Raw genomic sequence first — 265,093 nt, forward strand, 5'->3', positions numbered from 1 at the left:
TGTGCTCAAACAGGCCGTTTGGAGATTTTCCCTTCATGACATCATAAAGCGCAGTAGCACCTCCCCCAGGTGGGTGACACTCCCACAGCTAGGTGTTTGTTCTGCCCTCTGAGTCTGCCTTCTCGCCGGAAACAATAGAGCATGGAGCGAGAAGGCCCTAGCCACATCCCCTTCGAGAGAGGGGGCGTGGTCAGACACTGCTCATTTACATATTTAAAGGTACAGACTCAGAAACAGCCTGTTCTGAGCAGGGCTGAAATAGAGGGGTTTATAGACATGACAAATACAGGATCAGAGTGGATTTAGAACAAGAGACTTCACACACATGTTTTAGGGAGCTCTGAGACTTATTTAAACTGGTTGAATTTTTTTTTTTATATGTGACCTTTAATATGTTATTGTTAAAAAAATTATGAGGGTGGGTAGCTTAAGTGATTAGTGGGTGTGCCCCATGTGCGGAGGCTATAGTCCTCTAAGTGGGCAGCTCAGGTTCGAATCTGACCTGTAGCTCCTTTCCAGCATTAAATTCCCTCTCTCTCTCCCTCTCTCTCTCCCTGATGTCTGACTCTATCTACAGTCCTATCTTTAAATAAAGGCATACAAAATTGAAGATTTAGAAGAATATCATGGTAATATTATGGCACGAAATATCTCTACTACAGCCTTTCTCTTCAAAAAACACAATTATTGCAGTTTATAATGTAAAATCAGAATTCCATGTTCTTTAATTTGCATTAATATCCCTGCAGAGGCCTGCTGTAAGATATCACATCATACAACTCATTACATTTTTTAATCAGAAGGCCATTTGTTACGTTTTTCCTGTTTCTTTTTAAATAATACGTAATGGATTACTTAGATTATCCCCCTTCTCTGTGAGCCATTCCCATCAAACCGGAATTTGGACTCACACAGGGACCCATTTCACAAAGCACAAAGACACAATTCCCATCTACATGTCACACTCCTATCAATGCAGATCTCCCGCTCAGCTCTGTAATGTCTCTAATTGAATGTTTTATCTGCAGATTTCTGTACAGGAACGGGAACAGAGTGACGTTCATTAGTATTCTCAAGGCTGCTCTGCGTTGTGCTGCCACCCAGTGAGGCTGTCTGTGCTGCTGTGTGTGTGTGTGTGTGTGTGTGTGTGAGACAGAGACTAATCCCTGAGCTCACATAAATGTTTTTATGTATCTCGTGTTGGATAATATACGGCACTGACTGAACGCTGGTAAAATAAATCCCCCTCTAGTGTATATTACTGGATATATTCTTGATATGAGCCTGAGAAGCAGTAAATGTGACAACAAATTGAGTTGATAAAAGTCTTTTATTAAACATATATATATGACATTTGATATGCTTGATAATTGAGTCTTAAAATTGTAAACCCTCAAAGTCTTTTAGGGACTGTAAGAAAATTATTTGGCTTGACAGAAGTGCTGAATCATAACACACTACATTTCCTCTATTCTGACACCCTGCAAATACTTGCCCAACAGCCCCTTGACTCACTTTTTTCTTTTTAAAGTCATAACTTGGCCTTAAGTCGTTTTTCTGTCCCTTTTCTTGAATGCCCGATCTCCTGAGTATACTTTTTGAGAAAAACCCAAATGTTGTTTTACGTCCCTGAACAGCTTTATGATTCATGCAGTCTGAGAGGAAAAAGGCTGGGGGAAAAAAAACAAGTAATTCCACCAAAATTCCCCTAGAGGGCAGCAGAGGACACAGAATAAACCTTCTCTTTGGCACTGTGGGAATATATGAAGCAGCATTCTGGTCCCTTTGCCATCTCTGCTGCCAGAGCAGTGGGGTTATTTTGCTAATCGAGACAGTTTATGATCTAAAATCCCCCTTACACGCATCACATATCTGAACCTCTTTGTCCTCCAGGATTTATTTTTTGAGCTGGTTTTATATTTTCACATCAGTTCACAGAGAGCAGACGAGGTTGGGACACTGGCTTGTAAAAATGAGCGGCCCTGAAAATGGTATATAGCTGGAGCTATCCTGTTCACTGCAGCCCTATTAGAGTGGCATCATCAAAGTTTATCGGCTGTGCTTTTTTGTGGTGGGTATTTGCAGAGGCTGAACCTGCTGGCACCAGGTTCAACTTTCTCTTACTGTAAGTCAGCATATTCAATACTCATATTTTTGAATGAAGAGTACTTTTAAAAGTTAGTACACTTGATGTGTCTACTTTGACCTGAAAATCTAAACTGTTTTCTGTTTTTACTGTTTTGTCTTTACTGTTTTCTAGCTTTTGCAATACAACAGGAAGTATTTCCTCTAAATTGGGAATGAATGTGCTTTAATGGAAACCAATGGGCTAAAACGCGTGCATGGAAATTCAGCTGTGATCAGTGTATCATAAGAAAGAGCGGATTTCTGTGTTTCTTCTAAAGCCCACAGGTAGCAATTCACACTCCTCACCTCCCAGCAGGAAACCAAAACAAAATCTGCTCCTGACAGGTGCATTGACAGCAGCACTGCCGCCAAATAACCAATCAGATGAGGTGATAAGTGAGGTGGGCGGACTTCCAAAAAAAAAGAGAAGACAAAACGCTCCTAATCTTTTTGGATGGCCGATTTAATTCGCTCAAGGAGGTGTCAGTCACGCTACGGAGGCGTGTTTAAAACCCCTCCAACGTCCCAGCGCACACACGCGCGCACTCAACACCCCCCCCACCACCACCACCACCACCACCCCCCTCCTCCTCTTCCCCCCCCCCAAGCCACCGGCGCTATGGCAGTGTGAGGAGTAAATGGCTCAGAGTATCCGTGGCGGAAAGCGACCTAAACACTGGTCTGGGAACTGATAAACAAACAACAACAGAGGAAAAAAAGCGCGGCGCGTAAAAGCTCTCCACGGCGCACGGAAACTGTGCCAGCGCTCTCCAAGAAGCCAAGAAGACTCTGACGTTATTTTTTTTTTCTTCTTTTGGTTGTTAATTTTTGTGTGTTTGTGTGTGGAACAACGAGGATATCTTAATTGGACATGTGAGTTACGGGAGTTATCAAGACGAGCAGCCCTTTTCCAAGATGAAGTTCCTCGCCTGCGTCCTCGTCACTTTGGCGGTGATTCGATCGAGTGCAGCACAGTCAGGTGAGTGCTTTGTTGGACGTCTTTGCTCCTGGGTCTTTCGGTCAGGTCAGACGCAAATCTTGCTCCAAACTCCCCTCAAGAAGCCGCCAGATTAAGGCAAACAAAGCTTCACAATCGAAGCTACATTTACTCCACGAGTTTGCTTCATGGCGATAAAACTGCGCCACACTGAAACACCTGTGCTGTACAGTAAGCGCTTCATCACTGACACAAACTTAACACAACTTCATATCCAAACACGCTGCTTGTGATTTGAATAATCGCAGACACACACACACCTGCAGCACAGATTCAGCGGAGGAAAAGCTCTGCGTAAAAATCTCAAACTCCCCTCCTTTTTTTTTTTTTTTACACCACTTTCTTTGATGTTTAAGCCCATCCGAGATCGGAAACGACACATTTTAAAGCGCGTAATCCACTTTGCTTGTGTGCCTGATTTCGCTAAAAAAAAAAAAAATGTCCACAAAGGCAAACCTCGGCTTAGAAATCTTTTTAAATTCACTGAAAGACTCTCGATTCTCTCATGATAGCGCCGCTCCTCACTCTGCCGTTTCATATTGTACTCTAAATATGAATGAATGAATGCACCATCCTTTTAATTTAAATCCCTTAAGGGGGCATTGACAGAGCGAGGACCGCGGCTATTTGTGCAGATTTATTTGAGTTTATCTCGCTTGCACCAGTGGCACAGTTTGCACCCCTTACTGTCTTTGAATAATTTAGATGTAGCAGATATACTGAGGGCTATACAGGCGGTGGGAGGAATAAAAAAAAACAACAACTCGCTTTCATCATTAGGACCCCTGTGGTGTCAATCCCAGGACGAAAATCACTTTAATGTGCCTGCAGTCATCCCATAAACACGTGTGATGTGTCCCTGCTACTCAAGAGCCAATTAATTTGGAAGTTAATGATATTTTTTATTTGCGTCTTTACCTGTGTTGTATTTTTCCTTGGGCACCCCTGCAGGATGTTTGCAGACAGTTATGCTGTGATGCTGCAACATGTTACGATAAAGCCTGCAACACTTGCTGGGTGATATCTTGATCATGATGCTGCATATTTATCCTGGCAAATAATGGCAGTGTGAGTGAGGCTTTTGAAGTTCCGCTGATGAACTTTTTTCAGTGGAGCTTTTGTTCTCAGACGTCCTGATGGATGTGGAGTGTAATGTGCTTAAGCACTACTTGATGCCAGAATCTTGCTTCTTAATTGATCTTTTGAAGATTTTGCAAATAATGCAGAAGTAGGGAACAGATAACAGAAAGTGGAAACACTGAAGAGTGGATGTTTGGAGGCGAATTCTGGCAATCGCCCGTCCTCTAGGAGTCCCAAATAGGACTTCAGGACGCCTTTCTCCCCCTCCACCAAGGAGAGGTTTGAGATTTGGCGCAAACTCTGGTGGTTTGTGGTTCCCAGGCAGAGCTGGACAAACACACGCTCACCCTCCCCGCTGAATGTGCTGTGGATCTTGGATGGAAGGCGCCGAATGCCGCCTTTTTAAACAGGAGTGGATGGGTGCAATTGGTGTCACTTCATATGAATGGGGAAGAAAGAGCGGCACCCTCCTTGTTTTTTTATTTATTCTCTATGCATACACTTCCAATCCAAGATATTTGTGATGCAAATTCAGCCCAAGAATCTCAGCAATGCCTCTTGGGAAGTTCATTGTGTGTGTGTGGGTGTCAGTGGGTGTAAAGTGTGGAGATACTTGCGTGCTGTCCGTCTACTATTCTGCTCCCTTTCCCATAATCTCCCTGTCCTTATTGTGGTTTTAAAAATGTCATACCCAGTGCAATAAATCAGTCCCATTTAAAGCAGGTATCAGGTTGGAGTATGTCAAGGCTAGATATGTTCACTCCACTGCTGTTTAACATAGTGATAGAATCTGTCAGTGAGCTCCTGCAGCAAGACAAATGTCTGCACAATTCCTGCCAGTCAGCTGGTAAACACTAAACTGTGCGTTTGATGCACAGTACAGACACGTGTGTGCCAGAAATGGAGGTGTTCACACTGCCAGCGACTTGATTGATGTTTTGCTCCAGTCTGAAAGATTGTTGGCAGTGTGGTAGGATCATGGTGGATTAGTGTACAGGCTTAGCATTCTGTGGGATCATAAATCTTAACATTGATACCAAATTAAAACAAAGACCAGATCTTATTCAGAATTCAGAATTGACCCGAGTGATGCTCGTTCATTGATAGATAAGATCCAAGCTAATATCGCAAGTGATTGATCAATCCTGGCCTAAGGCATGAGAAATTTTTAACTTAGCAAATTTCCCTGATCATTCAAGTCTTAATGAATTTAATTGAAGTCTCTGACTTGGTGGTTTTATCGCCTCCAGCTACATATTAATCTTGCATTAATTCTCTCAATTTTTGGTTATGGAAATGGGAAAGATATATATGTGTTAAAGTTTTTCACAGGAAGGGGCAATGCATTCAAATAGCTTGTTGCATTCGACCTCACCAATCTGCAGAATAATCATTCATTAATGGCACTCATTTTCAAAAAGTGGACGTTAAATTGCAAAACGTTTATCCAAACCTTTAACTTATGGGAAATTCTGTTAATGTCCAGACCGGAATATTAAAATGATTGAATGACGAGCCAAAATGCTGACTCTGCACTGTGCTCTTTGATTGTGAAATACTGCTAGACATACATGAAGATACTTCTGGAGCGCCGCTAGGGTGAGGACAATAGTGATTTATCAAAACAGACACGTTTCATTTTGAGTTTTTGTTAGTCATCAAGGCCCCTTAAGAACTGGAAACTATTGACAATGCAGTAAGTAAAGTTAACAGTTTTTTTAACAGATTCATTTTTAATGAACTGTGCCCACCTTTGCCAACCTGTAGGCTATAGCGACAAGTTTTTTTAGTCTTAGAAGAGTTGCCTTGCAGTAGAGTCATGATTGCTTGGTTGTGGACAGTCCAATTGGTGAGCAAAATATGGACATGCTTTAACAGTAATGCAGTCCCAAAGTCCTTGGGCTACCATCCATTTGGCAAATCCATTTGCATGGCTTTGCCTGGTTATCCCTTATAACCCACCAAATATTACCCATTTCCCAAAAAGCTACGTCGTCACCAGATGACAGGCGATGAGTTCTGAAATTGCATACTTGTCATTCGTCAATTGCGAATTTGGAACAGGGTAAATTTGGAGGTTTTTCCTGAAAAGGGATTATTCCAGAATCCAATTGGTTTCCACTAATTATCAGTTGATGTGCTGCTGATGACTCGAGGAATCTTCAAAGCTCTAGAGGTCACTGCTCCAATACTTGTCATTTTCGGTCGCAGCGAGCGCTCACTGGTCCGGAATTCTTTGATTCCATCTTCGTCCTTTAGAGAGAGCATGTGGGACGTCTACCAGAAAGGTCTGGAAACCCTTGTATGATTGGTCAAAATACTTTTTTCTGTAATGTAGAAAGTTCTACAGTCATGTCTTAAAATCCAGCTGTCTTCCAGTCCGTTGATTTGCTTTGAATGTCTTGAAAAGAACTCTGCAAAAGGCCAAATCAAAGGAATTCACTTGAATAACTGATTCCTCCGCAGAGCTTGCCGGGGTGAATCTTTGATATTTAACTCTGCCGGATTGGGATCCTCCTCCCTGTTTTTTTTTTTTTTGATTCCGGCTAAAAAGACAGTCCTGGTGAACCATTTTTTAAAAAATGAATCTCACACCAGTAATTTCATCATCCTCTATGAAGCTTGTCTTGTTTATCTGCTTGTCCAAAGAAATGCCTGAAACCTTTCAATTGCCCCCCAGCTCCTGAATGTGTATGGCCACTGCTGCAGCATTTTGCACGTGCATGTGTGTGTTTGGGTGACATTTAAAGACGTGCTCTCCTGCGAAATGGCTGGGGGGTGCGGTGGTGGTGGTGGTGGGGGGGCGGGGGGGGTTGTTGGGGGACCCGCTGAATGCCAGTATCAAATTACTGGGCGTCTGTCAGCTGGCACACATGGCGCTGGCCGAGGCTTTGTAGAAGACTGACGGAAATGAGAATTTATTACAAGCTAATTAAGCTTTTTTTTTTTTTGATACCATCAGTCTAGACCGCGAGGCCTTTATTTGACAGCATGAGAGATGAGAGGGGTGAAGGAATTCAATCTTGCTTTAAATTAGTCAACACTGCTATCATAACTTGATATCTGCCAGGCTTAACCCGTGCCAGGTATGTGCAAGGTGCTGGGCGAATGCAAAGGCATCATTGATGGACAAGAACTATCAGGATCTGAGTGGGGTATCTGTGCATTTGTTGGTGTCTTCTGGGGGGAATAAAACACTTCTGTTTGCACAAAAGAATAAGAATTGCAGTTCAGTGAGGGCGGCATTGAGGTGTGGGCTCTTATTTGCTCCCTTTGTCACAACTGGACAGTCTCTTGGGCCGCGAGGGAAGCCTTACAAATGGCTATGTGATGCGTGGGGGTGATGGAACGCTTTCCCAAGGCCTGATCTTGCAGTGCACTACCTCCGGTTGGTACTCGCCGTCTGAATCAGCACTCTGATAATCATCTACTAGGGCCCGAACAAAGATGATGCTGTTCTTTCTCCGTTTTTTTTTTTTTTTTTTGTCTTCTCTTCTCACGCTTTTTGAGCAAACAGCGATCCCAACCGACGACGTCACGAGGCCTGTGCGCTGACATTTTTCTTTACCCCCCGGCTGTACAGAGGGGCTTCTGTTCTTGCAAGTTTTGTGAAACCACCCAAATATTTACATGCGGTATAAGAACCGCACAGCATGGGAAGGAAAACATCCAAGGCTTTGTTGGCCTCTGTAATCATCCCCATGCTTGCTTCTTGGTCCGTCGTCGTCGTCGTCGTCTCTGGCGCTGTTTGTGTGCTTGGCAGGACGGACTTTTTGAACCCCCCCCCCCCTTCCCTCCCCATCTCCCACTCCCTCTTGTGCCTTTGCTGCCTAATGATGAGCAGGGTTTGGCTTTGGTAGCGGCGAGGCGTCCAGTGCCAACTCCTAGTGCGAGTTAGATTGGCCGGTCGGAAGGCTGGAAGCCTGGCACAGATGTCCTCTTTCAGGAGGAGGACTGAGATCTCACTCCCACACGGAAAACACAGTTCCACGCTCAGGGTTTTACTTAAAGCACCCCAACAGGCGCTCGTTTAATTCGTCTTTGCATGCTGATTCCGCTGAAGTCTTTATTTACGTCCAGCGTGCACGCGCGGTCATGCAACTTTAAGGGGGGAAAGTTCAGCGGAAACTTGTTTATAATTAAGTGTTAGGCGGCTTCACATTGTTCATCCTTCTTTGCTTCAAGCACACGTCTTGCTTCCACTCTTTTTATTTCCTCTTGCACACACACACACACACACACACACACACACACACACACACACACACACACACACACACACACACACACGGTATTAGCGAGGCATAGCCCAGGAAAAGAAAGGACAGGAAAGACAGAGGAACCTTTTTTTTTTTTTTTTTCCTCCTCTACTGTTTCTTCTAGACCACTGGAGGGTTTGTTTCGGCCCGCCACTTGTAATTCCACTCAGAGACAAATGCCTCCATCCTGCGTCTGAGGGGCTTCCTAAACACACACACACAAACACAAACACACACACACACACACACAAACACACATTTTAAGAGTTGCCTCACACCACTTCAGAGTTTCTCCTCTGGTATAAGAACCCTTCTTTTATTTCATTAGCTCTCTTCCACCTCCTTTCCTCCACCTTTGTCATCTCTTTTCCTTCAGTCCATCCGTTTCTTTATCTCCTCTCTCCCCCACACACACCTCGCCTCCCTCCCTGTTCACATCCGTTAACATCCCCACTCTGTTTTACCTCCCGTCTCTGCTTCATCTTTCACTGCCTCTGCTCTTCTCCCCCTCCTTCTTTTTAACAGCTTTTTATTTCCCTCTGTCTCTCTCTCTCTTCCTCACACACACTCCTCCCTCAGTCTTTCATTAGTGTGTGTGTGTGTGTGTGTGTGTGTGTGTGTGTGTGTGTGTGTGTGTGTGTGTGTGAGGCTGTCACTGTGCACGCAGGGAGAATAGAAAACATCTCATTTTTCCCCCTTTAATTACAACACCCAATTTGTTTCACGGACAACATGCTGTCGGCAGCGTCTTACACCAATCAAGCTGTCATTTACATGCTTACACAGACAAATGTGGTCCTTCTGTGTGTGTGGACTTGGACGCTTTGGAGTTGTAAACCCTTCAGAGGGTCCTCTTGTTAACTTGTTGAATTCTCAGATATTGACGAGAAGCGACCAAAGAAATCCTCGTGCCTGTGATTGTTTGTCGTGTTTTTTTGCACATCCAAAGATGTATTCCAATTCATCTTCAATTCAATGACTTCATATTGATGTTTTTAACCATAAAGCTTTGAAGTTGCATCAAAAAAACTAAATAAAAACAGCAGATTTAAGAAAATGAATATTTCTGTTAATCCTCATAAAACTGGAGTTAATTAATTACTGGTTGACATTAACATTTTAATGACTTAATGTGCTTTAATCCTTTGATTTAGGATGACTAAATTATGGAAAACGTTATTGCACTTGGTGACTTTATCTTCAGAGGCTGAGATAATGCTCCACTTTCATACTGTGGGCATTTGAACAACAGTTACTTTGAACTCTCAACCTCAATCGCAGCTGCCCTTTCAAAGTTTGTGTGATCAGCAGCTGACCGTGACGCTGCAATAATCGAACAGATTGTACAGTTTTTCTTCCAACATTTATCATGTAGACAACCCTCCTCAGTGAACTACAGTCTGTAATTATAATCATAGGACAACTCATTAGAAAGTCAGAAAAAACTAGGACCATCCAATGACTCAGAATCAGCCAGTGGATACGACCATTTGTGGACCACTTGGTTCAACAAAACATTTGACAAATGACTGTAAAATTGAAAGGGCTGAGAGGAACACCAAACAACAGGGGCGCATCCAAGAGCCCGCCCACCTTTAACATCTGGCCGGCCACCAGAGGGGCCCCCCCCTAAAATCATAAACTATGATTGGCAATGTTATTGTGTTGCCACTCTTTTGTGTTCCTTGCTATTTAAAGAAAAATAAGAACACAGTAGAGGAGTTGGAAAACGGAAGTGAATTGTGTGTTAGCCTAACATACTTAACTCCGCCCCTGCATTAGTCGTTGGCCCACCCCGGTCTGAAACGTTTGTGTCTGCGCTGCCAAGCAACGTTAAGTAAATATGGCCATTGTCTAGCTTTTCCTAAAGAAGCATTTTGTTTGACATCTTGCAAAACAAGCTGAGAAAGCAGTTAGACTAAAACAGAAAAGAAAGGCTCTCATCCCCCAAACCAAAGCTATTAGCTTAAAGATGCTATAAAGTGCTGCGACTGCTAGTTAGCTTTCCGGAAAGTGGATTTTTTTACAATCTTGCAATTGCACTTTTTTTTTTGCACACAGCCTAGTCATTGCACCCATTTTATTTTTTATCAGAAAATATGAATTTGTGCAGCTGTTTGCTCAAGCTGTTTGCTGTTTGATTTGAAGTTGCTAGCATTTGGATTAGCGTCAGGGGAAGAGTTGCAGTTCTGATTTGAGAGGTTTATTAGCTTTGTGGGACATAACTGTTTGTGTGCATATGCATCCGTTTCCAATGTGTGCTTGTGTAAACAAGTGTTGGCTATGATTTATACTTGCAGCTATGTGCTCAGGCGCGGGGCCAACGCAGGAAGTGGGACGGCGTTCAGCCCCCCTTTGATTGGCAGAGCTTCCTTGGCGAAGCGGGATCAAGTGCCATCGACTCGAGTCTTTCACAGCGAAATCTGGGACCTTTTTTTTTTTTTTTTTTTTTTTTACTCCTCTCTCTTTTTGTTCCTTTGCCTCCTTTCTCTTGCTTCCTCTTGCTTTCTGTTCTGCCTCTCAGCGCGGCACAATGGAGGGCATTAGAATCACAATAGAGTTTTTTTCTTCTTCTTCTTCCCATAACCTTGACAGAGCTTTACGTTTTAATGAAAGTCTGTGAAAGGAGAAATGATCACCGGCCTGTAATCCCTCATCTGTGCGCGTGTCGATCCGGCAACTCAAACAAGACCTGTAGATTTCTGCCTGTAGCTTTGTTCCATTGTCTCTCTCTCTCTCTCTCTCTCTCTCTCTTGTGAAGTTGCTACACACTCATACACACACACACACACACACACACACACACACACACACACACACACACACACACCTTTACTTACTCACTCATGTGTCTCCCAGTTGCATCTTAGGGGAGTCGAGAAAAAGTCGTGCTATTTTGGGTGGATTTCATTCTCTCTCGGTGTGTGTTTCTCTGTCAGCGTTTGTGTGTTTGTGTGTGTGTGTGTGTGTGTGTATGTGTGTTTAGTCAAGGCCGCCTGGTGTATTGTGTGTGAACTAATCCCTGTTAAGATATTCACGGCAGCTAATCTGTTTAATTACACTACAAATTAAGGATATTTACTGTTCCAAGACTTTTATGCGACACCAGCCTTAATCAGGGCCTTAATCTGTGTGTGTGTGTTGTGTGTGTGTGTGTGTGTGTGTGTGTGTGTGTGTGTGTGTGTGTGTGTGTGTGTGTGTGTGTGTGTGTGTGTATGTGTGTGTAATTGATACTCTGTATGCCTAAGCATGTGCGCCGTTGTGTCTATCAGGCTATTTGTGCCAGAGTCTCTCTGTATCTCTCTCTGCTTTAATTCTCTCTCTGAATATTTGCCCACGTTATTTAAAAAAAAAAAAAAAAAAAAAAAACAGCGAGCAGAGAAAACAAGAGATTATTGTGTTGTTCCAGTTGTCATCGTGGCAGAAAGAAAGAGCGTCGATGGCGAGGATTAAAATATAATATCAGGGGAGGTTTCGCTGAAGTATTTCAAGGACACAAACACTGAGCCACAGGAGCATCACTCACTGTGACTCGGAGTCATGTTCCGCTAATACGACAAGATTAGAACTGTGTTCAAACATGGAGACACGCTGTGTTCTCTGTCGAGGGCGACGTAACGACAGCGCACACTCCTGTGACTTAAGTGTGTGTTGGTGCATACATACAGGAAAGCATGCACAGTATGCACATGAATCCAAAGTTAATGCAACGCCTGTAAAGTCTCCACATTACGTCCTGCCTCATGAGGTTATTAGTGCGCGTTTATTGCTGCCCAGATGAGTAAAAAGCCCCAAAATAAGTCTGAAAATAAGCAAAAACAAGAAAGCTTGTCTTATGTACGGAAGCCCTAAGCGGACATGCATCCATTCATTTTATTAAGTCAGTGTTCCAGCACCTGCAAACAGATGAAACGGGGGTTTGCCCGTTTGTATGTGTAGAATTTTGCACCTATTTGTTCCTGTTACAGCTCATTGCAAGTCCATGTGTACTGTATAAGTTGGAGGTTGTGCGTGCGTGCGTGCGTGCGTGCGTGCGTGCGTGCGTGCGTGCGTGCGTGTTCAGATGGGGCACGTTGTCCTTTTTAAACGGCCCCCCCTTCTGTGACGCTGACCTGTAATAAATGAGTGGGCGCGAGGAAGTGGCAGCCGTGACAGCTGACCGGGGAGGGAGGGAATAGAACGAGAGAGAGAGAGAAAAGGTGGAGGTGTGTGTGTGTGTGTGTGTGTGTGTGTGTGTGTGTGTGTGTGTGTGTGTGTGTGTGTGTGTGTGTGTGTGTGTGTGTGTGTGTGTGTGTGTGTGTGTGTGTGTGTGTGTGTGTGTGTGTGTGTGTGTGTGTGTGTGTGTGTGTGTGTGTGTGTGTGTGTGTGTGTGTGTGTGTGTGTGTGACCGAGGTAAAAGAGATGGAAAGTCTCTGAGAATAGATAAGAAGGGAGCATGAGAGGATGTGGGGGAGACAATGGAGAGGAGGAGGAGGAGGAGGAAGGGGGATTGCAGGTGGGTTGGCGTTGAACAACACCTTGACCAGAGGTTGAGACACTTCCTGTGCTTCTTCTTATCCTCATTACCCCCACTTTTTTCCTCTCCGGAGTCACCTTGCAGTCCTAAAAGAAATATGGCCGCTCCTTGGGCTGCTTTAAAGCTACATAAAACTTGTAGAGGAGAAAAACCTTGGCCAAGCTTTTGCTGTTACTGTGTGTGTGTGTGTGTGTGTGTGTGAGTGTGTGTGTGTGAGTCACCTTCATTGGCAAGAAAAATGAGGGAACGCTGCAAAAGAGTGCACTTATAAGAATCTGTTTGTGCATTTCTATGGTTTTGAGCGTCGGTTCATTAATTTGTCTGCAGCTGAGAGGCAAAAACACACACTGACGCGCGCACACACACACACACACACACACCTGAGTGCTCCCCTGTGTTGTACCTTTACCAGTTGCTCCGCGGCAAAAAAAAAAACACAACACTGTCGCTCTTGGCAAGGTGAAATCTACCTGGATGGAGGGTCGTTTGCAAGAGAACGAGGGCTAAAACAGGAGCGGTTGTCCGGATTCGGCTGAGAAAGGAAGGGACGACGTGTGTGTGTGTGTGTGTGTGTGTGTGTGTGTGTGTGTGTGTGTGTGTGTGTGTGTGTGTGTGTGTGTGTGTGTGTGTGTGTGTGTGTGTGTGTGTGTGTGTGTGTGTGTGTGTGTGTGTGTGTGTGTGTGTGTGTGTGTGTGTGTGTGTGTGTGTGTGTGTGTGTGTGTGTGTGTGTGTGTGTGAGAGAGAGAGGAAGTGTGTATCCAGCAGAGGTTAAGGTGGAGCAGTTGAGACAGTGTTGTTGTCTCTAAGGAGTACAGCTATCACTGCTGCTGAACGCTCCAATTAATCAAACTGGGGCCACACATGCATTCGGTTTGTGTGTGTGTGTGTGTGTGTGTGTGTGTGTGTGTGCAATTCAAGTATCTTTTGTGTAACCGTCGAGTGTGTGAAGATCTATATTTGCATCAGTGGGATGCATCATTACACACATGCACACATGCACACACACACACAGCCTTGTTTTGTCTTGTCTCCATGGATAATGCTAATGGGGTCACGTGTTGCTTTTACCTGCAGACAAGCAAAACGACAAAGAACAAATACTGTGTGTGTGTGTGTGTGTGTGTGTTTGTTTTTTCCTTGTGTTCAGTGACAACCGGTTAAACACACGTCTACAAACTGTTCACTGTCGCAGTAACATATTCATACTGAATCTATCTACAACATTCTCTCACTCTTATTATTCCTAAAATATGGGATCATGCTGAGTTCTACAAGAACTTCAAGACCCCGTTCTCCACCAAGCGGTCCGGTTTGGTTCAGTACACTTCGGTTCTGTAAACCCTGATCTTGCTTGCGTCTCCGTAGTAAACCGTACCCTTACTTGACAGGGGGGAGTGTAACCCAAATTGCGTCCAATCAATGCACAGCAGTGAGTCTAGCTCCAGCCTTTAGAGTGGGATCGGTACGATTTGCACCCCAACAGATTGGTAGTAAAAAAACTATTGTCTCCATTATTTCTGTGAGCGGTCCAACTTTAGACATTAAATCATTTTCTGATTTGAAGCTGCGGTTGTGAAGCTTTGTCTTCTTCCTAAGCCGAGGCTCTCATTTTAGTTTTTTAACCCATCTAAAAAGAAGAAACAATACACAATTTCTGATGAAATACAACTAAGAAAAGCAGCAAATCCTGGAGCAGCAATCAGTGTACGTTTGACATTTCTACTTGAACACTGGCACAGTCAAAGCTCTTGTTTCGATAAAAGCAAATTGATTCTAATACTTGAAATGTTACTCCGTCTCAGGTTCATTCAAAGTCCATTGGATTCCAGAGCTGCTGCATGTATTCATGTGTTTTTTCCTGCAGATAAGCGCTGTGAGAAAATCCTAAGAGAGACAGTATGAAAGACGGACAGAGAGACATTCAGAAAAGCTGCAGATAAAATGCAGGGACAGATAGAGTCCGAGCACACGTGGTTCCATCGTCCGGCGGTGCAGACAGCGCTTCGCACCGTCACGCTGCTGCCCTCTGTGAGCCCCGTGTTCTGCTCGAAAATGAAATTCTCAAAAGGCTTTCACTCCCTTGAAATCATGTTTCAACCGCGGGGGCAGTGGGGCATACAAACGGGTTCACTCCAAAAACTCATTGTTGTGGCGTGTCATAGCTTTTGGTGCCGGATTATAGACTGCTTTTAGAGGTTTTTCCACTTGAGGAATTTCTGCAAATCCAATTAGGTAAAAAAAGAAAAATGAAGATCCTGCTCATCAGTGAGTGTTTGGAAAGCAGAGAGAGATGTGTGTCATTTGACGACATTCTTTGGGGGATTTCTCAAAGCGCTCTGTAACCCAGATCTCAGACACAATAAGTGAAGAACTGATGCAGCTCTTCTCCCTCTTATATCATTTTTTAACATAATCATCATTCCAAGTGGATAAAAGAACCTTTAGACTTTGGTCCTGGTTGATGTTGTGACAGTGGTTCCAATAAAAGCCATGAGGAACACCATAAAGAACAATATCTACACACCTACTAGCATCAATACCAATACAGTACTAGTATAAATCTTACCATCAATCCCTACACTAATATCGATAGTATTGGATTCCAGAATTGGTTTTGGCCTCCAATTCACCCAAAAGAGTAATAATGAGGTGATTTTTCAATAAAGAAATGTTTTTCATACTTGTTGGCTTCAACCCAAATCAAGGTATTGGAACTTTTCAACTGGGAGAACAATTGCTTATCATTTCTTGTACTTGGGACGATTTGATCAAACCGTTTGAATGGCTGACCCTGACACTTACTTCATAATTTGACTGGCCATTGAAGTATCACACCGTTAGAATTCATAAAAAAAAACATTCCAGATTTTGTTAGAAGTATTATTTCAACTCAATTTCAGAGACATCAGTATTCCCAGAGCGCGAGAACATTTCTATCACAGCCTCTTCACTCAGACTAAATGTCAGGGTTTTAACTGCGCTGGCAAGCTGGAAGTCGGTGCAAAAAAGTTTTTTCTTTTTCTTTTAAGTGAAGATAAGACGTTTAGAGCCCGAGTGAGAGAGTTGTTGTGGCGGCAGACGGAGAGTATGCACGCTCACCTTTCTACACACACCGTCAGGGTAAGCGACATGAAATATGGAGAGCGGGGAAAGATAGGCACTCTGTCCTACATGGGAACATATTAGATACGCGGACACTCACACATGCAGTCATATTTCATTTCCCATCATACGGGGGGGGGTTTCCATTTCCTTTCAGGGGACGCCATGTCTACCTGCAGGGCATGTGACATAAGCACACACACACACACACACACACACAGTGGACAGAAGGGGGAGATAACACAGAGAACAGACAGTTTGATGGTTGTTCTTCCACAGTGAATTACCAGAAAGAGGCAAGCAAGCAGAAAAAATCAGGAAAAAAAAAACAAGAGAAAAAGGCCGAGGTGAGAGAAAGGGAAACAGTTGCAGCCCTGTGGGCTACCCAGACAGAACGAGGAGGAAGTGTGGTTATTTGCCTTTTCTTCTTCTCCCACCATCTGCCTCTCCGATTCTCTCATTTACTTAATTAGAGCGCTGCGAATCAAGGCCGCTGCTCCCAAATGGCATCATTTGTGTGTGTGTGTGTGTGTGTGTGTGTTTGTGACTGGTGCAGATTGGCATGTGTGCACACACACCTCAGGCGCATATCTGTATGTGTGTGTTGGGAGTTTGCAGGGCTAACCTAAGGCGAGTCCTGTTCTGAGAACAGAGCAGGTTGTAGCACCCTCGTCCATGAAGAAAAACTGCAAAATGTGGTGACCTGTGTTTTGGCTCAAATGCGCTCCTGCTTTAAGATTTTAGGATTAATTATGTTACCTGCACTATACTTGAAATATCAGACCTGTTGCCAATATAAGATCAGATCGGTCCCATCTCTAGCGTTTATAGACTGTGCAGTTTACCGTCTTCCAACCTATTAAACCAAATCTTGTTTAATTTGCAGTATATAACATTTAGAGTGCTGAAAGACGTGTCCTTCCTCCACTCTTGTTAATTTTTTACAGTCTCATACTCGTAAGATCAGGTATTTTAAAGGTTCAATGTTGACACAAATCATCCTTAGCTGTTTTCTTTTCAAAGCGTTGACGCAGCGACGAGCGGAAAAATCCTTGAAAAAAAAAAAAACAACAACCCCAAAATGTACACGGCTGCACGACTCGTCATTCATTCATTTCAAAACGGATCTAATGAATTCCTATCAGAGCACTTAGCTGTGACTACAGTCAAGGTGACCCACTGCCTTTTAAATGAAAACTTAAATGAACAAAACTATGGACAGTTAAAGCAATGTGGAATGGTCCTGGAAATAAAGCCGCATTGCAGGTTTTTACAGCCTGTTTAATGCAGCTGTGGTTAGAGAAGAACATCCATCAAATCTGTGATAGAGGACACTGACTGGCTGATATCTGATATTTAATAAAAGGACAATGTCGGCTGGATAAAATGGCAAACCAATACGTCTAATCCTACATTTAGCACCTTTATATAACTGTGCGTGTGCTCCCTTTCCAGATAGTAGAGGAAGAAATGTAACCGACTCATTCAATACAAAGAAATATGATATTAACCCAATAACAATGGCTGACAAGATTCATGATTATTTTGTAAACGTGATGTATTTTTTTTCTTCTGATCAATATTGCAGATTGTGAACTTATTGTGAGTCTCAGTTTGGGGGTAAAACAGACAATTTACAACTGGAGTTGACAAACAGTTCTTGTTATTTCCTGCGACGTTCAAGTGATTTCTGAAGTAGAGAGCAGGAAGCAGACATAATCAGTTGTTTACTTAGATTCAAAAGGCCCCTCATTCCTCTTTCACCTGAGTGATACTTAGAGTATTTATTAAATTGTTTGTCTGAGTTGTAGTTTCTTATCACTGTGCATTTCTTTTTTCTGACATTATTGATGTTTTGCATCTCTTTATAGTTGATTTGTGTGATTTCTTTTTTTTTTTTAAAGGATGTCATTTGTGTCTCTTTGTAGTTGTTCTCATGGATTTGTTAGCTTGCTTCTTTGTAGTTTTTCTTTTTGTGTTTTCAGTTTTTTTTTTGCATGTCTGGAAGTTTGTTGTGTTTCACTGTAGTTTTTCTGTTTTTTTTTTTTTTTTTATAATAACCTCCGGCTAATGCTAACATTCACCTGAAGAGGAGGCTCTGTTGTTGGGGGGCCCTGGAGTCTCCTGGCCTGTGCCTGGTTGTTCAGTAATCCATGCATTTATCCACACAGGCTTTAGTGACAGCGTTCTGCATCAACTGGCATGAGATAAAAAAGACTGTTAGCTGTCACTCATATCTCCTTTCCTCCCTCCTCTTCTGATGGATATCAACTTCTGCATCTCTTTGTCTCATTTTCTCTGCCTGGAAGTTTTTGACTGGCATGAGAGCGATAGAAAGCGAGCGAGCGAGGGGGAGGGGAGAGTCAGCAGTGCCGAAAGCTGACACGGCATTCTAAGTTTGTAACCGTGCTGTGTTGCTGTTTCTCAGCGCGGCGCTTCCAGGGCTGAGCGCTCTTTGTTGTGCGACATCAAACATATAAGAAAAACCACATTCGCGCTCCTTGATTCCCCCAGCGAACAAGTTCAAGTCGGCACCTCCTTGAACCGTATACAAGCCACAGGAGACCGCATAAAACCCTCGTTCAAGGCAAATGGGGAAAAAAAAGGAAACAAGTCAAAGGCAATCCTTCCAGGGAAACATTATGAGGGTGTTAAATTTCTGCCACACATCCGAGCAGTTTAACATTTGAACTTAATGAAGGCCTTTTATCACCTCTGAGGGGCTGCCTTGGTGTGCTGTTTTCCATGCACATGTCCCCTCTGATTTATATTCCACCTTCGCGAGCTCACGTCCTGAGTTTTCTATCTGGAGCAAAGCGCTATCGCCGTCCTGAGAGAAGAAAGGGAGGAGGGAAGGGACGCGCTAACGAAGCTTTGTAAGGAGAGACGGTGATGCAAGGCCCCCAGTTTTATCAGTGGGAGGGCTGCGGTAATCGGCTATCTCGGCGAGGGAGGCGGCGGGGGGTCCCTAGTTATCGAGACAGCTTTGGAGCTTCACTAAGAACCTGCGACACAGAGGAAAAAGAGGAAAGATTATGTGTGTGTTTGTGTGAATGTGGAAACGCGGTATTAGCGAGGGATTCTCAAACTTCTTTTCATTCTGGTTTAAAAGTGATTGCTCCGCTGGGAGTAGAAATGAGGTAATTAATTATTTTGTCACGCAGTGTTTGCTCGCAGTAAGTCCGATTTCTTTGTTAAGAAATCAAAGTGAATGTTTCAGCAAAAAAAGCCCCTTTATCAAAATGGATTTAACACTTTAAGAGCTTTTACTAGAAGAGGAAAAAACTTTGCGCATTTGGTTAACTTATGAGGTTTGACTTGACAAATGAAATCTTAATTTCCGGTATGAATTTAACTATGGCCTATTTTCTCATTCATTGATCATTCATTTAATTTAGTAGATGTCAAACCAGCAGTCCATACACTGAAATGATTCCATTCATTTGTATGAAAGACAAAGAAGAACAAAACTTTCTTTTCTCATGATTAATTCAATCTCCACTTTTTCCCTCAGAACATGAATTATTCATTTGATGAAAAAGATTCCAGACAAAAATGGGTGAAGTCTACACATTACAATATAACTCTTATTTGTATAAATAGGTCACAGGAAAGCAATCAATATATGCTTAAGAGAAGCTGTAACTGTGTACTTTCAGTTTTAAACCCATTTAATTTTGTATGTGAACTGGAGGGGCGCCATATAGCCTAGCGGTTGAGTCCTCGGCCATGGGTTCGGGTCCCGCCTCGGCCCGTTTATGCATGTGGTCCCCCGCTCTCTCTCTTTCTGGTCTCTCTCTCTGTCCTATATAATTACACAACATTGAATTTGAGTCTTTTGTTTGCTAATGTTGCACTCTGCCCTTTGATGGAGATGAAGAAGTGCTCGTTAGGCATTCAAAGACTGTCTGCAAATACATATACATGAGACATAAATTATTACACCAAAGCTCAAATTAAATCATCAAATTAACTGGGAGTATATTAACTGCATTGAGTAACAGACTGCAGCTGCAGTGAGTCACAATCGCCTTTAATTCAGTTGCATCCACACATGGAGGCGTTGAGACCACAGCACAGATATTAAACTATACAGGCGCATAAAACACTTACTGCTCATTTGCCTGTGCGTGCCTGTATAATGAGCATCTGTGCTTCTTTATGTAACGTTATTACCTTTAACAGCGCACCTGTCTGTTCTGCGCCTCAGATAAAGAACGCAGATTTGCTTTTTTTAAATTATTTTTGGAAATCCCTTTTAAATGCCAGCCGGCAATTGGCTTGCTGGGTGGTTAGCAAAAACAGAACTGCACGCACGGACGCACACACAGACACACACACACACACACACACACACACACACACACATACAGATTCGCATTATGGGGGAAAAAACATCCTGTTGGGAAAAGAGTGCTGCTAATTAGTGGAATTAGCTACAGATCAAAAGGTTCAATTAAAAAGTGTTGTTATAGCGCGGAGGCAGCAGGCCTCATTTGCATCACAACACATGTTCGGTGCGGACGAGGCGGACTGACGGATGGACGGACAGAAGCGGTGCTGCAACGTGGCACTCACCTCGCATGAGTGCAATGACCAGCTTAAACACACAACAACATATTACATAGAACGAACAAACAACCTCAAACAGTGTTAAATGATGCTAATACCTGCAGCCAACCAAAACTAGCGGCATGGCCATGTAGCTTGCTGCTCGTAGTCAGAAAGAGGTATGTCTTTTTTTAAGTCTAAAACTTCCCTTTTGAATTGAGAAATGGCACTCATTTGCTCAAAGGGCTCCCAAATGGACACACACACTACCACACACACACACATCAGTAAATGAAACATGGAGAGTTAATTTGCTGTGAAACAAACACATATGTGCACTCACACACCGGCTAATCAAGAGCATGTCATTCATTTCCACACACACACACACACACACACACACACACACACACTCTGTGCGGTGCGTATTGTTGGCCTTTGGATTTCCAGGCTTAATTAAGAGTATAATTAAGTGTGTGCTGTTATGGCTTTGCTCAGTGAGGTGTGTGGTTTTTCTGTGAATGTGTGTGTGTGTGTGTGTGTGTGTTTGCATGTGTGCACATCCCCGGAGCTGCGACGCGTGCTCCCCGCCACAGCTTGGACCAACACGGCCAATTCACAGCACTGCTAATTTGCCATTTAAATACCACATGTTTGAATCCTAATTAAATACAGCGCCGACACAGGCAGCACACACACATTTTTTTCCCCCCACAATGTTGGATTAATTTCCCCACTGGAGATCGAAAAAGGAGCATCTTATCTTTTTTTTTTTTTTTTTTTTTCTAGCCACAGCAAAAAAAAAAAAAATGCACATTAAAATGTCATGCTTTGTAAAATTAGAGTTTCTGCTTTATGTCAATATGATGTATTTATTTAAGTTTGCTTGTCATAACTTACAGCTAAATGTACATCTACGCTAAAATAAGACTTCAAGGCAGGCAAACAGAGGTAAATGGTTAAAATGGTAACCAGTCGTGACTAGTAGCTGAAGATGGAACAATGTTAAAGTTGTATCTTTATCTTTAAAGATACCGTCAATATGTCTTTTTTGGTCACCATGTAGTCTAAAAGCAGCAAAAAAAGCATTTTTTTCATGTTGTAGTTTGCTGTAATAATATTGTTCAAGGATTTATGAGCTTAAATTGTGTTGACTTGCTTTTGCATAAGTGGTATAACAGCAGTGTAACACTACACTACTCCTGTGTGTGCTACCTTGTGGGGACCGTCACTTACATGACAACAGAGGTCCCTTGTCAATAAAATGTTTACCGAGTTTGTTTTAAGCATTTGCACAGTCAACCAGTTCTGGCCAGAACGCTCTTATTTTGTCAGTTTGAGGGTACAGCAATGCCAGGGACTATTTTGTGAGTGTGTGTCTGTGTGAATTCCCATGCTGCTTCTGTCTGCTACAGTGCAGTTTGTAGCTCCATGCTGTGTTAAATGGAAGTGTCCAGGCTGCTACCAGGCCTCATTCATCAGCCTCACGCGGGAACAGACCTGGCTGCTGGGAAAACCGCTCGGGACAAGCACACAAACACACACTCACAACATCCAAATGTTGAACAGAAAGTTAATCCTGAACACCTTAAATACTACAAATTATGACTGTGACAGATTCTAAAATGCATTCATTCAAATTGTTAGTGCATGCTCCACACACTTTTTGTCCTAACCAATGTTTGACACTGACATCCTCTCCCTGACCGCTATCTTCCTCCCTGTAGTGTCCCCACGGCCCCTTTTCCACCTTTCTCAACCTCGCTTTGCTATTTTGCAGCTGAGTCTTTCACGCCTGACTCCATCTGCCGCTTGGCTGCCACTGCTGTACATTTTCACACTGCAGCTCCTGCTTGAGCCAAGCCTCACATGGGCCAGCATTGGTACTTGTCCAGCCAAAGTTTCTCCAGTAGCACCCACAAGGATAGGAAAAAAAAGAACAAAAAAGACACTTCCTCTGATAAAGTCCAGGGTTGCTATTCTCAAGAGGTACCCCACTTCCATCTGGGTGAGAAACGTTTTTTTGAGAAGCACTCAGTTTTTTTTCCCGCGTTAAAAGGTATAAATGTGTACTATTTTTTTTTTTTTTATTCTCAAGGATTTGTCTTCTGAAAGGTTTTGATGCCGTTAATGCCACAATCATTTGCCTGGCATTTGTTGAACCCTTTTATTCAAACTCTCTTTCCTTTTTCTCAAAGTACACCTGTGTTTGTTCATGGTGTTATTTAATCAAGCACCTTGAGGGAAGTGTGAAATTTGACAAGATTTCCTTTTTTAAGTTCAAGTTGTGAACGCTCCAGATTTTTATTGTTGAAGTATCAAGGAGAAGACAGTGCTTTAAATTTATTGGGCCAATATTTAAATTCAGAACTGATCAGGGAAACAAAGAAAGGACTTCCAAATTAGACAGTTACATCAGCTGTGTTCCTTGCACTTATTTAACACAGCCAAACACAGGATCACAGCTTCTACGGTTTAACAATATCTGCTTTGATTGCACATGCATTTTTCCCTTTTATTTGACAGCACAAGCTACAGTTATTTGCAAGAGTGTATCACTTGGGTTTGGCTTTTTTTTTTCTTCTTCTGCTGCTTCCACTTTAAGTCAAAAGAAACTTCCTGAGACTGATGGCTCACATCAAGTCCTGGAAAGTCTTGAGAAAGACTCTCAGAGCTGCTCTCATCGCTGCAGCAAGTCTCCCTTCACTCCCATGAACTCGAGGAGAGATTTATTCAGCTTCCCTTGACCTTGAATTTCCCGTTTCATCCTCTTTATTTCATTTTACACCAGTAAGTATGCCGTTTTCTCTGAAGACTTTCGCCTTTGTAGTCTGAATTCCCCGCGTTAAGTCACGGTAAAGGAAAGAAAATATGTATAGAGGGAAGTAGAAAAGATGTTGTTTTTCCCAGGTGAAATTCAGTAAGACTTAGGAGATGCTTTTATCATCATAACGAGTTGAAAAGCAGCAGAAGCAGCAGCCGTGTGGACGTCCTGATCAATCCTTGGCGTCTTCCCTGATTTTCCTACCTTGATGAGCAAATTCAGGATCTTTTACTGGAGAGGCAAAGTGATGAAACAGCTCTGCAGTTCTTCTTCCTCCTGGGTCCTCTATGAGAGGAAAAAGATCACATCAGCATGGTTAAAACCTCTAACATTTTGATCCTAATCTTTCGAGTGTCATAGGTTGTAGCTTTTCCTCACTGGACCCCTAGTGCCTTCTTTTTCTAACGAGGTTAACCCCAATCTTGTGGGCTGCCGCCTCCATATTGTACAAGACATCAAAGCTTATTTTGAGTGTGCAAAGCTTGTTTGCTGCAACCATGTGACCTTTTTGCCCCCTCAGAGGAATACGTGCCGCCTGAGTTTTCTCGCTTCATTTTCACCCCGTGTGCAGTGTGAATTATTGAGAAATACATGTTTGCTTCTTTTATCATCAGATAAATGATCGTGTGTGTGTGTGTGTGTGTGTGTGTGTGTGTGTGTGTGTGTGTGTGTGTGTGTGTGTGTGTGTGTGTGTGTGTGTGTGTGTGTGTGTGTGTGTGTGTGTGTGTGTGTGTGTGTGTGTGTGTGTGTGTGTGTGTGTGTGTGTGTGTGTGTGTGTGTGTGTGTGTGTGTGTGTGTGTTCGCAATTCTTCCTGTATCTTCCCTCTGAGACAGTGAATGCCCACTTCTTTCCTCTGCACCTTACATTTCCCTCCCTTCTGTGAGGTTGCCCCCTTGCTAATTGGCTGACCATGCCTCCCCTGAGGGGGCGGGGCATGTGACTGACAGGGGTGATAATCAGTGTAATGGCAGCTAGTAGTGTTAGCCAGGCCAGCTGCCTGCCTAGGTGTTAAAAGGCCTCCAGGAGAGGAGCAAGAAAGGTGGGAGTCTGCTTCGTATCAAATCTGCCACTGGTGTTTCCCGACTCTGTGTGTGTGTGCGTGTGTGTGTGTACGTGTGTGTGTGTGTGTGTGTGTGTGCGTGTGTGTGTGTGTGTGTGTGTGTGTGTGTGTACGTGTGTGTGAAAATGTGTTGTACAGGGACAAAGCACAGCTTGACTGTGAGCTTATGGGGCCCATTCACCTGGTCTCTGAGGTATCTACAATAAGAATTCCACTTTTCTTCCTAAATTCTTCTCCCCTCCCTCAATTATTCCCTCCTCTTCCTCTTGCTCCGTGCTTACCCATGCAGCCATGGAGGTGTCGTTAGCACCGTGTCCTAATTAGCCCAGCGCCGGCTAATTGTGCTTCTGACGTTGTGTCTCTGGGGAGGCAGGACTTGCTAATTTCAATAAGAGTAAACAAGCAAAGCACTCCCCACTGACGGCTACAGATTAATTAGAGACCATCCATTGCATGTGCCGACTGAGGAAACGGGGAAGGAGTTTGCAGATCGGGGGAGGGGTATTGGGAAGACACATCCAGAATACGCTGCGTGCGAGGTCAAAGAGAGTTCGCTTTCATTGTTGTCACGTTAGTGCTCGGAGACTGGCGCTCATTTTTGGAAATTACCGTCACTTTCATTTTGTGCAGCCTCTCGATTCGTCTCGTCGAGTGGCGGTCCCCCCCCCCCCGACAAGAAACAACGCCCTGAACGCGTTGTTTGTCAAAAGCTTCATTTTAAAAAGGTTGAAACGAAGCAAACACGTCTGTTTTTTATTTTCTTGAGAGAAACTGATTTTGGGAGCTTTAAGCGGTACAGTAAAGGCTGTCGCTTCTGCACAGTCGCTGTTCCCATTTCTCATTCCAGCCTAACACAGATTCTGTGTTTCTTTTTTGTGTAATGTTTCAGGTTGGCTGAGCATGCATGCTTCTTTTCAGCAACCGTTTGCCTCATCTTGATGCAGTCATAGATACACCCAGGAGCTTTTCTTTCAGCACAAGTACAACTTTTTGTACTCCTGTCCGCTGAACAGCTCTACTTGAGTGCTTTGAGTTCCTGTGCCTTGCTTAAAGGAGCTTCACTTGCATTTCATGAGATTGGGACAAGACTGACTGTTCATTTTGCTGTGTGTTTCTGGCTAGTTTCAGTGCTATTATTTGAGACTTTCTCATCACTTTTCTAGAGCTCTGCAGCTGGTAGATTTTGAAACACCTTCCACTTTTTTTTTTTTTTGCCCTTTCTGACGGCAGATGAGCTGAAGCTAACGGTGAGCAGGTGCTGCGTTCACTTCCACCCCCATATGAGAGACTCACAGCAGTCAGCAGTGAATGGATGGACCATGACGTGCCAGGCCTATCTCTCTCTCTGGATTCATTTTTTCGCTATCTGTGAAAGTCTTCACATCTCACTCTGCTGCAGACCGTATCGCACTCTCCCTTCTCACCTAATTAATCATGCTATAGAACTTAATGCCATGCAACAACAAAAAAAACTGTCTCTACCCTCTCTCTCTCTCTCTCTCTGTCTCTCTCCATGCTTTCTCTCTGGCGTGATTGCAACTTGGAAGGTTTGTTTTTCACGGTCCAGATACTTCGCCGCACCCATTGTTTAATCGGGTTCACAGAGGTTCCCTGTTTATCACCGCAAGCCTGTCAGTGTGCCGTTAGGTCAGACATTAACAGTCGAGCACGACATCCGCTAGTGATGGAGCAAGCTTGTAAATCTGAGGCAGCTGAAGGGTCTATCTCCTCCCTCGAAAGATGAATGGACTCTAATTAAATCACATGTACACTTTTAAAAGGTATATAGACACTCTTTTGAGGGAGAACACAAAGCAAATAAGCTGTGAACATAGCAAGAACAAAAATCTAAAGTATTTGCTCGCACACAAGCATGGCAGATTCCCTCTCACAGTCTTTAATGACAGCAGTTAGTGCCGCCTCAAGGGAGTGGAGGTGTTGCCGCTGACGTCGTGATGGACGGTTATTTTTCCAGAAGACATTAAAGTTAACACTCTCAGATGCGCAAGTGTGTACGTGTGTTTCAAGTTTTGTCGTCTGAACACACTGCTTGTGTCGGAGGCGGAGACACAGAGAAAAGAAGGGGGAGGAAGAAGGAGGGGTGGGGGTGGGGGGGTGGTGGGAAGGATTTATGGATGTAATAATGGAATCTCAGTGGCTGGGCCATTGACACTGAGGCATTTTCTCTCATCCTCCTCCCATTAATAGATGGATGGACCAGAAGGGAGTAAGCACAGCGACATATGGGCGGGAGAGAATGGCATGCTGTTGAGCGCAAATCACATACAGTGGTGATCTCGCTGGCTTTATATCATCCAGGCATCCATACACATCAAGCGGTATTAAATGGTTTCCTGGCTATATTTCATACAGCTGGATGGTTTGACACTGACGACAGTGTTTTTGTCAGACTTATAACATACATTTCTTACGCCATACTTTATCTACACATAGGCTTGTCTCAATTTGCAATCCAGTTGGGTTGTACTAAGTTACTACAGTCAAGCTAGCTCATCTGAAGAACTGCTTTTAGGCTTCAATAGTGAAAAGTATGAGGTTTATGTCTTAATATTTCCTATCAGTATCTCACACAAGCTTACACTGACATTGTAACATTTACACAAATGCAATGCTAACATGTTGTCAGAAAGGATAAGAAACTAAAACATTTACTACACTCACATCTTTGACTAGCATGTTATCATAATATCAACTTCTAGTTAGCACCATAGACTTTGCATAATAGTGACATATAGCCACTGGTGACATTTTCCATTGGACGCTACATCTGCTTTGTTGTGTGAGAAATAATCTTTTAATGAAAAGGTGACACGTTATCTACGAAAGACATTGCTAACATGGTTAGCAAAAAAAGCAAGGAGTTGGCTTCTCTTCTCAGAGTTGTGCAACAAAGAATTAAGGCACTTCTGATTTCTCTTAATTTTTTAAAAACATTAGTTTACCTCTTCATTTATACCTGTCTATGAACAACAATTTACCCAAAGCACACTTTAGCTTTGTAGAAAAGACATTAACATTTGTATTTTGAAGTCATGAAGGGAAAACTCATTCAACGACTAGAGTAGAAAATGAATAAGTTAGCCAAGTTTGGAAATTGAAAACAGTTTTCCACACTTGGGATCTTTGCAGCTAAACAGGTTTTTGCTGTTTAGCTATTTTTTGGTGTCATTGATGTTAAATAAGTGCTGATTCCTGTCTTCTATAAGTGTTTTTCATCGTATACCCTGTATTATGTATCTGACTCATACACTACATAGCTGTTTGTTTTTGTTTGTAAATCTCAAAGGCCATTATTCTGCCACCTCCTGATTATCTTCGCTGCCGTAAACATGGTCCGCACTGACTTTTTTTTTACAGTAACGTGATTTGTTTTTATTTTCTCTTTTTAAGGTCAAGGCTGCATTAAGCGGGATTTTTCATGCACTTGTTTCCTTGTTCAGCTGACTGCAAATGAATTACAACTGTAAAATCTGGCCTGTCATGGTTCACTATCAACTGTTAATGAAGGATCTTGGGTTCTGCTAAATTAGGGGGCTATTTTTGTCTAATGTGTTGGGTGCTAACGCACTTGTTTTGCATGGAACACTTCCTTTTGCTTGTCCTTTCAACTGACTTTTAAGTTGTTTAACCCTACAATTCTTTTATTAGTTTACTTTCCATTTTCCCAAGAGGGGGATGTGGATAAAATACTGAATAAGCGGAAGGTCATTGGGTTGTCTATCAATCCATTCATCCATCCATTTTTACCTCTTTTCATTCCTCCAATCCCACATTTTTATTCTATGTGCCAGGAATGGCAGATTGCCACAAACACTCCTCATTGTCTGTCACTGAGTAACAAACACCTGCCATTTCATAATTAACACCTGCTGGGTGATAACAGACACCTGCTTTTGCCTCCATTGATTATTTTATGGTGACAAAATAGAATGTAATGAATGGCTAAACGCTTCCTTTCATTTTCATCATTTATGTCACAGTAATAGCACAGAGGCATTTGCACTGCAAATACACAGCTCGCATTAGCATAAGGTCAATGAGGTCTATTATGGGAATGGGTAAGGTCATCTTTAAAACTCATTTATCAACAGATAAACAGAGGGCTTAGAAAACGGCCATAAAAGACTCAACTCCATATTTTGTTTCCTCTCAACTAATGTCAAGCTTTCCAATGTACACAAAAGAAACTGGATTAGAGAATATGAGGCTATACCTTACAACACACAGCCGTGTTCACTGCTGTTGTTACAGCATATAGTTGCTTGGTTTGCCTCCCTGTTCAGTCAGAATGGAAAGGAAACACTGTGTTACTATCATCTCAAATTCTGTCAACCTAACATTTGAAGGCAGACCGGCCGACTCGTAGTTCAAGCAATCTTTTTCTGCATGGAATCCCATTGTTGTACACTTTTTATCCATGCTGGCTTAAAAAAATCAAGAAAAGAAGTACTTTATTTTAGTGCCAAATCATACTGTTGTTATTTAAGGCTTTTGTGAAATAATTTATGTCGAATGGGAAACCTGCAAGGCTGCAGTGGCATTAAAAGAAATGTCAGCATTTATTATAGTTTTCGAGTTTCCTGCTTCACTGTGTACTATGATTCGTGTGCTGTAGTATCTGTTTTCAATTACACAACTGAAAAGGTTTCACCTGAATTACCTCGGACAGCATGGAAGAGTTACCACTGCATATTCAGCACATCAATAGAGCATCACCATTTGCAACTGGCCATTCAAAATATTGAGAAAAAAAGGAGTCGGCTTTTTTTGTAAAAGATAACTTTAACTCAAAAGAAGAAAGTTAATTAATTCATCCACTCCACTTCTCATCTTTGCCCTCGCTGGACTTGGCTGAGCTGCATTGGAGATGCCGTTCGCTGGGAGTAAAGAGAATAAAGAGGCAGCTATGGGAGAAACTGTGCAGAGAAAAAGAAATGGTAGTGATTCTGAAGGCCAGACAGCTCTGCCTCTAACAAGATGAGAACATGCAAAACATGAAGGATAGCATATAAAACTTTTGCATTAAGCTTTTACCTTTTATATTCTTCTTCAATGTAAGCATGTGCCTGTTCTGTGGAGTATTGTGACCTCTGCATTCAAGATCACTGCCTCCTTTCTCAACTTTTCATTAAAGAAAAAAGTGAGTGTTGGCAGGAGCACCGCGAGGTTGCCCTCCTGTTCACCCGCTGTTGTATTTCCAACAAGAGAGCAATTGAAATGTATGCTAATCCTCGGCTCATTTTTGCTGCCGTCCCACAGCATGGAGCAGCATTATATTTCCATAGCGATTCGGACATTTTTAAGGGATTAAAAGAGGGGGTTAGGAGGTGGACTAGGGGAAGCCCAGGCTGCTTTACACACTGCATCAGCTGACAGTGAGTACGGTAGAGGGCATGTGTTTAACCGTGATTGATGCACTGTCAGTAATGTAGAAGACAGTGGGAATCCAGATTAGAGCAAATGACCCATGGGAGTGGAATGAGAGATGGGTGGAGGGGAGTGAGACAGACGAGTGATGGTCTCTGTGAACGTCTGATAACCCGGTTTCTCACTGCGACACATTTCACTTTGAAGCCCGGTCTTTTTCCCGCGCCGGCCAAGAAAATTAGATACGTCTGAGGTTCTTTTTCAGCTCCCTGCTGCTGCCTTTTTAATCTTTGTCTCTCTTGTTTTGTAAAGAAGGCTTAATTTCAGTCGGACACTTGCAACAGCAAAGTCGACCCAGTGACTTTAGAAGAACAGTTTTCACGCTGCGTATGAAATGAAAGTGAAAAAAGGGCATGTTGTGCTTCTGTGTTGCTGTCGCGGTAGGACTTTAAATTTGGGCAGTTATGCTGGTGTGTTGGCAAATCAGTTCAAACTGAGGAATACAATTTGGTAAAATTTGAAGAAGGCAAGACACAATTCTAATACCAGAGGAGACCAATGACTATATTTCATCATTTTTTGACAACTCTTGTTTAATTTTGTTGCTAAATTCCAATCTGTTTGTATAAAATTGTTGATAACTCAATATGGTGGGTTGAATGCCATGTGTTATGACCTTAGCACTGGTTGCATAAAGTTAAATAGTGGCTATAAATGAGGATTTTCCAAAGAAAACGGTATTGCATTGCTCTAAAGGCCCAAACAGGACAATGGTGCCAACTAAATCTCACATTAAATCATGGAAGGGCAGAAACAGTGGGTGGTGGTGGTGTCTCTGCACAATCCAAATCTCCATAATGAGTCAACCATAGACAGCAAGGGGCCTTTGGGTCCTTTATGGATGTTTTAACTTGTTTATGAATGGGTTTTTCAAAGTCAGGGTTCATGAGAATTGAGCTGAAAGCTGTCTGAGGGGGCCTGACATTTGGACCAAAGAGTGTGATTTAAAAAAAAAAAAAAAAAAAAAAGGTAAGGGAGAAAAAATGAGGAATGCAAATGAGATGGGTGAATTAATTTGTTCTCGCACTTGCAGAGCTTGTATGATACTTGTGTATTTGTCTGTTGGTACAAAGAGAGAAAAAAGTACCCCGGCAGCCCATCTATTGTGGCAGTAGACATTGCCCTGACGGTGGGTAATGGCCCTTATTCTAATCCTCTAAAAGATGGAGGGGTACAAGAGGTTCAAATGCACATAGACGAGAGACAGAAAGAGACAAAAAAAAAAAGAGGTAGGGGAGGGTTGGAGAGGCCCTATTCTACGCCTCATTGAACCCTTATTCAGATCGGTCGACACTTCATTAAAAGACGAAGGCGTCTTCTGCAGAAACAAAAATAAAAAAAAGCCTGCTTGTTGTTCATACTCCATCACTACACATAGAAAGCCCAGAGAGTGTATTTGTTTTAACGCAACCACAGAGCAACTGAGCGTATCTTTAATGAAGGCAGCCAACAAATTTGTAATTTATGATAATTGTTTTTTCTACAAAAGTGTAAATATATTATGGCGATTATTTCCGAGGGAGCACACGCCAGCTGAGAATGCAACATTTCATCAGATGCGGGCTGAAAAATTGCTCAAACAAAATGGTTTTGACGATGTTGAAGTATGCAGGGCGGAATATGGGGTCGAAACAGTTGTACTTTCACACATGAATGCACACAGATTCAAGTTTTTAATCATTGCTCACAAAGAACTGAAAAGCAACTTGTGTTAGCTTTCTTTGAACTTCAACCTTCATATATGTTTTTCAATATGAAAAAGGAAGCAGTTGATGCTTCAAGGTAAATCATATTGTCTAAAAGGATGGTTCCAAGAGAGGTTCTGACTTTCATAACCGTGTCCACAATTTGGATGTGAGAAGGAGGTGGGGTCCAATATTTGGGTGCAGCATAGGACAGTGGCTATGTCCCAATTCTAGGGCTGCATCCTTCAGAGACCTTGAAGACCATTTACGTCTCAGCTGTCGACATGACTATCCCCTTTTGAAAGTTCCTACAATTGTAAATGACAAATGCATCCTTTTCCTGGACGACCAGACCATCTTGTCCCAGTTCAGCCTGAGCAGTCTATGCTGGCTTACAAATGCTGGCTCCGTTGTAGGCTTCGTCCTTCCAAGGATGCTACCCCTGAATTGGGAGACAGCTAAGGATTTGGCATCCATTGTGCTAAGGTCAAGGGTGGATAGTATATTATCTTGGATAGTGTATTAGTGTCTTTAGTGGAGAGGCCAATGTCTGCCACTGGTATTGACCATTGGGTGTAGTAATGCACTAGTAAGGTAGCAAACCTCTAGTAAAGAGTAAATGAAGAAGAAAATGCTCAATATGCTCCCCCAATTGTTTATTAGCCCTTATCCTAACCCCCCTTCTAAAACCCGGGGATAAATCATGTAGCTTGTATGGTGAGTGTTGATCATTTGCAATTTAGTTTTATTTATCTTATTTACTGCCATTTTCTTCTCAATTCTTAGTTGGTATATGGCCTCTTGCCCCATAAGAAATAACTCTAATGCACTTAAAAAGAAAACAGTACAAACAGGGTTCTGTAAATGGAAAAAAAGTCTTCTAGCCTAGAAAAATCAAAGCCAAATCTTATTTTTTCTTCCTCGTATTGCCTTAATCCTCATGTCATGTTGCCTTTCACATGTGAGTTTCTGCCGAAGACTGCTTCTTCACCTGCCAGAAATGCTACCGGCTTCTCAGTTCACCAGGGTCAGGGTACGCTTTTTTTTTTTTTTCTCTCCTAAAACCTTTTGTGGGAGGGTCAAAAACCACAGAGCGGTGCAGCAAGTTCTTTTCATCCTAGTCTCTATCTCTGTGTCTCCATCCTCCAAGTATTGATCGTTCCACCAACCTCTGACCCTGACTGTGAGTAATGGAATTGCCTGTCGTGGACATAGACCCTGGTCAAGGTCTTGTAAATGTACGGCGCATGTTTGCACAAACTCGCCGATCGATGCCTTACTGGGTCCCAAGTCAGGGAGAATACAGCTATTCGCTGTTATTTCAGTCAGAGCCTTATCTGGAGTCTGTAAAAGTCCTTGAAATTGAGCTGTTTGAGAGCAGAATTCAGAATTTAATAGCAACATCCTTTTATAACTTGGAAAAATTCCTACTTGTGCTTTTGAAAGTATCTCTCCCCTTTTGAAACATTTAATATGGGCTTGAATTGGCAAACAAGTGTTATGCCTTGAAAAGACAGTTCTTGATGTATATTTAATAGGTTTGCTTCTAAATAAGAGGCATTACAACATAGGACACCTGGCATCAAAGGATGCAAAAATCATGATGTGTGAGTCATCGCAGTATCTTTGCACGCAAAACACTTCTTTCAAATGATTCATGTGTACTCTTGAAGAACTGACAGATACATTTCAGGTTGGTCTTTTTACATTTTTTATTTCAAAGTATAAAATCTCAATCTCACAAAAGACTGACAGAAAAGGTCTATCCTCTACAAGATGAGGTGACATACCTCTCAAGAGTCTATCAGGTTTCATTCTGACAGATAAGACCAGTGTGGGGAGGGACTGTCTGGTGATGGGAAAGATTGTGGTTGAAAATAGGGCAGCGTGGTTTACCGAACGTGTGAGCTGGGGGGGATCCCATGACCGTACATACTGGAATGACTGTGGATGTTTCCAGAGTGATGGCGTCTTTGTTTGTGCATCACAACAACAAGATTACTGATTACTTTGTTGGAAAATCCCAGTAGTATATACATATTTTGACAGCTACAAAAATAGTTAGTCTTTTTATTTCTATGCCAACAGTTCTGTGAGGTCATCTTCAGGCACTACATTTATTTAAACTAAGTGCTTATAGAGACTAGCATGCTCTCAATGGCCAAATAAGATTTGAAGTTTAATACTAGCAGCACTGTGAGGTTGTCTTCAGGCATGTTAGTAGTTTAAGGTGTAGGCTAATGAATGCTTACATGCTAACAATGGCAAAACAAGAGTGAACGGTTATGCTAGCAGTTCTGTAAGATCATCTTCAGCCATAAAAGTTATTATAGCGCAATTCCAATAGATGCTAGCATGCCAACATACTGATTGGCAATCTCTTGTCAACGAAATGCAACACAAGCCAAATTTAATGAGTTTACCAAAAGCCACAAATCTCATTAAAGTCAGGAATTCAATAATTGAATTAGGTTAAATATCCTAGCTTAGCATTGTAGCATGTTGGCATTTGGGATGTTGCACTGTACATGAAGTGGAGCTTATAAGAATTTGAAAAATTAGATTATATCATCTGGGACCCTTTCAGTTGTGATGTAAATCTTCCAATGGGCCTGGATGTTGAAATGTTCATCCTCTGAGGGTCGTAAATGGCTGTACAACAGCTCATGGTAATCAAGCTAATAGTTGTTGATATATTTTGTCAAGAGCTAAGCCTTTTGACTGACTGACGGAGTCATTTTGCCATCCCTGCAGCAATGTCACCAGCTCATGATGGCTACGAAACATAATTTACATTGTAATTTTTGCAGTGTAGCTGCTGTTTAGGTATTATGCAGCTCACTGACCTTAACCCTAACCCAACACACGTGGAAAAAATTCTTGTGCACACACATACACACATAGGCGCACAGAGTCACTGATGCCAAGAATCCAGACTCCCCTTGAAATAGCTGAACCCCCTTGTGCTCTGTTGATGACACACACTTCGCACACACACAGTGGGAGAAGCACCCAGAATAGCTTCACTGCCACATCCATTGCATTCCACTACCCAACTGGCTGCCCTGTGGACAAAAACACACACACACACACGCATACGGCTGCAGTCTTACTCACATTCCCGCTTGCAGTACACTTGTCACATACACACTTTTCAGCACACACACATACTTGGATAATCACTCCCCTCTACCCAAAAACATACCGCTTCTCCTCCCCACTACACACTTCAGACTTTTCTCCCATTAGCCTGATTTGGTGCATAGCGTTCACTGTTCGCCTCGCCCCATCAATGAACAATACAAGTTCAGCCTCAGAGCGCCCCTAGCTAATCCCTCAGCTGTTCCGAGCTGGCAGTGGACAGCCGAAACACTGGAATAGTCTTCACCCCCGCCAATTGCAGCACAGATCAGATATCAATTTGTCAACAGAGCTTGCTGGTCAGCTGGACTGGCTGGCTTGTCGGCTGGTACAGAGCCTGAAGGCAGAGGTGAGTCAGCAAGTTAGACAGCCAAAAGTGGAGAGCCAGACAAGCAAGCAGACGGTGTATTCAGCCGCAAAGAATCGAAACTGACTTTTTGGAGAAAAGTTAAGAATATGTCCACTCAGAAATGGCACAGAACTCTTTCTCCCCATGGGTATTTATCACTTTTAGATCAGTTTTACCACTCCCTTGCTTGGTCCATTTAGATACAATTTCTGGTTTGATAACAACCATTTTACAGCAATGCTGTGGGTGCTTTGTGTTCTAAATCTGCTCCTTGTATACAAATTCAGATCCCCAGGGGTTCAGTTCCACACAATATTATAAGATTCCACAACAATAAAGAAAAAAAATACTTTTCTTCTAGTTTCCATTATTTACTCTCACCTCCTTCTCAGAGCACATGGATCTTGTGAATTTGAGTGGGATGATATTGCAGGGAAACTTGTGTGGATTGTTTACCAGCTCGACTCATGGCTAAACTCTTGAGAATGCCGTCAAACTATTGGTGGGTCTCTAGTTTGACAATCATTGCTATGCCCCGACATTCACTGGGGGCATTTTAAGGACTCTGTCATTGTGGATTATTTTTGCTCTCTGGGTGTATAAAATCTGTGAAACGATTGAGGAGTCTTTGCATCATTAACAGGGACAGAACAATGGCCTCAAAAATGGCAACTAGCCATGTGTCTTGGACAAAGTTAACTGCCTCAAGCAACTGTTACAGCAGATCTTTGTTGCTTAAAATTATTTTGATTGAAGTGATATGTCACTGGCCACTGATTGGGTAGGGTTGGAAACAAACATCAGCTGATGTGAACACAATGTCACACTGAATAATGAAAACAAAATTCAATCTGATTATCAGGCTGGAAAAATGCCTCTCTAAATTACAAAGACCCCAAGGAGACATCTTCAAACGCCTCATTTTGTCCGACAGTAGCAACAGTAACAGAGCGCAGGCAGATCTAGCTGTTAGCAGAAGTGGGTGATGATGGACTGATGGCTGCTTTAGCATGACAGGGAGTTTGTATGCCTTTGCATCGCCAGAAAGTGGTCCAGAGGCATGATCTTCTTTGGGTTGTCCGTTTATCCATCTGTCCCCATGTCTTTGCATTCTTGAGAACATGACATCTCTTCAAGGCCTGTAATAAAAATCTGCAAATTGGTCCGACCATTCACTTTGACGTAGGGATGAACTTTGTGCCAAAAGATTGCTGCAATCATCTTTGGCATAACTCAAAAATCCATTCAATACCATACATCTGTGTTTGGCTTTCGTCAACTCTTGCTAACCCAAGATTACTTTATTGGCATTTCTACTATGTAACTAAGATCAGTTAACTGGGTGGTTCAAGTCCTGGTCCTGGCCATTGGTACAGTAGTTTCAGGCATCTTAACTTCTATTCAATTAACCTACTAATAATTTCAGTGACACTCTTAATTATGAACTCATTTTAATGAGACAAAACTCCACAAAATAAATGCACTAAGACCTCATTCCTGCTGAGATGTAAAAAGCTGCCCTATGAACCACTTTCCTCCCGCCTCTTTTCTGACCCCGCTGTTTTTGGACTCTGGCCACATCCTGCTGTTTGCACCGTCGTCTGGTCATAAAAGCCTTGTTTCCCCCTGCGTGGCACATAGCTGAATTAAAATCTATTATGAATTGTGACAGGGCCATTAAGAAGACGGATGGTCAGAGCCCTCTGTGGGTTTGGCTTGCTCTTTGTCTACCTCAGGGCCCTTCTTGCTGACAAAAGCTTGCCCCCTGGCAGCCCCTGCTGGGCACGGCGCTCTGACCTGGGGCTGTGTTTTTTTTTTGGGACTGTTTGTGCATGCATACATGAATGTGTGTGGACAATTTATGCGCCCACAGCTTCACAAGAGGGGAGGAGACACGTTCAGGCTTGAGTTAATTAAGTTTTGGCGGTGAGAAGTCTATGAGGTTGCCGTTAACAACAGTTGGACGATGACCAGGTTAGCACTCCAAGTGTCACAAGTCAGCAAGCTCTGAAACACGCACCCTTATAGGATCTCTTGGGTTCATGTTGGAGGACAAGAGGTGAGGGACAAAGGGGGGTGGAGACAGGCGTTCACAGCTCAGTGGGAGGAAGTTATAGATTTAACAGGACAGTAAGATTTGGGGAAAAGGGGAAATTCAGTAAGAACTTGTCTTTGTCATCTCCCAGAATGTGTTTGTATGCTTACTTTCCCATGCTTTTCTGGGACGTCGCCATGGATATGGGCAGTGCTTTGTCTGCTCATTATTCAGCCTTTAAAGGTGGAATGCTTCCCCTTTGCCTCTGCTCCCTCTTATCATACATGACATATATTCTTTCTCGTTCGCTCTGTTTGGAGCTGCTTGTTATTCCTCTCGGACTCAGGTGTGTTGGAGAAAACACAGTGCTGTCCAAGGTTCTCTCATTGATTTTCTGTGTTGACAACATTTTCATTATTTTGCACAAAATCATCGACCCTGGATGGATGTAGGAGCCTGTATAATGCAATGGAAAGGGGATCTTTGAATTAGAATCACCCTGTAGAAAATAAAACAGTCATCTGGGGAGACTTCCATATTTCTCATATTGTACAAGGAATTGGATCATAAAGGTACAGGCCAATAACCCCTATCTCCTGACTCCATACATGTAATTCCCAATACTTATGAATTGAATGTTGTTGGGAAAAATTCCCTAAAGAGATCTCGCATAATAAATGAATAAAAAACAAATTGCCAAAGGGAACTCTTTTCATTCTCTCACACACAAGGATTTCAGGAGCTCATGCGTGGCGGTCATCTATCACCCCTATTGACCAATTACTGTGCCAAGCCGGGCAGTTTCTAATGAGCTGCGAAAAAACACAAAGGAATAAGAGTCGATATCAGGCAAATAAATTATTAATAGCTGTCTGAGATTTTTATTTGCCCACTTGCAGTTACACTTGGCAGGGGTTGAAAGTGGAGCACAGAAAGGAGGTGAGGCAGGGGCTTTTCAATTATCTGATTTTTATGAACTCTAGTGTGGTCTGTAGCTGCTGCTGGACTGGATGGATTATCCTCTGTGATTAATAAATTTGAGGGGGGGCTTTCGCTGCTTTTCTTTGTTTAGGACTTTTGGCTTGTGTTTCTCTCAGGTGAGACAGAATTTGGCAAGCATGTAGACCACTGTTTTTCACTTGGATCCCATTTGGGGGAAGAATTATTGGAAATGAAAGGAAAATAAAAGTCCACAGTGTTAAATACTCCGATGCCCGCACAACAAAGTACAGAAGTACAGAAACAACGGGTGTTTAAAGGCATCAAAAGCAAAATTACCCTGCAAAAAACTAATTCTGTTTAGAAACAGTTAAAAGTGTAACTTTTCGATTACATGTATTGTTCTAGATCAAAATCCCCAAATATTCTTTGGTTTGAGTTTCTTTATGGGTTCAAGTTTAGAATGCTTTGTTGGCATAAATGGTAACAATCGTTGTTGCCAAATCAAAAATGATCAAAACAATCAAAAATACTATAACTTATACAACATTTAACAATGATGATCTTAATAAATGTAGCTGGGCGGCTGTGGGTCAGTGGTAGAGTCGGCCGTCTCACAATCAAGGAATCCCCTCGCAATCCCCAGCTCCTGCAGTCACATGTCCAATGTCTCCTTGGGCAACACACTTATCCACAAGTTGCTACGTCAGCGACATATTAATTTGTATGAATGGGATTAATGATACCAAGAAACAACCATCAACCCTATCCTCGTCAGATCCAATTTCTAGGATAGCAAATTTGCAACCTCTCCTACTCAGTTCCATCTCATCCTTTTCCCCAAGCAGCTAAAGACGTCCACAAAAGCATTAAAAGTCCATCTCATTTATTCAACAGCCTGTGCCGTGTATTCCAAGTGTAGCCAAACGATTGTGCTGTGGGCCCAGTGGTCTTATTTTCAACTAATTATCTCCTCACCAGTGGCCTCGCAGTTGTTAGTGTATGTTGCAAACTCAGCTGCTGTCACGTCCCACAGCTGTACTGTGAACTCTGGATAAAATATGGATCCAAATGAACTCGAACATCAAAGGGCGTACAAGCCATTAGCATCATTTGACTCTTGGTACCGTGCCATGTTCTCTCTCTTTCTCTCTCCCTCTCTCTCTCGCTCTCTCTCTCTGTGACTTGTTTGCATTTCCAGTGTACCTGAGCGGGAACAAGTGTGACTAAGCAGAAAACTGCTTCTGTGTATCACTCAGATAAAAGACTCTTTATCAGGCTCGGAATTCACACCCGAGGGATTGCTGTTAACGTTCGCAGCAACTGTTCTTGTTCCCATGGGTTCAATTTGTAAAATGCACATCTACTTTGAGTTTACCCTCCAAAGTGTAACGTCTTTAGAGCATTGCATTCTGCTGTTTAGGGGACTTAATCCACAGGCAATCACAGGACTCGGCTTGTTCTTCTATTATCAAGGATGTGTGAGGTTGTTTCCACTAATTGCTTAGGTAGTTCCTTAATTAAAAAAAAAAGTTGAAGGGCCATGAAAAAAAACAAGATGAGATAGATTTGTATTTTCCTCTCTAAGATTAAAATCAAGATGGAGTTTCGGCGAAACTGAAGAAACAAATTTAGAGGAGGAAGATATGTTTTTCTTTCACATTTTGAGAATAAAGTCCAAATTTAAAAAGGAGACAGATTATCATCCAAAGCGCAGTGACCTCTGGCAGTGTGCCTCTCTCACTATCTAACTGCCTTTAACTTTATTTGGCTGTCGACTTGAAAGACTCTTGCTGGGCTGGCTGCTGTGACTGTGGACACGAGCACACTCTAGTACACACACACACACAAACAAACACATTCACACACACACCGAGATATCCTCCCATATGGCATCATTTAAAACTCCTGGCATCTAGTGTTTGTGTTTATCCGGACAACAAAGCCCACACTCCTGGACCACAATCGAAAAGACCAAAAAAGGTTCCTGTTTAATTTAGCAAACATGCTAACCATTCACTCCGCGGCTATTATTGCAGTGGTAGGGGTTACTGGAGGTCATTGCCGGACTGGGCACTGGTTTATATTTAGCTCACATTGTGCGCACTTGTCTCTGTCCAAAGCCTTGATAGCGAACCAACCGTTGCTCCCATTTGATACATGCATAGCGTTAGGTGCTTCAAGTTAATCCTCTGATAAGGAATTACAGCTCCTATTATGAATTAATAAGTGGATTAGTCTTGTAAAAGGCCTGTGAATAGCCGAGCTGCCTGCATAGCGGCACGAGCAGAGCATTATCCTTGATCCGTGCTATTTAATGTACGTGGAATTGGGCGCTTCGCAGTCATTTTGGAGGGGCGATGAAACTGTTACCTAAAGTTCAATAATTCAATGCTTTGAATTCCTCATTAAGTGTCTTTAAAAAACAGAGGAAGTACGTCTTACAGGAGGGATCTGTACAGCAGAGGACATTTAGACGCCTATCTAGAGCCTCAGTACAGAAAGTGTGCAAGGACCCTTTGACAATGAAACCTCACAGTGCACCCCCAAACACTTTTTTTTTAACAAAGCCGCCCCTTGCCTTAGGTTTTACTGATGCATACCAAATTTGGTAAGCATGTTGAAACTAACAGGCCCTACAAGAATTTGATTGTGAACGTAGCCAAAACCAAACAGGAAGTCGGGTCATTTTGAAATCAACTTTGATATTCGAGTGATGTTTTTGGCCAGTTTTAGGAGCAATACTTGAATGGGGTGCCACTAGCTGCCCAACTCCCACTTAATACATGTCCACAGGTCCTGTTTTTGCATGTGTCTATTTCGGGCCAAGTGTTTGAGTAGCATGTTGCTCAATAACAGAGTTTGAACCCAAATTCAGCGTATCACCAACAGGAAGTTGACGTGACTCAAACAAAAAAGAGTCCAATCTGTTCTGGATTCCATATACTTGATAAGAGACCCAGCCTAATATAATCTACATGTCAGTATTCAGGCATAGTCATAGCACCCCCTATTGGTAAGGTGAAGTAAGTCTTAAGTGGTGGACCTCATTAGATTTTTGGAGAAATTTATACAATGTTTGATTGACAGCAAAATAATGCAGGATTAGTGCCCCCTACTGGAGAAATAAGTGGCATGTAATTCCTTCATGTAGTCCCATTAACAGTGGGATTTCATGCCAGTTTGGCTGAACTGGGTCCTGTAAAGTGGTCAAGCTCTAAGCTTTAATTTGCACTGGACTCTTTAACAGAAGTTGTTTAATGGTATCAGTCATTCAAAGATTTGGCAAGGAAATCTCCATGTTTTTTTTTCCCCCAAAGAGCTGGTAAGCTTTTTCCACCGCTTCCTGGCAGGTCTCCTCATGTTAGCGCAGTAAGCGAAACAGCACAGCAAAGTCCTTCACCATGTTCTATGTATAGAGTTAAGAGTGCATAACACCGGCCCTTTTTGGACTTCCCTGCAATTCCTGTTATTCACACTGCCTGCCAATGAGTCCACACTTCAGGCCTGCGGAACAACAAGCTCTGTGTGTGTGTTTGTGTGTGTGTGTGTGTGCGTGTGTGTGTGTGTGAGAGAGATTCTTGGGTTGGTGTGGAGTTGAAGGGGGCAGTCATGGAGGAGGTAATGGTAATGACTCTGAGCAGCAGAAGCTGTGTTGCTCAACTCTCCTGGGCAGATGGATGAGTTGTTGCACAAACGGCAAACGGGCGACACACGTTCAAACCCAAACACACACAAGCACACACACTTGTTCCTTCTGTAATGGTGACCTGCTGTAGAGGTCAGTGGTGTGAGCTCTCTGCTCTCTTGGCCCAGTCATAATAACAATGAAAAATGACCTCACTGCACATGGCCTCTACCTCTGCGTGTGCAAGTCAGTCTGTGTTAGAATGCTTGTGTATGCGTTTAATTTGACCATCCTCCCCGCACCCACCTTCCTCTTCCTGGCCTCCGTCTGCGTCTGAGCAAGGACTCGCTGAGGGAAAATGGGAAACAATCAGAAGCAAATTGCCGTGCTGCCGCTGCCTGCCACACACAAGTGGAAGGGGAAGTGCCGCGCGCTCTCACAGGGTGCTTGCTGGCGGTTAGCGAGCAGCCTCTCGCTGATGGATGTGAAGCAGAAATCACACACACTGATAGCACTGTGTCTGGTGCGGTCCCCTGAAAGATAGATGGAGAGCCGGCGCTGCTGCACAAGTCATGAACGCCGCCTTTTGCCAAGCATCTGGCAAGCGCGGCCCTCCGAAATGTATTCATGGCACCATTCAAGTCGACTGCAATACTGTGCAAAGTACTCCTGGAAATAGCCTGGGAAAGACGAACAGTCAAAACAATGCATGACTGCTGCCAGCTCACTTGTAGCGCCGATGCATTGTGCAAAGCAGATGCACTACACACTGTTGCTTTCTATTTGCAATGGAATGGAGTGAGGAAATAACTCTGGCCGAGCGGCTCTTTGGGTTAAAAATTGGTCCAAGAAGAAATCTGTTTGCAGCAATAAAGAGTATCAGTGTTGTTTGCAGGGCCAGGAGTTGCTACATCAGCACCCACCTAATGGAGAGGTGCTGCACAAATTGACAGTCAGACGGGGCAAAGGTTGGGAAAGGCAGCGTTCAGGTGTGTCGCCAGAAGGAGCCAGGATTGTTCCCGCTGATTGGCAATTTAGGGTCCAGTTTTGTTGAGCTCTGCTGTTCTACACCAGGTATAGATTCAGCATTAGCTTACCAAGCTACAGCTAACGACACTCACCACCTGCTCGTGTCCCTTATATCCAAAGATATAAATGTGCGGAAAATGTGCCTGTTTGTGTTCATTTGACTGTGTGTACCAGAGTTACACTTGACAGACAACATACCTGTATGTTATTTCTGCTGTTTAAGAATTCATTCGGATTCTTGCCTCTCAATTATGTATCACCTCCCTGAACGTGAACTCCCAGCCCCTCTCTCTGTTGCTTTCGCTCTGTTTTTCTAACCACTGACAGGTAGCACCTGTCTCTCCCACTATGTCCAGATGGACAATGCCCCGCGGCACCTGCCCCTCTTGGTGGCACTACCTGCTTTGTGCCAACCCACAGTGCCGGCACATGAACATCCCTTTCTCAACTTGGCATGATTTACGGTTGCAAATGTGGGGAGCATTTGCAAGCTTGAGTACATCAAGGGTTTGCATTTGATAGAAGAAGTGGAAAAGAGAAGGTTAATGCTGCAGTAATTCAAAGATATATGACATTTTCTCTATAATTAAATCCTCCCTAAAATGAATGCAGCATTCAGCTTGTCATAAGTACCTTTGGCTTTAAAGAATCTCATTTAGTGCACAGAGAATTGTATTTTTTTTGCAGCCTTTGACATCAGAACTAAAAGTATCCAGAATGAAAATAATAAGCTAAATCTTAGCATGTTTTGCAGTATATCCAGATAACCTTTTTAAATTTACTTAGCTACAAGCTGCAAGTCAAAAGAAAAGATTAGCACCCATCTCTCATATGAAGGGGAAAGCTAGTCACTTTCATTCACATTCATAATGCTAAGCTAAGCTAACAAACTGCTGCAATATCTGGTGTATTGGGTTGAGCAAGTCACGAACTGATTAGCCTAGCTTAGCTGTCCTTTTATTAGCTTTTTATTTTTATACTCAGTAAATTAAATATAAGATGGTAATACGTCCGTTTTTGAGGTCCTTTTAAGCTGATTTGTATCCATTAATGGACTAAGCCAAGCTGGCTGTTTCTTCTGGTTTCCAGTTTTAATGCTAAGCTAGGCTAACTAACTGCAAATACAATCAATTTTCTAGCCATGAGTCAGATGATAAAATCATTAAAACTTCAAATTAGCTTAGCTTAGCTGTCCATTTATTCATTTATTTAATTTATTCTGTAAGAAGATTTTTGTCACATTATCTGTTTGGTTCGGTCGCCAGTCTTTATGCTAAGCTAAGCTAATTGAATGCGTGCTGTTACTTTAAATAAAATGGGCATGTATGAGAGCAGGAAGCCAATGAACAAAATGTCAAACTGTACCTTTTAAAACAGTTGGGAGACATATTGTAGATTTCTATAAATATTGATACAATAATAGCAGTATGATGCCTGAGAGGCAAAAAGAAGGGCACACGTCCTCAGGACACTTACCACTGGTCTTTTTTATGAGTGTGTGTTAACAGCTGAAGGTGACCACAAGCCTTGTTGCTGTAGATTGTGACAGCTGGACAGTAAAAGACATTTTAATAAGTCCCTCACAATGTAGAACTGTTAGCGTGCCTGTCTGTGGGGGGGATAGGATGGTGGGGGGGAGGGGGGCATATATAGTCCTAAAATGTCCCTGCACAGACAGGTGGTGAGTAGAAATGGCAGCGGTAAAACAACAATGAAAACTTTTGCAGTATTCGTTCCAGTATCCCGCCAAGAGCAGGGAGAGTGGGAGGGATCCCTCGAGTAAAGGCAGAAACACCTGTGTTTATTGTGGCTTCACACAGAGATGGAGGGAGACCGAAATGAAGAGGAAGAAAAAACAACATATAGAAACAAACTTGGCATTGAGGAGGCAGAAAAGCTTGTCACACAGAATCTCTCTCTCCCCTCCCCCGACTCCTATCGTCCACTATTCTTTCCGTTCAGTGGGAGCGTGTTTGATTTGTATCTTTCATCGCTCCCGCCCCCCCCACCCCGGCCAAGCATTTGATACAACTCTCTTTTCTCCCTCTGGTGCTACTGGGGGATCTGGCTGGATGTAGAAGGGGTCTATATATTCAATGTGATGTGATGTGAGCTGATGTTGTGCCTATCTTTATCTTGAGTTGAGCTGCACCGTCAGGCCTAGTCACACATCCGAACTTAGGTTTTCGGGGTGTTTTTCTGCATGCATGTAAGTCCAATCAGACTGACAAGAAACAAAAATGGACATATACTGGGAATAAAATGTAAGTTACTTTATCAACTGTCTCAATTTTCACCAACTATCCTGTCACGACATTCGAAAATAGCACAAAAAACAGTGAAAAAAAATCCTCAAGCAAGCTTCTGTAAAAACATTTTTCAATAAAAATTATGTTTTCCTTCGGAGTGAGTCACAGCCACGGCCACCTCCGCCCCCAGACTCCTCTCCGCCCCTCCCCCCCCCCCCCCCCCCGTCTCAGACTGAGGTCAGTAAGGTGTTGTGTTTTCCCGGAGCAGAAGAGGTGGGCAGCCTTGCACCTGGTCACACATTTCCTCAGTATCTGTCTCCATTTATTTGCTTCCTTTACTTTTTGTGAGTCCTACGTATTGTGAATGTGTAAATGCTTTTGCAGTACTGCAGCATCCATGGACACAGGGACATTATTAAACAGCTGCTGTACTACACCTGTGTTAGTGTTATGTGGAGGTCGCCTGATACTCTTTTTGCCCCTAAAATGTTCTTTAGTATTAGAAAATGTATTATCACCATGGATTTAAGAGTTTGACATTTAATTGTGCTTTGAGGAAAACAAATTTTTACTCTTTGATGTAAACATGTTCCTTTTCCCTAGTTCACCTCGGCTAGTAAAGAGGCTGAGAATGAAAACTAACAGTAGTGGTGGTTATGTCATGTGTGCAAAGGAGGGCGACATCTTCCCTGATCACGGCCCTCCTCCCACCGTTGACAAGCAGAAGAAAAAAATGCCTCCATATCGGGGTGGATTGCTCAACCGATTGCCTTTTTGTCCTGTGACAGATACACTCCACATGTGTCACAGCCGCGTACCCGTCACCTCGCCAGAGCGGTGGAGATGAGATAGTCCGATGGAGCAGGGTAGAGGAAGGCTATCACCGCACATTGAAATAGACATTAGCCGCCTGTCCTCATGTCTATTCCCCTCAAACTGCCATTGTTTCTGGGGGAGGTAGATGTCTAAGACCTGCCTTGCTAAGTGCTTACAGAGCAGCACTCACTGTCAATGGAAAATGCCACCTCTGCAACAAGAGCCAAACTCTCGTTGAATGATTTTGAATCAGGCCGCATATCATTGAAAGAGCTATTTTCATCATACGACCCTGCAGTGATTAATTGCCCTTTACTTGCCTATATGTTGTATGGCTTTGTAATACTTCGCAACTCTCTGAAAGGCCTTTAAACCTTAGACCTTTTGAGAAGAGTAGTTTAAAATGAACAGTAATATGTTTGTTTTCTTTCTAGCCCAGCTTTCCAAACTTTACATAACCCAGTATAAGAAGCAACTTGATTTTACAATTTAAGTTTGTTGGTTAGCAAATAAAAAAAACCTAGGTTTAAGCTTGTGATTTTGTAAGGAAGCTTCAGACGCACTTGTGGTTGGCTGTTTGTGTTAAAAATGTATAAAAGAAAAGTGCTTAATGTCAGACTTGAAGTATAGAATTCTGTCACTTTTTTTTCCACCTCTTTCTTTTTTAGCTGTAGCTTTAAAATACTGTTTATTTTCCGTCATAGCTGACACAATGAAACATTTAAAAACAGATCTTGATGTCACTGATGACTCATTTGGGCTCAAACTTTTGCCTTTACCCGCTCAGACTTAACAAGCACAAGCAAAGTTTGAAAAGATTTGGGGATTTCTTCTTGGATCTTCAGAACTTGGGTTGAATGCTAAAGCGAGCCCAAAGTCTGATACTTTGCACCCAAATTTTAGATTCAGGATGAAACCCCTCTCAACTTTTTGCATTAGGACTTAAGCTTCTTTGCCTTTAAGTTGAACTTGGAGAGTCCCATCTGTCCGGACACATGGAATCATCCTCAAATGGCTTGAATGGTGCCAAACTCTTTTATACTTTTTAATGCAATGGGATTCAGTCTTCAAAGGTGTTGTTTTAGCATATACCGGTTTGACAACTCTTTAAACATTTCACAGTTCATTTAACGTGTTCAATTGTTCATTTGGCACAGTCGTTGTCCCTTTGCAAATAAAGAAGCACTGATGATTACACTTATTTTTTTTTTGAAATTATCAAAACTTATGCTTTGTAGCCATCAGTCTTTCCTCTCTTCCCTCTATGCGAAAAACTCTTTAAATGCCCCAGCACTGTCATTAAAACAAGCCTTAATAACACACAGGGATAATGTTAGAGCTCGTATCCCCGCGTTGCTAATCACATGCAAGTCAGGGATTGAATCTTATCAAAGCCTTCCCTCTTGTGTAGGCATTTCCTCCTCTAGACGGAGTAAAAATCAAGGGTAGCAGCCGGTTTGAAAAGAAGGTATAAACTTTTTTCAACTTGAAATTAAAGGTAATTTAAGGGAGCAAAGGACGACGTGTGATCGAACATACCAACAAGGCTGCGTTCAAAGCAATAGCTACAACTCGAGAGTTCTCCTTGAAATGAATGGATTGGACTGCAGGTTAACTGTGCTGTTGGCTTGCTTTGTGAGACTCCTTCCAACATTTAAAATAACCTCCACCCCGATCCAAACAAGCATGAATGTGGAGTATAAACCAGGCATTTACTGGAATGGGGAAGGCACAGTTGGGGGCACCCGGTAGACTATCTCTGCTATGTGAGGAGCATTCGCTTTAGTGTCAGGGTCAAGGTATTTTTAACCACGAATGCATACACACAAACTGCTCCGCCATCCGCCACCTGCTGGACTCTGTCAGCTGTTGAATAACTGGGAAAGGGGAGGAGGGAGAAGGTATGGTTCATGTGTCCTTTATATTATTGTGTCCTTTTTATACCGACACTAAATCTCTCTGGAATTGAAATCTGTCCTGACAGGAGTTTGAGGGGTAAGGAAAAATGAAACAACTGCATTTTCCACACAAAATTCAGATAGAACTGGGAAAAAAGTACCTGCAGTTTACAGAGAAAGAGCAGAGGTTGCTTGTTTATTCCACCCAAGAGAGCCAGAGGTGGTGGTAGATCAATACTTGGCAGATATCGATGGTGCTATAGTGGTTATTTGTTCTTGAACCCTTTGGCTGTAGACATTCCTCCAATAGGTGAAGGCATGGTGGGAGTCCCTTCAATATTCGCTCCCCATTCCAGTCACAGCTGCTCTCATAAAGTGAGCTTCATATTGCAGCAGCTGGGCCCACCTCTACACAGGACTAATTGTAACACGATTTCATCCTCTGCACCAGGGCCAATTTATGAAGCTACAGGAAGGCCAAGTAATCAATTTCCAAATTTTAAAGTGAAGTTTTTGAAATGTTGATTTGATTAGTGGCGCATCGACGCGCTTTTCCTCGGCTCCCCTTTAAACTTCAGCAAATTTCAAGGTGGATTTTAAGCGTAGGACATCTTTCTGCACAAAATATTACTTTTACCCCATGTCTTGATGATTGAAAGGATGCAACTTGAGCTTTCTTGTGCTCATGTCCTTGTGGCTTTTTCAATTGGACTGCCAGAGCACCAAGGACTGAGGGAAACTAGCCTTGTAGCAATAACACAGACAAGAGCGTGCTAAAAACACACCAAGGTTACCGATACTTAGGACACAAAGCACTTACTACAGCCTGTGTTCATGGTGGTACACGTGATTACAGCTCTTATCAATCTCCAGAAACTTTGTCCAAGGCAGGCTAACACTGAAAGTTCATTTTGTTGCTCAGCAACCACAGATTGTACACTAAACAAGGGCAAAGGGGGATCTGTCAGTTTGTGCCAGTCCACTTCTAAATTTTCATGCACTGGACATGACTGGCCATTTTGAAATCTACTCCACACTCTAATTTTGGACAAGGTGTGGATGGATGGATGGACCACTCTATTGGCCCGCTGATACACAGAGGGGAAGATATGATATGGATACTCCAAGTTGGATCTGCATTTTAAAGTATCAAACATGCTTTCTGCAGTGAAATAGAAGTAGGGTAGTCACTAATAGAGATATCTTTGTGGTTGAGTTTAATGCACTTACTTCATAGAGATAAAAACTCTGTTAAGTACTTTTTAAATCGCAGCAGCAGCAGCAAAGGACTTCTTTTCTGTTATCCACCCAAGTGCTGTCTATGTAAGAAAAATGTGAGGCCCTTTTCTTTGAGTTGTTCCCTATTTATTTATTTTTACCAGAAGTACCTTTTAGTACAGAGGAGGAAGATTTTTGCCAGAATATCTTGAAATATCAGTTTCCTAATTGGGTACTATGATGCAAACTCAGGCACATTAAAATACCTTTTTTTAAAACGACTACTTGCACTGTCAGACAATATAAAATATCACAAACCATCATAACTTCTGAGTACCATCGAAGACACTTTTGTTTTTTTGGTATCCGCATTAGCAACACTAAACCATTACTACATGACCCACCAACTATAATCAGCTTAGGTCCAAAAATAATGTTATCACCTTTCAAAAGCCTGTTATTATTCAAACCCTGACTGAGAAGGGTGAACACATGCTTTGATGAAGTGCCAACCACCCCTGGCATGGCAACCATGGACAAACCCCACGTATGAATAGAGCCTCTTCTCTAGTCAGCACCATCAGGACTGATGTGATGTGACAAGGACAAACATAATGCGGTTGTTTCATTGTCTCTGATCGTCTATTGTTTCAGTCTATTACAGATATCAAGTCTGGCAGGGATCGGATTGTGTTCCCGGCACCTGCGTCCCATCAGAAAACAAACACATGGGGCTGGTTTGATTTGCTGGATGATTTCCAAACCAGCTGTTGTTCTGGGGGCTTGTGGGAGGGGTGGTGATGAAATAGTTGATCGTTTAAAAGATCACTTTTGCAGCTTTTTGTTTTTATTATTTCTTTCAGGGTTACAAAGAACCTTAAAAAGCTATTTTGTCCACAAACTATACAGTTGCATTAAATCTTCAATGACCAGATTGAAGGCAGTTATGATCGATCCACTATTTGGTTTATGAGCATTTTGGTCTCTTTTATACAGACATTGTATAAAACATTTCATTTTTTCCCACAAACACACTTAATTTCTGCCACTGTTAGAATGGTTTCGACTTATTTTCTTTAGATGGAAAATAGAAACAGGTCTTTTAAAATTTCCCATCTTGTCCATCTTCTATCCCTCAATAAAACAACGTTTATATTATATTGTTATATGTATAACCTTTTTTTATGCTTTAGGCTGTTGACTTGGCTGTTCTTTATTCCTCAAAAGCTCCACCATTTAACAACCTGTTGCCGCTTTATCCCAGTTTTTTTTGCCAACTTTAAATAACCTGCAAACATCCTGATTCCTTTATGCTAGTGTTAGCAAAGGCTCATGCTAAGCTAGTGAACGGCTACTGCAGAAATTAGCGTCAATGTGACAATGTTTGAGACAATCTGTCAGAGTAAATAGAAATGATGTACCATTGGTAACTTGCAAGTTTTGTTTTTGTATCATCAATTAGCTTTTGCTACTGCTAATAACAACCCTTGCACTTTATATTTGAGTTACATTTTGTCATCTAAAACACATTGCCCATATCTAGTGTTGTGGTAAGCTCTTTTTCTGTACTGTTTTTATAAAGTGTAACATTTAGATCATACTTTGGCGGTAAAATTCAAGGCCACTAAATAGAAAACAAACTATTTATTCCCATCTTAGACTTACAAAACTAGCTCCCCTGTTGGGTCCATTCCTGATTCAACACACCTTTAATCAGTCATATTATGTATGTTTATATTCATGAACCAACCTAGACCTCGGTGTTTGATATAGCATTCTAAAACTCATCTATTATTTCCTATGTTATAATACAATTCAGATTGGACCTCCTTAATTTAACATATTCTGGTCAGCCGGTCCATGAATCACATTGTGGGTACTTGAATTGCGATGCAGGGAGTACAGGACAGAATCACCAATCAACGAAAGATTTATTGACTCTGCTTGTTCCTTCCTCGATGATGGTACAGTTCTGACTCTGTGGTTGTTAAAGGCACAACAAGTGGTTCCCTATGACCTCTGCTTGTCCTTGATTTGCCATTTTATGCGACATTGATTGCCTTTAAAGTGGCATTCCAGCCTACCATAAGAGCTCTGGAATGAGATTGTAGTATTGGTGTATATTTTTTTTCCCTCAAAAGCATGTCTTGATCAATATGTTTTCCTTTCATAGACTCTAACCATCGGACTTGGGGAAGCGGTACAATTCTTCTGTAGTAATTCAATGATTTCCCACTCAGCGGTCGAAGTCGCAGCAAGGCTCTTTCCTCCAGAGGGAAATGATCGGTCGTCTTTCATGTCTATTGCTCTTATCTTCCCCTGCTTTTTGTGAGATAATGTCTGTTGGAACATGTGGTTGGTGCCTGTTTCTGCTGATCAGGTGAGGCCAGGGATCGATTGACTGGGTCATGCTTCAGCAAGGTACTTACCTGTTATTAAGATGAGCTATGATACGGGAGTAGATACAGAGCAAACAGCTTAATCCTTTCCTTTTGAATCAGAGATAACAAAAGGAAGGAGGGTTGGAGAGAGTACACATTGGGGGCTTTTTTTAGGCACATAGGTGGTCACGCTCTGTGCTTTTGTCACCGGGGCATGCTGCTCTTCGTGTTATTTGTTTTCCACCTCTCGCGTGTGTGTTCGTGCACGTCAGAAACGCCGAGGTGGGTCACGCCGTGAGGACAGGCGCCGGCTCATTTTTTATCCTCTCTCCTGCGTGGCTCAGTCAGGGGAAGCTTTGTCACCTGCTATCTGCCTGCCAGCGCTGGGTATTGTTATTCCAGAGTACAGGCCGGTTAACATTTCTCTTGTCACCGCTACATCTCCCTCACAACACATTGAACAGAAAAACAAGGAAAGTTGAAGAGGAAAGGAGATACTCCTTTGCCCTTTCCTTCTTTATCCGCCTTTGTACCCTGCTGACTTCTTGTCTTCATCGCTTTCTTTCTTTATCCTCTAGAGTCCCCGATGCACAAAGATGGATAAAAAGGACTCCTTTTTTTTTTTTTATCTTGTTCAACGTGTTATCTGCTTAATAAAACTCTGGAGCTCTTTTCATAAAGCAGAGCTGAGTCGCTTGGTAACCCTGTTTTTAACATCATTCTGTCTAAAACACAAACTATGATAGCTGACGCCTTCATTCTTTGTGCAACAGAAAAACAAGACTTATTGTGTCATGATGTTGCAGAACGCTACCTTACATAGTAGTAAAAATGGCAAAATTGAAGTGTTAAAGTACTCAGTATTCAAGTATTGGTGTGGTGTGCAGGTGTTTTCAGTCGGCCATGTTTTCCGTACTAGCGCTCAGCATGTAGCATTCAGCCTCATGCTGTGAGACTCCTGTCAGCTAGAACCTCCACTGGTTCCTCTGAAGTACATGATGAACACCTGTATTCATCTGCAAAATTGGATATTTACAAATATAATTAGCATCTATGATGAATACCTGTGATGAGCTGGATTTGTACTGACTGAGTAGGCCATTATCTCGCAGCAATTAGCTTTAGCAATTGGACACTGTGGAAGCTGCGAAATCAAGGAACTTTGGAGATGATGACAAGGCTTTCTGTGCACATATTCCTTAGATTTATTTACCCTGCGAGAGGCTGGCAGGCTCAATCGTCATGCCGTAAAGTCTTTTATGCGGTACGCTGTTCGATTGGGAGCAGCTCGTAACTCAGGCAGGTCTATCAAATCAATGGCTGGCATGTTGAGCGCTGATTTAGTATGGTAATTAGAGATGTTAATTGTTTTCATTTGTCAGAGCCCGAACGTGGGGGGAGGGGAGGCTCAAGGAGAATGGGGTAAATGGGCACTTCTTGGGGGTTTCATCAGTCAGAGGGACGTAGAATGACCTCCCCATCAAATCCAGATGATATCACCATGCTACCGTGACCTCCACTGATGTGGAAGCTGCTTAGTCTCTGACCTGCGAGTGACCTTTTTTGGATCTGGCACATAACCAGGAAGGTAACACTGATATATTGGCTTCTGTTAAATAATTAGCTCCGAGGTTGAACATGATTTGCACCAAAAGGTGGAAGACTTAATAAATAGTTAATCATACTACATCACAGCCCGCGATACTTGCTTCTACTTGTTAGAACATTATTTATGAGCGCATACCAGAATAAAACTACATTTACAAGCTACGAATTTGAAAGTCTTCTCTGTGCAAAAAGAATCATTTTTCTCAGTCCCAGCTGTGCTGTAAATATATTTAACCGATGAATAAATGGAATGGACTGCAGTGAATAGGTATTGATTTGTACCTGGTAGGGCTTGAATAGAATTGGAGCTTGCATTATTTTAGTGCTGTCTCTGGTCTATTCAGATGTTAAAACCTGAAGAGGCTCATTTGAAACTGAGGCAACGTGACCACTTGTACACAGGAGTGTCAACACAACATGGATACAATTAGTTTTACCTTGGAAATAACAAGTCCTGAAATGACTGAATTGGCACTTAATACTGTTATGTCATTATGTGATGTTATTAGATATAAGATAGAAACATGCCATGTGGTAAATTGGAGTTCATTAAGGTATCTGGAGACTGTGCATGTGAGTGCTCAGTTATATAATGAGTTGACAGATAAAGGTCAATGGAGCTTTTCCTGCAGCTGACTGTCAACAAACGGTGAATGAAAAACCTGATTTAAACTTTCACATTGAATCGGTGGATCTGACAGAGACAAGTCTTGTAGTTTCTGTGCAGCTACATGTATGGATGCAGCACCTGAGGTCTACGACAAATTTACCCCATAACCCAAAGTGTATCATATCATTTCACATTGTAAGCTTCGCGTTTATTTTCAATCGTAACCATGGCGATAATGGTTAGCTCACTTTTATCGAACTTTTAAGGGAGATTTTTGAGACAGAGTTGGTTGCTCGTCGGCTCACATACTCTTGCCGCGGGACTTAAGTTAGGAAGTTATTGCTCAGCCTCAGAGGGTCAGTACTAATAAATCTAAGCTGTGTATAATCCGTTATAGGAAGCCTTTTTTTTTATTCACATCAAAGACACACTCTTGAAATGTTAATGTTCTGTGTGCAATATTGTCTAAAACTGTACCAGTTATAATGTCTTCAATTTCACTCTGGTTCAGAGAGACCAGTAACACCAAGTGCAGCAAGGTCTTGTGGGAGTTTACTGTGCAGCGGCCACTTTAGCGTCCACCCTCTTCTTGTGCCAGTATTGAAATTTCACACTTGACTGCCCATTCTTATCCTTTCAGAATAATGAGCGCTGGGCTCATAGTACTTATCTGTAAGTGACATTTTTATTGGGTGAATTAGTCTCAGATGTTACTATCTTTGGCCAGGGGAGTGACACTTCTGTGACCCCGTACGGAGAGAGGGAATCTGAGTGTGATGAAGATGTTTCTCCGCTCTCTGCCTTCTGCTTTCTGCTCATCAGAGTTATTCTTTCATGTGTGAGAGGCTTCTCTGCGGCCTTTAAAAGAAAAATCATCTGCAATCTGTCCATTTGAAATGAGCTTCTTGAGACTAAATGTTCTCTTGCTTCGGGAGGATGTTGATTTGTGTTTGTGATCTCTTGTTTTTTTCCGAATGGAAGCAATGGAAGGACTTTGGTTGCAGTCCGTGGTGCATAACTACACAGAAAAAACTTGTTTCTGCTCTTGATTGATCAGACCAGCTTTGTTCTGATTTGACACTTGGACTGAACACTTTAAACTGCCTTGGTTTTACAACTACTAGAACTGTCACAGCAATCATTTTAACAGTTGAGAAATAATTTGCATATACTCTCAATAATGAAAAAGAATCCAAGAATAAATCTTAGTGTACTGATTCTTTCATAACATCTCTGTTATCTAATAAACCATAAGTAAAAAGCCTCAGCAAGAATGTTAAAAAACATCAGAATATGAAAATGATATTTTAATGAAAACGATCATGTATTTGTTAATGAACTACCACTTAAACTGCAAGGACAAGATTGAAAAGTTCTGAAATAAAAGCAGACTCTTTTTTCCTCAATTCTTAGGATACAACAACATCATCAACGTATCAAACTATTTGCCAGTATGTATGTCAGTGCATCGTAAAACCTTAATGGACTTGTTGGAAAAAGTACAACCAAAAGGCTCAAACTGACAATCGCAAGAAAAGGATCGAACATTTTTAAATTCCAGGACAATCATCTGATGTAAGAAACCAAACATAAAAATCTGTGTTTATTTTAGTAAACAAAAACATGCATTATGTGGAAGTTGTCGTTCAAGTGAAAAGGGCTATTTAAAACAAAGCAAATCAATTATACTCAAATCTTAGGATACAATGTCATTGTCAGTTTATAAAAGTATTGCCAGTATGTATTTCACTGCATTAAAAAAAAAGAATTGAGTATACCCACAATCAGGAAAAGTCAAGAACCAATAATTACATCGGTTATACATAGGCAGAATGTAAAACGGTCAGAATGGCGCCCTCTGAAGTTGTTGCGTTAAGGCTGTAGACATTACTGAAGGCATATAGGACATCTTTAATCTGTGCACTTTGTTCTGTAAGGGCACTCACACTCCTTATCTATGCATAACATAAAACAAATCTTCTCGCAGAACATCATAAAGCTATTAAGTTGATCTACTGAAGTCTTCCAGCCATGCAGCAATGATGGGAAATTGTAGTCCAGGGGAAAAGTAGGCATGTGATGACCCCTGCATAATGGTGTAATGCTTGTAATTATGACAGCCGCGGATGGACATGGAGATAACTCATCCACCACATCAAAACACACAAACATTGGAACCCGCTGAGCCGCCTCATCTAAGTCAAGGCAGTCGCCAGAAATAGCCCTGATTGGGCCCTGAATAATTCAATGTCATTTTTTCCCCTCCTCCTCGCCCTCCCCCCACCAAAAGGACTGAGGGAGCAATTGATGAGAGCGGATGAATTTTTAATGGCTCGGAGTCTCTTGGACAAGCCGGGGCCGGGGATGACAAGCTCCAAGAAATCAAACAGAGAAGAGGGAGAATGAGAAAAAGGAGGTTGGAGCACAAACACTGAGGGGAGATATGAGTTCAGATGCATGCGGAAGCAGCAGAAAGATCTTTACTGTTCATCACTTTTTTTTCTCTCTGTTGAGCATTTTAACTGGCCACACTGCGGTGCCTGCTAAAAAGTTAAACAGAAGTATTTGATTGCCCTTGTGAAGAACTTTTATTCTTTCTGATACCCCCCCCCTCTGTGCCGCATTAATTATTAATTGATGGATGTTTTATAAATGCATTAAATGTTTTCCGCTCAGAGTCAAGTACTTTTTGAGGGTTTTAAGCAAGAAAGAGAGAAATATCTTCAACTTTTTCCGCCTCTATTTCCTTTCAAACATGCTAGGTAAATTTCCCAGGAGATGCTGGAGTATATGATATATATAGAGAGAGACAGAGTTGCTATTTGCAGTGATAGAAGACGGAGCATCAGAGACCCCAGGGTGTTACATTGCAATTTGACTGTGGTGTTATTTTTGGGGTCATATTTCAATCTTTGAACTATACATTCAAGTAATAGTGGGTCATGTCAATAGAAATGTAAAGGGTACAAATGCATAGTGCTAGAAAAGTTTGTATGAATGCTTTTAGAGATTTAAAAAAAGGTATTGCTTTGCTCACTACAGATGTTTTCCATTTCAAAAGTACGCAGAAGCAGAGATATTTTTTTTGCAGTCTGACAACTTATAAACTGGTTCTACATAAATTACATATTCATTCCATGCTTTGAAATATACATAAAAGCCTTTTAAGCCCAGCTTCAATGGGTTATTAACACACTGAAAACTGATCTTTTTGGTTATGTCTCTTGACGAAAAAGGCTGTTACTTGGAGCAGTTTGACAGCTTTGATACCCTGTCATATCATTCTAAAAGCCACATCATTGTAGCATACCAACAGTCACATCATCAATAAATCCATTTTATCATTATTACTTAACTTATCTTCTTAAAACCTCAAAATGCAATCCAATTTTACATGAATTGGAACTGTATTTGTGTTGCATGGGAAAAATGACAATTGATTTCAATCATTCAGGATGGTATTTCCAATGGTTTAATCAAGGTTTAAATAATATATCAGAATTGGACCTGAATAAGTGTTTTCTCTCATTCAGTAGGTTTAGTAGAATTGTGCTGTCACATAATGAGACACAAAGAGAAATTCAGAAAAGCTGATGTGTAGCATGTTGTTTATAAAAAGAACCCAATGGCAGACTCAAAACACAAATGTATAGTCCTTCAACACAATAAGTTGCATTGGCACCTGTAAGATTTGAAGTTTTCCGTCCCCCAAAATGGGGCGTGGTCATCTCTTAATGGGAAAATTCCTTTAGAACCAGTCATCTCTTTAACAATGGAAAACCCTGAATCCAAGGACAAAATATCTTGATATCATTATTACCTTCAACAAAATTCTTGGAAGTCACCCAATTTTGAACCTATTGTAGTTGCTCTGTATCTTCTAATGTACAATTTTCAACAACGACTTATATTAAGGTTGGCCATTCCAGGGTTTGAGACTTGGTGTCGCATTGTTTGTCAAACTGCAGGACATATTGGTCAGGATAATCTAACATCCAAAATGAACTCATTCCATATAAACCATGTCGCTGTATATGTCAGTGTTCCATAGTTTGTCCACCAGAGAGCACTGAGAAGAAGATGTTGTAGCTGCAAAATGAACCACTCTGTTTGTAAATGAGAAACTAAGATACCAAAAGACAATGTTAGTTTGTAGTCCTGTGTTGTATTGGCCCAGGGAATAAAATGAAGCTAATTAACTAAACAGATGGACTACATATGAAATCCAAAGTTTTTCATGATTGATTGGTGTTCAATCCCACCTCAGAATCCACCGTTTCAGATTTGAGTGAAACTTCAATTAGTTGTGTTACCTCTCGCCCAGATAGAAAAGGCAAGGGGTGAGATTAAATATTCTGTCCTCAGAGTGTTGATATTCATGTATATTCACGGCGGAGAACACTTTTTTGAAAATGAACAATCACAGCCGGAAAAGGTCACCGTTGTGCTGAAGTAGTGCATTATGGGAGTGGAATAATTGCTTTTCTCACATTAGTTCCTATTGTAATGAAATCTTGGCAGTGCCCGACACTGAATGACAGATTACGCTACGGTTCAATCATGCAAGTGTGGGTTGCAGCAGGGGGTGGGTGGGTGGTTGGGGGGGTCAATTGGCTTTTGTTAAAAATTGTGGCTCTCCCAAGTCTTTGCATAAATCATTTGTATCATTTCCAGTTCTTTTTGAATAACGGTGCCACTTTCATGAAGGGTTTGTGTCATTGCTGTCTAATTGTTTTGAAGTGAGAGCCATTGTCTGACTGGGGAGAATGAATAGAGCGCAATTATTTGTAATGTGGCATGTTTAAAGACTCGTGGAATAGCAGTAATTCGCAGCTCCTTTTCCTTTCCCGTATTATCCTCATCTCGGAACGTGGGTGTTTCCGTGCACGTCCATGTGCGGTTAAGCACTATTTCCTGGCGCCGCTCAGATCTTCGAAACCCAACTGTGTTAATCATGGTTTATGTGTGGGAGACATCAAACCTCCCTTTACTTCCCCTGCCTCACCCGCTGGGTCACACACACTCTGAACACACACAAACACACAAATCTCTCAAGGGCACCTTCACCATAGCCCCTTCATTTACAAGGCTGACCATGGGCGATCAGTTATCCACTGCGGTTTCTCTCTATAGGAAAGATGAATCACTTTATTTAACATAGACATTTTTACTGGAAGTGGGCAATATGTTTTCAGCACTACATCACTACAGCACTATATCCTCTTAGTGACCAAGCCAAAGCTTACATAGTACATCATAACAGGGAGATTTCATTTTTCCTTTGTGCCTGGAGGTTTTCAGGACAATAGAAATGAACATGACAATCTTTAAACCTCGCACTGCAAAGGCCACCAACAGAGCTCCACTCTTTCAACCTTGATGCCGAAATCTAGAGTTTAATATTTTGGCGGCCTGCTCGTGCTGGAATTTTGAAGTTGAAGGTGATGTGACACATCTTGTCGAGGGCTGGGAAGGTCGGTCAAAAGGGACATCTGCCCTTTATGGTGTTAGGTGGGAGGTGTACAAGAAGTGGGGTGTCAAGTGCTGGCCAGGAGGCGTGAAGGTGATATTTAATCTCCGGTGTATTTTTTGTGATGGAAGGACTATTTTTGGACGGCTTTTTTGGGTTTGTGTACATTTTCTTGGGAGGTCCTTGACTATCTTTAGTGCAAATTTACTGGAAAGTGGCCAAAACAAGGTGGACACATGAGTACTCTGCAGATATCAGAGTTGGTGCTCAAGGCGTTTGCACCCCTTCATACTCAAGAGCATTACTGAGGTCTGATGGTGGCGTTCCATGGCTCAACGTTGCCACTCTGTTTCATCAAAGTTGCCTTGGTGCAACCCGGTCAGATTCTTTCCAAATCAAACTTGGGGAAACCATAAACTGTTTGGCCCAAAGTATCGTAATGTACATTATCGACTCGTATGTTAAACCCAATTGTAGCATGTTGGTTCCTGAAAATGTCCATACTTGCACTAACTATGGTATTGGGTGCTTTAGCGTCCTTCCTGATATCATGCTGGCCAACACACTGATAGTGGCATATTTTTTAAGTATTAGGTCTATATTCTGTAGAACTCGTCCATGTACAACTTTTTTTCCAAGCCCACTTTCGCTGTTTGCACAAATTCGACCTTTATGGTAATTACTTTCATGATGATAAAGACACCAAGATGGTGGGAAGGAGGAGGGGGACAGTTCTGCAAACACTCACACAAACATGCACAAGCTCAGTCTTTTCCTTTTGCTGATCACAGCTTTCACAATTAGACAAACTGTGATAACGCCGTTTATGCAGCAGGGAGATCCATAGCAATTATGCTTGGAGGGCGTTTCTCTTCCAGGGCAGAGTGGCAGATGCTGCTTCCCAAGTCCCTTTACATAACACATACAGTACACATACCCTGAAATTCACAGTTCCCTCTCTTGGGGTTTCTGGGGCAAGGGTTTGTCCTCAAGTCCCTGTTGGGATGCATTCATTGAAGAGACAAAGATAGAGTAAGGCAAGGGAATTCATCACAAAAAAGAAAGGAGCTTAAAAAAAATGAGCAGTCTTTCCTGGAGTTGCTTTCTGTATAGAGAATGTGGATTTTACCAAAGAAAGGTTGCATCATTTCAAATTTTACACCCATAAAAATGTCAGACGATACTCTGTTTCTTTACTTTAAGCATATAAGAATTGTAAAATAAAGATAACTGCAAATCATTTTACAGAATGTGTAAATGTGAATACACAGTTGATACCAAATGTGGGTCCGTTTGACAAAGCTACAGGGTTTCCTCAATGCCTGCGCAGGGGCTCACACATACCTTTCTACTCTTTGCTAACTTACCTTTAGCGTTCTGAAAATGTTCCCAAAAAACGAAAAAACTCTAAATGTTTAAAAAGCCCCATCACCTTCTCTAAAAATGAATCACATACTTGTCGTTTAATGAGGAAAAATACAGCAATGTCCCCAGGTACATGGAAGTAGACGGAAGCAATCGATTCCATTAAAATCGATTGAGCATTTGAACTTTTTATATTAAGAAGTTTCTATGAATTAATGAATCTAATCAGTAAAATCATAACAGACCGTGTATGAATTACCAATTTTGATTTGTAATGGATAATTGGTGTACTGTCTTTAACCAGTCACACATAAAGTCTTCCTAAGCTGTGAAAGGAACAGCAGTGTTTAAGCACGTCAGATTGCTACAGCAAGAGAAAAGAAAAAAAAAAAAAGGCTTATTTTCCAATTGTGAGCAATAGGCAAGCGGACTACTGATGAAAGAATGATAGCTGACGTATTATCTTTCTCCCTTTCCCCCCAGTCTGGGGTGCACATTTTCGTCTTATTCACACCAGAACTGCAGCACAATTTGAGGAAAACAAACACTGTGGGTTCTGAAGACAACATCATTTTTATTTTATGACTGTGCCGCAGCAACAGCTATTCCCCGACTGAGATAAACTTTGGGCTGCGTGACACTTTGTTAAGGTGAGGTACGTTCCTCGACCCCCTCCTACATGTACGTGCGAGTCATTTTTGTGGGCAATTTCCATATTTCCTTTCTACAGAACGTGCGCATTTGTTTCTTAATGTAGTCACAATCAAGTCACTGATCAATCAGAATCTTTTTGCACAGTTGGTGTTTATCCATCAAAGACTTCAGTTGTTGCTTCCAGTCCTTACACCCACTAATCTCCTGTCCCTAAGGGGCCCTGGTAGATGAAGATCGACGCATCACGCCCCCTCCCCCCCCCCCCTTCCCACCACCACACTCTCCTCTTTATCCACTGCCTTGGTGCGCAGTCACGCCCGGTTCAGCGTGAGTTTTTATGTGCGACGGAGGAAAGAAAGAAGAAGAAGATAAGATAGACTCTTTTGATCGCAGGATGCATTCTGCCTGCTGTTCTGCTCCGACCAGCAGCAACAGCTGAGGCAGTTGTTTTCAGAAGGACAAAAGAATGGAAGTTTGAATTGAGTTTTAACACCCAAAAGCAGATAAACTAGGTACTTCAACTTGCTGTTTTTCTATCAAACTGCTAATTAAAGCTCCTGTGAGGAGAAATGTTTTACCACTTTGTATGAATGTTACCATGAAAAGATGTTAATTGAAGACATATAGAGGTACCAGCAGGGGGCGCCATGATCAACAGAAAAGTGAAGGTTCCACACAGAAGATGTAGTTGTTGAAATTAATCAACTTACTATCAATTAAATTGATTGTTAGTTTCGCCTTTAACCACTTTTTATAAATCTTACAGTGAAAAACCTGCAACTTGAGGATGTTACCCGCCAAGAGGATGTTGTCGCCATGACTTTTTCCTTACTGAATAAGACACTGACTACCGTATAAGTGTCTGTAATCCCCATCTGTGTTCTCGGTCTCCTCTGCAGCCGCATTCAGCAGCTGCCTCTTCACACCCTCCATGAATCTTGGGGTTGACTCTCTGAAAATGACGTTGAGTGCGTCACTCCCAGATGTGGTTCTTCTTGCCCTTCTCAGCTATTTTGTTTGGGTAACTGAGTTAATTAGACGCAACAGCAGTAGGACTGTGTGTTTCTATGGGTAGTGTTGCCATCTGTGAGCTGCCTAATAAATGCAAAGACTGTAGAGGGAGTGTTTTGCTTTCTGCATCTGTTAAAATAACACCAGATTGGACCCTCTATGTTTCAGATAAGATCAATACCGACCTCTTTCGTCTCCTGTCACTTATCCGGCAGTGAAAAAAAAAAAAAAAAAAACCCCACATCTCACATTCTCTCTCTTTTGCCTTCATTGCTGTCCAGCACATTGATGCTACAGATATAAAAAACCTATCCAGCAACCATCCGCCTGATCTCCTGGCTGATATATCAGAAGCTTCGCTCTCTCTTTGTCTGATTCCAGCTGCAATAAAAGACAGTATTCTCTTTAACATGCCCGACGTCACCGCAGTTTTTCCTCCCTTCATATGATGTTTGACGGATAAAACCAATCTCTCTCCTCGTAGAGCAAACTCTAAATAAAAAGAGAGAGAATGAGTTTTCCTCCACCAGCGACTGCAGAGTACACGGTGCCATCTAATGAGGGTTCTGTATATTTGCTGAAATGAATGTGCCTGACTAAGCATGTGCCCTTAATCTAGGGTCCAATTTTCTGAAAATGATGCTCCTAACTAACCATTCAGTGCACATTACTGGTTGCTGTGCATGCTTTGAAATCATTACAACTTACCAGGCAATGTAAAGCACCAACCTACAAGCTATTTTCTCTACTTGTTAGAAGAAGGATCAGGTAAATGGGATATATCTAATACCTGGTGTCCTTTGTAAGTCCTTTGAGTCTGTAGGAATCCACTCTCGGATGCAGGAACAATACTCAAAGCTTTAGCTAATGAAGCATCAATCTCTCCAGAAAACTACGCTCCAGGAAATCTTGTTTTTGTGGGACTGGCTAATTGGGCAGAGACCCACTGGTCAAAAAGCCCTGCAGTGGGGTTTTGAATCCAGGGGCGGAGAAGGAGGCTTCGTGACTGAATCCACGTCCTTTTCCCTTTTCCAAATCACCAGCTAAAGCAGTGTGGAAATTTGCCCTCTGGCGGGAAATAAGACCAAAGTACCTGCCATGCCTTCGTTTGCTGTCTTTCTTTGCCCCGGTCTGATGAAATCGAGGTCTGAATTTACTAATGAGAAATCAATGAGTGCGCGGTAGGAACCCAGAGGCGGCCCTGCTCCTGTGGTGTCTTTCTTTCATTCCACCCAACACACACACTCGCAACCTCTCTGTTCCCATCTCCATCACTTTATCCTGCTTTCCCTCCTCTCACTTTTGCCTTCATGGCATGGTGACTTTTTGACATATTTCTCCAAATTCACTTCATTGCGATAAACATCATATGTCTTCCTTTGAAATAAAGATCAGAGTGGCTTATTTACTTTACTGGCTTATTTTCACTACTAAGATCCAGAGCTTTGAGGAAGTGTGTGTGTGTGTGTGTGTGTGTGTGTGTGTGTGTGTGTGTGTGTGTGTGTGTGTGTGTGTGTGTGTGTGTGTGTGTGTGTGTGTGTGTGTGTGTGTGTGTGTGTGTGTGTGTGTGTGTGTGTGTGTGTGTGTGTGTGTGTGTGTGTGTGTGTGTGTGTGTGTGTGTGTTAGAAATGGTGTTTCGACCATGTGTTAACGCTCCAAACATTTGAGAATTGCTCTGATGGTGATCCTGCTATCAGCGACCTCACACAGTATCTGTGAACGAACAGATATTTTTTGGGGAAGAAAATGACTTTAGCCGAATCAAATCACTCTACTGACAGTAGAGGACTGTCAGAAGAAAACCTCATTTTTTGAAACGCTGTTGTTTTGCCAAGCAGCAGCCTCCATGGCCCCAAAAAAATCTTGTTTTCAGCAGAATTAAAAGTGTAGTTGCAAAAAACAAAAACAGTTTGGTGCCTACTATAGACAGTATAAAGAATGGACAGCACAAAAGCAGGAGAGAAGTGAAGCCAACAGATTTAGAGCTCCCCCTGCTGACTGGTAGAATTACAGGTCATAAACCCCGCCTCCATATCAACATGGAATGCAGGGCAAACTTTGAAGTTCAAACACACATCAAGTTAATTTTTCTCAAACATGGTTTCTGTTCGTTTTTGGGGAAACATGCTGGTTAGCTAGCTAAATCCAACAGTGTATGAATGAGCTAAAGTTGCAGAGTGTTTAGCCTGGATAACTTTGCTTTTGCTAATGCCTTGCTCCTCAATGGTGCCACTGTCCTCGCTTAATTTGGTATTTTCTGGCCAAAAAAAAACCCAAGATGGCCAAAATGCTTGAATCTTAAAAAAGGCAGCCGGCAACCCATGGGCGAAGTCACGTTAGCCATGACCAATGAAAAGTCAGTGAATTGACAGCAGGTGGCCTTAAAATGCGTATCCATAGCGATAGCTGTGTTACCCATGTTGCTGTGATAAAGTGCCAAACCTCCCAAAAATTGTCATTTGAGGAAAGTTTTTGTAACTTTCTGCAAATGGTTGAGAAAGGAGCCATTACAGCTGCAGGTTGGCTTACAGAATTGATACCTACACTGTACTGTACTGTGGTTGTACACTGTATTTACACCTCATGCTGCAATACCGTCTGCTTGTTCTGCCCTTCAGGGGTATTTAACACAAACACTGTGACACTGATATCATGATCTGTCTTCTTCTCTCTCTTCTCTCCTCTAGGTAAGCCAAGCACCCCCCCCCCCCCCCCCTTCCCTTTCCTCTCTCACAGTGTGGGGCCCCTGCACTCGTCATGAGTAATGTATGGCTTATTTATTGTGATTCATCCTCATTATGTATGAACATCATATGGTAAAGATGGTTCATGCCATAATTCATGACACATGATGAGTTATTCATTGTGGTTGTGGTGTCGCGCAGTTGATTGGAATGCAAATTGAATCATTATTTGCTGAGCGAGAGATAAAAGGATGGGGGTTGTGGGGGGGGGGGGGAAAGTCGGGGAGGGGTTGTAATAGTTGCTGATTTGTTGACTGCAAACAAGGCTCTTGCATGCTTAAATATGGTTTGTTTGCAGATTTTGGGTTCATTAGCACTTATGATATCTTGCCCTGTACTTCCTCAAGAGATGAAGTCATTACTATATCTACTTTCAGGGTATTTAGTCCTCTTTAGCCCATGTTGTACTCACTAGAGTTCATGTATCCTATGCTATGCTTAATGTTTTCATTAAGAACTGTCATATAACTTCAATTAATTTATTGCTAAAGAATTTTTGGCATATTCTCACACCACAAGCCAGAATTGTTTGTGGCTGTTTGTCAAAAATATTTGCATTTATCAACAGTGTTAGTTTGAAATTGATTAATACATTTAAATGTATCTTTAGATGTAAGACTGTCTACAACAGCCTGAAACTGTGAATACAAAACCCTAAAGTAAAGGTTTGTTTGGTTCTTCTCTTCAGTCTCATTAATCACATCCTCCCAGAGACTTTCCTCAACCCACTGCAAGAGGTTCATCCCTTAAGCTGCTCTTTCACCAAATGTACCCAGAACTTAAAGTCCAAGGATCTGCATTTCAAGGTTATGTAAAGGTCCCTCTCAGACCAGTGCAGAATAGACAAATTAGCCCGCAGTCAAAATGTTCAGTACTGCAAATCTAGCCCCAAAACTCCCTGTATTATTAGAATTGGTATCCTCAAGTATAGACTTTCTTCTTCTTATTATTATTATAATCCCCTGGGCTTTATTTGTGCTCTTAAAGTCTTTAGTCCCAGTGGAAAAGTTTCGAGTTGGAAACGCAGCTAGTATGTTTAGCTTGGTCCTCTGAATTGAACTCCACCCAGGCCAGATAAACCAACAAAATGATTCTTTCTCATTGGTTTTCAAGTATCAACAACTTAATTCTGTGTAGGGGCCATTTTTTCCAAGTTTCCTTTTTTCATTGAGCATTTTTACTTAAAATGCAGTATTTTCCAATGCATGTACAAAATGAATACTTTTAACCTTACTGGTCTTTTTAATTGTAACTGTAGATTCCACAATTTTGATGCAGCACAGTTAAAAGGGAGCCCAAACATCAGCTGTCAAAATCCTGACAGATTAATGACAAACCTGCTAATTGTCCCTGAAAAACTTGTTCCCTCTGCGAACATCTTTGCACGCCTGCCAAAAAAACATCTCGGATGACAATCATTCCCACAATGTGCTGAAAGCATGTCAGTCAAAAACATACACTTAACATGACAATTGCTTGCACCTTTCTGTGTGATAACACAGATCTCGAGATAACAGTGGGAATATGAACTGACCCCCCATCCTCCCTGTGTTTCCATCAGCAATTAATGAATACCTGCCAAACATTTGAACCCCTCTGACACTTTTCATTTTTGGCTAATTACAGAGCTGTTTGACTCAGCGGATGTTTGCATGTGCACGCCCACTGGTATAAAGTCACACATGCACAGCAGCTCTGTGGTCCATTTTGAGGTGATTAGCCACGCAGCATTAAGCGCCCGCCTTTGCTGGCCCTCCTGATGTCACCGTCAAAGTGGGGTCACTGTGGACCAGGTCACACAGAGTCCGCCATCAATACGCTATTAAACCCATTTGCTTCTCTTTGATCTATTTTGATGTGATGTTCATTGGCCTAAACCTGCTCTCTATAACAGTTAAGATCACTACCGGGGGCGTCAAGTCCTCGGTGGCGACCGCCGTTTACATATTTCCTTTGAAATGGTGGATGTTCTCTGCACCATTTGTAGAGTTAATGAGGCTTTAAGTTGCTGTCAAAGTCACATTTTCAGCCGGATTCTTTGCTCTCACGCTGAGCTTTCACATTTGTGAGGGATCACCAAAATGAGGGCTTAAGAAAAGTGAGATTTAAATCCACATCTATTCTGTAAGATTTTTCCCAAACACGGTGTGTGACATTTACCTGCTGTATATTACTTCCGCTTGAAGATGAGATTCATAGTTGGGGCCAAGCTGACATGTTTACTTAAAAAAAAAAAAAAGAAAGGCTCTGTTAACACCGGCATGCTGTGTAGTCGAAACTAAGAGAATAGCTGAACAGAATATTTAATTTATATGCTGTCTTTAGCAGCAATCTTTGAAAGGCTGCTGTCTGATATATGGACAGAGAATGCAATAACCTTGAGTTTGTTGCAACAAAAAAGTATTCCTCATGGTTTAGTGACATATCTTTTATTTCCTTCTGTATGACGCATATACAGTACACAGTCCTTTTTTCTGTCTAACACATTTTTAGATGCGGCAATGTTAGTTTTCCAAAGGACACTGTCCACCATTTTCCAGAAAGAGTAGAGAATAACATTTTTCAAAAGTCTTATTTCTGTTAAATTTTAGACTACATGCATAGATTGAGATATAGCATTGTTCCTTGATCCAGACTTAATGATCCAAACATCTCAAAAGAAGTACCATGAAACTGTATGAATACTGTTGGAGTTTGAAACATCTACAGCTACATCTTGGCACATTGTGAAATTAAGGCTCATCAAACGTTAGTATGAATATCCATGATGAGCATGTTAGCATGTTGTTTGGCTGTAGAGTCGAATACTTTCCATTTCTGAGGACAAGATGCAAGCAAATTACTTTGTCATGTAATGGGAGGACACTTTCCAACATGGCTAATTACAGTAACCTTTATTAACATGACCATCTCTTTAATGTATTCAGGTTTGCACCCCATGGCTTTAACCAATAGCCATGGGAGTTCCAAAGGCTTTTTAAAGATAAACAACTCCTTTTCAAATATTTGAATCTGAGGCGGATCAAGACTGAAATCTGGCACATAGATGAAAAATTAATGATCCCTTTGGTGAGTCTATTCATGTTAAAACTAGCGCTTATAATATTTTATTTTCACACTCGAAATGGCACTCTTATCTGTGTGACAATGAAAGCGTCTGAGATGCAAGGAATTATTTTTGCTGTTTGACTTCTTTGAAACTTTTACAACAGTCTTCGTTTTTCTCTCGCTAGCTTTGGGAGACAGTCATGCAATGTTTAAGAGTACAGACTGAGCTGCAAAGGTCATTGGATTTGTTGTTTCAAACAATACACCCAATAGTAACCCTTCTTTTTTTTTTTCAAAATGTGCCCGGAAAAATTCCAGACAGCTCCGTTGAAACTTCAAATCCCAAAGTAAACTTCAATGCTCTAAAAACAGCTCGGAGGAGCAGACAGAAGAAGCAGCCGAGGAAACAGGATACCAAAAAAAGGACCAAAAGGAGAAAATTGATTTCAAGTCCATCATTCAGGTGTAGCCCGGGATAGTGAGATAGTATTTTATTTTATACGTCTGCTGTCGTCTGCAAAGCGGATGATAGACTGGGCTTTAAAAGGAGATCTTGTGCTTGGTGGAGATTTTTTTTTATGGTGCATTCTGCCAAGTATGTCCATGAGAGATTTGATGTGGCAACTGATATATTGGAATGGGTTTGGGATGCTGGACTGACAGGGGTAAAAGCACAACCTTTGGACTGCTTGATGGCAAACATATATGCTATATGGTTAACCTTTAAGAAATAAAATATGATATCTTGAATTCCCTGTTTAAATCTTAAACAGTGCTGGGATCAACAAATTCAGTTGCCTTTAAGTTAAGATCAACTGAAAACACAACTTTGATTCCTACTCAATCAAGCTTACTTATGACACTTACTTTATGTATAAAGTTATGCAGAACTTGATGGACTCTTCCCGGACTTTCAGGCAGATCTTTTGAGATTGTTCGGCCAGCTATCACAGATATGGTTTTATCATGACATTTACGGTATTTCAGTCAACTCAAACAGCCTCTGTCAGAGAAGGATCTCTTGCTTTGGATATGAAAGGCCTCCTTAATGTCCTTCCCAGAAAGCCAATGCCTCTTGAGGAATGACGTTGTCTTACTTAATCGATGTTTTGACTGGTTTGGTCTGTTAAAGAGACACATGTATTGAGCTGTCTTTCTGGTCTTCTTACAGTCTCTTTCTTGCAGTTTTATGATGTTACACTCCCTAGGGTTCTCATATCTGATGTTCTATACCACTCAATTTGTTTTCTCTTGGAGAACCTTGTCTTTAGAGGGACCAGCCAAGGTCCTAATGTGTTACATGGTTTGAGGCATGGACTGACTACTATGGGATTTCAGTCGGATGTTCTGACAGCCCTGTTCGAGATGGGAGTCCCACTTTGGTTGTTTCCAGTGGTCCCTGTTGAGGTAGCAGGCCCCCATCTAAGACCTGAGCTGGGGTACTTATCCTCTCAGAGCCATGAGTACTCCACAAATAGGCTGCCTACTCAGGTCTACAGTGGGTACACACATCAAATGCCACACAAGGGTTTTTGATGTGTTTGGACATTTATTAGAATATAAATTAATGTGTCGTCCACAAATAGTTCAACTATGTGAGATCTGGTTGAAGTTATTTGAAATTGAAACAGCTTTCATAATGTTGCAGCACTCATGCAGGAACATTTCTCTCTGTACCTGAAGAATAGGAACAGGAAGAGTCCTGTTTCCTTTGGCAAGATTGTATTTGTCGAAATAAAATGTAAAACTGAAGTGTATCAAATGGAGGAACATCTAGTCAACAGTTTTCCGGAGCAACAACTTGGCAATTCCCTTTGAGCCTCCGCTGACCCTTCTTGAAGTTTCTAAACCAGAAACCTAAGTGATGTTTTCACAGTACATTACCCTCTAGCCACCATGTAAAATATAAGAGACGTCCCCCATGACTCCACAACTTCAAGCCATGTCTAGACATCAAACACTTTGAGGAACAAGCTTACATGTTCTGCCACCCCAAGTCCCACGAAAAATCAAAAGAGGCACAGTTCAAAGCAGGGGAAATGTACTTTTTGTCTTTGCCAGTTTCAGTTCAGTGTACGTTAATTCAAAGTCAAAAAGGTGAGGCAATAGATTTATATGTGCTAGGCCCCAAAGGACCAAAGACATTGAGGTGTGAGCTAAATAAGATGAGGTAAAGATGGACATGTAATACTGAAGTATAATTATTCTCTTCAAATGTGAGGATCCCATAGCATAGAGAAAAAGGCAGTATGTGTGGAATTGCCGATGAGCCCCTTGCTGCTTTTGCCCACACTAACAATGATTCCTCCAAATGCCCAGAAAGGTTGTAAAAACAAGAGCCATAAGTCCAAAGCTGAAGGCAGTGAACTTTTGGCCCTGCCTTGAACAATGGGCTAGAGTTGTCCCACACTGAGCCAAAATAGACCCCTCAAATCAACTGGCCTGGGGTAAAAGACACTGAATGGTTTTGCCTGTAGCATTGAGGGTGTGTAGAGACAGCAGTGAATTGGGTTTGGGGCCGTTGAGATCCCTTAAAAGTTGGCCTACATTTCTGTGAATTATGATGGTTTTTTTTAAACTTAGAATTATGTTAAAAAAGGTCAATATCTTAACTTGTTTTCCACATGAAACTTAGCTTCAAGTAATATCACTCCAATAAATCCATCCATGGTTCAATTTCAGTTGTCCAAATGTCATTCCGAAATGTTATACTTGAAAGGTTACACTTCTCAGTGGAATATTTATGATTGAATATGCCAGATTTTATGTTACAGCATTGATGTGTCCTCACTTGACTCTTCTGTGTGATTTGAATCTATTTTTCCTGCAACTAAGTGACTTATAGGTCGACCATTCCTTCCTGAATTATTCTTTTGAATGTGCTGATCGGCTATCATTGGAGTTAGTGAAACACGACATGGGACAGAGGAAAGCATGGACCATACCATACACCAAGACTTAAGCTAGTTTTCGGGGGGGGGGGGGGGGGGGGGGGGGGTTATACCAATGGTTTTCAATGGGAGATGTGCATTGCCATTATGCAATTCAGCATCATGGGATTGGGAAGTGTATCGACCGAAAGAATGGGTACACAATGTGCCTTCAGTGCTGCTGTCAGCCGTAGTTTTATTTGAAATCAGGAAGTGCTCCAACCCTTACAGTTCTTTGTTAGCTTTGACAGTCAAAGTCACCTCATTTTAAGAACCAAAACCATCCATCTCCAATTCACAGGGGGGCAATTTTTGGCACACTTTTTCCAGATTTGCATTCTAACCAACAAAGTTTAAGTCTGTAGACTTTGGGCGACCAATATTAGCTGACAAAAAAGACAAGCGATTGCCCATTATTCTTTGTTGCAAATGCTGACAGCATGCTTGTGTGCTTCAATGATGGATCATTTGTTAAAGCGATGACTCATTGTAGTTTGGCAATAAAAAGGTTTGTCTTTCAAGAGTCCTTGGAGGCATGCCTTTTATAATTAAATAATTTAGAGGTAAAACTGGCCTTTATTTAGTGGTTTTGCATCATTTGTTGAACCAATATGAATTTTGAATACCAGTCAGAGCAAGATAAAACCAATGCCAGTTTTTGGGAGGACTTAGTTAGGGCTACCGCTTCTCTTTTTTCTTCTCTTTCTCCTCTCCTCTCTGCTTTGACATCGTGTCCCCGAGGAGCTCGCCCAGGTCCGCTCATAAAAGAACAAGTGTGCCTGTCCATATCTTTGACAGCCACACTCGCTCCGCAAAGACACACAATCACGCACTCGCACTCCACTGTACACTTGTCACGGTCGTCTCACTTGATGCAATCCCTCGATACAACCCACGGTTACCCAGCAAAAAATGTTTTACCAACCTCCTAAAAACACACACACCTGACAAACTTGCTTACAGTAAAATCAAACACATCGTATCAGCCGCTCCCTAGAGTTGAAGCCACTTGAGGGTATCTGAATGAAAGTCAGTGTCCCATAAATAAACAGTTAAATATGCCAGGAAGCCTCTTTATAAGTGGGCCTGTCACTAGTTTAAATACTTGGCTATAGACCAATAACAAGTGACTACAGAGTGGCTTCCAGCAGTGTTTGCGCAGTAACTTCTCATCTCTTGTCCTGCGAGATTGCTGAAGATGGGTACAAGGGAAAGGAAGAATAAATGTCCCCTCTCTCCTTTTCCATCTCTTGATGTGTCTCCACAGGCAAACTGCAGAGTGATGATCTTCCTCTTTTCCTTTTTTTCCCTTCCCTCCCTCTGTCTTAGCCTCCTCCGCTCCCCAACAGCCGAGGCATTCACCCGCCACATAATTGCAGTCTTTCTTTCCCGATCCCCCCTTTCCCTCTGCAAGGTCACTCCTCTTCCCATTGTGTTACCTCCCAAGTCACTCTCAAAAGGCTCATTCAGATCAGTTATGGGGCTTTTGTAAATATTTAGTGCGGGCATTCGCCGCGCACCACCTCATTTCCACTTGCTGTATAATTCACTGGAGGATTACTGTGCAGTCAGATGGTGTCCTTGATGCGGAGATGCAGCCAGGCTGTGAATGTCCAACACATCAGTCATGATAAACACATTCAAAGTGCTTCTCTCTCGTGGATATATAGCCTTTTCAAATCAGAGAATTACACTCTTGTGTTCCATTGTTGCGTTCAGCAATATTTATTCCAATTTGAGCGTGGTGGAGTAGTGTTTTCTTGGAAGGTCAAATGTTTTGCTATATTCCTGAATAGTAGGTCAGAGCAAGATATAGTACAGCACATAAGGTGTTATATGCCACAAGCTTGTTTTCATTTCTCAAAGTGGCTTGAGAAGCGGTCACCAGCAGTCAACACTGTTGTTGCTTTTGTTGGAAATGTTTCTTTTGACGTAGTAGAAATCTGATTCTAGTGTATTTCAATGTACGTAAACCAGTTGCATTTTGATCCTTAGCTGTGCTTTATAAAAGGAAAATTATTCAATTACACTCAACGTTCTTTGGTATAATTATTGTCATCTACAGGCTCCATTAAACCAGGTAAAAAAATTTACATTTGAGCTTGAACTGTAATTATGATGTGTTTCTAACAGCACTGTTAGAATGTCATTTATGTCTGATTAGAAGCTGAAATCATTCCGTCTCATGATTTTCATGTGTCTACTTTGCCATCTACATGATACGAGCTCAAGGAGGCCCAATAAACGGCGTGGCAAACGGTTTCAAGCTGAGCGCGCTCTGTGAGTGCTTGAGATTGGTTGATAGATAGATTTCACACTCTGGTGACTCACTCTTCATGTTGGCTTTACACCAGCTTTGGTGTTTTGTCAGGGAGCATAACAGGAGATTATTCCACTCGGCTAACGCAAGGAGAGGATGGGAGGTGGCGGGTGATGGTGGAGGGTAGAGCCAGGGAGAAGACAGACGACGTTGAGATGTGTGTAAAAAGATGAAGCAGGAGAAACTGAGGCGTACAGATGGGAAAATAAAAAGTGGAGGTGAGTTTCTGTGGCACTTTGTGTCTTTCCAAAAGGCAACTTGTGCTTACATCAGTTGTGCTTATATGTTTTCAAAAGATCAGTTTTTGCCATTAAAACGATTTTGGTGGTTTTGCTGATTTTATTCACTGCAAATTTGCAATACCAATTTATCTCATGTAATAAAAGGTATATATCACTGAAGGACCCAAAGTCAAAGCCTGGCCATGTTTGTGTGTGTGTGAGTGGATTTTCTACAGGAAAACCTGAAGCATAACTGAGGCTTCCAGAGAATGAAAATGGATTTGTTGCACTCCTATTTTGAGAACTGAGATAATAAGTCAATCAATGGTTTGTTTCAACAACCTATCATTGTTTTGCAAAGAAAAAGTACTTAAATGTGCCTCTGAATCGTGAGGGTTTGCTGTTTTACCAGGTGTACATAGAACACAAAGACATGTTTAGATAACTCCCCATGTTCTGGAGAGTAAAACTGGATGGTTTCCCCCAAATGTTTGGACATTTTAAAGACTTAATGGGAGTTGAAGGATGACAAAAGTGGATCCTGTAATGGAAATAGGCTTCATTGCCTTTGGATATCTATTACTTTGAGAATTATAGCCAAACCTTTACACTTCCATTACTTCCATTTGAGCGTTTATTAGTCAGTACAGACGGAAAGGAGACGTGGGATTACAGAGGGTTATGACATGCAGTTATAGTCCAATTAAAAAGCATTAGAGCTACATTTTTGCATCCATTTTTCACGGTTTTATCGCTTCTCTCATCTTTCCTCTGTCTTCCCATGAATCCTTTTCTCTCTTCACCTTTCCTTTGACCTTTCTAACCCATCTGTTCGGTCGCCTGCAACAGTCCTTCTGTGGCGAGCTCTGGCCTCAGAGCAATTAGCCACAGAGCTGCGACCAAGCCTTAGAAAAAGAAAAAAAAACCCTCCCTGACCCCAGTTGGGCTTGACGGATTACATGTAGGGAAAGGGGGGGGGGGGGGGGGGGGGGGGGGCATCCAGAGGTGCAAGTGCCTGGCTTTTTGAGTGACAGATGACATGGGTCCGGCCTTCCCAGAGGAAGAAGAAGACACGTTAAAGGAAGTCGAAAGAGTGGCTGGAGCCGCTTCTAATTGGCAGAAACACACTGGTTAGTTTAAAAGTGCCTTTACACATATTCTAGAAGGTTGACGGATACATACATCCAGAAATCTCCTATGTTTTCAGCCAAGGACACACACACAAACACACGTACACAAGGGATGAGTGACAGGGTCGGGCAGCTTTGTGCTCAGTTGATGTGGGAAAGTTGTTTCTTCCAGATCAGATCCTCTATATAAGGCCAGTAAGACTCACAGAGAGAAGCTGTTACACCCCCCCGGGCTCCTTCTCTGCCCATTTTTTCCCCTTTTACCTATATTTCCAACCCATTCTGTCACTTCCCTGCACATACAGAACACAGTGTACCAAATATGTATGCATGCTATGACATGATTCTATATGATATGCTCCATGGTGTCCATGCTTGACAGAAAGCAGAGCCAATTGAGTGTGCCTGAATGTAGAACAGAGTGCACCTTTTTGATTCATAATCATCCCACATTGATGATTATGTAACAGTATGCAACATCTGTAATTCAAACTGCAGGTGAATGCATTCATGCCCAATATAAACGTGCACATTCTTCTTCAAGGAAGGCTAATAGCAGCATGTGGAGTGGCCACCATCAGGGTAAAGTAGAAGCTGTTATTCCCTACAAGGATAATTGCTTGAAATATCTCTGCATTATAACTTGAGTATTTCACAAAAGACTTTGAAGTTCTTTGATTGCAGCATGTCCATTGACATAATTGCACATTTTATGTATTTTATAGAAGAGGACACGCCATTGAATTCTTAAGGACTCCTATTCCTATATCGTCATATTTTGAAGCTTCGGGCCATGGACAAAGTGGCAAATGTTCGGCGAGTTTGAAAAGATACAAGCGGCTGTTCTGAGAGGAATGTAAGAAGCACAAAGACAAGAGGCAAAAGGAAACACTGTTTCTGTGTGTGAAGTTGCCTTGTCAAAAAACCAAATGAGGCAATGAAATGCAATTTAGTGCTGCCGCCCTGCTTGATTGAGGCTTATCAAACAGGTGTTTTATTCATGCAAATCTGGGAAGGACGTTTGTGCATCCCCTGGGGACAGATTTAGGATTAAACCCGCCAACCTGCAAAGTGAAGGGGAATCTGTTGGTTTAGTTGTGGAAGCTGGCTGACAGACTGTGTTAGGCTGAAATGTCCAATTCTCCCCCAGTTTATTGAATAAATTGCATTTTGGCTGCAACGGTGCAGAAAGCCGACACTCCTCCTTGCTGATCTCCATCTTTTCCCCTTTTCCATTTCTGCTCTTAGACTCTTTTTTTTTTTTTTTTTTCTTCCCGCGCAGATGGCTTCTGCAGACGGCAGCGCCAATGTGTGTGCAAGAGCGCGAACCCCAATACAGACCAACTGCGCTGTGATTTGCCCCCGGTGACAGAAAAATGAGACATGCCTGCAAACATTCCTGTATGCAATCACACAAACACTCGCTGGAGAAAATACACACTTTCAGACACCAGCGGGGGGAAGCCCTTGTTTATCTCTTCCTTCAGCCTTGTCAGCGTTGTTGCGTCTCGGCTCGCATTGTGATTCCGCTTGTGTCATTCACACATACATGCTCGCACGGTCCCAAACACACAGCAATGGTGTGAAATCCATCACAAAGGAAAAGAGACAGCAGGCATAAACTGCAACTCACTTAAACTACTTGTAAAAATGATGCATGGTGTGTGAAGTGTGCTGCTTCCTGTGTGTGTGTGGTTGCAGATTGTGTATGCCGGCGAAAGGAGAAAGAGGGGCAACAAAAATGTGCTGGATGTTTACAATGACTTGCACATTTTTTTTGGGCCACAAGCAGCTTTCAACAGGCTTTTCAGAAGGAGTTGTGAGTGTTTAAGCCGTCGCTGAGTTGGGTCCCACTGGCAGTGTTGTCGCCTTTCCTCTCTGCTCGGCTGCCGTGCACACAGCGTCACCTCAGGGATGCTCTCACAAAGAGAGTGCCTAATGAATGTGGAAAATGAGAATACCAGTTTGATGAACTCTGTTACTCAATTAGTGCAATTAATTTTCCTGTGGCGCCGCTGAGTAAAATGGAGTCACGGATGATTGAGCCTCTGTTTCACTATCTTATTTTATTTTTAGGCAGCTGCCTGCTCAGAACTGTATGTGTGTTTGAGTGTGTGTGTGTGTGTGTGTGTGAACTAGATTTTTAGAGGAGTCTCATTTTGTCTGTGAAAGTATAAAAAAACAGAAATTGTGTTTTTGTTTGTTCGCTGCACAAGACTGGTTTTGAACTTATCTCCTCTAAGCTAATACTGTTCACGTCTGATTTGGTCTGCATTGAATTACAAATCTGTTTGCATCAGAGAGATGGGGAGTCTCTGCAAACTCTGATATTTGGAAAATGAAGAGCTATGAAGACACAAAATGAAATAAAACATATTTAGAATGAACTAAGAACGCACCTCCACTATAAGGGCCATGCAGTTTCTTTGTGTTATAAAGGCAAGATTGGTCACAGCCATTGAAAACTAATTTAAAATACCAACATATTATATATATCTGCAAGGTGCACTGGAAACAAACCAATTGTTGACCATGGAACCAGCTTTGCGCGCTATTGTTTCAGAGTCCAAAAGTGGTGTACATTTGAGGTACAATCCAAGCCACACATTAAACAGACTGCTAGTTGAAGTAGCATGTACATTATAGTAATATGCATAAGGTAACTTGTTTTTAAAGCTCCTGTGAGTAGTTGTGAACTGGTTATGAAACAGCCTCAAATGCATCCTGATGCCTCTAAATGACCCAGAAAAGCAAACAAGACCATCAGCACTAAGATTATTTTAATCTATGTAGTTATGTTTAATTCCTGAAACCACCGCTGCAGGGTAGGAGTCAGCTGAAGTGAGTAGCTACTTTCGGTACATTTTCCTCCTTGAATTGATGTAAACCCCAAGTTCCTCACGGGAGCTTTAACGCCTCCTGATAATGCCGATAATTCTAATGCTAATAAGACGTCTCTGGGTGGTACTGGAAACAGCTAAAAAAGACAAAATACTTGAATGATAAAAAACACAATGGCAATTGTTTTATCCCACTTTGTCAACTTGCACCATATTTTGCTGTCAGACTTTGTCAGCTTTTTCGCCAGAGTTAGCTTTGATACTTAGCTAAGTGCTAACCAGGCAAGATCTTCAATTGCAGTATGCAGAATAATAGAGCCAGTAGGCTAATAAACTGTCTATAATTTGAAAGCTATGGTGGTCCTTAAGTCTTGAACTGTTCAATTTATGCTTGGCCTTTGCGGGCAATCTTAAAAGGTCAGGTTTTCCAAATCTAACAGAATTTAAAAACATGGACATACATGTCCTTTTATGACCTAACCCCCCTGAGTCTGAGGCCCAAACTGCATCCAAATCTGTTTTTTTGCTGAAGCCATTTGGCCCGACCAGCTTCTAGCCGCCCTCTCAGACCTGTTTCCATGCAACCACGTCAAAGTGCCTGGCATAGGAGGGCCAACAGGCGGGCCCCCGGCATGCCCGCAGATGGCAGGGCGGTCAGAACAGGCTGCGAGAGTGGTACCCCTTGCTGCTCGCACACATTCACACACGCTCAGAGCTGTCGGCTGTTGCTTTTGTGTGCTAACAGCCAGGCAGGCTCCACTCCCACTCTGCTCTCCGACAGGCTAATTATTGAGACTCGCGTTCGGTGTTGTTGGGAGACGTTGTTCTCTGGTGTGTTCTCGAGGTAGATACAAGACTGGGTGTCAGAATTTGTCTTCAGGGGTTTTCTGGGGCTCATATCATGGAGAGTAGAGATTTCTGATGTAAAGAAAAATCATGTTAATGCTGTTTGTGTAATCATGTTGTCAAATTGGCTTCAATCTTAGCCAATGCTGTCTCAGATAAATAAACCAAATTGAGTAATTACTCATGAAGGCACGTTCTGCAAAATCGCAAATTTGTCAACCTTCTTTTTTATTTCTCAATTACTAGAGATATTTGGGTGCATCTCCAGCTTTTTCTCAAGCAAAGATAACAATCGGCCTGGAATTGACTTAAAGCAAACAGGGATTTGAGTGACAGGTGGATGCTTTGCAGCGCCAACATGGCCGTGGTTGGCAGGCAGCGGTGACAGTCGTCCTGCTGCCTCACAAGCTGCTCATGCTGGTGGAACTACAGGCGAGTCCAGGCTGGTCACCCCTCCCTGTCCGTTACTCCATCCATCCATCCATCCATTCTTTTTCCCATTTTCATTTTGGCCAATCTTATCTACTCCCTTCTTTTCATAAGCATTCCCACCTCCTCGCTGCCTCTAATCTCGTCTCTTTTCCCTCTTCATTTACAGTCCTTCCCCAACTTCCTCTCTTTTTCTATCTGTGCTACCTGCTCTTTTATTAAAGGACTCATAAAGTACCTGCAGATACAAAAAGACTCCAACTAAATACACCTGTCTTATCAGCTTTAGTGGCTGGTCCTACCAGCATTTATGATTTTGTACCAAATTCGGCTTCATTTGAATGCAATTGCCACTAAACTGGGAAGCCAAGTTCAAAATATATAGAACTCTGTTTTCATCCTATTCAGTCTTCTGAAGGTTTTCTCTGGCTGAATAAAAAATTCATGTGTAAAAGGTCTGTGATAGGGTTTTAAGTCAGGATAAGGGGTTTGGGTGCATTATAAATGACTTTGGTCTGAAGTCAGACTAAAGCAGTGGAATTTTAGATCTGAAGACAAACTACAAACCCTCCCTTTCCTGTCTTTTGGGGACCCTTTCATTAGGGGATCTGGGTCTTTTTAAAAGGCTTGACCATGACTCTTTCTTGTTGTTGTTTTTTTACGTCATGCTGTCGTCGAAAAGGACGAGTAAAAATTCAATATCCAATGTTACCTGACGGTAGACACTGGAACATTATGGAGCTTTTCCCTTTGTTACATATTGCTAAGTATCTGAACATAATGTTGTGTTGTGGAGCGTTACTCAAATCAATTAGGATCTCCTGAACATAAGTCTTATGCATAAAATGTTGTCTGTTTTGGTTAGTTATCAGATTCTTAATTCTACTGAGCCCCTTCAACGCAGTAGTTATTTCATAATTACTCCAGCCACCATACGTAGCTGCCTTGTTGCAAACACAGGGTTGTTCTGCTTAAATAATAGATGCTAACAGCTTAATTAGCATAGTATTAATGCTTACTGAAACTGGCTGCCTTGTTGAACTTGGAGGCTTTGGCATGTTGTTATATCATAAAATCTCCCTGATGAAAGTGAGTTATTAACAGTTCTTTCATAGGGTTGAAACAAATACAGAATTGTTCTTTTTTTTTTTTACAAACAGCAGCATTGGAATTGAATGTGTGTGTTGAGTGTGAGTCAGTCATACTATACTGCAGCAACTGTATGTGCCAGCAATGGCAATATAACTCATTTACAGCATCTCTCCTGCCAAAGCTAATACAATAAAAGTCTAATTATGTTAGAGACTGTTTCTGCCTTGTTGCTTGTGTTGTTGTTTGCCGTTGAATATTTAAGCATTATTGGTACTTTAAGCTCATTAAGTCACATTAAGAATGTTGTGTTGTATGTTTGGAGTTTTTTTTTTGTGCTGATTCCTAGCATTGAGATTAATGCCGCAGGTGTTTTTTTTTTTTTTTCCCCCTCCTTTGCTTCTTCAATAGCCCAGCTCCTTTTGGCAACCCATCCATCCTGTGAATGTGTGTGTGTGTGTGTGTGTGTGTGTGTGTGTGTGTGTGTGTGTGTGTGTGTGTGTGTGTGTGTGTGTGTGTGTGTGTGTGTGTGTGTGTGTGTGTGTGTGTGTGTGTGTGTGTGTGTGTGTGTGTGTGTGTGTTTTGTGTGTGTGTGAGGGCTCAAGAGGCCTTCAGGTCATGTACTTTATAGGTCTTGGCTTATCTATGTGATTTACAGTCCGGCACTGTGAGCAAGAGAGTGGCAGACAAGGCACGCCATCGATCGACAGCCACCACATGGGGGAGGAGGGGTGTGTGTGCGTGTGTGTGTGTGTGTGCGTGTGTGTGTGTGTGTGTCAGGCAGAATATTGCATTAGGGCAAACTTGGCTTCTGCTGCTCAGACTGTCCTAATTGTTGGGCCTAGAAAACAGATGGCAATGAATGCTACGTCTCCTCTAGGTTCCCCTGTCGACTCTGACACACACACACACACACACACACACACACACACACACACACACACACACACACACACACACACACACACACACACACACACACACACACACACACAAAAAGCGCAAACTTTTGGAAGTATATTAAAATTCCACATTCCCCCTGAAGAAATTATGTATGTTATGCAAAGTTATTGCACTGGACCCTTGTTTTTGATGCAGGCCGCTTCAATCACTCCCATTTATTTATTTATTTTATTTTTTTCTGCAAGTGTGCATGCGTGTCAGATTGAAGGTCTGTTGAGGGACGTGGCACCCGTGGGTGGTGTTTTAGCCCAGCGTGAGCGCGCTATCGCTACACCTCCACATCACTGCAAAGCCACAGGGTTTCAGCTTAACGCCCCAACCACTACATAGAGTCTCTCCCTCTAGTTCACACACAAACACACTTGATATCTGGGATCCTGCAGATCTGACACCACTCTCCCTCCTTGAATCTCATTTGTCAGTAGAGGTTTGTTCGTCTGTCCTACTCAGGTCAAAGCATGTAACAAACAAATACCAAAACATATTTTCTATTTAGGCACAGATCATTTTAAATCAACATATTCATCTCTTGCCTCTTACTTGCCCTTTGTCTTTTTGTTTAGCAACTTTGTCTGATGGTTTGGTGGCCCATTAGAATGCATTGATACACCCAGTTTGTGCATTTTGGGAGATTGGGTGGGTCCGTCTTGAATGTTTTGGCGCCAAAGTGGAACCCTTATCATAGTTTATGGATGAGATTGATGTTATATGATTCAAAAAGCCTGAAGGGTTCATGCTTTCTTCTTGACATTAGCCCACAAAGCGATGGAATGGACACGTTTTTGTTCCAACCTACTTTTAGAAACTTGGTCAAAACTTTAAACACAACTTTTAGCACTTCCAAAAAGTTCAATACATGGACTCAGGTTAAGGTAGGATTTCTCGTAGGTGCTCAAAATCAATGTGTGCGCTCATGGCACTGGCACCTGTATGCTACATTTTCTATGTTTAGCTTTGTTTTGCTCTGTAATCTGTTTACTGAGGTCAAAGTGAGCCCACACGCTTTTTTCTTTCATTTCCAACCTTCTTTTCTTTTTATCTCCAACATTAAAGCCTTTGTTAGCAAAGCTTGACTTTCCCATCTTTTGGGAATTTAACAGCAAAACTGTGCTTCATAATGGTGACTGGTTGTTGGTTGCACTTTTTGGTTTATACTGATCATATTTGTGCTTCCTGTTGCATGAAAACCCGCCGCCATGACGTGCTTTTTCTCGATGTAAGATTTCTGTACATCTGCAAGTTATGTGCCAATCTTACATTCTTTTTCACTTCAGTTTAACCCTGTTAGTGTGCTTTTTAATGTCTCTGTGTGTTTTACTCTTGTGTGTTTGTGTGTGTATGTGCGTGCGTGTGTGTGTGTGTGTGTGTTTTGGCAGCCTACCACCGCCTTTAGTTTCCAAAGTGTTTCATTCATAGCCAGATGAAATCCCTCCTGCCTCCACAGAAGCGATCAGACGCGGTATCATGCAGTCGTCGCCGCAGGCTAACACACTTACACATACACAGGTGGATTTTACACTCTCTGCGTGTGTGCGTGCGTGTGTGTGTGTGTGTGTGTGTGTGTGTGCAGTCTGTAATACAGCTGAGGAGCTCATTACACATCTTTTAGCTCCCTTTTCTTTTATGAGCGTCTTTGTTGAAAGCATGTGGAAAGGACCGAAACAGAAAGATAAGGAGGCAGAAAAATATACAAGGACTTCAAGGGAATACATGATAACTGATTTGACAGGCAGGGCTGCATGAAAAATGGGAATGGAGTCATTACCTGTTTCCATACCAACTAGACAAGTGAACAGGCAGACTTCTTCCCTCCCATCAGATGAACCACGAGTAATACCTCATGAGTGTGCAGAATCCAGGAAATGATAAAGCTCAACCCTGGCCTTATCATATTGCGTCAGTGCGGTCTATCTGGTTGACGCATCACGGCAGAAGAGGTGTTATGGGGGGTACTGAAGGCCTGCAGTGGAGCAGATCTACACAAACAGATGTACAATGCAAAGCTTTCTTTGAGATGTTAACGCAAAATAAAACACTGCATGTAAAATGCTGCATCTTGTGCCATGTATCGGTGCAGGTTCCAAAGCAATGTATCTCTTTGATGGTGCGTTCAGGGGAATGTTCCCGGTCAAGTCAACTTTTTATCCGCACGCTAAATTTACGGTCGGAAATTCCCGAGATGGTATAAAGTTGTAAGCGTTGGTTTTCTGTCCACAAAGAGTGGATTAGATTAGTTACGAGCAATGAAGTACCACATGAATCATTTAAAGAAACGGCCGTTTAAAACTTTTTGATGCACCAGAAGTCAGAAAGAACATTTTCATTGAAACCATCCAGGGTGCACTTTAACTCAGCATAAGCACAACAAATACATAATGGAAGTAGCAGCTGTGTTTGGTGGACGATTCCTTTACTTGACTTCAGTTTTTTTGGGGGGGTGTTGGTGGAGTGTTTGGGCATATGCATGCTCAAGTATTTTAAGATGTGAATGTGCATAATTACACTTTATTACTTTCCTAGCATATGTTAGAGTGTGTGACCGTGTGTGTGTGAGTGTTTTGACCTTGTCATGCAAGGACCAAAGTGGTAATTTTTTCCCCTAATTAGTTTGTTTATCATGAGCTTTCAAGACCGTCTCTTACTCGGCTACAAACACACACTCCAGCAGTGTGTACATATGTGTGAGTGGCTCTCCAGTAATGGCCAGTGGCAGGTAGAGGGGTGATGGATTGCCTGATTAGTGGTCTGGCAGGGCTCTCCTCACAGATGGGCTGTTAGGTGTGGGCATCTGGCTCTGACACACACAGAATAACTCTCACACACACCCTCTAGCAGTAGATATAGCATTTGAACACGCTTACAGGCCTCCATACCTGCAACTCTAAAGAGACTCGGACGCTCAAATCAAACTCCTCTTACCATCTGTCCCTTGTCTCCACTTCCTCTCGCCTGTCCTCCCTCTGTCCTTCCTCCCCCCCCCTGCCCTCTCTCTGTTTGTGTCCCCCTGCTTTGCTCGTTAGTCAGTGTAATTACCAGGGAAGGGGAACAGATTAGGGCGTTTATGCGCCAGGATGTTTACATGCGCGGACACACTTGTGTGTGTGTTTCACTGTGCACACACACACACACACACACACACACACACGCTTTCTTCACACATGGATAAAACACACACATGCAGCATGCATGCATACTTGGCACATGGAAAGCATCGCAAAAAACAAACACGGGGACCAGTCCAACACATGAACACATTGGGGAGAACACAAATTTACACATACTGGCGCAAATACAACATATATACACACACTTTGAGAAATCTGTTGATGCTGTATGCATCACATCACTGTGTTAGTTAAAGTAGAAATGGACCAGAAGGACTTCTGGGACTGTGTCGGCATGAGGAGGATACTCACAACACTATTTCATGCCCAGGCTAATGTGATTGCTGCAGAATAGGAACCAAGTTTTGCAAATTTGTAGGTACAATTACATAATGATACTCTATCGTATCGTATTGTCAGATATTGCTTAAAACTGCAAAGGGTTTTCCTTCATCTGGGTTTAGTTCATTGATTGGCCATCCAATCCGAAAAAAAACAAAAGTAAAATTGTACTAGGTGTCCAAAAAATAATTTCTCAGATGACCAGTCTAGGACAATCACACTGTATGGCGTTTGAGTTGTGCTCAGATGTTCCTCTGGTTATGTGACAAGCACCATCAAAGTCACTGTCAAAATGATAATAATGCTATGTGAGAGCCAACCTTTCGACAGGACCTGGACGTTTTTCCATGAAACTACAGAGTGAAGGTCGTTTCGAAGTTTAATGGCCCCCAGATCTCTCCTCTGCTCATGAAGTTGCACCCGCCGCATCACAGATCTCCCATCGTGCATGAATCCCTGTGAGGTCCCTGCTCTGTTGGAATGTAATTACATTTCGTGTATTTCATACATGTATCCGTGTCAACCTGCAGGTGGTCGCCCGGTGAACTGAAATGCTGATGTGACACGTCACGTTAGGCGGCCTCCTGTGTCCCCCCCTTTCAGTAAATTTCCCACCAGGGTCTGGAGACAGCAAGAACCCCCCCAAGGGAGGACCCATTCAATCCAACAGAGGGGGGGATTGGAATGCAGATTTCAGGCTCCCTAGTTTCTTTTTCCCCATCCTGTGTGATGATAATGTCATGTGTCGTATGCTTATTCAGGCTCAAAGTAATATCATTTGTAGCGTTTTCCTCTCTGCCTTCAGCCCTTGCTCCATAAAGCTAATTACAAAATGCTTGCATTTGGATCGGGAAGGGCGAAGAGGGGAGAAAAAGGGGGAGGAAGAAGGGGAGTAAGCAGGGGCTAATGGCATTTTAAGGGTGGGGAATCACTCCCATTACTTATTATAATGAAAAGCTAATGCACACACCTAGAGCCAAAAGACACATGTGTGCTAGAAAGCATTTAGCATGAGTTTACAGAGTGCATATTTTCGATGGATGGATGGATGAGTGGATGAATGGATGAATGGATGGATGGATGGAAGGAAGAATGGATGGATGGAGTATTAGATAGATGATAGATGTAATAATAGATGAATGGATGGACAGTTGGAAAGATCAATGGATAGATTTTTAGATTATTGGATAGATGGATAGTTAGATGGATGGAGAAATGGATGGATGGATGGATGTTTTGCAGTCTTGTTCAGTTTAAAGAGACATCAGGAGCCTTTGACTGCGGAAATGTTTCCGTCGGGTGATATCATCCAGAGGACACTGAGCCCTCATTGAGTTAATTAAACCTCAGTGAAAAGATGTGAAAGAATACAAATCTGAGTCTCGTCAGACGATACGCAGTGTGTTGAACTTATGAAGTTCTGAAAATAAGTTTCATAGGAAAACACATAAAAACATAACCAACCAGACATCCAACACGGGGGAGTGGTTATACCCAAGGTAAGGACGAAGGGGCAGAAAGGGAATTGTGATTCGAGGTGGTTAGCTTTCAAAAAGTGTTCTTTTTTGTTGTTGTAGATAAAGACCTGCTTATTTAGCAGCCAGAATGTAGATGTTTTAGTTTTTTAAAACTTCAAATTTGCTAATTTTTCAACTTCAAACTAGGTCCCTTGTTTTCCAGATCAAACATGAAACTATCCCGCACTGGGATCACCAAACATTTATTGCAGTTGTAAAGTATATATATTGCCATGCCAACACGCTTCTGATAGATGCATGCTTTTATCCAAATCCCAGATTCCTGTATCTCCATTCCGCATATGCACAAATATAAAAACCTCCTTATTCCTCATACTGAATTGAGCTGACAGGTTTTGTGTAAAGAGTGTGCCGAAAAATGGGTGAAGTGTCCTGAGAGAATAAGGGCTCCTCTTCATCTGCCTGTCAGTGTTGTCCTCTTTGGCAGATACTATATCTGTGTCGCTTGGTTTCTATCTTCATACACTCAAACTTCAACATTTTTTTCTGCTGTAGAGTTGATTGTGTAAAGTCACCTCCTATTCAAATGGCTCCGAGATTTTCAATTGCTCCCTTAAAAGCACAAAAGGGTTGTCTACGCCAAACCAGTAGCCTACTGGTTGGCAGTATCTCTACAAGTATAGTATACCACCAGCATGTACACAGTGCCACCTATACTTTGGTGTAGACATGACAAATGCTGCAGGACTCCATGCCTTTATTAGTCTGTGTGCTATAAATGAGCCATGTGTGTATGTGTGTGAGTGTGTAGAGAGGATTATGACATGCTCCGAAGATATACAATTACCCCCCACCTCCTCGTCCTTTCAAGGTCAGGGACGACACTGTTGAGAAGGGGACGGGAAGGGTGGTCTTTACACACTTCACAGAACACCCCCACTCCCCTTGTCCCACTCGTTCTATACCACCTCCTCCTTCTACTTCAGACTTCATTGTTCCCCTCTATTTCATCGGTATTACCATTCTGCTGCTCTTTTTTTTCTTTTTTGTCTCATCCTACTTCTTTCTCTGCTGTTGTTGAAGTTGTCTGCCAAAATGCTCGATGTTTGTTCTTCTTTAAATGCGTCTGATTCAAGGCTGATCGTTGGGACCATTGTGCCAGAGCCCAAGGACAAGGATGATTGTGCGGTTTGCTGCTCCCAGCCACAAAGGCCTAAGTGTTTAAATATAAAGTGTCTTTATAGTATATAGAACATTTATCAATTTTCTCTGTCGTAGAGTGTTGAACGACAAGGTTGTTTTTGAGTGCATTTCTACTTCTCATAGTGGATTTTTTTTCATAAAAAGTCTGTACACTGTCAAAATCCGATGGTAGAACAGGTAGTGCTTGCAACACAAGGCCGTGTGCAGCATTCAAGACAAAGACAAATCTCCCAACTGAAACAATATGGCATGGCCTGGCGAATGGTATGGTATAGCATTGTATCGAAATAATCGAATCAAATTTCTCTGATTTCAGATCTAATCAAAATTATCTATCAGTTTTTGAGTTCTTGTTTTTAGTGTGGTATTATATTCAGTCAACAAAAATCAGACAATTATTTTAGTTTAGGCAGTCCAGTTCTTCCCACCAACGCAGGCATATCACATTCTGGTCAGTCAAAGCTGTACTAATCAGAGCAAGAGAAAATTGGCAGAAAGTAAAGTCTGGCACACGAGAAAGCAGACTGCTGGAAGGTAAAGGTAGGGAAATGAAAAATCCGAGGCGCAGGTGAGGGGATCTGTGCAGTCATCGATTGATATATCCACTAATCCCCTACTATGTTGACAGGTGGGTCCAGTCAACCTTACACTGTGGCCATGCCAAGCAAGGCCTTCAGCCCACAGTGGATCAGCCATGCCAGGCTTTAGCTTTGGACTGTGGGGCCAGTGAGTCCACGTGGTGTACCAATTTTCAGACACGACGTCACAGGACAATATTTACCGGTCAAGGCCCCTTGGCGAAATGTTTGGACATGACTTTGGGGTCTTACCGGCCTGTCAAACTCTGCCAAACAGATGCCATAAAATGGCCTTGTACACTCATGAGCTGACACACATCCCGTGTGCTTCAGACGGTCTGAAAGTTAAAGAACTCCACCGCAATGTTGTTTTATTTGAATAACTAGGATTGTACTTGTGGTTTCTGCCTGACTAGTAGCAGGTACATTGTGGAGTAGTAAAACTACTTTCCAGACTATAGTTTCGGTTACCTAGTAACTCCCGCCAGTTATGGACGCATGGGCACGATCTTCGGCGGCTCTGCGACCTTACCCCGCGGCGAGCACGGTGCACCCCGCATCCTGTCTGAAAGCTCCTTAAGGGGCCGTGTACCCACTCCCATTACATGCGTTGAATCATAGAAGTTCACTGCTGATGCTTTCTTCCCAAACATGTCTCATCATGAATAAACCTCTCCACTTCTGAGTGTGCTTTGCTGCTGCAGGCTTTGAGAAACACTGCAAGAAAAGGAATAGCTGATTGGGACTCTCACTTTTTCCCCTCCCCCCCCCAAAAAAAAAAAACACTTTATCTTTCTGCAGGCTTAAGTGTTCCTCTCAGACAGCGGCTGGGGCCTCTGCGAGCCCCTGAGTATTACGGCCCTGCCTTGATCTTGTTTACTCAGTATTCCATCGAAGCCCAGAAACGAGAAGGAGGAGCGAGCGAGCGAGCAGGGAAAGAAAAGGAGATGAAGAAGAGGAAGTGGAAGAAGAAGAGGGTGGCGACCTCCCCCCTTCTCTGCCTCACCCCTCTACTTTGCTCTTAGACACTCAAAAGAACTTCCACACTTTGGTAACTTTTCAAAGGCGCCAGTAATGGTCTTTGAAGCAGCCATCAAAAATAAGTGTTTCTTTTCTTTTTGTGAGGCTGAATGCTCTGAGGTGTTGGTTGACTTTTTGTCTGTGTGCTGTACGCACGAGAGGAAGGGAGACAGAGGGAAACGTACAGACCAATGGGTCTTGGCACCATTGTGCAAGGAAGTGTTTTTCTTTGACAGTGTTAGACCATCTGTCCAATCTTTCAACTTTCCAGCACTCTCCCTTCTTTAACAATTTTATTTTATGAGGATGATGTCAGAGATGTGTATTTAATGTGTTTGATTCAGAGACTCTTATTGCCTTGGATCTGCATTTTTCAGACTTATTCATCTCTCGTCTTCTAGAAAACAAAGCGAGAGCATCAGCATCTAGAGACAAAACGAGCTTAAAACCAATTTGGAGTTCGGTACACATCCTGTATTCTGTTTTTTTATTGTTGGGCTTGTTTGGTTCTGTTTTAAGCTTTTAATGCTGTGGTTTGAGGCAATGGTTTACGTGCTCCATACTTGTCCCTTGACAACTAAACATGAAATAAATAACAATGATAATAAGATGTCAATTCTTCTAAATTCTGATATTTTTTGCATCACTAGATAATGGATTCCCTTTTGATCTAGATGATGTCAGACACATCCAGCCTATCCTTGAAATGCACTTTAGAAGCCCTCCCGTATTCTCAGTCTGCAGCTAGAAGGCAGTCACAGTAGTTATTATGTAATTAGCTGCCTTAGTAAATCACATACTAATTTGGCATGCCTATCAATCCGCATCAGGCTGCATGTCAGTCTGCATGTCCTTAATCTCGCCTTAAGTATTTGGCTGGTCTTTCTTTGCTTGAATCCTCTGGCTCCAAGGAGTGATGCATTTTACATGTCTGGCTCTTACAACAATGGTTCTTGTTAGAGGAAAACACACACAATGGAGCGAAGGATGAGCAACCCCTTTATGAAAATAAAACTTCCTCAACGGACGATCCGTGAGAAAGCAGATCAAGTGTTCTTGAAAGTGCGAAACAAAACATTGTGGAGCCAAATAACTCGTCAATGTCAAATATGCATTTGACAGTTGGTGGAAAACATGGCTGCTCCCTCTGCCTCTCTTTTTAACTCTAAAGGTCATGGAAGGAAAGAGCATTTTTTTGTCTCTTTGTTTTTAGTTTCTGTTGCTGTGTGTCCTCAGCCCACCTTGAACTGCACATCACAGTGTGTGAGTGCAAATCCAGGCTGGATGTTGCTGAATGTCGTGAATTACTTCTAATATAATTGCCTGTGTGTTTGACTGCTTCTGTGTGTGTGTGTGTGTGTGGAGGTAATTTCAGTAAAAACTTTGTCACACCTCTCGGTGATATTTCCAGGAATCTTTCTTCTTCTGGGAAAAGCTGCTGCTTTCTTACTGCCATTGCGGCAAAGAAGAAAATTTCAAATATTAATATTTGACAGAAAACTGACAGCAATGATCATTCCCTCAAAAAAATGGAAATATATGTTCACACCGACAGCAGACTGTCAATCTTGATAACTGTTGGTTGGAAAATCTTTTACAATTTGCTTAAGGTTTTTGAGTTTAGTTGCAAGTGGCATCCAACTATTTTGGAGAATTGGTTGGTCAGAGTTCATATTCATGTCCCATTGAACAGATTTATGTAGAGAATTAAGTGAACCACCAATGCACGCAGGTTGACCTTATATAAGCGTGTCTTTATCTAATGATGGTGCAATTTAACTTCTTTTAATAACTTTGCAGCTCTGCTCCACTGCTTTGTTTAATCGCCTTCTCTACAATAACTGTGATAATCAGATGGGATGTTTTCTTCGGCTGGAAGTAATTGCCCATAGCTGCCCATTATTGCTTTCTCCTACATTTTCTTCCACAGAATGTGATGCTTTGTTGTTGGCCCAATACCTTTTATGTTGATCTCAAAGAGAGGGATGTTGGGAGTAGATTTCCACACATATCAGGCTACCATTTCCTGTTGCCCTCAAAACAGGTGTGTTTGTACCCCCTTCCCCCATGATACATAGGAAAGAGACAGAAACCAGCGTAGGAGATGGTACATATTTTCTCTTTTGAACTTCACAGGAGCGAGGTGTTTTTCAAAACACTCCCAGGTGCAGATTTTTCTTAGATGTTAGAGGGAAGGTTCGAAGTTCAGAGAGAGAAAGAGAGAGCGAGAGGGACAGGAGAATGAGTGAAGGAGAGAGAGAAAGCGATAAAGAAGCTCAGGAAAAAAGTGCAGGTGAAAGAGAAGGAAAGAGGATGAATGCGAGAGAGAGCAAAAACAGAAAAAGTAGCAATGGATTTGTGTATACCGCTGGGGGTGAAACGGTAAGCCACTTCCTATGTTTTGGAGGTAGTGGATTGATTTCCCCTTCTGTGACCTCTCTCTCACTCTCAAGTGTGATACAAAAGTCTTTTAACTGGAGGTGGAAATACACCAGCTGCTGCATTTGGAAACAGCAAAAGTTGTATCAAGTACAAATGTTCCCAGGCATCATGCGGAACAAAGCGAGGGAGGTAAAGGCCTACAGGTTTTGCTTTTGAGCCAGTGCCAGCTTTTTATTGCCAGCCTCCTCAGCCCTATCCCCAATCAAACATGGAGTTTTAAAAAAAAAAAAGACACTCAGTTTGATGTGCTGGCGCTCCATTTACATTATATTCAGTCCATATTGTTTATGAAAATACAAAGATATCTATGTTCAAATCTCTAAAATTCCTTTGTTGATGTTCCTGTATAAACAGCTGGGAATTTACTCTGGGGCTTTTTTAGAGGTGTTGGTGGACATCCATCAAATCCAGTATATGCATCTCCGACGCTTGTCCATTTTCTGTTGAAATCACTGCATTGTTTTATAGATTAATATGTCATTGCAAGAACCTACTTGTCAAAAGCTCTAGATGTATTTGCTGTTGGTGATTACGACTAACCTCCCAAGAATCACTAGACAGACATGCCAGTGTTATGGATCGCAAACTTGTTGCTAGTGAGAAGTAGAACGCATCGCTACTACTTTGATAATCAAGGTTTTCCCCAGAAAAACTTCGGTACCAAATATGATCAGAATTCTTCAGGTTTGAAATGGAGAAATCTGGGCGGACCTGGTCCAACTGAAATAACTATCGGCTCATGACAGGCAAAAAAAAGTATGAACTCTGAGTTTGTACAAACCCTGCTAGTAGCCTCTTATTTTCTTGATTTGGGTTCAACAGAAATGTTTTGAAATTTAAGGTGACTTTGTGAGGCTTTTTAAGAAACAAGAAATTGGAACTAGATGTTCTTTGTGGCTGAAATACCTTTTTGTACTTTATTTGAAAAACATTTACCAACTATCTTAAGGCACTGTACTTCCTTGGCAGGTTCCATACAACAGTGCTGAATTCCTCCACTTTAACCATCCGTCCTTAACAGGTCATGTCGCTTAGATGAAACATAAAATTAAAAAGACTCTTGGCTTTTTGACACCTCCTCACAGGGCATCAAAAGTTAATCTATCCTCTGTTGGATTCATATTAACTTGACCTTCCCCTTTACAGCCCATGTGTCCCAATGAACCCATTAAACGGCACAGGACAGACCAGCGCTGTTTGGCTAAACGAAACAAGTCGAGCTCCTGGAGGCGTAGATGCGAACACAAATTACCTTTAAGAAAAGAAGTGGGAGTTGGAGGGCGTCAAGGGTGTGAAGGTCAAATCTTTTCTAGGCCACAGAGAGGCTTATCCAAAAACAGAGAACAAAGCAGTGACTGAATGCTGTTTCTTGGCTCGGTGTAAATCTCAAAGCTGTAAAAGTGGTTTCTGTCTACACTGCCCACCCTCATAAATTGGCATCTCCCTGCCCTGCCAACCCCGTCCCACCAGCGGCTTCACACATGCTTTATGACAAGACATTCAGACCACTAAATGAACGAAGGCGAGGCGACTCGTAAATCGTCCAGGTGACGAAGGAGATACAGTGAGGGAGGTTGTTTCGGTTGACTCTCGACCAAAGACAAAAAGTGAAGTTTGGCCTTTGGGATGAGAGGAGACAAAAGTAAGAGTGAAGAAAAGAAAACTTTCCACATTTAGCAGTATCTTGGTCGATATCCAGGAAAGTGTATTCATGCCAGCGACTCAACTTACTGCGTTGGGTACAAGAATTCCCCTTTCAACTTTGAATTTGTCAATTAATGGAAAAAATAGATTCCTGCAAAACCTTTACTTTACATTCAAGAATTCAGGCTCATTCCACTGTGTGATTACGAGCATGTATGAATAGTTATTTGCAAATATACAGTCATTAGTAAGTAATGTCATCATCAGCATATTATGTGACTCTACATTAGTGTGCCTCGAGGCTCTGGGGTGAATACAGCTGTGCTCGGATTCCATTCCAGCCTTAATTTTAATTAGGGTCTTCTTAATTGAAAACATATTGAATTCACATGGATGTATGAATATCCTTATTACAGGAGGATATAAAGGAAGACGTCTTCAAACCATCGCAAACAAAGCCCGGCATACAAATCATGTCACTATCAAGAGATAAACTTTCATTTAATTCAACTCCCAAAGGAGTTAGTGCTTTACAGTATTGATTTCTATTACCATCTGTATTCTGGTGTAGTTTTCATAGATCAATACAGCTTGAATTCTCAAACATTTTTTAAATGACACATTCAGTGTAGTAATGCTTTCTGTCTGGGATATCTCAGGCTTGATGTCGGCTTTCAGCTGATATGCAAGAGAAGTTTCATGTCTATTTTAAAAGCACACATGCTGTGTTCCTCTCTACAGAGGAGGACATTAATTTACCTACAGTGGGCAATTGTGCTCATGCTAACTGTTTTAGGGAAGCCATTTATTATCCTTTATTGGGCCATTTCTTCAGATCCCTGCATGCAAATAGACAAACTCTTGCATTCATTTTGGAATGATCACACAGTGGAGTACAAAGGCAGTTTTGTCAGCGGTCTAGCCTTGAGTTCAGGGTCAGCTTTGCATCCAAAGAGGCACTTTTGATGGCAGTTTCTGCCAACATTGTCAGGATAGAAGAGCTGTTACGGCAACATCAAGCAGTGGACCGTATCAGGGTTTCTGGTGAACTTTGAAATCCTTCAAATGTCCTTCCAAAGTGTTTGCATCCTGTGAACTTTTAGTTATAAGAAAAACAATACCTCTGCTCATCAGCATGGGATGTCATTGACCAAAAGGTGTGAACGGCCCCTTTTTTCCTGAAGATCCCTCTTCCTCTGCTCGGGAATCACAATCAAATCCACATGATCCCTTACTGCCCTCCCACTCCTACAAAATGTTCACAAAACTAAATCCAACACCACTGGCATTTTGACAGTAAGGTGTTCAACTTTGCCAACAATCACATATATGGTTAATTCATTACTAACAAGGCCTTGGATTTGAAAAAAAGCTCCTTCATTTTGCTGTCTTCTTGCACTTGGCCACGCTGATCAGACCAAAGCTGTTACATAACAGCAATGCAGATCCCAAAGAATAGTTTTCAAAGAAGAAACTAAACGAATCTGAAAGTAGAATCTCTTTTTTGCTATCAACACAAAATGTCAAAGGCTAAATAAATCTGAGTTATTTGTTAATTTTCGTCCTGCTTCGAAAGCCAACTCTGTGCAGGATGAAACAAAAAGATGGGTTTTTTTTATAAATGAGGCCCCTTGGGGTACATCATAATGAAGCATTTTATCTCAGTCTGCCTTTGAAAATGAATTAAGTCGTAGAACATCTGACTGCCAATTAATATTCATCCATTTATTTAATATCTCCTACATTTTGCTTGGATTTGTATCATCAGATATTCAGTATTCTTGTTATGTTTTGCTAAATCCTTCCCGTGCAAAGACAGGAAGGAGTGTTTGTTTGTGTATGTGCATACTGACTAGATCGGTTGATACTTGTGCTTAACGGATGGAACAGCCTCTGCTTTGCACCCAAGGGACTCGGCACTAAGTTCAATACACCTTCATAGGCTGCTTTGTAAAACCTGCAAACTCACACAAACTGGACACACCAGATCCCCATATGTTCTTTGTTGAATAATGTTCTTTTCAGTTACTTCAGTTACCTTTTTTTCAGCTCACTTTTCTCTCCTATTTCTGAATTGAAACGAGAGTCATACTATACCTTTTGACTCGATAAAACATGTATATCATGGCCTTAAATATGTATTTCCCCCAATGAATGTGTGGTTGTGTAGCAGCAGAAAGAAGTGTCTCCTGGGTTTCGCTAATTAAAATATCTCTGCCTTCATTTCCCTCACAGTATCATCACACTTGGGCACCTCAGACTTGTCAAATTTGGATACTGTAGTTTGACACAGTTTTTTTTTTTTTTTGCTTCTTTTTTTGTCTTTCCTCTGTCATTTGTGAATTCTCTAAGACATTAGCTTAGCGAGACCAGCTCTCCCACAAAGAGATTCCATGATTACAGGACTAACCCAGATACTTGAAGTTGCATGAATAAAACCGGTCCCGAATAACCCCGGCCCATTTGACAATCTCCAAGAGCTGACATTTTCTTGAACTTTTCCCTCCGTGATTACATTTATTTCCCAACTACTTGATGTGCGCCTGACGAGGTGTGAACAGCACTCGCGCTTTGAAAAAAAAAAAAAAAGAAGTCAATTGGAGATCTCCGATGTTGACGTGCATGAGCGACGTGATGGCGAGGCCCATTATAGGTGGCTGTTTCTGGTGTGGGGGCCTTCATTAGACGAGAGCAAGAGCGTGTGGATGTAGCCGTGTCGTTAGCATCGTGTTCTCCCTCGTCCATCAGCGCTCCTTTATGGCACATTTCACTCCCAACTAGGTCATTCTGGTTTACTTGGCAGATGGAGTAGCCTGAATGGCGTGGAAACATAAAGCAAGGAGGCGCGTAATGATGCACATGCTTTTGTAAACAGACGCATAATCAAACTTTCTCCTTTTATTCCACCCTCCTGTTCCACATCAGAACGGCGCACACATACTGTATACGCTTCAAACAACATCTCCCAAACGAACTCAGACAGGGTGAAAACAGACGGCCACACATGCTCTATTCTTCCCACTTCCACATCGTCTGTGAACACACACCCATCAAGACAGGCATTCTCTGGAGGGCAGAGAGGGGTAATCATGCCGCAGCACCTCTGGCAAGGCTAATTAAACCAGGACATCTGTGCCTTATTCCACATCTGGAGCAGGTGCCGGCGTCGCCTGCAGAGTCTACCCTCTTCTTTCATTTGTCCGCCACCTTCTCCTGTCTGCTTGGCTAAACAATGACGACCGCAAGGGCATAAACAGATCCGCCCACTCTGTCTTTTATGTTTGTGTTTACCAGAGTGTGGGGGAGTGCTTCGTTTTCATTGGCTGCAGGGTCTCAATTAATTACCAAAAATAGTTCTGGTGAAACTTTTCCGAGGTTTAAGTCAATGCGCTGGTCACCTTGTGTCGGATTTATCTAAAATCAGTAACCAACAGCGAAAGGCACACAGTCAAAGCCTTCATTTGCAATCTATACAATTCACTAACAAGCCTACACCTAATTACTACAATTGGAGCATTGGTTGAGGCCCCCCTTGGAGGGCGCCAAAGACCTCAGGGAGCAGCCCAAAGCTTGTTCTGCTCTGTGGTTGTGAAATTAAATTTGCCCATATTAACACAAAAGATGACTACACTTACTGGATAGTTTGTTCAAAGGTCTGTCGACAAAACTGTGTAAAAAACAAAGTATGCGCCCTCACCCAAAAATGTCAGGCTAGTAAAATACACTTGTAATTGAGGTTATAATGAAAGCGATTAATCAATCTCATTTCTTTTCAACCAACTTATTCACACCGTGACCAACTTTTAAAATGGTGGACCATTTGTTGGAGAAAGTCTTGATGTCCACTTGGTTGACTTGGATGGTTAGCTGGCTAGTCTTGTTTTCAAACGTACTGTTAAAGTGTATCCACTTATAGCTAACAGAATGCAATGCGCTTAACTTTGAAGCCTGCTTGCGTAGCGCCCTGAGAGCTGAGTGGATTAATATCTCCTGTTGCAAAGTCCTAGCTGAGATGTGTTGTAGTTTCTAGAGTAGTGAACAATATTTGAGTTTGAACATTATGGGATGGTTAAGGTTAAGATTTTTTCAGTTATTAGTCAAACCCTCAGGAGATACCAGGATTGTTGTCACAGCTCGTTAAAACTTAGCAAAAGGCATGAAAACGAAAGGAAGAAGAAACAGCCATTGTTTAAGTCGGATACAGCCATTTGAGGTGGACACATTTCGGAATATATGAACTCAGTGAAGGTGTAAAAGGCCATACCTTGTCAGACATTTTCTGCAATTCCAACCATTTCATCGTCAGTAACATTTTTAGCCATATTTAGAGTTTTTCTCTGAGCATGGTAAGCAAAGGAAATGGTCCTGAAACTCCCCTGTGCCCGTGTATCTCTAAAAGAAGGCTATGTTGACTAATTCAAATCACCAGAGAATTAATTATTGCTGCAGTTATCTCTCAAATCGCACTGACGTTCTCTTCTTGATCACAACCTCTCCTGTCAGTCCCTGAAAAACAGAATTTAAAAGCCACAGCAGCTCTTCTTCCCCACGTCCTCTCTTTTTTTGGCTTGAAGCTGCCGAAATTCTGACACCAAAGTGAACCTTTCAAACCCCCCCAAAATATTTTTCAAGAGCGATCCAAAGTTTTCAATCGCGGCAGTGGGGATTGGTGAAGGGATACCCAAGTGAAATCTAGTCTGAGAAGCGGGAGAATGGTAGGGTTTGATGCTGCTGGGTGTTGAATCAAAGCCAGCTGGATGCTCAGGAGTCTTCAATTACTCCATTCTCCTGGGCGGAGACAAAAAAAAAGCACTTTGGTGTCTTTATTTTTATGCCCTCTTGAGTATGATTGTGCAACAGAAAAGTGCTGAAGAAAAGGCTTTTTCAAACCAATAAGGTCATTTACTGCAAACTTCCCATAATCCTCACTTTTTGATGTCTTTAGTCGTCCTTAATCTCCCTCCCTTCCCATGATTCGTCTCTATGCTTGGCATCACACTTTATTATCTCCCATTTTTACTAAATTGCTATGGGATTTCCTATTTAAATTACTTCTTATTTGGCTGATTCTTGGTGACCCTGCAGTCTTCTCAGCATGTCCCTCGAGGCTCAATGACATACCCGTAACAAGGAGCTTATTGCAGCATTATTGCCCAAGCATCCAGAAGGTTCCAGGGGGCCTGAGGGCATGTGTGACGGCGCTGACAGGTCCCGGGGACTCGACTGTCACTGCCAGGGAGCCGCCAGGGGTCGGCTCGATGCAGTTGTCAAACGGCAGACACCGCAAACACTCAACTAATAGATGCATATCGTTCCGCCGCATTGTGCATATGCAAACACAGCCAACGACGATGTGCATGGGAGCATGTCGCTGTGCCAAACATGCACATGCAAAATGAAAACATACTGTTATTCGTGCGGCGGGGTGACAGCAGCACACACACAAATATCTATAAAACACACACTCATTCTTGTAAGTCCTTTGGGAGCCCCTGACAGCTCTGCCCTGAGCTCCCAATCCGTCTCGGGGAGCTCCAAACACCCAGTGCAATTACTCTTTCTTGCTGACTGCACCTGCACAACATAATTGAGAAGGCTACTGGGGCTTTGTCACTTAAGGTAAGGATGTAAAAGAAAAAAAAAAAGTAGTTCCCTGGCTAAGCTGCAGAACTGCAGAGCGTTGGCGATTCCACCTTAAACGCCTCTCCAGGCTTGTTTGTGTGTTGTTTACTGAAGGACAAGCGAGACGGAGTGAATGAGGACATTCCTCAATAACTTTTTTTTTATTAAGTATTCTGTGACAAATTTGCAAGATTTGAAGCTGGACACAATTCCGCTGAGATGCGGCAGACTGAGAACATCAAATATTCATGCTTCGTCCGTCGTTTGAGTTTGGCATTAACGGATGGAGAGCCACTTTTTAATGATCAGAGATTTAATTAAGCTCTGATGGCGTGACTAGGGTGGACTCCTTGAGACCAGGGGATCCCCCAGTCTTTCTTTAATGAAACCAGCAGCATGTCATTGTCTGTAATGAGGAAATTGACTGGGATCTAATTATGTCTTTTATCGTATATTTTACAGGAAAGTCCCAAGTATATGAAATGGGGTAGGAAGATGTGCTTTTTAAACCGTTGCAGGTCATAAGCGTTGAACTTTTCCTGGCGTCACTTCCCCTTGATGGGTGGTCTGGAAACAGATGGCCATTTAACTTATCTGCCAAGCTATTATAAAGCAAGCTTTGAAATGAAATTGATTGGTTGCAATGGCAGATCCCTGTGACTGCATTTTAAGTAATCTGGCAGCTGGCTTAATTTCAAACCAGCTCGATGGGGAGCCAGATCTCTTCGTGCTTTATTTTCAAATTCACAACAAAAAAGAGCAAACAACGAGGAATAGGTGGATTCAAATGGGCAAAGGAGAACCGGCCTCGCAATATAGTTTGACAGTTATCTGAAATGAAGTTATTGATTGCATTGTTCCATGTTAGAAAATGTACACAATGTTTTTTTTTTTACATTTCAACATCACTGAAGCCGTTGGTGACAAGTGAATCCACTAGAGGTCAGCAAACTGTGTGGGAGTTTATGAGTAAGAAGTAAAGTTTATGAGTAAGTTTATAAGTTTATGAGTAAATGCAGTGATATAACCATCAGGTTGACATCATAGCTTTTTTTTTTTAAAAGGGATTTTTGTTCTTTGGCAATAATTGGAATATCGACACAAAAGGTTATTGCATGTATGGTAAAATGGAGCTGAAGCTACATTAGCTTAGCATACACTAGCCTGGCTCTGTTCGATGATCATTTGTCCTCGGGGGTCCGTATAAAGCCAAACGATGAATTGACATTTTGACAGAGCCAGGCTAGCTGTTTCCCATTGTTTCCTGCTTTTATCCAATGCTAAGCTAACATGAAAGTGGTTTCTCTTTTTTTGTTTAACTTCTGGAAAGCACATACTGGAATTTGTTGCTCAAAACTGCACAGTGCACATAAAAATGTTTTTTACTTTTCCCTTTTGCTCCCTTGTGACACCAACCTTGCTCCCCTGCTCCTAACCATTGTTAAGTCTCACATTCATAGATATAGGTGCAGACCTCATGCATGACACCAATGCAAACAATATTTCTCTGCATTGAATCTTGATCTCTGTGTCACTCAGGCTCCCGTTCTTTTTCATTCTTATTCTGTCCTTCTCTGAACTCCAAGCCTCATCCTCATTTCCATGAATACCTTTGCTGCATACCTGAAAGTCTGTTGAATTGTTAAGTAGACCCATTTATGAGGCAAAATATGAGCCATCATTATGTCCGCTATAAAAGCTTTCCTTCCTTACACTTCTGCAACTTTTTTGTCATTTTTTTGACTCAATTTCTTTCTCGAAACTGCTTTTTATTCTCCATCAGACATCCCTTATTCCATCCATTCTCACTCCTCCTTCCTCCACCCCACCTGTGAAAATTACCAACTTTGAACCGTATTGCGTACGTATTCCCCCTGAAGGCAGACTAAGCTCCCTGCCTTTCTTAGCCCCCTCTCATTCCTGCAGTCTTTCTTCGTCTCTCTCTTTCACTCTTGTGGCGTCTCACAGAGTAAAGACACACCCGCTCAGACACTCACTCCCCTGTCATTTGTCAATACTGTCAGCTTGGATTGAAAGAAACTTCCCTCACGTACCTACCTACCGCCCACCGTCGCTTCTTTGTTTCAAATCCCACCATGCTGGAGCAGGCCTCAGTATCACCTCCGATATCAAGGAGAGCAGTGAGATTTACAGAGTCAAACTAGAACGAGATGAAAAACTGTGACATCACGTTGGAAAATATATAGTTTCCTTAGCTGGAAACCTTCCTTTAAAACCAATCCAAATCACCAGAATGGATTCCTGGAGTTGAAACCTTGCTAATACAATAAGCAGCTGATCAGTCCGGAGGAACACATGTTGCATTTGCTCAACAATGATTAATCAATAAGTGTCGCTGACAGTAAGCTCATTTAGTGAATACTGCTTGTGCATGTTGTTCCTGCGCAGAGGATGCTAACCTGCTAGCTTGCTCATAGCCTAGTCACTGCTCTAAGGACTTACCACTTAGCTAGCTAGCCTATTGGTTTGCATTGCAGTGTAACGAGCAGACTTTGTGGTTATGGGGGGTGGTCTTAGAGCCTCGAGTCTTTGACTGAAGCCTCTAAAAACTATAAACTACCAAGAGTGCAGGCCATTTCTTTGGTGTGCTTTTTAGGAAATTACCAAATTATCATTAAGAGCACCAACCAAAAGACTTTGTCATTTACCAGCCAGATAAATACAAGACATAGGTGAGAAAACAACTTGAACATTGGTTTGAGTTCATTGGAACTTGATGACTTACCGTAAATTAAGACTTTAAAAGCCTGTATAGCATCTTGTTTTCTGGCTCATTGTCCAGCAAGAAAACCTTATCCTCCTCTAATCCCTGAAAAGACAACTCATACAAAGTGATTTATTGGCATGTTAAGACATCTTCAAGCTTTGGTTTGATCCAAGCATATGACATTCCATTTTCTTGGTGAAAGTCCAGCGACTTGCAGACTCTTTCAGCATATAAAAGGACCACAGCTTCTCTCGACACTTCAACATGTGAAAATACTTACTGAGCAGACTGAGATCAATCAATTTGGGACGTAATTTGAGGACTCATCCAAGAATTCCAAATTTAGTCGCCAAGAGCGCTATGTGTCTTTCCAATTTATCTAGAGTTCACAACCTTCCAATTCTGCTAATGCAAACATCATCAGACATCCTGGAGCCACATTTTCCTGTCAGTGGGTTGGTCACAAAAACGTGTTTTGATTATATTTTGTCCCTGGGAGGGAATGTTTCTGATCGCTGCTGGGACAGAACTTCAAATGCTTGTGGCCATTTACCTTTGCTGACCTTTAGTTCAAAGTCTGTGCATTTGGTTTTATCCTGTATGAGTGGTGCTAGTTTGTCCTCAACATGTACATGATTGTGTATAAAGTCAAGATGCTAAGTTTAGTTAGAACTTTCTGGAGCTCCTCTGATAGCCCAATGATGTGTCACAGAATGAGCTCCAGGAAGTAAACAAAGGATGGTTGGAGGAATTGTCCACGAGTCCTTGAATTCATCACCACCCCAATGAGCAATAACCATCCCTCAATACACTCCGAGCATAATAACCCGTTTAATTTGATAATTATCGATTGATTTGATGGCAGCATGGAAAGGTCAAGATCAGTTTTTTCCCTCTCAGTCGAAGCAGGCTGTGTTGAAAACTGACTCACACAGACAGACTCTCCTGCTGAGTGTCTGACAACTGCCTTGTCTGATTGGAGCCGCAGAAACACAAGCACTCGTGCATTCATTTAAATGTTTTTTTTTTTTTTTAAAGGATGCTGTGGAGTGCACATGTACCACATAACAAGCCCAGAATCACAAAATCACACATACAGTACATGTTTTCCACAGCCTGCAGCACCGAGCTCAAAAACAGTTTCTTACTTGTGCTTTGCGAGGGTAGAAAAACACCCACAACACAGCTACACACACCCACAGAAAAACACACATCTGAGCAGAGACGCTTAAATCTAACGCTGCATGAGAAATAATGCACACAAACACATAAGAATGCAAGCATTTTCCTACACAGAAACGCACCATTTATCATTTTATTTTGGGTTCTAGTATCTCTTTTGCAGCAACTTAACTTCAGCCTGATGTGTGCCTTGTGCTCTATCCATTTGTCTTCTTTTTGTCCATGGAAAAAGATTTGTGGCTCTCATTTTTAGTGTTAAAGTTTTTGGTTAGATAGAGAAGAAACTTTTGATTATTTCACCACTTTTGCCTTCTTTTTTTGCGACAAGAAAAAGGCCAAGTAAGCCCGTTTACCCTGTTAGTGGATCCTAATGTAATCAGAAAATGTTAATGAAACAGAGAAGTGTCCTTTTAAGGTGTTCTTCTTTTTATGGGAGAGAGAAATACCTTCATACAACCAGACAAATGAGAAGCTAACGCAGCAAAACATGTTTGAGTAAATCACCAATGGGACAACAGTGAAGGAAAATGATGCGACACACATAATATCCTTGTAAACATGAATAGATATCACCCCATGCTCCGTCCTCATCCTAAATCCTCACACTGTCATACCCACAACTCCTAACTCATCAGACACTATTGTCATGCTCCCTGCGTGGCCGGCACACCGGGGCTAAATTATTGGCCCCTTTTTAATAAGGCTATGGATTGTTTGAGGAATGGCACCGGCACCACTGTTGATTATATTGAAAGCCTGTTGTTTTATATCCTGCGAATGTCAGATTTCTGCTATTTACATCCCTCAACTCTTGCAGGCCGGCGAATGGTTATTGATTTTGCCAAAGATGAATGAGGGCGGCTGCGCGGAATTAAAAACAAAAAAGACAAAAAAACAAAAGGGTGAGATAGGGAAGGCGATGCAGGAGGAGGAGGGTGCGGAGTGGAGGAGACATTGAGGGTTGCTTTGAAGTAAGGACAGAAGTTTATAGACATTTTGTACATTTCATAATGTAAGGGTTTTTCTTTGACATTTTTTTAGGGTCAAAGCAAGTTGAACAATATTTTGTTAATTGGTGATTTTGTTAACTTTGGAGATACAGTATATACAGTATATTCTCTTCTTATGGTACTTTTATATTATAGTTTTTTTTTTTTTAGTGTTGTAATCATTTGTAAGTCAGGAGTTTGCACAAGTGTTCTCAGCTCATTAGTACAAAGCTATTTTGTTTCGCGGCTGAGTTAAGTCGACTCATTTGTTGTAAAATGTGTTGGAAAATTGGTTTCATTGGTGTGCCAGAGAGAGTGTGTTGTTCATTGTTTAACAAAGTTGGTAAAAAAAAAAAAAAAATTGGGAAGCCAACAAAATTGAGGTGGAGCTTGTTGTTTCATCTCAATGTCAGATTGACTTATGGTAGTTACATCATGTGTGTGTGTATATATATACATATATATATATATATATATATATATATATATATATATATATGTAATTTAGTCAAAATTCTTATGACTTATGTTTGGTTTGGTATCTTTACCTAATACTGCAAGAAACACCAACAAGTTATGTCAGAAATAAGTGGGGCGCACTCGAATTAGACACAACCATAAACACAAGTGTTTAAGTGCCTTGGTTGAGCGTCCATCTTGGCCAACTCTGTAAACATAATAGCTCCATATTTCACTCCTGGCAACAGTTTTTCAAGCGGTTTTGTAATGGGCTGGGATTCAGTTCTGTTTGATGTTGCTGCCATGTTTTCGGCCGATTGTCTCCATTGAGATTTTTTTGTGCCTACGGCTACAATCCATGGTCAAGAGCCAGACTGTGCAGCTCTGCAGCACTGTCTGTTCCAAGCATTCATCTTATTCTTTTAAAGGAAAAAAAAAATACCCGCTCTAGTACACACTGTCTGTTTGCTACCCGTCATCTGTGATGTACAAAGAGTTCTTCTTCAATGACACCATGTTGTAATGCACTCCTTTGACTGTTTTGTCTGGAGGTTCTGGATTCACCGTCTTTCCCGGGAACATCTTCAAACAAACTCCACAGTCACACTCCTGTTTAAAAGTGTAGCATGTCTCCAGGGCAAGAACTAACTCAGGACATTCCCAGAGATTGTGAGAGGATGGAAGCACCATTCTTGACCTTGACAACAACAGCAGCAGGTAAAACCAGCTCACCTCAAATTGAGGAGAATTGTAAGGACACCATTCAAAGACATAAACTGCTGGACAAAGAAGGTGTTCATCGTAGTATCAAACACACTGTTCGATTGAATAACCTTTAAATAGAACAAATGTTGATTAATCAAACAAATGAATATTGTCATTGGAAAATACCAATGCCATAGAGTCCTTAGGGACCCTCATCTATAGCACCTTATTCATTTTGAGTACAAACTATGTAAACTAAATCCAAATATCCTGACGGATTACTCAACTTATTTTCAAAACGCATCATGTTTTGAGACATAACTTCCATTACATTTCCTGTGAAGGTTATACCCCGCTGTGGTTCATTCTGCTCGTTGTACTCTGTACTCTGCGAAGCACTAAGGTTGAGTGTGAGGCTTTGCAGCTCTGCTAATGTTGTTTTAAATTGCTGTAATATTTCTGAGTTTGGTACTGCTTGTCAAAAAAAACCCAACAACAAGCAATATGAAGATGTTCACTTGGTCTGTCTGAACTTGCTCTTGGCATTGTTACATTTTCATCCAGTTTATATAAGTCTGTCATATTCTGGCCCATGAGCCCGTGGCACAGAGTGGAAAAGTTAGGAGCGAGGCTTGGCAGTAAAGAGAAAGAGTGGGAATTGGGAAAAGAGAGAGTTGAGAAGTAGAGGAGGAAAGAAAGGTTTTTTTGTTTTTTTGTTTTTTTTTAGGAGTAGAGGAATCCTTTAATGGCAAAGTCAGGAGACGCTGGGATGTCAAAACTGACAGGGGAGCCAGGTTGGAAATATGGGAGGGAGGTGGAAGAGGAAGAGGGTTAACATGAAAAAAAGATGACATGATTGGAATGAGGTGGTGGGGGGTGAGGGGGTAGAAATCAGGAAAGAGGGAGGCCAGAGTACAACGAGATGAATGACATTTTGGATTCTCTCAGCAATAAAGCGTCTCCCTCGACACAGGCTGTCTGGGTTTAGATAGAGGCCGTCACACTGAAGGGCTCATTTGCCTTTCAGTTGCTCATTACATCCAACCCAAACTTATTTCCTCCACTGGGAGGCCACCCCCCCCCCCCCCCCCCCCCTCCTCCCCCTCCTCCCCCGTACTCCCCCCGTGCTCCCACGGCACTCTGTCTATTAGTGTGTTTACATGTGCAGCCGTGCAGTTGTGCATCCATACTGGATGTTTCTCGATGAGCTGTGTGAGTGTTCTGGTGCATTTGAGATCAATTGTGTGTCAGTGTGTTTGTGTGTCTTTAAGCTATCAAACACACAGGCTTGGTCACTGGCCCTACGCTTGCTAAGAAGACACTGTTGAATGCTTTTGACATCAAGTTGTTTAAGTTGCAGACACTATATGTGACCTACGTACCTTAGATGTGCAGTGTAGTGTGTCTTCAACCCAAATTATGACGCTTTCCTGAAACCACAATGTGTCGTTTCGCTGCCTGAACGTCACCACACTATGAATGTTTCTCACTATTAAACACGTCTTCATGTTCCCTGCTCTTCCAAATTCATCAAATGTGAATCATTCGTCATATTTTGAAGCGCCGGCTCCACACACTTCTTTAGAAAATGTTTTGGTAGAACTGAGAGTGAGAAAGGGAGGGTTGTGTCTGTGACTTTTCCTGGCACACAGTTTTGTCAGACAACCGCTGTTTTTCAAAATCATTCAAGTTGGTGAATCTTTCCCCCGCACAGACACGCAAACACACACCGTAATGTGATTTATAAAGAGAGAGAGAGAGAGAGAGAGAGAGAGAGAGAGCTCAACACACTTGAACAAACACACATTGCATGCATCTTTACACTGAAGGCGCAGCCGATATTGATACACGCCGGCATCGCTGCATAAATGTTCTCCAACGCTCCTTCATAATGATTTCTCCCATATGGTTCCTACTAATATTCTGCTCGGAGCCAACTCAATGGAACTAACACACACACACACACACACACACACACACGCACACACACACGCATGATCACAGGCAGCCCTTCTGTGCTACATTAACTACAAACCTCATTTCCTCACAAAGAGAAGCCACCGGCTGAAAATTGGCTGGGACGAGTCATTAAACCTGTGCCTGACACACATACACACACATGCACAAGCTCGCACACGCACACATCTGTTATACAAACGACACCGCCCCCCCACCCCCACCCACCTGTGTCAGCGGAGCAGGTGATATCCCTGCGCCCGCCGAGAAGTGATTGCCCTTTTTTGAAGGAGCCGGTCCAGTATTTGCGTGTGTGTAGCTGAAAGTTACACAATCTTGAGTCCTGGCACTCGTGCCTTTTAGAGTGTGCATGATGTGTGTGTGTGTCGCAGACATGGACTGATAATTGATGGCGACTGCAAGGGACGAGGATTGAGATGCATGGAAATGCCCGGTGGGAGGGAGAAAGAGAGGGAAACTGGCTTAAATGGAGGAGGAATAAAAGAGGAAAAAGAATCAGTGACAAAAATCAGAGACAGAGGAAGAGGAGGTGTGAAGAGGCGCTGTAGGGGTCGGTGAGCATGAAGGGGAAGAGAACCTGCTGGGAGCTGATTGATGGGTCTGACCCCCTGTTGGCCCCAGATCAACCTCCCAAAGCTGTCAGGGACAATTTGAAGTTTAACTCGCAGTGGGGATGCCCTAGTAAGCTTAAAGGGAATAAACTGTGAATGTTGGGTACCTCCAACCAAACCTCATTGTATTTTTGTATAATTTAAATCTGGGTCGTTTATATAGTGGAGATGAGAGAAGCTTTGTTTAAGGATGTTTTATTCCCTGAGTTTTGGCTCGCAGGCTACATCAGGGCTTACCTCGCCCCCTGCTGGTAATCCAGAACTGGCCTGTTCGCCTTAAAGGCACAGTAACGTTATATTATTTCATGTTAAAGGATGTGGAACCATGACAAAGTCGGCATACTTAAATATCACAAAACAGTGTGTACAATCGCACAAAATGTTGCAGAACTTCTGCTCCAGTGTTTCTATTGGCCAATGGAGCACCTCCATTATGTCACAGTGGAACAGAAAAGGGAACTGTACGTCACATAGAGACGACTGTAGATCAAAACCAAGAACAGGAAACGCTTTGTTCATTTGCCAGCAAAGTCGCCTTAAAAGCTTCTGTAAGCAACTTTCGGTTTGTGTTGATTTTGGCGCCCCCTGTGGACAAATTGGTACCTCTGATTTCAGTCTTTTTCATAACCAGCTAAGAACTCTTGGCTGTAGCTGTAATATTCATGAATGGAGGGTGACAGTGCAAATAGTTGTAGAAATGAATTTGTGTGTTTGATTATTGGGCGGGGAGAAAAATGAATCTCCTTTGCAGCTGCAAGAATTGAACATCAATCAGAGATGGGTCATGAGAGGACGCTGCTGTCTTTATTAAAGCTGCATTTACAACATAATGAAGTGGAGTCATCAGGCATCTGGTCTTTTGGTCCTTTGGACAATTTAAAGAACCATTTTTATCGACAATGTAATCTGCAAATTACTAGAAAATGAAGACGAATACAAGCTGCAGCCATAATTAAGCAGTTAAGTTGTTTTTTTTAAAGTCTATAATTAAGTTTACGGTACATTTATGCTCACAAATGAGCACAGCCGAGTCCAACAGAGGCAGCAAACAGCTTAGTGCTAGCGCCATTCAAAGGGTCGACCCTGTTTGAGGGATGTGTTTCGGTCCTCGGCCTTTAGAAGTCGACACACCAAAGAAAGAAGCCAACACATTTTTTTGAAAAAGTGCCACCATGATGCTCCCAAAAAGTTAGGAATGTCAAAGTTTTTCAGGCAGGTAGGGATGTTTGAAAGGAGCGCTGGTTCAGATTCATCAAGATCCTCGGAGAGTAAAAGCTACTTTTTCAGAATCTGAACAAAAGTGAAACACTTTTCCTGTCTTAACTTTTTTTTCTAATATATGAGCGCCTTAGGTTGGTTATTTATTATTCCAGTCATGCCAAACGCACTGAAGTGAAATGTGGTTTACTTTACTTTACAAGAGGTCACAGGGGAGGGAGTCTTTAAAGACGCTTTAAACATCACACATGCATTAAAATGTGCTCTGAAATATCGTACATTTGAGCTTCGTTATTAACTCTCTGTAAAAAATATTACAATTCTATTAACCAAGGGCAACCTGCAGGACGCTCAATAATCCCATTACACTACGCTGGAGTTTCTACTATCAGTCATGTTTCTATGAGGAGGAACTTTTCCAAGTATTGGAATGGAACTCTTCATCCAAAAATACACAAAGCTGAGCCTATAAGCTTCACAGCTGCCATGTCAGCACCACCACCTCAGGACGGTGTGTGGCCTCTGAGTGGTGGAGAAGATGACGACAATGATGGTGATGATGATGATGAAGGTGACGGTGGTGGTGGTGGTGGTAGTAGTGATGAAGGGTGGGGGGGAGGGGAGTAGAGGCCTCCAGGCCGGGAAATATACAGTCCACAGCTGATGTTGGTCCAGGTTTCTGTGCCATTTGAAGCTGGTGGTGTAGGAGTGTGTCAGTCAAAATGCCAGGTGTGTGTGTGTTTGATTAGTGTGTGTGTTTGTGTGTGAGGAAAAGATGGATAGTTGCTTCTCTGGGATAGAATTTCAGCTCAGAGCGGGGGAGTTTTCCGCCATGTATGACTAAGATTGATCCTGTTTCCTGTGACATTTGCGTTTATTTTTTTTCTCCTGTGTTTAAATTGGATATTGTTTTTCTTGTGAAGCCTTTTTTTTTTCTTCAATTTTCCCCCAGAAAACCTCAGTATTTCAAGATGCAGGAATTCACTTCTGCTCTGATCCACACCACTTACCTCTACAAGACGGACTCACTAGGGGACACTGAACTTTCCTTAAAGCAACATTGTGTAGAAATTTGGTTAGGTGCGCTTTGGTGACCCACTGAAGGTCTCTGAGGGCAAAAGCACTGTTGTAAAACACACATACAGTGGAGGAAATGATTATTTGATCCCCTGCTGATTTTGTAAGTTTGCCCGATTTCAAAGAAGTGAGCTGTCTATCATTTTTATGGTACCTTTATTTTAACACACAGAGACAGAATATAAAAACACAAAGTCCAGAAAAAAAACAATACATAAAGTTATAAATTAATTTGCATTTGATTGAAGGAAATAAGTATTTGATCCTCATGCAAAACATGACTTAGTACTTGGTGGAGTGACCCTTGTTGGCAAGCACAGAAGACAGATGATTGTTGTATTTGGTCAACAGGTTTGTACACATCTCAGGAGGGGTTTTGGTCCACTCCTCTTTACAGATCTTTCCCAAATTCTGAAGGTTTCGAGGCTGTCGCTTTGCAACTCGAACTTTCAGCTCCCTCCACAAATTTTTATAGGATAAAGGTCTGGAGACTGGCTAGGCCACTCCATGACCTTCATGTGCTTCTTCTTGAGCCACTCCTTTGTTGCCTCAGGTTGTTGTCATGCTGGAAGACCCTTTCACGACCCATCCTCAGTGCTCTGGCTGAGGAAAGGAGGATCTTGTCCAAGATCTTAAGGTACATGGCCCAATCCATCGGCCCCTCAATGCGGTGAAGTCGTCCTGTACCCTTAGCAGAGAAACAGACCAAAGCATAATGTTTCCTCCTCCATACTTGACGGTGGAGATGGTGTTCTTGGGTTGGTATTCAGCATTTCTCTCCCTCCAAACACAACAACTTGAGTTTATACCAAAGAGTTCAAATTGGTCTCATCTGACCACATCACCTTCACCCAAGCCTTCCCCGAATCATTTCGGTGTTCATTGGCAAACTTCAGACGGGCCAGTACATGTGCCTTCCTGACCATGGGGACCTTGCGGGCACTGCAGGATTTCAATCCATTCCGGCACAGTGTGGTACCAATGGTTTTCTTGGTGACTGTGGTCCTAGCTGCCTTGAGATCATTACACAGCTCCTCCCGTGTAGTTCTGGGCTGATCCCTCACCATTCCCATGATCATCCTTACCCCACGAGGCGAGATCTTGCATGGAGCTCCAGACAGAGGGCGATTGATGGTTATTTTAAATTTCTTCCATTTTCTTATAATTGCACCAACAGTTTCTCCTTCTCACCGAGCTTCTTGCTGATGGTCTTGTAGCCCAGTACAGCCTTGTGCAGGTCTACAATCTTGTCCCTGATGTCCTTTGAGAGTTCTTTGGTCTTACCCATGGTGGTGGAGTGGTTGGAAAGGAAGAGATTGATTCTGTTGACATGTGTCTTTTATACTCGTTATATCTTTTATATAACGAGCAGAGATTGGGAGTACTTTCTGAAAGTGACAGGACTAATCTGAATGCCTCCCGGGCACATAACCGGTCTGTGGGAGCCAGAATTCGTGTTGGTTTGAAGGGGATCAAATACTTTCGATCAAATGCAAATGAATTTATAACTTTATACAATGTTTCTTTCTGGACTATCTCTGTTTGTTAAGATAAAGGTACCATAAAAATTATAGACCTCTCACTTCTTTGTAATTGGTCAAACTTACAAAATCAGCAGGGGATCAAATAATTATTTTCTCCACTGTAGTGTATTGAAAAGAAGCATTGCCAACATGTCAGACTTTTTATCCATCAAAAAGTTCCTCCTCATAGAAACATGACTGATAGTAGAAGCTCCAGCTCCTCTTCCTTCTCTGAGCCTCAGTTATTATATCAAACAGTACAGAGACGGGCTCACTGGTATCTTTTCAGCTGAAGGCTGCTGCATGAACTATCACTGTACAGCTGTATGTGCGAGATAACCGCGTCATCCTGCTAAAGTTACATAGTGCGAATAGGCGACAGAGGCCCTCTGTGGACGTGGAATAGACGTCAGTTATTGTACTATTAGATCGACTTTCAAACAACTATTTTAGAGGTGGAACAGTAACAAGAAGATTTCATTACCACTGCTGCTTTTAAAGTTAGCCCAAGCTATGCTAAGTCTTAGCAAATGCTAATGCTGGGCTAATGTATCAGGCATTCGCTTTTGTTTTCCTGGCTAATGCTAATGCACCAAGAGGGGAAAAGTGAAAGAGAAAGGGGAGTAGAGGATGGAAGAAATGAAGCAATCTGAGCCTGCAGCTGCAACAGGAGGACAGAAACATGATAAGAGATCAGACACGGCGGGGGGGGGGGGAACAAAAGCAGAGAAGAAGAGAGAAAGCGGTGATAAGGACGGACGTGAGAACAAGCAGAATGTCAGTGAGAATAAGTCGGGACGTAGCTGTCTGTCTTCGCTCTCTCACTTCACGATTGAAAGAGAAACGAGACTCTACAGCAAAACCCATCATGCATGCACACTCGTACCTGTCCCGCATGAAAAGGACACAGCTTCTTTTAAGAAACGCTACGATGCTCCCTTATTGTTACCAGAAAAACCCTGTCTGTGCGTTCCAGTAAGAATGTTGCGAGACAGGATTAAGTTGTAATTCAATTTAGGGAGATTAAATTCTGTCACTTTCAGCCAGAAAAAAAAAGAAAAAGCCCTTGAAGGGAGACGCCAGCAGCAGAAAGTGGGTTATGCAGCTCAGAAGTTTCCTTTTTGTGCTCCAAACACAAAACATGAGCACACACAGATTAGAGCATGGAGTGGATACGATGACACAGAAGGCATCTGAATCTGGGAGCTATTTCATCTAATTTTAAATTAAACAGGATGCCATCCTATAAAAAAATTCTAAGCTAAATGCTAAGCTAAGCCTGTGAGGATGCACACTCACTCTTGTTGTTTTTCTAAACTGGTTCAGATCTTCATGTTATTTCTCTTTGTTTAATACAAAGGATGACTGAAGCTTCTGACAACTGTAGCAACATTGTGGCTGCTGCTCTGATTGACAGATTACCCCCCGCCCTCCCCCCTCCCATCACCACCACACACAAACAGACACACACAGTCACAGAAAAGCACACACACACACACCGAGCCTGTCAAGTTGACGTGGACCCTGTGTCACCCGATGCATTAACTGGGGAAAAAAGGCTACAGCTCAATACTTACATCGTCCAGCGCAGAGCCTCTGAGAGAGAGAGAGAGAGAGAGAGAGAGAGAGAACGAAGGGGACGTAGGAGAGAGATGGAGGGGGATGAGGCTGAGGAATAGATGGCTACAGGCAGAGAAAAATAAATTAAGAGAGGAGAGAGAGTGGAACAGGTGGAGGTAGAGCAGATGGATCTGGACACTTTAGAAATGAGCCCGGAGAAAGAAGCATTTACAGTACAGCGTGTTGATAAGAATGCTAAAGCTCTGAGATGTCATTCCCACTCACCGATACAAGATGGTGTCTCACTTTCTATCTCAATCCCTCTTTTCTCTTTCTTTTCCTGGAGTTACCTTGCTGTCTCTCCCCGAATGAGTCCCATATCTCTTTCTTTGTGTGTGTGTGTGTGTGTGTGTGTGTGTTTAACTGCCGATATTGGCTTTTGAGAGTTGTTTTCCCCCTCACTTTTCACCTCTCCCCTCTGATCTTTTATCGCCGCACACAGACGTAAACTCACCTGCGAGTTTGGTTTCAATAACGGAGAACGGATTATTACACGCGCCAGCTAACCTTTCCAAATACAATCCCCGCACGCACATTTCGTTTATCGATCCCAGCAATTTTGAGCTCCTCTCGCGCGGACTTCCTTTGAGTTTGTGGCGCGCTCTTAAATCATTTCATCTCATCAGTGTGTGTTCGTGTGTGTGTTTGGTCAGCAAATCTCATTTATCACCATTGCTCAGGTCCCCTCACTGCCATTGTGTTTTGCAGCAATATGGACGATCACAGAGGAGAGGAAGCCCCCCCCCCCCCACCCCCACCCCTTCATCTTTGCCGAGCCAACGATCCATAAAGCAATATTGGAGTTTATGAGCTCTCAATGTTGTCCAATATAGGGGCAGATTCAACTATGCAATAGTCCATTGGCTTTTCTTTTTCTTTTTTCTGATGAGGAACACTTAAACTTGGTCTTGGGAGGAAACGCGGCTTCTCCTACGTTCTCCTGTTAGCTGTAGCATTAGCTGCACATAACGCTTGGTTCTAGCCCCCCTCGAAATTTTTTTACCAGTGTGACGTCTTGTCAGTGTAAGATCACTGATCTAAGCCCATTGGCTCGTTGTGGCAAGCCCAGCAGCTCATGTTGCACGCCCGTTAACTTCTGTAGCACGCCCACGATATGCCGTAGCCTGCAGTAGCACAGTAGTGCTAAGGTGCTAATGTTTTTGCTGCTCCCCTCCGAGGCAAAGTGGCTGCATTCCCAATATGGTAAAAGGGGCGGGACATTTCCGAGAACCGTGCTGAGCTACTGACCAATTACGGCAGAGCCGACAGGCCGACCAATCAGATCAGACTTACACGTGGGGACTCTGAACGTGGGCACTTCAGAGCCTTAGAGACAGAGTCAGAAGCGAGCCGGTGCATGGAGCGGCAGTACATGAAAACAGACACTTTTTAAGAACTTTAGCTATTGTGAACATACTTTAGTAAGTACATAGATTAAATATATGAACCCCAAAAAGGGCATCATATGAGCTCTTTAAAACCAACATCACTATGTTAGACTCTCAAAGCCACTGGGGGACTTTCTTTTTCATTCTTTTATCTGAACCTCGAGGGCTCATGAAATAGATTCCCGCTAATGCGTGATGTTCATGGTTCATTTCTAACAAAGGGAGTTTGCACAGCCAGAGAGCGCTGAGTTTCCAGTTTGACATTGGACAAATAGTTCGAGAAAACAAACAGAGCTGCTGAAAAACATGCTGAAGCACCCATACATACGTCTCTGTGCTTGTTTGTGTTTTCATCACAACAATGAGAACACTTGAGTTACGTGCTGTAGTGTTTACAGCGATTCACACAGTCGGATGAACTCGACGTAAAGTGTGCAGAACATTGGCTCCTTCTCAGAATCTGTACCAAATAACCCCATGTAATTATTTGTCCGAGCAACAGTGAACTGCAGAGCCGTTGTGATACGCGTTGTAGTGGTTAATACAAATATGCAGGTTCAAAACAAAAATCTTAATGTATTTCTATTTAAACGTGCAGTATGTACATTCTGCCACCAGGGGGCTCTAAATCAAAACAGTCACAAAAGATGACGTCAAGGCTGGCGGGGAATCACGGGAGTGATTCTCTCTGTTTACCCCGCCCTGATGAAAATGAACTCCGAGTTGACCGTTGTCAAGACGACCGGGCGAAACAGACCTGAGGAAGAGAAAATGTTTACAGACGAGCTAATGTATCCGAGTATAAACAACATGACTTCTTTTATCGCAGCAGCACTTACAGCAACAGCACGGCAGCTTTTTTATGCAGTCTTTGACGTAACATCAGGTGTTTCCACGGCAACGATGCCCCCTCATAAGACACGTCCCGTTACAACTATAACCATTACGAATTTCTCTGGCTTTGATAACTGTTGGAAATATTTGAGGTAATGTAAGTACTCAACAACAAAATGTGAGGGACTTTCAGTTTCATCAAGTCTCACTCCAACTCTGTTCTACACATATACACACTTACACACACGTCAAGAACACACAAAGCTCCAGTCGAGCATGTGGTAACATGGCGATGGTGCCAGCCGAGCGGAGCAGATGGTAGCAGGACTGTGGCTGGGGAGCCTGACTGACTGACTGGTGGCGGTAGAAAGGCTGGCAGGGACGGAATGAAAGTTTAATGGGTGGAAATGGGAGGAACTAATTACAGTGGGAGTCCCGGCATTGGTCGATAGCATTTATCATCAGCGCTGTAGATAAATACCATTATTTACAGGATCTATATGTTGCAACGATTGGTTTGACGACATCAGAGAGTAAATATCCATCATTTTGAGATGTGTAAAGAAAGCATTTTACTGCAGGGTTACATGACTGCTTTGACAAGTGTAGCCAAGTTTACATGTGCTCCTGTTGTCGGTGTCGTTTTCAGATGTTTGCCAGAGGGTGTTCAAAGCTATCAGAGAAGTGTGACAGCCATGTGCGTTTGTGTGTTTCTTGCTTGTGTTTCCGAAAAAAACAAAACAAAAAACAACAGAGTGCCTAATTGCCCGGCCTTCCCACGCTCCGATAGAGCTGTTTCTACTCGCCATAATAACTTCAAAGTCTTGTAATCTTGTCAGCTGAGTCTCCAAGTGAAAGCCTCTGCAAAGGTCAACCAATGCAATTTGAATATCTTTGATTAAACGGTGTGCTGGTGCCAGGCCCAGACTGTAGGTCACTGCCTCGGAGAAATGATATCCAACCCCTCCTAACCCCACTTGTCCGTCCCCGAGTCTCGACTCTGGCTGCTCCCTCATTGTCGAGGGTCACGTCTGGCACTCTCCGCTCTCTTTTTAGCAATTTGCGTAATCTCCCAGACCCTTTCTTCCTCTCTGTCCTTCAATCCTTCCTCATGCTCACACAGTGCATAGTTTTAGCCCTGAAAGCCCCCAATCCTGAATGTCTTCCCTGACCCTCTTTCTCTCATTCTCCATTCATTATCTCGCTTATTCTAACATTTTCAGACCGTCGTCATACAGCAGTCATTGGAGCATGCATTCACAGTCTGCTGTGGAAGTAAAGACGTCAGTGACTGCAGTCAAAAATCTGAGTTTTGCTGGCAAAAGAACTCCAGGGAAAAGTGATGTATCATTTTTGAACTCACTTTCAGCTGAAATGGTTTAGCTGGTTTTCTGACCTTTACTACGTATTAAGCAGCTACAGTATGGTAGCCCTCTGTGTGTGATCAAGTTGGCATTTAAGGATAATGAGTATCCTGAATTAATGACCAGCAATCATTAATTATACTCTTTCAAAGCTTGTTCCTTGAATTATTATCCCTTCCTTGTTCACTTTCTTAGAAAATCTGGCTCCTTTTGTGGTTTGTACTCGACTTGTTGGACGTGCCTCTCTAAGTGTTTCTCTTTTTTTTTTTTGTCTCCAGTTTGTTCCGGCACCGACAACAAGCTGAGCACTCCGTCCGACCTGGACCAGCAGTACCGATCCCTGAAGAAGCTCTACGAGAACTGCGAAGTGGTCATGGGCAACCTGGAGATCACCAGCATCGATCGGAACCGCAACCTCTCCTTCCTCAAGGTACGAACCACTTCTGTTTTTCTTTCTCCCACATCCTGTATGTTGAGTCCCCGACGATTTAGATCATGGATTTCAGTCATTTTAAGCTCAAGCATCAAACGTTACTGCATTTCTTTGTGTTTCATAATGGTTGAATGAATGGTCTTTGGTGTTAGACAAAAAGACACTGAATAGACTAAATAATTCATAAATGAGTTCTTATAACAGCAGGCAGAGATTTGGATATCTAATCTGTAACTGCAGACATAAGCCTTACACAGATCCAGTGAAAGACTGCATGTTTACTGGGGGCGGGAGTAGTTTGGTTTTGGGTAAGAGTCTGGAAATTTGTCTGATAGCTGAATAGGTGCCAGTTCACTTCCTGAGCACTGCTGAGGCACCCTTGAGCAAGGCACCAATTCCCCCCAGTCAGCTCAGGAGCGGTCGCAGTGGCCATCTCTCCATTAGTGCATGTCCATAGGATCCTGATCGTGGGATTTATAAAGTAGATCTACTTTCTTTCCTCCTGTTGGGAAGGAAGGTATTCTGTTTCAGGACCACGGACAGAGATTTGGTTTCAGACACATTGTAATGTTAAGTTGAACTTAAACTTCAACTCTGAAAGCTATGTTGAGTATAAACTAAGGGTTTAGAAACTCAATATCAGATTTTTGCTGTTTGTACTATTTAAAAAAAAAACACACATTGCATCACAGGATAACAACAAAGGGAGTTTATCCCATGGACAATACTTGTTTAATTCTTCATGTTATTGTTTGTACCACTGATTGTCAATCAACCCATGCTTTGAATGTTACACATTTTGAAATGAGCCAATTGAACCTGTTTCCTGGTTTAAATAACCGTTTAAAGAGCACTGTGAGGAAAGGTTGTTTAAGAACTAGTTTTCAGCACCATGAATAGAGACAAATAAGCTGTACGCAAAACCACTGTGCTGTTCCCTCATTCATTACTACCTACACAACAGACACTCAGTAGTACTCCACAGTGAGCACTAAATTGACATTTCAGACACTTATGAATCATCACAGTTTTTCATCAGCCCCGCCGAGCATATTGTTGCACATTATTGTTAACAAAAAAGAAGTGCATGTAATGTTTTCAGTACTCTCCTTTTCATTGCAGTGTGGGATTGTTTTGGCACTGTGTGGCGCATAAATTTAGTTCACAGAATAAAAGTAATTACAGAGGACTTAAGGGGAATTGATTAAGATGCAGTTAAAGGAGTTTGAAATGTAGCATCAGGGAGACAGTGGTGTCATTTCAGCACCACGGACAGAGACATTACATGAAACAGTGGCAGTTTGGACATTTCAGTACCATGGACAGAGACAGAAGGGGAAATAGCATACTGAAATGTTTCTTTGGCTCAGCCCCAATCAACCCTTAGCCCTACCTCATAGCCCTACCTCGATGTTTTACATGTTCAATGGGTTTGTGACAGTAATAAGGCCAATTTAACACAATCAAAATGGCTCTGAAAACTAGTGACATGCCATGGGAATTTCAAGGTGTAAGAATATATTACAGATGATGATATGGAAGGATGCTTCCAGTTTGGATTGCTGTTTAAACATTTTTAAATGGATTGTTACGCCCCTACTTACTTAACCCTTTAAGAGAATGAAATCCCCCTTACACCTACTTTAGTTTGTTACACACAGCTTAATGGACAAGGTGACTCTTTCAGTAAACCCTCAAAAGTCCAACAGTTCAGAATGTGCATCCAAGGCCAGCTCATTTCGCTGGATCCCTTACCTGGAGGGTGTCACAATATGTAACCGGTGTTGAGTTCAGCTTGTAATGCACTGCGAAAGGACTCATGGATATTGATTGAAGGCCCTTTGCCAGCACAATACAATGCAGTACAACAGAACAATGGGACTAATGATAAGAGGCACTAGTGAGAATTATTATGGAAGGAATGTCTGTGAGACACTGTGGCTAGATGAGAAGCACTCTGAATGTAAAGTGCCATCGCAGTTCCTCCCTTATAGAGCGCTCTCCAGGGTCTGTAGACATTTCTGTGTGTGTGTGTGTGTGTGTGTGTGTGTGTTGTTTGGAGCGTGTGTTCTCAGGATTGTGTTTGTGCTATTCCATGTGCATATACTGTTCATGCCACTGGGCCCCCATACCTACCCTCCTTCCCCCCCCTGCTGTTTAATGAAGTGAGGTGTGGTCTAATTACCGGGCCAGTGCTATCAAATGAACACCATAAACAGTCCCATTAGACGCAGCATCGTCAGGGAAAACAATTAGGCATCTGGGGGATTGTTAAGTGGATGTGAGGGGGGGGTCAGTAACCGGGGGAGGTGGAGGGGGGGGGGGGGGGGGGGGGGGCTTTCATATGGTTGCAATAGGAGGTTTTTAATTATCAAGTTATCAACCATATTCACACAGCAGCCATTTTCCTTTGACGTCACACATTTACGATAGGATTCTTAAACACTGTTGTGATGTCATGAGGCTGTGTTTTCAGGGTCTGACTTGTGTTTTTTTGAGACACCTTCCTTTTTCTTCAGTCACTGTTGAATGTCTTTAAAGCAGCACAGAGGGTGGGTCATGCCAAGTTCAATGTCATACCACCATGCACTAATAGTACCGTGCACATACAGCATGCGTTTCAACAGATACACTTCACACAGACTCATAGATTCTGAGCTGCAGGGAAGCTGATAACGGCTAAGGAGAAGTGATGCAGTCGGACTGCGTATGCTCTTTTTTACAGCAGCAGCCTGGGAGGTACATGTGGACAAATGTGTGGACAGAGCTGGATTTACTGAAGGCGTCGGGGAAGATGGAAAGGAGGGACGAGTGAGAAAGTGAGAGAAGAGCTGGAGGGATTCTCACTTTTATGGCAGGCAAAAACAGCTGCCGCGCTAAAATGACAACGTTCAGCTACTGTGCCACAGGGGTGTGTGTGTGTTTTTTTTGTCTGCGCATATCTCTGTGTGTTTGTGCGTGTACTGGAGGAGGGGAAGCGGGGTTAGAGGGGGCAGAAATGTAGAGCAGGGGAGGGGATGAACTTGATGATTTTTGCCTGGTGAGATGCTGACAGTTAGATGGATGAGATGGCTCTGCAGCCTCCTCCATCCTCCAACTTCCTTCCAAACCACATCGCTCTGATGTTCCCCGTTCTCTCTGCCTCGCTTCAGCCGGAGTGAAACAGGACCAGAGATGTGATCGTGGTAGTGTTATTGTGCAGGTTTTATCACATCAGGGTCACTTTGTATTCATAGATAAATGTATGCTTAATCCAGCTTAGAGGCCCCACATATGGAGTTTACTGCATTAGGTCACAATAAAGTCATACTGTATTAAAGACAGTTTTCAATCCCCATTTAGTTCAAATGATGAAAAGGAGCTTGATTATGGTATAATTTTTTTTTTACTTTTAACTTGCTGCCTTGATTACTGGTTACAAACTGATTTGATGACTTCCTTTCTTCCTTACTTCATAGGGACCCTTACATACTTAATAGCTTGGTCACTTTCTTGCTCTTTTGCTTACTAACTTTCTCACTGACCTTCTTACTGTTCTTGATATGAATTCCCTCAAACTTTTTTGGCGATACTCAGAAGTACTTTGGGTTGTGAACTGATAAGCCACCGTACCACTGTCTGTTATTCCCCATTTATTCTCCATCTAGTTTGCTGGCTGGCTCCTCTGGCCGCTGTCGGTCTGTCACTCACAATGACCCATTTTCCCAGAAGTGAAGGGGGAACTGTGCCAAGTGGCCCGCAGTGGCCCACAACCAGCTAATGATGTCACCTAGGCTGAAGGACTCTTCATTAAAGCCGGATCAATCTGGCGGCTGCAAAACACAGCTGAGAGAGCGTAGGGACGAGGTGTGTCCACCAATGAAGTCAGAAACGACAACGCACGTGTGTCAAGAGTTGTGTTGTGAACTGAGGTGTTCAGTACATCAATATGCCGACGACATCACTCTTAACAGACCGAATCTTTGGCAAACACAAACAAACAAACAAAGAGAGTCCTACATTTTTTTTCTTCTAATTTCCAAACTCTTCCCTCTTATAAAGGAAAAGGGATAACGTTGCTCCGGAAGTTCACTTTGACACAGTCATTCAACAGATGACACAATAAATAAGACGAGATGAGGAGCAGAGAAAAGACAATCCCAACACCAAAAGTCTTCTTCCCATCGTCCTTGGGTTGTTGTTCGGCTGCAAATGAAAGCGCTCAGTGGTGCTTCAACTCAGTTATTCTCTCAAGCCTCAGAAATTCCATTGTGGAGGATCCCGTTTTGCAACTCTAATAACGCCACATTCTGGTCTAGAGTGCATATGAGGCGACAGGACACAATTGCAAAGGTCAAAGGTTGCTAATACATTATGACAACCTTGGTCCTTGCGTCACATCTTCTTCAGTTCTGTTTTTTTTTTATCTTGAATGTCCTTGCACCAACCTGCAGAGATCAGTGTGCGAGAGTCAGAGATTACTGCCTCCCCGTGTGTCATTACTCAGCCCTCATCTGATCGCTCCTCTCCCCGTCTGAGAGTGCGACTCTATGCTATTAATTTACTGTGAGGCAGTAATTCAGACTCCACTCATGTCTGTCCTTCAGCGATGTTTACCATCCATCCACCATTTAGTCAGGATATGGCAACGTTCTTTAATCTATTTATATTCTGGTGATTTTTCAAAGTTTTGATTGGGCTCTTCTTGCCAGTATTTCCGAACAATATTTCAGACAATGACTTGAAACAATACAGCAACCGGAAGGCAAAACAGATCAATTATAGGCAAACATCAAGAGATAAGTTTGGACTTTGACTGTGCCGACCGTCTTTGGAAGGTTGTTCCAAGTTTGTTTGCAGCTTTACGACAAATGGCCTCTTCCAATATTTTGTGTTAAAGAAGGCCATTGTTGTTGGTTTGGTCAGAAATAATGGACGGTGTTCTGATTCAGTGCTTGTGAATGAGTTCCCATTCTGCTTTGATTGATTCATCAAGTTTTCCTCTTGTTTCACACGACTTGTATGCTAATATATGTCTTGTCTCAAGCTTTTCATGCTTTTTCAAATTGAAAAGGTGCCATTCCAAGAGGAGAAGTCACTCTACAAGACAAGAAAAGGCTGCCTAAACGGTCTTGTCAACGCCTAAGCCTACTATCCACACACTTTTTGCCATTGTATCTGAAAGAGCTGATACTTTTTAATATCTTACGTATTCATGGCGAATAAGGTCCCTGTGAAACTAAATTGATCTTTGTGTTTTTGGACTCTGTGCTGCCGGCGTTTTGAGCGAGCCTGTGGAGAGACCGCTCCCCTCACAGTGAGAGCAGCTATTTACATGGAGAGACAGAGAGCAATAGAGGACAGGGCCAGCAGAGGAGGTCAAGTGCTCCTCTCTCTGTCTCTCTCTCTCTCTCCCTGCTCCTGCGCTCTACAGATGTTTCGCACTATTGTGCCTCACGCTGCACAATAGCTGTCACAGGGCCTCATCGCCAAATAATGACACCATGATCCCGACAGTAGGAGAGAATCGTGCAGTTTCATTAGCCTCTGAACCAGCCAAGGAGCTCATAAAAGGTTGGGACTGTCGCCTGAAACGGGAGGCTGTTAGCGCCTGGCGGGTTCCCGGCAGCGTCTGCATAATTACAGCTCTTAACGCTGGGAAAATTAGCACCCTGCATACGCCGACAAGCACCCTGCCAGATCACGGTGGCAAGACCCTGATGTATCTTATAGCTTGTTAATTGTGGGGTAATGTAGATGTGCAAGTCCAAGAGAAAAATTATATACAGTATATGTATTTATATATGCACTTAATTTTATCCTTTTTTCTTTCTCTTGCTAACCAGAGTGTAGTTGTTTCTGCTAATAATGAAGTGAAAAGCTTTGAGTCGATTAAAAAAAAAATTAAAATGGTTTTCAGCTTTTTTCAAGGATTTGTAAAGATCAACAGAAAAAGAGAATAATTGTTTTTTTAAAGCTACAACCGCATAACGGCCATCTTTCTTCTGTAACGCTGCTAAGACTTACTATTTAAAGTCTTCATCTCTGCTTTGTTCAGAGCCTCGAGGATCATTGTTGTAATCTTCAGGTGAGTGCTTTCAAACTGTGTGCATGATTACATGATGTTCACGTTGTGTCTTTGCAGCAATTTAGTTGCTTATTCTCAAACTGAATTCATGCACTTTGACCACAAACCTGTGCATTAACACCTGAACTCTACAGAAAAACTATATTTCAGTGGTCAAAGTTTTCATTAAATATCTACTTTTAAGGCTTAAAAATGCTGAAAATGTCACAAAGTTAAAGTTAAGCAACACTAGGAAAGAAGCCGACCTTATACATATACATTGCATGCATACTGGTGATAATTCTTTTTTTTTTTTGGAAACCAGTCCACAGTCCAGCCAATGGTGAACCTTCCTGCTGTCAGTGTTGCCCCCAGGGGTGCTTGGTTGGTGGTATCGCTGGGATGCTGCTCCTGCTCATTACCTCTGGGCTCCTGGCTGAATTGCCTGCAGCATTGGAGAGCTGTTGGTTCAGTGCAGGAAGAGCTGCAGAGGGGGAGCATTGATGCGCATATATTAATACAGCTCATGTTAGGGAAACATATGCACACACAAACACATTAACAATGCATGCACACAATCTGCTGTACCATATCTAGAATTCTATTGTGCTGCTCGCCTATTCATCTGTACACATGTGTGGTCTGCTGCACGCCTGCTTTTTTGTCAGCCTGATCAAAGCAGACACGGTGCAGAGCAGAGGTCTCCGAGGTGAAATTAAAGCCTTGCTGCCTCCACAGCATGGAGGGGGGGGTGGGGGGGAGTGATTACCGTTAAATTAAAAGGTACGACCATAAAAGCGCGCCGCGACCGATCCCTCGCAATTCATCAAAATGATCCCACGGCGCGTCTTTTGCTTATCAAATTGTAAAATATTGTCCATGACACCGGCGTAACAGGGGCGTAATTAATGCACTAAATCAATTCGGAATCACTCGGCGCAGAGTGGCCCTGCTGGGATGCCGTCATTATCGCAAATTATGGTGGCAGATGCATGGGGACAAGAGGAATGGTGGCATCTTCCCCTCCTCTACACCCAGCCCTGTTCCTTTCCCCACTCTATCTGACTGGCTATGTGTCAACCAGTGTGGCGTCTCTTCTCACTCACACCTGTGCTATCTTATTACCAGGTGCAAATTGTTTTATTAGTGAGTACTATTTTAAAAAATCCCCCCTTGGCTGTCGCCGACTGGTTTCAATGTCAGTAATATACACGTCTTCATCGAAGAGGTACATCGAAAGAGATTAATATATGAATAGCTGTTCTGTTCTTCCTTTTTATATCTGAAGGTGATGAACGCCGAGAGACTCCGCACACCAAATATCCATTAAATTACAACACTTTTATCGCCTTAAAGCGGATATTTACTCCCACACAAGCCAAAGCCTTTCCATCTTCAAGTTCTGTTCCAGTGTAGTTGAAAAGAAGTTTAAATTGAAGCATACATCAAATATAGATGTTTTAAAATACTTGTTGTATTAAATATGGATGTGCTTGTAGCTTCATGTTGACAAATACTCCTATATTTTGCATTAATAATGGTGTGTGGTGAGATTTTAACTTCTACAGCGCAGTTGTGTAGGTTTAATTAATTTATTGAAGCCTCAAGAATTCATTGAGGTTCTCCTATTTGAAAACCCTCTGAGACATCTCCAGTTCACATAGACGGCAAAAGACCAATGCGCTCATCCTATGACACCGATTGGCAGAAACTTTGTGGTGCATACTTTCTAGTGATTGCAAGAAACTATCCTGTGAACACACGGAAACTTTCTTGTGCTAACTGAAACTTAGCAGGCCCATATAAAGTGCTTCATAGGGCCCAGAAAAGATCCTTGTGGGACACCTTTTATTTCTTGGTAGGAACTCTGACAAGATGTTTAAACTAAAAGCTTGGGAAAGTTTATTTTTGCCATCGAGTGTAACTCATTGAAAGGAGAATCACCAAGTGTGTGACATTCAAGTACAACACAACTATGGTTCATAAAAAATGGTTTTGAAAAATCTGAACTCAAGAAACATTAGAAATGCTAATGTTTTTTCCACATCATTAGCCAACAGGTACAAGGAATTAAATAAACTTAATCTTTTATCTTTAAATTCAGATCAGGTGAGGATTCAGTGCATTGCATAGCTTTAGTGTATTGTTTGCTTTGGCTTGAATATTTGTCAGAGACTGCCTGTATGTTTGCCATGTTGTCCTCTTGAATTACTTTTTCAAGACGAGTGGTTGTTTTTCCTCTGGCACACCGTGAAAAACACTGACAGTAGTAACAAGAGCCTCATACTTCTGCACTGGAAGGTGAGGCCAGGCCAAACAACAACATCTCACTGCAAAACACAAATGAATAATTGACTTTATCTTGTTCCAACCTTGTCTCACACAATGTCTGAACTTGCTGCTAACATATGAATAGGAACATTGTGAGACAAATCCACGAGACTCAAAAAAAAAAAACGTGTGCCTGGCTGTGCTGAGGAGCGCTTGTGTAACCGTGCTCTGAGATCATATGCCTCTTTGAAGGCTCTACATCATAGCTTCAGGATATATTATGAATTCATGTTGCATTTTTATGACATTTTCTAAAGAGTCCGTGACTCGCTGTGATTTATAAGACTTTTTTGCAATTGTACATTCCACCCAGAAGTTGAATTCTTTCCTTTCTGTCGAGTTGCAGTGTTGATTAAAGTAGTGTGTTTGCACAATGTGTGCATGATAGTCTTATATTGTCACACATTTTGATTATTCCTGGGATAATGATAGTGGGAGAAGATGCAAAGAAAAAGTATCTGAAAGAAGAGAGAGTCAAAAAATAATTAACCTCACATCATCTACAATATCAGCAGCAAACACGTACAAAATAGCATTAGCCATGAGATTAGTTACATCTGCTTTCAACATAATCAAATGGGTTAGTAGTTTGTCCCTATCTTATATCTTGCTCATGAATTTTTTGTAAAATTTAGCAGGTCTTAAAGGATTTAGTAACAAAAAAATGCTTTTACAAGATGGAGATTTTGGTCCAAAACATAAAATAATCATCATAGAACTTTTTTCAAATTAGCTTTACCTTGAAGATCTAGATATTCTACTATTCTTATAATATAGTACACAAATACATGGCCAACTGAGAGTGTTGATTTAGCATGGAAAGTACTTTTAGCTTTCAATATAAAAACGGATTACTGAAGCATCATATCATCTGATTGTGAAAAATATTATGGGAGAGCTACCAACCATGGCCTCTAATTCATCAGATCAGGATGAATTGTGGGAGACACCACTTCTAAATGGTGTTAAAATAAGTATGCATCATCTGCAGGCTATGTGTTCAAAGTGTGGGACACTTTTGCTTTCAGGTGGTGCTTGAACACGCTCTTAAAAATGTAAAGACCACAAATGTGCGAACAGGGACGGATCAAGCATGTTATCGGTGAAGTGATACCTTAATACCCGTCTGTTATTGTTCTCCTCTTGGCTCTATTATCCTGTTTTATTCAGCTTCGTGTTATGAAGATGCAGTTTTGAGAGACTCTTTGGGTGCGTGTCAAGTCAGTCATGTAGATTCTACCATTTACAACAACCATCCCTTGGTCCCCTTTCAGATATTAAAAGTCTGTCTTAGTGGCAGATACATTTATGGGATTGTGTAAATTGTTTCTGCCAATCCCTTTTTCAATATCTACCTCCTGCAGCTGGCTTGAGGAGAACACGCCCCACATCAAGCTTCTGCTGCTACGCCGAGTGGAAGGAACAGATTGGGTTCCTCAGTGACATTTACATTGTGAATGTGTGAGTGGATGTGTATGATATGTATGCATTATGCAGCTGATGATTTCTTTGTGTGCCTGGCTTATTTCAAGGTTCACATGTGTCTGTCTTTGTTAGTTTGGGGTGAGTGAGTGAACCTCTGCTTAGCCCAGGGGGTCTGCAACTGGTTTGGCCCTCTCCAGTGGCTCCTTGTGTCTGCGTCCTGCATGTGGGGAACAAGTTGATCTTGTCCATTTCATCCATATTGACCATACGCTGACTTGAAATGGGCGCAATGGAAACTTTTCTATAAACCATATATCTCCAATATGGCCATCTTGTTAAGTAACTGTCATTTGACATGTGTGCAATCTCATAATTCATTAGATTGATTTATATTGGCAGACAACCACTTCTAAAAACACGCTAAAGTTGTCATGCACCTGTAGCCTGCCCATATTTAATTATCCACAAACAGACACACAGATGTGTACACGTAGACATACACACACCTGGTGTACCCACAAATCATGACATCCATCTTAGATGAGAGCAATTTGATTCCAAAGTAATGAAGTAGTTTAGCGCTGAAACGTGGTGTGCTTTGCAACTGCTGATGAAGTCACTGCCATCGATTCAGAAATGAGGAAAAATGGCAGACAACTACCCTCCCTAACCAAAACACACACACTACATACTCACACACTTTATGAAGAGACAAGACAGATCAAATCTGACATTGTTGTAATCAGTCCCACAGCTGCCTCTCTACCTGCCCTGAATATATTCAGGGTTTACAAAAGATATAGTTTGGTGCATGAAGGAAAGAAAAATAGAGCTTGACTGCTTCAATCTGAGAGACTTGTGGTTTTGTTTGTCAAGAATTGGTTGATAATTGTAGCATAGGAGACTTTATTTGTAAGAAAGTTCAGTTGGGAAGGCAAGAGTTGCTAATTTGCAAACTGTGGAGGTATCCAGGAGAAGCTGAATTGGCTTTCTGACCAATTTTGTGATGCGATCTTAACAATTAACTTGCTGAGTACAATGTGTCCCCGCCAATAAATGTAACGTAAATGTCGGCTCTGAAGCTTTGATCAAATTTACAAAATACTCTTTGCCCTGAAAAACTCATTTTTTTGTCTTCTAGTTCAATTTGAGTCCTCACTTGTGAAAAATAAATTACTCATTTGTACACTAAGATTTCTTCTCACATTACTTTGACCATATTTCTGACATACCATTACAGCTGACTTAAAAAAGAGGCAACAAGGATTGCCTTTTAGGTTAAAGACAAAGTACTGGTGTATGTAGAAAAAAACGGAATGGTTGGTGTGAAAGTAAGTTTGTCCTTGTAGGCAGGGTTGAACTCGTTTTTTGGTGCCCAGTGTGAGGCAATGGATGATTTATGTCTTGGACGGGCCTCTTGTAACACAATCATTACCTGTAACTGCTATTTTGTTTCCATACATTCAAAACCTTCCACAGCGTGTATCCCTGTGTTTTTTTGTCTCCTTCCCCCTTGACATAAATGTATTATCCAAGCACAGCCTTGCATTGTCTACCTATGGCTGCATCCTACCTCTGCACCGGGCCCAATCATCAATCACTCGGACGAGCCAGTAAGCACCTTTTTCTTCCCCGGTGGAGTGAACTGACATTGGGCCTCAGAGACCACTCAGCTCCCCCTTCCCTTCTCCTCCACCTGGACTCTTCAGGGGGGGGGGGGCCCTCGTTCAGCAGATTTGCGCCTCCTGTCAGGTATCCTGCCAGCTCACAGAATCTCTGTCCTAAGCTGGGCTGACCATGAATAATGAGGGTCTTAAATGTGAGATATAGGAGCTAGGTGCAATAGGAGATAACATGCTCCTTACTTTTTCCCCCCTCCATAGCTGCTTCCAAGCCTGTGGCTGATACGCACTAGCTTTGTCACATGACTGCATTATGTAGGGTCCCCAAAGGCTACAGCATAATGCGATATGCCATTGGACTGTTGCTGGGATGATACAACAGCTTCCCCTCATGAGTTATGTATTAGTGTTTTCATTTAGGCTTAGGGATCAGATACTGTACTGCTCTGTCACTGTTTAAGTCTGGCCTGCTGATGCGCTGCAAACTTTCCCCCCCCCCCCCCCCTTTGGTAATTTTTAATTTCCGAGTCAGGGTCTTTAATGTAAATGTGTCTTGACAACGCAGACGCCGCTCGTGAAACAGGCTTATATGAGATTGTCGGGCTGTCGGAGACAATAAATATCAGCGCCGAAAGCCAGTAGCACAGCTGCTGCTGAAGGCACACCCCTGGATACACACACACACACACACACACACACACACACACACACACACACACACACACACACACACACACACACACACACACACACACACACACACAAAGACAGCTGTCTCACCCCAATGTCATTGTCAACACACACTGACTAAAAGTGTCGAAAGTGAAACATGTCAGTTTGTGAATCTGACTCTGAAAACTTGCGCTTTACTTCATCTAGTGGCAACTTGACAAACTGTGATCCAACATGGGAGGAAGCTGTTTAACACTACACTGCATTTATGAATCAATATTTCTAAATGAAGTGTAAAAGTGTTTTTCATTGAGGAAATTGCGCTTGTAGCGGGTTAATTTACCACATCTTGCACAGGTAATCAAGGGCTGTCTTCTCTGTACCTTTTCAGAATCTAATTTAAAAACTTTGAGAACAAAAAGATGAGACTCTTGTTTATGAATAAATGAAAATAACAGTTATAGTCTTTTAGTTTAACCTTTCTGCGGCACAGATTCACATTTTATTCCTTAATTTGAATGTTTAGGATTACATGTAGGCCTCCTTAGAGTTTTAACAGAGTTTAGTTTCGAAAAATCAAATTAAACCCAAATTCTAGAGAAACATCTAGTTATACTACTCTGTCTGACAAGATGATAGGACGTCTTTAATTCCACTGATGATGTTGAAAACCTGTCAGACACACCTCAACACGTGCTGTGACTGTATCAGTTTCATAACAAAATTACAGACTACTATCGTAAAAAGACAAGACAATATGAGCGTACTACGTCTACTTACAGTATCCAATAACACAAGGAAACGTAAGTTGAAGCGTTTGATGTGGACTCATCTCAAAGGGATACCCCGTGGGTGTGAAATCAGACCTGAGATGTTTCACAGAAATCCTTTTTTAGAAGATCTCCAAAACTCCTGCTCTGAATGACTTGGTGACATTTCATGCAGCTGGGTTTTCATTCATTTCAAAGTCAATAGCCCTCCTCCTCTTTTTTTTTTTTTTTTTTAAACTGAATTCCTCAAAAATCTTGAATGTCACACCCGAGTGCTCTCGGCATACTTAGCAGCCAAACAGTCGCGGGAGGTGAAGGAGTGCATGCTCCTCTTACAGAGCTCATTGAAGCGAATTGGTAAACAGGTCCCTGCCCGCCCATTGACTTTGCCGCCGTGTGGAGGAGTCAGATTGCGCCGGCGCCGCGGTCGCATCAAACTGTTGAGAGTCGGCAGTCTTGCCAGTGACATGCGCCGCTGCATTCTCCTTGACTCACTGGCAGAGTGCTCTATATGTATGGAAATGAGCCATAATCACCATAATATGTGTCCCATCTCTTGTATTTTATAATGGTGTCATTATACTTTTTTTTCCCGGCATGATGCCTCTTTCCTCCTTCCTTTTCTCCTTCTCCTCTTTGCAGTACCTTCCCCTCCCTTCAACTCCCTCCTCTGGCTCCTTCTCTCTCCATCCACCTCATTTACACTCTCACTCATCCAGATGACAGGAACAGGTGCACTATTAATTATGCTTTGAAATATATCTCCTCTGTGCTCCACTTCCTTCGCTCTCCCTTAGCATTCTGCACTTTCTACGTATGCACCTCCTAACCCTAAACTTCTCTCCTTTTCTTCTCCTTTATCCTTTATCTTTTTCTAAATCTAAGTTACACAGTGCAACATGCAATACTCAGAGTTCATAAAGAATACATACATATCCAGATTGGGTTAAACATTTGGAAATAACTTGTATTTTTAACGGCTTTATAAACAATTAAAAATGTTCTAAACTGAAGTTAAATCAGGAAAGGCGCTCTTACAATGCGTTACAGCAGTGGTTCTCAACTGGTGGTTCGTGACCCAAAAGTGGTCTTCAGCTGTTTTCAGTGTGCACTGAAAACAGCTGAAGAGCATGTTTTTTCTCAGCATTTGAACCTTTGCTGTCTTTAAGCATTTCCACACTGCTAAAAAGCATTCAGCACTATTTTAATCCCTGTTATAAGAAGATTACAACTCAATAGTGTCATTATCTCCAGATCTCAAACCGCTCTCATTATATTGCATCTGCACGGCCCTTGTTTGCTTTCCCGTGATATCTATTGAATTACCTCATTATCTTGAGGTATCAAACAGTGTTTTCTCATGAGCGCGACTTAAATATCTCATTATTTTGAGGTAACAAAGCAGTGTTTTTTTTGGGGGGGTTTTTTTTCAGGGAGTAATCCAGCTGTTTGGCCCGGCTGATGTTGCTTAAGAGTCTTTTCAGATCGGCTTAGTTTGACGAAAAGCGACGCTGTCACAACGAGAGACCAGACTAGATTCAATGTGAGGCGATAAATAAGACCCCAGGATGAACATTCACCCAGTCGCATTTACTGGAATAATGTTGGACCACAGAAAAGTATCAATCTTTACTTAACAAGCTTCTTCGGGTATTAGAGTGAAACACAAATGGTTGACATGAAATCACTTTAAAGGGATAAGCTTCTTGTCATAGTTTCTCCTCCCCCAAATATATCCCCTCATTTGATGTCTTGATAATGATGTTGGAAAAACTCCTTTTAAAAAGATAATGCCAGTTTTGCAGTTTGAGGATAGGTGAAAACACAAGTCCAATCTACATTTACTCAATTATTTATTTTGTACAAAAAAAAATAATGATTCAGCATAATTGACTGTCATGTGTGAATTAAAAATGCATGCGCTCCCATGGCAGCCCCGGCTTCCATACATGTGCACATTCTTTATTTCCTGCGGCGAAATTAGAGTCTTGTAATAGGCAATAAATCAGATTTCATGGCGTCACACGGGGGCTTTTCCCAACCCTCCTTGTAAATTTGCATGTGTTGACCTTGACCAATGGAAAGCTTCAAAATTCAGCACAATAATAAACGGTATAGACATGTATCCACATGGAGAGTATGCAGTGACACAATTCATGTTAATTAAATTCTCTTAATTCTGCTGCTTAAATTCTCTTATTCAGCGTTTTTCTGTGAATCTTGGGTGAAGCCCAAAGGCGATTCTTGGGAAGAGTGAAAATGGAGAAATTTGTATGCAAATCAACTGGCTGCTTTGGCTCGGCTAGTATCTGCAGAGTGAATTGAAAAAATAGGGTAGAAATTGAGGCAATTAGCCTAAAAACATAGAGCAGGTTAGCTTACATAAGTGTCTTTTAGGTAGTATAAGAGATCAATTTGGAAGTTCTTGACTTCTAAGGAAGACGTAGTTACTTCATTGTGTCCTTTTTCAATCTCTTTGTCTGTTCTTTTTATCAATTGTTGAAAGAGTAGGACACACAATAGTGTAATGCATCAGCAGAGGAGGCCCAGATTCATTCACTCAGCAAAGTGTTTACTATGCAAGACAATTCTTGGTGTTTTCAATACTGGCTCGCATTCAGATAGAACTCCTTCCAAGCCTCTGCGAGTGTGTTTCCATACTGCGAGACACTGCAAACATTTCCACATATCTGGAGGGGGGTTACAGGTGCCTGAGCGCGGCAACTCTCAGCTGTAATATCAAGCACTTTCTGTTTCCAAGACAGCCACACAGCCGCCTTCTATCATGATTATGTTTTGCGGTGAGGGGGAAATAAAGCACGTTTGGCTCTTTTTGCCTTTCGCCTTGACGCATTGCATCCCAGAGATGCAAAAAGCAATTTACCAACATGTGAAAATCACGTTTTTCGCCTCGAGGATATTCCGAAAAAGAAGAGAGGAAAAGAAGCCTGTCGGGACCTACGGAGGATTCTGTTTGACTGAGAGCTCCAGCGCTAGGCCGCTAATTGCCTGCGATTGATGGAGAAAAGCGCTAGAGGAAATGTTCAACTTGCAATGCATCATGGGTATCTGACCTGAGTCTTGTCTGTGCCTTGTGGTTGTGTTTTTCTGTTGCGCGTAGGTGGGGGTTATTGGAATATCTAAGGGGGCCTGTTTGTGTGTGTAACGGAGAAAAAAAAAGAAAAAAAAAAAAAGTCTTGACAAACCCTTTGTGGCTTTCTAAACAGAAGAACACTCTGATCCTTTGGAGTCATGCTTGGATCAGAAGATGCAGTCGAAATTGCAAAATAATGACCTGGACCTGTGCCATACGTCTTAAAGATTTCCGCACTTTGTTCTCTTTTTGAATCATGCTCAACACTCGGGAGCGAGAGGTTGATTTTATGGGAGGATGAAGGAGATGTCTGCGAGCGGTCCAGCGTTCGTGCACCTTGTCGCTGCATATTAGCCCTGCCCTCACCTTGTTAAGGCGTTTTTTTTTTTTTTTTTTCTTCTTTTCAGAGAGGATACAAGTGGTAAAGCATCATTTCATCCGTCCAGCTTGTTAAGCATCACAACACATTACCTTCAAGGCAGCAGCGAAAAAAAAGGGGGCCGCTTCTCCGGGTGTAGCGTCCTTCGGCTTGCTGTGTTTGTGTGAGCGCGGCTGATGTGGCAGGAGGGGAAATGCAGGTGCTTGTGTTTGCTTCCCCTCTGGACCTCGCTCCTCTTTGTCGCCTTCCTTTCGACACAGGCAAATATTGATCTCGAAAGCTTTCTTGAAATAAATAAAATATGCAACGGAAGGAAATTAAAAGTGTCAAAGCCAAAGAAAATGACAAAGAAAGGGCGAAAGTAATCCTTTAATTTAATTAGTTAAATTACAACAAAAAATCCTTTAAGTCTGGGTTTGGTTTCTTTCGTCTTGGTGCTCTCTCCCTCTTTGCTCTAACTCGATCCCGCTGGAAGGCTTTCCTGCGGTTGCTAGGCAACAGGGAAACAGTTTTTCTTTGCTTGCGCCAGAGGGTCCCGGAGGCTGCCAGGGAGACGAGGGCACAGTGGAGGCACTGTTGAGTCTGCCAGCAGCCCAGTGCGTGCCTACAGCTGGGTCGGGCAAAAACCCTTCCCTCAAATGAGTCATGGCAACCCATGGCAGACACCCGAGGGTTACGGCGGATAGCGAGGGGCGAGCTTTAGAGGCTACCCGGCCCCTCAGCTGTAAACACAAGGTCAGAATTCAAGTTAAAGGCACAAGTTCTCACTACGGGGTCGGATCAAGAAGCCCGCCCTGGAGAAGAGAGCCTGTTTTTTTTTTTTGGTGCTGAGGCTGAGTCACAAGTTGACTGAAGTTGAGCAAGTTGCCAACTTTCTCGCAAACACAGAACCAATTCAACCTACATATCTGACAGAGAATGATTCCAGCAAGGGGGGTTTGACAGGCAGTAAAGTACCTCACAATAGCAGTCCTTTTTTGCAATAAGTATGCTAATCAAAGCCTCAGCTGCAATGGAGTCTACTGCTCTTTCATTATGTTGTTCTTTCTCTGCTCAGGTGATTGACACATTGTAATCTTGCTAATAAGCACCTCCACTGTCTGTTTCCTGCCCATTGTGTTACTGCTACAATAGGCCAACCTGGCAGATGCGCGTGTTTGCCAAGCGCTCGATATAGAAGCTAATCTCGGCTACTTGCTATTATCCTGAAAAGCAGGCACTCCACATGCTGGGTTCTCACTGTCAGTCTCGACTAATGTCCCAAAGGGGGTCAGTAGCCAATCCAACCTTGCATTACTCATTCTGTTCCCTCCCTGCTAACCAATCATCTCGCCTGTCTCTGGTCATTAGGGAGTCTCTTTAGCGGCCTGCTGCTACAGATATTTAAAATAGCTGTGATTAAGAGGTTACAATTTGATGAAGGAGCAACTGAAGAAGTTAGGTTTCAATTGGTCGCAGTGACATCCCCCATTGGTTTCAGAAGCGGTGTTTTGACGCCAAATAATGACATTTTCGCATATTGAATATTCCGACTATGTAGTAAGAGGCAACCTAGTTAGCGTTAATGCTAGTTAGACTAAAACCATTTTTTTGAGCCATGCTGTTAACATGTTTATTTCTGCTGTAAACACTGGAAAGGGTATAATTGGGTTTTGCAGCCAGCCTCAAGTGGACAGTTAAGGAACAGCAGGTTTTTTTTCACTTATGTGTTTGCTGAAAAAAAAAAAGAAAAAAAAAATGGATTCCCCAACAATAAAAAAGATGAAGCCACAAGAATAAAATCTGTTCACTGCTGCAAACAATGCCTTCTTGTGTCAGTGCTGAACCTTGAAAGCAGATCTGTTCCCCCCACTTATAAATGTGTTCTAATTTGGCTTGTCAGTGGCTGTGGTTAAAATGTGTTAGTGTGGCATTTAACAGCTGTTGTATGTGTGTAAGTGAGTGTTTTTCTGCATGTGTAGAAGTCAGCTCAGGCTGTTGTTTGAGTGACTCAGATGAATATTGCATTGCCACAGAGATGGAGCTGTTGCAACAAGGCAAGAAGCTGTGTTTTATTCATGCACATAAGCTACGTTTCATTATCTGTATATGATGCTGTAGTGATCTGCTGCCAACTCCATTGAAAGGGCTGCCAGCCAAAAGAAGTTGTTTCTCAGCTTTCTTCTATTATCTCTTCATGTCATCATGATTGTTGCCCTTTGACTCCGTAAAGTTTTTCCTTGGTTTTTCGAGGGATGACCTCACAATGAAGATAAAACACTCTGCTGCAGAATTAGGATAAAAATATTCAGAAATTCAAAAGCTAGCCTCGGCCCTAACCTCCATCCTGACTTTGCAGTTGAATTAATTTCCCCTCGTCAAGTGCAGAGGTAATCAGTCTGATTATTTTTTGTGGTTTTTAAGAGGTTCAACTGAACTGGCATTCAGGACTGTTTATTTGTGTCTCAACCAGGCTCTACAGCCAAGAACTATCGCTTTAAAAGACACAAAATTCTTCTTCTTTTTTGAGTCAAAGAAGAATTCTGTCATACCTGATCCAATGTTCCAATGCCATTTATGTATAAAGTCAAATCTTCCACATATAACATGCTATATACATGCTGTATTTTGAATTGAAATGATTGGTTTTAATGGTGCGACCGTTTTCTGGCTCCACCGGTGTCGCATTCCCCGGTATCATGGATTTTCAAGCCTTAAAGACCAGCTGTAATCACAGGAGACATGTAATCAGTCTGCAATTGGGCTGACATTTTAATCACATTGGACTGTATGTCCAAATTTTCATGAGCTTGACATTTGAAAATGCAAATAACATGCTCTGTGCACAGGAAAAGGAGAGGAATGAATTACCGCCTTTGACAGTGTTCCATGAGACAGGAGTGGCAGCAGAAAGGCATTTTGTATCTGAAAACTAAGAGTGGAGGCAAATATGTAAATTACAGAATGGGCAATTGTGTGTTCACTTGCTGCAGTTTTTGGCTTAGTTTCCTGAATCAAATGATACCCTTTGGTTATACCCTTTTAATTTTTTGGGAACTACCAAATAGGTTATACTATTTTTTACTTTGGCATTTGCCATGGTATTGGTGGATCACTGAGAAAAGCAGAATTGTTCGATCTGCCTTACCCATAATCCAAATCAATTTGCAAGGCAGATGGCACTCCACCCATGAGTCCAGTTCCTCTGGAGTTATGCCAATCAAAAGGAAGCGTTCTCTTGCCACTGTTGCCTTGGGCTTGTTATTGAAGTATTAAGTTGGGTATTGTAAACATTCACAAGATACTAAATGAAACCTTTGACCATTGAATGTGAGCCTCACAGTGTATATTAAATGTGCTGGTTTCTTTTTGTCCCCATGCAGTCAATCAGAGAAGTGACCGGCTACGTGTTGGTGGCTCTCAACCAGTTCGATTACCTTCCCCTGGAGAATCTCCGGATCATCCGAGGCACAAAACTGTACGGGCATCACTACTCTTTGGCGATCTTCCTGAACTACAGGCGGGACGGGTACTATGGCCTGAGGCAGCTTGGCCTACGCAACCTCACAGGTATGAATGAATGAGTGTGTGTTGACATATTAAATGAAATGCATAATCCACATGCCAGTTGCACTTTTACAAGTTTAATAAAGAATATTTTGAAAGCATGTATACACCAGCACATCACATATGTTACAGCAATATTGGTAAGCCATTGGAGGACTCATTTTTAACTCCCACAGTGCATCATTCATAGCACTTTTTTTGAGAGTGAGGGGTTTCATTTTGCAGCATACTGCCAGATACATTTTCATTTCCCGCACCATAAATGCTTATGTTTGACTTGTGTTACACCCACATATAAAGCTTTAATAAGGCCTTTTTAATTAAGTCACAAAATTGGAGCTCAACTTTTGAAGTCATGTACCCACTACCCTGGCAAATTAATCTTCTGGTTTGCTGTACAAAGGGATCAAATGTCTGTGAAAAGTCCTGTTTTCTATTTAATTACATTTTCTGTTTACACACAAAAACAGGCGTCTTTCATGGTGTCGTCTTTGGAAGCTGTTGTGTTCTATGTAATAGCTTTTCCCTTTTCTGTTTCTTTTAAGAGGGCAAAAGCTGAAGTGGATTTCATTTGTAAAGGGTAGCTCATGTCTGTGTAAACTCTATCTTAATATCCAATCGTTGAGTCATGACCTCAGCATCAGTTAATCTTTGCCATTTTGGAGTTACCCAAAAGATGGTGTGACCTTCCAAATCCAGTCAGAAAAATAGAGGCAAACATCTGATACAGGCTTGAAAATCATCTTTAAAAATAACTGCTTTACTAGCTTCCAACTGAATCACATCTCCTTTCACTGCTCCTTAAATAGCACCATTAGCTGTACAAGACATGCATCTAATTCTCACAGATGCAATGGCAGCCCGCCTGCTAAAAGGTTCACTTTTTTTCAGCACATCAGGAGTCAGGTGCTGCCTTTTTTTTTCCTTCCGTCTTGGCGACGGCATTACCATCGCTCCGGGACAGAAACGCAGGCCGTCGCTGTAGAAGCACTGGCTGAGGGACAGCTGTCACATACAATCTGAGTGGAAGCTGTTGAGTTCAGTCTGAGGGTCACTCTTTCACTTTTGCAGCATTTGTTTTTCTTGCTCTATTTGATGCCATACTGTCTAGAATGACGATGGTGAACAGACAGAAGCTGGGATATGAGATGAAGGTCATTAAAGATCGCCAAGAAAGATGATGTTGTCCAAGGCTGTGTGAGACCGTGCCAACTCTCCGGGAAAGAGTTGAATGTTTGAACTTTGAGCGTAGCAATGAACAGCAGATTGGACTTAGTTTGGATAAGTACCATGTTGTATCCTTCCACTTCCATATTTTGCAATCGTATAGGTTCTGTTTGTTAACTCCCTGCAGACAAGACCTTGAACCAAAGAATGTGATGCCTTTTAAGGATTCTTCAAGGCATTTTCATGGTCTTGGATCTTGTCAGATTTGGGATTGATTCGTTTAAGTACAAAAGATAGGACGAAGATTGTGTTGGGCTTTCATTTGAACAATTATGATTTTGTATCCATTCACCTTGCATATTTGAATACCTGAAAGGTTCTATTTTTAATAAAGTAGAAAATGTAGCCTTTTGAGTCTCTACATGGTACTTGTCTTGTTTTTGGTCCAATTGTGGTGATAGGTTAAGCAAAGTACATTTGACAAAGTTTAAATTGGACTTAGATTGGACTTTGAGTCCTGATATCCCTCCACCTAGCTTAATTTCAGAGGTGTAGTTGATAATCCTTGCAGACATGCCATGGAGAAGCAGAAAACATGATGCCATGTACAAATCTCCTCATGGCAAATTGATTGTCTTTCATCCAGTCTTATTTTGGAGACAAATTCCTGGATTTCATCATGGCAGAAACACTGGAAAGGCGTACTGTTCCTCCAGCAGGAATGGAGCTAAATCTTTTGGAGAATCTCACGATGGCCAAAGGGGAAAATCCTTTCCAAGACATATCTCCTCAAAGTACAGCCAAAAAACAAAGACGAGCTATTGAGAAGCCTCCAATTCTGCTGAGAATGTCTTCAAACAGAGGTATCGGAAGTAATTTTTTTCTTAGGCATATAATGATTCAAAAACTGCTACATGTACCACCATTAAGATTAGTTTTGTGGCATGATTTTGCAGAAGAGCATGCCAGAGCTTGCAACAAGGAGTAGTACCCAACTGTGCTGAATCCCACCATGGATTGACCATGTGGCGTGTGTCCTAAACTGCCAAGCCACCAGGACGCCTCTGCTGTATTCCGCCTTTGTTGTATTTTGCCAGAGGCTTCTTCTCTGGCATCGATCCGTCCGCTTTACACCGCTCTTCTGTGGGCATTGCCATATATCCTACATCTATCCAAGAGGAAGCAAATTAATATTAGTGTAATACACTCTTGCAGATCTGACATCAACTTTTCCCAAATACAGCACAAATACAGGAAAGTTCAGCAAGCATAATAAAACCCTGGGCATCCATACGTTAAAAGAGAAAACCCCATAAGTGTTGAGAAAGTTGGACAGCAGGAATTCATCTTGGGCTCTTATGCCATTGACTTTGCCGTTGTGTTTTTGTGATTGATGCTGGGGGATCAAATGGTGATCCATATTAAAGCACATGACAGATTTAGTGTAATAAGCTGCGTTTTATGGAGTCTGAACATGATGATAAAGGACTCCTGGGAGTTTTAAGGGCATGCTGACACCCTAAGCTGGTAAAGCAGTAGGGGCGCCTTCCACTGGGACGAGCTTTGTGTGTAAAAATGAGGCCTAAGTGCACCATTATCTCTCTCTGATGCATGATAGGTAACTGGTTTTCTGTTTTTCTTTGGGTTTTGTTTCCACCATGGCTGTATCATGACTAGTGTGTTCCTATTACACCTCAAACTCCCAATGAGAGCTTTGTTTTCTGACAACCGATGCCAACCAAAGTACGATCATAAACCAAAGTTTTTGGTGATCTTTTTAGCGCTCTCGTTTCTTTGATTTCATTAGGCTTGACTTTCTCACCTTTCCTCAAAGGTATTCTGTTTCCTTTGAGGGGACAGTGTTGCATAATCAGTGTCCTTCATAAGCTTCTAGAAATGAGCCCATGTTACAGTCATTAAACTAATTTTCCCATGCCTTATAGAATGACCAACAGGCCAAAATCAAAAGTACACGTTTTGTAAAGACAGGATGTTTTTCTTTACTCGAAGGAATGATTGCATAAACAAGATCTATAAGTATCTTCAAAAGATTCTTTCTGGTTGCAGTAAGGTAGTACGTGCATTATTTATGCCCACAATGCATAATCTACAACTTCAAACTCTTCTTATTTCAAGAAACTTTTTGAGACAGTGTTGATCCTCAGAGGCAGAATTTACCTCAGCTTCACCGCTGTGATTCCAGCTCTCCACCGGCCCCCTGCCTGCCTGTCTGGCTGACACTCCACACATTTCCTCTTTTAGCACATATTCAGGGTGGGTGCCTCACATCGCCAGCCTTTTAGTCCATACCATCTGATCTCAGTGTGCCCCTATGCTGCAATTAAGCCCGATCCAACCATGCATATGGAACAGTGCTGTTCCTCTTGATTCCCTCCACTCCTCTGCTTGGCACAAAGAGGAACTTACAGAGAATTCTTTCAATTTAATAAGCTCACAATTAAGCCAGAAGGATGATTCTGCCTTCCTAACGATGAAGCTACCCAAGCACATTTGCTTAAATTCCTGTATGATGAAATGTACTTATTTGTAATTCATTCACCAGCCTATCACCATCTCCTGAGGGGATGTTCTGTATGTAGGTATGTGCGCACCGCCGGAGAGCGAATATCTCTGGCGTTTCCCACATGCACACAATACATTAAACAACAGCTTCACTGCAACTCTATCCCTGTGTGGATTCACTACACAGTGGGAGCCAACAGAAAGCGTGGAATTCAATTTAGCCGTGGAATCTGCATGCACACAGCTGCCTTTATAGTAGCGGTGTTATAGCAATCTATGTTAAAGAAACCCCCCTCTGATATCGACATGTTCAGCCTCACCCGGCAATGCCCCCGCAGCTCTTGTACACCTTAATAACATCTTACACATATACACAACACATGCGTCAACAGCCACGAGCTGTGTGCGTGCACAGGACATGCCTCGCTAGACACTGCAGCGCTAATTACCCCATGCAGCGCTGCAATGATGATATTGCTCACCATGCGCCTCTCAAAGCTGATGAGCTGATGTATGAAATGGTTTACATTTCCTATCTTTGCTCAAGTTTTGCTTTGTTAGTGATCTTCGTCTGACAGTGTTTTTTCTACCCTGTGAAATTACCCATTTGGGTTGGTGCCAAATGGCTCAGTGTGCCCCAAAGAGAGCTCTGACTCCAACTTCCCATCTGGCAGCAGTGCCCCCCTAATGCTCATGCGCAATAAGTTAAGAATCCCCTCTTTTATTTTTTTCCTATGATCTCTTTGCCTTTTTTCACCTATTATGCTTACTTAAGGCTCTCCGGGACTGTCGTGACACCGCCATGGCTTCCCAGCCTGGCAACAACCCAATCTTCCCCTAATTTAGAGCCAATAATTCACCGTGGCTGTCTTGCTAATTGCGACGTTTTTCATGAGTATTTTTGAATGCATTTAGGCCAAATTACCAACAGCAGTTGCTGCTGCTGAGAGGGATTGATTAATAGACTTCATTATAATTAACCCCATGTGCGTCTTCATTTCTAGAGCATGACTATTGTTTTAGCGCTTCACAAGCATTCTAAGCACTTTCTCATTTCCACAGTCACTCTGCTTAGCTGGATCAGCAAAACACATGAAGAGGATTTTTTCATCATGAGGAAGGAGAATTGCAGAGTGATCATCAGAGGGAATCAAAAGATATGTAATCTGCTCACACTGCTATCTTCGACAGTGTCAATATGTATAGAAAGGCATGGTTTTAAAATGGTTCTGTTCAGCTGCACCAATAGTCTTAAGCAAATATTGAGTTTTATTAGAAACAAGGAATGTAAAAAGTCTCTTTGGAAGGGAGATCTTCTCCCTACCGAGAGTTAACCAACTTTACTTCTCAAGTGTTCAATTCAAAAGTGTCATAAAGGCTGAATTCGATCCATACAGTAAATCCCTTCAGTGGGGAGTATAAAGATCCAGCACATCAAAGATATTATACCCTCTGCTTATTTGATAAAAGAGCCGCGCACCTGAAAAGAGATTCCTGCAGCACCGCATGAAGACACCTGACTGATGTTGCCTTTCAATGCATCCATGCTCGCCTCCATTCTCAACTACTTCCACCTTGCATTCAACTCTTACATTCCACTGGCAGATTTGTGCGGAAAAAAGGGCAAATCCCTACTGATGAAACAGAAAAGGGAGGCAAAGGGAACCATGGTGATTGTGTTGGGAATGTCTGTAGATGACTTCCAAGGGCACTTTATTTAACATAAGGCTTATGGTGTGATCCCAAATTTCCCCTCTTGGGATCAATAAAGTACTATCCTATCCTGATCTCCAAAAACTGGTGTAATTACAGCAAGATCAAATAGAAGCGAAAGCGGCTAATGCTAATACCCAGTCCGACTCCGGACTGTTATGAAGAAGAGGGAGAGTAGAGGGATGGGGCCCATTAATAATGAATGCAGTGTCATCATTAAGGCGGCAAATGATTAAAACATATCTCCCAGCTTCAAACACTGCTTTGCTAGTCCAGAAAATGCTGCAGCTGTGGATGTGCAAAGCGAGAGAGCCCTTCAGTCTACTTGTGAAATAAAGTTTTTTCTTTTTTTTTTTCTTTCATCTATTCCCCGTTTTTTTTTTTTTTTTTTCTTTCGGAGTGTTGAAACACCACAGCACCCGCATTCCTTTTTGAAAACAAAAACCATTCCAGATTTATGTAATGGAGTGAAATCTACTGATCTGCACAGACGTTTCTATTACGTGAAATTTCAAGTCAAATACTCGGGTTGTGCAAAACCTACATATACAGATACTACAACAGTGAAAAATATAATAAAGCATGTCAATGAGAGTTCACTGACAGCCAAGATAGTGCGCTTTAAGTCAACAACCTAACAGAAAAATTGAGTGCTTCCTTTTAAGGACACAGGAAGTATTGTCTTCGCTTTGGAAAGTTTCTTGGTTGTCACTCAGTTGTACTCTTGCATCAACATTATTTCAGTCCATGAATTTCTTTTTTTTTTTTACTTTTTAACAGACAATGATAGGATTGTCTTTCTCCTGTAAGTGACACAATGTCATTTCGAGAATACATAACCCAAAATAACCTTCCAAATGGAAGACACAAAAAACAACATTTCAATGTTTAAAAAGGTGACATTCATTGAAAAGCAAACACACAATGGGACATTGTTTTCTGTCATCTCTTTATTTCCCTTTTCCCTTTCTTTTTCACACTTGAAGTCAGTGTAATGCCTTGTCTGTGCTCAGTTTTATCTGTCAGCTGTGAGGTAGGTTTTTTATTTTCAAACCCTCTGACAACAAGACCCAAGGGGCTCAGGGTGTTCTCTCCATTAGTGGTTGTGGCACGTCTGGAAAGAGGGCAAAATGATCTTTAATGGAATGGTAATAGTCCCCCAGGGCGGCGAGACTGCTGCCCTGTGCTCCATTCTTTGATGTTAGGGTTCACATCCAATGGCTGACACTCTGTGTTCTGCAGGTCAGTGTCGGCTGACCCAGGCTAACGAAGCTACACCGAACAGTGTAGCGCAGAAAAACAGTCCCTTCTCTGGACTACTTTGTCACAAACTTCTGTGAATGAACAACTCCCCAGTCCTGTTTCAAATATCTAATCATGACTACAGGGGAAATGCATAGTGATAAATAAATAAACCTGAAACATGCGCAGCAGTTCTAATAATGTCAACAACAATGTCTTACACCGATGTTCAAATAGAAGTCTGCCATTACCATAAACCTTTTCAACATGTCCAGTGCTCGTTCGTTCGGGGACTTTAAAGGCAGACACCTTTTAATCCTCTTGCTTTAGATACAACAGAAGCTCAAACTCCTTCACTCTGTTTAAGAGGGGACATTGTGGTCTGGTTAGGCAAAATGACTCAGCATTTCATTTGAACAGTTCTAGGAATTCCTGCATAATATATTCCCACTTAATAGCCGTGACGTCATCAGACATGCTCATAAGAGCGCAATTCACATTTCGGGGGAGAGGTAAGCACCACTTCCACTTGTCAAATTCAACTTGCTCTGAATGTTCTGAACAATGCTTTTCTGCTCCTATAAAGGGCATATTACATTTATGTTGTGTCCATATTCCTGACGAGTTATTTGTATAAAAGGTTGATGGGGGCAGAGGGGGTTAGACCTCTTCATCACCTCTTAAACCCCATTTTTGAACCTGTAATGTTTTAATCCACCTAAGAAGAGGGTGTTTTTGGTTGACAATTACGTTTCCCGCCGTTTTTTAAAATTCATACCATGAGGAGTATTGGGGCGTACCCTCCTGACACTGGAAAATATTGTATGCTTTGGGGTCTTGGCTCCCAGGCAACTTACATTGAAATTGGTGCAATTGAAGACATTGTTCTGGTGTCTTATTTCGTACCCCTCTTGAGGTCTGTCATGTAACTTTAACTCCCAAGTGCTAAACCATCAGAGTGTCAGCGCAGCCAAAACAAATATCACCGATAAATAAATCTGTCTGGAGCATCTGAACATGCACAGAAGCCTAAAGGTTGAGTCAGGAAGTGGCATAGGACCGGCTCAGAGAACCTCACTCTACATACACTGTAGAACCAGATGGAGGCAATTTGCTGGTCACAGTTGATTTGCTTGTGTGTGTGCCCGTGTCCGTGTGGCTTAAATTACCCAACTGGAGAGATGAGTGCTAGAGCTCTGTGCCAGAAAATGACAAATTGCCCATTTAGCCCATTGTAGGTGTCAATTTTAATGCAGAGGGTTAGCTCTGCTTCTGGCTCTTCTTAAGTATTATGCTCTGTGAAAATGTGTAATAAGGCCCATTTTAAATTACAAAATAACTTGTTAGACGAGCTCTATGTACGTGTGCTGCTTGTGCAGTACAGGTGTCTCACACACACACACACACACATTTAATCTCTGAAGGAAGCTTCTTTTTTTTCGGTTTCTTGATCCATGAGTGGACATTTAATAAAAGGCTACATTTCAAGTTATGATCGAAGCAGCTCAGCAGTTTTACTGTCTTGATGGCTCCCCAGTGGTCCATTCATAGTCCCCTCTACATTTTTGTTTGATGGTCTGGTTTTGGGCAATTGTAACAAAACACTATTTGCAGCACAATAACAGAGCAGCCAGTGGACTGACTGACTGTCAGGGTAAGTCCACTGTAAAACAACCTATCACTGCTGTTGTAGAAAAACAACATGGGGCAGCAGTTCTGTGCTTGTTTGTTTCCTTGAGACTGAACCTGGCAATTTATTTGATGAGTGAGTTTCTTGACCTGTGGGTCACTGAGACCTATTAAAAGCTCAGTATGAAACTCCAAAAACTCATGACTGGTGGAAAGTACTTTTTTTTTTTTTGCAGATTTGGGGTTTTTTGAGCTTGTGGATTTAATTGACTTCCAATTTCCAAACTTAAAAGAACAGTGTGTAAGACTTAAGGTCAACTAATTACTTCTTGGGGTTTCCCAAAGACGTTACATTGTGTTGAATAACTGGTCCATAAAACACTTTACTTGGCTCAAGTCAAGTCTAAAAATGTAAGACCAAAATGTAGCTCAAGAGTTCCTGAAAAGAAATTCACAGACATTTCTTCTTGGTATCAAATGGCCAAAATACTTTGTGGCTGTTGCAGGTGCCCTTTGTTGCAGCACTAATATTGGCCACAGAACAAAATTGAAACTAAGCGCTAATGGGGAATCAGATTACTTATATCTTTGAAGAAGACACACAAGCTAATCTTATATTTGCAATGGAGTTTATCATTGTTCCCCCTGCTTTTTGTGATTAGCTGGATCTATTTGCGGTCATTAACAAATATGGCCAATTGGTCGAAGCAGGTCTTTAAGTAAACTTCTGATTGTGTCTCATTTTAAACCAAATGTCAACTATACCTTCAGATTTGAACAAACTGTGAAATAGTAAGTACTAGCTATTAAGCTTTATTTCAATGTAACTTCTTAACAAACTCCTTAAATTGAGTAGTTACTAGATTCCCCAGTTGTCCCCCCCTACCCACACATGAATCCACTTTAGTGTTACTCATTGACGGCCACTGCTGCCCGTTTGTTACCTTGATTAGCATTCAGCAGCGCTCTCATCTCTTTGGCTGGCTCTTTTGTTTGCCTGCGCTGATTGGAGGGCCTCTGGTTAATTTAGATGCAGGGAAGCGGTGACAGAAGACGGGGCTTATTAGGGCTATGAGCCCATCCCGCCTTAAGTGCAGAGTCTCCAGTTCCATTTTCATTTGCTTCCATTATTGAATTTGCCGGCTTCTCATTCGCCCTGATTGCATTTTGTGTCACCTCTAAAAAATAAAAATAAAAATAAATTCTGGCCCCCACCTGAGGTACTGTACCAATCCAGTGGGAAACTTTAGATATGATTGCAAAGTAATGGCAGTGAAAAGATTCATCCCAGAACAATTTTCTCACCTTTTATAAAGTTTTTTTCTTCCTAAAAGCCTCTTGAAAGGACGTCTTTAATGGAAAGAATGCATAGCAGATATGAAACTTGAGAGTCCCATTAAGAATCCATTTAGGCTGTTTCTAAAGAGTGTGGGCGTGGCTTATCAAGTTTAAGTTGGCATCACCCTGGCTGCACCCCCAACAGTTTATTTAGTCCTAAAAACACCAATTCCAATTGGTCCCATTGTTGACATTTAGCATGTAAACTTTTAATGTTAGCAGAGTCCCCTGTTTGTTCAATGACGATTCTCATACTTGATATAATCAGCCAATTAGCAGCCATTTGACTCTTCCTTTGATTGGATCGAAGCATGGATTACATTGCGTGGCTGTGGCTCAGTGGTAGTTTGGCTCATCTCTCAACTGGAAGGTTGGCGGTTCAGTCCACATGTCGACGTGACCTTGGACAAAAAAACTTCCCAAAGCCCAAATTGCTTCTGAGTGGCAAAGCCAATAAAATGCATCTGAATGGGATTAGTTAATACTGATGGGCACCTCTGCCATCAGGGTATGAATATGTAAATATGACAAACCTTTTCATGGTCAAAAGACTAGAAAAGTGCCGCGAGTCGAGTTAATTTACAATTTACTGAAGTAGAAAGTAGATTTTTAGTTTCAAGAGGCTTTAAGAGTAAGTTTCTATATGAGATTGTGATATAACCTGTAACTCTGTCGTTGGACATTGGAACTTCACCAAAGAAGAAAGTGTGTCTTTATGAGACGGACTAGAAAAGTGACAGACGGGCAGAGCAAAAGTTGGTGGAGGAGAAGGAAAAGAAGAGTAGTGATGCCAGGGATTCATTTAGCATCAATTGAAGCTATAGAAGTGGAAAAACAGTAGTGTCATCTCCGCCTCCACCTCCTCCAGCACCTCTGCAGCTTCCATAATCTCCTAATGTGAAGCGTTTTTCATAAGGATTCATCGCAAAACAATATCATTCGAGACTGCGAAATTTAATCAGGGGCTTTAAAACACAATTATGGTTATCAGGGAGGACACGGCAGCAGCAGCTTTGGATCGTGGGAGGGGGGAGGGGAAGGAAGAAAGGGGGGGGGGGGGGGGGGGGTAAATGGAGGGGACCTCCCCCGCACTGTCTGCGCCCTAGCGCTCCTCTCACATTTGTCACCGAGCACAATATCTCTTTGGCTGGCAGAGCTAATAATGGAGAAGTAAGGGGGGAAACGGGACTCTGGAGACCCACCTCCGCCTCGCCGTGAAGATCAGATAAGTTCTCCTCGAGTCAGAGGCCTCCCTGAGCCGCTGTGGATTTGCTCGTACGGTTTGTATCGTTTATAAAACACAGCGCACACACCTTTGACAGCTTTTTAGGCGTGTGAATAATGCAGCTCTTTATAAAAAAACGTGCAACTCAAGGAGGAAGATGTTCCCCCTACAGGAAAGAAAACCTGTTCACTCGCCAAAACCGTCCAGACTTCTTCATATTTTGCGCTGATTCTTTTCTTTTCATACCTCGAGGCAAAGTAGTTGCCATTTTCTGTCTCCATTATCACACCACTTATCTGCTGGCGTTTTGTTTGCCGTCTGGAGACCTTAAGAGTTATTTATGGGATTTGAAGAGTCGTTTTCACTTAAGCAGCTACTTTCTCAAACAGCCTCTGTTATTTCTTTTTTCCTTTTTTTTTCACCCCTCTTCGAGTAAACATACTCGGAGGCACTGTACCATTGGAGGGTTTCACAATTCCACACTGAGTCATCTTCTGTGGGAACCATCTTGGTTGTTTTTTAGTCGTGTTTACCTCAAATCCACGGGTGTTTTCTTTAACTGTACCGGCTGGGACGAGAAATCCACAACTTCATTTTAATTACATGTCGGTTGATTTTGGTCAAACACAACCACACACACTCTGACCCTCACACACTAACATGCACCTTACAGTATAGTAATTAGGTTTCCATTCAGGCAAACATTGTCTCCGTGCTCTGAATTCCCTCAAATTGCACAAACACTCTCACTTGTCTTCCATCTTTTTAAAACAGTCTCTTTGTTCTCTTTCCGCCAGAGTACAGTTCATTCAAGACAGCGTATTGTGGGCATTCCAGTCATAAGATGAAAGAGACTTTTACATTTGTGTGGGGAAGTCTATTGTTCATTGGGGTGCTTTATTGTTCAGCTGGTTTGAATGATCCTGTTGCAGTGCTCTCTCGTTTCTTCACATGTGCGTCTGAAGTTCAAAGTGCTCTGTGAAAAAACACAATTCAGTTGCTGGTTGGCTTAGAGGAAGACTGCTTTTTTTGTTTTTCCTCTAAATTCACATCCACAATTTTCTACTCACTGTCTCTAAGGACAGAAACTACTTCCACTGGTTATCCTAAACGCAACATTATTTGAGGGGAATTGAAAATGTTGCCCAGGACGGCAAAACACCGGCCCATTTTTCCAACTTTGCTTCATCGGCTCTCATGTGAGTCGTTATTTTCCAGTCTCGAAGATTAGTCGCACTCCCAGTCGCTGTATCGTTTGACGGTGTTCCCCGAAGAGGTTGCGCTCCAAGAAAATGAAGGCGATTTGTTTCGTTCCCCACTTCGGCACCTTCTGTCATGCCAGCTGTCTGCACTGTCACAGGCCACTTCAGAGCACCAGGAGCTGATGAATGTAAATGACAGCACAGATCAAACTTAAACACATACCATAAATATTCTAATGAAGACTGACTTCAAATATTGATGTGGTCTTCTGGGTTCTCCAAGCAGGCTGCAATAAAAAAAAAAACTAAAAAGTAAAGTTTGTTCAGATTAAATTAATGTCTTATGCTAAAGCTGGTTAGCATAAGCATTAGCAAAAATTCCTTCAATACCAAACAAGTCATGCTAAACACTTTTTTTTTTTCCACACTAAATGCTTCAACGAGCTAACATGTTTAGCGTTTAACCTGGATGAGAGGCTTTTGATACTGGATTCTCAATTTTGGCCCCACTACGATGCAATTCAGACATTTTGACTTTACGCTCGTGAAATTAAAAAAATTAGTGATTTCATTTTCAGGAGAGAGGGTTAGCATTAGCATATGTACTATGGTGGGAACATGGGTTAAAAATAAAGGTTTTGTCATCTTTGGGTGTTCAACGTTTTTGGTGGCCTCTACGGGCCCCCTCAGTGGCTGGGCCCCAGGGAGCTTATTGATGGCCCTGTAAATGTCTATATGACAACAACATTTGTAAGGATCTTTTTGTGAAACGCTCAAGTTCGGACTATTTTGCACCAAACAATGGATTACAAAGAATGTTTCTAATATTTGGTAAATAATAGAGACAGTGTTGCGTTTGTACATGGCCTCTTACTACTATAACATTTTAAGTTTTAGACCTGCAGAGGTTTGTTGCAGTAAAGCTAGAAGCCTTTCTTCAGTTTGGATAGAGAAGCACATGTATAGAGAAGATGAACTTTTAAATAACTTCTCATTAAAAGCACCATCTTTGATCTTGCTGGTTTATTATGAAAAAGGTGCAATCTACCTCGTTTTTTAAAATTCTAAACAAATTCAAGCAGCTTCCCTTGGGGCTCTCTGCGTTGTTCTCTGAAGCACCGAGTGATTAATTGGCATTTAAGAGGGTAAAGCCTCGGCTTAGCTCTCCAGCTCTGCCTACAAATGCGCGGCTTTGTCGACCTGATGAAACAGAGCTCCGAGATGCTTTTTGCTGTCAGACAGGGGATGTTTATCATAGGGATTTTCTGTGTCTATGCAGCACTTTGCACGTCCACTTGAGAATTTTAGAGGTACTCGGCTAAATGTTCTATTTGTCCGCTGTCTTTTTTTTTTTTTATGTTTGCGTGTGCTTCTGAGGGCTTTTCTCTGCTTGAAAAAGAAGAAAAAAGGGGCGAAAAAGGGTCACCAGACTGTGGAAAGAAAGAGTGATCATCTCGATTTCTCTGTTCCCCGTGCTCAGCAAGCCAGCCCATCGCTGGAGTGAGGAAATGCAGGGAGGGGATGGGTGGGTCTGAGGGGTGGAGGGTGATGATGGAGAGATGATACTAATAAAAAAGAGCAGAGTGGACGGCTCAGACGCACTCCCCCCCTTGAGTTGTGTGCTCTGTGACACACCCGGCCCCGAGACAAGACAATAACGGAAAACTCATGGACTCATCAGTCGAGGACGGATCACTATTACGGCCTTATTCATCAGCATAATTAGGCTGGGGAAGAGATGCGGGACAAGTGGCTAGCAGCGCTGATGAAAGCTCATCAGTAGGCTCCCTGTAGAGCTATGACCGCTGATTGGTGCTGGGGCCATCATTGCCTGGAAACTACTTCAAAATAGGGGCTCTTCGCTCCGCTGAACGACAGTAAAATGAACTTAATTGGCTCGCAAAGGCAGCCTGGCGCAGGGATCATTTTTACTTCCTTAACAATCTGTGCACTGATTGGCCTATTCTCTGTTTTGAGTGGGTGTGATGGCAATGCAAATAAATAATCCCAAGAAACCCTGTGCCACATTACCTCTCCGAATTTGAATTCTGCTCTTACCTGCTATATTCTTATCCTGTTATCTCTTTTAGAGGTGTACACAATCACTCATGGGTTTGTTGTCAGGGCACTCTGACTCTGTCTTTGCACTCTTTGATGCTTCTTTTGTCAATGATTGAGAAATTAAAGCCAGTCTTAGTCATGCTGTTTGTTCTTTCGGCTTCCAAGAGCATCACATAGAATACAAATGTTCTACAATTGGTGTGAAAAGGTTACTTCCTCATCCCGTTCCGCGACATTATCATATTTCCTCAACTGTAAAGTCATTAAGTTCTGGGTATTTTGCCCTTTAATGGGTAAATTCATCATATTTCATGGCGCCACACAAGCTCTTATTTGTTGAGTCGTTTTACTTCTGTTCTACAAAGTTCTAATTGGAAACTATTAGAATGAGTGGAATAGTTTTGGAGTCAAGTGGCCTGTATTTTCTGTGTTCTGTGTGTTTCTTTGTTCAGCATTCAGCATTTTTCCTTTCCCCCGATGAAGTCTGCTCCCAAAGTAATCTCCATCAAATCCACATACTGTTTGCAAATGGGCTCTCTTGACTTTAAAAAGCCCTGGAGGTCACTTGAGGCTATTGTTAGGTCTTTAGTTAGGCAATTGCAGTAACCCCACCACTTGCCATTCAGCAACATTTATTTTCCAGGAAAGGTATTTTACAAGCTGCAACTCAAAAAGCTTTGACACGAATTACAGTAGATCCAGATTATGGAGCAGTGCCCGTAAAATTCCATGTAGTCTATTTATAACAAAGGTCTGGGAATTATTATTTTTTTTTTTACGTGATTAATTTTGTTAGCCTTAGCAATGACCTCTTCTCTCTATTTCAGTTCCCTCCCTCTTTTATACTGCCTTCTTTATCCCCCCCCCCCAACTCCCCCTTCCTCTGATGCAGGACAATGGCTTTTATGACTACATCGTAATTCACAGCACTGTGGATGGTGGAGGGGGTGGATGTTCTGCTGTACATCTCCTATCCTGATGGAAAGATCGAAGAACAAGGGGGGGTGGGGGGTGGGAGTGGAGCGAGGAGGATGGGTGGGTGGTGGCGCAAGGCTGTCGCACAAAACGAATGACCACCCGATAGCGGCTTGTCATCGCGCTGGGAGAGTTAGAGCCCTATGACTGGACGGACAGCAGAGATGGTGATTTGTCTTATAGCGAGCAGGGGGGATCTGGACGCGGGCGCTTAAAAGAGCATTTGGGACAGTGGTGGGCGGGCTGATCAGAAAGATGGCTCTCCATGAAATTACAAAATGGATATCTGTCAACCCTTAAGAGACTCAAATGTAGGAAACATTGCTCCAAAGCTGTAAAAAGGAATCTCTGCGTTCTTACGTTAGCATTGCTTCAAGTTTAAACTTTTGACATGGATTCCATTTGTGTGAAAATATCGTACAGCTAGATTGCTGCCAGACAAATTCCAAAAATCTAAACTCTTTGAGTTAGTTACCTGAGAGTGGGAGTACTCCCACTAGTTTCATTTGAAGGTTTAAACTCTTTTACGAAAGTGTTCTTGATAAAGTACAATTTGGTCAATATTGGAGTTGTCAAGACCTAAGTGTCTCAAAAACTATCGGCTCTAATGGTTTGAAATTTGGTACATTTATCAAATTTGTGTAAAGGAATACAAATCTTGCAGGTCGAAGCTGATGCATATCCAATCAAATTTTGTGACATCTTAATGCCTCGACATTTTCGAGTCAAGTTTCTGGACACAAAATTGAATGGATCATCATAAAAATTGGTACAGCCATTAATCTTACGCTCATGATTTAATGTAAATCTATTGCCCCCCGTAGAATTCATATCTTTATAAGAAAGCTACCTGGCTAAGAAAGATTACTTATCAATAATTGTATCCCATAGTGATTCCCTTGTATCACAAAAATAACATTTTTCTCTTTGAATTTGAATGTTATATCATTAGCCTTGGTAGTACCAATTGTTTCAGTTACATGATGACCACGTTCCTAATAACTGTGAATGGTTTGTGCCTTTCTGACAAAGCCAGTTCCAACAGCCACAGCTTTTTAAACCAAAGTCAGGTCTCTTTGCAATATTCGAACAAAACTCTTCTTATTTTCTTCAAATACTTCTATGCTTTTGAGTTCCTGACAGCCTGTTTTTCCAGCTTTAAAATGAAACCAAAGACAAACAGTTGGTGCATTCTTCCAGTCAGGTGTGGTCGGAGTTAATTGCTGGGAAAAGGAAAGCTCTGATCCATCATCAAATGTTTAGACATGTTTGTCTCTCCCAAACTGAACAAGCTTTGCCAAGACTCTGTTGACTGAAATGAAAATTGCTGGTTCTTGTAAGAGTGTGGGTGTTAAAATCGTGTGGTGTTGACTCCTTATTTGTTCCCAGCTGACCTTTTGTTGTTTCTTAGTGTATACAGGATGTTACTTAAGTTGTTTATTTGTCCAAGAAAAAAAGTGTTAGTGGAGTCTTTAGCATTTTTAAAATGACACAAAAGGATGCTGACAGTATGCTCACCAAATTATTTGAATAAAGCACAGCCTATCTCTTCTCCCCCCCCACCGGTTCATGAATGTAGAGCAACCGCTGATAAATCGTCCATTGTGACGGGAACATGATTACATGAAGCTGCGGCTGTAGGCCATTCAGCGGGCAGACGGAGCGCCATGTCACCTCTAAGAGGGCTTTGAATAAATGTCCCCGTCTCCACCAAGGCCCACTTCCTTAATCAGGGTGTCGGATGGTAATGATTAGCTTCCTGCGCGTGCTGCTGGTCTGCTGAACCATCCGCATAACTCATACACTGTTAATAATCTGCCTGGGGAGATAATACCCTTCTTTACCTTGAGATAATCCAGCCCTGATCCCAACCACATTGTTACTTTTCTTATATTAAATTTAATTTATTATGACAAGTACTTTCATGGAATCCGTCTGTACTTCTTATTTTTAAGTAGATGGGGATGCAGGATGATTGTATCTAAATCCTTCAACTAGGTTAAATAATGCAGTCACTTGGTGTCCCAGAGAGAAAGAGACGCTGATGGGGGGGGGGGGGGGGGGGGGGCTGTTGTTTCTCGTCTGCCATGGGTCACAGTTAGGGAGTAGGGAAGGATTACTGCGGCATCATTTCATTCTGTGTCCATATCCAAAACCCGGATTAGTAACAGGGAGAGGGATTAGAATTTATTATCATACTCCTCGCGCGGGCATCTGTTAAGGGCACTGGTCCTTGAAAAGAAACATATTTTCGCCATTAAGCTAATGCCGCATGAGAGGCCTGCCTTTGTCTTTGATTTGTCTGCTCTCGTTTTGATAGCGTAGGTCAAGAGAGCTGCCGTGCCTTATTTTCTCTGAGTCCGTTTTAGCCCTTAAAGATAATAATGGAATAATACAAAATTTAACACACAAATAGAACCCAATAAGATGCCAGACGTTAATGCTGCTGTTCCCCGTTTGCTCTAACGCTAAGCAGGATTCCCTGTATGAGATTTTACACCAACCTCTATTTAAAAAACACTTAAGTTATGAACAGTATCCCTCTGCTTAAAGTTTTAACAAGTATCTGATGTCACCCAGTGACAGTTAGCTCACTCTCCAAAGCTATATTACACTTACTGTTGAATTATGAAGTTTATACTGACGTACATTTAAGAGTTCCTCCAAAAGCGAGGTTGTTTGTCTTCTTGGTAAAATCCATTTACTTATATTTTTTTCTGGGGTACTTCCTCATGAAACCTCATTGCCTTTGGACCTGGCATTGAATTACCGTGTGCATTTGTCAATAGCATTTATCTTCATACTCAGATGCACTTCAGAGAACACCTTATGCAGCACGGTACTTTGAGACAAAAAGGATTGGATTCAACCTTGAAGTATTGATTTTCTGCCAACATATACATGTGCTATCTGTCCATGGCTATGTGCTCATTTCTTTCTGTCCCTGTCCTTTTTTTTTTTTTTCCCCCCAGAGATACTGAATGGAGGGGTTTATGTTGAAGAGAACAAATTCCTGTGCCACGCGGACAACATCCATTGGCGTGACATTATCAAGAACCCCCAGGCGCAGCTGCTGGTGGTACCATCCAACAACAGCAACCTGGGATGTGAGTATGGATGAAAACCAGTGGGACCAGTATCTTTGGATGAAAATCAAACTTTTTCTTAGCCTTTCTCCGAAATGTGACAGCAAACCACATGCCAATGCACTGTATATACACACACACACACACACACACACACACACACACACACAAACACACACACACCCCACCAGCAGCAGTCATGCCCCATCCCTTTTTATTCACTCTGTTTGCCTGGCGGTCATTTGGAAGCGAAATCACAAAGTGTTAGATCAGCGTGTGAACCTTTCTATTGTAGTGGTATGGTCGCGGCTCTGCAGCGAGGCCCATGGAGCTGCTGTCCGCTGTGCTCTTTTTAAATCTCAGTGAAGCTGACAGCTGGTTTGAAGCTGCCCACTTCCCCCCTGCGTCCCCCTCCTCTGCGGTCCCTCAGTTCCCTCTGCTTTGGACATAACAGGCGTCGCTATCCAGCGGACATTCTGTGTCAGAAGAACTGGCTGCTCAAGACAGGCTCTCTCCAAACTTTTCTGCAGATCTTTGGATGAGTCTATTGCTCATTTTTAGAGAGGCGCAGAAGTTTCTGAAGACCCTCAGTATCAAAACATGTCAGGGTGAACAATAGGGACAGCTGAGGCGCCAAACTGCGAGCAAAGACATAAAAGATCGGGGTGAAGTGTTGAAAGTTTCTGTGATGAAAAGGCAATATGACCAATCTTTTCCTACAGCGAGAGCAAGGCAAATTATTCATAAGCTTGACTCGGTTTCTTAGCAAGGGGTCAAACATCATGCAAAGTTGGTTTGTCTAAAAAAAAAAAAGTTCTGGTAAGACGCTCTTTAGTCAAATATGTGCTGCTTTGTTGTTTAAATGCAACTGATGGCAGTGGAGGAGGATGAAAAGCAACAAAGAAAAACAGAAGAGGTGGGCCAAAAAATGACAAGAGAGTGTGGGAGTGGAGGTTGCCAAATTGAGGCCCTTTGCCAAGGCGTAGTTAGTATTTAACATTAACAACCCCACAGTGGGAGTGGTTGAAGGGGCCGGGTGACAATCTGCTGCACTGTTCCATTACTCTGTAATTAACCCGTAGTCAATTAAGCCAAGATGATGGGCCGCTGGCAGATGAAGGTTGTGAGTGCTCTGTCAGGTCCCACTTTGCCTGTGCGAGCGCTTGACGGAAGGGAGTAGCAGCCTGTCTTTCATGGTTATGTTCACAACAAGCCACAAGTAGCCGCGGTGACTCTGGGTGTGTTGTCAGATGAGCGGAGGAGATTCGACAGATGTGTCACTGTCACTAGACAGAGAACTTGTAAGGGGATGCGCGAGGGAACAATTAGGCAATTAGTGCACTGGGGGGGGTGGCTTTTATTTCTCTAAACTACATCAAAAGTTTTTCAGAGAAGTTGTCTCATGCACAGTACACAATGATCTGTTCTGCAGGCCGGCGCTGTCATCGCTCATGCAACGGACGCTGCTGGGGTCATCAGGAAGACCAGTGTCAAACCTGTGAGTATGCCGACACACTCATGCACAATTAAGTGTGACTAATAGGGTATTAAAGATACCGAACAAGAGAAATCATTTGACATTTGGGGTATAAGTCGAGCACACTTTGCTGCCAGGGGAAAGAGGAGAAGATTAAAACCCCTCTCATGTTTGAACATTTATTAGAAAGCAGGTGCCAGGGAGTGAAATGTCTAGCCTTGCTAAGCTTGAATAACTATCAGATTGAGCATGTTAACTTGTGAGTGTTACTGGTTTTGGTAAGCGTTATTTAAAAATCAAAAAATACCAATTGTTGCAAATTCCCCCTGCTTTCAGTCATTATGCTAAGCTAAGCGAAACATCCCTTAACTCAACCTCAAAAGCCAACCTAAAGCATATCGACACGAGCTTGATATCAATCTTTTTGAAAAACTCCTGCTTCGTGAGCTTTGTTAAAATCGTTGGCCACACCCTTTGTTTTTTAGTCATTTCACGAAGCTAAGCTAAATATTTCTTCACTGGTCATGAACTTAACACACACATATGAGGCTTCTATCAGTCTGTAGAAACCACTTTCTGAAAAAAAACAAAAAAAAACACATGACATAGAATGTATATGAGGGGATTAGACCTTGTGCTGTGTTTTCTTCTGATTTTACTGAGATGTAAAAACCATGAATAGATAAAAATGTGAAGTTCTTGGAAAAACTTAAGGAAGACAAAAGAGGAAGAGGGGTAGTTAACTAAACAGTTCTTTGTGTAATTGCAGTTTTAGCCGTTCTATCCATGTCTAACAGATCCAGAGAGTAACTGGCCTCTTTTTCACTGACTAATAGACTACTGGGCCTTGTTGTATTTTTCACTACTGCATCATTATGCTCCCAACACAGCAGAGAGTGAGCACAGCAGTTTTTAATGCCTCATCTTCAAGCTCCTGCTGGCTCACTGGCTGGTATGTCTCCTAATGTACCAACCGTGTGGAGCAGGCCCCTTCTTTAGCACAAGTATTGGAGCAACTTCGATGCAGTAGGTGCCAGACACATCTAAGTGTTATTGCTCGGTTAATAATACAGCTTATTTTAAAGCTGTGTTGCAATAAAATGAAAGGGATATTTCCCTAGATACCACCAGAGTTGGCAGAGCAACGAGGAAAGCCAGCGTCTTGGGAGTTATCAGCACAGTTGGAAGGTGTGTCTAGACGAGTAGTCCACTTGGTGGAAAACACACGTTGTAAAAGTGCAGATATCAGTGATGTTTACTGCAATTTTTTCTCTGGGGAGAAAACCAGTTGAGCTCACTTGTTCAACAGCCAACTTCAGATTGGTGGGTGCGAGACGACAAGTGCAACAGCAATTTTCATGAAACTGAGCTCAAGCTGAAGGGTAAGAGCTCGTTCAAGGGCACCTCCAGAGCAGTCGCTGAGCGAAAACACAGTGCTCTGTGATTTTTAAGGTCCATCTGGGCATTCAAGCAAGCGACCTTGTGGTCACGAACCCTCTCGACTGACCTTTAGGTTGCCCAAGCCCCTCATTTGTTTCTGCCTGAGTTCCACACCCGACGATGTTTGCGTGCAAACCATACCGCGGGAGGAAGGCTGAGGGTGGTGGTATTGTCTCTTCTTATGAGTGCGAATGAGTGTGTCAGACCTTTAAAATTCTCTCTTTCCCTCTTCCTGGGCAGTGACAAAGACGGTGTGTGCAGAGCAGTGTGACGGGCGATGCTTCGGGCCTTACGTCAGCGACTGCTGCCACCGCGAGTGCGCCGGCGGCTGCTCGGGCCCCAAGGACACGGACTGCTTCGTATGTCACATTGCACACCAACATATACACAAAGGCTGTCGCCCTCTTCATCACTCCTTCCTTCTTTTTCGATACTCTCTGTTTTTCTCTCATTTCCCGCTTCATCCAAAGCCCCTAAAAAGAAGTCCCGACTCCCAAACCTCGTCTCACTTATCATCCTCCACCCAGTGTGTCTTTTTTCTCCAACATCTGTTCGTCATCCTCCGCGCCCTGAATATGATCCACGTTGTTTACCGACTGATAAATTGTTTGTCATTTTACGGGGCAGTAAAAGTCTGACGCAGCGTTGGCTCTTCAAAGAACAAATTGGTGATTCAGTGTTCCAATTAGTATCCCGTTTATCATCCCAAGTTCTTCTTATTCCGCATGCTCTAGACAAGGATATGCACGCACAATGACGGGGGTGATATTGTAGTTGTAATTCATGGAAAGGCTCATCCAATTCAATTACAGCCTGTGGCCACAGACAACAAAACACTTAAGAGGTTTATGGGACAACATTTCAGCATTTACATCGTGGCTGTGGATCAATGGCTCCAATTTTTCTCCCATTTGGCGTTCTGAGAGGCAAGGTGCAGCTGTATGATACGCGTGTCGCACTCAGACGTAAAAATGAAATGCTGCTGTAATACTCTTTCGTATAGAGTGACTAATACCCTCCATGTTTCCCTCCATTTACCTCGCATAGGAAGTCTGCCTGTATCCTCCACCTTTAGCTGACTGTGCTCATGTGCTCTCCACAGGCTTGCACCAATTTCAACGACAGTGGAGCGTGTGTGACCCAGTGCCCCCAGCCATTCGTCTACAACCCCACATCTTTTCAGCTGGAGCACAACCCAAGAGCCAAGTACACCTATGGAGCCTTTTGTGTCAAGAAATGCCCTCGTAAGTCAATAAATGATCCGCTTTAAGTGTATCCAATCAGTTTCCAGTATTGTAACTTGAAGATAATGCTGCCAGGGGTGTGTCCAGACTGTTTTGACTGGGGTGGTCAATCCGGGGAACCAACTTATGCAGGGGAGGCATGAAGAATGGCCTAATAGGTTTAAACAGGTTCAACAATAGGTTTGAACTAGTGCAACTCAGAGAAGCATTTCTCTTCCATGTAGCATGAAATAGGATTCCAGACGATTATTTAAAGTCAGGATAAATTACTCGAACATAAATACATTGTGCATCTCAATGAAGTCATTGCAACGCCATCTGTTTAAACTTCTGGCAGCTGAAAAGGAAGTACATCCGAGTTCTCGCTGTCACAGTGATATGAAGTCAGAGTGCACTCGGAAATGAGCGAACGTGCATTGAAAGTCAATCTCCGAAAACAGATTGCATATTCAAGTTTCACTGATCATCAAATAAGCACACACCAGTCACACTTTACCACCGCCACCACCAAGTACTAATTTGATTCATTTCTTTTGCAGAGCAATATAGCCTTAGACCATTAGTTTTCATCATTATACAAATGTGATTAAAATACAATCAATTTCTCGCAATTAGAGTGCTCTTTCCAGGAAATTGTTCCAAGACAGAATGCCACACTTTGATTTTATATTCTAAAACTAACTCGTACCAATAAACAGCATTCTCCTTTTGTGTTACCGTCAGATAACTTTGTGGTGGACCACAGCTCCTGCGTCAGAGCATGCCCCAGCAACAAGATGGAGGTGGAGGAGAATCGCATCAAAATGTGCATCCCCTGCACTGACATCTGCCCTAAAGGTAAACTACAGGATAAAATATAACACAGGTATATGTCTATTTCTAAAAAGAAAATGGACTGCATGTTAGACCTTGCTGTTTTAATCATTTTTAGGGTTTTAGGGTTTAATTTTCCATTTTTTCAGCATGTGTGTGGAAAAGTTTCGAAACTAAGTTGACTTGTGCAAACTAGGGTTTAATAGCCTTGAAGTAACAGACCAGTTGGCAAAAGCAAATAAAAGTGGAACTATGCAGTTCATTTTCAATTTCCAATGAGTGTTATAACCAGTTGTAAACCAAAATGCCTCTTCATTTTTCAATCAATCAAACATGACATATCGGTAGGCTGCTTGGTTAGGTATATAGCCAACGACACGTTAGATTTGGAGATTCTTTCCAAGAGACCTAAAGGTTCCTCCTGCCCGTTTTGTTTTCATTTCCACTGAGGTTGACATGTGAAACAGCCACACATGTAAGCCCAACCTAAAGTCCCAGTACTCTGGGGAAGTAATACCCCCAGAGTAGGGAACTATTGTTGGGTATATTAAGGTTCCTGGGACTTTGTTTATACCCTTGGTGCAATGTGTTATGACCCCAAAAGTTCCTAGTCCCTGGAGATAGTTCCTGTAGTGGAAAGGCAGCTAATGTACATTTTATTTAAATATATATCTGATGTGTCAAAGTTTTTTTATAGTCAAAAGTGGAGTAGTGGTTACTTGAATCCAAAAACTGACAGAAGAGTTATTTTTTATAAAAACCTGCTGTCATGTTTTGGGGGGAGGGGGGCTGTTTTCATTTTCTTTTTTCATGGATTGAGCCAGTAGACAGTATACGACAAAGTCTCCTTCTCCAATCAGGGGAAACAGCTGTCAGTGGTCATGACAGTAGGACTATTTGAATCAGGGATTGAACTTCCAAAAATCTGATTGGGTCTTATTTTAATCTCACTACCGGCCCTTTACTTAACTGATTAAAAACATCATTCTGTGCAGTTTCACTCGTGAAACATATACCAGGGGGAAAAGTAACTAATGGTACTTTCATATCTCCACCACTATTGATTTTGATAAAACTCTGAAAAGTAAAGCGCCAATGTGTAAGCATCATCCCATTGTTTGGTGTGATGCTTGCACTAAAAGTACGTGTCAAAGTTTGACACTTTGAGTGAGCCTTAACTGCCACCACTGGTCCGCTTTTGATGAAACTAGGAGCGATGATGTATTTTATTGCCCATTGGCCCAGAGAGAGCCTGCATCGCTCATAACTGGTGACGGTCTCCTTGTGAGATTGTCGAATTTGTCTCAGCGCAGAAATAAACTGACAACAGATCGACTGTAACACCCCATCCCGACACACTGGGTGCAATGTCAGCAGGATGTAACACAGAGAACAAAGGGTTAGATGCGTTAAGCAGAAAACAACACTTTTCAGTGCATGATGTGGAAGTTCACTCTGTTAGTTCTCTTGCTTTTTTGCTTAGTGTTATGCCTTTACTGTCTGTACAAGAGCTTATGCAGGAAAACCATTTGAGTCTAATGGCTTTATGCCAGCAGTGATGATACTGGATCAACACTAGCCCACATGAATAACTCTGAAAGCTTCACAGGGGAAGTAATTTATTTTCTATGGCAGCCAGCTAAGCTTTTTATATTGAAACAAACATATTCATAGCTGGTTTATATATTACGAAGAACCCCCCAAAATATAAACAACTGTTTAATTTCAGGCAATGAAACAGAGCTTCTAAACCAAAATCCTCATCCGAGAATAAGCTACATCGTGGACTTATGCATGCATTCATTATTTAAAGCTCTTGTGAGTAGTTTTTAGAGAGTTATGAAACAGACTGGAAATAATATCGATATATTTATGACCTATAACAGCAAGCATGAAGATTGACTATTTCTAATAGTTTTTGTTATCGTCTGAAACTGCTGCCTGGGGGTAGAAGTCAAAGTTGTAAAATGAATCAGGTTTTTTTTTTCACTGAGTGAGTATCTTGTTTAGTTGTGTAAGAGATCAGGAGTAGCATTTTTGCCCATAGGGGGCGCCACAATTGACATAAATGGGAAGTTTCTCAAAGGAGCTTAATGCAACCTAATGGTAACTTTTCTTATGTAACTACTTTGAATACTAACTCTATTCTCATAACATAATGGCAGAAATAAGGGTCAAATGTTTGATCCCTACATCATCAGTTGACTTGATGATTAACATACAATAGTCCCACAGCAAGAAGCCGCTCCTACCTGCTCAGTAATTACAACTCATTTTGTGCCACAGTGTCAGCTAAATACTTACAGCGTCTAATGTGAATTTAAACGGCATTACCCCAGTTCAATACAGAGGATTAGCCTTTTCATCATATTGTTCCCACAAAAGGTAAATGCCTCCTGTCTTTTGGAGGGGAGGACAATGGTGTTTTCCTCCAGGCCCCATGCACGGGCTGCGGCAGCCATCGATTGGCTAATCTCTTGATTACATCGTCACGCAGCAGGGAGGGGTTAATGAGGGATAGCCCAAGGAACTGTGGGAAATGATAACAAATTAACATTTCAGATATGGAATTGGCTGGTATAAATCACTATCAAAAACTGGTTACACCACTTAATGCAACCCTTATTCATCATCCCCTCTGCCTGTGTCAGGAATACTTGGCTCACCCGAGAGCGCAAGTGTAATTAATGCAGATGTAATGAATTCATTATAGGGAGGAATTGGCTGTGGATTGGCCCATGATTTCATCAAAAGACTTCCAATGCATGCAAAGGGGCCATGGCCTTGCTTATGCACCAAAGCATGGCTATAGTTTCATAAAAGAGTATTAAGAATTAAGGTGACAAATAGCTAATAGTAACACAAGGCTATATAAGGACACTTTGGATATACCCTCCAGAAGTTAATTTGCTAATCCCAAAGCAACTTAAAAGTTAATTATTTTTTAATAACACATGATAATGTGTTTGCATTTGTTTCATCAGTGTGCGATGGAATAGGAACAGGCAGCCTGCAGACAGCTCAAACGGTGGATGCCAGCAACATTGATAAATTTGTCAACTGCACCAAAATCAATGGGAACCTCGTCTTTCTCATCACTGGAATTAATGGGTAAGTGACAGATTGTAACCTCACCAGCAATGCTTTTCGATATATATATATTTTCCATTTAACTGTATGCTAAACAAACTCATTGTCACCTGATTTCTTTGTAAAAGTTTGATGGTGGTTAGCTTAGATTAGCTCAAGTTACAGACCGGTTCAGGATTGAGTAGTTATCCCCCTAAAATGTAAAGATATGAACTCTCAAGCGTCCAAATAATGGTTGGATAGAATCCAAGTACAAACCGATACGGTCATTTGTATGTCAGAAATGTTGGGTTTGGGTTGATGTCGAGGTGATTCATGAATTGGAATTAGGTACTATAAGGCCAAACTGAATATGTTATCAAAAAGTTTCCTATTTACACATTTAATGGAGAGAAACATTGGCATGAATTGGGCGTAGTGTTTGTGCGCATCAGATGAAGTCCATTATTCAAACTGCTTTATGCTCTGCTTTGGTCTCCACCAACTTACATGACTAAATATGCTTCTTAAGCTTTAAAATGCTAATGTAAGTTGCTCATCTGCTAATTCACATGATGAATAGAATGATAAATGATAGATCCTGTGAAGATGTTGGAGAAGACACCACAGGTAAACCATTGGGAAACATACAGTATAAAATACAGCTACTGGAACTAAGCGAGGACAGCATAATTACAAACAGATCTTCATTTATATCCCCATTGGGTCTGGCTTGGGAAGGTCAATGAGCCCACTCAATGAACAATGTGCTTTATTCAATCAGAGAGCACTGTCAAAGTGCCAAAAAGAAGGTTATTTCATTATGAACAACACCACGTTCAGACTGTGTTATGGGGAGTATATTTGCTAAATGGTGCCTTCAGGTCCACATGGTTTGTACCTCCAGAACAGTTCAGTAAATTCATATACACACACATATACGCTATATATGCTTAATTGAATTTATAAAGAGCGTACCCTTATTCTGCATGTCTGCTTTGTGTTTATTTTCTCCAGGGACAAGTATCATGGTATTGGGCCTTTGGACCCTGAGCTTCTTAACGTGTTCCGCACCGTGAAGGAGATCACAGGTGAGACTGCCTCACTGGAGTCACCTTGGAAAAATTGAGTGGACATAACAATATTATTACGTGGTGTGAGTGTGAGTGGATTATGTGGCCTCAGAGGCAGTGAGAAAAATGCTTTTAAGAGGAAAGTGGAAAGCTGCTTTTTTCGCTAGTGAACTCTAAAATGTGCTATGGTGCATATTATGCAGTTGTGTGTGTATGTCTCATAGTTATACGTGCTTACAGTAGACACTGCTTCGTGAGTGTATTTATTCATTAACTATTAGAGCCCCTAAGGGATGAGCAATACCTTGTATACAAGCCCTTTTGTCATATTAAACTGCGACTTGCAGTTGAGCCAAACAGCTAATGGAGTGAAACTGCATTTTCATAATGAAAACCCCAGCAATAAGGAAGAGCAATGGCTGTTCTATCCCAGCCATTTCCTACTCTACCCCTTTAATGTCATTTCCACAGATCCTGATTTGATATGATCAGTCATTAAAGGCAAGTGCAAGTGGACAGATTGTACAGAATATTAAATCCAGCCTTTTAATTAGCGTATATTGTCTTCTCCGAGCACATTTCTTCCCAGGAATGGGTTCTTGCTTGGACTTCATGAGAAGCGCTGAACTTCAATGAGCAGCATTTGCACAGCGTTTTTAATTTGAATGAATGGGAACAAATGATTCTTTTTATTCCATTGGCTCCTTATAACCCTTTATCGAATGTATCCTAGATTAATTTTTCACTTTCCTCTATCTTATTCTCACCATTGTTTCTGAAAAATAACACATGTTATTCAAGGTAATAATAAGTGTATTAATTTCCTTGAACTTTGTGTTTCATCTGATACATCTTTAAGGTTACCTTAACATCCAGTCTTGGCCTGAAAACATGACAGACCTGAGTGTGTTTTCAAACTTGGCTACTATTGGAGGTAGAACTCTTTACAGGTATGTAATACTGTAATCTCTATCAGTATAAAAATATAGAATCTGATGCAGGAAATGCATTATTCATGTAGGAAAAGAAAGATTGAGATTGCCGATATGCAGATGACACCCTTTCATTTGAAGCTGTCTTTCTTCAAATTAAGGTTGTTAACTTGGATGCTTTTTCAATACCATGTGTTTTAAAACGATACTATCCTTGTTATTTTAGTTATGAGTAGTATAAAAAGTACCAAAATTGTAAAAAACTAACTCTATTTCATCAGAAAGGTGCGTAGGAGAGGACTAATTCTATTAAAAATTGCATCAAATTCCTCCACACTGTCTCAGTTTAGACAGTGCCTAGGTTTTTGAAAGCAAGTTTGGAGAAAATATGGAATACTGGGTTCTTAGGATTTCTATTTTTATTGCCGTGGTATTGAAAAAAGTATCAATATTGTTAAATGTTTACAAGAATCATATCAAAGTTTAAAATCCCTCTACTGTCACAACCTGTTCTTTCTGTTTCTTGCTGTATTCCTGTGTTTGAATGGCTACTGTGGGAGCTAATGAGCAGCCCGGCCTGTGTTGTTCTGCAGAGAGGGCCTTTGATGTGTCGCTAGTGACGCAGCTTTGATTAGCCCTGTGTTGATAACAGGTTTTGTGTTAGCTTGCAAGTGGCAGATCCGAGGCGTAGCGTCGGCAGAGTCAAAGGAGATCTGGCCTTGATTTTGTTTTCAGCAGCTCAGCAATTTTGTGCTCAGAGCTGCATCCTTCTGCATCCTCCTCAAATCTCTCTTTGTGCTATATTTCTGTCCCCTCTGTGATTATAGTCCTACATCTATTAATTTTGTCTTTAACCTGCCATGCTCTTATTTTTCTCTGCTGTCATCGTCGTCTCTCTTTATGCCTGATTTTTGCGATATTCTCTTCTGAAGTTCCTTACTTTAAAAACTTTCACATTCATCCTCTCTATCTTCGAAATTTCAACACATTTCTCTATCTTCCTTTTGACTGCCGCAGTGGAAGTGGCATTTCTCTGCTAATCCTGAAGCAGCTTTGGATCTCCTCGCTTCAGTTCCAGTCTTTGGACGAGATCAGCGCCGGAAACGTGTACATCTTCAACAACAGCCGCCTGTGCTTCTACAACACAGTCAACTGGACGTCCCTCTTCAGGACCACGAGCCAGATGGTCCTCATCGGCCACAACCAAGATCCAAAAGAATGTAGTGAGTAGTTGTATTCGCAGTCAAATCTGCTAATTTCATCCCCATGTGCAGCACATTTAAAAGGAAAGAATCGAATATTAAGAGAAAAATCAGTATCATGAAGTATTTTCCAATGAAGCAGGATCGGAGGCAGTACATTGGGTGGAATTTAACGTAGCAATGCTAATGCCAGCAAACTAATGAGGCTGGCTTTTAGGCTAACATCCTATCATATTGGTGTTTTACACTCAGAAACAAGTTTAGATTTGAATATGAAAATACAAATAGTTTCATTATTTGATGTTTTCCTGCAAATATTGTTAAATAGATTCACAGTTAAACCACAAATGGGATACAGAGGTTGTCAAAGGGGCATTTGTCTGTCATCTGTACTTTCAATATGACTTCATCTCTGCATGTTTATGCAATGATTGAACTGGAACCCTTTTTTATACAGATGTCAAAGTGGTTTATTTTGGGAATCCAAGGAATTATGTAGTCGCATTTATTTGAATGATGCACCATTTCAGAAAAATGGACTCATCCTTTCTACATCATCAAATCAAATAAGCAACTGACTTTCGATACCGATAATGCTTTCTATTTCTCTGAGTAAAGCCCAGAAATCTGACAGCATTTGCACATATTGAGTAGAAACAAGCGGGAAATCTCTTGAGCGTCTGTAAAAAAAAAAACAAGATCGCTTAATCAAAGCAATTCCTCAAATCAAAAATAGGTTTTGGATATAAGCTAAAATAGCGTCATTGTTTCTAATTTGAGGCATTTAGAATTAGACTTTAATAAGGATATATTGACAAGATTACGCATTTTCCCCAATGGGGGATCAATAGAGTTAATCTTCTTTTAAAGATTATACACGGACATATACTCTTCACTGTATCTCTACATATAAGAGTATATGTAACAGGAACCAAACTCCAACAAACTCTGCTGTTCCCTTTTTTCTTTCCTCTTAGACCTCTAATTAATTCCAAAGTTAGACCCCGCTCATGCCTCTGCAAATCTAACTCCACCCTGTGCCTCATACATTACCCTGCCCGTTTCCAAGGCAACTGTGTCACTCTCACTCATTGGCCATGAAAGCCTGTATTCAGCTCCCTGCGAGCACAGTGCTTAACATATCAAGCATAGAGGTGGATTTAAACTCACTGCAGGCCACGGGGAGAGTAAACACCTGATCGAACAGACGCCACATGTGGCTTTGGCTGCAGATGGTGGAAATGTGAGGCCCCTGGAACAAGGAAGTAGTCACACAGTATACACATCAACTGTGAGATAGAGAGAAAGTAACCACCATGTTTTATGGCAAGTTATTAAGGCCAAGAGAATCTGTTAAAAAAAAAAAAATCCATACCTAAAAAAAGGGAGGGGGTGGAATAAAGGTGTGTTCCATTTACCTTGGGACTCGGATCTCAGAGCTAGGAAGACATCACACACTGTAAGTATAATACCGAAATGGTAGAGCGAGGTTTCCTCAGCATCAACTAGCTGAATGTGGGAAATGCTCCAATTTCACCGAGTATGTTGGAAAAGATAAATCAATCTCAGGGTGCTAGATTAAGACATTTTTGCAGATCACATGAACACATTTCATGGCAGATCAAATATGTACATTAAACTGTCATATTGATTATGTATTTTTAATGATGTTATCATTTTGGTCAATCCTAAAGATACACAATGACTTTCATCTTGTAAAAAAGGGGAAAGTATGATACTGGAATAAACATTCGTAGATTTTGGGCAATGATTGCATTTTCTTTGTTTTCCAAATTTGACAAAGATTTCTGTTAAACAAAGACATGGTCCACTGTAGTTTTTCTTGTCCCTGCCAGCCTGCGGTTGATATCATTTGCCAGTTAATGAGTGTAGTGTCTGTGTAAGACATCGATTGATAGGGCCTTACACTGGCCTCTTCATTAGACTCATCCCCCCCCCCCCGTCTACCATTGACTGTTCAGTTGTTGACAAAGGGCTCAGCCCCTGCCGGGCGACACTCCCGGGGACGCGGGTGTCACTCACAGGATGGAGGAGACACCAAGTCCATTGAGCAGCATCGATTGTTGTGGTTTGACTTGAAAATAAAAGGGGCCTTAAGGTTCTGTTTGGGGCGGTTTTTAATGATGGAGGTGTGGGGAATACCAATGTTTAATCCCACAGCTGGACGGCCGCCGGCTAGAACAACACACACACTCACTGAGAGACGCACACAACACGTCAACACTAATCACCCAGGTTGGAATTAGACTAGCAGTGACACACTAACACATGCTTACAATCCTTGAATACCACAGCAAAGACAACGCTAGTGTGTCATGGTTTGGCTCAGTTCTTGATCCTGATTGGCTAAATGGTGTGAATTAATTCCAGATAATGGCCACTATTAATCTATTTCAACGTCTTTCTCTTTGCAGCCCAACAGCGAATGATATGTGATCGCATGTGTTCGGACGACGGGTGCTGGGGTCCGGGGCCCGACCAGTGTCTTTCCTGTCGTTATTTCAGACGAGGCCCAACCTGCGTCGAGGCCTGCAACCTCTTTGATGGGTGAGAACACACAATTCTCTTGATGCACTCTTGGCAAGAATGTGTGTACACGTCGAGCTGATCCGACATATATCTTTAAAACTGACCCTGGAATGAGCTGCTCCCTAAATGCCAGCTCATCAAGGTTTCGGTGGATTACATTAATTCCCCTGAAAACAGCCATACATGTCAAGCAGATGAAATACAATCAATTTAAACAGCTTTGATGCATGAGAATGAAACACTCCAGGGCTCTGGAGGAGGAGAGTCTAATTGCCGATTGGCAGGAAAGTAATGAGATGAACCAATAAGGTAATTTACACCACTTAACGTGGACAGTTAAAGGAACATTTGGCTGCTTGTTACAACCATTGTCCAAATTCAATTTGAATACATTGTGGAAGGGTTATATCTTATTACAAATTGCCCATTTGAGCTGACAGACCTGATTGTTTTATGCTCCAAGCTGGGAAATGACTGACATTTACGACAAAGGCCCCTTAGAGTGTCCTCACAATCCACTGATGTTCTGTTTCCAGTGTGAATAATTGCATTCAGGTCATTGCTTTATGCTTCCAAGAGGCACATCAAACAGATCACTGCCAACTCACCTGGGGAGCCAACCCTCCTTTGTAGATGTAGTTTCCAGCCTTTTGTTGCTTCTCTTGAATGAACGAGGAGATGTTGTGAATCGCAACACTTGAAAGCATCCGTCTAAAATAAGACTGCACTGGCAGCGTCTGCCATAAGATAAATATGACTTCCTCGCGAGCGGTGATGTCAGGCTAGTGTTTCCCTGAGGGGGGAGAAGAAGAGAGCATGCACGTATGTGTGCAAGAGGGATGGGCGTACGAGCGCGAGCAACACACGGTCATGTTGACTTGTTGCCGGTCCTTTCCCGGCAACCGTTTGTAGGAGGGAGGCTTTGAAGTTGCCCGGAAAAACAGCTCACAGCCAAGGCTTTGAAGAAGACTGGTGAGGAAGAAGCGCGTGGCAGGGAGCTGCTGAAGCACACTTGTTTCCCATACTGTAAATACAGCCAGTCACTTTGATGCATTGTAAGGAATATTCAACAGTTCTCTTCTTGCTTTGTGATTCTCTCTCTTGAACTGGGGCATCAAAACATTGATAACCTAAAGGTTTCCCTGGTTGTAAGAAGTCACCCCCTGCCAAGTGCCAGTCCTTCCAAAACCTTTGGCAGATAAAGTGAGATGGAAACCTTGGATAACCTGCACTTTCCCCCCAACGACTACTACTCTATGCTTTCTGAAGTAAAAAGCAAGTAGCATCTTGTACATCTTAGTCCATACAGAAATGCATTTGCGCTGCAATCCCTCAACTTCTTTTTAAGTATGTTTCACACCAATAGACAGCTCGACATTTACGACCAGTTTTTAAATCTTTCATTTTGGTACCATTTCTTCCGGTCTAATGAATGACTGCTTTCAAAACCTTTGGTCTGACCTGCGGTATGAGGGTTTTTTACTGAACACAGCGTGGACCGACTCGATAAACTCCTCTGTTCTGACTTCATCCTACTGGACTTCCCTGCGGAATGAAGAGTTAGCTCATTTAATATGTTTTCAGGATGGTGGTTTTTCAACCTTAAGATTTGCGAGCTTGCCCTCGTTATACGTCTCCATTGTTAATGAGGAAAGGCACTAATTCCCTCCAGCTCATACATCTTTTGAATAAAACAAAGGAGGAGCAAAGGAGTCAAGAGGGGAAAAGAAAATGTCTGAGATGGCGTCCACTGGGGTTTGTGGGAGGAGGGAGGAAGCGGATTAGGGAGACGTTGAAAGTGTTTAATTAAAAAAGTTGCTCCAGTGGGTTGGCCATGCTCTGGTTTGCTTGAGGTTTGGAGGTCTGAATGGTGGCCACAGTCCTGCTTAAATTCCTGCTAAAACAGGACTAATCCCCCATCAGGCCATCCCCCTATGGGGCCTTGGCGCACACTTCCAGCCGTGAAGGGGGCCAATCAGGAGGAACGGCTTTGACGGAATAGAAATGACCCTGGGGAGAACCGCTGCCGAGGTCTTTGTCTCTCGCCCATTCTCCTCCATGTATCTCTCTTTTTTTCCCCCCCTCAACCAACAAAAGAGATATCTCTCCACCGCCTGGACCACTTTCTAAAGGATTCCCCTGGACAGAGATTCCAGGAGAGAAATCTAATTTATTTTGGAACAAGGGAGAGAAAGACGAGGGAGAAATGTAAAGGGAGCAAGGGGAGTCTCCTTTGAGTCCAGCAAAAACATTATTAATAAAAGGACACTGTGTGATACTGTAGGTTTGGATTGTAAAGCCGAACCCAGAGAGCCATTTCAAATATGACATAAAACTAGGGCTCAGCAAAAAGGAAATCCAGGATTCCATCAAAGCTTTTATTGCCCTTTAATGTGATACAGTCGAAAAATGCAAGTGTCAAAACGTCTCTTTTGCTATTTGTAGCTTTTAGAACCCCCAAGTCTTGTAGGGTTTCATCTCAAATTCACCACATAAAAATGCACAAAACACACATACCCACAGGAGATCCCAATTTTCTGAGTGTAAGATCACATGAAAACAGCTGAAAAGGAAGAAACTCTTCATAAATTCACTCTGCTCTCGCCGCTTCACATGCAAATACAAACAAAACACACAGGGGGGAGTCGCTCTGATTATCTCAGCAGTGTGAGAAAGGGCCTGCTTTTGTAACTGGGTGAATCCTCCTCTGAGGACGTCTGTCCTCCACCGGCTGATCGATCCCTCTGATGTGGAAAGTGTTTTTGATCGGGCCGCGGTTGTTATTGACAGCGGCCGTCCTCCGGTTGCCAAAGCCGTCGGACTTCAAAAATGGAAGATAATGCCCTGTTTCGGACACAAACAAAGGGAGAAGTTTTATAGATCGGAGGCTTGCACATACACAAACACAAACGTCAGGGTTCAACAGTATGGCCTGAGGCACCGTGAAGCTCCTGACAGCGTAATTGCGGTGCATAAACCCAATATTGAGCTGTGTTGTTTACTCCTTTAGAAGTCCAAGTGGGGAAACAAAAGCACCACAAACTACGTATATTGCTCCGACCGGCTAGTGTGTCCTCGTTCCCAAGTTCTCAAATACCAAAATGGCCGTCGGCGAAGACGCACTTGGGCTCATCTAGGAACTTCTCTTAGTGAGTGGAGAAGAAGGAGGAAATAACCCCGCTTGGTGTCAAACTACATGGGACTTTGACCTCGGTCACTGGGGTTCATGTCGACCCCGTTAAAAAAGTGTTTGGATAGACGAAACAGATGTTACCTTGACAGCCTGTATGAGTCACAGCCTGTCTGAAGACCTTCCTATCTTGACTCCCGCTTCTTGCAGTCTTCATCAGACTTCCACTCCTTGTCCTCTCCTACCATCCATGCCTTTTCTTATTCACTCCGACCGTCTCTCCTTGTACTTCCGCCTCCCTCTGCGCATCCCCCCCTTGTGTTTGTCCGTGATTTACAAAGCTGTTCATTATTCATGGACCTATTCTGTTAACATATTGACCATTCTAAGCCTTTTACTTGATCAAATAGTCTAAGGCAGCCTCTGCCCTGCATGCCCCCCCCCCCCCCCCCTTCCAGAGGGTACTCCAGCAGTCCACATGAGTAGAAACTGTGAAGACGGACATGAGTAAATGAAGGTTTAACCTTTCTTTTTCTGATGCTGTATAACACGTTGGTTTAAAATCAAAACGCTCTTATGTACAGCTTGAGCTGGTATGCACACAGCATACTTCAAAATCTTCTCGCAGCAGGCTTTTAATCAATATTTCAACGTGGTTACGCTCTCAAATCTATAATACATGCATCTCTATCTCAATTTCCCTATCTCTTTCAGGGATAGTCGAGAATTTGCCAATGGATCTGTGTGCCTGGAGTGTGATGGGCAGTGTGAGAAGATGGATGGGAACGCCATGACATGTCTTGGCCAGGTAAGGCGCCACTGGAGACTCAACTTCCTCTTCACGTAAATGGTACATGGAGGTAAACTTTTCTCTGCTTAGATTAAAAAAAAAAAATACCCCTCATTTTTCTGAGCGAGATAGCCTCATATCTCGTCTTTGCTGAAGTGGATTTCTAACTTCTTTTGGTGGGAGTCTATCGGTCCTGCGTGCGGGATTTCAGAAGATATAAAGTGCTGTGTTTGCAGAGGTGAATGGTAGGTTAATGGGAGGAATATAAACTACTGTGGCTACTTCTGGAGCATGCTTTTGGCAAGCCTGCATACTCAATGAGATAAGTTTCTGACCTTCCCGTGAAGTCACTTTTAGAGTCTTTCGATGAGATCAAACCACAACTCTAAAAAGGAAGAATTTCTCCTTTAAAATGTCAGAAGTAGGTACTTTTTTTGTTCCTCTTCTTCATCAACGTATCATAGCCACACAAATTGTACCATTTCTTGGAAGGGTTAGGGTTAGACCAGAAACAGTTGTTACCCACTTCCCCCGCTTCAAAGCAACCTGAATCCATAGAAAAAAGAAAAAATATCAGTCAGCAAACAGGAGTTGGTAGTCTACCTCTGGTATCACTGGTTAGTTTTGTTTTTCTGTTACTGAGTTCAATCCTCGAGAATCAAGATGAAGGATACTCATGCAGTGACTCAAACAAACCGAGCGCTCAGGGAGGTAGACCAACAACTCCTGCGTCCTGCTGACACCAAAAAATGCGGGGGGGAAATAGGGTCCAAGATTGTGTTGAAAAAACAAAACAAAGATTTAACCTAAAAAAAAGTTTTTAACAAGTAGTTTTTCAACACTTTTATGTTGAATACATTTTGCTTTAGCTGCAAATGTGTAGCAGAAAATAGTCCCGAACAAATACATATTTAATCTGTCCTCTTTGAGTAACATTGACTTCAAACAACACGGCCCAAATAAGACTTTTTAAGAAACAGTTGTGGCCTGTTTTTGGAGATTTATTCCTCGATTCTTAATGATGGGCACGGGGATTTCGCTTTCTATTATCGCTTCTTCTTCTTTCTTTCTTCATTTGGTCGTCAGAGGTTTGAAAAAGTTTGCCTTCCATGCCACCGTACATGGAGGCTATTTTATATACATTTGCAGTGCTACATTATAGAAAGTTGTACCTAATGTGCCGCATGACTTATTTTGTGGAATTCAGCAGTCGCATGAGTAACCTTTTATGACCGTCCCCCCTCGAGACAGAAGAAGGAGGAGGGGAGCAAGAGAGAGAGAGAGAGAGAGAGAATGAGAATAAGTGATGAAGAGCGAGCGAGAGGCTCCTCAAGGATGCAGAGAGGCTGCTGACTTTGAGATGCTGGTCACAGTTGAGTAGTAAATAACACCAGAGTCAATCATCCACAGGCGCTCTCGCACACAGATACACATGCACACGGCATCGGCGGACATACTTGAATACATCCCGACATCTGTATGCGACGCCGCTCACCCCCCCACCCCCGCGCGCGCGCACATGCATACGCACAAACGCGCCGAGTGAGAATAATGTTTATTGATGGCGTGTGGCCGAATGTGTCAAACCGTGATGAGCTGTCCGTCAGGTCAGGGCGCTCGTTATTAGCAACAGACTCCAAAGCACACACAGTGACGCACATGGAGAGTTCGCACATTTCCATCACGCTTTCATTGATTTAATTCCTTCAGAAACAAGCGTAAAGCGTGTCAGCGTCGTCCACACACACACACACACACACACACACACATTTACTTTCTATCTTACTTATTCATGATCCAGCTGCAGCCGAGCTCAGTTACCACTTGTCATCTCCTCCATCACACTGGATGCGCTGTACTTTGACACGACCTGTTTCCTTATGCATGTTGCCAGTCTTAAACAGAGGCTGCAGCAGAATACACTCCCTGCAATTTTGATCTGCACATCATGAATCACAGAGAGGGATTCATGCGGCTCCTGCTAGCTGCATTAGCCGCGGTAGGGAAGTGGGCAAATTGGTGTGATTCAGCAGGTTTGAATTTGATTCCGCTCAATTCTATTCTCCCGTCTCATACATATTTTTAGATCTCCATTCTCTCCTTCTTGCCTAATCCCATTCCCTTTTCTCTATATGTACTTTGTCCTGGCAGGTTTCTTTTACCCCCCATTTTTCCCTCTCTCTCGATTTCTCAAACTTTCCTCCTCACCAATCTTCAGCTTGTCTTTATTCATCCCTTGTCCACCATCCATCCTCTCATCTCGGCTCTCCTTGTTCTCCTCTCCTTTCAGGGCCCGGACCAGTGTGTGAAATGCCTCCACTTCAAAGACGGACCCAACTGCGTGGAGAAATGCCCCGACGGGTTGCAAGGCGCCAACAGTTTCATCTTCAAGTACGCCAAGGCCAACAACGAGTGTCACCCGTGCCACGCCAACTGCACCCAGGGGTAAGAGAGGGGATGACGCACGCAGAGAGATCTGTGGATGAAAATGAATACGCTTCTTTTAAGTGTTCTCACGCCTTGGTAGTTTGCTGAGCGTCCTTTGGTGTTGGGGCTTTTATGTTGCAAAAGCATTACAAAGACGAGGAGAGAAGATGACTCAATCATGCAGCCGCTACATTTCCCCCGAACAGCTGCCTGCTGGAGGCCCTCCGGTCAGGGGCAGAACGCATTGACCTCGAAGGTCGGGAGTACAGCGGTCAGATAAACTTTGAATGAAAGGGTGCAAAGAGACTGTAGCTGGAGGGATGATATGGAGCAAGGTTTGAGCGTGCTTCTGTAGAAAAACTACATGTAGCATAGATATCAGGAGTTAAATGAAAAGACTGACAGCGCAGTGATTTCTTAGCGAAGCTGGTTCCATCAATTGATTAGCCAAGCTTAGCTTAAAGACCGGAAGGTAAACTTTTACCTTCGCATAGCGGTTAAAAAAGAAACCAGCTCCCATAGATACACCTGAGCTAGGGTTAAAGACTTCCCCTCTAAAGCTCAGGGGGGGGGCGGGGGGGGATAGTAGTATTGAAATTAGTTTAGCTTTAGCATAGAACAACATGTGGAAACAGCCCTCTGCCGATTATTTAGAGTAAATTAGCGAAGCATTTGGCTTAGTTTAGCATAAAGAGTAGAAAAAGATGCCGGGTTATGGACCCAAAGGGAGCCATTTCTTTTTTTCTTTTTATTTAGCAGAGCACTTAGCTTAGCATAAAAGAGCGACAACAAGTTCACTTGCTTTATCTTAGGGTAAGAATAAAGCAGAGACTATAAGAAAAACACTTTTTATTAGACTCTGTTGTTCAAGGATCTTCTCTCTGTGATTTAGCAGCTGAGGAAATCACACACAGCTTTTCTCCAAATAAAGTTCACCCTTGCCACCTTCCTTTTCTTCCTCCCTGAACAGTCAAAGCCATTGGAACGTCGTGCTGAAACGTAGCACCAACGATCACTCAGAAGTGAAGTTTTTAGCACTAGGTAAGCAGAAAGTGATTAGAGCGACACTCTGGGCTGCTCATTAATTCAAGCTCCTTGAGAAGAGGGCTTTGAACAGCAGGATAGACACAGGAGAGCGGTTTTGGAATGCTCCTGTGTGTGTATTTTTCTGTGTGTGTGTGTGTGTGTGTGTGTGTGTGTGTTTGGACGCAGCAAGAGCACATAAGACATAACAAATTACTGAGCAAATTAGGAGAACGGGCTAACTTCAGAATTAAACTGGTGACATCTTTGGCTCCTCCAAAGTTGCCTCGTTGTCAATGAAATGGCGCACCAAATAGCTAATTAGAGAGCAATCATTGCCTGTGGCCGATGTCGTGTGTGTCTCTGGGCGTGTGTTTTTGAGCATTTTGTGTGTGAGAGTGTGTGTACACGAGTAACATAGTTTAGTCCAGATTTGGCCTGACAAAAAAGGAATTGAGGCAGGATATGTCAGTCTCAAATTGCTGCAAATAACCCCACCAGAAACAATAACCTTTAGTGGCATGTAGACTGGAATTCACTGGCAGCTTTAGCTTCAGATTCTTTTCCTTAGAGTCTCAGATACCGACTCTCCAGCAGGTGTGAGGATGTCATCCTGTCACTGACACTAACCTTGGACCACTCTAATGTCTCACTTTGTCTCAAAGCATCACAAACCCGACCTCAGCCTCTGTCTTGATGTTTATCCAGATCACCCAGTTGCTGGAGGGCAGGATAAGATGACAAGGCATGCTGGAGGTGTTGTCATGCCAACAACAGATTCGTGTTTGAAGAATCGAGTTAGTAATGGCTGTCATGGGAGGAAGATTTACCTTTTGCTTTTTACCACCTGTACATCCTTCTTTCTTTGCCCTTTTTACTTTTGAAAAACAATCTTCCTGCCTCTTCCTGACACCCTAATGTAGCTCAATTGAGATAAAAAAGAGCCAGTGCTTTAAGTCCCTGTAACGCCACTGTTTAGCTTCTGTCTTGATGATACACTCCCAGTTGTAGTTTAAGAAAATTTCAAAAACCTTGGCTCAAGTTCAAAGTTAAAGCAAAAAACTGACATCAAAAGATAAGAGAGGATGAGGACCTAAACCCTGGATGTTGGTACATAAAGAGGGCACATTTTCTTTGGATCAACAGCCGCCTTGCTTTTGAAGACTCGTCTTTAGACTCGTCTTTGACCTCTGGACTCGTGTGTTTGTTTATTTCTTTTTGCAGTTTCTGAGCCCATATGCTTTCACACTTCTGTGGTCAGAGATCTGAGAGTCATGTTAGGTAATGTTGTGTACCAGTCCCTCGTGTGCATTGCCCTAGTTGGGAAACACATACACTTGATCTGTTTCCTTGAGGAGTTTGATACTCTTTTCATGCGTGTCTGTTAAATAAAAAAGCGAAATATAGAAGTCTGTTAGCATAGCTTAGCATAAGGTCTGGAAACAGGTGGAAAAGACTTGCCTGGCGTTGTCCAAAAGCAGCTTCCCAGGTGGACTTTTCAATGAAAGATAGTGCAAAGTGGTCTAAAGCAATGCTCAACACACAAAACAGCATTTGTCTGAGCTTTTTAGGTGTTATTTTCCAATTGGACTTGGGCTGTGAGCTGTTAACAATTTGAATGTTAAGCTAAGCTAATTGCCTTGCTTAAAGTAAAAAGTAAAAAATAAAAAATAAATACAAATAAAAAAGCTGCATCCAAGCTGTAAAGACCCAACTAGCTAGGGCTAACCATAACTCTCTGATATTTGCTGCTTTACAGGTATGAAATAGTTGTTCTAGTTTGTTACCTTGAAATGCTTTGTTACCTTAACCAGCTAGCTGGTGCTAACCCTCACTCTGTGCGATTGCAGCTTAAAGAGTATGTTTTTCACTGAATTCGACAGTTTGGAGATCTTTCACTCAACGATGGAAGATAAATAACCGTTAAAAGATATGAATTCGGTGCCTAAGATTTCTTTGACTGAGCTTTCACAAATGGTATAAAAATGTATTTTTAGAAAAGGTCCAGACGAATCACGTGATGCAGGACTGTCACCATGCCAAAAAAAATCCATTTAGATATCACCTGAAACCAACATGAACAATGCTTTCATGTCATACTGACATGCGGTCAGCCGTGCTCGGGATTCAATTTTCCACAGGTCCCTGCCCCGTGACAGCTGATTGACGTGGAAAAAAAGACAACATGAGGTTTACTCATAACCTGTCCCTGCTTTAATGGATGGTCTCTCTGCTTTGTCTGCCCTGCAGGTGCGTCGGGGCGAGGCTCCAAGATTGTGTCGGGATGATGGACAGGTAAGGAATCAGCGGGTGTGTTTGTGGTGTGTGGTTTGGGAGACGGCCATCAGATCGTGCTACTGGTTATTAAGGTTTCTCATGGTACTCATTAACACCAGAGCAGGGAGTGTATGTGTTTTATAATTGAGCTAGGATTGGAAATCGTTTTGTTCTTTTGTGCTGTGGTCTAATTTGTGGCACTGTAAGGGGTTCATTTGTGCCAATGGAACCTTTATTTAACACTGCTAATGACTCGTATTGTTATTAACTTGCTGTTATTGGAAGTGGTAAAGGTGGAGTTGAATCATTTCTCCAGAAACAAAAAAGTTAAACTAATAAGGAAGTGCAAAATCATGCAGCTCCTCAATTGTCCACTAGAGGCTGGGTGCCAAAGTGCTCCTTAGGGATCCTTAATTAATCCCCATATTGTAATTCCTTTCAAAGCAGTTACAGCATGTTTACAGCCACGTACAAATTCAAATTGTATAACAATAGCTTGCTTTTTCATTCATACCCAATGCATGGGGGAGGGGTGGTCATTTGAACAACTCGTAGATTTGATTTTATCAGAGTTAGTTGGGGCATGGCTGAGTTGACTCACATGTGGACATTCAACTCAGCCACGCTGCAAGGTTTTCAAAGCACATCTATGGCACAAAAAACACCCAAAACACTTCCGTATTTACAAGTAGCATCACTGCTAGTTGTCATACCACGAGAATAATAACAGGAAGAAAAAAACAGGCACAAGTAGAACAAATAAAAAGTCAAGCAGCTTGTGCGAATAGCCTGAAGACACAACAAGAACTCCATTAAGAAAACCCATAAAAACGAGTGATCTCTACATCTAGAGCACATTCAAAAGAGTGACAAACTCATTAGAATTCAAGCAGACCCATAAAAAAAAAAGAAAAAAAAAGTGGGGCCTGGGCTCCTTTTGAAAAAAGGAAAGAGACATGTTTGCTCCCTCTGGAAGGTTTCTGCTGAGTCTCTTCTTCTTCTGCTCTTTTAATGCCATTATTCCCCTGTGTCATCTGGTGACCCTGTGTCTCTTGTTCATTTGTAAACCCTTTCCTCCTAATTAGAGAAGCCATTCTTCTTGTCTTTCACCTAGCAATGTCTCTCTTATTTGTCTAATACACTTTTCTTTTTTTGCTTTTGTTATCTCTTAGCACCTTCTTTCTGTGTTTTTTTTTTTTTCTTGCCGTCTCTTTTCCTTTTGTTAGTTCACCTTCCCTGTATTCCTTACTGTCTTTAAATCCTCTTCCCATATGCTTCTCCTGGTTGTTGTTTTTATTTCTCCTTGTCCCTCTTCCCCGCCTCAAGCTAATCATTCCAAACTGACGCATTACTATTCACCACATGGTCGTATATCTCATTACGTCGAACCCCACAGCCTCTTTGTAGATTTCAAGCACCCCCTTTCTTTGCGTTGGTATCAATCGATACAGCAGACGCTGAGGCACCCTCACGCCACCACAACTCCTTGGTACATGAGTCTTCCATTAGCGGCTAATGGCCTCCACAGCTAATAGAGTTTTGAACTTCAGGTATCAGGTAGAAGCGGGTGTTATTTCTTGTTGTGTGTATAAAAAAAAGAAAGAAGGAAAATAGAAGAGGGCAAAGATGATTCAAGCTAAGAAGAAGGTGAAAATGGAATACAAATGGGAAGACAAGAGGGGAAGAGAGAGTATTGAAGGACAGGATTGAGTGGTAGCATCACCGAAGACATGAGTGCAAAGGGGTTATGTAAATTGCAGATGCATTAGTGCCATTATTAGTGCAGGGAGAGAGCTTTTAACTTCCAACCTTTGGGCTCGCTTTAAGATGGCTTTCTCCAAGAATATTCAGTAGCAATTTATAAAGGAGATGCGCTCTTCATTCTGAATTTATTTTGAGTTGTATCGAGTAATAAATCATGAGCGGAAACCACATACAGCACAAATCAAATTAGGAGCCAAGTGAATACTGTGTAAAATGAAAGCTTTTGATTTCATGCCATATATACCTTTCACTGTACTCACCAAGAATCAATAACTCAGTCTTTGAGTGCATGTCAAATATTGAGGAATTAGCTAGACTTTATTAAAAGATAAAAATCAAATAGACTGTATTAAAAGGTTCTCAAAATGAAATGAAATTAATGTAATTTGAGATCCAAACCAAACAGTCTTCTCGTTGATGTTTTCATGGCGCACACTCCGACCTGATCACGGGCCGACCGATCACAATGATTAATCCAACAGTTGAGACACTTTTCGTTTCCAACCAAGATGGCTCCTGCCAATGTGTACTTTCTAAATCTGTTGCGTGAATGCTAAGCAACCTGGACAGTAGTTCATGTAACGTACGAGTGGCGAGTGATGTCATGCCATACATTCAGCTCAACCTTCGGCCTCTGGCTAAATTGTTTGAAAATTAGGTTGAGATTGCATTTCCAATATGGCGGCCGCCACTGTTGGAATTTTAAAAAAACAATGAGTGACGTCGGTGAGGCTACGTCCATGTTTTGTACAGTTTTTTACTTGCTTTGGTTGTGGTCTATCCATTTGTGTTAAAAGGCAATTTTGTCGATGCCCACTTTGAACAAAAAAAAACATTTATTGACCATGTGGTACATTATTATTAAAAAGAGTTCAAATAAAGCGAGATATCAAAAAGTCTGGAGAGATGATGGCTGGTATGAGGAAATACAGTCCAGTGTAGCACACGCTGTGGCTTCTCCACCAGACCTAATAATAGGACCCCATCACCTCAAAAGCTACTTCTTCTGACCTGTGAAAATGGCTGTGTGCTCTGTGACTTTGGCCTATTTGGAGACACTGTGGTGGAAATGGAAGCCCTGGACTTCTCTGTCTGAACTTGTTTTTTAGTCATAACCTGAAATGCTGGAAAGAGTGCAAAATAGAGATAAAGGAATTGATAAGTTGTATGAACTCGCCCCAACACTTGTGACAAGGCCTCTTGGAAGGTTATTGGATGGGAGAATTGGATTGGATGATTAAAAAGAGCTCAGCTTTGTTCAAGTGCTCGATGGCCTCACAACAAATGTTTTGCTCAAGTGTGCATCATAAAGAAAACTTGTCTTGAGCTGAGACAAGCTTCTCCTCAGTGCTTACACAAGCAGAAAACACCTCTTTTAAGAGCTCCCTCTTGTTTTTTCCCATTGGTTCCATTGGTATCAACGAGTCTCTTAGATCGATAGAAATGGGCCACTTGATTAGAGTTTTGTGGTTATTTTGATCAAAGATTTCCAGCATCACTTTTCACAGCTGCAGCCAGTCGAGCTAAAGATTCTAAAAGGACAAAATGTGCCAAGAATATTTCCTTTTCTGGGGGTATAACAGCAGGTTTGAGACTTCGTCAGCATCGGCTGAGGTTTGCACTTTCTTCCAAAGTGCCCTTTTTTAGTTCCTTAATGTTTCAGCATCTTTAATGTTTCCTCTCTTTCCTCTCGTCTCTACAGGACACCGCTAATAGCAGCTGGCATTATCGGCGGCCTATTCATCATCGTCATCCTGGCACTCAGCGTGGCCGTTTATGTCCGACGCAAGAGCATCAAGAAGAAGAGGGCCCTGCGGCGCTTCCTTGAGACGGAGGTGAGAGGTTAGGGGTCAGGACAGCAACATGAAAGACTGAGTTGTTTGGATCGATGGATCCACAGGGACCGCTTGTAGAAGCTGCTGAGAGTATTCTACTGGTTGCCTTTCACTGTTGTTTTGAGGATATAATATTGTAGATTGTAACTTCAGTCAACTACATACATTATTGTCCATTTATCATCAACCAATTAGCGCAGAATAATGAGTTTCATTGATCCAAAGCTGGCAATTTGAGAGCATTTCCTCTATTTTACTCTTCATTTGGCAAATTGTCATTAATCAAACTCAATCAATGAGCTCTAAAAGGCACCACATAGATCTTGCATATTATCGTTTTTGGTTGGTCACTCTTATTTCATTGAGCAAAAGTCCTGATTTAAGCTCAACCAGACACTCGAATGGGACTTTTGTTTGGGTTTTTGGTGCTGTTGGGTTTTCTCTGAGTTTGCTTGAGATACTTTTATTTATTGATTCAAACTAAAAACTCTATGAACATTGGGAAATGACTTCAAATGCTTTAGGCTTATTCCAAAAAGGAAAATAAGAAACACTTCCTCTAACTAACAACAAGCTTGTCTATACACACTTGGACTCATGAATGTTTTTCCTGTATTTGAAGGACGCGTATTCACTTAGTTTTGGTTTTGGTTAGTTTTTTTTTTCACGTTTTTCAAGTGCACTTTTTAGCCTTGGCGCTGGTACTTTGCCTAGATTTCAAGATTATGCAATGACTGCCATCACCCATCGATCTGGCCTTGAATAAACTTTATTTCTGGTAAACACAAGACAGCAAAATCAGACTTTATGTTCAGAAGAGAAAGTCGGAGACTGAGTTGGAGGTGAGTGCAGGGTTTATGTGTTGCCATTGCCCCGCTTGATCGCCTTTGTGCTTTTACAAGTCATTCCCCCTTCCCGGCGTTCCTCCTGTGTGTGGCCCAGCAGTGCTGTTACCCCTGCAGGTCCGCTGAGTGGCCTTGCCTATAGGAGCGCGGCAGGCTGCTTGTCAGTCTGCATTAGTATAATTTACAGGTGGAGGCGACAGTGTTATAGACAGCTGTCAGGCGAGAGAGGAGGAATCTGAGTTGGGCAGCCATGGGCAGTTTCTGCCTCAGCCAAGCCGCACACATCCATCTTAATCACGCCGGCCCTGTTCCGACAGCGTCTTGACCGGGAGGGAAGTCTTCAGTCCAAGCAGATTCGCTAATGTACTGTCACAGACGAGGAGGGGCTGGGGAGGAGCGGGATGGAGGGGGATCTTGTTGACCTCTTTGTACCTCCCAGTGTGAAGCAATCCTGTGGCTGATTCATCCTCCTGCAAAGCCAAACGTGAAATGAAGCCAACCGAGTCAATTTCCCCGAGCCTCCGAGGAGACCTAATTGGGTGTAAAAGTAATTAGACATAATCAAATCTTTAACAGTCACAGGTTGGCCCCAGGTTTTGGACAGACCACCCATTAAGAGGAGGTCAGGGGTTCAGGCCCCACAACGAACAGTGTGCATGCACATTAGCGGCCTTGTAGTGTCCGGATCGTGACACTGAACCTGCTCAGGCTTTGTAGCTCATTCTGTGTGAGAGCATTAGCAGAGAGAGATATATGAATTGTTTCTGCGGGGAAGTGAAGAAGCGATCTGAAGGTAAAATGAAGGGGTTTCTTTAAGCTAGCTATTGGACCATTCATTGTTGTGAGTAAAATATAACCTGGGGACATGAATCAAATTCAACAAGACGTTCGACCACTTTCAAAATCTGCTTGCTTTCACATTGGTTTGACGATTGAAAAACAAAGCTATGTCCGCTTCCAGTATACAGTCTGTGGCCTGGATGGAGCCTGATTCTCCAGCTCGTTTCCCTAAGGAGTCGGTACTGGTGTTTAAATTTTAATATAAGGTTTTGTGCATTCACACACACACTCCTCCTTCTGTTCACTTTCCATTTCAATACTCTTCCTTCCCAGCATACTAAAAAAAAAAAACTGTACACTCCTTGCAGTCTGAATCACACCTTCCAAAAGGTTTTCTCTCTTTCTTTTTTTTTTCTTCCCGTCTGATGAAAGCACATGATAGGCTTTTTGGACAGGCTGGGTGAACGTGGATTCTCTATTGAAACGAACAATAGAGCTGAGTCTGAGTCTGTGAATGAAGATCAGACTTGTCAGGATGAGGGATTTTGGGGACGGCAAAAACTCTGGGACTCCCTCTCTCTGTCTCTCTGTGCTGTCTTTTTTAGTCTATTCAAACAAAGCACTCACCTTTGGGTGTCAGACGGGGGGGGGGGGGGGGGAAGAAGCCTTTGGCGCATGCTGTCAGAACGTGAACCGAGCACTCAGACGGCATTTCCATATCAAGGACACGTGTGGAGGCTGCTGCGCTGCGCTGACTCGTAAAACACACCTCTTTATCATTTCCTTTGTAAGACTTTTTTCTGTCTTTTCTTGTGTCTTCACCTTCTGTTTTTTCTTTTTTTTTTTATCAAACACACTTTACTCTTCCGTCTTTTTATCCCTGTCTTTTTTTTTCCTCACCTTGGAAGACATATAAGGACTGAGAAAAAAGTTTCACACTGTGTTCGCTTTTGAAGACGCTCCTGACAACAAATTGCTTTTTCTCAGAGAGAGACGGCACAAACAGCCAGAGCAACCCCCCCCCCCCCCCTTTCCCTCCCTAGGACCCCTAGGCCTTGACCCTTGACCCCAGTCCAATGAAGCCAGACTAATGCACTTTGAATCGCCCCCTTCTTCTTTTTTTTCCCCCTCCTAGGTCCTCTTCCAGCTGCTTTGTACTCATACATACAAACAGGGCCATGTGAGCGTTTCAGCACCACGGGCTGCGGACAGCTCCCATGCTGCTCACACGCTGTGAACAAGGAGGATTTCAGCATTCAGGGACGCTGGACAGCTCCTGTTGTTCAGCCCCCGGGGGGCGGGCTGGCCTAACACAGGCACGAGATGTCATTTTAAATGCATGTAGTGCAGAGAGGGGTTGTTCAAATACACTGAACCTGATGTGAAAGTTATATCGAATTCACGGTGATTTAAAGGACACCTGATATGTCATGAAGAATCAAAGAGGTGTCAGAAGAAACATCTTGCATTAAAGTTGTGCCTAAAAAAAAAAGGAGGTCTTTTATTTTGAAATAATTTCTATTTTGCCCCATAATTTCAGTTTTAAATCAGGCTAATGTCATTACTTTTAAATGATGTCCAAATCTTGTTTTATTCTTTATTCTTTCTTATTATATCTTTTCCAACACCTTAGGGGACTTTGTTTTTCCTGAAGGTTTCACTTTTTTTTATTTTATTTTGCCATCCACATACTCCAAATTCTGGAGCAACAAAGATGTGAAATGAGATGGAGTCAGCAGCGTGTTTTGTGGTGTCTAACGCCTGCAGCCAGTCTGTTCAGCCTTATAGTTTAATCACTGTTGTGATATTAAATTCATGACCGGAGAGGCTGTATTTTAGGAGCTAACTCTGATGCCACATCTGTCCCGCTTTTTACCTTGTGTGTCTTCAAGACAAAGCGAACCTCATTAGCCGTTTTATACCATTTTAAACTTGAAAAAAAATCCTCCTTTCTCAGGTTGATTTCTGGAGAAGAAGCAGAAAGTGTAATCAAGATGTCAAAGCTCAAACAAATGGCCTTGGTTTGTGCAAACGTCTGTGGCTATTTTTTCACCGTATTCCTATTACAGCACGTAGCAAATGTAGCGTTTGATTCAGGGTAATGTGAACATTAAAGCCTTTACCCGAGGGTCCGCAGAGCAAGTCTTGTGTTTGACGACAATGTTTACTTATTCAATCCAGAATAATTCCATGAATGTATTCCAGCTCGGGGCTCAAACATGCTGCTTATTTGTCCAATGAAGCATCCGAATCCTCTCTGCCGCGCCGCCAGTGAAGCTCATTTGTGCGGCGGCATGGTGCATTATTAGCGGGTAAATAGAGTGGCATGGCGAGTGTGTGTGAGCGAGACTGAGCCCAGGAGAGTGTAGGAGTGTGTGTGTGTGTGTGTGTGTGTGTGATTTAATAGACTTCTCTCCTCATCAGTCCAGGTCCAGCCGAGTCTTAATGAAACAATAACAGCTACAGCCAGTCACCATCTGCTCTTAGCACCGCTGCTCCCCGCGCTCCCTCTCCTCTTGAATCGCTCCATTTCTCTCCTCTTCCGCTGTTTTTGTCCCCTCCGTTCATTCTGTGGATACACACACACAAGCAGAACTTTGCCCAAACACCAGGCTCATGTGATGGATGTGACCCAAGCCCGTCCTTCGTTTTTAATTAAATAACGTCCAGAGTCATTGGTTTACACTCCGTATACAAATCTCCTTCTCGGCCGTGGTCGACCTGCCTTTAAAAGAAGCTAACTGAATGTTTTGATGCCTTTTCAAAGGAAGGTCTAAACACCATCTGCCTTTTTCAAAAATGAAGAAAAAAAGGAGAGTCTGTTTGTACATTGAGATGTGAAAAAAATAAATGTTACTGATGCAATGTTTCAACTTCTGAAGCAAGTTTCTGTTTGCAGACAGCGAGTCCTTCCTGTGCACCTTCTCAGCAGGGGTGTGATGTACACCAGAATCTAAACCCTGAACTAAGAGTTTATTAAGTTAATTTAGGGGCGGCAGTAGCTCAGTCTGTAGTCACGTGGTTTGGAACCTGGTGCCAGTTCACTTCCTAAACTCTGCACCTCGCTTGTTGGTTTTAAGTGGGTGGGGCTTAATTGGAAAATGGTGGTCTTGTGCACTAATCAGAAATCAGTTTTTAAGCTTGTTTGGCTCGATGCCATCAAATCTCATTAAGCCACGCCCCCTGGCCTTGAAGAAGCGGATTCGCCAAAGATGAAGAACGTTGTAAACAGTTTAAGTTGATGAAAGCCACTTCTGCTCAACCCTTCCCCCCCCCCTCTCTCATCCTCATCACTGTTCATCACTCATCCCCTCCTCCCCCCCCTCCTTTCTCCGTCTGCTCGCCCACTTCCTGCCGTGACATCTCAACAGGCTCCTCACTCCCCCCCCCCCAGGCCCCGGCCACAGCAATCGCCACTAAACGACATGTCATTGCCGAGCTGCGGGCATTGTCATCCATCCTTGGACGCCGCCTCATATTGTGCTGATGGTTTTTATATCACGTTAAGTACGAGCGTGTGCGGCTGACCGACTGATATACGGTCTCATTATATTGTTTGATGGCGGTGGTCGAGCGGGGTGATTATGCCGCTGATAAACCGCGGCGGACGAGCGACCCGATAGGCTGATAGGCTCATTAAGACGAGTATTGATCAGAGGCATTGACTTGTGTGTGTGTGTGTGTGTGTGGAGGTGTTGAAGGTGTCAATATTTATGCTGGTGTTAGGGTTCTAAGATGCTACCTGGATGACAGAGGTGGGAAAAAAACAAATCACTTACACTTTGGTATGATACTGTACGTCGTGTTTTTGACGTGTCTTTACATCAGGGTTGTTTTTCTGTAATGCTTGATGAAGAAAAAGTGCACGTCTCTAAATCTTTTGTCAAAGGAAGAGTCTAAAAGGAGTATTTAGACAGACAAAGGCTTCTAATCTTTATGTTAAAAGTCAAGTTGGCCGTTGGAACGAACCCATTTTGATTTAAAATTCAAAGAAAAGGTCAAATGATGGAAATATGTCAATGACTGGAGGAGGTTTGTTGTCCCCCCAGAGCCTGTGGGAATATGAAAATACAACCAAATAAAGGAACAGGAGAGTAATCAGGAGGTGATATTTGGTGATAACTCTTCTTACCGTTGATCAGCTCTACACATTATTCATCTCTGATTGTTTGCACATCATATACATATATGTGTGTGTATTTGCATGTGTGCAGCTGCTCCCTCCCTCCAGCTCAGATCTCTTCACGGCTCGGTTACAGGTGCCAGCTCCTGCTCTTTATATTTAGTATCCACGGCTTTGCTGAGCGCTGAGGCGGGTGGCCCCGGCCAGCTGCTGGGACGCCGCTCAGTGTCAGCTGTTCCTGGCAGCGCGGCAGAGCGGAGGAGGCTTGTCATAACCTTGAATTGGAATTGTTTTCTATGTGCACAGCTGGTGAGCTGCTACTCTTTGTCGGGCGGTGATAGCGGCCCGACACCAGACTGTGATTTGTTTAGCGGTGGGCCTGCCGCGTCCCACATTGGTAAGTGCCAGCTCTGACAGAACTTCACGTTCACACCCTTGAATTATTTGTATTTCATGTGTAGTGCAGAATTTGTCTCTATCAGGACGGGGCAGCGGCTGTTTTTTTGGCTGCTTGTTTTATTTGCTGCAAATAAACCTCCAGTGTTCACCTTTCACTCCTCTTTTCCAAGACTTGCTTTTTACTTATGGCTCTAACTGGAGCCGTCTCACCCTGCTGCACACTCTTTAAGAAACGTTTTTAGCATTCAGAGCGCCAGAAGCAAGAGAGGTTAAAAATATTTTGACTCGCAGCGAAAAGAAAGGCACGCTTCAGGTTGTCAAAACAAAACCCGGGAAGGAAGCTTTTCTTTATGTTTTCTCGCATAAAAACAGACTCGAGGAATTGGATATATAGTCTCAAATCAAAATGTGTGTGTGTGTGTGTGTGTGTGTGTGTGTTTTCAGCTGGTGGAGCCCCTGACCCCCAGTGGAACGGCCCCCAACCAGGCCCAGCTGAGGATCCTCAAAGAGACGGAGCTGAAGAGGGTGAAGATCCTGGGATCAGGGGCGTTTGGAACAGTCTATAAGGTAAGTTTGTCATCACCAAAATAGAAATTACACACAGAATCTTAAAACATTGATCTAATTTTTTTAGTTGCTTAAACTCAACAAATACTTTTTAATACTTTCAAAATACTCTGAAGTGCTCAAAGCATGAGCTACTTAACAGATTACAGTGCTAAACATCACTGAACATGTGTCCAGTTTGAATCTAGAGTCAAAACAAATATGGCTGCACTTTTCACAGCAACAGGGTTTCCTTTGCGACCAAGCAGGGGCTCTTCTCGCATGCATACACATTCTCCACTACCCTTTGCTCAACTTCAATTGAATTACTCAAAATGTTACTTTATCAATCGCTCGACACTTTCCAAACGTTTTGCGACAAGATTCCCTCTTTAAAAAATGATGTGTCGATTTAAAGTTGATACAAAATATTAAATCGACTTTTAAGTTACTATAAGAGGAACACAAATACACCTGCCAGTCAGCATGTTGTCACCATCAAGTCTGGAGACTGGAGGGATTTCAATATTTGAACTACCTATCAGTCATTTAGACTCCAAAATATGGAGAAGAAATAGGGTTCTGCTTTAAGATAACGGAAACATTTTTTACAGTGTAAAACACAACGCGTCATGAGAATTAAGATTTGACCACAAAGAGGAGGTTCATGCATGTGTAAGTGCTGATTTAGTCAAATCAGACCTGCAGGGGTATTTTCAAAGGACAGCAGACACCGTTAAAGACAGGCATCAATATGATCAGGGCTCTGGCTGCCTGTGTTCATGTTTATTGAGATGCTGCATTTATGGTGATTGCCTGTATATTTCAGGGCATCTGGGTCCCAGAAGGTGAGACGGTGAAGATCCCCGTGGCTATTAAAATCCTCAACGAGACCACCGGTCCGAAGGCCAACGTGGAGTTCATGGACGTGAGTATTTATATGGTGACAGTTTGTGTCTACTTTCACCCCTGTGTGTGTGTGTGTGTGTGTGTGTGTGTGTGTGCTCGAGCCGTAAACCCTCAGCCTTGTCAGAGAGGCGGCCCAGTCCGTCACTTTGTGGGATTGTGCATTCGGCGGTAAATTCTTATGAGAGCAGCGTCTCAGTGCGAGGCGGTAATAAAGTGAAGCGTTGTACGGCCAGGCATGTATTGAACGAGACTCTATTAAAAAACAGGACTTGTTTATGAGGTATGGCTTTATTGGAAATCCACGCGTGATAGAGGGGACAAGAAGAGGAGGAAAGGAGTAAGCTGGAGAGTTTCCAATTCTTTCCCACCTTATCTCTGTCACCTTCTTCTTTCTCTTAACCATCCTTCTTCCCACACACCTCCAATACAACTCTTTACTTATGGCCAGGACTTTCATCCTGTCTCCTTTTTTGCACACGATTTCAACAGCACCTGCAGAAGGAAAGACGGGCGGTAGGTAGTAGGAACTTCTTGTTCTTCAGAGTCAGCCAGTTGGTTTTTCTTTACTTTTAAGAGAGTCGAACTACTCAAATTATATAAACAGTTTTTTTCTGAATAAGAATCCCCATTATTGTAAATTGTTGGTGTAATTTTTAAGCAAAAACACCCAGAGAAGACATTTTCCCGTGGCAGGCATGTTCATGTGATGTCACACTCAGGGCGTTGTTGACAACATCCACAGTGCAACAAGAAGATACATGACTGCTAATGTGTTTTAAAGCAAACCAAGAACAACAACAGAATGCGGGCATGTATGCTGGAAAACCAACTTTTATTGGAATCAGCGTCCTCCATCTTGGAGTTCAATATCCAGTTCTCATGTTACATTTATGTTCTTCACTTATGTGTAACACCAGTGACCGCCGAAAGTGGTGATTAGAAATGCCAAACTCTCCTGAGAAAATGCTTCTTAGACCGATTGCCATTTTTCCTCCTCAAGCGAGAAACATCATGTAAAATGGTCAAGTTTCCCCATATATTTCCCTTTATGCCCATTTCTTTCCCCTCCTCCTCTGCCCCCACCACCACCACTACCTCCTTCCCCTCTCTTCCTCTATCCCTGTTCCTCCCAGCGGGAGTCTCTGTCCATCCAGAGCCAATATGCTCTGTCTGCCGGCTTGTTAAACAGCAATCTAAAGGCAGGCTCACGCCTTGCCACTGGGAAACTAGCCACTGGAGTGCCAGCTCCAAACACACTCTGAAAGTGCACACACACACACACACACACACACACACACACACACACACACACACACACACACACACACACACACACACACACACACATACGTAACCAGTGAGCCCAACGAAAGCCTCCCCAGGTGGCAGCGACCTCACATACGATAACTGCAGGGTGATTTGCTTGTGTTGGCAAATATGTGAATTTCAATGAGCGGGTTGATTACTTGATATGCAAAAGCCCAAATGGAGAGCGCTAACTTAGTGTGTTTTCATGCATACACACACTTCCAAAAACACACACACACACACACACACACACACACACACACACACACACACACACACACACACACACACACACACACACACAGGGTGATAGACTGGAGTTAGAAGTGAAACTGGTGCATGTTCCAGCGTGTGTGTGTGTGTGTGTGTGTGTGTGTGTGTGTGTGTGTGTGTGTGTGTGTGTGTGTGTGTGTGTGTGTGTGTGTGTGTGTGTGTGTGTGTGTGTGTGTGTGTGTGTGTGTGTGTGTGTGTGTGTGTGTGTGTGTGTGTAAAGGGGAAGTGAGCAAGTGAGCGAGTTGGGAAAGGAGGGTCAGGCAGCAGTAATGGAGGTCAGCGCTCAGGGAGATGAGAGAAAACACACACACACTTCCACATGTTCACGCACACACGCACAAACACACATTTACACCCACACACAAGACCTCATAGAGTAGAAAGCAGGGGCAAGAGTTTAGCCCGACGTAGTTTACGACTCCCGCGTCTTTTGGGATCACACAGTGAGAAGAAAAACTCTCTCTCCTTCTTCCTGTTACACACACGCAGGTGTCCCCCTTTACTCTCCCCTTTCTTCCTTCACTTTTTGATCCTGAGGTCTGATTTATACCCTGTTGGCAACCTCAGAGGCTGAGAAATAAAGTCAACATGGAAGTTTTTAAAAAAGAGTGCAGTTCCTCAAGTACCCACTAGAGGCTTGCTCCATAAGGTAGTCCACCCCCATAAGTCCACATTTTAAAACTTTACAACAGCAATAAATGTTACCAGCATGATAAAAAAGATTTTTGTCATTATGACTAAATTGCATTTGAATTGATTATACAAGTCATTCATTTGTTTAAATATAAGCCTGAATTTGTGAATCATTATGGGCAATGGTCATTTTAGTGAAAGATGGCGGCTGCTAGCTGATTGCTAGCTGTGGTCTCAGCCAATCTCCGAACTTCAAGTGTCTGCTGTGTTTGTGTCGTATGCACCAGATACGATCCAAACACAAACCATTCAAGAAGTCTGTGCTCTAGCTTTTCGCTTGGTTGATATGTTAGCAATAATTAGCAAGTGTCGATATCTCCTTTTACCATACCTAGCTGTTCAGCTTGTTCAGTGTTTTTCATACAGTGACCTTACTTATTAGCCCACTGCATTCAAAACATTCTCTAAGCTTTTTCAGAATTACCAATTCGGCTCAGCTTCAAATCAACATGTCCCATTCTGTGGGAAACTCGTGATCAGCGAGCTAATTAGTTAGCCCGTTGCTCCTTTTCATGTCCGCTCTCTCGTCCAAATGTGGTCCCTTCTGGCCCAAGAAAACTATCGTGGCAACGTCCAAATGCCAGGTTTGAGATTTCAAAACGGCAGAGGACAAACAAATGAGTGACATCACAGTGGCTACACCCACTATTAATACAGTCGATGGGTATGCCAGTTGTAGAGGTGACTTGAGTCTTATGATGTCGGGCTGTTAGGGCGGGCAGCAGGTGGTTTTATGAAGCAGAGATGTAGTGTCACTACTTTTGGCCAGGAGGTTGTGTTTAAATCAGGGCACTGATGATGCCAAAAGGCTCTCTATGGCCTGTAGCCCCTCTCCGGTTTAGAATTAATCTACTCACACTCACACACCACCACTCTCGCTCCAAGCTCATTCCTTAGCATCTAAATTTAAAAAGGCACCTCATCTATCTATCAGCTGCCCCAGGGCCAAGCCTGGATATACACCTCCTCGACCATTTGGCGTGTGCAGACACAGCGACAGAGCGTGTGTGTCCTTGAGTGTGCGAGTGTTTTAGAGAGCTGCCAAGAGAGCGTGTCCGCATGTGAGAGTGTGCGACTGAGCAAGAGAGCGGCAATAGGAGACTCGGAGAAGGACTGAAGTGAGTGTTTTTAAGCGATGACTCTGAGTGCAGCTTCTGCTCAGCCATAATGCACATACACGCCGGGCCACGAGTATCAGCCCTCACCATCATAACACTTCATCACCAGCACACATCCTTCTGCTTGCAGCTCCGCAATAACAATTACCCAACGTCGAGTCCCAACTGTTCAAACCTCTACGTCCATCTGCTGCAGACAGAAATGAGAGAGATGAGAGGGAAGGCTTGAAATGAATTACACGCAGTATCAAGCAGAAGTAGTGTATGAAATCAAACACACAGGCAGCACCCGGCGTCATTGGGGTGTTTTAATTGTGTCGGTGCAACATTTACAGTGTGAGAACCTCTGTGCACTATACATGTTGAAATATAGATGAGAAAGGCTGCAGCTTTGAAGAAGGTTTCTGTAGGATTTTCTCGCTCGGTGTGAATACTCTGTGGACAGATGCTGCGCATGCAGATGTAGTCATCAGCCCACAAGTCTTAATTTATGCATCCAACTCCACCTCCAGAAGGAAGTCTTTGGAATACAATGCAGCATTAGCCATGGATAATAGATGCATGGACAGACTCAATGAATTCTTTCTTAAAATTAGAGCCTATTACTTCTTCATGAGGGGAAAATTGGCACCAATCCTTCTTAACCTTGGAATCAGAACCCATAGAGACCCCATGACGAAATCCCAGAAGATTTATCTCTTTTGTGGTATTCTGAAATAATGGATTCTGCACGTCTTTGTGCATTAATATTAAACCGGCCAATAAGTCTGGGAGCCACTGATCACCATTACTGCCAACAACCTATCAAACAATCCTGAGTAAGAGTTTTTTAAACTTCATTTTGAGTTTACCAACTTCTTCTTCTTTCCAGATTGTTGATTCTTTTGGGAAATTAAATTCCAAAGTTTGGGCAAGCCATTAGAAGTCAAGAACAAAATAGACCACACAGATTGCAACAATCAAAGTTATAGCTTCAAAAAAATAAAATAAATAAAAGGACAGCAAGCAAACATGACCCCGAATAAGTGCCTCTTTAGAGTTACTGTCCTTTAACTTAAGCCGTTCATGAACTGGCCACATGATGCCACATATTCTTCATATCCAATGAAATCAGAGTCCCCAATGTCTTGTTGAGAACATATTCAAACTAACTAATTAGATAGAGGAAGTTTAGTTTTCATCTTTATCTGCATCATGTTATTTGTTGGCTGGTATTTTAATTAGATTAGTTGCCCCTGGTTCCAACAGTATAAACTGGATGTATCCCTTCTACAGACTCATGACTCATTGTTTGTACACTACCGCTTGGATAGGACTGAATTCCTGAAGGTTGAATCATCAGTACAAATCCTCAATGCCAGTGTTGGAATGTTTTGTGTTCTAGGGGCGAGTAATTTTCCCTCGACTGTGAAGTTTCTGATTCAATACCAACTCCTGCACTACACATGTTGAAGTTTCCTTGGACAAAACATTGAAACCTAGAGTGCATAGCCAGCAGGATGTGAATGGGATTAGTCAATACTGATGTGCACTTTACGTAGCATCAGTGTGTAAATATGTATGAGAGTGGGTGGGTGTGATATAAAAGCGCTCTGAGTGATCAGAAGACTAGAAAAGTGTGATATGAGTACAATCCATTTACCACTCACCATCTAGGTCCTTCCAACATGAAAACATTGACAAAGAAGTAACATTTCCCAGTCTGGGTCATCACAGCAGATTTTCAATCACTACAGCCTTAATTTTGTCCGTGAACCGCCTTCTTTTCCATAGCAACAGTGGCTGAGGTTCAATGGTACCAAATATTTAGAGCACACCACCATGACAACTGATGGATCTGAATCTTTAGGTATATTGACATTCCACTCTGGCTGGTTCTGCACGGTGTCACATCACTTTCTACTCCAGTATTTGCTGTTAATAATAGATCCCCGGTGAAGTAGGTCTGTGCAGGGAATAGCATTGAGAGAGAATTCTTGATCACAATTTAGAGAACAAGAATCATTTCCAGTAGCAAAAATGTGTTCTTATTGGTAAAAGGAAGAGGCTGGAACATTCCTAGAAGAAACAATCTTCTTAGTCCATCTTTGTCCCTCTTCCCCCCCCCTCTCACCCAGGAGGCCCTGATCATGGCCAGCGTGGAGCACCCCCACCTGGTTCGTCTCCTGGGTGTCTGCCTGAGTCCGACCATCCAGCTGGTCACCCAGCTCATGCCCCACGGCTGCCTGCTTGACTATGTGCACGAGCACAAGGACAACATTGGATCGCAGCTGCTGCTCAACTGGTGTGTCCAAATCGCCAAGGTAAGTGGAAACAATCAAGTTAAAGAGGATGACATCTGTTTGTACTGCTGTATGTTGTGTATGCCTGTACTAATACGTTGGCAGGTGTGAGGTGCTGTAATGGATTTTATGGGTTGTGTTTATTAGAGACACAGCTTTTGTCTGAAGCCAGCATGTGAAGGATGGTGACATTTTGAGGGTTTCTAAATGTAGTGTTGCACCAAAAAAAGATCAAACATCAAAATAAACTGTGGAATGAATTGCGGCTTAATTATGATTGGCTTTTGGGTGTCAGTTGTTTTCTGATAACCAAAGTCATTTGAGTTGTTATCAGTCATGACCTTTGCAACAGGGACTCAGAGCACAACACTTGTTCATGAAAATGGTGATGTTGAGTTTGGGACAATGACATGGCTGGTTAGCTTGCTAGACTAAGTGTCAAACATGCTGTCCAATTACATTTACTGTACTTGAACTGTACCAACAGTAAATGGCTTTTGAACTTGCATAACTTTAGCTTTACGGCTAATAGCTTAGCCAAAGAGTTCTATAAGTGAAGCAGACTAGATTTTTTTTCTGATGTGGCTAAGTTGTGGCTAAGCCCCCGGTGAAGCTGTGAGCATGGCTTCCATTGCTTTAGGACCTTATGGGAGAGTAATGGATTTTTCAGTTATTAGTTATACCCCCAAGCCGGCCTTCTTGGCCTCCATCTGGTCTGTGAACTCCTGATGATGCCTTGTCAAGCTTTATCCCTTACTTATTGTACATTTGCAATTCTAGTTAGGCCTTTTTCAAACCACTGCTGGTAAAAAGTCCCAGGACTGTTTGACATAAGAAGTGCGACATGATGAATGAATAATAGTGCCGTTCTCTGCTACCCAACACAATCTGCACTCTGAACAGATGAAACAGCAGTAAGGCTTGAAATATCATGTGTACATTTGCTTACCCAAAGAACATTTGTGTTTTGTTTGCAAATTAAGTCGAAGCAGACATGCTGCTTGATCGTGTAACTGCTGGGTGAGATTGAACTTCTCCGAGTTGCAACGCTAGGGTGACAGTAGGGTGCCAGGGCTTGCTATGACATGCTGTGCCGGCAGACATCTGCTGTGATACAGAGGCATCAACCCATCAGCTCTGGAAGCTGTAGCAGCAAAAGATGATCTGACAAAAGGCTGATTTACTACTGGCACTGATAACAACAAAAAGAAAACTGTTAAAAGAGTGGATTTTTATGCCATCCAAGTTTGCTAATATGCCTTCACTGCAGGCAATATTTCAAGAAAAACCCAGGAATTGCAACACAATTCAAAGTTGCTTCATATCTTGATTTACTATCTTGATGTCATAAGTTCATATGAACTAGTCAAGCATTGCCACTATTACTAAAATAACACAGCTTTAGGTGTTACTTGAATATAACCACCTATTGCTTTGGAATAAAAAAACAGCACCCTCGCTTTAAGCTTCATATCTCTTGGTTTTGCTAAAAGCACTAAAAATCGCTTTAATAAGTTAATCAACCAAGATAGTTGGTGCAAAGATCCTATAGTCTTCCATAAAGAAGTCAACAAGGGTACCCAGAGCTTTGCATGTCCTCTCTACATCTCCAGTGAAGGCTGTCACTGTCTTTGCCAGCGGTTGTAATTGAGTTGCCATGCTAATGTTGCCATTACCCCGCTTACAAACTAGACTGTGACCATTATTAGACAGTACACCTATCAAATCTATGTTCAATTACCTGCTGTGCTTAAGGCCGTTTCCCAAACCATTCTTCAGATACCTTCGTCTTTCTGAAGGACTATCAGAATTGATTTGTGCTGGCCATCGTTAAGGTAATATATTCTTTGGTTTCATCCATCTAAGTCAGCGAAGAGAGCTCTGGATTCATGGGTTGGTGTGGTAGGGCTTAACCCTTTTGCCCCTCATGATGGATGATTCCCAAGAGCTTCAGGAACAGGTTACTTAAGCAGGTACTTATTGCCGTAATTGGATTCGATTTCACCTGTGGCAGCTGGGGGGGGGGGGGTCAGTTTCTTGGTGGTTTCTTTAAGTGAGGAAAAGCAAGAGAAATTACTCACAACTGTCCTCGACATGCCCAACACTATGATACCCAATTCAGTCAAGAGGTTTGTTCTGATTGATTGCAATAACCCCGATTCAGTTTTGCGTATTCTTGATGTAAAACGAAGATGAAGGAGCTTGACTGACTGATTGGAAATCATGGAATGATAATTAGTTTTTACAGAGCGAATTAGTGAACCAATTTGGTGGAATCAATAGGGTTTCGTGGGTTCCTATTAGCCTTTAAAGGAGCTGTCATTTCCATTATTGGTTCCAGGTCTGTCAACAATAAGTAGAAGCCACCTGGGTGCTGGTTAGACCCTCAGCGCCTGGGGCTTATGCAGGGTCATGGTTTGAAAATTGATAAGAGAAATAATGTAGGAATACTTATGTTACAAAGTCAATCTCAGTGTATCATTTAAATGACTTTATTTGTGTCAGAAAAGAGCTCTTGTACTCAATACATTCAATTTGAATTAATGTCAGTGTAAAATTCAAACATGGGAGCCATTGGTCTAACCCATCAACACAGAGTGGAAGGCTAAAATGCTGTTATCAATTGCATAATGACTTGTGTGGGATAATTCTTCTTATGGTGGGATTTAGCCCTATACTGTATGGGTGGTCCAATGCTGCTCCTTAGTTGCTGATCAATTAAAAACCACGGGTTGCAACTACTTGCAACCTGATCCATAGCCCACTATAGCAGCTTTTGAGTTTCCCACTTTGACTTGATGTTCAAGGCACTTGGCAGCTGTGTGAATTTGATGAATATTAATGAGATATGTCAGTTGGCCTCAATGTGGAGGATAGTCCAAGCTATAGACTCGCATTCCCTGCCCTAGAGCCGTGTTGCTAGAATGACTAAAAAACTAGCTGAATAAAACACGACCCAAGAATTTAAGATTGCTGAATTGTTCATGAATCAGTTTCTTTTAATTTGATTCCACCTCCCACTGATACAGTTATAGCAGGGAGTCCATGTAACAGCATGTGTTTTGCAGACCACACAACCTTAAACTTGCAGAGTTGAAATGCTCACAGGATTAACCGCGGTTCTTCTCTGTTATATTAGCCTCTCGGATCCTCCTCACAGGGCTTCCATCGTACAGCCCCGGGGTATTTTCCATGCCAGAAAATAAGATTCTCTGCTGTTTGTCCATGAGCATTAATGTGTGTGCATTTGTGTGTAGACTATCTGAGCACATGCCCATGTGTGTTTGGGCATGTGAGGCAAATAAATAACCCAGAGCCCTCTCCTTTGAGTGATCTTTGAGCTCTCAAGGTAATGATGGGGAACCTGTCCTCCAGGAGAAAGAGCATCCTTCCAAAGACACAATTTTCCAGCAAAGGGGAGAATAATTTTTTTCTCACTCCTCACTTAGCTTTGAAAAGGGCTTTTGTTGAGATGGAGGGCAGAGGAGAGGAAGAGGAGGTATTAAAGAAGATGGTAAGAGAGTGCAAACAGAAGATCTTTGCATCTTCAGGCCTCAGGGTAACACCAAAGACCTGAATTGTCGAGTACAGCCTTGAACAAGAAGATTGATAACACTTACAAAAATGTCTGAGATTAACGCCTGTGCTAACAACCAGTTAACATAGCTTCGCATGGAGACTATCACCAAAGGAAGAAAGCTAACCGTGTATTGCCAAAAGGTAACAGGAAAAAGTTTTAAAGCTAAAACAAATTAGATTTAGACAGAACTAGGCAACCTGTTTCAACTTGAGTAATAGTTTAATGCTAAGCTAGGCTAACATGCCTCCGCCATTACTTCTTCACTAGCTTGTTAGCATTAGCAGTTTCAGGTAGTAAAAGTAGCTGATGATGCCGTTTTCTTTTTGGAGTCAGAGAGGCATCAGTGTTGAGTTTTGTAACCAGCTAAAGACTCTTCACAGGAGCTTTAAAGGTGGTGGATGATAATGGTGCTTGAATCAGTAGTGTTAAATAAACCTTAAGGAAGCATGAAATGGAAGTACCTCAAAATGATACTCCAGTGAATGTACTTGATAACTTCTTCCAAACCGACTGCATGCATTGTAACGTGTTCAGAGTGAAACAACGCCTGTATCATGCAAACCAGATGGAAAATCTCTGTTTTCCTTTTTCACCACAGTGTCTTGGCAATTTGCCAACCGCACCCCCACCCGCCACACATCACAACGGCACAAGCACGCCGCCGTATGTGGGCTCTGACCCGGGCAGGTGACCGCTGCGCCGCAAATTGATTGGCCGCGGCCTGTCGCCAGGCAGTGACTCTTCATCACTGAGTGTTTTGGGCATTGAGATAATGGCCCCCATTAATCTACAGCCACACTCAGGGCTGCCCTGCTCTCACTGCCACACACACACACACACACACACACACACACACACACACACACACACACACACACACAATGACTGACGCTCACATAGTCACATATGCATGCGCTCACACACATAGTACAGGACGTACACACAGGTCTCTATAGATCTGTGTGAATGGCCTCTAATTTATTAGTCTGGATCTTTCCTTTTCCTGTCTTTCTGTCCCATTTTTCTCAGTTCTGCCTCGTCTCTTCCTTTCCTTTCATTTCCTTCCATCTACTTTCCTCTGCCTTTCTTCCTTAATTCCTTTCCTAATCTTTCATTGTCTTTTCTCTTCTTCCCTATCGTTATGTTCATGTGCATTTCATATTTCCTACTATTTTCTGTTTTCATTTCCTGTCTATTCCCTCGTTCACTTTCCTATTCCATTTTCCTCTTTCTGTGTGATCATGTCCTAATCTGTCATTTCCTTTCTTTAGTTTCTCTATCTCTTCTTTTTATTTCTCTTTCTACTTTCTCTCCTTCCTTTTCCCCTTTTTTTCCCCCTCCCTTGTATTTCCTGCTTTACTAATAGACATCTACATTTTCAAATCTGCCTATTTCTGTTTCCATGTTGGCCATGTGCTCAGGTGAACTGTGGTCAAAGTTTGCCCTACATCTCCTTGTACATTAGCCCCTGCGGGCTTCATATCCTCTAGTCACTGAGTGTGTTTCTCTGCATGTGTTTGTTTTGGTTTTTTTGCATTTGTGTAAATGTTTGTGCAGACACAGAAAACTCAAAGATGAGAGAAAAGAGGTCATTTTTTTCAATCTCTTTCTGCATCTCCCTCTTGTCTCCAGCTTCTCTTTATCACTCACTAACTGAATCTCTTTCTCTCCTCTATCTCTCTCTCGCTCTCTTACACACACACACACATATGCTGGGTGTTTTTTTTTTTTTTTTAGGTTTTGTATTATTAATGGAATAATTAGGTTTGGGATGTATTTTAATGAACAAATCAATCACTGAATTAAATATGGGATCGGAACTGAGTGTACGTGGGGCTACGGGAGTCTTTTAATTTGGAGCTCCTCTCGCTTTCTCTCCCTCTGTCTTCCTCTCTCCTCGGGCTCGCTGTAATGAAAGTAGAATGGATTCATCGAGTCGTTGTCCCGAGGTGAAATGATTGGCTCTGGCAGTAAGGCTGGACTGGACGAAGGGTCTCGATTGTCTTTTTTTGGAGGTTTATGGAGATTGGTTTCATGTATTGGTGAACTTGTGAGTTGACGTAAGCACAACATGCCCTGGAGAGAAAACCCTCCAGTCTCTGGAAGTCATTTCATGGATTGACAAGTGCTAATTATTTCCCTCAACATTGAACTTAAATCATTTCTCCAAGGCTAGTTTGATACTGCAGTGAAACATGCATAGAGGTTAGTTCATTTATTTAAACTGTACTCGACCGACTGAAATGATTGGCTCTGGCATTGAAGGCTGGTCTTGACGGAGGGTCCTGATTGTTTTTTTTGGGGGGGGGGGGGTGTTGGATAGGAAAGCATATAGTAGGACATTTTGGTTGATGGAGGAGCACTACATGCCCTGGAGGGAAAACAGTCCCTGCTCTGCATTCACGGCAGCTCTGGACTTTGATGGATTGACAAGAGCTAATTATTTCACTGAACGTTGACCTTAAATAATTCCTCCAAGGCTAACTTAATATTGGAACATGTTGCGGTAAAATATGCATGGAAGTATGTTCATTCAACACAAACCGCAAAAAAAATCCATGTAGTGTTCATTTGTATATAACTGTATATATTTGTAATTTTTCACATGTAAGGCCGATTGATCTATAGCTTTAAGATGTGTATTCAAATAGTTTCAGATCTCGCAACAATAAACCGCAGGACGTCATGTTTAAAAATATGAGACAGAGATAGGAGGTTTTACGATATTTTACCGTGAAAAAAATGTGTTAAATTCAAATCTAATTCATTCTTCCTTGGATTTCATTATTCAGTATGTGAAAAGACACACACACACACACACACACACACACACACACACACACACACACACACACACACACACAAAATCTCAGTTTTCTGGCCATATCAGCAACCCCCCCCACCCCCCCCCCCCCCCACCCCACACACTCTTCACTGCTTAGTCAGGAAAAGGAAAAGTAGAATCTCTGGACTTCTCAAACTCTCCTCCTGATCTTTTACCCCATTTGTGTGCATTCATGTGTGCTTTAGTGTGTGTTAATATTCAGTGTGTGTGTGTGTGTATTTGGTTTTGCATCCCGCGGTGTACCCCCTGGAGACGCCACCTGAAGGCGAAAGGAGATCCAATCTGGTCAAGCTTAGTGTGGAGCCCTCGGTGTCATTCAGCCCCCCCCCCCCCCCCTGCAAACAGTGCATGATGCTGAGCAAACACATCTCGCCTGTACTCATTAGCCGAGCCTTAAGACTCCTCTTCCTCCTCCTCCTCCTCCTCCTCCCCTCTTCCCATAGCACATATCCTTCATCTCCCCTCACTGGAGGATGGATCTCAGTCTTTGCTTGGATTCAAACCTCTCCCTCCCTCTTCCCCTCCTCGTGTCTATCATGTCATCGCATCTCAATCAGAGGAACGTCTCCGTGGACTCAGCTCATGCAGTGCCTGGACACGTGGATTCAGACACTGCTGCTCATATTGGCCTGATTTTCGGATTTCTACTCCCTGTGACATCATGTCTGCAAGCAGAATACTGAAAAGCGTCCTATTTTTTTCAATCAGGATGTCAAACATGGTCCGCTACAAGGACACGTGGTCCTGAAACTGCCACCTCAAGAACTCAAAAGACATTAAAAGTCGCTTAAGTAGTTGAGTGCAATTGAACGTCTTTGAAACAAGAAAAGACTTTGCATCCCATCTCACATCAACCATCAACGTTTGTTTTAATTTAACCATTATTACAGATTGCTCCAAACATTTTGGTACCTTAACCCATCTGAAACTTAACAATGGAGGCTATCAATCAAAGCCAGGCATATCAATGACTTATTAATGTGTTTTGAAAGGCAAAAAATGACTGATTAGGGGGCCAATCACAGAAAGGTTATTTGGTCATTTTCTTGGAAGGAAATGACAATATGATTTGTCTGACATGTCCCCTGATGTTTCTACCATTTTTGGCTTCAATGACATGTTTCCAGTTAGCCTAGCTTTGCGTGCTTTACAAATGGTAAAAACCAATAAAGGAAAATCCAGTCCATTAAATAGACCTTGGCAGCTCTGGAAAAGCTCTGGGTTGGGATTGTTTTGAACAAACTACCATTTAAATTGGCAAAAACTAACTTTGAAGCCAAAATGGGGAGCATTTTGTTTCCCCCCAAGTACCATCCAATACCATCTGCTGAAGAGCTCCGTCCATAGCCTTGGAACGAATGAGTTTATTCATTCAATTTCCAGGACAAATACGAAGCTCGTAAATGGACACTCATCTTTTGGTCTTGATCTGTTGGAAAACATAAATTCTCTTCCCAATTGGATTTTAAAGGGTTAAGAAAGAAGTCAACTCAGGTTCCATTAGAATGTCGTTCGGTGCTCGTTGTAGAAAGCAGGTTTGGATTTATTCATCCTTCATTTGTGCTAACAAACTGGCTGAAAAGTCTTTTCAATGGAAAGCAGCAATGGTACATACTGTGGTGGATGATGGATGTTTTCAGCACCACTCATACCATCACTTTCTTTTATTTCACTCTATATTTCCTTCTAAAACACATTATACTAAGTTATAGTGAATTTAATTCTGTCAGCAGCCTGTACAGCAGTGATCCATGTTCAGCACTTCATTTCCCAGGGGCTTCATTAATAATGCAGTCCCACAATTCCTTTGCATCTCAGAGCTTGTTTGGGGGACGCACATCACGCCGTGATTACCAAACAGTGTGTTTGACTTCGTAAAAAAACAAAAACCAACTAATGTGCACACCGAGCAGTTTCCCACCCCCCACCATTCTCCACTCCATCCCAGGAGTATGTGCGTCCCTGCTGATGCAACAAAATGAGGGGCGAGCGACGAGGATGGAGAGTGTGAGGTGAGCAGGCCGGCGGAGGGATAAGCCCCCTCGGGTCTTTCTAATTATCTGTACGGATCAGCAGTGCTCAAGGATGCATAAGGGGAGGGATTTGAGAGCCAGATCCAGCGGGGAGGTAGGCCTGATTGGATCGGTCACCTCACACTCACAACGCCTGAAGTCGAGGCTCATTAGACACAGATATATGCTCGACTGCAGGCGAGAATCCAGGTAGCCATTCTGAAGCAAAAGATTTCATTGGTAGCACTGTGTGTCTTGTATAAGTGTGGACACTCATGTTCTCAAATGTTAAAGTAAATAACTCTTTTATGACTGGTGCACACATGACCCGTGTGTGAATGTCAACAAACTAATGCATCTCCGTTCCCAGTGCGAGACGTAGCCGCAGTCCGACAGCTTCCCGCTGCGATAATAATCAGCTGTGATTAAAAATTATCACTTCTCAGTGTCACAGCGAGAAGCAGACAAATTATAGGTATTACTGTTGAAGGCTGAATGCAGCGCTGAGTGTTTGGCCTGGTGCTCTACTTTCCACATTCATGCAGCGTGATACGTCGTCACAGCTGTGGAAAGTTTAACTTTAACTTTAAAGAATTGCGGTCCCGATGCAAAAATACTCTGAATGAAAAAAGTTCTTCTCCCCATTCCCAATTCCACTGCACCAGCCAAAAAAAAAAGAAAGAAGATTATTGACATTTGCTCATGTAAATTAAGCCAGCAGCGGTCTTTTATTGCCTGCACGGTGACATTTTGGAGGGATCTTTCTGTCTCACTGGGGAGCTGCGACCAGGCGACAGAGCTTAGATCTTTTTTTAAAAAAAACATTTTTGGCTTCCCTCTCGTGAGGTGGCTGTAGTTAAGAAGCGGGAAGACATGAAGCTCTGATAAGTTTCCTACATTGTTCGTTCCTTGACTCCACACCCTGGAGGGGAATTTAACCCTCTTTTGCTTCCCGCCTTCAAACATCCTCACACTCACACACTCATAAACACATTCAGCTCAGCGCAGGTTGATGGATAGTGGCATTTTTCCCCGCACTGTGGTTCCACAACGGATGAATGCGGAGCAAATGGGGCCTGCGCCACGGCTGCCGTGCCCCCGCTGAGCTGTCGTTATGTATGTGGCACCATGTCACATTCACCTGGATCGATCATTAAGCATCCAAACCATCCAGTGACGCAGTCCAGGACCGTGTTGGTTTCCATGGCAACGATTCCGCACTACCTTAAGCATGTTCACTCTCTGGTTTACTGTTGTCCCATGATGGGGGGAAGTTTGGCTTCAAGTCAATGGAAACTTTTGCTTGAAAAGTTCAAACACAATCTGAGATCTGAGAGAGCTCCTTCAGCGTTTTAGACCGTTTCTCCAGACTGCGAAGGCATGAGCAGACGGACTGTGATTGATGTCTGCCGAGCCCACCTAGGCAGGGGCGCTGCTCGTCAACAGGCCCCATACCAGTAGGGGGCCCCAGAGGGCTGACAAACTTTGAACCAAAGCAGCAACCCAAAATGTGCAAATTTTGCAATGACAGATTATGAGGCCCCATTTGACAGCATTCACTATCACTGCCCTGCTGAACGCTGGTGGGAGGGCCCCCCCGTATTAACTTTTGCCCCGGGCCACAACAGATTCTAGAATAGCCACTGCATCTAGGCATCCAATTGAACTAACCCAGCTGAAAACAAACATTCCTTTACTGGCTTACTCTGCTCACGCTAAACAGCAGACTAGCTGCCTCTTGACTTTTCCAAAAATAAGATTGCAGAATTAACACGCGTCCAATTCAAACCCCAAATGAGGAACGTTTACAGAACTAAATGTTTCAATCTTGGATGAAAACCGATTTGGAATCCTTTTTTTTTTTTCGATTTCCACTGTTGTGCACATAAACACTCTAAAGATCGTAGAAGGCTTTTGTGGATTTGGTTCCCAGCAGCTTTAGAGTTTTTCGAAGTGCTCATGAAAACATGATTAAAGAGAGGTGTTTGTGGATATTGACTCACTCCTTCTTCTTCTCCTCTTTCACACTCACACAGACGCTCACATTGAGGTCGCTCATACACGTTTGCCAGCTCGGTGGGAATGCCTCCCCGTTCTATCTCCCGCGCGGCGCGCACACACACACACACACACACACGCATGACAGACGACCACCTGCGCCACCTGAGCGGAGCCATTGTGGGCGCTCCTTATCGCACCGGTCCCAGTTCTCTGCGTGAGGACAGTCCCACATTGTTGCTGCCTCTTCACCCATTCTTTTTTGGGCGGTTGGTGGTGGTGGTGGTGGTGGGGGGGTGGGGGTTTAGGCAATACACGCGGCGGTCTTATCGCTCCCTCTGGAAACAGGCACCTCATCCTTTTGGTTCCTGCAAGAAACTGAGCCTTGTTTTCCTGCTTCATTTTAACCAAATAGACTGCTGCTTATTGATGATGCGCGAGTGTTTGAACCCAAGAGTTGTATTATTAAGACTGTTTAACCACTGACGGTTCCCACTGCGTCCTCAAAGAGCAGGTTTCCTAGCAACAAACACAGAAAAGTTGCACTGAATCAATTCTGCAGCTATTTTGTGTCAGTGTACAGCTCTTATTTGTAATATCGCAAGCAAACACCTCATCTCCTGAAGGCCTGAGTTGAATTTTAGAACCTGCTGTATTCTGTCATGTCCATACTCCTCTTCCTCCACTTACCGTCCAGCAGCTCGGCTTTCTACCCAGCATCTTTTATTCCGCAGCATCTCTCCCCCCCCCCCGCTGTGTTGTACTGCAGTTTTAGCCTCTTGTTTTCCTCCATTACCCAACACCTCAGATCTTTTCTTCCCCGCTCCAGCGAGAAGGCGCTAATGGGTCGCGGACCAGCCGTGACCCGGCCTGTTGCGTGCTTTAGAAGACTTTTCAGCCTCGGTAAACAATTCAGAACTCCGCAGAGATGAAGCGAAAAGAACTTTGGTGGTGTTTAAAGGGGAGATTTATATCCTGCCTGGTGTCAGGTCACAGGAGGATAAGCTTTAAAGAATAATTATTCAAAACAAACCACATCCACTCACAAGTCATTTGACTAAACACTCAGGCGTAGCTCCTTCATATTAATCTGTGTTCTGCATCTTAATTAACCTTTTCAACTTGGCAGCAAAGAAGCAGAGAGGTGTTTAGTAAACTGTAGTAATGGGTTGCATGTACAGATGGAACTTAGCCTGACATTGATATTTGAGTGATATTTTTTTGCCGTTTGAATGCAGCATGTCTGTCAGCATGAGACTTTCCAGCTTCCAGAAACACTGACACTTGTTTGTCTCCAATGAAATACAACATGTACAGAGTGGCCTGGCCTCGTTTCTGGTCAGGCTCTAATCAGGACACCTCCGTCTTCATCTTTTTACTTATTCATGACCACTTACTCCCAAACCCAAGAAGTAGCTGTCTCAGCTTTATTCCAATGTCAAACCAAATGTTTATTTTCTAGTTAAACCATCTATCGTAGGGTTCTTGATAAAAGTCCCTCAAAAAACTGGCTGAACTTCTAGCTTTATTGATCGTTAAATCAAATATTAATCCAACTTTGTTCAGTTTAAAATGTCTTCACATTCACTCGCCAACAGAGAGTGGCTAATAGGTGACACTAGTATTGACTTGTCCTGAAGCACACTCTCTGAATCGTGCAAAGTTTAAACATAAACGGCTATTTAAAAGTTCCATACAGTACAGTGCTTTTGTGGGAAACAATTAAAAAGTTTTTATATCTTTTAAACTTCTATTGTAGCAGTCCATTTGTCATTTGGGAGGCGTAACAGTGCCGGTGGGTCCGTCAACTTCATGGAAATGGAAACGCTGAAAAGACTTCACTATAGTCTGGACCTTTCATATAGGGTTCAACTTGAAGTGTTTTTCTGGAATGGTTGGACATTTTAAAGCTGCTGCTGTTGATAATAATGACCACTCATGTGCTGCTGACCTTCTGCCAACAATAGAAATTACAATTTGTGCTAAACCTGCCAAAGTGAATGACACAGGTTACCAACATTAGACATGGATGTGTGCCATTCTGAAGCTTTGACACAATTTACCTTTATTTTTAATACAAAAAGAAAAAGTTTTCTTCACTTAACTGAACTCTCATAGGTACACGTTCCCATTGTAATGAAACCAGACGTCCTTAAGATTGGTGCATGCTCCCTAGCTCCATATTTTCTTTTCCCACGTCTCACCTTCCATGACGCCGTGCGTTACAATCTCATCACACGGCCTCTCTCTGTGTCACAGTCTCCAAGATGTACCTCTGATAAGTCCACGAGGGCTTAGGACTGTCTCGCTGCAAATTCAGCAAGTGCTTAAGAGCTCTGAAATGAACTTTAGGAGCATTTGTGTGGACTGTAAGTATCTGAAAATCAGTCGACTTTCTTTAAAAATTGAGTCCAATAGCTTTAGTTATATCAATACAGTTTGCTGAATGCCAACTCAGAAGAAGTTTTCAGTGTTCTATCGTACTTGTTAGGAAAACTCAGCTGAGAGTCAGACGAGACGCATTTCCCTTTCATTTCCTCTTTCTTTTCTGCACATCAACATGTACGTCATCCATCCTCTAAAAGGTCAGGCCAAAACATCTTCTTTGAGTGGTGCGCTGACGGCTTTGATTTTCTCCACAGAAGAAATAATGGTGGAGAAAAAGTACAAAAAATGGTTTTGCCTTTCAGGCAGAGAGACAGGTGCTTTATGATCCAAGATTCACTCAATTATTGCAACTTGCAGTAGGAACGTTAGCCTTAAATAAATATGACATCTCCTGTGATTCGTTAACGACTTACAAATTGTGGTTTTCTTATCATATGACCAATCAGAGAATTGGCATTTTGCAGCTCCCCATGCATTTTTAACATTGTTTAACCGCAACATACGCATGGTCAGAACATCGCCTGCAAACACACAACTTCATGGAAGTCTTGTCTTTTGGCTGCGAAAAAGAATGACGGCTCTAGCCTAGTGCAGCTTTTTTTTCAAAGTTGTTTTCAAAGTGTACTGTGAAAGCTCCTGCTCTTACAACACAACTGAAAGAGTTGTTAAGCAAACATGGCAGACTTAACTCCTTCTTTTGTAAGCGCTTGTATGATCTACACGTTCTGTAATCACAAATTATCCAGCTCTGCTTCCAGGGTTACAGACTTCAGGACTCGGGGGGGGGGGATTGTCACACTTAAGCAGTGTTTAAAGCGGCACAATCAGTGGGGGCCCTTCCTGAGTTTGAAACAGAGGCCGGCCCTCTCATCCTCCAATGGGACTCTGGTGTTTACCGCCCGGTGTGGCTGGAAATTAATTGGCTCCTTGAGCTGCCGTACATTCCCCTCTGTCAGTGCGATGGCCTCCCCTCATTGCGCTGTCACTTTAAGTCGAAGTGTATTAATGGACTGTGTGGGCCATTGATTCCTAATTCCTCCCGACGTCGACGTTGGGGATAAATATTGCGCCGCATGCCGGTCTTAGGGCTTATTGTAATCAGCATTGTTATCGATCGGCTGCTTGAACCCCCCCCCCCCAGAAGTAATCTATTTTAAATACACTTTCAACAAACAAGGGGTAGTTCTGGTCTTGTTCCAGCACCAAAAAAAAAGGACACAAGAAAAGGAAGTAGGAAGTGTCCCGAAGTGGCACAGACAAGCGGGTGGGTAGAAATATTGGATAAAGTCACTAAGAATGCACGGTGAGATACGTCAGGGTGGTCTCTGGGTGGTCTCTGTCAGCGCGTGTGTGTCTCCGTGTCTGTCTCTGTGAGGCCAGGGGATGATGGATGAGGGCTCAGCCAGACGTCGGCGCTATCGATTTATCCCCACATTCGTCTGGGAGGAGGCGGAGCGGGGCGACTCCTCGAGACTAGCGTTTCAACGCAGACAGAAGCGCACACACATGTGTAATAAAGAGATTTATAAATACAGAGTTTTCAGTGTAAGCGTCTCAAACAGACGATGAGTCTCTCGCAGCAGCAGCAGCTGAGGCGTGGGCCCTCGGTGGTCGAAATCTCTCATTGTCTGCGGAGTACAATGACTACCTCCCTCCTCACCAAGGTGCTTTTATTGATCCACCTGCAAAGTGGCATCCACTTGTTTAACATCCACTCTAATACACTTGAATTGGCCCAGCCTTGCCTGTCTGCTCGTCTGGCTGTTTTGTTCAGCTATGAGCGTGGAAGACGGAGAGAGAGAGAGAGAGAGAGAGAGAGAGAGAGAGAGGAGTGTGTGTGTGCTCAAGGGGGCATGGTGAAACCTGTGTGTGTGTGTGTGTGTGTGTGTGTGTGTGTGTGTGTGTGTACTCATGAAGAAACGGGGTGTTGTACAGCTTTTTGTGCGACTGTCAAAGAGTCCATTGAGCGACAAATTAAGCCTGCAAAGCAAAGTTGCCTTTCTCCGTCTCTCTCTCTCTCTCTCTCTTTGCTCAAGGCTCTGTTGTTTTTTTTCCCCCCGCCGCTTTGCTTTGCTCATCGGCTGTTCATAATCAACGCTAACAAAATTGGAAGGACATCCATTGTTCTCGCTGCCTAGCCGTCTTGAAAATGGCCCCCAATTACCGAGGACAAGGAGGCGCCGTGTCACCGTCGCAATCTCAGTTATGAGTGAACAAGATAACACTCGAGTTGGACACGTTGGCAGAAGTTGATATTGATGTTGCACACTTGAAGAAGCACCGCTAACACAGCCAGTACCTGTGTGAAATAGTGTTGAAAGATGTCCTTTCAAGGATCAAGGATTTCTTCATGATCTCCTTGGGACAACTTGCTTTCCAGCTCAGCACAAACCATCACACAAACTATTGAAGAGTAATGCGAGATACGTTAGGAAAATTAACGCTGAATTGATCAAAAAAGGGCAATGGTAATGAACATCAGTTGTCAGACACAGATTAATAATCTGGACCTGTAACAGCCTGGTTTGTGGCTGCTGGTCGACATCATTAAAGACTCAAAATAATGTAGAAGCAGGGCCCAGGTTGAACCGGAAAGCTGCTTTGGGAAATGGTTTGTACTTTTTGAGAGGCCAAAGTTCTGACATTTCTCATATTTCTGAATTTCCTCATGATTCTCTGTCTCCAAGAGTGGTATATGTGAGGCGTGAAAGATTGAATCAGAATGTCTGCGTGGGTGTGCATTTAATGATGATGACAGTTATGACAATAATTTTATGTTAGCGCTGACATTTACCGCATCGACGATCTCGGGGCTGCTGCGGTCCTGGAATGTGAAGTGATAAACGGCTTCCATGAGAGGATTCATAAGCATCTCTCTCTCTCCCTCTCTCTCTCTCTCTCTCTTCTTCAGGGGATGATGTACCTGGAGGAGAGGAGGCTGGTCCACAGAGACCTGGCGGCCCGCAACGTGCTGGTGAAGTCGCCCAATCACATCAAGATCACCGACTTCGGCCTGGCGCGGCTGCTGGACGCCGACGAGAAGGAGTACAACGCAGACGGGGGCAAGGTTGGTGTAAGTGGAGGCCGTGTTTTTGTGTATGAACACTTCCCTTACCTGGCGATTAAACGCACCCGACAGCTTACATAATAATGGTCGACATAAGGAGTAAATACAGAAAACAAAAGGTAATAAAAGGAAAGGTCAGTGCTGCTGAACAGGGCGGTGAAGACAGAGAAACTTTTATTCTTTGGCGGTATGAACATAAATAAGAAGGAACTAAACCAAGGAGAGCTTTATCAGTAAGACTCAGCCAGCGTATATACCTGCGTACTGTCAAGGATGGCCAGTCAGATTTGGCGTCGCATTTGTGACTGTGTTGCAGATACAGTTTAAAGAGGAAAGCTTCCGAGAGTGTGTGTCTACCTCAACTTTCACTTTGATCACTCATTTGAAATGTCAGTTCAGCAAATACCAGCACACGAGTTGTCATTTTGAAGAAAGGTAATCTGAAGTTGTCCTCCTGTGGAAGAAATTATGATGATAATTATAATGATTTTTACTCCATAATTACTCTCCCATCTTGGTTAAAAAAAGAAATATTTCTAACGCATAAAGAAGAAGAGATTAAGCATCTATCCCTTTTCTAATGCCAGATTTGTAAATTTGGTGGTAACTAAATTGTAAGAGGTGCATCAAATTATGCAGAAAAGACCAGAAAAAACATGCAAGATTGTATTTTGTGTGTATTGCAGGAACATGTTAAGCAATTTCCAAGCTGTGAATCTCTCTCTCTCTCTCTCTCGAAGTTTCACGAAAACAAAATTTCCAACACTTCATCCGAACAAATAGTGCAGCCACAGTTCTAATCAGTTTGTTTTGTTTGGGGACTCGGACTACATTAATCAGAAGCCCCTTCTCTTTCCCTCGCTTGAGACTCACTATGCAAATTGTCCTGATCAACTCCCTTTATTAAATGGGCTGATTCATTGCTGCGTCTATTCAGCTGGAGGGCTGCAGGTAGCCACTGCATGATGAGTCGGAGTTTATTTTTCCAAGTGTTTTCATAAAGCAGACCAGCTGGGGTTGTCATGTTGATGTGGAAAAAAGTATGAGCTGTCGTCAGCACATCTACATGTGTGCCATAAAAATAGACGGCGCCACGAGAGACAAATCAACACAGATGAAAGTGCCCGCGTTTCCAACCTGAAGCGTTTCATTTCCTCCGCTTCCTGTTCATTTCCCCCAAGAGCTGGCGTGCGTGTCGGTGCTCCCGCGCATCGGGGGAGGGGCTGTATCTTAAATGACCGGTGGGTGTACATGTGTGTGCATATGTGCGTTCACATGCAAAAAGGCGAGATAATTGCCTTGTTCAGTGGGCTCTACAGCCTCTGTATAGTCAATATGGAAATGACACGGCGGCTATGATATGGCCATGTGTGCCGTTGTCCTTGTCAGTAATGTCAAAGGCCCTGCAGTTATTACTATTTCACATCCAAAGGCTAGAGTGATAATGTGAGCTAAACGGCCAATACATTCTCATTTAGTGTCTTAAAAAGCCCCCTCAGTATTGATGACCTCTGGGTTAGACTGAAGCCAATCAATCACACTACTTTAGTAATATTGAGCAAAGCAAAACTATGCTTGAAAGCGCTGTCGATATCCCGATATCGCTCTAATGCAAGATTAAAAGATGGGGGCAGCTGTCGAGGAACAGCGTGACAGGAAATGCTCTTCAATTCGAGTGTCAATAAATAAAAGTGAAACTAATAATTAAGCACATTCAAGCGGCGGCCATTTTTCCTACAACTCCCTACTCAGGAAGGGAGGCTAATATACAGTTATAGTTATCCACTGCTGTGCTCCTGGTTGTAGCGCGTAGATTTTGGGTTATCTGACAATTGTGATCATCTAAATGCTTCCAGATTGATCAGAAAACGTAATTGCAAGAAACCTTGTGTTTTACCGTGACATTTAGCCCAATGTCCAGATTTAGATTTCAGGTTAAGAGTCACACGACCATCAATGCTACTAAATCTTAAATTAGCGAAATGCTGAATGTTGTCAGATGACGAACATTAGTTCAACTCTCTGCGTTGATACATTTGTATGAATTTAGATGGTTAATAAAGACTTTTGTTTCCTTTTTTAAAATAATAAAACGTGTCTTTCCGTTCTCTACAGATGCCGATTAAATGGATGGCTCTGGAATGCATCCACTACAGGAAGTTCACCCATCAGAGTGACGTGTGGAGTTATGGTGGGTGTTCATCTTCATGCTTTGTTGTTCATCTGTTAGTGCAAACGTCAGTGTTTCTTATGCTCATACCTGTGGGAGGGAAAAAAAAAAAATCAATGACCTGAAATCCTGCTTCCTGCATTTGCATTTTCGCCCCCTTATCTGTCTGCTATATCTTGTTCTCCGGCACTTTGTCTCACCTTCCCATCTCTCCCCGTCTGTCTTCTTCTCTCTCCTTTTTTTTTTCTTTCCGCACTTGTTTGCATCCTCTAGGAGTGACCATCTGGGAGCTGATGACATTTGGTGGCAAACCCTACGACGGTATTCCTACGAGGGAAATCCCTGACATTCTGGAGAAAGGGGAGCGTCTCCCCCAGCCGCCCATTTGCACCATTGATGTCTACATGGTCATGGTCAAATGTGAGAAAACACACGGTTACATCATTTTAAAATCCATTCTCAAACAGGCATTTGCATACAAGAATTGACTATTCAATGCATATTGGTGCCTCCAATTTATTTACTTATGTAGCTTTTGGGAAGAAAATAAATGCCATCAGTCACAAATTTGTAAAAATGTTCAAAAGGGTGTGAATCAATTCAAACAGTGCTGCTTATTGATTCTCAAAAAATGTAGGCAATGCATTAACACTTCCAGAGATACCAAAGGGAGAACATCACAGCCTGTAATTTTGAAGTCTTCACAGGGTTTACACACCAATTTTTACATCATCAGTGACTTTAAAAGAACTTCCTATATATCATATCTTTCTAAAAATAACAGTGCCTTAGTCAGAGTCAGCAGCAGCATCAAAGGTAATGTAACAGATCAGCACTTCAACAAAGAGAGTTGCCGTGGAGCACATTGAATCATGTTTACACGCTGCTGCAACTCGCCGTGCTGTGTCACAGATGAGGTGTCGTTTTAATAAAAGGGTTCATATTTTTAATATTCATCTGGTAAGGTGTTATTTGAAGCTGTGGGGCTTCGATTCAAGGCTCGAAGAGAAGTTGATATGCAAAGATGAGAGATGAAAAAAACAAGGTAGGGAACAAGAGGTGTTATGAAACTGATGAGATGCTGGCTTATGTTCTAAAAAAAAAAAAGTCAGACTCAAACTCGATTCTGCCCATATTCTTGTCCATGTCATCTTCCATCTGGACTACCACACTTGCCTCATCCAGAAAAAAAAAACTGCCTTTTCTAATTCCCCCTTACATTCTCCCATGGTTCTCCCATCTTGCGCTTGGCTAAATCCATATCCCTGTTTCTGGTGTTCATGGCAGTCGAGGGATTCACTCTCCCATACTTCCAGGAAACGATCCAGACAGAAACGCCAGTCCAGGCTTAAAAATCTGCCAGCTATCAGCAGCTTGGCGATCCCATTTCCTCACCAGTCTGGCCATCGCTGTACCAGGCCTTAACCCAACAATGTTCGAGTGACTTTTCTGACACTTCCTGTTGTCAGCTGGGGCCAGAAATCTCATAAACTTCTCCCCATTTACTTTTGATGATATTGTTGTTTTACTGTTATTAATGAATACTACTGTGGAGTCGAAGGGAAATGTTGTATCGTATCCTTAGCCTTTTTATTCTATCTAATAATCGAGTGTTCTGGCACACAAATATTGCATTTGTCCTTTGAAAATACTCATTATAATCTTCTTGTTAAGCCTCAAATTTAAACTACAAATTCAGCTGCTGCACTCATAATTTGGTACAAACGAGAACAGCGGCAGCGGCAGACCGCCTAAATGCCAAATGTGTTGAAAGAAAATGATGAGATTCAGCTTGGAGCTTGATACCAGAAACATGTTCCTGTGACAGAAATGTTAATTCCAATGGAAATGTCATAATATCTAATTGTTTTATTTCCAAATGGAACACTATTGCCAATGGCTTTTGACTGCACAGAAAGCCCTGCAGCCATTTAGTCTAATAACGATGCCAGCTGATTTCTGTTATTGCACCCCTGGAGGAAGAGGGAACATTTTGTGAGCTGTGTAAAATCTGCATGCAGATTAATCTCATAAATGCTTGGGTCAAAGGGAATCCCCTTCATTTTAGCGAAAAGGATGCTTGGGGGTTTCCACAGTTTCCTGATTTATTTAATTTTGTAATCTTCAGGGCATATATCCCGTGTTTGTCATATTTGACATTTTCCTATTGGATTGTTGCAATCTTATACTTTTAAGTTTGAAATCCTCTTTATTTTGCCGAAGATGCGATGCTACAAAGACCCATATACACCACAAGCACACAATCATCGACATGACGACAAGTTAGCGGTGATAAAAATGTCCTAAAAGAGGTCAAGCGCTGAGTCAAACTGGCAAGGTGGTCATGCCGCCCCCATGGAAAGCCAGAGGGGGAGCTCAGCAATTGGTGGCATTAATTCTAATTACCTGTTGACTGAGAGGCGTTGTTTGTTATTTGGAGCGTCGTCACACCGCGTGCCCTGTCGCCTCAGCCCCACCCCAATAAAGACCAAATGGAGCTTGATTGCCGGAGTAATTGCCGCTCATTTAGGTAATGCGCCTGTGTGGGAGTACTGGAGGCAGGAAATTGGATGAACTGATGGAAGACATGCAGGTGAAAAGACAAAAAGAGTTCAGGGTTGATGTAAGGAAAGCGGGATTGGGATCGCCACTAACGATGACGGCTGTGGTGGAAGAAGTTTGGAACAAACATTCACGCATCATTGTAGTGAGGATACACTTGTATTCACTGCTAAAATGGAGTGGAAAGATGTAATATATCCCCTCTAAGACTGCACCCAGACTGCACTTTTTTAGCACCACTGTTGTAGAATATATAATAGGGATACACAACCTGAAATGCAGCCCAGTTTGCCGACTGCCTAATCAGAGCTGAGACACCACCTGGCCTCTTGTTCCACCTGCAGGGGTTTGCTGTGTTTACTGCAGCCTTGGCCTAAGGTAGAAAAAGTAGGCTGCGGATTAAACTGAACAAAAAAAAAAAACACCACTCTCTGCCTTAATAACTACCTCTGAGTTGCCCTTGAGCAAAAGCGTTTGAGCCGTCAGAATGTAAAGAACGTAACTGAAGTGAACAATATGCTTGTTCATTTGGTGTTCTGTGGATGAATGAAGGATCGAGTTAAATATGGTGCATGTCCTTTCGATGCATATTCTGCACAGCCTTCACAGAGATGCTACTTTAAATGATCATCTGTGGTTGCAGTCTCCATGAATCACTCATAGCTTTCATTACTGCATGCCTCAATTATTAGTCCAATACTTGCGGTTTGTGGTTCGAAATGAAATGTTTCTAAGAAATTGATGTAATAGAAGGGAATACAGTGACATGCCCGGGCTAATCTGGGAATGTAATAGAAGAAACGACAAGATTCAGCTCTTTTAAACACACAAATGGAGGTCTATTTTCAGATCCAAATAGAGTTTTGACTTTATTCCTTACTTGGGCGGGTAACAATCAATATGTTTATCTTTCCTCTTCTTCGTCCTCTGGCTCTCTCCTTCCAGGCTGGATGATTGACGCAGACAGCAGGCCGAAGTTCAAGGAGCTGGCTGCTGAGTTCTGCAGGATGGCCCGTGACCCCCAGCGATACCTGGTCATCCAGGTGTGTTTCACCTAAAAGTCAAACTGTCAGAACTTTTGATAATGAGGCTTTTCTTTGCACCTCTCCGTTGACTGGTCAGATGGTTTTAGGGCGTAGGAAGTGTTTTTTTTTAAGGTTGATTCCAGTATAACTTACCTACTCTGGTTTTTATGGTTTAGGGGGACGATCGTATGACGCTTCCGAGCCCCAACGACAGCAAGTTCTTCCAGAGCCTGCTTGACGAAGAGGACCTGAATGACTTGATGGACGCCGACGAGTACCTAGTGCCACGGGGTTTCAACATGGCTCCTCCGTCATACACAACCAGGCCTCGGGTTGACTCCAACAGAGTAAGAACAACGCCAAGGCACATTTGATTTTTCAATATTCAGAGTGAGGTGAAGTTCAAAACTTTGCCTATAAGTGAATATTTCAATGCGGCCATGCCCCATCTCACCATATAAAAAACCCTTTTAAGTTTATTTGACTTCAACCTTAAATATAAATACTCTTTTGTTCTCAGCAGTAAAACTCACTGTCCTCTATAAGTACTCAAGGTGGTTAAGAACTTCCAATACACCGATGATTTTCCTCCGCTAATGGCTCACCTCCATCATTTCCTTCCCAGCGTGTGTGGCTTAAACCAGGGCTCTTTATGCACTCGCTCCCCAGGCCCCAGGTTTCATTACTCAGAGCTCCAGAAGCAAATAACAAGCGCTCTCTTAAAATGCGGGAGCCGTTTCCTAACAGACAGTGAGTGCAGGCACGGTTGTTTGCTTTGCAGCATGCACCACATGCCGCTACCCTGCGTCTCTGCATCTTACGCCCCCTTACCCCCATGACCTACTCATTTGCCAGAGGCTCTGTGTTCCCAAATGAGCACACAAGTACCATAAACACACACACTAATCCATCCTGGTCCTTGGTGTCCAAGGTCAACACCCCTATCATGAATTGAAATCTTTTGATTATGCAGTCAGAAGTCCCTTCATGCCCAGACAGGGAAAAGAAATCAGTGTTAAAACCTATTAACTGGCTGACTTTGCCACGGGAAGTTAGTTATTCAGGTTGCGCCACTGCTAACACAGTCCAATCCAGACGGTTATCTAATCAGGATTTGCTCTGAAGCTCGTACTTGAAACAGCGATCGGATAATGACAGGCTTTGAAGAAGGGATAAACAGAGGAGTTTAGAGGAGGGGGAAGTTGATTGCAATGGAGGGAGGACAGCGCGAGTAGGTGGACGAATATAACCCCAGGATGTTTCCTTTTTTTTTTTTTCTTTCCTAGTTGTGTTTTGTAGCTCTGCTTCCTGTAATTGCTGCTGAAGCGCTCCAAGTTGGCGAGAGTGCAGAGGAGTGGGCCTGGGTTAAATAGCCCAAGGCAACCTAACACAGCACCACAAGAAGCCCTCTGCTTCACATGTCATGTTTTGTATTTTCTTGTGGGGTTTTTTGTTCTTTTTGAGGTTCAGGTGTTTGAATCGCATCGATGCCTGGCTGCCCCTCACAGTCCCTTGAGGCTGATGACTACACCAGCAGAACTTTGTTGGAGATTATACCTTCAACGGGCAGCTGCATGGGTTAAAAGTCTTACTTCCTTTGCCGCAGGAGGCATAAAACTAGCTTAAACTGACTCAAACTTGATTATTTTTGGCATCCACACATTGTGTGCTTCTTGAACTATAGACATCTTTACTTTGGTTTGTTAAACTATGTTGTTCCAGCTCTTCTATCAGAAATAGCCAAAGGTGTCTTGCAAAACAGTCTTTAAAATTTCCAAAGTGGTTCAGACTAAAGAAAATCAAACTGTCAGTTTAATAAGTGATGTCATAACATATATTCTTTGTTGTAGAACCAGTTTGGCTATCGAGATGGAGGTCCAAACACTTCGGAGGGCTCTGCGGCAGGTGCCCAAGCCTGTTCAAATCAGGAAACCACGGGTGGCCCCGTTCCGGCCCTGGAGGACCAGCGCTGTAATGGGAGCTTACATAAGAAGAGCATGAGCCAGGCTGGGGGAGAGGACAGTGGGGGCCAGAGGTACAGTGCTGACCCCACCATCTTCCTTGGAGACAGGGTGTCCAGAGGGGACACTGATGAGGATGGATACATGACACCCATGAAGGACAAGAGTTCCTCAGGTACCTAATAATATGAATTCCTCATCATTCTGTCAAAAGGGATTCCATGGGAAATACAGACACCATATTTGAAAGTATATCCTTTGTTGCCGAGAATTATTGCCCCTCACACCTTTTCTCTGTCCTGTCATCGGTCTTCTCATTCACACAGTAAATCTGATCTTTTGTAGTATGTTCTGCCTGTTCATTTCACTTCATTTCATTGTTTAAAATTCCTGCCGAGATTCCGTCAACGGTATATGTCAGCTACTACAGAGTCATGTTTTGCCTTTGATCATAATTCAGTCCATCAGCCCTGCTCTGGCACTACCGTCTTTGATTTTCCAGCAGCTCAAAATATAACAAAGCCTGCAGCAAAATGCATCTGATGCAATGTCAAGGAGCGGGAGAGTGGGCAAAATCAATAGGTCTCGCACCCCACTATTATCGCGCTTGGAAGCAGTGAAGAGGGGTCATTTGCTGGCATTTTCAACCCCAGCAGATGGAGTTTCCATTGCCAAAGAACCACTGGCATGTTGCCCGTCTGGTCCTGAGTGGCTGCCATTATTGCCATTATCATCTTCATCTCCATCTTATCTCCCTATTATTGAGTCATCTTTCTCTTAAGCGCTTTAAATTTCCATTAATTTTGTTTTCTACTCATTCTACTTGATTTAATTTCTGTGGAATCTTATAATCAAACTCTTTCTCCCTTTCTCCTCATTCCTACTCTCCTTGCCTTTTTCTGACCTGCGCTACAGAATACCTGAATCCCATTGAGGAAAACCCATTCGTGTCAAGGCGTAAGAACGGTGAGATCCATGCATTGGATAACCCGGGCTACCACAGCACACCAAACAGCCAGCCAAAAGGAGAGGATGAGTACATCAATGAGCCCCTGTACCTCAACACCTTTCACAGCCCTGCTGAGCTGGGCCTGGAAGCCCTGAGGAGAAATGGTCTGCCACTACCCACACATCCTTCCATCTCAGCCACAACTTCAGGTTCCCACCTCCCGCTTACCATCCAGACCAGCCTCCCACACTACCCCCTCCCCTCTGCCCAGCCTTCTCCATCTGGCATTGCCTGCCACCACGGCCCACCAACCCACATCCTCCACACCCACCATACCCTTAGACCTGCAGGACAACCTGGTAATCCAGGTGGTGCCTCTGCCATCCTGAGCCAAACAGGAACTTCTGCCCAAACCCAAGTGTGCCAGTCAGGCACCCTGTCGACTTCAGCCACCATTGGGCACGGCAGCCTGCCAGCCTACCAGATCCACGCCTCAAATCACCCCGCCAGTTTGCTGAAGCATGGAGGGTTAACATCAGGTAAAGCCACTGGGAAGAAGCTGAAGGTGACCTTTGACAATCCGGAATACTGGCAGCACAGCTTGCCCCCCAAAACATCTAACCAGGCACTTCCTGATGGCGCCCAGGGAGGTTCCACCAACGCCAAGCTCTTCTATAAGCAGAACGGACATATACGGCCCTCTGTAGCTGAAAACCCTGAATATATGTCTGAGTTTTCCCTGAAATCTGGTACTGTCTTGCCGCCTCCACCCTACCGGCAGCGGAACACTGTGGTCTAGATCGTTCCACTTGAAAGACTTTCCTCTATCTGACTCTAGCCTCCAGCAATCCTGAAATACTCTCCGGTTCCACTGTTCCACACAAAGGGGAGAGGCCACAACCAGAGCCGCCCCCAAACTCTTTCCAAATTACACACCATCTGCTGTAGAGTGTAGCAACATCAGAAGGAGGTGGACTGAACCGAACCAAGCAGACCCAACTCAGACTCTCCAACCTTCACTGTACCCAATCCAGTCCATTTTCTATTCTGTAGATAGAGACTGTGCTCCATGATACTGAGTATGTGAAGGTCATGGTGGATTTTGGCTAACAGACATATAATAGTCACACATCCAAGGAGTGTTGTCCCGACAAGGGAGACTACAACCGGCTTCGGATGGGATGGATTCAATTTTGGGGACCTGAACTCACTGCCAGCCACTGCGGTGTCAGATTCATGAGAGGAACCAGATGTTTGTTTTTTTTTTTGTATTACTTCTTTTCCAGTATCAAGGTCTGAGGATGAACAACTCTCTTCAAAGAGTTTCTGAAATAAGCAAACAGACGGAGCAAGTAACGTCTGTTGGATGTCAAGATGTCTTGTTTTGTGAATGACCTTGTAGAAAGAGGCAAAATGGCAAAATATGGAGACAAAAAAGACTGAAAGGTTCAGTCAGGAGAGTGACTTCCAGTAACATAAAAGACGGAGCACTGAAAGCTGATCAATCATACTCAATCTTTTTGTATATGGGATATACAGTACATTCTTGGATTTTCCTTCAAATATGTGAAATTCATCTCATCTCACTACTTTAACTGTGATACTGTGATGGCCAAAACTACAATGACCCCTCCTATCACATTTGTAGTTTAACCATGGACTTTTTAAACTTGCCTGAAACCTACAGGGCGACTGCTGTTTAGTTTTTCTTGCCTGACTGCTGTCTTTTTTGGGAAAGCTGGTCAAAAAAACAGGTCTTTCCAACCCAAAGGTTACAAGGGAATAACACACTGTAAACATTTTCTATTAACACTGGTTGCATTGCTGAAAAGATGGATTTTTATACACTGGCTTTCCCTTCGAAGCACGAGGCAAACTTACATTAGTAAAGAGTGTGCAAGGCTAGTTAGAGAAATTGCTGTATCTGCTAAATAGTTTGATAACGCCATCCATAAAGCAGCCAAACTAAAAATGTTGATCATCATAAAGAAAGTGATAGAAGAAGGAAAAGAGTGAAAACATCTACAGAGAGAGGATTGAATGTTCATGCAAGCTGCTTAATGAAGACCTCAAGGAATGAGCGAGACAGCACCAGCAGAGCACAGTAAAAAAAAAAAAGACTACTTTGTATGTGTGTGTATGTTGGTGTAAGTCTGAATGGAATCCAAAAGGATACCCATGGTAACTAGAAGCGGTAGATGTATGTGATGACATGTTCGACAGCAGTATCATTATAAACCAGCAGTATACTCGCCAGTGGGAGGACCTCAAACAAGGCTTCTGCTATATAACTGCAGTCAGGTACTTTTAAAGATGATCAATAGCTCATTGAGTGGCCCAATAGCCCCAAACAGCATCAGATCTCTGGGTGATTTTTAGGTGCTTGAGTTGTTCTTTGTCAAATTAGATAAAGACCTCATGAAGGATCTTTTGATTCACAGGAAGTCATAGATGTGAATCATCAACATTTTGCCAATTTTTTCTACTTAAATTAAGTTATACAGCTTGTCTGGTAGCATTTACATCCTTCTTATATCTTTAGCCACTTTTTCCTCTGGACCCAATGCCCTTAAAGGCAGCAAATATGGACAGGTTTAGGGTTGATTTCATTGGCTTGGTCCAACATAACCAAGCTCTGCTCCTTGACATTGTCAGAGCGACATCAATAATTACCCAAAAAAACCCGATCTGTGTTCTTATGTAACAGACTTTTAACCTAAAGATGAACTTAAAGTGCCCTTGTTGGTTGCGGTTTCCGATAACTTGACCTTTTAAAGGACCTAATCGCTAAGAAATTGGTTTTCCATGGAAATATCCAATTTTAGGATCCAATATCTGCCATGTCCAATATTTTTAAACTCTTTGAGGTAATATTGAGGCACTTATAGGAGGTAAGGTTAAAATGCTAGAAAGATCATAATATTGGTTTAATGAAGACCCGAATCTTCTCGGCCAGGACTGTCATCATTAAAAGTATCCCAGCTGAGTTACCCTTGAGATTCCCAATAGAGACCCCTTTAGTCCCATGTAAATATAGTCAACTACTGATGCCTCTGTAGGCAATTAAATGCTGCTAAAAAGCGCTGGTGTTACAGCCATTCTTTTTTCCACCAAGCCATACCAAGTTATAACAACTGTGTGTGGTAAAAACACCAAGTTGGTTGCCAAACTGACAATGCAAAAAAATATAAAAATAGAATGACGGTTTGCCTCAGAGGTCCTTTTGCAATATTTCCTGACAATAACCTCTTACTTAAACCAATATGGATAAACCCATGTAGTTCCTGAAACTCTTGTGAGTTTTCCCTTATTATTATTAGTAACCCATTAACATTATTAATTCGTCATTATTTTTTCACCATGCTGCGGCATGAGCAAAGCCTCGCCCATGCTGTTATCTTGTATAGGATGTTTATTTTGTGTATCGTCACGTCTGTGTGTGTGAAAGCGTTCGTGTGAGTGCATGCAAAGCTGCACATGTTCGTCCTCCCCATGGAGCACTTTGATCAAACTCGTGGGTAGAAAGTAAAATATTTCCACCCTCCTTACTGAAACATTGAACTTGTTTATCTGTTCGTTTACCACTTCAGAAAGCAGAAGTCTTTTTTTCCAGTTATCAAAGGAAGGTACTGCCGCAAGGAGTTCACAAGTACAACCAATTTTAGCGGTACTGACCAGCTTGAAGAATGTCCTTGTTTCCCAGGTTTTGTGTTTGCTTTGGACAGTATTTATAACACTGCTGATATCATGATTATTTGATGAAGGAGTATTTTGTAGTCCCGTTTGGAGCTCTAATTCAATGAAATAGAGACAGCATTTAATATCAATGTGAAATATTTATGGTGTGTTTGAGCTTGTTTATACAGAGTGATGGAAGCCGCTGCCAAATCTGGGTTTTGAGACAAAAAAGTCAGATGATGGGAAAAGGAACACATGCCTCAGTTTACCTCATGTTTGGACTAAATTAGACTGCAAACAAGGGACAATTGTATGTTTGAATAAAGGATAATTAAAGCTGCAACACTGATGAGGATGAATTACCAATAATCATGTCTTGTTTTCATCACCTAAGAGCCTGGTTGCTACAAATTGTTTTATTTTGTGCAGAAGCAATGATTTCTCCTCTCTGACTTCTTGTTTCAATCATAGCTATTTGTCTCAGCCCTGAACACCTATAAGCAGCTCATTCATCATTTTCACAACAGCCATTGTCTTCTTACGTACATCATGCTTAAATGCTCTTGCTAATTTTGTGGCGCTGTCTTAAGGTTGTAAGTTCGATGATTTCAAGGACTCTGGCCATAATTGAGAAGCAACTAAGAAACACAATATTTAGTGAAAACTCCGAGCTAAAACAGTAGCAATGAACTTGATAACCTATAAGCTAGCATCAGGAAATAGCTTAAGTTAGAATTCAGCCGCTTTCCAGCTAATACAACCGCTGGCTAGGAAGTGGCTGAATGCTAACATTAATTTTGGTTAGCAGTGTTTGGTACACTAGCACCTTGCTAAGGGTAATATTGACAAGAACGTGGGGAATGCTAACATGAGCTATCGATGGTAACAGTTAATGGTTTATTGAATTTGTTGTTTTGTCTACCCCTTCTCCATCATACTGTACAACCCTTTTAAAAAGCAATGGTTGCATTCAGCCAGTTTCTAGATAGTAAGTCACAGAATGCTACAATTGGTTGTTTTCTAACGGTATGGCTAAATATGTGGTTTTAACTTGAAACATGACCTGATATACATTTGGTTTTTCAATATTTCACTTACTTTCAGTTGCTGATCAATTCATAGGCATTGAGATTTTATAAACTTTTAAGAATTCCATCATTTATACACCTTACAACCTTGAACACCGCAGTATGACATCAACGTTTTTAAGCTTCCCATCTCATCATGGCTGAGGGAAATTGCTGCCATATGAATATCATCAATGGCAGTTCAACAACACAATCATGACAATTTGGGTAAGAGACTTAACTTTTTTTATTATTTGGTCCAAGCCAAGGTGCAGAGGCATGTAGCCATGTTGTACTGAAGTGAATCCTTCAATATTTCATCCTCAGCAGTAACTCACCATATAGACTGCGATAGTCTAATGTATAGTTAAATTTCACCTTGCATGGTACCCAAAGTGAGTGTTTTACTGCCCTCCATCTTTGTTTCTCTTCATTGGAGATAATATATTCAAATATCTGTCCAGGAAAGTGGGCAGCGTGGGAGGTAATAAGCAGATTTTTTTTACTGAATTTAGTAGCACAAACTGGGAACTCTTATTTCTGAAATGTTCTTTTTTTGTGTAGTACCTTATATTGAGTTTTGTGTTTCTTTTCTCCACATTATCAAGGATGTTTTCCTTCAAGGAAGAAAGACTTGAATCTGTAGGAGTTTTGCCACTATTGTGTTTGTTTCTTCAAATATTTAACATGTCGCTGCGATTTTTTGTCGTTTAGCTAAATTGCACAAATCATCGCTTATACAAATGGGGGGGTCATTAATTTCTTGTGTTTTAAATTATCGAATCAGTATAACTGTACAGAATCTGTGGGGTTTCCCTTGAAAACTTATCTAACACACTTCAACAGCAAATGTGAATAGTATTTTTATAAAAGCACTGAGTCGGCCGACGTGGTGAATTTGTAAATAGGGAGGCAATGCTTTGAATTTATATGGTCTTCTCTCCTACTGCTGTTTTCTCCTGCTTATAACGACTTGTACAGAAAGAGGCGTACATATTTGCTTTATGTAAGTGTACCTTTTTGACTAATGGGACTTTGATTTTAAAAGTGCTTGTTCAACCCTTTTCTCATGTAGAAACTCTGTTCAGTGGCCCTTCTTTCTGGAGATTTGTGGCTGTCCTTATGTAATGTTTCAGTTTAGGTGAACACTGTTGGCCAATGGCCAATGGTGGCTTGTTGGGGAAGGATGTTGTTCAAATCACCTCATATGTCCAGTTTCGCTTCCCCTTGTTTTATTCGTCACTCATTAATGGGAACACCCAAGAACTTCTTTTCCATTTCCCAATAAAACTGATACCAGTGCTGCCAACTGACCCGGGTAAACTGGGATTTTCTTCTCTGCTAACTTTCTACTGGAAATCTTACTGAGCCAAGTTCGACCCCCTCCTTTTCCCTGAAAGGCAGAGCACAGCCTTCACAATACAACCTCTCTTTTTCCAGTCATTTCCAATTTATTTTTGCATGCATTTAGAGGAGACAAAACGGATTGAGAAGGTATCATCAAGTAACTCCTTCTTGACTTCCATTAGCTTCCCATACTTTAACCCCTCTTGTGTCTTGAGTTATTTAAAACCATGCCCAAAGCTTTATATCATAGAAATACCGTTCCTCATGTTTGTTACATGAATCTGTCAAAAGTATATTTTTAATTTAATATAAATAAAGATTGATTCACTATATGCTTCGGTGATTTTCCTGTGATTTCTTGTGACATGTTTGGTGTGTTTTCAAGCTTTAAAAACATCTAACATTCGAATTGTGTGATAAATAGCTCAGGAAAATGTGTTTGCAAGAGGAAAGTTTCCGATGTTCTTGAACAGACTTGTAAACATCTTTTAGAAGAAAATATTCTGAAAATAAGTCTGCTTCGTAAGGATTGTACACTAAATTTGGAAAAACAACCATCTAAATACACTGGTTATCTAGTGGTGCGTCTATACGATGAGCTTCTGCCGCGTAACCCCAGTGGGGATTCATGTTGTGCTAAAAGGCGCCGCAGCAGGGAAGCTTTGGAGTCCCGATCCACATGCTTGACACGCAACCCCGCTGCCCGTAAATAGAGCAGAAAATGAAAGTCCTGTTCTGTTGCTCTAATGCTCATACTAACAGCTTTAATAATCAAGATTACCAGATGGTGTCTTTAAATTAAGACAAGGACGATCTTGAAGTTACAAACACGCTTGCTTTGACCTGACTTCTTTATGTCAACATTGCAGAAGTTGCACCGGAGGCAAGATTCTGCATCGCACCACACTTTGATGCTCAAAAGGACTTGCAGATGAAGACCAGCTGCATCAAAAGGTCCGCAGTGTTCTCCCAAAAAAAAAGAAGCTCTCGCCTCAGAACGGGCTAATGTGTGGATATAACATTTTGCTCTCATTTTTCTCTCACCCCGCGCTGCGCTTAATCTGCTGTTTACCCAAGTTGTTGGTTATGTAAACTGGCATAGGCAACATCGTTTCCTATGCAGCGCTCCCTTCCATTCGCTGCTGCATTCCCAGGCTTTCATTTCAATCATAAATAATACAACTGTCCAATGGCAGAATATGAGCTTTCTGAAGTCACTGCTATTAATACTAATAAGGCGATGGGGTGCTTTAAGTAAACACTGTTTATGAAGAGAAATCCCCCTCCTCTCTCTCCTTCCTTTTTTCCCTCTCTTCTCTGTCTATTAGTTTCCTTCGAGCGCCTAGACTCAATTAGTAAGCACATCTAGTTCCACCATAGTAATATAAAGTGGGGGCTTCTGCTGCAAAGGAGCCATATTTGAACTACTTCCAGTTATATTCTCATATAGCTACTTATTCAGAATCTATATTAAATCTGCCTGCTTGAATTGCTGTCAAAAAAATTATGCTTCCCATTTGCTACGGAAAAGAAAATTTAATTGATACTCGCTCGCTCCCCTACTAATGTCGAATCCGCATAATAGACAGATTATCTTCAACATTAAGCACACTTCCCGACAGGACTTTGCACATTATCACCCTCACCAGACAGCAAAAGGGGGGGGAGGTCAGTGTTAATTTGGCAACTGCTGTATAACCATTTGTCAGCGTGTTACAAGTCTCCACCATAGCCGTCCTTTTAGTGAAGCCTGCTGCTGTCGCCGTCAGGAGATGGTAGTTCAGCTGCTTCCCGGAGGTCTGTAGCAATTATACTTACAGCTGCCCTGTACACCTGTGACACAGCTCGCCGTTGACAGCTCATCGCCCGCTGTTTAATTGCAGTGAGTCACCTTGACTGGTTGTTTTAGCCACACTCCCAGGCGCCTAAGAGGAAGGAGGCGACTGTTTGATGCTTGATTATTCATTCACATAATGGCCTAGTGTTGGTTAGACCAGTGTGTTTGTAGAACTTTTGTTCCTCTGTATATAATATATTAGTACACCTAATGCATTTTCTAATAACACCACACATAACACCCAGAGCCACTCAAAAGAAGCCTCTTGCGTTATGCAGACGACTGTTGATTCTATCTGCTTAAACTGCCGCTGGCACATTTTTCTATAGTTGTTGTTAGTTTGTTAATTAAGCTAACATTAGCCTCAAGAGTTGTTCCCAAACTGAATCATTGTCCATTCAATTTTTCTTAACTCAGATGTCAACACTTGGCCAAGCCAGTACAAAGATATGCAGCTGAAAAGTAATCAAACTATGGTAGTTTAAGGTAAAGGTTAAAAATCTGAGGACATTATGTATTTTAAAGTTAAGCCAGTGCAGACAAAAGCAACATCATACTCTATGCTGATGACTGTTCATTTTTTCCACCAAATCAGTTGCTAGCAGATTTTTATTTAGCTGTTGCTAGCTCATGAATTAAGCTGACATTAGCATCAAGAGTTGTTCCCAAGCTAAATATTTAGCTGGCTCTATTAGTATTCACTTACTAATTCTTTAACTACAACCCTCATATGCGATTGTCCCTTGCAATATTGTTACTGAATAGTTTAAAGCAGCATGCACTAAACCAAATTTAGCATTGTTAGTGGACAAGGAAATACAATAAATCTATAGTACGAAGACATTTATTTCATGTTCTGCATATATGATAAAGAAAATTCTCAGATTATAAGTTTTTTCTTTTACACTGATTGGTTGCGTATCCTAATTGGACTTGCTGGATAGAAAACATTATTGGATTTCTACTTTCGTATAAGGACCAATCAGTGTCCTTTGTGTAATTTTGCCTCTCTTGGGTAATACCATTGGAAGAGAAACCACAAGCAGAAATCCTCCAACACAGAAAATGACTTTTAGTTATATTCATTGTGTGTGTGTGTGTGTGTGTGTGTGTGTGTGTGTGTGTGTGTGTGTGTGTGTGTGTGTGTGTGTGTGTGTGTGTGTGTGTGTGTGTGTGTGTGTGTGTGTGTGTGTGTGTGTGTGTGTGTGTGTGTGTGTGTGTGTGTGTGTGTCTGTTTGAAATGTGAAGAAATGTTCCCGTATTAATCTGCTGCTTTGTTCACTTCATGATGCCAGTGTTAATTTGACATCATTACTCCAACATATAACTTAAGATGGTATATTTACATTCTAACAACGTGCATAATGCCCCTGGCACCCTGTAATGTGCAATTAACTGAAGAATGTGTCCATTACGTTGATCCATAATGTGGTTACAGATAAGAAGCATAAATCACACTCATCTCTCATCATGAACATAGCTCCCCTGTTGTTCCCGGCATGCACATGATTACGATAACAGGCAATTTATGTTTCCTTAGATCTAGAGTTGAAAGAAGCAGGTTTTCTATCTAAAATCCAGAGCAAAAGAATAAAAGATTCACCCATGCTGACTTATTTCTGATATCATAGAGAGTCTCCACAGGGCTAACAGTGGTCAGTCTTCTCCTCCTAGCACTGGACTTGTTAGAGCCATGATGTTAAATTGACCACAAACGGCAATGTAAGCCTCAACCACTTCCTAGTTTCCCAAAGAGACGTATCTGCAGCCGGCCGCTGCAACACTCCGTCCAGGCTGTAGCTGAGGATTAACATGGAGAAGAGTAGGAGGCGAGAGAAGAAAATGAGACAAAGACAAAAGCCCATGAGGCAAAAGAAAACTTCTACACATTGTAGTAATCGGGCCAGAGACAGCGGTTGAGGAGGCAGTGGAGTAAGAAAATGAAAATGGAGGTAAAGGTTGGGCACAACAGCCTGAGGCAAACTGTTGAGGGCAGAGAGGAGCACAAACTCACTTCTGAAAGGGAGTAACAGGTTGCAGGAGGAGAGACACTGGATGGTAGCTGGAGCGGAATTTGACCGAATATTCACAAACAATGTTTAAAGATTCTCAAGTTTAGGATATTGTTTTTCACTGATCACACATCATATGTTGAAATGCACCAATCAGATGATACCTTGGTAAAGGAGAATTTCAGCTTGTCAGAAGAAGAAGCTTGCACATGCTCACTAGCAAATTAGAAATTGCATTTTTTTTGATTGCACGTCAAGATTGGTATCGCTGGGCTTCCATATACTAAAATATATCTTATTTTTTTTCCTTGATGCTCCCTCTGACACACACAGCAGGCCCAGGTAAACATTCACCTGCCCGCCTACGCACACACCCCCACACAAACACACACCTGCACAGTTACACCGCTGCCTGTGTTCTTTTCTCATGGCTTTGTGAGGATTTTCAGAGAGTAGAATCTGACTTTTCTCTCTTTATACCTGCAGTGACCCCGAGCTACACACACACACACACACACACCAATTCAAACACCCGCACAACTACACACACACACAAGCAGACTGGCCAGAGGACAGAGATGGAGAGCTCTAATATCCACAAGGCCCGCATAGTCTCTCAATCCCTCTAAACTCAATCTCCTCTCTTTCTCTCGCACTGAAGTACACACACTTGCTCGAATTATCGCCAGAGAAGTGCACACACATTTGCAAACATATAGCACTCACAAAAGCCATGCATACACCCTCAGGAAAAACAAGAAATCGCTTTACTTTTCATAATATCTTCTTATAAAATGCACTTTCAGGAAGAAAACCTGTAAATAACTTTTTGGTTTTCCCCCACAGTTTCTCATATCACACAGACACCTTGTGACTCTGTCATACCTGCACAGTCGATTACATTTCAAACGTCCCAGACAGCGAGGGGGTAAGATTAGATTTCTACTGGATAAGCCACGTAATGTGCCTTTATCGTGCTCTACTGGGCTCTGGTGTAGCTTTGAAGAAGGGCTTAAGGTTTTGCAAGGAGCTCCATCCATTTGTGCAGCATTTTTCTGCATGTGTCAGCAGCAAAGGAGTGCAAATGAAATCATGAGGAAAGGTGAGTGCTAAGTTAAAGAGCACAGATTCCTAACCAGGAAGAGCTATCCTCCAACAAAATAGTCCCATGGTTTGATTCCTGCACCATAATGTTCATCCATCGGTTGCTTCCAGTCCTGCTGTTTTTGTAGTGAACGCATCGAACCCCTCCCTGCTCACTCCATCAAACGACGCTGTGGAAAATAACATCAGCTCAACCTTAAGAGGCCCGGAGACGTCCAGATGGTCTGCGGCAGCTCGGTGATTTGTCAAAGAAAATGATGCTGAACAAAGTAAGAAATTAACTAAATACTGGCAGGAAGCATTTCTTCTCTTTACTTGAGGGGAAATGCCTTGACACGATTAGGAAGTGTTTAATTTTTTTTTTTTTTCATGTTTTATAAATAGGTAACATGGAAAACAATGAGGCCAACGATTCATTTAGCTAAACAGCCAGATATGCTGCAGTCCAGGGTAGCCTCGAGAGAAGATTGATACCACTTTAACCATTGTATGCTAAGAGGCTATTTTCTGTCTCATTACTTGTATTTCTGGAAACACTTTAAACAAGATCTTGTGCTTTAACTAGTGAGCAACGTAGAAACATACACTATATTTAGTTCGCATAGCCCTCCCTGAGCAGGTTTAGTCACTTAGCTTGGTTCAACTGCATCCCTTAGCATTGTCTTGCAGCTGGAGAGACGTCAATAATTGCGCGTCATCAGAACATCAAAAATATCAAAAGAACCATGATTGTCAGAAAAAAAGGTATTTCTTGTATTTTGCTTTTTTTTTAAGTGAGGCCACTGTTTCCAATTCTCCTGTATTAGTTTAAATGTATCTCCATTTGGCTAATTGAGGCATCTTAGTGCATTTAACACACCATTACACCAGCCGGCTTCAGAAGTGCAAGAAAGAGGGGAAAAAAAAAAAAAAAAAAACCCTCTGACGTTACTGACACAAAACACAAAGAAAAAGTCCTCTTTGGTGTCTCGCCTCTTGAACTCCGAACACTTTGATGCGGCCGAACGGAGCAGAGGGGGGGGGGACATCTCTCCGCCTTCGCCTTCCTGCATCCGCTCTCATCAAGGAGCGATGTTTGCCTGGGGAGGGATTCCTGCCAGTTCGAGAGAAGACACTGTAAGCAATAGTCACTTTTATGTCTTGGAAAGCTGTGTTTTAATTAATGAAACCACTGAGGGGCTACAACTGTGATGAATCAAGAGCGTGGTCGTGTATTTTTCTTCTATACGCGGCAACTTGTGGAGCATAAAAGTGGCATGCTCTCACATTGGTATGTGTGCACGGGTTTGCTGCTTTGTAAATGTGTCAGTGTGTTTGTCCTACCGGCTCCTGCGGTGACTGAGTGTCTCTAATTGAGTGTGCTGCTCACTCAGACAGGAGGTCTCAGACAGTGTTGACATTCAGGCGGTGGAAGGCCACCGTTGGGGATGACAGCTGATCATTCTTCCAGCCAGCACCCTAATTACGCCAAAGATGGAAGCAGAGCGAGGTATAAACAGAGGGAGAGAGAGAGAGAGAGAGGGGGAGGCTTTTTAAACAACAAACAGGTTCCGGTTGCTTCCAATCAAGCCTCACCCCCCACCCCCTGGTGGGTGGAAATGCAGCCAACACCCCACTGCCTTTCCTACTCTCCGGCTGAGCTCATGTGACCACACAGCACCACAAGCTAGCATCTTTCACAGCACTCCCCCATTTAAAAAAAAAAAAAAAAAAAAAGCTCCTGTGTGTGTGTGTGATTTCATTGTCATCGGGAAGCATCTCCCCCTCTCTCTCTCTTTCTCTAGGACACACACATGAAGAGACGCGCCGATGTTCGCACACACACCCTTTGATGTATGGAGTCAATCAGACTTCATTGGACAGTGTTGCGATCGCCCTAGGATATTAGCAGGCTTGCTCCCTTGCTCGCCCAGATGATAAACTCTTTATGTGTCCACAGGCTTTTTGTGGAGCAATAACAGCATCTCTGGCCTTTATCACCCCTCGCAGTCCGTTTGAAAGTAACTCAAAGTGTTGACGTATTCCCAGAAATAAGGAAGAACAAGAAACTTAGTTGCAAAAAAAAAACTCAGAATGAGTTGGGAGATGCATTTTTTAATACTTCTAAAGGTTGGGTCATGGATGATATTAAATGTGAGTTTTTCCAAGCGGTTTTGGAAAAAGTGAGTGTTCCTTTTTTAAGCAGGGTCTGAAATGTTACAACCGCCACCTGAACAATTTTTATGATTTAGAGAAATTAGAATGTTGAAGTTTTTGACAGTCGGGGGACGTCAACACTTACTGAAGATGTTTAGCGCCAGGCATGAGAAATAAAAAAAAAAAACCTCAGGGGGAAGATTTTTTGTCGTAATGAACTTTGAGAAAAAGGCCAAATGTCCCAGAAAGGCAAATAGCCAATCACCTAACACCTGGGGTGGCCAATTAGATTTCAAGGGGGTCCGTATAACCCCTCACCACCCTTCTAGAAACGCCCCCTGCCTGCATCATGCACCCTCAAAAAATTGGGTTGGTTATTAACTTTTATTCCAAAAAGTAAAGCAAATATTTTGGTTAAATCTTTCCGTCCATCTAAGTTCTTCTTCCAATCTATTATTTGTTTTAGATATTTCTAAGGAATTACCTTTAAATCTTATTATAATTAAATATCATATTCAATTGTATAAAATATGTAGAGGTCATTTGCTTTGAATATTTTTTGTCTCAACACATTTGCTCTAAAGTGACAGTTTTTTACAGTGCAGTCAGTACATTTATTCAAGTCAAGGGTTTGAATACAAAGGAAAGACAGCAAATAAGTAGTCCTGATTACGTTTTGGGGTCCTTCTTTTCCTCTCAAGGAAGGACGGACCAATCAAAACGTGCATTGCTTATATCAAAAGTTCCCTTGCTTTGATATGTTGCACATGCAAGTAGAAAGAAAGAGTGTATGGATGAAAAAGTGTCCACACAGACCGCACATGTCATGCCCGTCTGCAGGACTCCACTTGAGATTCATAAGCATTTAATGAGAGTCTCTGGGGTGGCAGCGTGTCTGACCTTGCTCACGCCGCTCTCTTATTGTCACACACACCACACAGGACGCCGCTGTGTGTAGCATGACAGCGAGGTGACAACTCTGTCTGTGTGTGTGCACGTTTAGTCTATGCACATATGTCTGTCAAGTATGTATATTTGGACTGTCAGCAGAGATGTGTGCGCGTGGATACGGTTGTGTGTGTGTGTGTTTTTTTTTTCTTCTTTAGTGCATGTGAGAGCGGTGTTCAACATGGTTGTCAAGAGCTTGAGCGGGCCAATCTCTCATCCGCCATCCGTTCGGATCAGCTGACACGCGGCCAAAGCAAACAGACATAAAGACGGAGCGGATGGCATCACTATGCAGCTCAGCGATGCAGTTTGTCCTGACCCTGTCTGGGGCCTCTCTCTCTCTCTCTCTCTCTCTCTCTCTCCCTCCCTCACCGCTGATTCTAATGAGCTCCCCCGGGGATGGGTCTACGGCGGCTGGCGTCCCAATGAGGTGCAATGGGAGGCTGGAGGGGTGGAGGGTTGCAGGGGGGACAACATCAATACACCCACACAAACAGTGCACTCACCTCAGAATCCACACACTGACTTGTTTGAGCAGGACGGTGTTGAGAATACTGTATACTGTAAAAAAAGACGGTTCAGCACATCCACCCAGAAGTTTTTACATTAACTTACCTGCACACAAATAACAGCCACCATGAGATACAGAACATGAACATTTCAGCATTGTGCCGCGGCATTATCCTCCAAGTGAAAGATTTAGGAATCTCTGTAACAATAACTGATTATAACTGGATGTATAACACAGGGAAAAAATGGTTGTCTCTCTGTAGGTGGTCTGACAGGTGTGTAGATTGTGACCTTTAAATCTTTTAAGTTTCCTTGGCCCCAGTTGAGTTTTTGCTGTTCGATCATCCAGTTGTTGCCGCCTGAAATTCAAACTACAAAATCAAAGTTTGGTACCTTGCTCCTCTGGCTTCCTTCATGCTTTTTTTTATAAATGAGCATGAGTATTACAAGGTCACCATAATGCCAACTTAATGAGAGACAAAAAGGAGTCCTATGATAGAGTAAATGGTTATTCCAAGTCTAGAAGACAAATCGTTTCATTACTGTATGTGGTTTATCACTTATGTTCAGTCTTGATGGATGAGCGCGAAAGAAAAGACATCGACGGTCAGTGTCACATTTTTATATTTCTCCCGGATGTCATTTTACTTTTTTGAACCAGCAGGACAAAAAAAAGATGTGGTCTTAATTCCTTTATAAGTTTTGCGTTTAGTGCTACAGTCCTGGACTTTCTGTTTGTTAAATTTTAGTTTCTGCTGAACTTCCAGCGTCCATATCACCTCCCTGAAGTCGTGCTCTGGATTCTCCAGCGACACACAAACCTTATTTGCCTGCATTCTCCCATCATTGGTATCAAAGGTTAAATGGTAAGAGGGCTGATCAGGTATTGTCTGCGCTAGACAAGCTCATTAATGTGTCACAATTCATTATCAGAGCCGTGTCCTCACCTTGTCAGGTGGCTAATGGGAATATCAATCATAGGCTTCCACATCACGACCCGGCTCACATCTTCCCCGCGCATCTTCCCCTCTGTTGACTCCTCATCCCGAAAATACCACGAGGGCCCAAACAGATCCGTCTGGAACAAATGTCAAACACAATTTCGGCTCAGGAGTAAACACACACAAACATGGCCGACATACAGAGTGCCGTTCTGCTGCCTTTTGTAGCCGAGGTGCTTTCGCTGCTGCTGCTGCTTTACAGATGTTTTAACAGCTGTTTGATTCAGATACAGTAAGTTTACTCTGAAGGGTTCAAGAGCGGTTTGAGGAAAAGAGGAAGTTCTCACAGCAGCAAAGATATCAATCAGTCACAAGAAGGGACAAAATATAAAGATGTAAATGTTAACCGAGCAGGAACAAGAAGACAAAACAAGCAAAGCAAAGATGTACAAACAGGATACAGGTCATTCAATTAAGGGTCGCCGGTGGCCAAGTGATTGGTGTGCACACCCCATGTACAGAGTCCGACCTGTGACTCCTTTGTCGTCATGTCATCCCCCGCTCTCTCCCTGATTTCTGATTTCATCCACTGTTCTGTCTCTCACAAAAAGCCCAAATATAAGTCTGTAGAAAGAAGAAAAAACGAAGTCAGAGAGCATCACTGTGTCCGATATGTCACAAAAGAAGGAGAACATTTTATATTTATAATATTTATTTCTAAGCATCAGTAATAATTCAAAAAGCATGGCTGTCCTCAGGGCCTTTACCTAATAAAATAGCCAAAGATCAGAGAACTGGTAAGACATTTTTGCCAGCTGTTTTTGTTCCGTTGGTAATTATGTTGCTCGACTCTGTAGCAGAATCAACTTAAAAAGTTGTTTTTGTGACCTGGCGTGCGTCATCGGCCCTTCTGACTTCCTGAATAAACAATCTAATTCAGAAATTAAAGGTGTCAAACTCCTTGTGTAATCACTTTAACTGGTTTCCTAATTCATTAAATTAAAGTTATACAAAATAGTACAAGGTTTGTCTCAAACTAAAGGATCTTTTTCAATACATTTTCCCTCCACAGCACCGCCATTTAAGTGACTCGGTGCAATTATTTAAGGTAATTATATCAGCCAATCTAACAATCCTGACATGTAAATTCATTTTTGCAGGTGGTTAAAGTGTGTCATTATTGCATTTAACAGGCAACCCTTTGGAGCTTTAGTCATTCATCCCTGCTGGCTTATTGTAGATGTAGTGATTTAAGTCTGCTGTGCTTTAAGAAGAAAGGAGGTAATTATCAAAGGAAAAGCACAAAGTGAGTTTAATAGGACGTAAAATACTTTACAAATGACACAAAGTACCGCCAGTCAGAACTCCATAAGCATTCCTTTCACGCTTCACTCTCCTTTCTTTCCACACCTGTGCGCCTTTTGTCTCGTGCTGACATTGACTAAAAGGTGAATGGAGTTCATCGCCTCGGACCGCTCGATAGCAGACGTCGCCTCCGAAGCTCCTGCTCTCAAATTGCCTGTGATTCCATTTTTGGGTGTAAATATGTGTGTTTTCTTGTCAGGTGTGTGGCGGCGACGGATAACAAAAAAATAAATAAATTACAAAAAAAAAACAGGCACGCCGACAGCTCTGACAAGCAATTACAGCGAGGCTTGTTTTGGAGGCGGGTTGTTGGGATGAGCTGTGGTCCATCGACGAGGGCGGACGATTGAATACTCCAGAGAGGGGGGCATGGCCTGAGGGGAGTTTACACTGCATGGTGAGACGACCACAGGTAAAATGCCTTGTTTATTATTTTTATTCTAATGCTTGTGTCGTTGAGTGAGCAGGTCGGGAGTTGAGGGGAGGAAACTAAATCCTGCAAATCAGGCAAGTGAACCCGCAAAACAACCCCTTTCTCTTTCTGTGGCGGCATCTTGATGTTGTTGCTGGAATTAGCATCTATTTTAGCTTTTGCTTTTGACCCATATGACAGTGGATGGAGTCACAACCCTCACCGCCATTCTGTCCACATCATTTTAGCCCCGTACAGCATGCAGCTGACAGCGGTTACATCTGATCGGTAACCTTCCCGTTGTGCATACATGTGTTGATGTCAGAGGGCCGAGGACACGGCTTTGACAAATGGGCGGGCTGAAGCGGCTCTTCCCGGCCGTCAACCAGGAAGTCTCGTCCTCAGGGCGGGGGCAAGTCCCAGGGTGAAGAGAGATGGCTCTGTGGGCGAGAGTACAGTCAGTCCATTCAGGGATGTTCCATTAAGTTGATTAATGGCCTAATTACCGGCAGTAAACACTCCTCGGAGATAAGAAGCAGAAAGTAGGAGGAAAGGTTGGGGCGGTAGAACCGGGCAGGCTCATGGTCAGTCGATTACAATTGTTCTTTTGTTCTACGAGAACACAAACCAGAAATGGACACACAGTTTCACACACCTGGAAGTTTCTGGAAGCAGAGGATGTGAGTTGCTTTGAGGCATTTTAGTGGTACTGAAGCAGAACGGGCCTCCAGACCAGAGCTATGCTGCCAGGTGGAGATCGAAGCAGGCCATGAGTCCATCGCTCTCTTTTTTTTTCTTTCTTTTTTTTTTACCTCTGGGGCTCAGTCTGTGCGGCGTTTGTCTCTGCCAAATTTCACACAAAAATCAATCAATTTCAGCAGAGTCAGCAGATTCACTATACTCCCTTTTCTGTCGATTTCAACTGAGGTGAGAAGTGACAAACAGATTTGGGCCATTAGGTAGGACTCCAGTTTGGTGCAGCTGTGCTGGATTTGGAAAGTGCTCCACCGCACTAAATCAGGGATGTATACGAACATATTATCTTGTATTTCTTAGAAAACCTAGTACTTCTTAATCCCATCGTTATCTCTCTCTGAATACAGGCCACATGGTTTATAAAAGTTGGTCATTGTTGAAGTTGACATTTTTGGACTGGACTTTTACCGTCCACAATAATGTAAAGGTGTATTTTTAGATTGATAGGAGCACATTTATATCAAGATAATACAAGAAAGCAGGCTCCCAAGGACACTTTGTGTGCATTGTGTTCATATATAGACCCTGATTTCTGCTCTTGGATTCTCAGAGGAGTCTGAAAGCATGTCTTTGATGAAAAAAGGACTTTCATGGGTAAATGTGAGCGTTACTGAAAGCTCAAATTGGACATTTTAGTACCAAAGTGGAAGTGGAAATCACACCTATAATAATAATAATAAAAAAAGTATAATAATAATAATTATAGGAAAGCAAGGAGCGGGTATAAACTGTACAAATCTTCTCTTTCCATCTCTGAAAATAGCATCTGATTGTGAAACAAATAGCCCCCACAAACGCATGTCTGGTTCTCCCTCTGCTATCTCTGATCGCCATGTGGGCGGCTCACTTTGGCCTCGCTCTCCATCCCTCTCTCCCCCCCCCCCACCTGCGTCTCCCTCCCTCTGCAGATGTGGGTTGAGTCGAGGCCTTTAGCTCTCAGCGAGCCTTCATCCTCCTCCGCACTAGTCTGAAACGCGGCCAAGTTCGCCGAGGCTGCCGCGACCCGCCCCGTGCAACACTTACAGGTGGTTCAAAGGCCGCTTCCCGCTCCATGACACCGAACACAAACAAGGGCTCCTCTGGTAATTAGCTGAAAAGGCGACGGAATGAGTGGAATTGATTGCGCTATTTATGCAAGGAAGAATTCACTGCCTTTTGATATGGTGACCTTTAGCTGCTGGGTTGCATGTATTTGCTGCTGGACGCATCGCTAAAAAAAATGATGTCTCATTTATTTGAATTTTAATAACAACTTCAATGCTTGAAATCAAAGATGCATTCTGAGTTGCAGTTTGTTTGAGAACCTTCCTCCATTTTGAACTCTTTCTTCTTTGTATTTCTCACTTCTTCTTTGACTCTCCAAATGTTTGACTTGTGTGGCTTCATGTTTGACGCCATTATTGTTGACTTGCTCTGGAAGGCTGACATATTCCTTTAAAATAAGGTCTTTGGCCCTTTTCCGCGGGAACACGCGTATAAAATCAGACCCTCCTTTAATGTTTTCATTGATTCTGTCATGGCAACCTTGTAACCAGGCCCTGCTTCATAATTGGATTGCGACATTGGACACAATAAGCTGCAATTCCCCCTGAAAAAAAAAAAAAAACAAGCCGGAGAGAGACAAAAGAGAAGGCGGAAACGCTCGTCTGTTTTTGCAAAGTGGTGGAGAAATGAGCAGCAAAGATCGTTTTTTCATGACAGCTGTAACCTAATAATATTCTACCAGATTGGAAAAGAGCAGTGATAAGATTTTGTATGAAAAGAAATCAAGTGAGGAGGATGGATTCATTACATCATAAGTGCTTGTACCTTGAGTGCCAACACCCAGTTGGAGAGTTAATAATTGAGTGATTAGTCTTATGATAAGGCTTGTGTTTATACATGAATCTTTGGGCTTTGTGCATTATACAAGTTTTAAAATAGATTCATACAAACGCCCCTCAACACCTTTGAAGAGTCAGAGGTTTTAAAAACTGCATGAAGATGGCTGCCAGTTCAAAGGCTCAATGACTGCATCATCAATTCAAAGAGTTTGTGGCTTCAGCTTTCAATAATAGACTTTGAATATTGCATTGCAGATTCACACATTGTTTGGATATTTTTACTTCCAAAAACAAACCGTTAGACTAATTGTTTTAAGGCTGAAGTCTGTAAATATTAGTTTGTCTTCAAAAATCTGTGTTCTCAAAACTATTCCAAATAATGTTCATGTTTTTAACAGTCCATAGTTTATTTAAATACATCTGCAAGTAGCTGAGGTCCATTATTTAACCTTAGGCCACTGCTAGTTGTCCCTTTTGTTGTCCTGATGCTGACAAATTACCTCCAAGCTTCCTAGTTTAGTGAAATGTGTACAGAAACAGATTCATTTTAGCAGATCCACCATCAGCCTGACAGTCCTCAGGATAGTCTTCGGTTTCTGGATTTAGGAGATAGAAGTGAGAATTTAATCAAAGAGCACTGAACAGTTCATTAAAATTGTCAACATGAGTTATATTTGTCATGACGGAAGGAAAATGAAAAGTGCTCATTTAGAAAATGAAAAAGGGGAACATCCTCCGAAAACAAACTCGAGCTTGATTCACGCCGGATTAATAATATTGGGGAGTCTCCACGAGAATGCACAATCAGGTCATTTGTGCAGGAGGCTTTTTACTAACAACAGACGCCGGGCGTCCTCTGTAATTATCACAAATCACTGGTTCAAAACTCATTTTCATCCAGCGCTGAATGAGGAGAACTTTTGTTTTAGTTTTAGGATGTCGTGACTGATGAAACTGCAGAAAGTGTCCTCCTGGATCGATCATTGCTGCTTTTTGCTTCTGTTGAGCTACAGCAAAGGACAACGAGACAGATGGCATCTTACACACTAACTTTCCCATGAGCCCACTCAGTGACCAGTGCCATGCTGCCACTCTGGGCACCGACACTGTGAGGAAGAATTCATTAGCGGGATCAGGCTGGCAACACGGAGGGTTCAGACTCACACCAAACACTTCCTGTGTCATTTCCTTTTTCGAGGAGCTCTGTTTTCCTTCACCCCAGATTTTTTTCTCCTTTGAAAAAAAAAGAAAAAACTGTCACGAGTGACCGCTTATCACTTAGCCTTGTGCTGGAGATCCACAAAAGAAACGAGTCATTGATTCAGGAAATGAAACCACCTTGAGCCAAACCAACTGTGTGTAAACACTCCGTTCTCGCCACAGACCAAAACAAATCCGTACAGAAGACCTGGTCCTGCACTAAGGGGATTTTTCTAACACCTCACTCTGTCACAGTGTCTGGATTGTGGTGGCGATAAATGGATCGAGGCAACCAATTCACAGGAGAATAACCTTTGGCGGCACGCTCTAACCCAGTCTCCGTCTCTCCTGTTTGGCCTTTTTATACGAATCACATTATAGCACATTTGGAGCAACAACCAAATAAAAAAAAAAAAAACCTGGAATGAAATGGAGACAGACGCTTCTGCTAAGGCAGCTACATCTTCAGTTGCCAGGTCAGTGCGGTGTTCGTGTTTTAATGACCTCTCGGCATTTCTCTGAAAGAATCTGGTAGGTAGGAAGGCTGAAGCAAAAACTTTGGATGTGCTGTCTGAACAGATTCCAGATTCTTTGTGTTAGAAATTAGATTCATTTTGCAGCACAAAATCTCGCTTTTGCTGCATTCCCACCAAATTTACCCAGAACTGCTTGTCCTAGGTGTTCCCACCGAGGGACCAAACGGTTCCTCCATACCTCTGTTGTGTATGTTTCTAACAAGGTCTCATTTTCTATTAAGGATAGTCGAGTAAATCTGCTGACTGAAAGGCTCTTAAGATGATTGAGTTTCCAGCCAATAAAAACAGTGCATGCAGGACCGCCCACTTCCAAAGTACCTGTACTTACCCCTGAGCAGGAACCTTTTTTTAGTTTGAGATAAAAACACAGGAACACTATTATGACCAAACTGAGTGTTTCATAAAGTATCTATAGTCCCTGGCTGAGTTTTTGCAGACGAAAGGCAAGACAAGGTTATGTAAGACTGCCCCTAGAGGTACTTTTGAGAACTGCAGGGGGTACTGGGATTGCAAAAAAGAGAAATAATCAAGAGTAGAAGAAAAGCAGAGCATCATAAAATGTCAGTTTCAAGAATTGTTTTATTGAATGCTGGTTTTAAACCCTCCCCTTGCTTTGTGCTGTTTCAAGGAGGAATCAGACAGAATGTTTCTGCTGGTCAGGAAGGGGGTTTTTGCTGGTTGAACATTTTAAAGGTGATGCATCTTTGGAAGAAAAAAATTGACAACCACTGCCTCAAACAACATAACACGGATTCTTAGCAGTTACATCTTGTCTTGTCTTTCTTCCCTTTTTCTTCCCCTCAAAGACGTGATGATTTGCTGTCTGGCAGGCGTCAGAGACATCTCTCCTCTCCACATCTGGTGCCGTCTGCTGTTTTCATGTTGGTAATCTTAAATTGGCACATGGATGAGCACAGTTGCTCCGTTCTATTTCCATCCGTCCAGTACAGTCCTGTCCAGTCGGCCTGCCTGCCTGTTTATCTGTTATGCGTCTAGAAGTACTTACTCCCCAGAAAGCCGGAGAAGCTGCAGCTATGTTCCTTATTACATATTCCCCCTGAAGAACTCCACACTATGTTCAGTGAAAACTCTGGCTCCTGAGACACACTGACTGGCTCTCACTCTCTTACAAACAACATGACTCCTGGATTCCCAAAACCTGAGCAGAATACCAAGAAGGGAGGCGATACACGTGATAGAATATGCTATAGATACCCTTTTTATTTCACAGATTTGAAGACCTGCCTTAAGAGTGTCCTTATAACGTAATTTGAGGATTCAAGCAAAAAAAAAAATCAACAAGTTATCACATAGTCATAACCTTTCCGTTATGATCTAATTGCAATTTCCTTTCTTAAAGTCCAACATCGTCTTAAATCATGAAACGTTTCCCTCCCAGTCAGCCTCAGAGTAAACAATGATTTCGCCACATGCCTCGTCCTCACAATTAAATCCCTCCTGTCCTGAATGTAATGCAAAATTATGTCTTGAAGGACAGTATGGGCAGGCACTTTGGAAGTTCAGGTCCAACAGCACCACCTTCTGATCATTTCCAGGAACTGCAGGAGGTCTCCAGTCTCCATGCATGACTCATAACCCAAATTATGCATCAAGGATATGTGTCATCTTGGCTGTATGGGGTTGAAATGTTGCTGTCATGTTAGTAGTGATGGAGAGTGTGGAGGTGTTGGGTTGTCCGTCAATCAGATGTTGACTTACTGGCATGTTATTCATGAAGCTGTAAGATGAGGATTTTGGAAGATGTGAGCGAAATTCAGATATAACACAGAAAGAAGAATGAGAAGTTTTTTCTGTTCTTTCACTTCTTTTCAGTTCTTGACAAAGTCTGACATGTCCCCCCGCCCCATCCCCCCCCCCCCCAAGAACATCCGTTAGCTTTGACAAACTCCTCCAAATCATCTCCTGGGAGTGTTCTTGAGGCCTGGGACGAGCTGAAAATCCCTGAGCAACATCATGTCAGAGTTCCGCCACAATGTACACACACACACACACACACACACACACACACACACACACACACACACACACACACACACACACACACACAGAGAGACTCACCCTGCACACTTCTCCTGCCTGTCAACGCTCACCGCCCGGGTTGCCAAAGACAAGCACTGACATCACAATTAAACCGAGAACGCCCCGGTGCTGCACGGTCATCCATCACATGCACCACAAACACACACCAACAGAGAGAGAGAGAGAGAGAGAGAGAGAGAGAGAGAGAGCGGTGGAAGGAGTTTCTTCCTGCATGCTAAGAAGGACGTATGTATCTCCTTCTGGCAGTTCCACAAAGCATCTTGATTGGGGGTGTTGAAGAGATTTTTCAGCCTCATTTGACCATATTCAGACAGCAGCCACTTCCATCCAACATCATGTACAGGGCTGTATACTGAAAGGCTGTTATGTTATACTGCTGGGTTCCACTTTGCAACCATGGGCGGATCCCTGCATGGGCCACCTTTAAAATTGGATGGGGCACCACCCTAAAATCCCAAACCATGATTGACTATCAGCCTTTTCAGAGGCTGGGCTTGTGTTAAAAATCAACTATTTGGGCTGTGTTGTTGGCTATCTTTGCACATCACTGCACACATCCTTTTGTCTTTACTCTTTAAATTGTGACACCTGAGTGTGATGTCATAGAAAAATGGCCGCCATGTGAAGGAGAACTGGGATGGTTCTGCTCGTCTTGAGCGTATCTCACTCTGAGATAAAAGAACCAAATGCATCTCCTTTCTCTTTCTCCAGCTTTTCCCAATCTGTTTAAAAAAAGAGACTAATATAATCACGACCCTACACTTTCCCTGCTAATACCCCCCTTGTGGGTACTCAGTCATGCCACAGAGGTGCCGGTAATTTCCGGAGTATCAAGGAAGATGCCCTCTGAGGGGCCCCTGGCACTCAGCAGGCAGGCGGCCCCGCGATTTTGATCTCATCAAGCGAGCACGTCCGCCTCCATTAGTCTCTGGCATTGTGCTGGAAATTGCTCTGACTTGTCGGGTGATTACCTCAAATGAACAATTAGGCGGCTGGCTGTCACAATAACTTGCACTCCGTCTGTGAATTGGCTCGACGGTTTTAACGGCTGCTGCTGCCGCTGCCATCAAGGTGCTCCAAATAAATGATCCATTCTGGAGGGGAAATGTCAGCTCACAGCACTCGTAATGAATTGATGCGCAACATCTAGTCGCATACACTGTAATGGGATGATGAAGCAGATAATGCTGCTCTTGGACAACGAGTATGTTGGCACTCAGGAAGCTTGTCATGAGAGGATCTGTTTCTGGTGAATGCATTTTTGATTTTAATAAACTCTGAATAAAAACTGTGCATTAGAGTTTAAAGCAGTGTTTAAATGAAAGTAATTCATCGGTGTGTCACAATGGCATGTTCCCCTGTGCAGTTAATGTGATCTACAGTGCATCTCATAAACAGATAAGTGTATTCAAGTTGAAAATAATGCTTCCGGCTTTTATTCAGAATTGAGTGAAATCATGTGTTTTCTTGCCTTAAACATCTAACAATACAGAAACATTACACTCAATATGCAATGATCCAAATTATTGTAGTCCACCTTTTTGCTGATTTTTTTTGTTTGTTAGTTATAATGGATGGATGATGGATATGTAACTCTGGCACCTAGTGTTTAAAATGGGTACTGCAGTCCAAATTCAAAACTTTGGAGAAGCCAGCCCTTCAACATATTTCCTTAAGAAGGTCATTTAATGATATAATTCAGTAGATATCTTAAATACTGGTCCTTTTAATTTGGATCCCCATTAACCCCACAACCAAATGACCAACTTTACATCATAACGTACCATTGTGTCAGGAACAAACTGAGTGAAAAGGCACTGAAGAACTCTTTGATAAAATAACTACAAGTCTGTTACGAAGCGCCAAAAACAAAAGGCTAAAAATGAGGGACAATATAAAGTCAATCAACTAAACCACTGATTAAAGGAGTTATAATTTAAATAAATACCCAACTGAATTGTTCTTGTAGGCCACAGATAATTTGTTTTGGAGGCATTTATTTGAGTAAAAGCAGTTGGACGGTTTGTCGGACAGTTTTGACCTCAACATGTTAATTCTTCCTTCGCTTCAGGCGCCAAACTAAACTTTTTTCGTTCACATTATTCCGTCTGCTCCAGAATCAGCCTCTGATGGAAACTTTCTTAAGTTGTTTTTGGTGCTTTTTTAAAAAAAAATTGTACTCAGCAGTTCTGTATTCTTCACTTTGAGGCCCTTTGCCCTCGCCAATCCCCTTACCCAAAATTGGGAACAAATCTGCTCTGCTGCAATTGGTCTCAGCCACGGTGGTCCAGTCGTCAGAAGCCGGAGACTCATCTCTGACGAGGCATAGACATCCACAAAAATGTAATCTATGTGTGAGTGTGTGTGTGTGTGTGTTCGCAGTCTACCTCTTCACCAACTTGAGGAGAGTCCCCCCCCCCCCCCCGCAAGGAAATCCTGCATCAGTGGCAACCAGATTACCGATCAGAGCGTGACCAATGTCAGGAAGCGCGGAGCGGAGTAATGCGGCCTAATGGTGAGACAAGCCGTGGACTCTTTAATGGTAATGAATACACAATGTGAGCCCAAGGCGAGATGTGAGGAAGGGAGGGGGGGAGTCGTGACCAGACTGGTGAGGAGAGAAAGATAACTGAGTGTGTGGGAAAGGAGAGCGATGTGTGTAATGTTGAGTGTGTGTGTGTGTGTTAATAGCCGAATAGAAACGCCCGACTAAGTGAAAACAAAATGTGGAGTTTGTTGTTTCAGATACACTGCAACACGGATCCTATTCATCATGTAGTTTTTATCTAATGTCGGTGTCTGAGGAAACTTTTCCCCCGACACATGCATGACTTATTCAAGAGGGGTTCCTTCACTGTTTAATTTAATTAGACAAAGAAAACATGTTGATCATTGACCTTTTTTTAAAGCAGGTTACATGTAGCTGCCATCAGTCGCCATGTTGACCCCTCATTCTGTGAAATTCTCTTCTAAAATCTTCTAGTTGTTCCTCTAATGTCTGAAACATCTTAGTCTGAGCCTCTCTTTCCTTCTGTTCGAACGGTTCCAACTCCTCCACTAGCGCCTCTTCAGTTGAGCAGCAACGTTTAGCCTGCAAACATCGGGCTCATGGGAAATGGGAGCTCAATTGTCTCTTTACTTATGTTCAGTGAATACAGTATGTTTTCTAGCTAAAACTATGACTTAAATTCCAAACTCTGTTGTTGTGAACAATCTGAATGTGTGAAGTTTATTTAAAGCACTTGTGAGTGGAAGTAAACAGAGAGAAGAATTGAGGGAGGTAGAGACGAGTAGCTGAGCCCCTCTCGTAGTATTTTCTCATTTACTCTCCCTGTCTGTTGTGTGCTCAGCCTTCCTCTCCCCGTGTGATCATTCCCAGCCTGTGTGTAACAAAGGCTTCGTTCGGCGGCAGGGCCAATAAAAACAGGAATTAAACATGATCAGAGCAGCTTTTCACCTTTCCTCATATCCTCCTGTGGAAGCCCAGCAGGGACCCGCTGCCACTCGGATTCTCTCTCTCTCTCTCTCTTCTCCTACGGCTGACTTTCACCGACTTTCTCTGTCTTTATCTTCCTTCTCTTTTCACTTATCTCCAGGCCGTCTGCGCAGGTCTACACACATTTGTTGTTGGCATTTCCATTAGTGGGCTTGATTGTGGCCATCAGAGGAAGGCTGGGGGGCAATAGAGGAAAGTCACACAAAGAGAAGTAAAGCTGTAAAGTGGGTGAAGATGAAGTTTTCAGTGTGAATGAAAACTGGCATGACTTGTATACTTCTTGAGTACTGATGGAGTTTTGCTTCTATGGTGCTGCTTATATTGAATACAGCGTATGGAAGCTGAAAACAAGTTAGGGGGCGACATTTTTATGATGAGTTTTTTGGGGGGATTTAGCTTAACATGGATTTTGCAGACAACGCCTTTAAGTTGATTTCATACGATTCATTCAGCTTCCCATGAGATGCTCGAAAAAATCATTGCACTAAATATAACACAATCACGTTAATTCTATTATTGTTGTTCTGAATTCTATTTCACAGCTTTAATGATTCAATTTCAAACTATTTACCCACTTGTTTTCTGTTTTGTCATTTAAAAATCTTTGTAAAAGGTGGACTACAATAAGGTATTGAATTCAAAAAGGGATATCATGTCTAAAAAAAAAAAAAGGTGGGCAAGATAGACTTAAAACATACAGATCTCTTGAAGAGTCTCTTTACCTTGAGGAAATCCATTATTTGGATGATTACCTTCCACTCATGAACCTAACCACCACAGGGGAGCTCAGCTGTCGGCTGTGAAAAAAAAAAAAAAACGGCCCCACATTAGCATGCAGCTCGGAGTCCACGCAGTCTATCGGATCCTATCAGAAGGTAAAATCTCTCAGCCAAATTGATCTGTTTCAACACACATCCCTAGATTACATTCTACAATAGATTAGAGGACTGTGAGGGGGAGAAAGTATTGGCTGATGTTCCCTCTTTGTCAGCAGAATGGTGAGAGCGGAGACTGCTCACGCTGACTCTGACGCTTTAGGCTCGACTGTAAAAAGGAATCATAAGAATGAAACTGGTTTTCAGTTCAAGGGAACAAAAAGTACAGCGAGCGATGAGGAGGAACAGGTTGTGTTGAATAATAGAAATGTTATCTGTTGATCGGGCTATAGGAATAAAGAGTCTTTTATTGGTGCATTGTGGGGATATGAAATGATTTATGAAGAGATGTTCAGTTATTGTTATATGTTCGGAGGTCCCCTTCAGCGGCTGTTTCAAGACCCTGTTAAAAGGTGCTTTGAGATGTTGTTTCGATGCTGTTTCACCTCAAACCATTGGTTTTGAGTTCTCCTTCTTGTGGCCGTTTTAGAGTACTCTTCAGAAATATTTTCGAGTACCCTTCAGCAGCTGTTCTTTGTATCCTTTAGCATCTCTTTCATTACATTGGAATTGAGTCAGTGTATACCTTCAACAATAATTTTATGAACTGAGGGAAGTATGCCTTGTTCACAGCTACTATTTGTTTTGTTTCTCTTTGACATTTCATGGTGTTTCTTACTTTTTTGGCATTTCCCCCTTCCACAGGCTCTGGCTTATGCCCCATTGAGCATCTTGCTGGCTCCCTTCTCCTCCATTTTTAAAGCTGTAGTTTACTGCCAGCATGCTTGGTCGGGCCTGTGATTCACACAGAAATGATGAGGTGGAGGCTTAAAACCTTCGCCAACAAATATATGGCTCTAATAATGGACGCCCTATATTTGAGCCACTTATAAGGGGGTTGCTTGATTTAACCATTTGGAAATTCAAACTGCCCAAAGCTGCTCATGCGCCACACTTTAAGGAGCACTTATGCTATGAGTAAAATTCCATTTGCTGTAAAAATTGTGAAAGAAATCGACCTTCTCTTGAGAAAGACATCCAGCGCCATCGACTTTTGACCGACACGCTTCTGTTCCTTTCTTCAAGCTGTCTTAATTTGCCGTCGTTGCTTAGTAGCATGACTAATAACGTATTTTCCTTAACTGGGAAAGAGAGATAAGTAGAAGAGTATCTGAAATCAATGACGGGGGATTAAGGGGGACCCTGGGGCTTCCACCGTCTCCATTCAGACTCCCATAAAGAACACGTACTTCCCTTTTGCCCCTTAGCACAAGGGGAGGGAAATACCTTGAGCAGCACCTTTAAAATAACTAAATCAAACAATCATTGTGCAGAAAACAAACATGGCTGACCCCTTTCCCCCTTTTCAGGGATCACCAATCGTTCTGAATGCTTTCGCCTCGAGCTCTTTTTTTTTTTGGTAATATAATTAGAATACTATTTGAGTAAGTGTTTAAGTCTCGCTCTTATGTCTATCGCAAATGAACACAACGGGGACCTTTGGCGCTGACATTTCATTTTCAATAAACACAAGCGGCGAATCGTCCGAGAACTTTGAAAAAGCGTGCAGTCGTTGAGACACAAGGGGGAATTATGGAATAGCAACCTCAGCAAGGAATCGACTGCCCTCAGCTAGGAAATTACACAGCGACAAAATAATTAAAAGCCATGTCTAATTTAAATACCCGCTCCTGCACTCTAAAATAGCCCCTAAGACCCCTCGGTGCGAGTCTTGAAAATGCCGCTTCCACGGGTTTAGAAGTGAAATCACCCCGCAGGCAGGCGTGCGCGCCTAAGCAACAATGATTGGACCTGCCTTTGGAGAGTGTAATAGAGAAGGAAATAAGATGTAACCCTCTCTAAGGAATCAAAACGGCGCCGTGTTCTGAGCGAAAAAATAAAAAATAAAATAGTGTGGATTCATGCAGAGACGGGGAGCAATGAGGTGAAATAGAGACGAAATGGAATAAAGTGGAAGCGGATAGGAAGGAAAAGCAGCAGAGAAGGAATAAAAGGAAAGGGCTATATGATCTTTTTGTGTGTATCCATGTGTACTGTAAGCATATTTTTCACTGTACTTGATGTGTATGCGATCATAAGTCCATACTCAGCGTCGCTGGTATAGGTAACAGCCCTATTATGAGGCACTGAAGCGGATCAGCCACTAGCCCAGGCCTTGCTGACATAACTTAAATGTATAGAGCCTTGTGCCGCCTGCACTGGGATTCAATTATGCTGCCTAACAGTATAGAGCCAGGGTGGAGAGGGATGGAGGAGTTAGAGCCCTGTCATATGGGCCCAGTGGGGCGGCAAGCATCCACTCTGTCTGCCTGATACTGGTGTCACGCTGCAGGGACGACCACTGCTTTAAACCTTGACTTTCTGAATGAACTCACTGTATTTGTTTTTGTATTTTTCTCTTCACAGCTACATCATGCATTTATTCCAAACGGCATTTTAATAGCAAACACAGGTTGTAGATTGATTCCTTTCACCCTTGCAACATTCAGACTGTAGGCCGAGGAGTGGAGCAGATTGAGTGCACAGTTCAAGTAAAATGCCATAATTTGAGGGTTGTTTTTTTTGCATCTTACATCATGGAATGTAAAAAAATGGAATAAGAAGTATCATAAGCAGTTTTCACATATGCTCTCCTGAAAATATCCAGATCATTTCTGGGGGACTGCTCCAGATATTCTCCTGATCTGTTTGTTTCTTTAAGCCATAAACTGTATTGAGAGGCAATGTTTTTACCAGTTTTGTTGAGATTATTTGAGTGTTTTCTGATTAAAAAAAAAAAAAAAAGGGGGCCATGCTGGATATAGTTTAAAGTCAGTGCTTGAATTTGGATAAACTGGCGCAGAATTTAAGCCTGCAATTTGTTGCTCTTTATCAAGCCCACTTTAAGCACCCAATTTCAATGTTTGCTTGCTCCAAGTGTCTTGCCCATCTCCTTTAACCTTCCTCCGATCTGTGCAGCCGCTGAACCCCGTATTTGTTCCCATCTGAGGCCGTGTCTGCGAACCAGACCAAACAACTTTCCCGACATTGAAGCCAGCTCGGAGTGTAATCAGAGACAGAGCTTCAGAAGCACAACCCCACTTCAAAACACTCAACGCAGGAGACGTAACCAGGCAGAGCGATTCCTCGCACTGTCCGCGCAAGACCATAAGCAGCAGGACGGAGGCCCCTACGCCGATGCCTCAGCGTGGGATAATCCGAGTGGGGCAGCTGCTGGGATTATAGCTGCATTGGTTGGCTGTGGGCAAGCAAGGTGACAGCGTTGAGGAGAGGAGGGGAGAGGAGGGGATCTCCCGCCTTCAGCAGACCCAGCATGAGATGCGATAATCACCGACCCACCATGGCCCCCAAAAACCTGGCCGCTAACAAGCCCTGATTGAGTGCAATCACGAAGAGCTAGGCGCACCAGGATGAAAGAAACAAAAAGACACAGCAGTGCTTGCTTTTCAGTTCGATGGAAAACACTTTTCGGGTGAAAGAAAGAAATGGAAAGTTTCAGAGATTTACAAGACTCCTTTATTTAAATAAAAATCAGGATGCAAGTTGTAAATGTCTGATGTCTTTCTGACTAAGGGCAGAAGTTGTTTCACAGTCAACGTTGAAAAAGCTGTCAGAATATAATTTATTTTCTTTTAATATCCTGAAACATACAGTATTTGTCGAGCATCATTTAATGTCATGTATCTTTCATTATGACCTTAAATCAAGCTCTGTCTTGTTTCATAATTATATCGATGGACAAGCTTGTTTTCAAAAGTCAGCTATGGAGGGAACGTGTACAGAACTGCTAAGCTAAAAGAGCAGCCTTGTCAAAGTAAATTAAAAAAACGACAGTAACTATACTGTATAGTTACTTAAAGGAGCAATATGTAACTCTGACCCCTAGTGTTTATAATGGGTACTGCAGTCTAAGTTCTCAACATTACAGAGAGCTGTATCCACCCGCCCCCTCCTCTCTAGAGTCGATGCTCACATAGGTTGCCATGTTGTGGACACTGAAGCTTCAGTGTTTAGCCAGCTCTGCATCTGGCAAACCAAGGGGAGTCCAAAACGGACTACCTTCTCTGGTCCAAATAAAAACAGACCATTCAGGACCTGATTCTAAACTTAGGAGGAGGATATACTGGCTGCTGTATTGTTGTCTGATGATTTAGTAAGGTCACTTCATTATTTATTTTCGTAGATATCTTACATATGGCTCCTTTAATCTAATCTAAACTTGATTATTCTTGTTGCTCTTTGCTTTACAAACATTCCTTTAAGGCAACATTCAAATTTTGTCTTATTTGCTAGTTTGCGCTTTTAACCCTTAACACAACAAATGTACATTTTTCAGTGGAGATATGGATTCAACTCATGAACACAGGGGCTTATTTTATTTTAATGTACCTCATAGAATCACTCTTCTTATCTGAATGCACACAATGAGAGCGGTTTTGTAATAACTGCCAAACGTACAATTACAAGTCCCATTAACGTCCTTTAGAAAAGAACGCAGATACACAAAAGAGATGGAGTGAATAGAGACAAAATTACAGACAGCAGATACCCCTTCACATGGATTGTCACAGTAACACAATGAAGTCTTAAGTAGTTTAACAGAGAAGATAGAAGGGAGGTGTTTCTATCACAGAGGTGACCAGGCAGGAAGAGGTGGGGGTCATTTTAAATCACACTTTCATTCAAAGGATGATGACAGCCATTGTCAACATGCTTCGTATTGAGTTTAAAAAGTAAGTTAGTGCTTCGGCATGCTCAGGGGAGACGAGTGGCTGATTTTCTTTTTTAATTCACTGTATGTGTGAAAGGTGGGTGTTTGTGGGCGATGATGTAAATGTGTGTAACTAGTGTATGTGTGTGGAAGAACAGGTGTCTATCAGTGGTTCCAAAAAAAGCTTTACATCTTGTTTTCTTGTCTTGGCATGGGGAAACGTTTGATGAAGCCATGTTAGCTAAAACAACTAATACCATTCTAATTTGCTCCACTTATTTGTAACACTCACGTTGTTTAACCTTGTGGGAGTGGGCTTGTTTGCTCTCTGTTGGTGGTAGTTGGTGATGCCACAAGTATCTACCAGAATGGGAAATATGCGTAAATAATGGTAGCTCCAAAGATTCAAACTGATACCAGACAAAGAGCTGAGGTGGACCTTAAAGCACCAATGGCAATAAACTTACCATTACATTTTCAGTAGTCTTTAGCAGCTTCAGGGCAGTAGTGAAATTGAGGCTACCCTCCACCTCGTTATGTCAGTCACTAATTAGGTTTTCCGTTGTCAAGCCTCAGATTCCTCCAGGATATCAGGACTGTTGTAGGAGCAGGAATGAAGACACATTTGTATCTACATGTGCAATATTACTTTTCCCTTTTATTTTTTGGTTGTGACATGTACCCCAGCCTGGAACTGCTACTTGACTCCATGCTGTTTTCTTCGCGATTAGCACTCATGAGATAACTTTAGATTATTCACCTTGTCAGCGTGAAAGCAGCAGCTCAAAATGTCATTTTTGGCTACTTTAAATGCGGTTTTTGTAGCGATGAACTGTCTCTTTCTTTATCCTTTCAACTGTGTCTGCAACAGTTTCTGAATAACTTAAGGACATATCAAAACATCTGCAGGATTCGGGGTGTTGACTTTGGAAAATATTGCAGCGCTGTGAGCTGAAATTTAATTAAGTATCGGGTCTGAGAGCAGGTATAGCGGGGGTCGGTTCTGTTGTGGAGGACTTTATTGTTGAGCTCTAAAGCATTGTTGGTTTAAGCCAGCGAAGCATCTGTGAGCCACACATGAAAGATGCTTTTGAAAGGGGAAATAAGGTCTTTTAAAGTTTGGGGAAAATGGGCTATAATGTCCTGAATTGAATAAGCAGGGATTGCGGTAGCTGTGGGGTTTAAGACGTCTGCATCAACACCGTCCGGTAAACTGATTAGACCTTGAGAAAGTTGGTGTGTGTCTGTCAATCTCTAGATATTTGTTATTGTGAGTTCTTGTCTGTGTGTGTACAATGTTTTGGCAGCAATTTGTTCCAGATGGAGAAATAAAAAATCCATGTCTCGTCTATCACAACAACCCTGAGTTTCGTTTTGTCCTGCCTAGAAAATACACAAGTCTAAACTGAGAAACAGAATTTGATTATAATCCAACCTGGTTGCATTATTATGTTCAATCAAAATAATCAGAATCTATTTACTCTATCTGCTAAGACTAATGCCAAATGCGCCATTATATTCCCTGGACGTCCTGATTTGTTGTCCAGACCTTTGGTTTCACCAATTCCTTCACATTGACTCATGATGTAATCAGAGTGTAACCACTGGTTCCAACTGTCATCAGGTCATCTGTATTTACAGAGTTGCCTGTCATACGTCATTAGTTTGTAGGCTTTGGTGTATGCAGGGAAAACAGTCTGTATGGAGAGCAAAAGCAGGCAGAGCGCAATCTGCTGGACTGAAATCTTGGCTCCCATAAATGGTAATCTGATGACCATAACTGTAGCTCTATAAACTGATACCTACATGCAAGGGCAGCTGACAATCTGTCAGATCAAAACTCGCAAAGTGAAAGTGCGTCCAAAACTTTTTTTTTTTTATATATCCTTTCTCTTCCTTCACTTCATGTTCTTTTCCAGCAAGAAACAACATTTTAATTTGAGGCTGCTTCTGCTTCATTACGCCATTTTTTTCTTCTTTGCTAATCCTTCTGCAAGCTTGTTAAAGTTGCAGGACCTCAACTTTTGGTTTGTTTGGCAGATAGCCTTAGAAAGAAAGGACCTCACCTCATCCCTCATTATTAATTAAGGAGTCAGTATCGACATGAACACTAACCAAGACCGAGCACAAAGTGAAAAAAACATGATGTGAATTATAAAGTAGCTAACCTAGAGAGAGGGTAAAGCAGGCTGTGGTGAGACGCTCTGTCTAATGAGTAGTCCCGTGCTACCCTGACATCACTGTTTCACATGCTGTGATTTGTGTTCGGTCAACCTGTTTGAAAAATTCATAATTGGCTGAGTTAGTGCTTGTGAAGAAAGAGGCCTCAAACGGAGCCGGGCCCTCAGAGCGCTGCTACACCTAGACAGATAATGATCTTAAAATGTAAGTGAAAACAAGTTATACTGAATATCTGAATAGTTTTTATTCTGGATTTTGCAGTTAAATAAAGAAGGTCCAATGGTCTAAAAATAAGCTCAGGATTGCTTAGGATGTTAAATTCAGAAATCAAAACCATTCTTGTTGATAATTTACAATTATGCTGTTTAGCTTTGCTTAGAAATTTTGAACCACGGTTTATTTATGATGGATGGATGGATAGATGGATGGTCAGACTCCAAACTGGGAAGTTGTGTGTTCTTTCATTCATTGAGTTTACCTTTTCGAATGTACAGAAGTCGGAGAGTAGTCAAAGTTGAACAGTCGCTTTCCCGCCAATTGTCATTTTGCTAGCGGTCCAATGGTTCTTTGTATTAGCTCTACCGCGCGTTAGTAAAGAAAATGAAAAACAATATCGCAGCTTTATCAATAATTGAATAATCCTCCAATTAACACTTTAAATCTTCTCCTATGAGATCAACAAATTCAGCTGGGTGATGCAAAAAAAAAAAAGAACAACATCCTGGAGCCTTGTATGGTAGCACGGATGCTTCTCTCTGCGGGGGAGACACTGTGGGGAGCTTAGGCTGAGAGTGAACCGCCAAGCCTCATGATTCCCCCCACGTTCTTCTGATTCCCAGCCACTCGCCGATCAATAGCGGCCTCTGAACAAAGCAGTGGCCTTATTGTGGCCGCATTCACCAGCACCGAGCTTTTGGACTGCCCATTGGCGCAGCTAAACCATGACGGATTCAACCCTGCCCGCTCGTCCCATTAGTCAGCCACCGCGGGTGAAAACACAGACCTGAGGTCCCCTAATGGGAATTTAATGCACTTCAATGTACCTGCAGCCAAATAGGAAGAAAACGGTCGCTGTTTTTTTTTCCCCCTCCGCACATGATGATGACTCACAGTGGATATTAGATCGCCACGGTCATGAGGCAGTCATGTATCATAAGCGAAGCCTCTTTGTGTGCAGAAGCAGCTTCAAAGTGTGTGCACCTGTGTGCCGCCGTCGGGAATACAGCTTAGTGGACGGATCGTTTCTTTTACTGGAAAAGAGAAGTGTTAAATGTGGAAGAGAAGTTTATTTTATTCGGTGTGTGTGTGTGTGTGTGTGTGTGTGTGTGTGTGTGTGTGTGTGTGTGTTTAGGTCTGTGTGCCTCTTAGTTATGCAAGCATGTCCTCTGTTGCACCCAATTAAACAACAAAAAAAACCCAGAGGAAAGGTGATTGTTTTGTACAAATGGACTTGTAATTCATTTGTGTTACCTGAAAAACAGATAAAAGTCTTGGAATTGGTTCCTAATGTTTTCCCCGGAAACAGACCTAACAGGAAATTCAGTTTTTCATTAAACTCTTTCTCATTTTGCAATTTCAGCGCAGCTCATGAATTATGTATCCAGATAAAGGCATCAAGCCGTGCACTCCTTACTGTATCAACGGTGTATGGCCTTTGCTTTTTTTTCCTTTTGCTCGGCTGAGGCCTTAATTGATCCGTTTACTCGTTCAATTTGACTTCCAATCCAAACGTCCCTTGAAGAATCCTTGTTTTATTTTAGTCAGATAATTTAATGGTGTCCTGGTTTGAGCAGAGAGGCGAGAGTAAACAGTGTTTGTGATGCTGAATACGTTGCTGCTTACAAAGTATTTCATTCACAGAGACACTGGCCGCTCATTTGTGAGGTGCAGCCGGGGGTCTACAGAGGCTTTACGCAATTAGCATATTAGCACTTCATAGTGTTTCACTTTGTTGTTTCACTTGCATTTTCTTGTTCTTTGGTACTTAAACTTAGCAGTTTTTAGGTCTAATGGGGCTTCCTTTGGGTGCAAAGAAATCGTTTGATTAAAAAGATGGAAGAAAAAAAAAAAAGAAGTAAGTTAGGGGCATCTCCAAAAGAAGACCTCTAACTGGACTTCTTGTGTCCTAATCATGTAGGAGCAACGCTGAATGTAATCGTGATACTGCCCTTTCCTCTTTGAATTTACTGAGCTCTGACCTATTTCTTGTGTCTTGTAGGGGTGAAGATTCTCTGATTTTGAGTTTGTGCAGTGTGTGTGTGCCAAAAAAAAACCATGACCCTGCCGCCATTGGAGCAGACAAACCGCTCGGCGTTGCTAGCTGTTAGCTGTAACCCCCGTGAACCCTCCCTTGGACACACACACACAGACACACACACGCGCGCGCACGCCGACCCCTGCGAGGACGAGTATAAAACATGACAGTATTGGCAAGTCTAGGGAGGGCAATGCCTCTGAGGTGTTGGGATTCATAATGACCCTGTTTGCTTCTCGACGATGTGTATTGAGCACTTGTGACATATAAAACTGCCATGGTGCGATGAGAAACAACCACTGTTAGCACAAATCTGTGCTTCAAAGGATTTAAGCATGGATGGAGGAGAGGGGGAGGCAAAGGGTAGCAGCATGATTCATGCGTCTGCTACAGGACACAGGCTTTTTCAAAAACACACTTCTGCAACCAAAGCTTAGTCACTGCCGCTCTTCCCAATGACGCTGAAATAGTGATTTGAAGCTACAGAACAAGAAGTCTGATGGCGTGAAAGTAGGCTGTTGCGGTTTGGTGCTGAGTGCCATTCAAAGAGTCGGTGGCGGTACGCAGCAGCCGGCCAAACAACTAAAACCAGTCGCTGTCACACTTTCAGCAAGAACACTGTCATCTTAAACAAGATAATTCAAATCAATGAAATCGCCGCTGCCTTCTTATTTCCTGTGTGGCTGATTGACTCAAAGACAGTCTTTGTTAAGGGTGTACATCTCTTATATCTCAGGTAAACAACCGTCGAGGTTTTTTTTTTTTTCCTTCTTCTTCTCCTTCCCTAACTCTGTTTTCTCTTTAATGTGATTTAAATGATGAGACACGCGCAGTGTGTGTTCCAACTCACAGAGGGGGTTTCAGGTAGTTCCACCCATTAGCCGGCGGTTAGCCTAAGTGTCTGAGCGGACGCCCCGCCGCCAGGCAAGAATTTCCTCGCGGCGGGGGAGGAGAAAAGGGGGAGAGGCTGAGGTGATTAGAATCGTGTGCCGCCTCGCAATCATGTCATAAGTCTTCTGAGCCGAGAGAAGTTTGTTGGTGTGACTCCGCACAAGACGAACAAATAGGGAATAGGGAAATATGATTCAAATGTTACAATTTCTGTTTTTATATCTTCCTAGTTTTTATTTTCTTGTTTTTTTTTTTATGTATTTTTGGGCTTTTTGCCTTTAGAGAGAGATTGAGGTATGACATGTAGGAAAGGAGCCGCAGGTCCGACTGGAGGCCGGGCCTCCTGCCTGGAAGGACCAAATCCTCCGCACATGCTCCTGGGACCTAACTGCTAGGCCATCAACGCCTGGCACACTTCCTGGGGGCGTGGCCAAACAACACCCAGGTATAGTCCTGAAGCCATGAAGCAGGGTAAGTTCAGCAGATTTCCATGACCTTGGTTGGTTATTTGATTATCTGTCTTGTCGGGTTTATTGGAGTCTCTTTTTGCCCTCGATCCAGTAATGTTTAACTCTCATTGTTCAACTCATTTCTGCAAATTTCAACTTTTTGATTCATCCTACCACTCTTTCTATTCTACTTTTTTTTTTAACACTTAGCTAACAGGATTGAAACAAGGAGTGTGGAGCCACTTCAGCTCCGTCCGTTCTCTGTTACCTCATTCCCCTCGTCCTGTTGTTTCCCCCTCCGCATCTCTGCTTTACTTCTTAATTCGATCAGCTTCTTTCCCCCCCTCCAGTTGCTTTTTCTGAGCTTGGTTTTGTGAGTATTCTTGGTTGTTTTCAGGAGCTGTTGGAGGTCTCCAGCCAGAACAGCATTTCAACCCCTCCCCGAGCTGCTTTTTAACAGCTAATCCCTCCTCTCTTCACGTCTGAGACCTTCTTCTCCGGGCTGCTGATTGAGCCGGGAGACGGATGGAGGATGGGTGGCATGCATGGTGATGGTAAGGTGGGTGTTTTTTTGGGGGGAGCCACCGGGGGTCTCATGCCTCTGCACAATCAGAGCGCAGCCTGATTTTAATGAGGCGCCTGTTTATTAAGTCCACTCAGGGAGGCTGCGAGTGCTTAGCATTTGCTCTCTAATTAGTTGAGCTAAACAGTCCCTATTGCTGAGGATCAACCATTAGGAGGGGGGAGGCGTTCGGCCTGGCTGTGCACGGGGTGCAGATTGCTGGGCAACAATTAGAGGGGGGGGGGGATAAAAAAAGTTTTTGTCTTTGCAAACAAAAGGCTTAACATTTTTGGGAAGGAAGGGAATTGATTTTCACTGTAACAATGATGAAGAAACCAATCTCAAAGAGGGCGCCAGCAGGTGCTGCAATATGTGAAGGTTGATTCATCCACTATGTTGTTGCAAGGAGTCCCCCTAGTGTTGATTTGAGGAGTTGCAGGGAAGAATGCCTTCATTTTCTGGGCCTTTTTGTCCCTGATTATCCGCTGAATTTGAGCTGATTTGGACCATTTCATCATCTTAATTGACTGTTTAAAAATGTGTGTTCACAGCCATGAAGAAGTACAAGTGAAGACAGTCCACCTTGTCTCAGGGTGTGTAGCTGGAGGGGAAGGGGGGGGGGGGGAGTGTTTCCCGAAGCAGCACGACCGCCATGATGAGGATGTTGACAAGGAAAACAACACCATTCTGCCACATCTCCTTTTCATCCACACAATAAATGCCTCCCTGATTACGCGCTCCCCCCACCGCGCGGATTGCTGTTAAAGTGCAAGAAGAGACGGGCGTCTTTTTAGATTAAGACCCTGATCAAATTTTCATAACTCAATTTCAGTCGGGAGGAGGGGGAGGAGGAGGGAGCGATATAAAAGTGTGAGTGTGTGTTTGCTGTAATCAGTTTTCTTTGTCTGAATCCATTTCACTGTGAGATAAAACCGTGTCATTGATGATAGTGTCCTGATGGATTCTGCTTTCAAATTGACAACTTAATAAAAGAAAAGCTGGTGATTTAGTCGTGGTGGGTAAGCTGCCATTGCCTACCGGACTGCGTGATATCGACGTCCCTGTGACATTTCCCCTTTCTGTATGAATGTAACTGAGGTGTAATGGGGGAACAAAGTGAACCCCGCTCTGTTGCTGTGCTCTCTTGCACTTTGCAACACCTCTACGCAAAGTGAATTCGCACATTGGGACGCCAATATGACGCTAGGGACACCAACTTTGACACCAATGAAAAATGATGGCGGCTACCTCAATTTGTCTCCTTCTTATGGGGATTTTAAGGAGTACACTTCATGTGGCAAAAACAAAAAAAAGCCTGCATGTTTCATTAATGTGGCATACCTTCATGACCTATAGCTCTAGTTTGTTCTCTAACAGTGCAGTCTATTGAAACAGTAATCATCTCCATTACTGTATTGCTTTATTGACTGACTTGCGGTGTGTGACCTTTAAACGTGTAACTGTATTTCATTCCTGTGTGTTAATGTGCATTTACAGCCCATAGCTGATCTTTAATTTATACCCTCTACATCTTTCTCTCTCACGCTTTATTCTACTCAGTCTCTAAAGCTTCAGGTTGTATCTGTCCAAGCGTCTGTCACCTCCCTCTCTCTCCTCCAGACAGTCGATTGGTATGGCTACACCAGACTGCATGAATTTTTTTTTTTAGCGCTGCCATGATGCGGCCGTGGCAGCACATCAGCGACCAGAATGTTCTTCATCCAAGCTGTCAGGATGACCAATAAGCGGGGGAACGGCTCAACACAACTAAATTGGCTCCTCTGTGGGAGCTGAATCCAAACCTGTGATCAAGCGGAGGTGAAATTGCAGGCCAGACCTCGGGAGAAAATCGGATTTTTATCACAAAAGAAAGCTCCCTGAAAGGACCAAAACGGAGCTGATATGAGGACAAGTTCCCAGGCTGGTCATACCTGAGAAATACAACCTTGCTCTTCTTGTTGTATGCCTCTGCCAACCAGTGAAATTGTTGCTCACATTCACCCACATGTTTTGAATAGAAAGGCGGTGGGCACTGATCATGCAGAACTGCTATACTATTACGACTGTATTGTAGACTTCCATTTGGGAGTCTTCTGTGAGTGATGTGTGCGTTCTCGACGTTGATGCTGTTGCCATCCACCTGTGCTGTGCAGTCACCGGAGAAGCCTGATTGGTGCGCAGCTGCTAAGACCCATCAACCAATCAGAGAAGAGCATCTGTCAACTCAGACTTGTCGTGCCGACGCTCAGCAGCTGCTCAAGACCCGACATCGCCTTCGCTTTTGTGCCTCTTTACAAAATAAACTGTTACTTAAGTTTGGAGGAGACACGGTAGGTTTGTGCTATTCTGGAAGGCACTCTTTGAGATGATCGTGGAAAACTTGTGTGGCAGACATGAGGCAACGCTGGCCTTGTCTGTTGAACGTAGACCACCAAATTCGGATCAGTTAATCCTTGTGTCAAAGTGGACGATTGTGCCAAGTTTGAAGGATTTCCCACCAGGGGTTCAAGAGATGTTGGGATAAAAAAATATATATTTTTCCAGGTTATCTCACCGTGAATTTGATTGTTGACATTTTCCTTCATCTTTTACTTTTTTTTTTTTTTTTTTTTTTTTTTTTTTAGAATATTTTTTGTCAAACTTTGTCATAATAAGCTCAAGAATGTTTTCATGATGGCTATTATTTTAAGTATTAAAGTTGACATTTGTGCACGATTTGATGGTTTTTCCCTCTGGCATGTTCTTGAGCTATTTGTTTACAAAAATGGAACAAACCAAAAGATAGTTGGACTCCCTGATAAAAAGGATGTTTTTTTTACTTAAGCATCCTAACCAAAGCATTTTCTAGTTCCAGTTTGTTAATGTCAAATATCATCCCTGTCATAAACTGTGACCAGACTGACACTTCAGAAGCCAGGGATTCTTCCAACCCATGGCCAAAATCTTGTCTCCTACTATTGTATATTCAAGATCCCCCCTGGTAAAACCCTCAGCTGGGAGTAGCCATTTGATCCTCCTAACACAGAGTAGGAAAGCAGAGACCGGTAACCAGGCCATCCAGACTCTGAAGAAGGTTTTTTTTTTTCTCTGCAAAGGGAGTAGAAATATATGCTGCGGGCTACAACTGCGGGTCAAGTGCTCGGCTTTGTGCATCACAGTTTTGAGTCTGCTGAGACTCTCCTCTGGCAGCGTTCACACACTCCAGCAGCAGGCCGGCTGTCCGCGTGAATATCAAGGAGGGCTGGGAGGAAGGCTGACAGGAGGAGGGAGAGAGGGAGAGAGGGAGTGAGTAATGGAGAAAGTGCGTGGGAGAGGCAGGGAGAGGTGAGAGTTTGTGGGGCAGAAGAAGTCAGAAATGATCCACAGTTCAGTTTGTCAGGCTGTCAGATTTGGTTTGGCTGCGTTAAACGTGTGTAGGAGAGGTTTTATCTATTTTTTTAACAGAAAACTAACACAAAAAAAACTGTTTAGAAGTGTTACACATATACTTAGTGCTACTAACAATGTGATTTTAAGAATAAATGATGTTAGCGTTCAGTTTGAAGCCGCACTGAGTAAAAAGCATAGCAACAGACTGTCTGTGTATTTGTCAAAAGCTTTTAGAAAAGAGTACAGGGCGACAACACAAGAAGAAGTACACATTGGTTACACGGTAAGTACACATTGGTTACACGGTAAGTACACATTGGTTATACGGTAAGTACACATTGGTTATACAGGAAGTACACATTGGTTATACGGTAAGTACACATTGGTTATACAAGAAGTACACATTGGTTATACGGTAAGTACACATTGGTTATACAGGAAGTACACATTGGTTATACGGGAAGTACACATTGGTTATACAGGAAGTGCACATTGGTTATACGGTAAGTACACATTGGTTATACAGGAAGTACACATTGGTTATACAGGAAGTACACATTGGTTATACGGTAAGTACACATTGGTTATACAGGAAGTACACATTGGTTATACAGGAAGTACACGTTGGTTATACGGTAAGTACACATTGGTTATACAGGAAGTACACATTGGTTATACAGGAAGTACACATTGGTTATAGAGGAAGTACTTTACCTTTAGAAGGTTCAATTTTCAGCTGGTTTGTTTTTTATGGAATTTGTTGACAATAACATAAAATATGGTCTATAAGCAGCCTTACCTCCAGAGGTGTCACTCAAAACAACAATTTAAGCATTTAAACAATTAAAAAGTAAAGTGTATGACTTGACAGCAATCTGCAAGATGTGGCCTGAGCTTGGATGTTTCCTGTGCTAGGAAGAAATGATGATCAATATCGCCTCTAATTAATCATTTTTTCCCAGCGGCACAGTAGAAGGCAGACTCCGTTCAATAATGTGTCTTTCAAAAAGCAGCTCTAATCAAGCCCGAAGGTCTCCCTCTAAATCTTTTTGCATTTTGAGCCTCATTTCCATTTCCCGTCCCTCAAGGCAAGGTAAAACAGTCCCAAGGTATACGAGCAAAGGCTTCGTACTTTGCGCCGCATGACTGACCTTCACCTGCAGCCCAGTCGATTGATATGGAAATGACAGGAAGTCAAGTTCCTCTGACTGAAGCGAAATAATTGAGCACACACACAAACAAAAACAAAAAAAGAGCAGAGAGGTAAACAGGAAAAAAATACAAGAGTGACAGTGATGACTGCAGCAAATGTAGTCTCCTGGCCGATCTAATTGTCAGCTTCATTTGCACTTCTCAAACACAAGGTTACACCTGTCATCAAAACGGGAGGCATGAAAGGAAAAGAGAAAGCCTGCAAAAAAGCAACTCAAACTTCTGTTACATCGAGTCAAGATAATCGTCAGAGACGTGAACAGTTCAACGTTTAAATGACCCAAGATTCACATAGCGTACCCATGATGACTTATTTATACATGTACCTGTTAAGAGCGTGCACCTTATTAAAAATTAACTTTTAAGAGTTTAGAGAGTGAATCAATAAAAAAACAATTACACCATTTGGAGCAGGTACCCGTTGACAGTATGAACATGTTTTGCATTCACCCGTTAAGGCGTTAGTCGTAGTCGCCGTTGGTTTGAATCTGACCTCGGCCTTTTGCTGCATGTCGTCCCCCACTCTCTCCTCCCCACATTTAAAGACTAAAGACTAAAGACTCCTCCCACCCTGCCCACAGACTGTTTACCCTCCTGCCCTCCGGCAGGCGCTTCAGAAGCCTCCGGACCAGAACCAGCAGACTGAGGAACAGCTTTTTCCCCAGAGCTGTTTCGCTACTGAACTCTACCCCCCGAACTCTGAACTCTGTCTCTCTTTCTCTCTCCCTCTCTCTCATCCCCCCACCACCCCTCCTGGTCACACACACACACATCCATCTGTATTATTGTATTATAGTATGTTCATATTATGTCCATATTCTTTATATTATCTGTAAACTAGTATAGCATGCTCACTGCATCTTAATCTGTATATTATAATCCTAAGAATACACTTACATTTATAGCATTTATTTATATTTATAGCATCCCATTAATCCATCCACATTTATGGGATTCACATTAATTAGCCATCCAGATATACCTAATAATTCACTTTTTTTAAGTCTACATCTGTACATTTTGTAATAACTGTACATAGTACAGATTCTTGCACTTTCTGCTTATTTGCACTTCTGGTGAGATGCCAAACCTCATTTCGTTACTCTATACTTGTATATGTGTAATGACAATAAAGTTGAATCTCATCTCATCTCATCTCATCTCATCTCATCTCATCTCATTTAAAGTCTCTCTTCAGCTGTCCTATCTAATAAAAGCAAAGAAATGCATTTGTGTACCTGTTAAGAGCGTCTTCTTGTCCAGATTGTTTACTCGTTTACAGCATGTACCGTCTACAATGCTTAATGTCTAATGCCTGTTCCTGTTTTAAGTGTGTACTGGATTATAAAATAACTAATTTAAGCGCCATTATGAGTGTACACCAGTATACCAGTCAAACTGAAAATATGAATGTTTCTGAAGATGTACAAAGGACAGAAATCCTTAGAGATTTCTTCCTTTGACTTTATATTTAAAATGATTCAAACTGCATCTTAAGCTTTCATCACAACATGCCTCTGCTCATGTGGGAACCCTTTGGTAGTGAGCCTAACACATATGGCCCAAAGCATAGTTTAATTAGGACTGAGTTTGATGATTTGTACAAAGAGGGAAACAGAAAGGCCTCTAAAACCGGAGAGAATCAAGATAAAACATTGGGGGGGGGGGAGAGGAGGAAAGAGGAAATGTTTGAGTCGTTTTACAAACAGAGAACGGTAATTAAAGCACTTCGGAGGACGTATCCCATTGCACTCTGGCTTTTGAGTGTGAAATGGTCTTACTTCCACAACAATGTATTACTCTTTCTCTCTATTGTGCCGTTCACAGGGCAGAGCTGTCAAACGGGGGGGAAATTACAGGGTTGCTGCAGCCTCCATCTCTGCACTAAATGAGAATGTGGAACACCAGCAGCGAGACTCGGCAGTGTGCCAATCAATAGCTGCGACTACGCCAATTATCATCACCATCCACAGGAATGACACGTTGTTTTGGGCTTTCGCAGAAGGTCAGCGGAAATTGGTGGCGCATGACGTTTCCATGGGTACCAGGAGTGTATAATCTCTGCTCCACCCTGGGATCATGCATTTACACTTCTTTTATTTGTTTACTTGTTCATTGGCATCATCAGTGTGGAGTCGATGCTTGCTAAAGTGGGGAAAGATTAGGTGGTGCGTTCAGCGGCGTGTGAGAAACGTTCCCGTTGTTGGGCGGATTCTGAGATGAAGTGGCTCGGTGCAACATTCATTGAGGGCTCAAAGAGGA

The 265,093-nt window shown here is 42.5% G+C and overlaps 1 protein-coding gene across 2 annotated transcripts; it reads left to right on the forward strand.

The window, feature by feature from the left end:
* Window positions 1-2,745: 2,745 nt before the first annotated feature.
* On the forward strand, window positions 2,746-225,501 carry LOC109984174 (receptor tyrosine-protein kinase erbB-4). Of its 2 annotated transcripts, XM_065951976.1 has the most exons (27): window positions 2,746-3,106; window positions 115,998-116,149; window positions 135,854-136,040; window positions 154,085-154,219; window positions 155,631-155,696; window positions 157,356-157,474; window positions 158,218-158,359; window positions 159,083-159,196; window positions 162,157-162,283; window positions 163,259-163,332; window positions 164,174-164,264; window positions 165,264-165,469; window positions 167,884-168,016; window positions 171,843-171,936; window positions 174,209-174,363; window positions 177,619-177,663; window positions 181,112-181,244; window positions 187,836-187,958; window positions 188,767-188,865; window positions 194,356-194,541; window positions 210,255-210,410; window positions 212,526-212,601; window positions 212,854-213,000; window positions 216,088-216,185; window positions 216,344-216,514; window positions 218,018-218,303; window positions 219,044-225,501. In XM_065951976.1, the coding sequence occupies exons 1-27, from the start codon at window positions 3,043-3,045 to the stop codon at window positions 219,874-219,876; spliced, it is 4,212 nt and encodes a 1,403-aa protein (XP_065808048.1). In that variant the 5' UTR covers window positions 2,746-3,042; the 3' UTR covers window positions 219,877-225,501. The 2 variants fall into 2 exon arrangements, with proteins under 2 accessions (XP_065808048.1, XP_065808050.1); XM_065951978.1 differs by lacking the exon at window positions 219,044-225,501 and having other exon boundaries at window positions 210,255-210,416; window positions 218,018-219,001.
* The last annotated feature ends 39,592 nt before the right edge of the window (window positions 225,502-265,093 follow it).

This window comes from Labrus bergylta, chromosome 24 (genome assembly GCF_963930695.1).
Source record: "Labrus bergylta chromosome 24, fLabBer1.1, whole genome shotgun sequence".
Classification (NCBI taxonomy): domain Eukaryota; kingdom Metazoa; phylum Chordata; class Actinopteri; order Labriformes; family Labridae; genus Labrus; species Labrus bergylta.

What these genes read in the sequence shown, in the direction of transcription:
- LOC109984174 (XM_065951976.1), top strand. Translation starts at nt 3,043, where the DNA reads ATGAAGTTCCTCGCCTGCGTCCTCGTCACTTTGGCGGTGATTCGATCG. An exon ending in GCAACCTCTCCTTCCTCAAG is followed by an intron (nt 116,150 to 135,853) that starts GTACGAACCACT and finishes GTCCCCATGCAG; the next exon opens with TCAATCAGAGAAGTGACCGG. An exon ending in GGAGGTAGAACTCTTTACAG is followed by an intron (nt 164,265 to 165,263) that starts GTATGTAATACT and finishes TGACTGCCGCAG; the next exon opens with TGGAAGTGGCATTTCTCTGC.